Source organism: Podarcis melisellensis, assembly GCF_964234715.1.
Source record: "Podarcis melisellensis genome assembly, chromosome: 13".
Classification (NCBI taxonomy): Eukaryota; Metazoa; Chordata; class Lepidosauria; order Squamata; family Lacertidae; genus Podarcis; species Podarcis melisellensis.
This window is the reverse complement of record NC_138545.1, coordinates 54105204-54391109: the sequence shown is the minus strand read 5'-3', so window position 1 is coordinate 54391109 and position 285906 is coordinate 54105204. Positions and strand designations below refer to the sequence as shown.

Genomic DNA, 285906 nt, shown 5'->3' with positions numbered 1-285906 from the left:
ATGGCCTGCAGTCTCTGAAAACACTGCTTGGAATTCTTGGGTAGTGAACACAGCCTACGCCCTCTTGCTCAAACAATACCCTGCTCAGAAGATAACTTTTGTTGGCAGAGTGCTGCAAGCATTTGGAGTGAAACTTGCCAGCCGCTCTCGCTCACCGCCTGCCCTTGTATCTGAAAGGCAGCGGAGGTCTCATCAGATGTTACCTCCAGAAAGGGCGCTCACCCTCCTGGCCAAAGTGTCAGTGTGCTCCATCCTGTAACTGTCTTTGCTCCTTGTTTCAAGAAAGCATCAAGAGGCTGTTGGTTCTTCCCACAGAAATTTGACAGCAGCTGCCGCTGGTCAGGAGTAGACCAGTGGCCAATTGATGGGTGGAATTGTGCTTCCTTTAAGAGAGGCTATGATGAGAATTCTCTGTGGGGCAGCCTGCCTTTGACACGACACATTCTTAATAAAACTATACTCATTTTGGTATAATCCAGCATTTAATGTTGATCATTTAATTCAAACTCTTGAACTGTGTCAGCCTACACAAAAAGCAACAAATTTTAGAGCTTGCTAAGCAGCATAAGACTAGCTCAGCTAGATCAGACCAAAGGGACCTCCCTTCTGCTTGATCTGAAAGCTGCAGTTAGAGCATAATGCTGCAGCATGACTGCTGACAGGAGTGAGACCTCGTCAGCATAGAACATCTGTGCTCAGCAGTGGTTGCTGATTTGCTACCAAGTCCAATGCATTTTTATTAGTATATCAAGCTCTCAACAACTTGGAGCCAATTTACCTGCAACATCCCTTGACCCAGACCCTTGGCCTGACTGCTTCAATCTGCAGAACTGGCATAAGACCCCTTCCACATTTGTAGGAAACTGATCTTTTACTGTGGCAGCACTCACACATCAGGCAGGCGTATTCACTGTATTCTTTTCATCACCTGCTAAAAGCATTTTTGTTTATTATTTATTAAATTTGTATACTGCCCTTCAGCCAAAGATCAACAGAAAAATACAAAATGAGAATACAAAATGCATAAAAACCTGTAACTCCTCTCCCAAGCTTGTCCAGATATGTATAATGTTGACATATGTTTTAATCTGTTTTTAGTTTATCTTTGATTTTAATTCCTCTGTGAATGTTTTAAATGGTAGTTGTTATTGATAACTTTATTGCTTTCTTTTTGTAAACCACTTTGAGGGTTTCCCCCCTTACAATCAAGTGGCATATACATTATATGAGATAGATAAATAGAATAGGTCTCAGCCTTTGTTTCTAGTGAGGGCAACCAGATGCCTCTGGAGAGCTCACATCCAGATCAGGGTGAGGGCAGCAGCTCTTCCTTGAGTTCCATGTACCACACATGACTGATGGTCATTGATAGACCACTCATTCATTCATTGGTTCAATCTGCTTGTAAAGCATCTGTTCCAGAGACTATCAAACATGTTTTGTGGCAGAGGCTAATTCTTTCCAAGTGAAAAAGTACAAATGAGGGGACATTTAGCTTCTTCCTCCAGTCATGATAGATTGTGCATAGTTCATTAAAACTATACATAGTCCCAATGAGGATGGAAGAAGGAGCTAGTGCATTAAGGCAGCCTTTCCCAAGCTGGTCAGCCTTACAGAGTTTACTGTGGCCAGTAGGTAGGGATGATGGAAATCGAAGTCCCCAAAACATCTGGTAGGGAAGGCGGCTTTAATAATTTAAATGGCTAGATACAGCATGGTGAGTCTGTATATAATCTTTGCTAAACAGTCAACTTATCCATAGCTGATCTGCAGTGGAAACTTGTATGCTTTGTAGATCAAGCTTCTTGCGCAACCTAAGTCTTGTTGCTGCCAAAATCGCAGCTGGTTGTGGTTTCTCTTTGGAAAGTGCAGGCCCAGCAGAGCTGAGGTTGTGATACAGTCTTGAGCCAGGGCACTAGCATGACTTTCTTTCTCAGGTAGTTGATTATAGCACCTGTCTGAAACGCTTCTTGGGTGCCTTGACTCAGAAGACTGCTTCTGGCACTGAACTGCATGCTGCAGAAACACCATCAGGAATGCAAATGCCTTCCTTTCTTAATAGAAGTGTTGGGAATCTGCAGAATGGATATGTTGATAATTAGTTCACCATATCTTTGCTGAATGGATGGCATCTCTCTGAATGACAATGCAAAATCAGCAGGAAGCTTGGGATCCCGCAGCAGTTTCTTTGGCAAGCTTAAAGGTGTCACAGCCAAATGTGAGCTCTGGCAATTCAATCCTGGTGTCTTAATTTCCTCTTGCAATTCCCATTAGATGTGGCCTTCCTTGCTTCCTGCTTCCTAGCTATTAGGGAGCTACTTCATGCGTCCTGGACTGGTAGCTTCTCTCCAAAGAAAGTGGAGAGGAAGGTGTTTCTCGAAAAATGGACAGACTTTAAGAAAGAGAGCCAGTGACAGCTTCAGGATTTCTGACAATAACAAGGCACAAGTTGTCCAGTTCTTTAGCCCCTCTCTACAAGTTAGGCTGCCTTAATGGGCACAGTCCTGTAAGTTGCCACCATATTTAAGCTCTTTGCCTTGCATGTGTTTAATTTGTGAATTTTCAGCTGGCTGGCTGCCAAGTGTGTAAAGCTGTGATTACATGAGTTCAATGTGTGCAAGTTGTGAGTTGAAGGGCTCTTGCCAAGATGGTGGATAAAAATGGTTTTCTGTTGCTCCAGAGGATAAAACAAAAAAAAGGATTTAGGTCAGGCATAGGCAAACTCGGCCCTCCAGATTTTTGGGGACTACAACTCCCATCATCCCTAGCTAACAGGACCAGTGGTCAGGGGTGATGGGAATTGTAGTCTCAGAACATCTGGAGGGCCAAGTTTGCCTATCCCTGATTTAGGTTAAACTTATTTATTTAATTTCTTAAACACATTAGTCACCTCTTTTTGCCAATGCACCCCAAAGCAAGTTACAGCAATCTAGTCATCCATCAATAAAACCACCATAAAACAAAACATAGAACAAATCAGAAGTACATTCTTATTTTTAAAAGGCAGGATTAAAATACCGCACCCACTAAAGGAGCCCACAGATAATTAAAATCCAAAAACTTTGTTTCTGCCTTGTGCCTAAAGATGAGGAGAGCATTTTTCCACAGGCAAGGAGCCACCAGTGAAAAGGCCCACTCTTGTGTGGCCACCCTCTAGAGCCCCTGTGGAGGGGGCCCACAGAGAAGGGCCTCCAGGGATGATCACAGGGTCTGGGTCAGAGTATAGGTTCAACGCCAACGTCACAGTGGAGCAGACTGTGCTGGAAGGTGATGAGCCCTCCTTTGTTAGAGATTTCTAATCAGAGGCTGGATTGTCATCTCTTTTCAAGGATCCTGTAGCAACAGATCTCCTGCATCAGGAGGAGGAGGTTGGACCTTTGAGACCTTATCCAGCTGTACAATTCTAAATTGACTCACCTTCCTTGGAGGTTTTTAAGCAGGGGTTGAATGACCACCTGTCATGGATGTTTTAGCTGAGATTCCTGCATTGTAGGGGGTTGGATTAGATGACCCTTGGGGTCCCTTCCAACTCTGCAATTCTATAAAATTGACCCAACAATAAATAACAAAGCTGTTGTTTTCCATACAAAAGCCTAATTGTTTGTTTAAAATCAGCCTTATGTTCACCTATTTGCTACTGAAATGGTGCCCAGCAAGGAAGTATGCGAGGTGAAATCTTAACATAATGAGGCTGTTTCACTCTATATGCAGTGCAGAACTGGGGTTTGGGGGGGGGGAGAATTTTACTTACTCATCTGTCAGTGTGACACTTCTTAATCTACTGAGGTTCAAATGAATTTGGAGTTCTTTTGGAGCCCAGCTGTTGGACTGTACTTTTCTTCTGATAACAAGAGGTGCTGCTGCTGTTTTACAGAGCCTGAAAAGAAGAAAAGCCTGTAGGAGCTTAATGATTTGATGAGCTTCAGCTGGTTTTCTCCCCCCTCGTTGCCCTTTCTTTTGAAAGGCCCTCTTTCATCAGGATATGTTAGGGCAAGTGCTTTCTGAGCCAGGATATGGTGGGGGGAGCACAGTGTTCCGTAAAAGCCACCCCTTCCTGGGTAGCATCAACAGACTTGGAGAGTCCTCTCTCCTTCACTCAATAGTTGGTGGCCGTTTTCTCCTCTTCTCTTTTGTCTTGCCAGAAAAATAATAAAATTGGGTAGCGAGAGGATGTTGGTTATGAACCTTTCAGATTTCGCTGACTTCTGCCTGTCTTTTCGACCAGTGCAATGCTTCTGCTGCTCAAAGAAACCCCGTCCAAAATAGTATGTATGGAACGTTACCCCTCCCATTCCCCTCTATGGCTTTGCTTACTTGAGGTTTCTAGGTTCTGTTTAGGTTTCTTCTCCTTAAGTGAAATCTTCTGTGTCGTTGTGTTTATTTCAGATCTGATGTTTTGGTAACTAAAATGCAAAGATGTAAGGTTTCTTTTTGTATGTTGTTTGCAAAATTGCTAACACTTGCATTTTAAGGGAGGCGTATAGAAGCAAGCCTGATTTAAGTTGGTTGGGGGTTCATCATTGCTTATGCTGTCTTGGGGCAACAGCCAGAGAATTACTTTGCAGGCAACTAGTGTGAGCGGAATGTGGTTTGTGTGTGTGTTTGGGATGGGTGCTCAACACAGATGCTCATGTGGTCCTTGAAAAGATGTTCATTTCCTCCTAAAAACAGTCATTGCAATACAGATTTGCTGGATTGCCCAATATTTCCATATTTGAGGGCAACTTTGATGATGTTTATGTCTGTGACAGTGAAAATGCCATGTCATTTGCTTGTGAGACAGCTGCTGAAATCCGGGAAGCACGTCTATTTTATTTTACATTTTTCGCTATCAACAAGCTTTTTGAAACATCTTGAGCGCCTTTGCTTTGTCCAGTGGTGACCGCATGGCCGCAGAATCAAGGCATCGTCTGTGGACTTCGCTTTCATTAGGCCTAGCTGTAGAATGATCTCATCAATTCTTGATAAAGCTGCTTGGAGTTTGCGGGCAGTTGGCAATTTCTCTCTCCTCTTTATCATAAACAGGAATTGTGTATTGCCGAGCTGAGAGTGGCAGGAAATGTTAGGAGAGATTGCCTGTCGGGATTTGTGGCTAATGGCATCGCTTTGCTTTTCTGACTTCAGACTTTTTTTTATTTAAAAAACTGCCATTGTGCACCAACATATCTCCTTATGTGCTGTCCAATTGTTTCCCACAAAAAAAAAATTCGTTGTTGGCCTGTCAATGAGCTCATATTGGTGGGAGGTTGTTAGTTTTTGAGACTGATCTTGAAGAATGAATTATAAATTTGAGGTGGGAGGGGGACCTAAGTTTTTCCGGAATAAAAAAGATTGTGTGCTTAATTTTATTTTTATTTTTATTGTGTTGCAAGTGTTGTGTCTGCTGAAAAGCCCTCTTTTCTCATAAATCCCAGCTGTTTCCATTGAGGCTTCATTAGGGAAGTTCCCAGTCAATTAGAAATCTGTTTTTTTAAGCGGGAAGGAGTTGAACGTCCCCTCTATATTTGAAGGACCCCGGTTCAGTTCCTGGCATTTCCAGCTTAAAAGATCTCAGAGTTGGGTAAACCCTTGTCAGAATAACACATTAGAACAGGGTTTCCCAAACTTAGGTCTCCAGCTGTTTTTGAACTACAGTTCCCATAATCTCTGGTCTTGCTAGCTGCGGATCTCCAAAAACAGTTGGAGGCCCAAGTTTGGGAAATCCTGAATTAGAGGAACCTTCCCCAAAGGAGCTGGAGGTGTTTGAGAAAGGCTGCACTAGAGAGCTGCAACTAAGCACAGCAAGCCAGTCTAGGTTAGGCAGACCTCCCTTTTTTCTTGAGATAGGACCATTCTTTTACAGCCTTTTAAAATGCAGAATCTCTCACACATGTGCAGTTTTGGCCAGCCAAGTCTGGCGAAATGAATGAGAAATGCACAACAGAACCAGCCTGCCCTTGCCGGTGTCCGAGTTTCTCTCAGTCACAAAGTTTGGGTTCTCCAAGCTTTATTTTTGTTCTTCCCTTTCATCCCATATTTTTTTTCAAAATGTGCAGTTGGAAGATGGCATGAAAAGGGGGTGGTAGTTTCCTCTCTAAATCCCAAAGAATCACCTGCAGTTGAAGTTTTTAAAGAGCAGCTTGAAACTGCGTGCTAAGAAACAGATAAAGTGGTACCTCGGGTTAAGTACTTAATTCATTCCAGAGGTCCGTACTTAACCTGAAACTGTTCTTAACCTGAAGCACCACTTTAGCTAATGGGGCCTCCTGCCGCTGCGCCGCCGGAGCACGATTTCTGTTCTTATCGTGAAGCAAAGTGCTTAACCTGAAGCACTATTTCTGGGTTAGTGGAGTTTGTAACCTGAAGCGTATGTAACCTGAGGTACCACTGTACATTAAAAGTTCATACAGACAACTGTTCTCACAACCTGGATTTTTCTCACAACCTGGTGTTGTTGAGTCACTGAGTTGGAGGGTCACATCCTCCCCTACAAAAACAGCAGCCAAACATGAAATCCAGTTGGAAAGTTAGATAGAAGGCCAGCCCCTGCAGCCCTGCTGCCTTTAAAGTCCTCTGCCAGCACCAAAGCATCACCAGCCCATTATGACAGCCAGCCGTTTAAAGCCCGGGACTTTGCTGCTGACTCTCTGGTCTAACAAGGGCTCAAGTGTTTTGAAGAACACGAAGCACAATCCTTTCGTCACAGTAATTGTCTTGAGATTTCCAGAAACACTGGAAGCGCATGACACTCACTTTTTCCTCAAGGGGAGAGGAACTTTTTTGAGGGAAACAGATAAAAATACGGTATTTCTAATGTTTACTTGACTATTGGTATGTCATTTACTTGCTTTGTAGCCTTTGACTTGAGAAATGAATATATGAAATAAATGTACCTTCAGCTTGTTACATATGTTATAGAAAGAAAATGGGAAATGAAATCATCTTGGTTTATTCTCTCCCCGAGTATCCCCAAACAGGGCACAAATGAAATAATTGTGCCATATTTCTAATACAAGAATTGGAATGGGGCTTTATTGTGAAGTCTGTAAATGATTTTCATTTCAATTCTGACAGTGTTTTACAAACCGGTGGGATTGGAGTGTTGGGACCGCCCCCCAGGCCAGTTTAGGTGGAGAACACGTGTGTTGCATGGATTTCATTACTGAGATAATCCAGACTTGCTATTTACCCTCATTGTCCTCCCTGTTGCACCCCCCTCCCTGAGCCTGATCTCCTGCATCTGTTTGTGTTCCAGCTTGAGTGAGAGTTTTTTTATGGTGAAAGGTGCTGCACTATTCCTCCAGCAAGGAAACAGCCCTCAAGGTCCACGAAGTCTTACTCACCTTCACAAACATGCTGGTAAGCATTGTCACAGCAAAATGTTTTTTTTCTTGGTCTGTCCTCATGACTTGGGCATGATAACCTAGGAAAAATAAACGTGGGGGGGGGGGAATGCTAACTTAAGGCAGTGGTTTTCTGTAGACTGATATGTTAAAAATGTTTCTCTCTGGGAGCCAGGGAAGGAGTTCTGGGTCCTGTTTAGGGGCAAACAGCCTGTAGGACAGGGCACCACATGGTCGGTCCTGTGTGGCTGGGAGCTGAGACTTGTATTTCTCCAGATGTCAGCAGTTTCACAGATCCCACAGTGTATCTTACTGAGCTTGCCCCATCAAATCGTTAAGCTGGGACTTGTATTCTTGGCTACATGCATCCATTTGCCTTCCTCATAAACACTATAAGACCTCGTCTGACTCTCAGTCAGGTCTGAGTTACAAGATTATGGTGTGAGTAATCATGGTTTGGGCCTGCCAAAGGGTCCAGAGACTATTTTGGGTGACATATCTTGTTTGTTTCACTTGGAAGCAGGGAAACTAGGCCAACCAGTAATTGACCTGAGGCCAAACTATTGGAACAGCTGGGTCATTTAGCCACCTAGAGTGAGCAGCATTTGGCAGCAAGTGAATTGTGGTTAGAGAGTAGACTTTACCTGTTGTAATCACACGCTGAGATACACTTGTAGAGTAAGAAAATAACAAAAGTTGTTTATTATAGGAAGTAAATAACTTGCAGAGGAAGTTATTTCTATTTCTATTTCTTCCTAGTTCTAACCTAACATGCTATTCTAGAAATGACAAAGGCAGTCATGCTTGCTGCTTTTCTCTCAGAGTATAGTTCCAAGGTGACCCCTCAGCTTGAGGTCTGAGAGAGAAGTGTCAGGAGCAGGAGGAAGGTGTAAAGCAGGATGCATCCTATCAGTCTAAAGTTAAACAACAAGGAGGTAAAGAAGTAAGCCAATAGGTTAAAGCAGTGGTTTTCGGCCCGTTTGCCGTGGCACCCTGGGGTGCCTTGAATGATGGTCAGGGGTGCCGCAGGCAACACTGGTCTCCGTCCCCCTTTCCTTCCCTCTCTCCTCTGATGCCCTCTTGCATCTCTGCCTCCCAAAGGCTTGCACAGCTGTTTGTTGCACCAGCCCTAGCTACAAGCTCCATGGGCAAAAGGTCCTCTGGGGCTGGCCAGGGGGTGCTGGTTGTCAGGAGTTGAGGCGGCCTCTGAGTAAGCAAGCAAGCGGGCCAGGGAGCCTAGCCAGGCAGTCCGCCAGCTGTTGGGAATGGACAGACAGGTCCCAGGCCCCTGTGGGGCAGTGTAGGAGGCCCCTCTCTTTGGGGCGGGGGGGGGGCAGCTCAGAGACCAGGGGACTCCTAAGGAGGGGAGAGGAGGCCGAGGGAATACTGCACAAGGGAGGGTGTTCCCAAAAGGGTGAGAGGCTGCCAGCTCTGGAGGAAGGGGTTACATAACTGGGCTCCTGAGCCCCACAGGGGTGCTGCCGAAACAATGTAGTTGGTAAAGGGAGCTGTGGACTCAAAAAGGTTGGAAACCTCTGGGTTAAAGGTACAGGGATAGTCTGGGAATGTGGAGGTCCCTCACTTTCCCTGTCTTTACTCCATGCAAACCACTCTTCTGCAAGTTGAGTTGTACCCAAATGTCCAACACAAACCAACTCAGTGGTGGAACAGGGCAAGCATCCACCATGGAAAAGGATTCAGGCAGTTGGGCTGGAAAAACGCCCCTTGGAGAGCAGCTGCTTCTCAGAGCAGTTGACGTGGTGCACAGTTGACCAAAGCTAAACACAGCAGTGGTTTGCAGGGGTGGATCTAATATGAACGATGTTCTGCCATTTCTTAAACTCTCTGAGGCAGACTGGGGAAGTCTAAAGGAATGGGAAACAAAACCAACGTAGTTTTATGCATACCATTCTTGAACCATGTGGACTTGATGTGGAGTATCACACAGTTCAAAGCATCAGGCTAATCCATATCTATTGATGGCTTCTCACTTGTGGATCTGCAGGTGATTTGCCCCAACATCTTCAGGTGATGATCAACCTCCTTCGCTGTGAGGACAGGATCAAATTGGTAAGAGGCCTTGCTCATTCCCCAACTCCCATGTGTCTGGACCACAGTCTCTGTACGGTGCTTGAGAGAGAGAGTATGGCAGATCCGCAGGTGGTACTTAAAATGCAGGATGGTGAAGGCAGCATTTGAAGAAGAGCAGCCCTTGGAATCATTTTACTGGCACAGTAATCCAGCTTGAGCCACAAGTCAGCTCCAAGATGAGTTCAGTTTCTCCCATTGAAATCCAAGGGTGCTGCCTTGTTTGAATTGTGGTTTGAGCATCTGCACTGGCTTCCTACTGTCTCTTGGGCTACTTCCTAAAAGGCCCCAAGGAGCCTATTTCAGAGCAGGGGTGGGGAAGGTGTAGCCCTCCAGAGCTTGCTGAGCTCCCATCAGCCCCAGGCCAGTGGTTAGGAATGATGGGAGTTGTAGTCCAGCAGCAGTCGGTGGGCCACCACAGGTCTTCCACTGCTCCTTTAGAGAACATTTCCTCACTTCGTTAACAGAGCAGGGCAAAAGTGTCAACCACTTGGTGGGGTGCAAATCCATTTAAGTCACCCTCCCTTTATCTCCTCAGAAACATACTTAGGTAAGCCAATACAGAGCTTGTGAAAATCTGGGACATTGACTTGAAGAGGAACACCTGTAACTTTAATAGAACAGAATATGGGCTCTCAGAGGCTGGTGTGAAGGAAGTGGGCACTGAGAACTGTCTTGCTGGTTTTTAGGCTGTGCGTCTGGAAAGTGTCTGGACAGACCGGGTGAGGTACATGGTGGTTGTCTATAGCACCGGACGCCAAGACACGGAGGAGAATATCCTGTTGGGAGTAGACTTTTCAAGCAAGGAGAGGTGAGTGCAGGTTTGGAAAAAAAATCCCACCAGCCTGTTGTTTTCTGTGGGGGTCAGCGATCATCCAAAAGAATTGCAGTAGAAGCCACACACGTAAACATAGTCTTATTTTAATGCAAAGGCTTAGGGTGTCAGTGACACTTGAGTTGTCAATAAAATATAAAAGATGTTCAGGTGTCATGTGTAGGGGCAAACTCTGGATACCTACTCCCACCCACAGCAAGAACACTCACCAGAAATCTGTGGCTGTTTGCTAAGGTGTCCTTCTCTAGAACACCAGCCCGGGATGTTTGTGTGGGAATTGAAAGGCATCTTGAAGATGTTAAACAATTGTGAGAGGCCCAGAGTTTTGGACTTGAACCAGAGCTCCTAGTCTGCCAGCCAGTCACTTTTCTCTGCTTAACCTGCTTCACAAGGGAAAATAAAATGGAGGCATTGTGGCAGGAGAGAGGACCATATATGCCACCCCGACAGAATAAAAATGTAATTAACAAATGCATGAAATCTGGCCGTTGTTTTGTTGAGGTCCACATGTGTTTGAAGCCTGTCAAACATTGTCATTTCTCTTTCTTGGTAGCAAAAGCTGCACCATCGGGATGGTTCTGCGTCTGTGGAGTGACACAAAGATCCATCTAGATGGTGATGGGTAAGAAAGAAGAGCATTTTGGCGGCTAGCAAAATGAAGGCGATGTTAGGCAGAGCAGGTCTGCTGGGAAAGGCCACGTCATTAAACTCCGAGTTGTTTGTATAGATATATTTTAGCTACTGTTAAGGGTGTGTCTTTTTGGTACGCGACCAAACCCTCAACTTCTTATTGAATATTGAAGCTCTGTAGTTAGCAATACAACATTATATAAACTTTATGAGAGCTTTGGTTATAAAGCAGTTTAAGAATGAATAGTATTACTAACAGCAACTTGTGATGCATAGCCCTAAGAGTGCGAATGATTTCTTCTTCATAATAGTAATAACCGCAGCGACAATAGCTTGTGATGCATGGCCTCGGGAGCATAGAGTGATTTCTTCTCTCTGTTGGTCTCCTTGCTAGTGGGTTCAGCGTCAGCACTGCAGGAAGGATGCATATCTTCAAGCCTGTTTCAGTTCAAGCAATGTGGTGAGTAACTTTTTTCTTTTTCTTCAGCAGTTGACTCTTCTCATTCCCTTCTAGACACCCCTGCCTGGCAAACAATCCCTGCCTTCCACTCCCCAGAACAACTCAATCACTGAATTGCTGCAGTTGCTGGAGGGGGAGGGGGGTCCTAGAAGGCTAGGCCAACTCTTGACCATAAATTATGAAATAACTTAGCTCCTCTCTTTAGAAAAAGCACCAGAGGGAAACTAGATGGTTGAGATGAATAAATTGGAGCCATTCTTCCTTGTCCATCAAATCTGCCAGGCTGCAAACCCACCCTTACATTTTAGGTTTCTAAAGACAGGCTGGGAAATTGAATTTCTGTCCCATGGGAGAGTCTCAACACTCTTGGTGTCTTGCTGAACCAGAGCATGAAGTTGGAATGGTAAATGATTTAGGAAGGCTAATATGTGAGGAACGGGAGTACCCAGCATGAAGAAAAAGGTATATAAATTGTGCAGAAGCTTTGCAGTTGTAGAACACCAAGAAAAGAAATCCATCCTTAAAACCTTTCATAGAACTTCGCAGCTTCACCTTTCCCTAGAACCCTCTCCTTCACTCAGTCTTTTACAAAGCCTTAGTAGGATACAGCCTAGGGCAGAGGAGGGATCTCAAGTTATACCAACCCTAATGATGAAGAACATAGGAAGCACACTTTCTCAGGTCTGCATAGCCCAGCATTGCCTCTTCTGGCTGGCAGTGGCTCTCCTGGGTCTCAGGCAAAGAAGAGTCTTCCACAGCCCTTCCTGGAAAGTCCAGAGATTGAACCCAGCTCCTTCTGCCTGCAAGGGAGGCCCTTTCTAGCTTCTGTGCCTCCCCATCTCTTCTTTTCACCTCTGCTCAGGCATGTGTTCCTTTCTGCTTGCTAATGTATAATTGCCATGGGGGAGCAGAGGCTGTGATCTATGATGACTTGAGAACAGTTTTCACACTTTTAGGTTATTGAGTGATAACTGCAGCTGTCCTGTGAACGACTTGCTGTTGACCCCACATGTTAATATCCTACACCCAGTCAAGTGTTTTGCCTGAGGCCAAGTGGAACAGAGCCATCTTTAGCCATCTGTTATCTTGTCACCTAACAAGTTTCCACGGTGCTCACAGGGGACTTTTGCACATTGGCTTACTTTCTGTTGTGCTTCCAGTCCAGCTCAGCATGGCCTGTGCCTGTATTGCTCACATGCAAAAAGAGTGCCCAGAGGAGGCCTGGAGAGGGCACCCTCCCCCTTAGAATATTAAGGGCTGGCGCAGGCATGGGCCCAGCCACCAGTGGATTATGTTCTTGCCCTGCACTTAATCGCTTTTGCATGTTGCCAAGGCCCAGTTTATAGACACAAACTATGTGGTGGTCCTGCTTGAAATGCAGGGGTGTGGAAACCACTCTCTGTGGTGAAAGACTGGTGGGAAGGGCCTCCCTCCTGAAATTTCAACCACACCAGTGCAAACAGCAGGGGGTGGGGCCAGGCATTGCATCCATGTGGATGGTGTTTCTGGGAAGCATCCTTCCTGCCACCTGATGAAGGCACATGAAGCAGTAGTTCTTGCACAGGGATCCCCACGAATGCCTCCTTGGGTTCCATGGTGCGACAGAGGAGAGAAATGTAATCAACAAGTAACTCACTGTTCCTGCTACTTGGCCTCTGTCGTCCTGTGCCGGGGACAGGGATGGCACAACTCCTGTACCTTTATGGGATGGGAGAAAATTCAAATGTGAAACTTCTTCCATAATTACATCCCACTTCTGGGAAAGCATCACCTAATACTCTGCTTCAGGTGCCTTAAACTGTTCAGCTTGCATCTTAATTCAGTAAAACCAGTTAGCATGGATTCTGATTTCAAACCCCTTTTTTGGGGGGGTATTTTAGTTGTATTTATCATATGCTTGTAAACTGCATTGAGACTTATGTGAAGGTAATTAGAGGATTTGACAAATTCATGGAGGAGATTAAGGATATCATTGGCTGTTGGCCAAGATTGCTGTGCTCTGCCTTCCACAGCTGGAGGCAGTAGATGCTTCTGAATATTACTTGCTGGAAACTGCAGGAAGAAAGAGCGCTGTTGTGCTTGGGTCCTGCTTGTGGGTTTCCATGGGAATCTGGCTGGTCACTGTGAGAACAGGGTGCTGGACTGGTTGGGCTCCCTTTTGTCTGATCTGGCAGGCTCTTTTATGTTCATAATTTATAGATTCAACAGCTCAACCGTAGTGAAACTTTGCCGCTGTTAATGTTTGTTCCTCTGCAGATTATTTTATCAGTCCCTCTGCCTCCCCCCATTCCTGTGTCCTTGGCGCTTGGGCAATTTCTCTCTCTCTGGGTTTCCATGCTTGCAGGTCCGCTTTGCAGATCCTCCACAAGGCTTGTGAGGTGGCTCGGAGGCACAATTACTTCCCTGGTGGGATGGCGCTCGTCTGGGCCACGTACTATGAGAGCTGCATCGCCTCCGAGCAAAGCTGCATCAATGAGTGGAACGCCATGCAGGACTTGGAGTCCACACGCCCCGACTCGCCAGCTCTATATGTGGACACGTGAGTCCTCCCCTTTGGGTTTTGGTCTGAGGTGTTCTGACTAGAGAAATCCCACAAGTAGAAGGGTTCTTATATTCATAGCCCCGTGAGCTATGCTCTGCCTTCACAGCCAGAGGCACCAGTTTCTGGAAGCCACAGAAGGGGAGAGGGCTGCTCTTGTGCTCGGCTCCTGCTTGCAGGTTTCCCATAATGGGCATCTGGTTGGCCACTGTGAGAAGAGGAGGCTGGACTAGATGGGCCATTCGCCTGATCCAGCGGGCTCTCCTCCTCAGAGTTAAATGTGAAAACCAATCCTGGGCATAAATGGTGCTTGGTGCTCTACAGTTCTGGGGGAAATTATGTGTTCTTTCCCCTCCCCCGCCTCAAAACCAGGATGGAACCGTGGAAAGCAAGAAAGGGATAGTATATGTAGGATTTTGATAGGTACTTGGGTGTATTCCGTGAAATACTGGGATGCAGCTCTATGGAGGAACAAGATGGTGGCCAAAGCGTATTTTCACTGCTTAGCTACTGAAAGCACTACGCATCCAGTCTGCTTGAATCTTCAGTAAACACTGACTTTGTAGCCTGAGTTTAGCTTTTCTTTCACATGAGCACTAGTAACTTGATTGCTTTTGCAGTGAAAGCAGAAGTTCCTGGGTTCCCAGGGAACAGCTTGGGAGTCAGGCTCCATGGTTCGCAGCCCCACAGATTTCTTTGCTGGGAAACTCCCATCTCCCTTTCTTGCCTTTCCAGACCAACTGAGAGGGAGCGGGCAGAACGCCACATCAAGGCCAAACTCCGAAGTATTATGATGAGCAAAGATCTGGAGAATGTAACCTCTAAAGAAGTAAGCAGAGCCTCCGGGGGCCTGTCCTGGGACTGCCTTTCTTCCTTCGCTGCCTAGCAAACAAAATCGGAGGCCCTATATTGTTGTTGTTACTACTATTGTTGCAGTGTGATGCAGTGGTAGGAATGTCTGACTAGGACCTGGGAGAGACCAGGGTTCGAATCCCCATGTAGCCATGAAGTTCTCTGGCTGACCTTGGTCCAGCCACTGCCTCTCTGTCCAACCTACCTGAGGAGGTGGAGAACCATGGACACCTCCTTGTGCTTCCCCCCTCCCTTGCAGATAATTATGTTTAGATAGTTTGAACCTTGAGGATGACTCCGTGACTTACTTCCCCCCATGGCATTCTAACCTAGTTGTGTTGGTGATCCGTTCCCACAGCTGAGGGGCTTCCCAGGATCTTGACCTTGGGGGGCCCTCCCTTTGGTATCAACTGTAAGGTGCCACCTCACTAGTTGAAGGGTGTTCTGCTCCAGTAGCTCTGAGAACAGTTTCTGCCTAGGAGCCTGAAAGTACTTCTCTCTGTGTAGGCCCCAGACTGCTGATGGGGGTCCTGGCTGACAACCCATGACACCATAGTTGAGCATCTGCACTGACTGCCCATCTACAACAGCTTAAGTCCAGGGTACATCAGGGAGTGCCTGAACCCTGACATCCCAGTATGATCATTGGGATCATCTGCAGGGGCAACGTCATTTGACAAGAAGAAACTCATTTGACAAGAAGAAACTGAGTCTTTGGTGTCATTGGCCCAGCTGTGGGGAACACTAGAGATTCAGTTGGCACTTTTCTATTCCATCAGGTCTATGCAGGCAATTAAGAATACTTATTTCCATGATAGCCAGCTGATTTCTTATTTTAATTTTTTAATATTTCTTTTATGGTATGGATTTTTGCACAGTAGTTGTAAACTGCTTTTTATGAACAGCAGTACATAAATGTTTGTTAAATAAACAAGTAAATGTGGTACATAAGAAGCTGCTCTTGTCCATCTAGCCCAGGTTCTCTCCTGAGGCTTCCGGAAGAGAAAGGGCCTTTCTTGACTCCTGGTGCCTGATCCTCTGAACAGGAGGTGCCAGAGGTTGGACCCGGGGCTTCCTTCGCGCTGAGCAGTGACTCCCTTCATGGCCAGTCCGTGTTCGGGTGGATTGGCCACCTTCCTCACTCTGCTACTCTCTCGCCCGTCTAGATACGGAATGAGCTGGAGAAGCACATGAGCTGCAACTTGAAGGAGTTCAAAGAGTTCATTGACAATGAGATGCTGCTAATCCTGGGGCAGATGGACAAGCCCTCTCTCATTTTTGACCATCTGTACCTGGTAAGTTGCCAAGCAGGTGAGCCCAGTCATTTGAAAGCCTTTGCCACAAACGCCTATGTGGTGCTGCTTTTGTTGTGTGTCTTGACTCTAGTGTGGTTCTTCCAGGGTTCCGAGTGGAATGCCTCCAACCTGGAGGAGCTACGGGGCTCTGGGTGAGTACCATGTTTTCCAGCTCCTCAGTTAGCTGGTAATCCCTGGTCACTGAGCCTCTTCTTTTGAAACATTGGGGGGGGGGCAGGGAGGACATGTTGGCTCTGTGCCAAAACCAGCTGCTGGGCATTTTATGCTGACTTGTCAAGGTTTGATGCTGGTGTTTCGGAATTAAGTATTTCTTTTTCCACCCTAACTTCGGATTGCAACTTAATACTCCAAGGTATGAACACTGAGGCTCAACCAGGTTAATCTTTGTGTCTTCATTTAACTTTCACAATTGGTTCTAATCAAAACATTTTGAGTTCTGCTGCATTTTAAGGCAGCACAAAGGAGGCCTTGGCTAAGTCGAGGAGAGGTGGCAAATTGGCCAGTTTGATTTTTAACCGGTGGTTTAGAAGAGAGAATTTCATCAAGTGCAGGTTCTCCTGTTGTGGTGTGGCAGCGCTGGGAGAAACTGCACGTGCTAAAAGTCCTCATCCTGCGCTGCTGATTTCAGTCCCAGGAGCTTTGTCCTCTGTTGGCGGTTGGCCTAGATGACCCTTGGAAGCCATTCCAACTCTGATTCACAGGATGGCTGAGCGAGGCTTCTAGATCTCCAGGGAGAATTTCAGTGCCCAGCACAGCTCTTTTTGCTAGCCCATAATAGAGTACATTATGCAAACAAGTAAAATGGCAGAATAGCTTATGGGAAGTAAAGCGAAACGGGCAGATGCCTGCATATGTCATGAAAGATGCAGAACTTGAGGTTTTCCTGGTGCAGAATTTCTGTTGTTACAAACCAGGCAATGGCCTTGTGACAGGGAGAAATGCTGCTGTTTTCCCTGCCCCCACCACCATGATAAAACCACAGTCTCTTATAAAACTGTTGTTACAACAGTAAACAACAAATAACTTGCCCTGATAAAATTACAGACTTTTGTCATGCTATGTAACAAAGTTTCATTTGATTACTCTGAAAGATCACACCACACTTTCGCATGAGTGCTGGGTGGATTCCTGCCACAGCCTGAACAATTTATGTATTCAATAAATATCTGCCATATGTTATAAAAGGAATAGTTTGTGTTTGCCCTTTGCTGCTCTGACCTGGCATGTTAGTTGTTCAGCCAGTGCTATTGACCATACCAAGAATCACTGTTCAGCCCAATTCCGGTTTTCCAGCATCTGGCTATCTCCATATGGGCAGCAGTCAATAGAAGGGCCAAGAGGTCATCATTTGGGTAATCTTGAGCGGGTGGGATTGTAAGTCCAAGTGGTGCTAGTGCAGGAGACATTTCAGCTGTTTTGCACAAACATTGTCTTGATCTGTTCCTATGTTTGCAGCGTTGACTACATCTTAAACGTCACAAGGGAGATTGACAATTTTTTCCCTGGCTTGTTTGCGTACCACAACATCAGGGTCTATGATGAAGAGACCACCGACCTCCTTGCCCACTGGAATGAGGCCTACCATTTCATCAACAAAGCCAAGTAAGCTGATGCACAGAAGGGACACTTTTTCCGCATGCCGTGTTCTGGGGCATGAGGGAAGCCCTCTTCTGGATGCTGGGAGAGCCTCACTGTGGTGCGTACAGCCCAGGGCTCTGCCTCCAAACAGAAGGGCAGCTTCACCAGCAAAGTTTACAAGAAAGGCAGGATGGCAGCAGTCATGCCCAGGCAGCTCCATGTCCCTGGTGTCCTGCTGGTGAAAATAAAGGTTCCCTTGCTATCTGTTTTCACTGATGATACTTAGCGTTCATATGGCACAAAGGAACCTTCAATGGTCTCAGTAATCCTTCCAACAGCCTTGAAAGGCAGGTCAGCAGTCTTCCTCCTGTGTTGCACCCAGCAGAGCCAGTGTTTTCCTGGGGAGTCCCTCAGCCACTAGGCTGCACCAGCCCAGAGAGAGCCACCAGCTGGCCTGTCCCCTAAATCACTGGTGTTGGTGTCTTGACAAAAATTGTATAAGCTAACTGTTTATTTATTGTATTTATAATCTGCCCTTCTCCTAAGTTGGGATTCAGGGTGGCTTACAACATTTAAAAACATCATTATAAAATACAAAGGAAAACAAACTAGTTAAAAACCAAGTTATCAGAACACATTTAGAGCCAGCAGTTGAACTACAGTTTGCCTTGACAGCTGCCCAGCGATCAGCATTGTTTGCACCTTAGTTTCCAGAGGCCGTTTTGAGCAGGAAGCTCTCGGCCTGCCAATGGAAAGAGGGAGCCCATATAGCCTCTCAGGAGGAAATCCTTCAATATGGGAGCAGCCCCAGATAAGGCTCTCTCTCATGTCACCACCAGCCATGCCTCTGATGTGGACGGGGCTATTTGTTGTGTTCTGCATAGCGCCTTATGACCCTCTGCTTCATTCATTCTCACACTTGCCCTGAAGAGTGTGTTTGCATTATCCTTATATACAGATGTGGAGCTGAGTTGGAGAGAGATGGTTCTGCCTTAACACTCTCCCTCTCCCAACCAGTACATAAGTGGGCTGGGATATGAGTTCAGAGCTCTTACTCGCTCACAGAGGCTTTGTGGCCATTGCTATTATGAGCACCTGTGCTGTGCTACCAGGCAGCCAAAGCTACTATACCCATGCCCTAAATAAATGCTTGTTTGTTGACAAATCAAAGAGGTGCTTGGAATCTTGATTCACAAAAGCTTTCAAGTGTCCCAGTTTGTGCTGCAGAACCAAGAATGGTTGTTTCCCCCAGCTGCCAATCTCCCTCCTTCCCTCCCTCCCCTCTACAGGAAAAACCGCTCCAAGTGTCTAGTCCATTGCAAAATGGGTGTGAGTCGCTCTGCCTCCACCGTCATAGCGTACGCCATGAAGGAATTTGGCTGGCCCCTGGAGAAGGCATACAATTACGTCAAGCAGAAGCGCAGCATCGCTAGACCCAATGCTGGCTTCATGAGGCAGCTCCTGGAGTACGAGGGCATTCTGGATGCCAGGTAGGGCGCTGGTGCTTGGGAGGGAAAGGGGAGGGAGCAAGGTAAGCATTGGCCCCATTGCTCTTCTGTCTGAAGTGGTGGAGCTCAGGACAGATCCACACATTCAGAAGAAGGAGGTGCTCATACGCCTCAGACTCAGTGCACCTCTTCTTGTCTTGCCTTTGTCTTTTCTTAACTCTAAAATGGAAAAAAACCAACAGCCATACAAATTACTTTAAAAGAAGAGAAAAGAAAAGGCAGGTGATGAAGTCTTCATGGGCTGCCAGTCTGCTCTGAGCCTGACTCAAGGTTTTATTCATACATTAATTCATTCTCATTTTGGGCATTGGTACCCTGCTCACCAAAAAGGCTGTCAGAGGCTTCCATCCGTTAAAACAAGACAGTCGCTGCCCCACAGGCTTGCAAACTAAAAAAAAGGAAAGAAATAAGAACGAAATATAACACACAAGGGGAAAGGGACAGGGAGGGAAATCAAACTTAGGCACCCATTCCTAAACAGTTGTTCTTATAATGACCAGCTTGCAAATGCAGAGGGTGCCTGATGTTGTTGGACATTTCAGCAAAGTTTGATGGACTGAGCCCTGCTGCTTGCTGTCTCTCCCACTGAGGCAGTCCTATGGAATGGCTGCCCCCAGGTGACAGCTGAGAGAGAGGAGGCCTGGTGAGGAACTTTGAGAAACACATGATTAATTTATTTTCTCTCTCTCTCTCTCTCTCTCTCTCTCTCTCTCTCTCTCTCTCTCTCTCTCTCCCCCCCCCTCCCCCAACCCGGCTGCCTTGCCCCATAGCAAACAGCGTCATAACAAGCTATGGAAGCAACAGCCTGAGGACAGCCTCCCCCAGAACTTGGGCAGCTCTGGTGGGCCAAGTGACTATCTGCTTGACAGTCTGGATGTTGACCTGGATGCTCCTTGCCAGCCCAGCTGTGCAGACCCCCGCACAAGCCAGGAGGCCGTGGGCTTCCACTACTGTTTCAGGCGCCTTTCTGACTCCTTGCCTGTGAACAGAGAGTCACTTTTCCAGCTGGAGGACCTGGAGAGGGACTTTCTCCTGGAGGAGGAGGAGGAGGAGGAGGCAGATTTGGCAGCAACAGAGCTGCCCTTCTTGGGGTTTGTTGATGAGCCTCCAGTGGAAAGGCTGAAGAGCGTGGAGAGAGCAGAGGTCTCTGGGGAGAAAACTGTGGGGGGGAATCCTGAGGTCAGCCTCCTGAAGGCCGGAGCTGTACCCAGGCTTGCTGTCCCGGAAGAAGGAGACCCTGCAGAGGAGAAGCTCATTGAGCGCTGGAAGCGTCACTCATCTGCGCAGGAGGAGGAGAGCCGGTGGAACTGTGAGAACCTGAACAACAACAACAGCAAGAGGAGCTGCCCTGAGGATTTTGAGGTGTGTGTTGGACTGAACTGTGGAGCTCAGTTGAGCACATCAGAGTGTTTGGTTGTGTGTATGACTGACACACACACACACACACACACACACACACACACACACACGGATATTGTTGCATGCCTTGGCATGACCAAAGGCAGATCATGGTAGTTGCTCTTGTTTGGAGTCCTTCAGGAGGTCATTTCATACTTTGTTGTCCCCCAAAGCAGGATCTTCAGGGATGCATCATGTGATGGAATATCCCTCCCTGAACTGTGCTTTCCTTTCTGGGGTGTAAGTAGCCCTCTTTCCATAGGGGACACAGGCAGCCTGGGAGGGTTGGGTGAGGCCCAACTATTAATATATAGCAGAAGAGAACATGTAAGCTGTCTCCGGGAAAGTTCACACGGAGAAATAGCAGTAGGAGTATGCTTTTCTTTTCTTAAAAAGAGAATAATAGAGTTGTAGAGTTGGAAGGGACCTAATGGCCTGTCTAGTCCAGCATCCTGTTCTCACAGTGGCCAACGAGAGTCCTGTGGGAAACCAGAGAGCAGTATTTGAGTGCAAGAGCAGTCTCCTCTGACATGGTTTCCAGTGACTGGTATGCAGAAGCAGAGCAGAGCCATCCTGGTTGGGAGCCATTGATATCCCTCTCCTCCATGAATGTATTTACAGTGGTACCTCGGGTTGAGAACTTAATTTGTTCTGGAGGTCCGTTCTTAACCTGAAACGGTTCTTGACCTGAAGACCATTTTAGCTAATGGGGCCTCCCGCTGCCGCCATGCGATTTCTGTTCTCATCCTGAAGCAAAGTTCTTAACCCGAGGTACTATGTCTGGGTTAGCGGAGTCTGTAACCTGAAGCGTCTGTAACCCGAGGTACTACTGTAATCCTCTTCTAAAGCAACCCAAGTTGGTGGCCATCTCTACCTCTGGAGGGAGGAGTTCAGATATGCGCTTTGAGTGACTGCTTCCCTCAGGCAGTTCAAGACTTTCCCAGTCGGCCTTCTCAGTCAGAAGCATCCTGCCTGGCCCCTCAAGCTCACCCCTTTTTTCCCTGCCCAAGCCAGGTGCAGGAGGAGGCCAGCAGCTGAGGAAATCTCCCACAATGCTGACAAAGGCTGCTATTTCTGTGGTGGCTGCTTCAATGAGGAAGCTCTCTGTGGCTTTGTCTGGCGGGAAGGAGGAAATCCTGACTCACAGGGAGGAAGCTGGGTGCTCTGACACTGGTTTTCTCCACCACTGTGAGTGGCGTGTGCCAGCCAAGAGGTCCCTTGGACTGTTGTCATCCGTTATTTTTAAAAGAGCAAGTTTCTCTTCATTTCTGCAGCTCCTTCTAGCACACTTAAAAACCAGAGAGGGACAGTAGGGGATTCGTTGTATTTTTGCCATCAGGGCAGAACTGAAAAATAGCTGCTTGCTGAGGTGGAGCTTGTGCTGTGAACCTGGTTCTCCTGAGTCATCCTCTCCCCAGAGGACCCCCAGTAGTGGTGCTGTGTCACCAAGGTTCCCCCCGCTTCTGGGCTGGGTTGGATGCATTAAACCAAGCCTTCAGACCATGGAAAAATGGTGTTTATAATTCTCTCCTAACTTCCATAGCACCTCTAATTTTTGCTAAGTGGTTTACATCTTCAGTTGCATTTGCCTCCCAGGAAGGTGTGCTGGCATTATTCCTGCTGCATTAAGGGAGTCTAAGAGAGCCTGGTAGACCAGATCTATGTCATGATTCCAAGGCAGAGATGAGGCTTGAACCCCTCTGGGCCACCACACTCCAGGTCCCAAGAAACTCTCCTCCCGGCCACAGCAGCTCCTTGTGAATTTGGCTTCCCTGGTTCTGGAAGTTTCACTTTGACATGCAGAAAGGGGCAGAAGTCCTGTAAGTTCCCCCACCTCAGTGGAACCACCCACCTGCCATCATCAGACGTTATAGTGACATATGGGGATAACTGACAGGTGGGTTGTCCTGCCCACCTGCCAGAGTTGGCCCTTGGGGCCCATGCAGAATTGAACTCCCTGCATATCAACTGATGGGCAGGGGCTTCGGTCCCTTTCCATACCCTTCACTTGGTCTGCCCCCATGCCTGGCATCATGTGTTGTGGGCATGGCTTCAGGAAAGCAGCCTGGTGGCTTACAGGCCAAGGGTCTCTCATTCCTGGCAAAGTGTGTCCATGCACTTTGGGCTCCTAGATGGAAATGCCACCCAGTTTTGTCCTTAACGGAAGAACAGCCCCACTGAATCCAGCCAGGGTCCCCAAGGACAGCTCCACGGTGCCCTTTCAGGAGACTGCGCTGCCAAGCCTAGTGGTAGGAGGCACAGGCCACCTCTAGCCTAGTCTGTTTCCGAGAGCAGCCAGCCAGATTGACATCAGAAGTGTGAGCCACAGCCCTCCCTTGTTCTGATTCTGACTACACATTAGGAAGAACATTCTGAGTGTAAGAGGACAATGGAATGTCTCCCTCTGAAGGCGGTGGACCCTCCTTTGTTGGAGGCTTTTAAGCAGAGGCTGGATGGCAATCCGTCAGGAATTCTTTAGGTGTGATTCCGGCAATGTAGGGGGTTGGACTAGAAGAGCCTTGTGGTCCCTTCTAACTCTACAGTTCTATGATTCCACCCCCACCCCCAAGCACCTGGTAATTCAGAGACACAGTGCCTTAGGACACAAAAGGTTCCAATTACCTAGTAAGTAAAAGGGAAAGGGTAAAGGACCCCTGGATGGTTAAGTCCAGTCAAAGGTGACTATGGGGTGCTGCGCTCACCTTGCTTTCAGGCTGAAGGAGCCGGCGTTTGTCCACAGACAGCTTTCCGGGTCATGTGGCCAGCATGACTAAACTGCTTCTGGCACAACGAACACTGAGACGGAAGCCAGAGCGCATTGAAATGCATTTCCGCTGCAGCCGTACCTATTTATCTACTTGCACTGGTGTGCTTTTGAACTGCTAGGTTGGCAGGAGCTGGGGCAGAGCAATGGGAGCTCACTCTGTCACAGGGATTTAAACCATCGACCTTCTGATTGGCAAGCCCAAGAGGCTCAGTAGTTTAGACCACAGTGCCACCCACGTTTCCTAACCAGTTGGGCAAAGTCTTTTAAAAATTATTTTTAATACAAGTATTTATAAAAAGTGCAGACAACGTGTAGCATCATAACAGACTTTTGTCCGGTGCAGGAAAGTGGTGAGGAAGACTGCTTCTTCTAAAGCAGTCCAAAACCAACATTTGTGTTTTTCCCTTAGAACTTCTGTGGATTTGATGGACTGATTAAAGCTCATATACTTGATTGGCTAAGCTCTAGCCCTGATGTGCTGGCAGACCTGCTAAACAGCCACTGATAGACCTTCATTCATTCACAATTCATAATTTTATTTCTGTGCCACTATTCTGTGTTCAAAGTGGCTTACAACCAAGAAAATAGGAACACATCTCACAAGCAGTCACCACAAGAACAATTTCATAATAGCATAATAGAACAACAATGCATTAGGAAATATAACAAAAGCACAATATAACAAAAGCACTGTAAATCTAACACAGTTGCACTAACCACATTACATCTCCTGGCAAGAGCAAAAACAACAAGGGAGCTTGGCAGTTTTACTTTGGTCCCAGAAACACCCCTCCAATTACCTTATTTATTGCATTGCTCTCCCACCTTTTTCTCCACAGAGCTCAAGGTGGCGCACATGGTTTTCCCTTTCCTTGTTTAATCCCACCCCCACCCCCGCCAAGGTGACAGGCTGTGACTAGCCCAGGCTCCCTTGGTGAGTTCATGGCCAAGTGAAGGTTGGAACTCTCCCAGGTCCTAGTCCGACACACAAACCACTGTTATTACTATTGCTATACTACACTGGCTCAGTCCCTCTCCTGCAGCATCAACTTGGGAGGCTTCCAGGGCAAGGAGTGGGGCAGCTGGAAGTGCCCCTGCCATGATGATGTGCCCAGGTCTGTGGAATGGTAGAGCTGGAAATAACCCCAAGGGCCATCTAGTTCAACCCCCGAAATGCAGGGATTGCAGGTTCTGCTTTCCCATTTTTGTTTCATGCCTGGCACCTCTTAACCTGGCCTCTTTTGTCCCCTTCAGCACGATGCCATCTTTGGGATCCTCAGCAAAGTGAAGCCTTCCTACAAGTCTTGCGCCGACTGCGTGTATGCCAGTGCTGGCGCCTCAGCCGACACTTTTGGGGAACCGTGTGAGCCCCTGCAGCTGGCCTCCCCCTCCGGCAGTTCCACGGTCTGCACACAGCCGCCGTTCCTCCTGCACAGGACACCCGCGTTTTTGGAGCAGGCATTCTGTGAGTCTCCCCCAAAAGAAATCCACACTGCAAAAAACATCAGCTTGCCTCCGCTACTAGCGGGGAGTGACTTGCAGAGCGCTGATCCCAGCAAACCTGCAGCCGGCTGGCCCTGCAGTGCTTCCGAGAAGCCCAGAGATGGCCCTAGGGCTCCAGCTGGCCTGAGAAACTCTCTCTGCGAGAGGAGTCCCGTCCTCAGCGATGGGATGAAAGAGGATTCCCTGCCAAAAAGGGACGCCCGGCAGACCAAGGACCTGAAGTACTTGCTCTTCAGCAAGGATTTGGAGAAGCCGACCACCAATAGCTACCTGATGCAGCATCAGGAGTCGCTCCTGCAGCTCCAGAAAGCGGGCTTGGTCCGGAAGCACACGAAGGAGCTGGAGCGCCTCAAGAGCCTGCCAGTGCCTGAAGCAGCTGCTCCTGGGAGGGAGGGACCTGGGGGCCCGGCAGACGCCAGCATTCCGGAAGAAACGCAGGAGCTGGAGGTGGCCCAGCAGGAGCAGCAGCCTCTTCCCATACCCAGGGGTATGAAAAATGACACTGAGAAGCTGCAGAAAAGCCCCCTGGTAAGCGGGGCGTCTCAGAAGACCTCCACGCCTCTCCTGTGCCGGACGGTGGACCACACAAGCAGCTTCACAAAGGACTTTCTCAAGACCGTCTGCTACACACCGTCGTCGTCCCGGAGCTCCAACCTGACGCGCAGCTCCAGCAGCGACAGCATCCACAGTGTGCGAGGGAAGCCGGGCTTGGTGAAGCAGCGGACCCAGGAGATTGAGACCAGGCTGCGGCTGGCCGGCCTGACGGTCTCCTCCCCGCTGAAGCGCTCCAACTCCCTGGCCAAGCTGGGCAGCCTCAACCTGTCCTCAGAGGACTTGGCGAGCGAGACGGACCTGTCCGGCCTGACGGACTCCAGGGAGACCAAGTCGAGCGAGTCCTCGGTGGTGCGCTGCCAGCCCGCCCTGAAGGCCACTGGAGAGCAAGCCACCTTGCCGCCGGCAGAAGCCGCTCTGGCAAAGTTGAAGGGCAGGCTGTGGATGGGGGAGAGCTGACACATATTTATGACCTTTGTTAAAAAGAACTTGTTCCTTTTATAGTTGTCTCTACTAAATGCAGTTTTATCATTTTGCGAAAAGATGATAAGGTTCTCTGCCCTCCCCCCAGTCCCTTCCCGTGTGATGCCACAAGTAGTGTGGGGAAAGGGGGAGACTTGACAGGGCTAGCAACCCAGTGGAAAAGGCGCTCGCAGCCTCCCGGCTCAGAAGGCGATGGTGGCATGTGTGACCTGGGCCTCTGCTTTCCCGGGGGGACGGGGGGCAGAGGGGCAGATCCTCTTCCCCTCCTGTGCTGAAAAAGCAACAACTCTTTCTTGCAAGGTTTCCCTGGCGGCTCAATTTGAGCACAATTTCCTAGTTCAAAGAGGCACTTGAGGTAAGAGCCTAAGAGGGAAACACCAAACATGCTACCTCCATTCTTCACGTATTTATACATGGGATTTTTATTTTAAAAACACACAAAAATCAATCTTGTTCCGAAATTGATGGTTCTCCTTTTGAACAGTTACAGTTCAGTCATTGTTGTTAACACCACTGCACAGATCCCCATTCCTGCCGACTTTGAGTTTATGTGCCCCGAGTGACGGTCTTTCTGGTCTGACTTTACTTGCCTGGCTGAAGGAATCTTGAGTTTCTCCTGGGATGTGGGATGATCATCCTGTGGCTCCTTGCCTTCTCTTGTCATGTGGCTTTGCTAAGACAATTCCATCAATGCTGTTTGGGACGGCAACCTGGAGCCCCTGTTAAAAACAGCAGTAGCTGAATACTGAGTTGTCAACCTTTTGAATTTGGAGCTTATCATAAAGCTATTGTGGCACAAGAAGGGGAAGCCTGCCCCCCCCCGATGTTGCCCTGCTCCTTCTGCCATCCCTGAAGAGGGTTGTAGTCCAGCAACACCTGGGGCCCACAGGGCCCATAACCCTGATGTCCTAAGGTTGCTGATCACACATGGAATAAAGGATTGGGTGGCAGTGGTTGGTTGGTTTTTCTACTGTTGACCTACGTTTGGAAATTGGGGAGAGTTTCTGTGGAATCGGGGTCTTTTTTGCTTTTGTCTTTTAATATTTTTGTAAAAATGAACTGTGTGCTTTGCTCAACTTGCAGCAGTCAGAAGGAAGCTGCATTTTGCCTCAGGAACAGATGGTGCTCCCTGCCAAGCTCCAGAGCTGTTTGTGGACTGGGGCAGCATCATCCTTTGTTTTATTGCCTGGGTGCCATGGGGGGGGGGTGAAGAAAAAAGACTTCTCGGCACTTTTCCCAGAGGTGTGTCTCACCAGTCACACAGGGGGTCAAAGGTTACTTGAATCTTGGTCTGCTGTTGCTGCTGGTCTTGCTGACCGAGGCCAGAGTGTCTTGGGGCTCAAGGGGAAGGCCTGTGCTGATTTCTGAGCACCACAAGGGAGGGGACTTGTGCAATAAGACCAGATGTGTGTGTGGGGGGGGTCCTCTCTGCAATATTCATTGTAATTCAAAGGTCCAGGAGGGATTGTTCTTGGAGCATCCTCCCCCGTGTGCACACCAGGGTTCTCCAGACTTAGTTGGAACCTTCTGGGATGGAGTGCCAAGAGCAGAGGAGAGGAACCCTTCCTTCCCCTGGGAACCCTCACTTGGAGCCTTCCCCACACACTGTTCTGGTCACAGGCCAGAGGTGAGTCTGGTGCAGGTCTTGGAGAACTTCTGAGGCCTCACACAGAGGTTCTCAAGCCAAGGGGAGGGGAGGACTCTTGGCATTTCACTCTTCCTATACACAGGTCTCGGGCCTGACAGAATATGGTCCATCCCAATCGCCAATCCAGGGCCAAAGGGGGGATTGCCTCATGTCCCAGTTGATGAGCAAGTGCTACTGAGAACCCAGAGTAGGGCTTGCCGCTTGCTGCTCTCCACATTTCATTAGGGCTGGTAAATATTTAGGATAGTCAGTGGGGTCACTCCTTGCGGCCCTTGGGACAGTTAAGAATAGTTGTGGAAGCCAGCATGCCAGCTCTTACCTTTTGGAGTCCACAGCAGAGCTTCCACGTGCATTGTGGGTATCTCCTACTCAGGTCATTGGGGCATCTTCCTTTGCCTGTTGACATGGTACAGATTTCTGCATTGCGAGGGGTTGGACTAGATGACCCTTGGGGTCCCTTCCAGCTCTACAATTCCACAATTCTGTTGCTGGCTTAGGGACACCTCAGAAAGAGATTCTTCTCCAGGTCTCCTTGTCAATCAAGCCTGCAAGCGTGAGATGGTCAGCACCGATTTCTGTACTCTAGCCTCTGGTGTGAGTGAAGCTTTGTGGTGGAAACTGAGCAGGCACAAATGGCAAGTCAGACAAGGTGCCAACTGTTGGAACCCTTTCTCTGCAAATGCTGTGAGCCAGAAGCCTTGCTCTTTGCTTGGAAGTATAAGCTTGGAACAGACAAAGCTGTTTTCTGTGTATTCGGATTATAAGTATTGTTCCACGTGGCTTTTCCTATCCAGGTACAAAGCAGATTGGCACAGGCCAGATGCCCAGCATTCACCCTTACCATGTTGGACCTGTTCCCCTGGAGCCCTTTGACCAGTGTTTCAGGGAGGAAGCCACAGGACTGCTTTGGAGGCCAAATTTGAATTTCAGAATCTTTTCATGAGCTGTACTCAACATATTAATTAGCAGTCCTCCCAGTTCTCAAAAACCCATGGGTGTGTCTCCTCCCGATACAGAGGTCCTTGCTTCTGGTTGTGTCTGGGTGGCCAGCAGGTTCCGTGCGGAGTGAATCTGTTGATTCATTAATTTTAGGGCTGGGGTGTTGATTTGTGCAACACTACTTTATGCCGACCATGTCAAAGTACTGTAGAAGACCTTTTCAGGGTTCAAGACTCTTGTAGTGTGTAGCATGAAATGCATTTTGTGTTTAGTGTTCCTTTTTCATTTTTGTCCACTGCTGAAAGTCATTTCATTGCCACACTTGCTTCTTGCAGAAGTCGCCACCCGTGGGATGATTCAGCTTTGTCTCCTGGCTTTTCTACCCAGTGTACTGTGTGACATCTGGTATCAAAAGGCGACTGCTACCCTCTTTCTTCTCCCCTCACTCACGTCTCAACGCCAACCCCCAAAAGCAGCCTGCCCCCATTTCTCTACAGCCCCAATCAGCTGTGAGTCAAGAAGGCAGCAGCCTCAGAAGGAGACCAACTGACCTCTCATACCCGTGCCCTGACCCCAGTTGGCTCACTGGCCACATACTTATTTGGATGAATTGCTGAGCCACCTTTGAACCATTTTCCCACAGTGATGTAGCCACAGACCAGGGCCCACAGCCTTTCTCAAGAACCACCAGATTTGCCGGTCATTGCTGGGGCAACTGTGCATTCCCTGTGCAGCTGGTGTTGCTCCTGGTGGAGCAGTGGGAGCTTGCCTTTCTGGTTGCTTAGCTTCCTCCCTCCTTTGATGTATGATGCATTTTGGCAACAGCAGGTGCTGGGAACCACCCTGCCATTCTAATGCTTATTTGCAATATAGAACTTAAAACTTGCAGCAATATACATTCTTGGAAGCCCTTAAGGCTGCCCGGTGGAGAATAAGAGCACAGCACAGCTTACCAATACACTTTTTAAACCAAACCTTAGCAGCCCTGCTGAAGAGTTCTATTTTGACTCATGAAAGGGGCTGCTGTCTCCTCCTCCTGTCCTGTTCCAGGGAGTTAATTGTTAAGAATTTAGTTCATGGCTGAAATAGTTCTTTATTGCATATGGAAGACTGCAATGTTTGCTTTTACCCTGGAAAAGTTCAACTGGGGGTACAACCTTGATTAGTATATCTCAGGTTGACATTGTCCTTTTTAAAAAAAAACACATGCAAAGGTCTTTAAGCCAATAGCAAGCATCTAGCCCATAGTGTACCATTTCAAAGATTATTATTATTTAAATCAGCAGGAGGTTGCTACCTTATTTAGATGCATGGCATGGTAGCTGGTGGTACTTCTTTTACTTTCTTTTTAAATTGAGTGCCTTGTGGATAGTTTACAAATACTGTGTATTTATGTGAAGTTCTTACTCTTCTTTGTCTTGGTACCTCTGATGTTCATGGTGCCCATAGAGCTCCGTCTATAATACTTTTAGTTGACATCATGCTTACATACCTGAAGTTACTTTCGTCATTTGGAATGGCTCGTTGACGTCCCATTTGCTACTTCAGAAATTGTCAACAGTGGTTTTGAGTTTTTAAAAAGAAAAAGCTCTTATACAAAGACCCTCTTTCCACACACACTGCACACTTGTTGGATTAATCTATGCAGCGCCAAAGGCAGGCAGGGACTCCACAAGGCATCTCCAAGACGGAAGGAATTTGTCCTCTCCACCAGGTGGATCTCCAGGAGCCTGTGCTCCCTGCCAACATGTGTCCCAGCCTAAAATCTGAAATGCACAAATGGAGACCTTTTAGTTCCTCCAGCTTATGCTCTTCCTGAACATTTTAAATGAGATGCCCCATTTTGATTCTTGTTTTTTCTTCTGTTTTGCAGTCCAAGTCAGCTTATCGTTTGTGTTGCCAATGTACATTGATGGGCTCACTAAAGCATAAATTGGAAGTCCATAGATGGAGCTGCTTCTTCGTAAAATCTTGGCTGGTCCAGATATTGACAGGCCCAGTTAGCACCCCACACTTGGTGCTCTACACCCACCACCAGACGTGGTAAAGGAGAGCAGAGCAAATGAAAGTGGGGTTTATGTTTTGAAGGGCAAAGAATGGCCATTACTAATAGAAAGGCACCTGCTCCATGACACTTCATAAGTTGCATCCAAGAGCTAAGCTCACCCCCCAAAACCTCAACTGTTCACTGTTAGCAAAGCCCATCACCATCTGAACTGGCCTTATCAATGTGTGAAATAATTCAAGCTGACAAATATGTTCCTGGTACAATGTACATCTTTTTTTTTATTCTAGGGTTGTTGTTTTTTATTTTAAAAAACCAAACCCACCTATGTACACTGTGTTGTGTGTGTGAGAATGTATGTATGTATGTATGACTACATTCACAGTAGGGGATGCAATATGCACTTTTTTTTACTTGTTAGTAAAAGTGTACTGTATTATGTGCTTCTCATGAAGAAACAATAAAAAATTATTTACAAACTGCCTGTTTGCAGTCCTTAGAATGAAAATTCCCCTCTGCACTGTCTGCTTTGAAAGCATGTTTTGCGAAAATGGGCACTGCAGATTAGCAGCCCAGCCAAGAAGCCTACAACGAAAGGTTACCGTACCAGCCCACATGCAACCATATTGGCGGCATGAAAAGAAAACTATAGAAAAGAACTGGGCCAAAATTAACAAAATGAATTTCAGTAGGGTTCTACACTTAGGCAGGAAGAACCAGCTGCATAAATATAAGATGCAGTATACCTGGTTTGTCAGTAGTGCATGTGAAAAAAATCTAGGGATCTTAGTAGGCTGCAAGCTTAACTTGAGTTTACAGTGTGATACAGCAACAACAACAAAAGTTAGGCTATTCTAGGCTGCATCTGCAGAAGTCTAGCGTCCAGATCAAGGGAAGTCATATTCCCACTCCGTTCTGCCTTGGCCAAATCACACCTGGAACACTGTGTCCAGTTCTGGGTGCCACAATTTAAAGAGAATATTGACAAGCTAGAATGTGTGCAGAGGAGGATGACCAAGTTGATAAAGTATCAAATGTCATATCACCTATCAGTCTCTCTCCTCTTTCCCAAGCTGTACATACCCAGCTCTTTCAACCATTTCTCACCAGGCTTGGGGTCCAGCCTCTTGATCATCTTGGTTGCTTCCTCTGCAGTTAGTTAAAATCTAATTATAGTGGAGAATCATAGAGTTGGAAGGGACCCTGAGGATCATCCAGTCCTACCCCCCACAGTGCAGGAATATGCAGCCGTCCAGACAGGGATTGAACTTGCAACCTTGGCGTTATCAGTACCATGCTCTAACCAACTGGGCTTCTACATTCATTTTTGCCTGATCTCAGAGAGAGGGCAGTTTTAATAGTGATTTCATGTGTCTGCCTCATTTGCACTCTTTGTGACCTGAGAGTGGCGGCCACATCAACAGCTGGTGCCCCAAAGGGGTCCAGTTCTGATGCAACCTCCTCCCGCTTTTGAAGCCACTCCAGCCACAACAATGAAGCTAAAAGGGAATGCATTGCGCTTGCATAGAACCTGTTGTGTTACTTTCTCATAACACCAGTGTACTTTAACATGTGTGGAACCCCCTTTGAAAGTGTGTCTAGCCAGAATAAACAACTGGCATTCTTGACTCTTTGGCTGTAAATCATGGGATTTAAAAACCTACTTGTAACAATTTCGGGATGAGTCAGCTTTGTTTCCATCTCACAGGGAGTCTGCCCTGTAAGAGCCCTACCAAATTTTGCCTTTAAAGGCAACCAGCCAGCCTTTGTCTCCAGGGCCTGGGTGAGGTTTTTTGGAACGCCTGAAATTGTCCTCATGCTGGAAGGAAAGAAACTCTCAGTGTTTATCTTAGCCAAGGATTGCCCTGTGCTTTACCAGTCTCTTACTGACCATTTAAAAGTCATCAGCTGAAATGAGGAATGCTTTTAATTACCGTTTGGAGTTGACATGTTTCTGGGCTTGGGCCAGCTGTGCAGGCTGCTCTTGCTGTTGTTCCACAGAGCAAGTAGCCCCCTTTGGTGTGTGTTGACCTTCACCTAGCGGGGTGAAGACCTGGGGATGGAGAGAAGCAGAGCAGAAGGTCAGTGCAGGCTCTGCAAGCACAAGGTCCCAGGTTTGATCCCTGCTGACATCTGCTGTTAACGTAAGAACCTGAGAAGAGCCCGCTGGATGAGGCCAGTGGCCCACCTAGTCCAGCATCCTGTTCCCACCAGATCCCTATTGTGGAAAACCAGCAAGCAGCCTCCGAGCCCAAGAGCCCTCTTCCCTCCTGTGTTTTTCCAGCAACTCGCATTCAGAAGCATCAATGCCACCCAACTGGAGGCGAAGCAGAGCCATCGTGGCAAGTAGCCATTGGTGGCCTCTATGAATACTCTAAAAGCCATCCACATTGGTGGCCATCACTGCCTCCTGGGGGAGCCATGCCCCATAGCTTAACGGCATGAAGAAAACTTCATTTATCTGTCCTGAATCTTCCAATTTTCAGCTTCATTTGATATACATGAGTTCTAGTGTTATGGGGGGGGGGTATCTGTCCACCTTCTCCATGCCAGGCAAAAATCATGTCTCCTCCCACTCACCATTTCTCTAAACTAAAAAGTCCTAAACGAAAGGAAACCTTCATGAGTCTTTCATTTAAAAAACAACAACAACCAAAACAGATTTCTAAATAAACCTTGATTCAAGGGTTCTTCTGTAATCCCCAGAAATAGCAGATGCAGAAGCTAGTTGAACTTTTGCATCATTGAAGGCATTTTTTCTTTTGTTTTGTTTTGCACTGGGGAGCAAAAACACTGTTCTCACCAGCCATTGTTAGACAGCATCATAAAACCTAAAATATTCCATGTATCCAACTGCTGGCAAGTTTTATTCTGTGTGTGCAACAGATTGAAAGCTTATATCCTGTTGTGAAGGTTTCCATGGCAAAGCCAGGCAACAATCAGCAGCCAAATATGTTTTAGTTGACTGGGCAGAGAGGGACTTTTCCCCTCTCCTCTTCTTGTTCTTGAACTGATCAAGGGAGAATTAGCCCACAAACTCTTGTTGGGGTCTTGCACTACTTGGGCTCCAGCTGATGCAGAAGTATTGCTGACACTTCTGGGGGTGTCCCAGTGCCCTCCCCAAGCAGCAGCAAGTGCAGCCACGCCATCCTGTTAACACCGCCCCCCCCTGCGGGGATGGCCAGCTGGTGCCTCCTGGAACCATTTAAAATTCACTTATTGATCTATAATATACATAGCAATGCAATTCAGCAATAATCTTAGAGTGCTTTTGAACAATGAAATACAGTAATAAAATGATTTGAAAGCAATGAAACATGCAAGAAAAAAACCTGACACATTATCAGCATCCCTCAGTCCTTAAAGGGCTCTGGACAGGAAAGAGGCAGAATGCCCCAAGACATCACCCGCCTCCCCTCAGAAAGCTGCCTTAGACATTTTGATTTATTGTCATGGTTTTATTTTCTTTCTTTTTTAAAAAAGACTGTTGTGTCATTTATTATATACATTTCATGTGGGGTCACAAGTCCAGGAAGACTTCTTATTTCTGCTTCTACAACAGAGCCCGATAGGCTGCCTTATTCATTGTTCCATAGGCTGCAGCTTCACCCTCTTCAGACTTTCTTTTCTACATATTGCTGAAGTGCGAAATCAGTCATGTTTGCTTCAGTCCCCGTGGTACAAGGCCCCATAAAGGTTTGTCATTCTTCCTGATAATGGCTTGCCCAATATCTTTCCAAAATGTATTAGCATAACACGCCTTTTTCCTTCTCAAGACGTTCTTATGTGCACTTTGCTGGGCTAAGAAACTCCTAATTTGATCACCAGATTTGTCTGTCCTTAAAAGATCTAGCTGATTTTGCTTTCTGCACTCTGCATCAAACCAAGACAGTATTGGAAATTTTGTATTTTACCAAATTGGGTCTGTGGTTCTCTAGCAGGGCCTGCTATAAACTAAGAGAGGCTCATACAACAAAAATGTAATATTTAGAATATATTGGACCCCATTACATTTGTTTTAAAAAGGGCTATCTAAGGTATCTAACTGTTGGAGATGCAATAGGGATAATGCTTCTCTAAAACATATGTTTTTTCTTTGTCCTATGTTGAAAGATTTTTGGCAGAAGGTAACTGAAACTATCAACAGAACTGTATGGAATAAGTTTACATTTACAGAGCAAAATATCCTTTTGAGTTATATACCCAGTACATGGAACCTTACAAAAGGACAATATGAATGGAGTCTCCATGCCCCTAACTAAAGCAAAAAGACATATTGATGAATTTGAAAAATAAAAATGTGGCAGCTCCCTTCTACGATTGGATTGAAAACGTATACAAACTTGCAACATATGACATATGGGCAATCTATCCAGAAGATATTTGTGTTTTGATGAGTTTTGCCCTCTTCCTGCCCCCTGTTCCTTCATTTCCCTCCTCTCTAAGCTCTTTGATAGCTGAAGAACAGCCTTTAATTTCCTAGTTCTAATCTGCTGGAAGGAAGTGATAGTGCTGGGTACCTTCACCTTATCTGATGTTAGACATTGTTTGAAGAAAGTGAGGCACTGGGAGAGGGGGCTCATGAATAATCTGTAGGCAGTCAGGCAAGCCACACAGGTTAGCTATCTATAAATCGGATGATGTTGGGCATAGTTTTGGGAGAAGCGCCGGCTCCCTCGGCCAGTAAAGCAAGATGAGCGCCGTAACCCCAGAGTCGGTCACGACTGGACCTAATGGTCAGGGGTCCCTTTACCTTTACATGCACAAACTGATGGCCAGAGGGTTGTGCAAAAACTGAAGACTGCCTGGGGGTGTCACTTTGCCACTTCATGAGGGCTTCCCAGTGGCAGATAGAAGTGCTTGCTTGGTAATGGATATAATGCTTGCTGTTTAGAATAAAATCTTAAAAATCTTCTCACCCACTCGTGTTTGTATTGCATCTGAATCTCATTTTAAAAGAACCAGCTTCCATTTGGCAAGACAACAACTTTCATATAAACACAGGTATTTTTGGTACAGAGATTCTGAGAGAGCAGAAAAGACTTTTTATGTATGCTGGGCCAGAATACTACTGGCCCAGAGATGGAAAGAAGGTAAAGTTCCAACCAGAGGAATGGTTGATGAAGGTGATGGACTATGCTGAAACGGTGAAATTGACTGGGAAAATCAGAGACCAGGATGAGAAGAAGTTTAGGAAGGAATGGGAAAAATTTATAGTCTATTTAAGAGAACATTATAAACAAAAACTTCGGCAGGATTAGAGTAATACTTGTAAAAGACAAAATATAATGGAAAAAGTTAATAATAGATACTGTATTGGCCTGAATATAAGCCTCACTTTCCCCAAAAATTCCAACTGTGAAAAGTTAAAGTGCGTCTTAAATTCGCAACCTTACAAAAATTGGCTTTTACGATAGCGCTGCTAAAACAGACCTATGGTAAAACAGAACAGGTGTGAGTGCCTGCAGAATTTTAAGGGTATTTTAAGGACTTATATTTGGGTATTGCCTTTTCTTCTCCCCTCCCCCCCCCGAATTTTAAAGGTGCGGCTTATATTTGAGTGTGGCTTATATTCGGGCCAATACGGTATAACAAATTGGGGGGGGGGAAATAAGCTGAGAGAAAAGGGATTGACAATGAAACCAGAGAAGTGGGGGGGGGGTCAAGGGATTCTGAGAATCCTAAATGTAAAGGTGAATAATATGTTTAAATTGAAATTTGTCATGTAAAACAATAAAAATATTTTATAAAAAAAGAAGATGCTGAGGACCTTGACCAAGGAACTGGTTGAACTGGGTTAGCAAGAGTCCTTGTTTACTGATTCTAGTCTCATATTCACAGGACCATAGGTTTGGAAGAGAACCAGGGGTGTCATCCAGACTGACTCCACCGCCAACGCCATAGCAATACTCTGGTTTAGGGTTTGGAGTCATCTCCAAACTGCTTTAGCTAAGCAAGTGAAGGCTTTAGGAAGGTGCGAAAGAAAAGACTCGCCCCTCCTTAGACCCCCCAAAGCACCTCCAAATATTGCTGTCAGGCATTTTTCATTCCAAGCTGACTAAAGTGCTGAGCAGGAGCTGGGGAGGCACTGAGGCGTATTGCTGCAAGACCCTGCTTGTCATCGCCATCACGTCCCATGAAGAGGGGAAGGGGGGGTCTTCTGCTTGCTGGGCCCAGATGCAGATGCGGAGCTGGGGGCCAGAGAACCAGCCTGGCTTCCCCAAACAGCAGCAGCCAGACCCCCTGCCAAGACTCTGGTGTTTTTGCTCTGTCCCTGCAAGGGAGTCTTGGAAGCCTCATACCTAGCAAGCCATAAAAGGCAAGGAGTGGAGGGAGATCTGAGGGGGGGGGGGATCTGGACAGCAGCCATTGCACACAGCCCTGCCCCCTCGTGGGCTGAAGGTGTAGAGCACCAAACCAGCTGATCTTTGGAGCTTTAACAACAACAACAACAACAACGCTCTCCTTTGGGAGAGATTTAAAGGACTTTATTATCAGCAGAGCCTTGCTCCAAAGGGATGACGTTGCAGGAAAGGCTTTGCAAATGCTCAGCATTTTTCCTAGTAAGTGTGGCATCCATGAGGAATCTTATTTCCAAGGCTGCTGCCAGGCTCGTTGTTTATCTCCTGTACACTTTTGATGGCACAGCCATTTGCTTAGCGGTAACACATCTCTGCAACACAGTTCCAGGCTCAATCTCCCTCCTTGCCTGAAAAATGCCTTCTCCCCCCTCCTTCTGATCACTGGGAGCCAGAGCAAGGTCCACTCTTACACTGCCTGCGTGACACACCATCTAAGGAAGGAGTGTCTGCGTAAAAGGGGATTGGGACAAGGGAGGTAGTCTTTAAAAATCAAACAAACCAGAACTACCTAGCCGGAAGGGCACCCATGTGTGGGCTCCTCTGCTTTTCAGTCTTTCCAACAAGCCACGGGCAGAGGGCCAGTTTCAGATGTGTAGAGATCTAACCATCTTGACCATAAATGACTGCAAAGGGAGGGCTGTGAATCGTCATTGTGAGGTTGGTCCCAAAAGACAAATCACTGGGAATTGCTGGAGAAGCTTCTTGCAACCTGCTCTTGGGAAGGAGAAAGGCATTTGCTAGACAAAGAAGTTTGCAGCTTGGAATCCACTGGACTTTTGGATGTGTCTTTTGCACAGGTGGGGGATAAAATCCATTTTCTTTTAGTATATTTGTATGTCCTGTTCTGGTAGAGAAACACATGCTGTGACTCTCCAAGGGGTGACCCACCCTGGATGTTGTTAATGTTGTTAATTGAGCTTCTGATGAACCACAGAGAGAGGTTTCCAAGCTACTGGTGGGCTCGTGGGTGCATCGTCTGTCTCCCTCCCCCCCACCAAAAATACAAGGGAAGCTGATGTGGAGGATTCTGAACTGAATGACATTTGGGGAACCGATTTTGTTGGGGTCTTGACTGCACAGGCATTGCCCCAGGCAATCCAGGTGGTGCGCTGCTTGCCATGGAAGCCCCTGCGTGGCAGCACTCGGGGTATTCACTTGACAGCAAGAGCATCACAAAAAGGAAAGAGGCTCCCCACACCAGGAAAACGTCAAAGGTGAAATGTGATGGCTTTGTTTTGGCAACGGATGAGCAAAGGGTGTGTGAGGGGACCAGGCCCAGGGATAGAGTCTGTGGAGTTCATGTCTCCACAAGACACCTGCAGATGAAGAGAGCCACAGGTGAGGCAGCTTCCACGGGGCAGCTGGCAGGGGAGCCCCTCCTCTCTGTGCCACACATGGCCATGCAGGCGCATGGGAAGGGCCTGGAAAGTCCAGCCTCTCTGCAGGTGCTCCAAAGGCAGCGCTCAGAAGACGCAGAAGGCAGGAAGACCACGGCTCTCTGCTATAGGCTAGAGGAAAGCAAGCACAGCATCATGACCCAAGAGGGCGAAACCCACCCATTTGACTTTCCAGAATCTGAAAGGAAAAGGGAAATGACAGCGTGCAGTTGGCCACTGGTTCAAATAAATAACTTTGGCAGTCAAGAAAGTTTAGGAAGGGAGGCTGTGAGGGCAGATATGACTAGCACTTTCCAGGGGGTATTGAGGAGGCAGTTAACACGCTCAGATTCAGAGAGCAGCGCTGAGAACAGGCAAGTGAATAAGCTGATGCTGAACTCCCCTGGCGAGGAAACCAAGGCTGGCTTCCTGAGTTCCCTGGATTCTCCAGAGGAGCCAAGAAATGGAGAGACGGAAGGCCCTCCGCTACGAAACCATGGGGAAACCGGAGGCCCACTGATTGCTCTTCCCAATGGGCAAAGTGGAGACCACATGCAGATGGCGAGCTGTGGCGCTTGGCCTGAGAGAGCAGCAATCGGCTGCAGTCATGTTACCCTGACTGGTGCAGAAGAGGCGGCAAGGGAGGTTCGTGGGAGTGATAAGGGAGCCAAGGGCCTTCAGATAAAGTTGCTGGCAGTTTCAAACCTTGCTTTGGTTTGGGGGGAGGCTGAAAAACATCCCAGGGAGAGAAGCCAACCCCGCAAGAGTGGGGAAGACCTTGGGGCCTGCAGTGAACTGGGCTTTGAGTCAAACAGCCAAGCAGGTGGCTTGCCAAGCCCTGGGGAAGGGGCAGAAGCAACAGAGAACCTCAAGCCCACGGCAGCCATGGTGGTGACCCTGCAAAACCCCTCTCACAGGACCAGCGAAAGTGGCAGAAGCAAAACCACTGGAGGAAAGCCCCCACAAAATGGGGAATGTTGTCGGCTCCAGGAACAAAGGAAAACTAAAGAAGAGGATGAAAAAGCCCTCAGAGTGGCAGACATGAAGAAGACGTTTGAGAAGCGGAAGCCGGCAGGGGAGAAGGCTGCCCCACCTGCTCGGAAAGGTGAGACAGGGGTACTGTGACTGGGGCAGGATTGCCTATCTTTGCAATGGTTAAGGAGGAGCATTTAAAAAAACTCTTGACCGCCATCTTGGTCTCAGAGCACAAGAACACGGAACAGGTAAGAGAGCATCTTGTATTCAGATCGGCAGGTGTTCAAAAATTGCTGAAGTGCCACAGAGTTCTGCTTCAGAAAGGATGTCCAGCAGCAGGAAGGAATAAATTAGTGTGTTGGGTTGGGAGAGAGAGAGATTGTTTGTGTGCTTTGCCTGTGAAGTTGACCAGGAAAGAAAGCTGGGATCACTGATGTGAGTTAAATATCAAGGAAGGGAGAAAATAAATCAAATAAACCAGCAATACCATAGTACTGCTTAAACCTGCAAAGGACTGGGAATTTCACAGGGCTGTGAAATTTTAGCACCTGGACTTGATGGCCTTTTGCCCTCCCCCATATTAGATCAGAGTATGTATTTCTTGGCTAACTTCTTGCTCACTCTGCTGAACTGAGCCCAAGACTTTAGTCCTAAAACTCTGGCCTGATGACACCAGCCCTGCAGGCGGACAAAACATCTGGCCCACTTTTCTGCTATGTCTGGTGGACTCAGCAAATGAGGCATTTTTATTTGTTTCAGCTGAGTAGCAAAGCTGCATCCCGTCCTTTTAGTCCCATGCCGTGACTCTGAGTGCAGCTTCCACATAAGCCTGTTATGGGATGGACGCTCCTCCTCAGGCCAGCACATTTTTGCAGCATCCATGTAATTTAGCTCAGTGGCAGAGCATCTGCTTTCCTGCAGAAGGTCCCTGGCTCCCCCCCCAGGCCATCTCCAGGGAGGGTGGGAGGGATCCCTGTTCCTCAAGAGCCCCTGCCAGTCAGCGCAGACAGTTCTGAGCTCAGTGGACTCAGCAGAAGACAGCTTTCTGTATTTCTATAAAATGCCAGCCCACGTCCCTGCCTTCTGCATTTACCCTTTCCACAGAAAATCTGTTAAAAAATCTATTGCTGACAGCCTCTTTGCAATACTAAGCCCCTGTGAAGTGATGGACTGTCTGCTTTAAACTAGAATTTTCCCCAATGTGGTACAGTATTTATTTAGCATCACACAGTTTGTAGCTGGGATGCTACAGATGTTCTATTATTCTGAGCATTTGATACTTGGGTTATTCTTTGGTTGGAAAAGATGCCGCCTTATTCCAAAAATGGTATAGCATTCTCATATGCAGAACTGGGTGCCCCCCCCTTTCAGTTGCCTTGGTGATGAGAGAAGACAGCACATAGTGGTCTTGGGCAAAACCAGCAAAGGAATTTGTTGTCGCACAGAGACATCCCTAGGCTCCCTTGTGCCCCTGGAAAGGAGCTGTCTCAGAGCCCCCTCCCTCTCTGCCGAGGCACCCAGAGCAGCAGGGCAGCCCCCCAGGGAGCAGCCCCCAGGCACTCCCAGGGCAGCCCCCCAGGCACTCCAAACTAGAGAGGGATGCACGGTTTTTGTGCCCTCCTGGCAGGGGGCAACATAGCCAACCCCCCAGGTATGCCCCTGCTGCCAGGAGAAATTAGTCTGATCCTGAAGACTCAGGTCAGAGGAATGGCCTTAAGCAAACTTTCTCGCAGTGTCAGGATGTGCCTGCACCAGTGTAATTGCTGATAACCAATGTCCTGTGCCCACACCTTAAATCAGCCTTCCCCAATTTTGTGCCCTCTAGAGGCTGTGGACTACAGCTCTATCAGGCCTGCCCACTGGCCCCACTGGCTGGGGCAGACGGGAGCTGGAAATTCTAGGGCTCTTCTTAGGGTCTAATGACCCACAGCCCCTGTCTACATGGACTAGCAGCTCCTCTGCAGTTTGAGACAGGAGTCTTCCCCTGGGTGTAGCCAGGATTTTTGTTAGTGGGGGCAGGCCACCACTGTTGGGGGGAGGAGAACCTCAGTTGGCTATGTATTTTTATTTATTTTTTATTGATAGGGATAGCTGCCCCCCCCCCCGGCTATGCCCATGAGTCTTCCCCCAAATCTACCAGACGACACCAGAGATTGAAGCCGGGACTCTCACCCCTTGCCACTGAGCTGTAGCCATTGCGTTGGCTGCTGGCCCTCCTCCGTGTTGGTGGTGGGGTGAGCTGGGGTGCCTGGGAGGGGGCAGAGTCAATGGATGTTGCATCCCTGAGAAATCCTCTTTCATCCTTTGTAATCCTCTGTTGCTGCCCTCTTGCAATGATAGGCATTTCATTGGTACATAAATGACTAATATTCATGCATCACATGTGATTTTCCTACACCACCTCTTTTTAAAAGCTAGATCTCAGCCCTGACAGTGCTCCAGCTCTATAGCTCCCCTTCCTGGTCAAAAGCTGAATGCAACAGCAAGTCACACTACTGTAAATATGATTCTTGCTATCGATTTCCCTAACCCCATCTCCCTGGACATAGGAGAGGAAGGTACTGAAGCCCAGAGTCAGTGTCCACCTGAAACAGACAAGGGTTCCAGCAAATATGTCAATGGGGGGTGGGGGGTATTTTGCTTATTTTAAATCTGCGGTAATTTTGCTTTGCAATCAGATCAGTTGCGGTATACAGGTGCCTATGAACTGCTGACCTTATTGAACCCCCTGAAGGTGGCCCTCCTCTCGCGGCTTCGAAGCGAGGAAGTCCAGGAGGGCCGGGCACGCGCCTCCGGCTGCAGAAAGGGAAGCCCAGCGACGGAGCAGCTCCGCGGGCCAAAGGCAGCTCAGGAAGACTTCGGGCATTCTGGAACGATGCCCTTCCCCTTTACCAAATGCTTTTCTTTCCCCCAACCCCTCTTTCCAAAAGCGCTGCTCTTTGCTGAATTAACCCACAGCCTGTGCAGGACGGGAGCCCTCAAGGTCTTTACAAAAATCACAGCCCCACGATGCTGGAAACAGATTAGGAATACCCACTGAGCCCAGCCCTTCGCTCGAGGGTCTCCGGGAGGAGCGAGGTGCAGGCCCCACGAGGCCTCTCTGCGAGTCCGACTCGGACACGTGAGAATGAGGAGTTGCGTGTGCGAGCGCGGGGAGGCGGGGCCGCGGACAAGGGAGGCGCGTGCCCGCGCCCGGCGCGCGCTCCCCCCCACCGCCGCGCCCCTCCTCGCTTCCTCTCGCGCCGCGCCAGCCCCGCCCTTCCCCTTCCAGCGAGAGACGCTGGTTGGACGCCTTCCGTCCCGCGCTGGGCGGCGATTGGCTGCCCCGCCTCTCCCCTCCGCGAGGGCGGGACATGAGGTTGGCTGAGGCGACGCGAGAGGGCGGGGCGGCGCAGGGCGTGGGGCGTCCCGCCCCCTGGCGGCCGGTCTCGCGCGTGTCCGTCAGTCAGTCGGAGTCGGGCGAGGAGGAGGAAGGAGGCGCGCGGGCGAGGTAAGGGCAGGCGGGCGCGTGTCCCTCTGGGGTGGGGCGGGGGGTCCTCGCTTCTGGGTGCCCGGCGACGAGAGGTCCGGGGGGAGAGCGGCGGGCTGGCCTCCCCCCCCGCCCCCCAGGCCGCCCTCCTGCCTCCCCAGGAAACGTCCTGCAAAATCCGGTGCCCATAGGGATTCAACAAAACAAGGCATTTTTGTTTGCACTTAAAGAACAACAGCAGATTCTTGGTATGGAATATGTGGGTCTCATGGGGGGAGGCTTAAAAAAAGAAGACATTTGCATCTTCCTTATTAAAAAAAATGCTGCATGTCTGATACCCAAGATACACATTTATAAATCTGCGACTGCAGGTGAGAGCATGCCAGGTTTGATATTGGAGAAGGGAAGTGGAGGTTTGTAATTGTCAGGTGGTCCGAGTGGTCATGTTCAAATAATTTCCATCTTTTGACTCAAAAGGGGGGGGGGGGAGAAAGGGCTCTTGAAGCAGCTTATGTAAGCCGCAGGGAGATGCCATTGAAAAGAGCCTGGGCTGCTTTGGAAGCAGAGATGTCTTGAGGGTGTCGGGTTTAGTGGGATGTGGGGGCTGCAGATGTGGGCAGTGGCGTAGCGTGGGGGGGCAGGGGGCCGGGCGCAACACCTGGGGGGTAGGGAAATCCACGGGTTAGGGGGTGCAAATCCGTGGGTTAGGGGGCGCAAATTACTTGCCTTGCCCCGGGTGCTGACAACCCACGCTACGCCACTGGATGTGGGGTCAGGATGAGAGGCCTGGGGGTTGTGTGAGCCGTCATGGTGAGACCGTGGATGGGCAAGAAGGGAAGGCATGGGGGGTGACTGGGGAGGAACTGAGGGGAACATAAAGGTTTGTTCATGTGAGAGACAACTCAAGGTGCTAAGGCCAGGGAGCCCAGGGAGCTGATAAACGGTGGTGGGAAGCTTTCCAGTTTGGGGAGGGAGGTGCAGGCGATAATGTTTCTGTCTTTTGGGGGGGCGGGCAGGTTGTCATCAGGGTGTATTTGAGACTTGGGTGCTGGTGACGGAGGAGGGACTTGGGTGTGTTGCTTTATGGCAGCAGTTAATTGAGGAGGGAGGGGAGGCTTATGTCATGGGGAGAGCCAGTTGCTGGTTAGGGCAGGTGTTTGGTGCTCTGTTGCAAATTGTGGAGAGGTCAGGGGAACAAGAAGGATGTCCATTTATGGGGGCTGCAGGTGTTTGGGGTGGGGTATGTCTCCCTGTGATGGTTGAGGGAGAGCAGCGCAGCAGCAGTCGTGAAAAAGGAATTCTCAAGGAAATCTGCTTTTCTGTTTGGGGAAATTGTGCCTGTGCAATTTTTATAGCTGAATACTGGGAAATCGTGGGTTAAAGGAAGTGTAAAGATAATTTTTAGGAACTCTGAAGAGGGTTTCATAATGGCTGTCTTCTGTAGATAGGATTCCTTCTAAAGGAGGAAGCTGTCACATGCTGCTTGGCAACCCTGGAGAGAGGTTTGCAGTTGGATAAAAGTCTCCTTCAAATACCTCACAGAGGAATACAGCAGTATATTCTGTATGTGGGGGAAGTGTTTTTAGAAGATAGCAATAAATGCCTTCAGTTGGCATGGGATACCTCTGTTGCAGGGCTGGACTAGGCAGCTGAGTCTGCTGCTCAAAGAATGGGCATCTTTTGCGGAGAAGAAGCCTGTTGAGGTGCAAACTGTAATTCTTCCTCAGTATTGCACATTTTATGACTAAGAATAATGTGAGCACTTCTGTGTGGGATGGAATACAGTTCTTTTGTTCTTTAGATTGTTGACTATTTCTGAGGAGGGGAAAATATTAGTCAGTTGCATACAATGTGTGTGGCATGCAGTGGAACATGATGTCTAAGAAGAAGGGGGAAGGGTAGATGACTGTGCCTGCCATGCATGCTAGGCTGTAAGTCCAGTGGAGTTCAGCAGATCATAATTCATAGAATCAGAGAATTGCAGAATTGGAAGGGACACCAAGGAACCTCAACTAGATCATACATGACAGGTGGCCATCTACCTCTGCTTGTAAACCTCCAAGGAAGGAAAGTCCACCACCTCTCGTGGGAGTCTTGTCCACTACTGAACAGCTCTTACTGTCCTAAAGTTCTTCCTGATGTTTAGTCAAAATAGCCTTTCATGTAACTTGAATCAATTGGTTTGGGTCCTACTCTCTGGAGCAGGAGAAAACAAGCTGGCTCCCTCATGTGACAGCCCTTTCAATATTTGAAGATGTCTATCATATCTGTTCTGAGTCTCTTCTTCTTCTTCAGGCTAAACATTCCCAACTCCCTCAGCCGTTCCTAAGGCTTGCCTTCCAGACCCTTGATCATCTTGGTGGCCCTCCTCTGCACAAGTTTCAGCTTGTCAATATCCTTCTTAAATTGTGGCACCCAGAACGGGACACAGGACTCCAGGTGTGGTCTAACCATAGAATGGTACTATGATTTCCCTTGATGGGAACATTCTGTTGATGTAGCCTAGAATAGCATTAGCTTTTTTTGCTGCCGCATAACGCTGTTGACTCATGTTCAACTTGTGGTCTGCTAAGACCTCTAGATCTTTTTCACATGTACTGCTAGTAAGCCAGATGTTCCCCATTTTATATTTGTGCAGCAGCTTCTTCCTGCTTAAGTGTAGAACCTTACAGTTGTCCCTATTGAAATGCAGCTCTCTTCTTGCCTTCTTTATCATGCTATCACCAGGTTGGGCATTACTCTCCTTTTGGGTGAAGACAGAGGTAAGGTAGATGTTGAGCAGTTCTGCCTCTGTCACACAGAAGCATTTCTTTGTCTTCACACAAAGCAATCATGGGATTGTATTGTAAATTTACATAACTCTTAATTATTTGCATATTTTGGTTCTGCCTGTTTCCTTCTGTCAAAATGTCATTTGTAGGATCCTCAGGGTAGGGACCTGCTTTTATGTTGCTCTTACCTTATTCACATGTTAATGGTAAGCCGTAGATTATGGCCTACTATGAACGACAACTTCAGCTTCTTTACTTTTCCTTTCTGGCATACAGGAGAGTCAGTTTCTACCTCAGAGTTATATCTGAAGCAGGGATTGTGGATTGTTTTGCTCCAATGAAATCTCAATCTGTAGCTAAGGTTTGTTCATTGCTTACTGATTGCTATTTTTTATTACATTTTTTATTTATACTTATTTATTGCACTTGTAAGTCGTACTTTTAATGAGAAATAAGCTCAGAACGACTTACAATGTAGTACAAAAATTAATACCAAATAAAAACAAAAACTTATACATATATAGATATATATAACAGTCAAATACATCCCACCCACTAAAGGAGGCTACAATATCTAAAACTCTCCTGCGCTAAAGGTCAAAAGTCCATTTAAAAAGAATCATTTTTGCCTGGCACCTAAACGTAGCCAATGATGGCACCAGGCAAGCCTCCCTGGGGAGAGCATTCCACAAGTGGGGAGCCACCACAGAGAAGGCCCCTTCTCAGGTTGCCACCATCTGCACCTCCCTCTGAGAAGGACCTCAGATGGTGAGTGCAGGGAGAGGTGGTCCTCGAGTTATTGCGGTCCTAAACTGCATAAGGCTTTAGAGGTCAGAACTAGCACTTTAAATTGACCCCTGAAGCAAATTGGTAGCCATTGCAGTCATGCCAGAATTGGTTTTATATGCTCAGACCATCTTGTACTGGTCAGCAATCTGTCCACCGAGGTTTGCACCAGCTGTAATTTCTGAATTGCCCTCAAAGGGGGTGGCATACATACATGGTTCTCTCCCTCCTTTTTTTATCTGACCCTTGTTCACTATAGACCACTCTGACTCAGGTGTAACACTACAACTGGGATCCTGGCTTGTTTCTTCTGTGCAGGAAGTGGGCGAAACAAAGTGGTCAGGGCTGTGCATACACAGTAAGCCGTTAACTATGGTTTGCCTTGGCATGGAAAATGGGCCTCTGTAAGATGCGACTTTCATTGAAAGTGGAGTAATTCTTAATTCTTAGAAGCTTTTCTTACCATTTGTGAAATGCTATATGGATTTTCCAACTCACAAAATGTAAACTAATTACCTTTCTCAAGCATATGCATCGTTGTACTAATGTATAAGGAAATGATGAAGAAATCAGCTGCAAGCTGACTAGACATAGAAATAAAACTGACTAGCCTAGTAGGTCATCATAAAGCTGAGCTGCTCTGCATGTACAATAGAGCATGTTTGCTCTGTGTGCCTATTTTTTTTCTGCTTGGTTCAGAGATGGTATGGTAACCATATGCTCATCTGCTTGCAAGGGCCTTCCCATGCGGAGGGTGCTCTTCATCTGTGACCCCCATGATCCCTCCGCACAACCCATGTATGTTTCCCTCTCCATCCGTGTGGTAGATGCCAGACTTTCATGCCTTGCTTGCTCCCTTTTTTGAAAACATTTCTTTTCGTGTATAAAACAAGGTAATTTACAATCAGGATCTAAAATATATTAAAACCCAAAGCAACTGAAACGTTTATAAAACCACAGCTTAAAAACATAGGCTAAAAACATTTTACATTTTACAACGCTCAGTGAGTTCATTAAAGCGCAAGTCCTGGCACTCCAAAGAGGAGGTGTGTGGGGGGGGTATTGCAGGCTCACTTTGGGATGTGGTGATGCCCATGCAATGCCCCCCCTCCCATTTCTCCTGGGCTGCTGTGTCCACTTGGGTTGGATGCAAATTCCTGAACAGTCTGCTCCCTCTGGGTGTACAATAAATTGGTTGAGAAAGAACTTGTAAGCAGAGTGCAAAGGTGGTAAAAAGCTGAGGTGAGATTATTGAGTGTGGCACACGGGACTCCTGAGTCTCTGGCTTAAGGGAACTGTAATGATAAACTGACTGAGGATAGACCCATGGAGGAAAGCAGGGTGGTGGTCTAGGTATGCTGGAGGTGGGGAACAAAACAAATTGGGGCAATATAGCTTAACTTGCTGATGTTATTTTGTTACTTCATGTTTTTCAAAGGCTGTGTTTGCAGAGGTAAAAGATCAAAGTGCAAAAATCCCCAAATACACACCTGACTGCATGTGTTTTTGTGTCTTGCTACATAATCGTAAATTTTTAATGGATGGCTGTAGACTTTGAGTGGGAGAACTGCAATCCACATTGGTGCTTCCCCATACATACTGTGTTGGGATTGCTCTGTCTTCTGATGAACTGCCTTTTCAAACATCATTGGATTTTTCGAGTTAAATCTTCATGCTTATTGCATCTGTCACAGTTGGGCTGTATCCAAGCACGAGGCAGGGAGTAGCTGCAATGAAATGTAAGGCCAGGGAAATTAATATTGCATCATAGTGATATAGGCTAGAAGCGAGGGAGAAACTAATGGTGCTTAATAACTGCATATTTATTGCATGCATGTTAAAATTGGACATTTTTAATAATCACATAATTGAAGGAATCATTTGAGCATTACACGACAATTTGGCTCACTAAAAGTGCCTGGAGCTTTGTTTTAAAATACATTTTAAAAATTATCTTGCACTTCTATTGACTTAAAAAAAGGACCAGTTTAACTTTTGATTTGCTTTGAAAACTGAGCTGTGCACTTTTTCTAACAGAAGCTGCATTGCATTGCTTTAGCTTTTGCCAACATAGTGTCCAGACATTTTGGACTACAGCTCCCATCAGTCCCAATCCCGCACCAGCTGGGGGTGATGGGAATTGTAGTCTGAGGCATCTGGAGAACACTCATTGGCAAAGGCTGGGTTGCCATGTCACAGATGCTGCCAGATGCTACCCAGTATTCCAAGCACCATTCTAGAGTGCTCCCTTAGTGCACGACAGCAGATAATCCTGGGCTGGGACCTATAGTTGTAAAGAAGGTGGGATGATTTTTTGACTAGGCTCCTTTGCAGAACTGCAGTTCTTGTGGTTCTTTGAGAACCATGACAATTCAGTAGTTTGCGTTTGTGATATGCTTACCTGCATAGTGTAACAATGGTTTTGGGACCTGTGTTGTTTACATAGGTGGGCAATAGATGGTGGGGTTTTCCTGCAACAAGTATCTGAGTTTAGTGTGAGATCTCTTGTCCAGTACACTTCTCTTTTACCTGTGGCTTTCAGAAGAAGCCATTATTGAGTCAAGGTAAAAATCCTGCGTAACAAGGTATGTCTGATTCAGGGTGAAAGCAAGGTAGCATACAGAGAAAATGTAGAAGTGTGAGGAGGGAAATGCAGTTCTTTGTGTGCTGGATAAACAACATTGTGGGATTGGGAAGACTTGAGGACTGCTTCAAAAAGTGCTAAGCTTGAGCTCTATGAGATCAATATTTTTGTCAGGATGAAGGGCTGCAAAAGAGGACTAAGAAGATCTTCATTATTCTTTGCATTGCAACAGATTTTAAAAGTAGTAAATCTTACGGAGGATGGAAAATTTGTTGGCATTAAGACTTGCAACGGTGTTCTGATATTTGCAACTTCCTACCTATGTTTAACGAACTACAAAGCCTGTGTGTCTCATATATGTGATAACATATCCTGGGTGTGTGCACTGTCTTTGCAGGGAGTTGTTTCAGTGAATTTTTAGGAAACCTTCATTCTGGTGGGGGCAGAGAATGCATCTGGTCAGAGTGGCGAGAGCATCTTCCAGCTGGCCCTTGGTGTCCTTTGATTAAGGAGCCATGGGTATTTGATTTGACAGTGAGCTTAATCTCTACTAATGTAATTAGTTTTCCCTTTCTTCACTGATGCAAACCTTCCTCCCCTGCAATAATTCCATTTAAAAAGCAGGAGCAATGAAATTAAAATAATGCTAGCACAAACCCTAAACCGATTAAAATGGAGTATAATCAGGTGTCTAAAGGAGGGATTATGAGCCCTTGGATGGAATCTTCTGGCATTTGAGAAGAGTTAAGTTGCATGGAAATTCTCTTCCAAAAAACATCATGCCATGCAGACAGCACTTGTGAACAGCAGGACTAATATTTTGGAAGAAACAAACAGGTTCTTCTATCTATTATTGATCCTGAGTTATAGCAACCAGTCTGATACGATTTTTTAAAATAAAAGGCTGTAATGAGCATGAGATGACTCCCACCCCTGCAAATCTCCTAATCCCACCATTCATGTACCAGCACCATTAATTGGCAGGTAATGTCCTGAACTTGCAAAAAACTGAACATGAATCATGTACATGTCTCTAACATTGATCAGTTGCACATATATAGTACAGTAGATGCAATTAAAGCTGGAAATTATCCAGAGATGAGTGGTTCACAGCACAGAGAGCCCTCTGTCCCAAGAGTGTTCCCTGAGATTTGCAGGGGAGGCCCTCCTTTCTGCCCAGTGCAGTGAGAGCAAGATAGGACTGTCTTTGTGGTGGAACCCATTTAATGGAAATCCCTTCCCTCAGACGTATTACTAGTGGCTTCATTCTTTGGTTTTCAGTGCCATTTAAAGATGTATCACTTCATAGACTTTGGAACACAATCTAGATGAGCAATTGTAAAATTGTGCAGACTTGTCCTTTGAAATTGGCCTTTGAAAGGTGTAGGATGTTGCAAGTGTTCTGACTTCAGTCTCTCAAACAATTCCCTCACTTTGTGGGGGTTTCAGCAAGAAACGGGGGTTGATTTCTTTGAAGCCTGGTTGAGAAACTTTCTGAATATTCAGTACTATAATATCTTTATGTTATCTGTGCATGTTGGGATTTTTTTACCTGGCTGGGAATGTCACATTTTGCTTATTGAAACATGAATCTTGGTTCTTGACAAATCCATCATCATTAATTGATGCAAGACTTGAGTCCTAAATTCCTCCAGATGATTCCAGCTTCATTGCAGGAGTATGTGAGGTAGTTTTGCCCTCAGTTTGTATAGAACAACACAGTGTACAGTGGATGCTCGGGTTGCGAACGTGATCCATGCGGGATGCACGTTGGCAACCCACAGTGTTCGCAACCCGCGTCTGCGGGTTGCGATTTGGCGCTTCTGCACATGCGCGACCGCTGAAACCCGGAAGTAACCCAACCTGAAGCGGCTGTAACCCGAGGTATGACTGTGCTTAATGATCCTGATAGAAAGCGATTCCCTGCATTAAAAAGTCACGTGACAAGTTGTCATCTTATATTGGGAATCTTTTTCTTATGTGCAGAACCACCTCAACTACTGTCTTGAAATAACATGTTGCTGAACATCCGTAATTACAGCAAATTACCTTTGAGTCATGTTCCCCCCTCCGACTTTGCATCTTGTAAATGGGCTTATTCTTACACTAATGTTGAGTTGTGTGGACAACAGATACTTCTAGATTAAGATAGTGCTCTTCAGTAGCTCAAAACAGTGCCTCTGGGATGAAAAGGGATTAAGCTTGAAGATAAAGAACATCTGTACAAGATAGAGGAAGTGTTGATCTTGAAAGCATTTGTTAAAACAGATGTTAGAGAGGCTATAATTGGTACCACAAGTGAGGGATTTGAAGTAAAATTATAAGATTGAAATATCTAGAAGTCAGTTCTTGGTTCCCCACTACAGGTTGCACTGTAGGTCAGAAGAGTGATGCTCCTGTTAGAAATTGTGTTGCAGTTTGCAGTGGCAATATTGGTGAAGTTAATATTGTGGGGGTTTGCACAGTTAAGAATTTGAAGCGATTTACTGACTTTGTGCAACAATTCAATAATTTCTCTTTTCATTGAATTGCTGCCACAGGGGTGGGGGATAACTATCATAGAGCATGTGCTTTGGGTGCAAATGCCCCAGCTTCTGTCCCTTGGATCCTCCCTTAAGGCAGGAGATGACGGCCTTCCAGAAATTCAGTAATCAGCAGAGCTACTGGGATCGATGGACCAATAGTCCATCTGGAATAAGGAAAATTCCCATGTTCCTAATGTCTTACATCAGGGTGTGGAACCTGCGGTAATCCAGATATTGGAGTCCAACTCCCACCAGCCCCACCCAGCATGAGCAGGGATGATGGAAGAAGTAGTCGAGCAACATCTTAATGGCCAAAGGTGCCTCACTCTCGTTGCAACTGCTCAGTAAGGGATCATTCCAGATTCCTTGCTGGAGAGCAGTGGGGCTGAACAGAGCACAGAGCTACCACTGTACCCCAAACCCCAATGGTTGACCAGGATAAAAAATGTGTCGGGGGCGGGGGTATTTCTTTAAAAAAATTGGTGAGCCAGCTTCAGGCTAGTTCAGCAGAGACACCTGGATCAGGTCCCTATCTGTCTGTTGAATTGGCTTAGGCTGGTTCTCTGCTTCTGCCCCATTTCTGGGCCTTACACCATCTACTCTTGGGAGAAACACTGCCAGCAGCTGCCTGCCAATCGCTTGTGCAGTTGGCGAGTGCATTGGGGCCCTCTGGCAGCAGACCCTCCTCTCTCCAGCCTGCCCAGGGTGGGCTTTCTCTGCCCTTTGCATTTCATAGTCTCTGAATTTTAAGGCCCATCCTTCTTTTGAGCCGAGTCTTCAGTGGACTGGGTGAGAGTTTATGGAGCGGAATTTTCTCTGAGCCATGTTTAGCAGTTAAGAATTGCTTCGCTGCTTTAAGGTGGCCTCCAGTTGCTCTGTTATCACTTTGCTCTTAGTAAACCTCACTTTACAAGGCCTGGAAAAATTCAGGCACTTAAGGAAAGACTCCCTCACACTTAGAAATGCTTGTTTGTATCCAGAGTGTGCTTCTCTTTCCATGTTCAACTCTGGCATCAGAATACGCAGCTAGCTGCTCCCCTCTCCTTGGGGACTTGTTCTCATTCAGTAGCAATAGGAACTGATGTTGATTAAGTTTTGGTATCCATATATGGGGGTGGGGCAATATGTTTACTGAAATGTGTTGCTTTTGAAGAAAGGCTATTTACCAACGTACATCTGCTAATGACTAATGTGGAAATGATGAAATGTTAACACTTTGCCTTAACAGACTGGATTTGCAGGGGTAGAAAATAGTCTTCCATACCTGCTGTCTTCTGAAATGTTTCTAATGAATCTCATGAACAAATAGGGTAGTCAAGCCTTCCCCAAACTGGTGCCCTCCAGATGTTTGGTCCCAGCTGGGACCAGTGACAATTGTATTCCAGAACATCTGGAGGGCATAAGGTTGGGGAAGGCTGGGAAGCAATAAAATACTATGTTGTGGTGGTTTAAAAATAAATTTGGCTTGCGAATAATAATAATTAATAATAATGTGACTTGTGAAATGGCATTGAAATAGCTAAGAAAATCCAGTGAGAAACTGAAATGGATGTTTCTGCCTTATTAATCTTGTTGCACTGGTAAAGAAAATTAGCTTACTTCAAAAGGAAAACATGCAGAAAAGGCTTATCATTTGCATACCTATCTCCTGCCTTGAATTATGGGAATATTTCCCCCCCTGGCAGGATTGTGATTGGGTCATGTGTGGGCTGGTTGGACTGGCTTCTGACCTGATTCTTCTGTTGAATTCCTGCTGCAGAAAATGGGATCAGAATTCTAATCTTGAAGCTTTCTGCTTCCTACACTGCCAGCTGCTGTTTTAAAAAAATGACAAGTCATTGTGTCCTTGGGGCTTTAAGTAGCCCTTTCTTTTTCTTAAGCAATCTCTGCTTCTGAATCTCAGAGCTGCCCTGGGATTGGGGCACTAATTGGGATTGTTGCACTAATCCCAATATAGCACATAAGGATTTTTCCGACTTTCATCATATTTAGAAGGAAGTTAATGGTGGTTTCTTTTGAATAGGCTCCATAGTTCAATCTCTACTATTTACAAATGCAACCTTTATACTCGCACCCTGCTCTTTTTAGGCTCCTAAATAGAATAAATGTAATATATAGCATATTCCTTACTCGCAGCCTTGCTGGACATCTTTGGGAGAAGAAAAGGCGAAAGAGTGAACACAAATCTGGAACAGAATCCCTAAGGCGGCTGGATGGTGCCTTGTACGACTCCTTCCGGAGGCTCCTTTGGCCAAGCTGGTGCCAAATGCATTGCTCTGCTTTCCTTTGGGCCCCATCAGCAAGTCCAAGGGGGGGGGTCTTGTTGTCTGGGCAGCCCAGACCCTCCAGACACACTGCCCAGGCCTGCACCCTGGGGGAGTCACTTTGGTGCTGCTAACACAGCAAAAACAACACAGGAGGCAGCAGCTACAAGTGATAAGCTCCACCTGATTGGCATAAGGTACAAGGGCTACAGGTTGCCTCCACTGGTGGGAGAGATCATTGTTTCTCATGGGTCAGCCGTGCCTGTCTTAAGCTAGGCAGCCCCCCAGTCAATAAGTGCTGGTGAGTTGGAGCATGGCTTTAGCCCCAGTGATTTTGATACTTCCAAGCCCCTAAGCGAACCCTTTCCACATAAACTTGTTCACTCAGGAACCCTTGCACATTGCAGACAGTTCTGTGGCACACAACTCAGTTCCGGAGTGGCTTGTTTCAGGACTCTTACGCCTTGCCGCTCTTCTGCTTGTATTGAGATATGATTGTTTGCAGCATGGTAAGATTGGTAGTTGCAGGCAAAGGGTCCTTCAGGAAAGTTTATTGAGCACTGCTGATCTTAATCTTAATCTGTGAGGCACCCGGGGTTCCCAGGAATGCAGCTTGGAAATGAGTAGCTTAACCCACCCACATTTAAAGACACTCAACAGAAAAAGAAAAGTAGCGTAAAGGATCATGAAGTATAATCTTTGCACCACAGAAGACTGACCACATCTCAGTGACAAAGTATGTACTTTGTGTGGGGAAGGTCCCAGGTCCAATCTCTGGCGTCTAGGTAGACTGGGAGAGAAACCTGTCTCAAAATCCTGGCAAGAGCTGTTCCCTTGATCCGTGTAGACCAGGAGTCGGCAAACTATGGCCCAGGGGCCGGATGCGGCCCCCCAGGCTCGTAAATCTGGCCCGTGGACCCTGCCGCCTGCTCGGTCAGTCCCCGCACACTGTGGATGCCTCACCGCGCAGGGACTGACTTCTGCGATGCTGGCACGGCTTCTGGGTGGGCGACGCTGCTGCTGCGGCTTTGGATTGGCTGCAGGAAGTTCCTGCAACTAGTCTGAAGCCTCGCTGCATGCTGAGGTAAACCCAGCGCAGCCATGGGCGGGGGGCGGGTCTGGGCCATGCCATGGGCATCGTGATGGGCGTGTCGTGGGGCTTCAGCCGGAGGCTGGTGCGCCTCCTGGCCCCACGCCGGGCGCCCGGCTCGGCGCTGCTGCTGGTGGCGTGCTCAGCTGCGCTGGAGCAGCTGGAGGGCGAGCTGTGTGCCTCCTGGCTGGCGCTTCACATTCACAGCCTGCCCGCTGACCTGGCCTCGGACGGCGGGCCGCAGTGCGTGGTGCACGCCACGTGGAAGCTCCGCGGGGACGGGCCGATGGAGCAGCTGTGCTTGTCAACAACGCCGGCGAGTGGGCACTGCCAAGACGGGCTCCTGAGCGCGGGCAGAGTGCGTTCCTCCTCCAGGTCCAGAGGCAGCTGCAGGACCAGCTTGCAGGGCATTTATATTATTCAAAAATAGTCCGGCCTCCCAAAACGTCTGAGGGACAGTGGACCGGCCCCCTGATGAAAACGTTTGCTGACCCCTGGTGTAGACAATGCTGATTGTGATAGGCCAAGGAATCTGACTCAGTATATAAGGCAGTTTCCTGTGTCGTTATCTTATGTTAGCTTGTTTTATCCTAATAGCAAGGATTGATGTAACAGATGAACCTAGAAACTGTGTCCTTATTTTTATATTTGGAAGTGGTGTGTGGATGCTGCTGCAGCAGAACATACCAGACTTCCTTTTGGGTGAGTTTGATTTTTCTAATATTATATCACATCCTCCTCCTAACATTTTAGCCTGACAAAAAATCCAGGTGCTCCTGTTAACACGCTGAATGGACAGATAACCCATAACATGGTACTAAGGGAGCAAGCTGCTTCCTGGGAGTTCAGTGCACATCCACAGGGAATCAGGAATAAATACCCTGATGGCCAAAGTGCAATGCAGGACCATAGAATGCAAGAAGGAAAAGGCCTGCAGGCACTGGGATGATGTGGCAAAGGAGTGCTTTCCTTTGCCAAGCTGATCTGTAATTTGGATTGTCCAAAACATCATTCAAAGCGAAATACAGATTTGAGTTTTCCGTTTATCTCTGGCCCTGTGTAAACATCTCCCTTTTCAGAGGCAAAGCAGGATTTTTGCTCCTGTAGTGGCTTTTCCTGTAAGTGTTCCCTAGCAGGATGTATTTCCTCTTGCATAAACAGGTTGAAACTCCTCCAAGCTTCAGAAGTACATCTGTTTTCCTCTTTAGACAGTTCTTAAAAACAGGAAAATGTGCCAACTTTCAATCCATTTTTGTGACAAATGAGAACCACACTACAACCTATATGTTCAGATTAGACAGTCCTCCAAGCCATAATTTGGAGGACCAAAAGAATGCTGCAGGCCTGCATGCGCTCCCCTCCGCTCTCATGCATGGCCGCCTTCCTCCATTTCCAGGTTGCTGCGATGTCTGAATTGGGCAAACTGTGATTAGCTTTAATCTCCAAATCATGGTTTTCAAACCCACTTTAAATAATGGTATGGAGGCTATTTGAAAGAAGAGTTTGGTTAGTACAATCCAAAAGAAGTGGTTTCGATGGCACATTCCTGATCTTCCAAACCATGGTGGAATACCTGAACTCTGGGCCTCCTGCCTGCAAAAGATAAAAGAGAAATAAAGTGACTTTCATGTGAATGTAAAACCTGCTTTGGTTGGAAAGCTGATTGTCAAGCTAGGAATGGTTAGGAATGATGGGACTTGAAGGGGAACAGAAGGAGAGGTAAAGAACCATTTTACTCCTTTCCTCCCACAATTACCTCTCAAGGTAGGCTGGTCACAGGTTTCCACCACACCACCTTAGCACCTTCTACCCCCTGACAGGAGAGATTATTAGGGGTTCAAGGCAGGTATCCAGTAGGGGAGACAGAGAGAGCACCTAGCCTACCTGCCCCACTCTGGGGAAAGCCAAATTTTATAAAGAATTTTAAAAGGTAAAAGGCAGAATGTTGCTTCAGGAAAAGAACAACAACAAAGCCTTTTAGTTCAAATGCGGGTGGTGCTAGAGCCTAGGGCTTGCTGATCAGAAGGTCGGCGGTTCGAATACCTGCAACGAGGTGAGCTCCCATTGCTTGGTCCTAGCTCCTGCCCACCTAGCCATTCGAAAGAACGTCAAAGTGCAAGGAGATAAATAGGTACCGCTCCGGCGGGAAGGTAAAACGGCGTTTCCATGCGCTGCTCTGGTTCGCCAGAAGTGGTTTAGTCATGCTGGCCACATGACCTAGAAGCTGTCTGCGGACAAACGCCGGCTCCCTCAGCCTATAGAGCTAGATGAGCGCAGCAACCCCAGAGTCGTCTGCGACTGGACCTAACAGTCAGGGGTCCCTTTGCCTTTACCTTTAGCTATTCTAATAGTTCTACTTACAAAGAGTCTTCTGATCTCCTAAGTGTTTTGGGGACCCAGGTGGGACTTGATTGACAGTTGACTGTTTCCTGACAATCACAAGCTGTGGGTCAGTTCATCAGGTCGAAGTTTGACATCCTTTGGAAGTTGAGGAGATGTCTATCACAGTGTTAACTTGCAACCAGATGTGGATTCAGGGAGGGAATTGATTTCTCAGCTAAGGCAGAATGGAGAATAAGGATTTAGGATCATTCGTTGCCTACTGTCGTGAAAGGGGATCACAACTTGTGTGGATGCTCCCTGATAAAGAATTTTGTGTTTTATTGCCCCAGCAAATGGTGCAATGAAAAGTGTTTGCTTTGTATCTCTTTTTAGTTTATGCTATATAAAATGCAGTAAAGGTAAAGGTAAAGGGACCCCTGACCATTGGGTCCAGTCGTGGCCAACTCTGGGGTTGCGGCGCTCATCTCGCTTTATTGGCCGAGAGAGCCGGCGTACAGCTTCCGGGTCATGTGGCCAGCATGACTAAGCCGCTTCTGGCGAACCAGAGCAGCGCACGGATACGCCGTTTACGGATATGCCGCTGGAGCAGTACCTATTTATCTACTTGCACTGGTGTGCTTTCGAACTGCTGGGTTGGATGGGGCAGGGACCGAGCAATGGGAGCTCACCCCGTTGCAGGGATTCAAACCGCCGACCTTCTGATCGGCAAGTCCTAGGCTCTGTGGTTTAACCCACAGCGCATGCAGTACTTATGAACAAAAGCACTTGAAATTCCTTTCATCTTCTCACTGAATATAGTTAAGGAAACATTAGCCAGCTTGTGGACTAGTGTTGTTATTTGCCAGGGACCAAACTCCTTGTTCCAAATAGGAAGGGCCTTTACACTTTCTCCCATCTGCTTCCTCCTCTCCCTTTTCTCTCAGATACCCCACCCTCTGTAGCACATGGAACCATTGCATCTTGATAACTATGAACCAGCCTTGGTGCCAGTGGCACTTGGGAAGTCAGCTGGCTCTTCGCACACCCCTCCCTCTGTCATGATGGGGGAGGGCATATGTTTTGCAACATGAAAAACCTAATTAGGTTAGAAAAATTGTCTTCAGGGCTTAAAATGGAGGCAGCAAAACCCCTCTTGCTTTCAGACACTAGGTAACCTTTGTTTAATTTTTCATCTGAACTTTATTGGATGCATTTCAGGGGATCCATCATTTGTTCTTCTCATAACTGGAATCTGCATGTTTCTTCTGTCTGCTGCTCTGTACTTCTCATACACCTCCTTTGTTTTGAAAGGGAGCCAAATCAACATGACTGTGATTCAGAGCCAAGAATCACTCCCTTGGCTATGGAAATGAAGGCTTGGAGCGGCTGTGGAGCATGTGTGTGTTCATCTTGCACAGTTTCTGTTGAGAGTGCTGTGGCTTCATAACAGGAAAACCAAGGGAGAAAGGTGTGTGTGTGGAAAGGAAAATAGTCATTTTGTAAATTTTCTCCCCATTATTAGAAATGACACTTCCTCAGCCATTTTAAGATTATTAGGGTTTTTTTGGGAGGGGCGGGTGGAAACATGGACAGGTGGCATTTAATCAATTGAAAAATTGTAGTCTTACATATTTACATATAAGAAGTTTGTACCTACAACTAAAAAGGTCATGTATGAATGTGTGATTTTTGAAAGGTCCTTTTTGAGGTAAGATGATATAGCTTTCTTACCCAGGGCATCAGTACACCTTGGTTTTCCTATTTACTGTACTGAGGTATTAGAGATTCTGGCCAACTTTCGCTCACTTTCTCCTTGTGCAGTGACTGTAAATATAGTTTTGGTGTGCAGGTTTAGTGTTGCTTGCGTGAGACAGCTTCATTTCTGACTTGCTTGTTGTAAAACATCAGATTTATATAGCTTTTGGCAAGCCTTGTGGGAGGAAATCTAACCAGTGGATGTTCTTTCAAAGCTGTTATGAAAATGTACTGGCCCAAGTACAGGTCTTGCCTTGCCTATCTTATCATGATGACAAAATGCATGCATAAATGAGTCACCACAAACCAGGCAGCCAGAGCAAGAAGGGTGTTCCTGCAAGGGTGCAGTATCTGTCAAGTGAGTGTGTAGCTGAGTGGGAAGTAGGAGAGCCATTGTGCTTTGCCATTGCAACACCACAGGGCTGGAGAGCGCTGTTTCCATCCTTTATTCCACTGGTTGAGTAGCTTGGAGAGCATAGACTGGAATTCTTCCTAGATTTTAATTGAATTTCGGATGAAAAGTGAATAGTTTTAGATATAAGCTAGGTGCCAAATGGCTCCTTCAAACAGGGTTGCAGTTGCCAAAACGGAATTTTTGGGACAGATGGCTCAAAAGTCTTACTTTTCAAATATGACTTTTTGGTTCCTGAAATTCATTCTGATTGTGCAGATAAAATATAATGGATAGAATTCTACAGGATGTGTTGCTAGTGTGTGAAAACAGTCAAGATCCCCAGATCTTCAGGCATGCACCTCCAGGTGGTAGAGGTGTCAGACGCCATCCCGGCACCCAGGCATTTTCACTTGGTAGCAAGAGGCCGAGATCCAGGTGCAAAATGCGCCGGACAAATTCGAAGACTGTTGTGTCCCAAGATGAATTTTTCAACATTGATCCATGGGAGAAATGAACTAAAGACTTGCCTGTTAGTCATCAGCAAATCTGATTGTTTTCAGCAGTGTCTATGCTTCTTACTACTAGACATGTGTGGGATTCTACTATTAGCCTCCCACATACCTTTAAATGAGAGAGTCCCAAGTAAATGATTCTGAGTGAATTATAGATGTTAGTAATCATCAGACCAAGACCATAGAAAGGATCTAATCTGAGCATATATCCACAGTGCAAAGTTCTATTGGTTTTAAACTGGTTTGGCTACCATGGCTCCCTTTGTTCCTTCTCCAGAGAGTTGTGGGAATTGTGAGTGTTGAGTCACCGTGCTGAGAAGAGACTTCGACAGAACCCCTTCTTTTATTGGCTTTTTATATTTATATCTCACCCTCCCAAAGGCACCTAGTGTGACAAACAAGTAATAAAACAATTTTCTAAAAAACAACAACACAATTCCAGTTCAGATACAGGCCGAGAAAGATTTCAGTTTAAAGCTTTGTTGAAAGAGGAAGGTCCTTCAAGGGAAGGGAATTCCAAAAGGGTGTTGTGTGGAACCTCCTGCTAAGGTGGTGTCTCTTGAAGAGTGCAGTGACACCTCATATCCCACAGCAACCAAGCATAAGTAGGTGCAACTGAAACAAATGCCTGTTCTTCCCCAGTTTGTCCCCTCTCTTCACTTTCTTGCCTCCTTTACAGTATTGGTTGCTTAAAGCAGGCACATCTACTCTTCACACTTTGCATAGCTCGGTGCATGAAGAGGAGAAGTTTGTGCTGTTAATGTGCCCATTGATTCTTTGCCTTATGACAGGATGGCCTGATCTTAGACATGTATGCCTAAGCAGTGTTTGAAATTCGCCAGGCACTTTTTGCAGCTGGTGCAGGCCCAATTGCGACCACATGGAGATCTCTGTATGCCAGGTTAGCAACTGACATCTCTGTCTGGCCGACTCCTCCAGCCTTCCTAAGCAGGTGAGCAGAAGTGTTTATTTATGGCATTTATGTCCCACTTTTTTGTCCATGGTTCACTCCCCTTCTCAATTAACCCCTCCAGCAACCCATTGATTGAGGTAGGTGAAGAGGCTGTGGTTGGCCCAAGGCCACCCAGGGAGCTTCATGACTTGAGTGGGGATTTGAACCCTCATCTTCCAGGTCATAATCTGACACACTACCCACTACACCCCATTGGCTTCCTAGAGTATTTCTGCTGTAGTATGAGCTAAATTAAGCGGTTAAATAAGTATGGGGAAAGCAAAATGTTACTTGGAGAAGGATCTGAAATACTTTCCTTGAAGATTGAATTTGTTTTGTTCTGAATTGTTTTATTTGATGTTTTCATGTGTTGTAAACCACTTTAAGATTTTTTCTTTAAAATATAAAGTGGTATAGAAATGAAATTAATAACAAAAACAACACATTTCATTGGGTGGGGGGGCGAGAATGACGCCTAGGCATTCAATTGTGGCTACCTAACCTAGGTTTCAGGTGCCTTTTGGCGATTAGTTATGTATCTGAGTTTCTAACACCATTAAGAAATACTTGACAGTGACTGAATTTACATATTTACATAGATGATGGTTTGCTGTGAACATGCAGATGGTTCCCACTTTGCTGCTCCTTTCATAGGAACAACAAGCCAGGGTCCCTGGCCTAGCGTTACATCCGAACCAAGAACAAGGGTTTGTTTTGCTCCAGATAGCAACCCAAAGCTTTCGGCTTATCAGTCATAGTTTGTGATTTGTTGCTCCCGTTAGCGGAGGAGCGAGGGAGGAGCCATCTGCACACTGAAGGCAGACTATTCACCCTGGTTTATTGTGATGGCCAGTCTGTCTTTCTGAAAACCTCCAAGGAAAGCAATTCCGAAGATTCGGTGTTTCATTACTCTTATTTAAACCATAACAAGGTGATGCCTGAGGAAGAAAATGTCAGGCACATATACACAGATATTGAATGCAGTAGTCCGTTCCTGGTTTGCCATCGTTTCCCCCCACAAGTAGTTTTGCTGTTGATAAAAGGTTTTTTGTGTGTGTGCTAATGAGCCCTCTGCTCTGCTGTTTGTAAAAGTATAAAATTCCCACTAATGTAATTTTTTAAAAAACATGTCACCACGGAGTCGCCTAAGACTCTTGGATTAAGATAGATGGAATCTTTCACCTTTGGATCACTGTCTTGAGCTCCATTCAGGTCACTACTACGTAAATGTTTGTCCTTACAATTTGGCAGCTGTTTGGTCTGTGTGGAACCAGCTGGTAGCCCATTCCCAGGTGGACCAACTGTACCTGAGACACACTCCATGACTGGCTCCTTGTTACCTGTCTCTGCAGAAAGGGTTGGGCAGTCCTTCTCCTAGCCATAGGACAGGGCTTTAGTGAGTTTCAGGTGCTTTGGAGAATTGCCTCCATTGTAATTGGCCTGGTAGCTTTAACAAGCTTTATTGTTTCAGGGTTAATGTTACAATCTCTGTGTGTAGTATCAAGACACTGCGTATAAAGATGTCTGACTTGGAACAAAGCTAGCTATAAGGCAGAACACCTCTCAGAAACCTGGGTGCTTCAGAAATCGTGGCTGCATTTTTAGAACGCTACCAAAAATGTTGAGATTTTGCTGGAAGCTGATAGAACTCTAAAGCATTTTCTCTTGTTTATAATGTAGCGTGCGCTACAGATGAGCCTTTGCAATTTAGTATTTCCATGTTTTGCTTAGTTGATTCACATTCTTAACTGTAGATGTACAGGCCATTAACTTCTCCGCTCACAAACTTACCAAAAACAGATTATCTTTGTTTAGGTTCAATCACACAAGCAGTTAAGGGTTGTTGTTGTTGGTTTTTTTTAAAGGGGCTCTGTGTGTGTCAAGGAACACTTCCCTAATCCTTATTTTCAGGCAGATTTGTGTGTAATGGCCCACACCTTACGTGGGTGGGAGGAGGCAGCATTTGATCTGGTGGGTTGGTAACCAGAGGTTTCTGTCAAGGACCTTGCACTTAAGCACTTTTTTAGTTCTTGCTTGGAATTTTGTGAAATCCTAATCAGGGGAAAGATGCTCCCAGTAATTTTCAGCAGGGCTGGTGCTGAGGTCATTTGACATCAAATAGTATGACCGGTTGTTTGTCGGTGGTCAGACATTCTATGCAGCCACAATGCCATGGCTAATCAGAGAACCTTACCTAACATTGAGTTAAAATAATTCAGTTAAATGTTTTGCTTCTATTGCATCACAATAAGTTAGCTAATTTATAATTGTAATTAGCATAAGTATCATACTTGCTGATAATTCTATTTTTATTGTTCTGATAAAGATAAAGCTTTTTATGTACTCAACCAACACTGGACAATATTTGATCAGACAATCAATCATGGTTTGTTTTGCATGGAGTTGGTTTGTTTGTTGGTCTGGTCAAATGTCCAAACGTAGTCTTAGGTGGTGACTTTGGAGAGTATCGTTTTTGGCAGCGTTCTTGATTCTCATGAGATTGTTGCCAGTCATGTTGACTAAATTGGACGTCCTCCCCCACATGCAATCATGGATACTTGTTCTTTCCTTCTTCTGAGTTTTGGCATATTTCTAGTGTTACTGCAATGTTTTTGGGAACGGTTCCTATTCTGAAACATAATGAAGACAAATGAAGGCTGCAAGCATCAATGTGCTTACTCCACAGTAGCCCTGTTAAGCTTGGGGGTGTACTCAATAAATTTATATTCTGCTTGAATAACTGAATAAATTTATATTCTGCTTGAATAACTGAATAATAGGCTCCCAATTACAACAAACCATTCAATAAACTACAGTGAACTCAGAGAACCAAACAACAGTATTTAAACAAAATAGTTGATCTGGATTATGGGTTAGCTGGCACTTTTCCAGAGCTCAAAATTAGGTATTTGGAAGCACAGAATTGTGGAGTTGGAAGGGATCCCAAGGGTCATCAGTCCAACCTGCTGTGATGCAGGAATTTCAACACACGGTCCTCCATCCAATTTGAAACCATACCAAACCATTGCAAATTATTTTGTCAGTGGAGCAAAGGAGTTACCTCGGCTGTTCCAGGGTCCTTCCAGATGGGTGTTTATTGGTGCTCCTCATGTGTGCAAGGTGTTTTTTCCCCTCTGTCCACACAATGTCAAAATTTTAGTATGTATATTTTCCCTTCTTAATCCAGAAAGGGATAATCTGATGTATTTTTATTTTTTAAAAAATGTTGCCAACAACCCATTTGCGATATTAAACCTTCATCTGGAAGCACCCTAACTGGAGGAATCAGGGAAACAGTAACCCATGCTGAATTTTCTTCTTCTGCAGAAACAATGAGACGAGTGGTACGACAGAGCAAGTTTCGGCACGTCTTTGGTCAAGCAGTGAAAAACGACCAGTGTTACGATGACATTAGAGTTTCTCGGGTGACGTGGGACAGTTCTTTTTGTGCAGTAAATCCCAACTTCGTTGCAATAATAATAGAGGCTAGCGGTGGTGGTGCATTCCTGGTTCTTCCTCTACACAAGGTAAGTGGTATTTTAAACAATAGTTTAAACGTGGTCCTGTGGCTTACTATGCCCAATTATTACAATATTTTATTTTTCCTTCAGAATACGAAAGGTCCAGTAGATAGAAACATAGGTCACGTGACTGCTAGAATTTGGTGTTGTTGGCAACGCATTCATTGTATCTTAACAAGCACCAGTCTAATTCAGGAGAAGAACAAGTAGCTTGCTAGCTTAGAGGCCTCTCTCTCTCCAAACTAACAGCTCCCATCCTTGGCACATTGTATTTGAAATTGCTTTAATTCTTTTTTTTAATAGAAATGTGAAGACATACAAAATGGAAGAACTGCTATGTGTAGAAGTGGGACCCTGCTAGCAGGCTCCACCTACTGACTTATTGCAAGTTCAGATGGTTGTGTGAACATAATAGAAACATCCGGAGCTTCCTTATACTGAGTTGGACCATTGCTTTATCTAACTTTCTTTTGTTTACATTGAGAGTGTGTTGTCCAGGGTTCAGGCAGGGGTGCTCCCACCGTATGTGGAGCTGCTGGGGATTGAACACACCATCCGCCACTGAGCTGCGGTCATTTGGAATGTCCATACACAGCCTTAACTTTGCAGTCAGGGATCTTGCTTCTTGTATGTAGACTCAGAATTCAGAACCTGGGCTAAAATGAATTAGTATTTTTGTAGGGGACTAGGAGGCCTATTTATTTTGAATATTTGTGTTCTGCCTTCTAGTTAACTTATTTTCAGGGCAACTTACCACAGATTTCAAAAAAGCCCTGTCCCAGCGCAGCTGATAGTTGGACCAATGTGGCCTTTTTAGGCAGGAAAACAGTCTCCCCACAGCTGCTCATTCCCTGACCAATGGGATGAGACTGATCTGCCCCTTGACATGATGATCTTCCTGGGAGGCAGGGAGCACAACCTCCTATGGCCCTTGTTCTTCTGAAACCAGTATGTGTGTTTGCTTCCCTTCAGTTCTGCAGTCTCAGGGTAAGTCAAGGACTGCAATAAAATGTTGCAGCATGAAGTACTATTTGGTCACTCTTTATGTTTCCTAGCAACATTCAACATTTTGTTCCCACTGAACATACTCAGTCCTCATTGGATTGTTTTTGGGTCTCTTCCCTTAGGGTTTTTCCTGTAGGGTTTTTTTTGAGCGAGGGTACTTTCACAAACCTTGAGGGTTCTCCCAAGCATGTTGATATATCTCTGTTGTGCATGGACGTTGTTGCTTTGGTTGCAGACCCTTGCAGACTGAAAATTTGAAACAGAAGGAATAGTTGATAATTCAGGGTATCTGTTAGATAAGCTAAATACCAGAGGGTTTTCAGTATAATAAAAAACTAGCCCAGAACCTGTATGAATATTGTGAAATCCCATTCCTGTGCAGTTCTGTTAGATTTCCTTACTTGTGATAAGTGAAGCTGTCAAATAGCACTTAATATGCCTCCTTTCTTGCAGCAAGGTCTTGCTTGCACTGCGCCTCAGAAGAGACAATAGAATTTCAAGCACCCCTAGTCTTCTTGAATTCATCTGTTCCAGTCTCAGCCGGACAGGCTTCCTTCCTCCCTCTCTGTGGATACTCTTAAAGCCACATGGGTTTTAATGTTGAAGCCCTGCAGGTCTTTAGGTGGCTGTTGCTGTCTGAAGCAGATGTGGTGCATTTCAGTGGCATTCAAAGGGTCTGTTAAGGCCATGTAAGATTTTGGGGAGCTGCTTTGTGGAGAACCTGCCTCCCAACAGGCTGTTGTCGCCCAGCAGGGAGGGCCCAGGCCTCCCTGTAACATTTCTTGCATGAACTGGGCTGGGGAGAGCCAGCCGTGCCAGCAGCATCAGGCAGCCGTCCTGTTCTTCCAGCCTCATTCTGTAGCAACAAACAGATCAAATGCCTCTTTTTCTTCCTATGAAAGCTTCTCCCATATTCTCATAGCAGGAATAATAACTATGATCAGAGTGTAGAAGCCCCCACAAATACTGAGTGGGTGTTTTCCCATGTGCTTTGTGGCCCTGATGCTGGCAGGGCAGACGAGTCCCTATTTCCCACTCTCATTTAAGGGAGGGGACAGAGAGAGAGAGAGAGAGATGGAGGAAGCCGAACTGCCTGTTCTTTGCATTTCTCTCTCTCTCTCTCTCTCTCTCTCTCTCTCTCTCTCTCTCTCTCTCTCTCTCTGCAGCCCTGCCTGCAGCAGCATTTCCACAGCTGTCAGTGCAGGGCTCTGACAGTGGTTTTTACCATATATGGCCATTACAGCTCTTTGGGTTGGGAGGCAGGCTGAATAATTTCCACCCTTTGCTTTGATTGGCCACTGTGAGCCTGGAAGAAGGATGGGATAGGAGCTCTTCTGCAAAAAAGGGAGAAGCAGCTTTGAGTCAAGTGGAAAGGGCGGCTTAACTCTTTGCTGCCGGGTTTTTGTATCGCTCGTGCATGTGCCAGCTGAATTCTACCTGGCAGCTTCTCTCTCTCTCGATTTCTGAGTGTGCAAGTGAGTGGGAGGTTTAAATAATTCTCATATGGTTACCTGGGGAGACATACCATGTGCAGTTCTTGACAGCCCTGGCTGTAATGTGCTGTGCATGGAATTAAAAAGCAGGGGGGAAACCAGTGCTGTTAAAGCACCTCTTCCTGATAGGAGCCCTTTACGGCAAGGAAGGGGAAGGATGTGCCAAATGCCTGGGATGGCAGAAAGTGCAGCAGTTTGGCTTCACATGATCAATAAATTGCTTTTTTATTGCAGAGTACTTGAGAAGTCTGCACTTTTATTTTTAAAAAGCAACCTTAGATTAAAAAGTGAATATGAGGAAGTAGCTCTTCAAGCATTGCTCAGAGCCCACTCTTTCCCACAGGGAATCAGAATTCAGGCGTAGGAGGTAAAGGACCCCTGGATGGTTAAGTTCAGTCAAAGGTGACTATGGGGTTGTGGCGCTCACCTCGCTTTTAGGCCTAGGGAGCCAGCGTTTGTCCATAGACAGCTTTCCGAGTCATGTGGCCAGCAGGACTAAACCGCTTCTGGCGCAATGGAACACCATGACAGAAGCCAGAGCGCACAGAAACGCCATTTACCTTCCCGCTGGAACGGTACCTATTTATCTACTTGCACTTTGACGTGCTTACGAACTGCTAGGTTGGCAGGAGCTGGGACAGAGCAACGGGAGCTCACCCCGTCGCGGGGATTTGAACCACCAACCTTCTGATCAGCAAGCCCAAGAGGTTCAGTGGTTTAGACCACAGCACCACCCGCATGATATCTGTGGAGACTTGAAGCCCGTGGCTACTGTATCTAGGCACCAGCAGAAGCCAGACTGCAACCTGAAGTGGGATTGTGCGTGCCAGAGAGCAGCCCTGCTTTCTCCTTGGCAGAGGGCAGGGAGCGGCCCTGCTGGGACCAGGCATGTGGCAGGGCGATCTGGGCTTTCCGCAGAAAGGGGGGGCTCTTCAGCAGATGAACCTTCTTCATTTTGGCCATGATCTTTTACGAACAAGATGAAACTTTGGGAGGGGGTGGTGCTGTGTAATTCCTTGGGAATATTTGGCAGCTTGAATTAAAGGCTTTAACTAATTTTCCTGTTAAGCCAGATGTTGCGAATAAAACTGGGAAGTTCCTTGTGTTTTTCCTTTCAGCCACGCAGTCTTTTCTTTAAGGGACCAACTTCTTTTAGTGAGTGTGTGTAACGACAATCATTTGGAGCTCTCGTTCGGCAATGATGCTGGAAAAGGTGTCAGAGGCAGGTTGAAAAGCAGAAGTACTTTATGTCTGGAGTTCTAGTTCAGAGAAATAGCAGCTGAAGTTTTTGGACCACATCACTTCAGATTGTTTAAAGATATTTCTACAGAAGATAATTTCCTCCACTAAGGATGTCAGAAGAGTGTTTAAATTTCTGTGTTGGGGGAGCTGGTTTGCGTGGGGAAGCATTCAGCATGTATGAGCTGTTATCTGCATGCTGACATGGTGTGTCCTGTTTGCAGGCAGGATCTGCATGGCCGCTGTTAGAACAGCAAGCGAGAGTAGAGAGTCCCCAGCAACTGGGCTTCTGTGGCTTCTGCTGAACATCAGTGGCTGAAATCAGTTGCTGGGGAGCAACAAGTTGGCTGTTGCCTTCACATATTTTTTTGAGGGCTTCACATTCTTTTTTTGAGGGCCAGTGACCGAAGCAGTGTCCTGGACTAGTTGGGCTTTTTGGTTTGATCCAGCAGGGCTTTTCTTATGTTTAAGGCCTAAGTCTCGAAGGAGCTAAACATATTTCTTGACTAAGAACAATGAAAAAGAGCCCCAGAGGACCAGAAATTCTGAAACTGACCACCCAGGTGGCTCTGAAAAGTCCACAACCAGCACATGAAGGCAGCGGCCACCCCATTGTTGCCCCCCAGCAACTCATATTCTGAGAATTCAGCCTCTTTGGGGTCATGAAGCTTGTGGATGCTCTTCTGGAGGAAAGCCCCTTCTGCTTCTGAAGCTGATAGCAAAAAGGTTTTCCATGATAAAAAGCTCACAAGCTGTGGCCCTGCCCCTCAGAATGGCCTGTGGGAGCTCTGTCGGCTGCTGTGCTGCTCCACTCAACAGCTGAGGGGCAGAAGGCCGTTCCTGGCAGTGGGCTCATCTGTGCAGCTTCCCTGCCCTTTCTGGCGAGATTGAGGGGAGGAGGAAAGGGGGTCTACGCTGCCCCTTAGATTACCCCTGTGATCTATGCTTCTGAATAGGTAAAACAGCTGTTTAGAGGGTGCTCCCCACATGTGCATTTCGCTTATGCATGTGGGGGCTTGGAAAGTGGGGAAGTTGCCTGTATAATCTAGGGCAGATGGGCGGGACTTGGCCAGAATGGTGCAGTGGGTTCTCCACCCCCTGCTGCAAGGAATTTCATGCAATCCTTACCACTGATTGCAAAACGTGTTCCTTTAAGGGGGGAAATGGCAACTAAAAAACCTAATGATGCACTTACATCCTTTATTTCTGGCTTTTTTGTCTTTTTGTGAGAATATGGGATATTCTCTCCTCTTTGCATGAAACTTAATCTTGCTTCTCTCCTGTTGTGGTCTCTGTTGCCTCTTCTCAAAAGCTAGCATTTTCACAGGAACAGTGTGCAAACCATTGCATGTGCAGGATAAAAGCCCCCACCATATGTTGTACCCATGGTTGGTCTTTCCTGCCCTTCAATGTTCCATCTGGGCATTTGGTTGTGTCATCTCTGAGGGATATGGTGTTTCATCTTACTGCACAACTGAGAAATCAAGAAACCTGCAGTTGCCGGGGAATATGCCTATAGTTTGCATCTGTATAATCTGTATGAAACCTTGGGCCCTTCCCCTCAACCTTTCCTGTTCCTAATTCCTCTAGGAAGATCCCTTTTTGAACTTACTTGCATGTGCTGACACCAGAAGCCTTCGCAGGCGTCCCTGGAGGCTCTTCCAGTGGCTGGGGTGGGGGGTGGGGAGTGCTAACAGAAGTACATTACTACTGTTTTCTTCTGTTGAGGGACTATCAGCACTTTCACTCATAAAACTTGCCTATGAAAATGTTGGTTTTTGTTTGAAACTTGGCGTGCAAATCTGAAGCTTGGGAGGAAAATCCCTCCTCATTTTTGGAAGCTGCACTATTTGTTTTTCTGGGGAAAGACCAGAATTAAGAAACGGCATCTCTTGCTTGCTCCACACAGCTGAACCTCTGCCAGCCAAATATGTCATTCCTGTCCTGAGAGCAGTGAGGAAGAAACTGCAAGTGTTGGGTTACTGTAGAAGTTAAGGTCTGTGGACTTTGTGGCATGTAGTGAGGCCGTGACTGATAGGGCAGCCAGTAAACGGGCAGGCCACCAACCTAGGATTATCACGTTTCTTGTTCTTTGCCTTCTCTTTTATGCTCACAAGGAATTTGATGTGGAAGTGAAGCCTTCAAAATTCAGCCCCAGCATCTACTAAGTAGACAGTTTTGTGACACAAGTTAATTTATCAGAAATGAGTAGCACCCCATTCTTTTGTGATTTCTCTAAATTCAGCTCCTCCTCCTCATGTTAATATATACTTAATATATATTTGACTGAGGGCCTGTGTAGTGTAACTACAGAGGCAGTGTAACTAACAGAGCAGGGTGGTCCAACACACGGCCCGAGGGCCACATGCGGCCCTCGATGAATTTTTGTGTGGCTCTCAGCCTCATTTGCCTGCCCCTCCCATGTTGCCTTGAGGTGCTGGCTTTGGGAAGGAGGCATGAGGATTCTGACAGGGTGCTGGAGTCCTCCTTCCTCCTTCCCAAAACCTTGTTAGTGCTTTTCCAGCTTACATACAACACAAAAAGAAATTGTACAACGTTACTATAAAACCAGGATTTCAGCCCTAGAGGCCAGTCTTGTAGGTCAGGCTTCACGGATGACAGAGAGGAGGGCCTTCCTGAGGACAGTCACAGTGGTTCAGAAGGGGTGACACAGAAAGGTATTCTGCTTAGTCTGGTTCCTAAGGAATGCAAGCTAGATACAGCGGTATCTCAGTTTATGAACTTAATCCATTCTGAAAGTCCGTTCTTAAACCGAAACCATTCTTAAACCAAGGTGTGCTTTCCCTGATGAGGCCTCCCGCCGCCGGTGCCCTTCCACCATTCGGATTCCATTCTTAGACCGAGGTAAAGTTCACAAACCAGGACACTACTTCCAGTTTAGTGGAGTTCGTAAACTGAATTGTTCATAAACAGGACTGTTCTTAAACCGAGGTACCACTGTACTCTTCTAGATTTTGCCATTCTCCTCCCCTCCCAATACAGTAGGAGCAACAAACTGCTGTTCAGTACTTGAAATGCAGTAGCTGTGCCAAGTACTCAGTTTCTTCCTCTGGCAAGCAAGTTGGCAGTTTTGTTCTGCCTGTATCTGTCACAGCTAATTTTGTGGTGAATTTCTGCGCATTGCCATAGATCTTTCCAGGGAGATTTTCCATAGAAACTGCTGCATTTTCAGGGCCCTCTGTTCTTGGACCTGGCACTTCTCTGTGTTCCGTCGTAAGCACATGGCACTGGGCAATGAAGTCATTGGGCTGCTTGGTTCGTAGTCTTCCCAGTGGGTTGAGATACCAGCCCTATTACTACCTCTTAGCTATTTGTATATTTGAAAAACTATTTGAGTCGCACAGGCCTGGTAAGGCTGCTCATGCTTTCTAAAAAAATCCTTGAGCCATAAATCATTTGAGTCCTGATAACAAATCACGTAGCTTTAAAGCTTGTCTCTTGCTGACCATGGCGGTCTCCAGTAAGAGTTTCTCCTGCACAACCTGCTTTGAGCTGAATGGAATGGGAGCAGGGAGGGGGAGCCCACGGAGAGCCTCGTGTTACTTCCGTTTACTCCAGTAGGGCCTGTGTGCTGGAGGAGTTCCTGTTGAATTGCAGCCTGTGGTCAGTGGATCAGTCTAAGGTAGTTTTCTGAGAAAAACATGGCGACCCTTTGTTTCACACACCGTTTTTGTTTCTACCATTTCAAGATTTGGATCCTGCAAAGCAGGGCCCCACTTTCTAAGTGTGATGGTGCTCTGCGAAATATAGAACTACAAACTGGATATTATTATTTATTAAATTATTATTTATTAAAGGTGTAAAAGGTGCTTTTCACAGCCAGTCCGTTGCTCTTTAAGACTTACAAAGTACTTCTTTCAAATGGAACTATTTGTCAGAACCGCCCCTGATTACTATCAGCTCAACTCCAAACAGTGCTAAGTTATGCGTTCTGGGTGGTTCTGCTCTGGGCAAGATGTTTTTGATTCCAAAACCCCATATTCACGTTTCAATCATTAATTTTCCCACCTTGTTTCCCCACTCTTACAGTCCCATAGGACTATAAAGACACAATTTATATATGCACATCTTGCTTTTTACCCCCCACCCCACCCCATGTTAGCTCATGAACATCTTCAGTCTGCTTCTGGTGCTGTGTAACAGGCTTAGGGGACTTTGAATGCGTTTTGCTCATCATCTGATAGCTGTTCATGTTTCAACCAGTTGCTTTGCTAGAGCTTTCAGTTGCTATCTGATGTTACTTGAATGTATTCTGTGAGTTTTGATGGAAGGTACAAGCTTTGTGTCCCCACAGCAACTTAAATGGCTATGTAGCAGTGTTTTGGTGATGGTGGTGTTACTATATTCCCCGTTTCCTTATCTTAACAAAGGTTAGTCATGGAGAGCTTGGCTGGCTTGCTGGATGACTGATGACCATTTGTCATGGTCTGCATCAACTCTATGGTCTTCATTTAAGTCTAGCACCTGGGTATAACCCACCTGGTGTTGGTAGATGTGGGTGCTCTATAGATGCAGCAGGTCTTGTTAAATGAGGAGAGGTGGGACTGAGGTTTTGAACCTTGAGGTGGGAGTGAGTTGCTGCCAGGCCATAGGAGAAATTGTTTCTCTATGAAGGAGAGAGCTTAGTTTGCGTTTCAAACCCATTCTTTGTGATCCAGTTTTCTCCCCCCCCCCCCCCCCGCTCCATTCTTCAGCATACAGAAAGCGGAATGTGCAAGTTGGTGCCACTTCCTTATTTCCAGCTGGGGCGATAACAGACATTCCTGAGGAAGGGACTTTCTACATTCAGTTATCTAAGAAGTATATTTCTGCGATTAGCTGCCTCTTTCTATGAGAAAGACAGGGTTAGTCATGGTGGAAGACTGCACCAGTTTTCCTGCCCATCCTATCAGGACTTTTACACAGAAATCTATTTTGGCCTGTGTGACTTCATTAAATGGTCTTATTTGGTAAACTTTAAGCCCTCTGGAAGGGTTTGTGTAAAAAGCTAGCTTATTTATTTTATTTATTATTAAATTTCCATAGGATTCTTCATCCAAGGATCACATTGTGGTTTACAATATAAAAAGACAAAAGTATATAACATAGTAACAAACAAATACGCGCCCCCCCCCAAAAAAATAGCCCATAGATTGTGTAAATAGCCAAAGGAGAAGAAAAAGAAAAGAGAGAAAAGAAACAACAAAGGTAATCGTACAGGATGACCAAAGCAGTTTCTGTGCCAAAACTCAGCGTAAAGCCCAATTGAAATGGATCTAGAATATCAGTTTCCTCCAAGAGCATCTGGATCTGTTCCATGACCACCCACTCAAGAACCTTTCCCCAAAAAGGGAGATTAGCAACTGGCTGGTAGTTAGTTAGATTTTCAGAATCTAGGGAAGGTTTCTTGAGTGGTTTGGCCACTGCCTCCTTCAAACAGGCAAGGACCCCACTCCCTTGCGTAAGGAGGCAGTGATCACCTACCTTCCTGGCCCAGCCAGATGTTCCTTCCCTGCTAGTTTTCATCACTCAGGTGGGGCGAAGGTCCAGAGCATGTGGCCACTCCAACTGATCCAGGCACCTTTTCTGCATCCTCAGGCCTTACCAGCTGAAACTCATCCAACACAACAGGAGTAGACTGTGCTCTGGACACCCCTCGAGATTCATCTGCTTTAACAGTGGATTCAAGATCCCAGCAGATGCAAGCGATTTTGTAGTCAAAATGCTTTGCAAAACAAGTCAGTTAAGAGTTGTTTTAAGAATAATATCCCATACAACTACAGTGGTACCTTGGGTTACATATGCTTCAGGTTACAGACGCTTCAGGTTACAGACTCCACTAATCCAGAAATAGTACCTCAGGTTAAGAACTTTGCTTCAGGATGAGAACAGAAATCGTGTTCCGGCGGCGCGGCGGCAGCAGGAGGCCCCATTAGCTAAAGTGGTGCTTCAGGTTAACAGTTTCAGGTTAAGAACAGACCTCTGGAACGAATTAAGTACTTAACCCGAGGTACCACTGTAATTGCTAGGAATTGTTCTGTGCTACAGCTGCTCATTTGTTTTTATCTTAGTTTTATCAACATCCAGAATGATTGCTCTAAAGTGACCAGCCTACTTTTAGGCACTTAATTTTTTTGTGGCATTTAACATTAAAAACAAAACAAAACACCGTCAAGATGCATATTGCAGAAAGTAGTACTAACATACTGTACATGTTCGCCCTAGTGAGGAACCAGGATTGTATTTTGGGATCTCTCCCACCCAATGAGCAGGTTTGCACATAACACTAAGCCATGGTTAGTGACCATAGTTTGCTCTCAAGGCCATTCACAACCAGGTTCTAATCCGGATTTCTCAATCTCTGATAGGAGAGCAATTTGTAGCTAGCAGTAACTTTGTTTTGGACAACATAGTTAACCATAGTTACTTCAAATCAGGAGAAAGTATTGTTATTTTTCCATGAATAGAGTAAGAAGCCTATGAACTTGCAGGGTTCAAGAATGGTTTGGTGGTTGGTGAGATGACACATAAACTGGGCAAATCAGAGGGTGATTCACATGATCCTAAAAGTAAGCTAAAATGTAAGTTGCAGTGAATTGTTCTTGTGGGTGCTCTGTTGCAGACGAAAGTCCCATTTGACTACAACTGACTCATTATTGGAAGCCTTTGTGGTGAGGAATTTAGTAGTTAAGTTTCATGGCTGAAAGCCCATCTTTTCCATTCTGAGGAGCCTCTGTAGGTCTTTATCTGGTCTGTGACCACTGAGAGACCCTGCCAGTCTGATTGGTGAAGCTCATCAAACAAGAAAAACTCCATTTGATTCTGAGATTGTTTACCAAGTTTTTAGTAAGTAGTCATTATATATGAATAAAAGACTCCTGGTTACATCCCAAACTGCGACACACTTGGTGTAAGGGCCCTTGCAATTATATTTGTTTTTCTCTTAAGTGTATAAAAGGGCAGTAGACACAAATGACAGTAGACATAAAATGACACAAAGAGAGTGATAATTGTAGGTCTGCGTCTTAGCAAATGAATTGCCATTTTAGATAACTAAAAAAATCATAAAAAATCATACGTTCCATTCATTTCACACAAGCTGCTGAGTGAGACTGAACTCTCAGCTGTTTGTCTGAATGTTTGGTGTTTGGTTTTAATCTTGTCCATACAGACGGGAGGCATTTGCAAGTTCAATATGTCTGCACCAGCTAATTTTCCCCCCTCTCAGTCAAAATCCTGATTGAGACATTAATACATGTCTGGATTACACAATGTTGGTTCTCTCTTAAGATAGTTCTGTATTTTTCTCTTTAAAATGTTCAAGTGTTGCCATGTTAGAGAGTTAAATTTTTCACAAGCCCCTCAACCTGTTGATTTTGTATTCCTTAGATGTAGTACTTCTCTCCCCCCTCCCAGACCATTCATCTACCACTCCATTTAGATTTTGGCATAGAGCAAATACGTTTTCCTTCCTCCCCACCTTCTTCAGTGTCTTATATGCAAACTGGTAGGCAAAAAATTGGGAAGCAGATGTGGGGGAACTTTTTCGGGCCAGGGGCAGCCTTCCAGGGGCGCAGAGGCAAAGTGGGCAAAGCAGCAGAGGTCAGTTTTGTGAAGTTTCTACACACACTCACACAACCCTCTCTATCCTGACAAGCAAGGGGCATGATCAGAGCACAGTGACACATCCCAGGCAGGGCTAGTGAAGGGCGTGGCCTAGAGGGAGTTGGGGGGACCAGATGGACACATTCAGCCCTTGCGCCTGAAGGACTCCACGCTGGTGTAGGGATGTCTTCCTCAGTAAGCTCACAGGCCTCTGAATCTTTGCCCTTTCTCCTCCTGAGTCATTTTCTTCCCCCTCAGTCCTGTCCATGATGTTTCCTGTCGACAGGGATGGACCATCTTTCTGGATGGTGTTGAACTCCCAACCCCCCTCAGCCCTCAACGTTGGTGGGCTGGAGGATCACCACCCCAGCTTTAAGATACTGTGTTCATGCAGACAGAAGCTGCTGCCCAGGGGCTTGCAGGTGATAGTGTGCTGGCTTGGTCTGACACACCATTGGCCAGCAAACAGTTTGGTGGTTCCTTAAAGGTTGCAGTAGCAATTTGCTCTTTGATCAGAGGCTGTGCATCTGGTCCATCTCCATCTGATCACAGGCACGAGATAGGCATTTAAGTGGCCATGCCCATGACATGTTCCTAGCTGTGAAGAAGAGATACCTCTCTATTCAGTTTCAGTGGAACTCTGTAAGGATTGCTTCTTGTTGCTGTGTCTCATAGTCCTTTAGGACTTGTCCCTCTCTCCTGATTTTGACAAGCAGGTTTAGGTCAGCCTGCAAGAGCTAATGGCTGTTGCTATTTCTGAAACCTTATGCACAGTCAACTCTGAATTGGGGGGAAAACTCACTTCCCTGGAATTAGCAGTGCAGTAATTGGATGCATCATCCAGGGTTCAAGCAGCACAAGGAGCAAAGAGTAGCTTAGGAAACCCAGTCATAGGTGTTTGTGTCTGAAAAAGGCCGTTGTCATGGATCTGCCTACAGCTCAATAAATGGGGTGAGTTTTAAACACTTAAACAAGTGCAAATCTTTGGAGAAATACAGCTTAAAGGTTTTTCTGACATTACAGCCATGCAAACTTTGAAATAAGTTTGGAAAGCTGCCCTAGCTGCAGGGAAAAGCACCCCTGCTTGCATACAGAAGGCCTCAGCTTCAGTCCTTGCCATTTCCATTCAGAGGATTTCTGGTAGCATCAGTTAATGGGAAAGGCCTCCCTCATCCCATCCTAGAGAGCTGTCAGTCAGAGTAGGCAACACTGGGATAGATGGCCAAACAGTCTGATGGAACCCCAGGAGAGCTGCCGCCAATGTTTGTCTATGTGAATTTGAGCAATTAACTTTGCCTTCAGTTAACCTATTACAGTCAAGGTGTGACTGTTAAAAAACCTTAGCACCATACATTTCTATATTTTGTGTGTAAGAGATAATTTATTGAACTAATTTACCCAAAGTGCTGGCTTTGGGGGTGTTGAAGTTGTGACCTCCAGAGGTTTGACTGCAGTTCCCCTCATTCCTGACCACTGGCCTTCTGGCTGGGACGGATGGGAGTTGTTGTTCAGCAACATTTGGAGAGAGGCAGGTCATCCATCCCGGGCATGTTTGTATTTTGTTCCTTGTTCTGTACATTACAGCACTTTTTCACTCTCTTCAGACAGGTAGAATTGACAAATCCTACCCCACAGTTTGTGGCCATACGGGACCAGTGCTTGACATCGACTGGTGTCCTCACAATGATCAAGTCATCGCCAGCGGCTCAGAAGACTGCACTGTCATGGTGAGTCGCTGCATTAAGCATCTCAAAAAGTTGTTTCTTGCTTTCACTTGGAAGTAGTTTTGTAGCCCTTCATTAAGTTAGCCTTATGGTAGTCATTTTAACCTGGCAGCCAGTCATCCTTGTTCTAGCTTTAAAATGCATCTGCTGTGGGCTCATAGATGGGACACGGAAAGGCAGAAAATATTACTTGCATTGTCACAGCATGCAGAACTGGAGTGAGTAACACTGAAAGGAAAATTGGCCTTCACCGCACTTGAAATGGTTCTGTGCTGAATTTTTGTTTGTCTAAAAATTGAATTAAAAAGCCACAATATCAAGATAGGTGGATTTAATTTTATATAGCACTAAGTTCATACCTGTGTGTTGCACCTCTTAATCCATCTGACGTCTGGATTTGTTTTCTATCTCATGGTGGCTTATCCTGCACCATCTCCTGTGACCTCACTTTGGAAGACATTGACATTTAAAAAGAAGTAATTTGGGTTTGCAGAGTTCACCACTAAACAGGATTGTGTGCTAAAGGATGTTGGAACGTACTGTAAGAAACATAATTCAGAAGGCACATGAAATGTAATGAATGCCGTCTGGAGGTTCGATAGAAGTTAATTTGAGCTTCTTGACAGAGAGAGATATTTGCCTCTAACCCAAGCTGCTTGGAGAAACTTGTTTGGCATTGGAGGAGAGTGATTTTTTTTTTTTTACAGAGCAGTTTGGAGTTTGGTGACAACTGATTTTCTAATGTGCATAGGGGGGAAATGTCCAAAGCAGGGATCTTCTCCCTCCGTGCAATCCCCCCCCCCCCCCGCATTCATTTTACCAGTAGAGAGACAAGAGGAATCAGGGGAAGTTTGAGTGTCTGTGGTCATTTGCTGTCTGCTTACTGGGGAGAACTGTGAAGACCCTCATTTGCTGTCATCTACTGCTGCCTCAGAATGGTAACGCCATTTGTTCATTAGGGACCTAAAATATCTGAGGCTGTGTAGATACATAACTTGAGCAATGAGCTAGAAAATGGCATCTCTATCCTATTTTGTATTTAGGTATAGCCTTATCTTCAGGACTGACCCCGGGGAAAACCGGTTCTTCCTGTTGGATAGCTCAAGTTGACTCTAGTGATGTCACTTGCCTTTCCCTTCTCAGGACTGTTTTTTTTTGTTTTTTAAAATGTTAAGAGTTGATATGGTTTCTAACAAAATATATGTTCAATTGAATGCCTTAAGAAGGTGGTTTTTTATTTTTAAGTGTCTTGAGGCTGGATCTCTCCCTCCTAATCAGGATTAAGCCCACATTTCAAACCTACCGCTTAGCACAGCTTCAGCACCTGGTGACAGGTTACTCCAGGGTGAGGAGCCTTGGACAGGTGGGAGATCCTGCCATCTTCATCTGTTCCCTCCCTCCCCCCCGACCCCTAACTTTGACAGGTGGCAGGAAAGCCAGCCTATCCACGCCCCTGGCACAGGGCTTCCCACACGCCTGGCAGCCAGCTAGTTGTCGGGCACCACAGCACCAGGGGGTTTGCCAGCCCAGAGCTTGGCAGCCCTGAACTTAGGGCTTGCAAAGCTTTCTGCAGGGTTGGGCAGGGCAATTGTGTTCCCCACATATGGCATCGGGTGTGGAGCAGGTGGGCATGGTTTGAGGGGATTAACCTCACAGGCCAATTTGGGGCCCCTTCCAGGCAGTGTTTGAAATCCCCTGGCTGCCATGCTCCACTTGCGACCAAGTGAAGTTGTCTTGTTGCCAGGTTTGGTGACTGGCATCTTCACGATCTGGCTGACGCCGTGCAAGTTGGCTGGGGAGGAAGGAGCATGTGGCTCCATTCAGGGGCTTTGATGGGGAGAGGAAGAGGCAGCATCTACGTGCTGCAAAAGAATCTCGGAGAGGAGAGGAGGAGGAGGAGGAGGAGGAGAGAAATTGGGCAGCTTGCACATGCTGGGGTGCAGCCTTCAGCTACTGCAGCCTGCCGTCATTGCCGAGAGGAGAGAGAGAGAGAACAGTAGCAGTAGCAGCAAAGCAGAAGTCCAGTCTGTCTCCTGCTAAGGGAACAGCGGCAGGAGCAAGCAGCTTAACTGCCCTGCCTGGCGCTCATACCTGCCTCTCGTTCTATTTCCACCTCTTCATTGTCCTCCTGTTTTGTTCTTGTGTTTCTCTCTCATCTCAAGCACATGGTTGGGATAAATGATAAACAATAGATAGTTATATTAATATTATAATTGCCTTTTCTCCTTGGTCAAGTTGAAGGGGGCGGGATAAATTTCATACCCTTTTGGCCGTAAGCTTAATGTCCACGCCTCTCCCTGGCTTGGAACAGTGTCATGTGATTTGGCCCAACTTGTTGATTCCAGGTAGAGCCCTGACACAAGAAAGCTGTATTAAGATGCAGTGTGGGGAATCAAACTTTTAAAAAATGACTTTTTATACTGATTTTAAGGTATCTGTTTTGTTTTTGGATTAAAATATTGTAAGTCACTTTCAGTTCCCATGGCAAAAAAGTAACAACAGTCATACCCTGGAAGTTCCAAAAGAGCTACAAGGAGAAATTAAACATTGGGAGGATTTTCAGAGTTTAAGATTATTAGAATTTTATGTGTGAGATGGAAGGGGAACTAGGGAGAATGATCCAGAGAAGTGGTTTCCAAACTTCCCACCCACAGTTCACTTGAAAACTGCTGAGCATCTGGGTGGATTACTTAATGGTTTTTCTACCTGTGCCTTGCAATCTTATGGAATTCAATGTAATACAATTAATACAAATCATTAGAAACAAAAGAAGCAATGGACATACAATTAAAATCAATGTGAATATTTATTGTGATGGATGTGCCGCTAATTCCAGGTTGAAATGGGCCGACTGGCCATTCATTCCCCATCCCTACATTACATGCAGTTGGGAATTTCTTTCCCTGTTTTATTTTAAACTGAAAAGCAGCCTTGGGGACAGCAATTAAGGGGTGGGGGTGGAGGAAAAATAGGTTACTGAGCTATTTGCTCAAAATCCTCCTCTCCCAGATGTTTTTTCACCTTATGGAGGGGGATATGGGGAACCAAAGGAAAGTATGGTAAATGTGCGTGGGGATAGTGATCTTGGGCTGACATGCAGCACCAAGACTGAAGATTAATAGCTTTTCTGCTATTAATAGTACCTTTCTAGGCTGCTTTTCAGTTTTTGAGATAACAGCTCCAAACTAAGAAATTTACACAATCACGTGGCTGAGGCCCTGCTCCATGTCCTCAGAGGCGATCACTTTTGAAGTCCCATAATTCCTCAGAGATTCTCCAAGCAGCTTCGCTTTGCTCATTTTGCCACCAGAGCAAAATATTTTTACGTTTTTAAAAGGTCTTCCTAAACACACTGATGGCAGTCAGTCTCTGATTGAGTTTCCCTTTTACCCTCTTCTTACATGGGGACCCCCACAGACTCCCATCCAGGTCCATTCAGACCCATGTCTGCTTATCTTCAGCAGAGCGAGAAGACTTGCATGTTTTTTTTAAAAAAAAAATAATAAGTGTTTTTTCACAATGCAGAGAGGTGAGCAGTCCAGCCCTTTTGGCTTCTTTCTTGCTTAACTTCTAGAGGGGTTTGTTGTAAAATGCTGCCATGAGGCCGCCTAGTCTGAATGCTCACTTTGAAGAATGATTTTTCTCATGCCAGGAAATAAGGAACTGCTTAAATGTGGATTCTTCAGAACCTTTTGAATGTTGGTAATGTACTGCAGGTTTTGTCTTCCTCAGCTGGAGAATGTTGGATTATATTAGGGTTTTGTGGAGGATGCCAAATGGCTCTTCTCAAATGGGAGGAATTAATTTCAGCCTGAGTCATTCAGTCTGTTCTGCTGGTTTGCTGGACATCCAGGATCTTCAAAAAAGCAAAAGGTTTGAGTTGACAGTGATGCCAATCATGACCATTGGCTTGCTAAGTGAATCCTTGAAGTTCCAGACAAATGCATTACTGTATGCTGATAGCTGTGGGTTTTCTCAGTAAGTCACTGGTGGCCTATAGTTCCCTTGAAGCACCTGGATGTCATGGGTGGTAGATGGGTGTGATATAAGACAGAACCCCTGTGAGATGAGAAATAATTATAACTAGATCTCGCCATGGAGGGATCTCAAAACTGAACTGGTAAACACATTATGGACTCCGAGACAAAGCACTCTCTTGAGGCAGAGTAAAATCCAGGAGAGAAATGGAGAAAGCAGAGCTGAGGGGGTGAGGAATTTCTAACCAGGGTTGAGTTTGAGGCCAAGCTCACTTTGGTGCAGCGCTTCTTTGTACATGTGCAGAGAACATTTCCTTTGCCACCAAATTAACTACAGGTTCTTTCTACACAGTTGGAATTGGGGACCCGCCTCCCAGATCAGAGGATGTGGCTTCTCTTCAGCCCTAGAAATTCATCTTTGTAGAAATGAACAGCTGAACCCCCCCCCCCTTCCCAAGTGGCTGCCTTTGTCATGTTTAGGGGCTGTTTTGCCAGATGTGGCTGCTTTAGTTTGTTCCTTGTGGACATTCATGTGGCAAATTGGTTTGGGAAAGGAAGACATTGGAGCGATTCTATTCTAGAATTCTATCTTGGCATAGAATTCTAGAGTTGGAAGGGATCCCCAAGGGTCATCTATTCCAACCTTCTGTAATCTAAACTAAGCATCCATGGCAGATAGCCACCCGACTTCTGCTTAAAAATCCACCACCTTCCAAGGGAGTCCATTCCACTATGGAACAGCTCTTACAGTCACAAAGTTCGTCCTGGTGTTTAGTCGGAATCACTTTCCTTGTAACTTGAAGCTATTGGTCCTACCCTCCATCCTCCATGTGACAGCCCATCAGATATTTGAAGGTGGCCATCATATCTCCTCTCAGTCTCTTCTTCTCCATGTGAAACATAGCCAGTTCTCTCAACCATTCCTCATAAGGCTTGGTTTCCAGACCCCTAGCATCTTGGTTGCCCTCACCTGCACACATTGCAGTTTGTCAATATCCTTCTTAAATTGTGGCGCCCAGAAGAGGTGTGGTTTGAGCATGGCAGAATAGAGTGGTACTACGACTTCCCTTGATTGGAACAATGTACTTTTCTTGATATAGCCTAGAATAGTATTAGCCTTTTTTTGCTGCTGCATCACACTGTTGACTCATGTTCAGCTTGTGGTCTACCAAGACCCCAGAACCTTTTTACATGTACTACTGGCAAGCCAGGTGTCCCCCATCTTATATTTGTGCAGCTACTTCTTCCTGCCTTAGTGTAGATCCTTACATTTGTCCCTATTGAAATTCATTTTGTTAGTTTGGGCCCAGTTCTCCAATTTGTTACAGTCATCTTGAATTCTGAGTCTATCTATGACCTTGGCTATGCCTACCAGTTTGGTGTCATCTACAAATTTGATGAGCATCCCCTGAATACTTTTGTCCAAGTCATTTATAAAGATGTTGAACAACAAGGGGCCTAGGACGGAACCCTGCAGAACCCCGCTTGTCACTTTTTTCCTGGGTGATGAGGAACCATTAGTGAGCGCTCTTTGTAATTAATGAATGTTGCACACTGCCTTGAGGCCTCTTGTAGCTGAACAGTAGTATTTTATTCTTCTATAGATAAACAACCAACAACTTAGCAATTAGAGACATCACTGAAGACTACCTAACCTCCCTATAGGCAGATCATAACACCTTGCTCAATAACCTCTGCATAGACTTTCTGCAAGCAAATTGGGATGAATATTCCAGAAACCGATTGTCTGAAGGAATCCTGTGAAGCTCTGCTGTTTTTTGAGGGCAGCTGTCAACGAAAATGGTTGTCAGAGGTGTCACTTGTTGGAACGAATGCATCTGACATCATGTAAATTCTTGGCACCTAGACTTCTGGTGTCAGCCAAATCTAGGAATGCTTTTGTGGTCAGAATGTTTATGAATTATGGAAAAATGGGGCCAGTGTAAAACTAGGTATGTTTGACCCAGTCTTGGTATTGCTTTAGTTACCTTATTTTGCATGACATTGAGGGCTTAGCTGACCACATGTGTGTTTGGGTCTTCCTGGTCAAGTACAGTGGTGCCTCGCAAGACGAAATTAATTCGTTCCGCAAGTCTTTTCGTCTTGCGAAGCACGGTTTCCCATAGGAATGCATTAAAAATCAATTAATGCGTTCCTATGGAAACTGCCTTCAGACCAGGTCCGGGGACAGTCTGTCCCCCGACCTCTTCTGAAGGCAGGCGGGGGGCAAAAGTCTTTGCTTCCCCCCCGCCTGCCTTCCCGGGAGAGCGGAGAAACGCAGTGCTGCGTTTCTCCGCTCTCCCGGTAAGGCAGGCAGGGGGGAGCAAAGACTTTTGCCCCCCGCCCGCCTTCAGAAGAGGTCCAGGACCTCTTCTGAAGGCGGGCGGGGGGCAAAAGTCTTTGCTCCCCCCCCCCCGCCTGCCTTCAAAAGCCATCCGGGATAGCGGGAAGCGCTTCCCTGCTATCCCGGACTGCTTTTAAAATGCTGGCGGTGGGGAGCAAAGCCTTTCGGCCCCGCCGGCCTTCCTGGACCTCTTCTGAAGGCCGGGGGGGGGGGAAGGCTTTGCTCTCCACCGCTAGCATTTAAAAGAGGTTCCCGGAGATTTCCCTATGGGCTTTCTTCTTGCGAAGCAACCCCATAGGGAAATTCGTTTTGCGAAGCGCCTCCAAAACGGAAAACCCTTTCGTCTAGCGGGTTTTTCGTCTTGCGAGGCGTTTGTCTTGCGGGGCATCACTGTATGTCTTTTCTTGTAAGCATTCAAGTTGGCACATGTATTAGGTTCTCAGTTTGTGCACCTGGAGCAAAACTGGTAGTTGCTTGGGCATTTCCCATTATGTAATGTTTGGCCTCCTTGAGTGTAGTCCCTCTGCAGTCAGCAGTGCCCGACTGGTTGTGAATTTACCAGAGCGCAGCATTTCAAGAGAGCTGCAACTGATAGGTCTGTAGGCCAACCCTCGCAAGGAAAGAAAGAGAGGCTGTGGGCTGTGTACACCATATATACCCCAGACCATACTTTGAGCACTCCTGCAGAAAAGAATTTGGACCTGTTTGTCTTCCTCCATGTTTCATAGACCTGACTCAGGCCTGTCTTGGCTTCTGCTGCTGTGCTGTTATCTGATCTGTCTGTTAGTCCTCCTGCTTCCCCAATTACCTGTGGAAACCTTCCAGTAGTGTACTCTCTCACACTTCAATCCAGTTAAACAGCTCCGTTCATGTTAAAGGGTTGGCGTCTCTCCTTATGTTGCAGGCCATATGGCTGCCTTGATATCATCAAGGCAAGTGGATGAAAGATCTGAATGAATGCAACCAAACACTGGTAAGGGCTCATTATTGAGCCTACCTAGTGGCAGTGAAGCCAGCAAAGAAGGCATACTTTGCTTCCTTCATTGCATCCTCATTATGTCGTCCAGCAGAGCTTTTCCGGGTTGTACAGGACCTTTTACAGGCTGGCCCAAAGGAAGGGATAGGACCAATGGTAGCTCACTGTGACTTGTTTGCAAAGCATTTTGAGGATAAGATCACTTGCATCCACCGAGACCTTGACTCTGCTGTTATAGCAGATGAATCTCATGGGGTGTCCAGAGCTCAGTCTAGTCCTGTTGTGCTGGATGAGTTTCAGTTGGTAAGGCTTGAGGATGTGGACAAGGTGCTCGGATCAGGGAGGTGATCAATGCCTCTTTAGAGAGGGGGTGGTCCCTGCCTGTTTGAAGGAGGCAGTGGTAAAACCACTCCTTAAGAAACATTTCCTGGATTCGAAAAATCTAACTACTAGTTGCTAATCTCCCTTTCTTGAGCAAGGTTCTGGAGCAAGTGGTTGCAGACCAGATCCAGGCGCTTTTGGAAGAAACAGATTTTCGGGATTCATTTCAATCGGGGTTTCGGCCCGGTTTTGGCACAGAAAGTGCTATGGTTGCCCTGTATGATGACCTCTGTCGAGAGAGAGACAAGGGAAACACGTCCCTATTAATTCTTCTCAACCTCTCAGCAGCTTTTGATACCATCAACCAACGCATCCTTCTGGAGCGACTCTCCAAACTAGGGGTGGCTGGCACCGCTTTGCGGTGGTTCCAGTCCTACTTGGGTGGTTGTTCCCGGAGGGTGTGACTTGGGGAATGCTTTTCAGCCCCGTGGAACCTTCAATGTAGGGTTCCGCAGGGCTCAATCCTATCCCCCATGTTGTTTAACTTCTACATGAAACCGCTGGGTGGGGTTATCCGGAGGTTTGGAGTACATTGTCAGCAGTATGCTGATGACACTCAGCTCTGTTTCTCCTTTACATCTGCAGTGGAAGTGCTGGACTGAATGAGAGCCAACAAAGTGAAGCTCAATCCAGATAAGACGGAGGCACTGTTAGTGGGTGGTTCCCTAGACCAGATGGGCGGGAGATCACTTGTTCTTTTTTAAAAAAATAATTTTTATTGATTTTAACATATAAATTATAAAATGTACCTCAAAACTTATCACTTATACAATCTTTTTAGACTTCCATCAGCACCTCTGATGATCCACCGTTTTAACCACTTCTTATGCATTTCTTAACTTTATATTGCCTTTACATCTCTTAACAAATCATCCTCCCCCTTCTCCATTTTTGCAATACTTCCAATAATACTCCTCACAAAACTTCTTGCAAACCTACAAACGTCGTCTGATCTTCACAAATACTTTTCAAATAGTCCATAAATTTACTCCAGTCTTCCGTGAATTTCTGGTCCCACCAGTTTCTAATCCTTCCTGTTCTGCATAGTCCATTAACTTCATCCTCTATTCAATCGTCGGTAATTCTTCTTGCTTCGATTTTTGGTCCAAGAAGATCACTTGCTCTTGATGGGGTTACACTTACTCTGAAGGAGCAGGTTCGTAGCTTGGGGGTCCTCCTGGATCCTCGAGGCTCAGGTGGCCTCTGTGGCCCAGAGTGCCTTCCATCAGCTTCGGCTGGTGGCCCAGCTACGCCCCTATCTGGACAGGGACAGCCTAACTACTGTTGTCTACGTTCTGGTAACCTCTAGGTTAGATTACTGAAATGTGTTATAAGTAGGGCTGCCTCTGAAAATGGTTCGGAAACTTCAGATGGTGCATAAATTTGGTGGCCAGGTTGCTCACCAGAGGAAGACGGTTTGAGCATCTTACACCAATCCTGGTCCAACCCAACTGCACTGGCTACCAATTACTTTCCAGGCCCAATTCAAAGTGCTGGTTTTGACCTATAAAGCCTTAAACGGCTCAGGACCACAATACCTCAAGGACTGCCTGCTTCCATATGAACATACCCAAACCCTGAGATCATCTTCTGAGGCCCTTCTTCATGTGCCTCCTCCACAAGAGGTCCGGAGGGTGGCAACACGAGAACGGGCCTTATCTGCAGTGGCTCCCCAGTTGTGGAATGCTCTCTGTGTTGTTCTCCCCACGTGAACAGTGACATTTCTGCACTTTTCTAAATCTCAGCTCTCCACATATTTCTCATGCTTTTCAGAAAAAGCCCCAATAAATTCAGGAAACTGATTTGGACACACCAAAACACAGTTGGCTTGCTGCAAGAAACTGAGAGTACAAATAGTTTTTTTTCCTTAATCTGGTTCTTAGTGTTGCAGAGTTTTAAATCCGTTTCAAATTTTCAAGAACTATCATCTGTTTTAGCTGTCTGTGGCTTTTTCCAGCTCCATAAGCTTCATGATCAGACTATTGCTTTGCTGTTTTGACTAGGCAAATTCCGCCCATTAAATTGGAAGGGCTTGGGGTTCTTTTTGAATTACCTGCTTTGCTTTGAATGTTGGCTCAAACTTTTCAGTGGGCCCTCCTGAGAAACTCTGATGTGAGTGTTGCCTCTTCTGGCCTTGGGAGGGCAATAGCCACTTGGCTTTGCTTGCTTTAGAGTCTTGGATGTGAATTCTGCTGGAGCCTGTAATAATATACAGTGGTACCTCGGGTTAAGTACTTAATTCATTCCGGAGGTCCGTTCTTAACCTGAAACTGTTCTTAACCTGAAGCACCACTTTAGCTAACAGGGCCTCCCGCTGCTGCCACGCCGCCGGAGCACGATTTCTGTTCTTAATCTGAAGCAAAGTTCTTAACCTGAAGCACTATTTCTGGGTTAGTGGAGTCTGTAACCTGAAGCGTATGTAACCCGAGGTACCTCTGTATTCTCATCAGAAGCAGGCAGTAAGAGACTATAGGGCAGGTTGTTACTTTGCTGCCATCTGCTGGTGGTTAATTCTGCTTCCTCAGCAGTTCTCCCCACTTTTGTATGTAGGTCAGCTCTGGTTCAGAAACCATGATTGGCCAGTGGTGACTCATGCAGAAGATGCCCAGGGGACACTTCCTTATTAGCCTTGTCGTCCCTGAAAGCCCTGTAAGGAGGATCCTGGGGTTCAAAGGCTGCTGTGGGTGGGTGCGCTGGTGGCTGTTGGTTCAGACTTTGTCCTTCTGGCCTGTAGGAAGACATGCAAGCATCTTTAGGCACCAGGCAAAATGTTTCTCTCTAACCAGACCTTTGGCTAATTAAACATTCTATGGCCTTTAAAGGGGTGGGGTAATTGCTTTGCTTTGTTTTTGGTTTATTACATATTTTGTGTTCTCATTTTGTATGCTTACATCGTGAATCACCCTGTGATCTTCGGGATGGTGATGTAATAATAATAATAATAATAATAATAATAATAATAATAATAATAATAATAATAATATAATATTTGGCAGATGCAGGGAGGGTTGGGGCTCTCTTTAGACCTTCTTGAGAACATGCCACCCTCCCTTGGTTGCTGATGCCTCCGGGAGCACTGAATGCCATTTGTGATAATAAAACAAATAAGAAATTGAGTTTGGACATAAAAATTAAGTACTCCCCTTTGCCTTTTGTGCTCTCTTAGGCTAAGAAAGAAAAGCATTTACCATATTGGCCCGAATATAATACGCACTCACAAATCAGCTGCACCTTTAAAATTGAAGGAGGGAAAAGAAAAAAAGACAATACCCAGGCTGCTTCCTTGGGGGGGGGGGGCAGCACTGCTTTGCCAGTGGCCTTCCCCCTTCTTTCTGGCGGCTTGGGGGAGGCTTGGGAGTGGCAGGTGGACAGTGTGCCATTGCCCTGCGCTCCCGGGCTGCTTCCTGGGGGCGGGGGGAGCCCCACCGCTTTGCTGGCGGCATAAGGCTGCGAATCAGTTTGGTGGGTCACAGATATTGTGTAGGCCCTGTGTAGGTTGAGGGTGGCTCTAATCATGTACATTACAGGATAATGTTTCTTTGTCATCTGTGTGTAAAATTAGATACCTACCCCGGTTGCACCTTGGCAAATGGTTCAGTCAGAATGGCTCCCTTTTGAAGAAGTTAGCTGACTTTTTGCCATGCCCTTCAGGTGATTTGCAGGGAACACATCTCTGGAAGAATGACTCAAACTACAGAAAGAAATCCTGAGCTGTTTGCTTGCCAGCTGGGAAGCCTCTGGCTAGTCAAGCAGCCAGCAAAGGCATCATGGCTTCTGAAATGGAGCTGGCACTTCATCTGAATGCCAGCTTGGCAAATCTCCAGCTAGCTATGGTTTTGTCCACCTTTTGGAAAGTGACAATATTCCAGTAACCATGGTTCCTCCCACCCCACCCTTCTTTTTTCATTTTTGCAGGTCTGGCAGATCCCAGAGAATGGGCTTACGCTGCCCCTGACAGAGCCTGTGGTCATCTTGGAAGGCCATTCCAAAAGGGTGGGCATTGTGGCCTGGCACCCCACTGCGCACAATGTGCTGCTAAGTGCAGGTAGGCTCTGGATCCCTGAGGAACAAAAGGAATTGGCTTCTCCCAGCTGACTGGCCTTTAGCTCTTGCAGAGCCAGAAAAACCTCTGCCAAAGCCACGAATGGAAGTGTTCCTGTGGTTAAGAAAGGAGGCAAGGCCATACTCTGCTCACATGACCAGTTGGGCAAGGTCCGCTTCCTGGAGGGTTTGGCCTTCCTTTTCCCCCTGTGTCATGTGTCACAGCTACTTCTTTTGAAAACCTACATTACCTTTCTAGTTTTCTTGCTCTTCACCAGGTGGTTTGCTCACTCTGCTCTATTTCCTAGTAAATTTCTAATCTGCATTAAGTTTTCTTAAAGCTGCTTATACTTTTGGAGTAAGTATTCCTGTTTCCCCCTTCCCCTTTTCTTTTGACTCTAAACTAGCCCCTATGAAAAGGCACAGTGCTTTCCCCCCAATTCTGTGCCAAACCTTGACTTTCAGATATGGAGTTTGGGGTGTTATTTTTAGATGCATCACTGAACTCAGTGTGCAGGGTCAGTGATATTGGGGGGGAAAGGATAGAAAACCCATTAATGTCCTAATTTATTGGAAAATGGTTCTCCATATCCTAAGTGCTGATAGTGTTGTTTTAATGATGTTCTTTATTGAACCAATCTAGGTTGGCCCTTTGCAAGCTAGTAATTGGTTTGCTTGATGAAGAATTCTTTGAGTCTTGAAAGCCTGCATTCTCTTATGTTGGCAAAGTTAAGGTTTCCTGTCTGTGTGTTAAATAGAGACTTAAACTACTGACTTTCTTGTTTGAATTAAAATGTCTCTCTGCCCACAAATGCGACCACACAAGGAAACTAACACCCAAGAGGTGAAATAAAAAAGCAGTGAAATTGTCACAAAGAAATACAGCACAGCTGAAATATTAAAAGGAGAATAATATCAGTTTTTCTCTGGTGCTTGAGCAGAGAGGGGTCAGAGGACCATCTAGGGGTAGAAAGCTCCATCGTGTTCTCCTTCCTTTTTTTCCCTGGGTGCCAAAGCTGGAGCGACCTTGAGGCTCCTTTTAGAGAGTGCTGGCTGTAAGGATTTTCATACCTCAGGGAAGTGGAAAATATGAACAGGTAACCCTTAAAACACACACAGGTAATGGGCTTTTATTTCTTAATTGCCTTTCTTCAGGCTGCGATAATGTTATCATCATCTGGAACGTGGGGACAGGTGAGCCCCTCATAAATCTGGACGACATGCATCAAGACATGATTTACAACGTGAGCTGGAACCGGAACGGGAGCCTCATCTGCACAGCATCCAAGGACAAGAAGATCCGAGTGATTGACCCCAGGAAACAAGAAATTGTTGCAGTGAGTATGCGCTGTATGTAGCCCAGTAGACCTGAAGGAGTGTCTCCACCCCCATTGTCCAGCCTGGACATGGAGGTCCAGCTCCAAGGGCCTTCTGGCGGTTCTGTCCCTGCAAGAAGTGAGGTTACAGGGAACCAGGCAGAGGGCCTTCTTTGTGGTGGCACCCGCCCTGTGGAACACCCTCCCAGCAGATGTCAAGAAAATAAACTACTGTCTGACTTTAGAAGACACCCGAAGGCAGCCCTGTTTAGGGAAGTTTTTAATGCTTGATGTTTTATCACTTTTTAAGTACTCTGTTGGGAGCCGCCCAGAGTAGCTGGGGAAATAATAATAATAATATTTGGCAAGTGGTGGTTTGTCAAGGAAGCTGTGCTGCTTATCCTCCCCCGTGCCCCCGGCGCCTTCCCTCACTTAAAGCCAAGTTCATTGTGCACTGGGAAGCTATTCATATTTCTTTACTTAGGCCCTTTTCTTCCCAAAACTCAAGGCACCGTTGTGCCACTTGTGGCTTCATCAGCATTTGGGGATTGGGTTTTATGTTCTGTTGTGTACATAATGCTTATGCATTCGTGCTTTGTCTGCTCATGCAGATTGGGGGTTGAAGGCTAGACATCATGAGTGGAGGGTGAATCCTTCCATTTGTAAGTACATTCATCTTTTTTTTTTGGTTTCAGATGCCCTCACAGCTTGCTTTGCAAGTTTCATTGGGGACGTTAGGAGATAATATCAGTGACTGTTGCTACCATTTCCCTCTCTTTCCTCTCTTGCTTCTCCTCCCCCAAACCAGGAGAAAGAGAAAGCTCATGAGGGAGCCCGACCCATAAGAGCCATCTTCCTCTCGGATGGGAACGTCTTCACCACGGGCTTCAGCCGGATGAGTGAAAGGCAGCTTGCGCTCTGGAACCCTGTAAGTGCTTTAGCTGCCATCAAACATTGCCATAGAGCTCAGCAAACAACAACAACAACAGCAACACCCTATTCCAGGGGTAGGCAACCTAAGGACCGTGGGCTGGATGCGGCCCAATCGCCTTCTCAATCCGGCCTGTGGACGGTCCGGGAATCAGCGTGTTTTTACATGAGTAGAATGTGTGCTTTTATTTAAAATGCATCTCTGGGTTATTTGTGGGGCATAGGAATTTGTTCATTTTTTCTCCCAAAATATAGTCCGGCCCACAACATGGTCTGATGGACGGTGGACCGGCCCACGACTGAAAAAGGTTGCTGACCCTTGCAGCCCATCCTGCCAACAAACGTGTTCATTCTGCAACTCTGTCTTGATGCTTCAGATGTTCCCTTAGGAAACAAACTTTTAAGTTAGAATCCTAGCATTGTAGAGTTGGAAGGGACCTAAAGGGTTAATTTACTTACTTTTATTTAATTCTGCAACTGCCTTTTACAACCCAGGCCCTTCGCACCTCAGGACAGAGGCAGGTGATAGAGTCTTTTTAGATAATTTGGTCAGGGTGGCTGTCTACCAGCTCCATCTGGTACGTAGGCTGAGACCCTATCTGCCTGCGGACTGTCTCGCCAGAGTGGTGCATGCTCTAGTTATCTCCCGCTTGAACTACTGCAATGCACTCTACGTGGGGCTACCTTTGAAGGTGGCTCGGAAACTGCAATTAATCCAGAATGTGGCAGCTAGACTGGTGACTGGGAGTGGCCACTGGGACCACATAACACCAGCCCTGAGAGATCTGCATTGGCTCCCAGTACGTTTCCGAGCACAATTCAGAGTGTTGGTGTTGACCTTTAAAGCCCTAAACAGCCTCGGTCCAGTATACCTGAAGGAGCGTCTCCACCCCCATCATTCTGCCTGGACACTGAGGTCCAGCTCCGAGGGCCTTTTTAAAAAAATATATATAATTTTTATTAACCGGCCAATCAAATCAAATCACATCACATAAATTCCAAATTACAAAGCTGAATTTTAAATTTTGTTGGGGGGACCCATATTTCAAGATCCGAAGGGGGATTCTGATCATCTTCTTGCTATTGCGTTAATGTCCAAATCAATCCAAATCAGTCCAAACAGAGTTCATAATTCTATCCAGTCTTATCTTGCTGTTTCCACATCACCTCTTGTTCATATATTTTCTCTTTTTTCTTTATGATCTCTTCTGATAGTCTCCTTAAGCCGATAAACACCAATAATAATCCTGTGTGAATTTTCCGTTCTTCCAATCTTCAAATCGAGATGGTTTCCATATGTCATCACCTTCATAGATAACAGTGCTCTTTCCATCATTAATTACAGAACTCTCATTCTTAAGTCCAACTAAGGAGTTTCACCCACAATATAAAAACAGCTCTATTTCTCTATTTCTCCTCTCAGACTTAAGTCCTCCGACAGAACTTCCCAATATGGCGACGGCATTTTTAACTGCGTCATTCCAAAGCTCTTATACATTCCATGCTCTTAAAACATGCTTTGGTTCGAAAGTTTATCTCCACACAGCCTTAAATCCACAGCTTAAGTCCTTAAAACGACAATTCTGACTCGTGAGGGGAGGGGATTCTTGTTTAATCACATAAGGAAAGAAAGGAAAGTTTTTCCCCCTCCCCCATCAGTCATTTGCCGTACCGTATCTTGACGTATCTTCTCATGTTTTATTCTTGTCTTGTTTTATCAGAGATCTCTTCTGTTAGCAGTCTTTACTCCCCCTCCTTCCTTGAAATATGTGCATTCCTTCATCCAAATTGTTTCTTTTGAAGTTCTTGCAGCTAGTGGCACAGATCAGGGACGGCATCCAGGAGTGCCGAAATCCCACAGGAGGGCTTTGTGCCTAGTGCCCCCATCCCCACAAATTCGGGGGTGGTATAGGGCACAGCAGGCAAGGGCAGTCCCCCCCACCATCCTGGGGGAAGGGTTAGGGAGGCTAATTACTCCCATCATAGCCTCCAAATTACCTCGTGTGGGTCGGAGAGATGTTATTGTCAGCCATCTTCCGATGCGCCCCCTAGTGGCCCCCCCAGCTCCGAGGGCCTTCTGACAGTTCCCTTACTGCGAGAAGTGAGGTTACAGGGAACCAGACAGAGGGCCTTCTTGGTGGTGGCGCCCGCCCTGTGGAACGCCCTCCCATCAAATGTCAAGGAAATAAGCAGCTATCTTATTTTTAAAAGACATCTGAAGGCAGCCCTGTTTAGGGAAGTTTTTAATATTTAATGCTGTATTGCGATTGGGAACCGCCGAGAGTGGCTGGGGAAACTCAGCCAGATGGGCGGGGTATAAATAATAAATTACTACTATTATTATTATATTATTATTATTAGTATATGGCTTAATCTGAAACTCATTACAACAAACTATATCAAACATCAAAATGCTCTGGAAGATGAGATCTGTCACATGCAAAAAGTGTGACAACTGCAGCAAATTGTAGTTATCAGATATTGTGCATTAAATTTTATTTTGGTGTTTGCTCTCTGGGCAGCCAGCAACATCAATGTCATTCTGACTAGCAGGGTCACCAGAGTCCATGTCTTCCAAATGTAAGATGCCGTTCTTCTCTCTGCAGAAAAGCATGGAAGAGCCCATTGCCCTCCATGAAATGGACACCAGCAATGGTGTGTTGCTACCCTTCTATGACCCAGACACCAACATCATTTACTTATGTGGAAAGGTAGGTCATGGCTGCTGTGCTGAAGAGAACGGTTGTCTGAGAAAAGCAGCCCTTTTGTGGCATTTCAGTGCTGCCTGCAAAGGTTGTCCTGGCTCTACTCCATCTCCTTGTTCTTGGGGGAATTATTTATTCTTGCTCCCCCCTCCCCGCTCAAGAGTGTGTGGATTCATGTGTGTATGTGTATAAAGAGAATGCAGAACTTCACATCATAAGCGACACATGATATATACCAAAGGAGAGAACAAACCAACTCCACTTCTTCTTAAGAGTTTTCAAATCATTTGTTTGCAAGTCCCTCAGGACCACTAGTCTGTCATAGGAATTTAGATACTATACATATTTGTTTAGTTATTTACAAATATTTATACCTTATATTTACAAAAATTTATAAATATAAATCCCAGAGTGACTAACAATTAAGGAACAGAAAACAGTAATGATCACATTTAAAATGGCAAAACATAACATGAAACATTGAAACCACTCCATTCCCATACAGCTAAGATAAATCAGAGCATCTAAATAGCCCGAGCAAGATGAGGTCTTCTTGACCCTGGGAAGACGACTCTTCTCTGTGGAATAAATTCCAAATATTAGACCTCTTTGATGGTGCCCCATCTCTGGTCACTCCTCACGTGTCAGTGGTGGCTTCCCCAGCCCAGTGTTTTTAGCAGCTGATGCTATGGAATTTAGGCTGCCCTCAAGATATGGTGTGCACCACCCAGGGCTTCGCAATGGTTTCGTGGCCCCCTCTCAATCTATGGCTTAGGCATTTTTTTAAAAAAAACCACAGGGTCACTGTTAAGTTTCGCATGTGGTTTGAGAATCATTCTTTTTCTTACCTTGGATTTTGGGGGGTGAGGCGAGACTGGTGCTGCATTGCATCCCATGTTATTTTGGTGGAGTCCTGAAAGGATAATCAGAACAGTCTGCCCAGGCTGCAGGTTTGACACCTGTTAGACTGATAAGTTGAGAATTTTGTCAGGCAGAATTAACTGAACAATGTGCTGTTGTCCGTTGTGTGTGGGGGGTGTGATTCTTGATTCTGCAGCCTTATATGTGAGGCTTTATGAAATCTTGAACAAGCAGTAGGAAAAAAAACCTGCCCTCGTGTTTAAAAACTGCTTTGGGGCTATATGAAGGAGCCCAAGGACTGTGGCTAATGGTGAGGCTGCAGGGGGAGAGTGAAGCTTTTCTCCTCCTTTCCTAATGCCAGCCCTCTAGTTAGCAGGTTTGGGAGAGGCAGAAGAAAGACCTGCTTTGCAAAACACCCAACTAAATTATGGAATTTTTAGATACAGTCAAGCCAGGCTAACGCTTTGTTCAAAGGCATTGTGCCACTTTGTATCCCCGCTGGTGGGGAGGGGGCCGCGGTGGGGAAAGGCTCATTGCTTGTAGGCTTCTGGCTACCACTGTGGGCAGCAGCAGGGTGGATGCGCAGGCTGTGCCTTGGTCCTGAGGCTGCTTCACGTGTCAGTAGACATAATTCACACTGGAGGCTTCATGAATGTGCCAGAGACACCAGGTGCCTGAAGGGTGGGCGTGTTGTACAAGGAGTGGTCTGGGAGGACACACCTCCTCACCCCCGCGAGCAGGGTTCCTGGCCCGTAGTCACTTGCTTGCCCTCCCCAATTTCTTCCAGGGCGACAGCAGCATTCGCTACTTTGAGATCACAGATGAGTCGCCCTATGTGCACTACCTCAACACCTTCAGCAGCAAAGAGCCGCAGAGAGGGATGGGCTTCATGCCGAAGAGGGGCTTGGATGTGAACAAGTGCGAGATAGCAAGGTAACGAGAGGCCGGGAAGAGTGCCAGCGACCCCAACTGCAGCCCCGGGATCTCTGGCTTGGCACCCCAACATTCTGGGTCACAAGTCCACCACTTGGCGCTATACAATCTGAACTGTTTCAAAGGATGTAGGGATGGAAGATTTTGTAAAGGAAGTGATGTCTCAAGGCATGCTGGATGTCAGGGTAACTTGTCTACATCAGAAGAATAATCTGTTTAAAAGAAGAAATTGACAAATAAAGCAAGCCAGGTGGCATTCCCCTTGTCATAGCCCCAAATACTGACACTTCTAGGACCTCATCGGTCAGCAGCAAAATACTTTCCTGAAATGCATGTTGTGGCTTCCATATTTGGGAAGAAAAATCTACCCAACCTCTGGATTTTCTTAACAATGGAAAGTCCTTTTGATTCAGCTGCTCTTTTGAGGTCCTTTAGAGGCCTAGAGAGGAAGAAAATTGGGCCATGCCTTAGCTTTGAGTTGACTTTTAAAAAGGACAAGGAATCAGTAGCTGCCGGTCACACTGGCTATATATTCCCTCCAGCGTGGGAGGCAGTGTGCCTCTGAAGGCTAAAGGGAAGAGTGCTTGTGGCTTCCCACAGGCATCTGTCTGGTTGGTCAGACAGGATATTGATCTTAGAGGGGCCAGACTCAGAGCCAGATGAGCGCCGCAACCCCATAATCCCCTTTGACTGGACTTAACCGTGCAGGGGTCCTTTACCTTTACCTCTACCTCTACATGTGCCTCTTTTCTTTCAAAGGTTCTTCAAACTGCATGAGCGAAAGTGCGAGCCCATTATCATGACTGTCCCTCGGAAGGTGAGTCTTTGTGTTGTTTCAGATATGTGAGCGTCTTGTAGGACTTTTCACAGCACAGTTACCGATGTGGCCGTTGTATCTTCCCCCGCCTCCCTTTTGCAGTCTGACCTTTTCCAGGATGATCTCTATCCTGACACGGCTGGTCCAGAGGCTTCCCTGGAAGCGGAGGAGTGGTTTGATGGAAAGAATGCCGACCCCGTCCTTATCTCATTGAAGCACGGATACATTCCTGGCAAAAACAGGGATCTCAAGGTGGTCAAGAAGAACATACTAGACAACAAGCTGGCAGCAAATAAGAAAAGCGATCTCATCAGTGCCCCCAAAAAAGCAGCGGACACCTCAAACACCGTGAGTAAAAAAATAACTTCTTAGTTTTCAGTGTATGGAGTCTGAAATACAGTGGTGCCCCACAAGACGAATGCCTTGCAAGACGGAAAACCCGCTAGACGAAAGGGTTTTCCGTTTTGGAGGCGCTTCGCAAAACGAATTTCCGTATGGGCTTGCTTCGCAAGACGAAAATGTCTTGCGAGTTCCTGCGGGTTTTTTCCCCTCCCCCCTTTTTCTAAGCAGCTAAGCCGCTTATCAGCTGATCCGCTAAGCTGATAAGCCGCTAAAAGCCGCTAAACCGCTAAGCTGTCAATGGGCTTGCTTCGCAAGACGAAAAAACCGCTATACGAAGAGCCTCACGGAACGGATTAATTTCGTCTTGCGAGGCACCACTGTAGACTCATTTCCCCACTTGCATTAGATTATTGAGAAATTTGGAGCAGGAATTGCCTCTCCAGGCTCGCTCAGCATGCCCTGCTGGCTTGGCCTTCCTGTGGAATGCAGGTTTACATAAGCAGGCTTCTTTATTGTGGTGGGCACTTAAAAGCAGAAGCGGCCTTTGGGGCAAAACCCAGCTCCCTGCCCCTTCCCTTGTTTAGTGGAGAGCCCATTCTGGGCATGGACCAGATTCCAGGTTCAGTTAGTGGCAGAGGATGGGAAAGACCTCTGCCTGAGACATTGGGCAGCCACTGCCAGTCAGAGCAGGCAGTCTAAGGCTAGATAGTGCAATGGTCCAGCCTGGAATATGGCAGCTTCCTTTGCTCTGTGCTGAAACCTCTGCTTCTTCTCATGGGGTTAGATCAATGTTCTTGCAATCCAGCCTTCTTGCTGTGTGAACAAATTGCATGTGTTGGTAGTGTTCCACTCTATTTCTACGTGGGATTTCTTCCTCCCATTATTATTCTAGTATTCACTGTTTTCCATTTCTGTCTCTCTTTCTCACTGTTGTAGCAAAACGAAGCCAAATTGGATGAAATTTTGAAAGAGCTCAAATCTCTAAAAGGCACCATCACCCACCAAGACGAGCGCATTTCCAAGTTAGAACAGCAGATGGCGAAGATTGCAGTCTGAGAGCCCAGCAGCTGGGGGACCGGGGAGGGAAGGAAGGAAGCAGAACTCAAGCTGTGAGCCAACTGCAGGATGGGGGCTGGGGGGAGTCACTGCCATTTGGGGGGGCGTTCATTTCCCAAAGCTGCCCCCGCACGACCACCTTGGGCGCTTCCCAGTCAAGACTTTCTCCTCCCAAATTCACAAGCGCCAGCTGAAGCCAATTTGAAGCCAAACCTTTTTAGTGATTTTGTTTTTAATTTCCTGATGTTCTTGGTGACTGTGTGGCCATTTCAAAACTGCTGCTGTTGTGACCTGTTTCCTCTCATTGATCTGAAAGCCAATCATTCCACCTCTCCAGTGAGGAGCCAATCTGTCAGACTTCCTAGGATTCAGGACCAAAATTACGTTTGTTTTTTTAAAAAAAATCCTTTTAGAAATTCTTTTTTTAAAAAAAACTTTAAAGTCATGATTTCCCCCTTTTTTATTTTGCAGTATTTTTGCATTTTTAATCTAAAGGAACATTGCTTTGTGTGTATATGTGCCATTCAGAGAACAAAGGAATTTTGTGTAAGCCTTTTAATCTTTGAAGAGTTGAAGTGGTGGGTCCACTGCCATGTCTGAAAGATCCAACCTTGAAAATAATTTCAGCTCTCTTACAAATGCATCCCAAACCCCTGATATCCATTCTTCTCCCCTCCCCTCCATACCATCATGAATGCTTTTTCCAGGGCTGAGTATTGAAGTCTGTGTTGCCATTATTCAAACTTACATTGTGCTTCTGGTTTAATCTTAATAGTGTCAAAACCTGGCATGTCATGGTGGTTGCTAATTTTGGGTCCAGGTTTCCCTTCCAATATTTGTTCTATTTATCATCTATATATAAAGTTTTAAGAATGACAGACAACCAACCATTAAGTTGTGCAAGCAGCTGAGTTGCTCTCTGGGAATATTCTCTGCTCTTCTTTCCATCCTCTGTGTCTAGAACTTTCATAGTTGGGTCCTGCCAGGGTTTCCTCGTTCTTGCCACTAAGGTCTTCTGAAATGAATTGTGTGTGTTTTTAAGTACAGTATCTACCCTGTCCCTTGAGGATTTTCAGTCCAAATTTGATTGTCCCAGGACACCCCCTTGATCTCGGTGGTGCAGGGCAACCACTCCTTGATTGTCACAGTGCCTTGGAGGCAGACAGGGAGTCGGTCTGAGCAGCTCAGTCAATGCCTGGGAAGAGCATTGGACTGGAGGACCCAGCCCCTAACCCCCCTCCCCCCAATTGCATGTTCAAACCTCTCAGAACAAGAATGTTGTGGTCTGGGGAAGATATTTCATGCCTGGGGTGGGAAATTATGCCACGGGGGACAGCGGAGTTAACTCTCGCTGCAAATGTGCTGTTGGGGCGATGGATGTGCGTTGTTGAACAGGATCAGGTGGTCAGATGTGTGTGAAAGAAGCACCAGGGCAATTGTGGCAAATACTGAGTCGGTGGGAGTCTGTAGTTGAGGCAGTTCTGAGGTAAGTGGATGTTTGGGGTGTTTTGCGCTCGGTGGCTGGTGAGGAGGTGTGAATTTTCAGAAGGAATAAGGGAACTCGCTCCCCGGCCCAAGGGTTATTACCTTGTCCGCCTGTAAATGTTGCTTCAGTCTTATATCCTGGAGACCTTTTTGTTTTTAAATTGGTGAGGAGGAGAGATGAGCTTTTTCTTTCCGAACGCCAGGTGTCCTCCCAGTTTCCTACTTCCCTCTGCCCACAGCAGCGCTGGCTTTCCTGGGTGCGCTTTTCTCTCCTTTTATTTCTGAAGGGAGGGGCGTGAGAAGGGCCTCCTTGGATGTGTAGCTTGTTTTTATTTAAAGGATCTGGTGATGCCTAACCAGGCTCAGAAGGAGTCAGTGCCTGCAGCTTCTTGCGAGCTGTGACATTCCCCCCACGAGACCCAGCAAAAGGTATTCAAGAGATGCGCTCTTATAGAGTGTCCAAAGTGTTCTGTCCAAATAGTTGCTTCCAATTTCAGAGATTAAAAAAAACCATTGATTACAAAAACCCAAACCGTGTTGCGTTCTGTGGTTGTCTTTTATTTTCCTCCGAAAGAGCCCAAGCGTGGGCTTCACCCCACAAGTCATGCTGGAAGTAGACATTATGGCTCCTGCAGGGCTAACACAGAACACCAGAAGAGCCCCACTGGATCAGACCACGTCCATCATCCTGTTCGCCAGAAGCCTCTAGGAAGCTCACAAGCAGAACATGAGGGGAGCAGCCTTCTCTCACTCACAACCCACAGCAACTAGCATGAAGGGATAGACTTCCTCTGAACCTGGAGGTTCCATCTTTCTACCAGGCCTTAGTGCTCTGATGGTGTTTCCTGCTTGGCAGGGGGTTGGACTCGATGGCCCTTGTGGTCTCTTCCAACTCTATGATTCTATGATTCTAGCCTAAGACAAGCTCCCTCATGCTGCCTCTTCCAGCAACATTGGACAAAGCCATTGTACTGTGTGCAGCCTTCACATTCCGGTCCTGAGCTTCTGTGGGGGTGTAGAAACTTGGAAATAAAAAGTCCACATTTTGTACTTGGAAATTACCAGAGGTAAAGGGAGGTGGTTGCTTTCAGTTTGCAGTCGTGTGTGCTCCATAACCCTCAGCGTTTGGTCCCAAATTCACAGAACCAGTCACTGGGCATTGGGAAAGGTGGTGCTTGGTTTAGAACTGGGTTGTGGAGCCTGAGACCCGCTGTGTGTGGACAGGCCACATCTCCCGCCATCTCTGCCTGTGGCTCATGTGGGGAGCCTGAGAGCATTTGGAAGGCCACAGGTGGCATAGCCCTGGTTGTCAAGGTCCGTAACTCAGGCAATCAATCTTGGAATTACAGAAGTGTGGCAATTAGGGTCTCAACTGGGCCAAACATCATCGAACCCATAAAAACCTGTTGCCTCTTCTCTAGAAAACAAGCACTACAGAGCAGAACACAGCATGATTTGGCTATTGATTTGTTTAAAGAACGTTCATCTCTATCTTCCAGCAGAAAAAGTTTCACACAGCAGCTTGTGAATCGCACACAAAAGCCACATTCTCTCGACAGGCAAACTGCTGACCATTTCAGAGGGAGCCACCAGTATGGCACTGCCCTGAGAGCAAGAGATATGGGGGCTGGCCCAGGAGTGAGATCCCTCCCACCCCCCACATCTGTCGCATCATCTATTTGCATAAATAAGACAGGAAGTGGCATCAAAAGAGCTTGTGAAATAAATTCCTGTAAGTCCTACAGAAGATGCCTCCCTGAAAAACAGTGGCTGTGGAAATGCAAGAGCAGAGGGGGATGACGCATTGCTATTGGGGAACAATGTCTTCCTCATTGTCTATTAAACAATCAGGCCTGGTGAGTTTACCAATCATAACGTGTACTAGGGCTGGGTGATAGCAGCTTTTCAATGTTGTGGTATATCACCAGCCAAGCATTACAATCTGGCGATACACCGCAATGTTGAAAAAACAAGCTGCATGGACCTCAGCCTGCCAGGCGCTGGGTGAAATTGCTGCAGCTCTCACCGCAGGAGCTGAGGCGGTTTCACCCCATGCCAAGCAGGCTGGGACAAGGCAGCTTGTTTGTCCCCATTTCCTGCAGAGCCATCCCCGGTGCTTTCCCCGCTTGCGCAGGAGCCAGGGCCGGGGATCCCTTAGCTCAGGGGTGGCGAACCTTTTAGAGATCAAGTGCCAAGACCGCAACCCAAAACCCACTTATGTATTGCAAAGTGCCAACACAGCAAATTAACATGGAATTTACAGCAAAATCTTGACCCCGCAGGTTAGGGAACTGAGGGGACATTTTGTGGGGTGCTGTGAAATGGTGAGTTTTGATGAACAAACCTTGGAGGAGAAACCTTGCAAAGTTGACCTGAATAGTGAAATCGCCCAGGTGGGGCTTTAGCTTGGGAAGTAGGTGTGTGATGCATCATCTGGAGTAGTCTCAGGTGAGGGTCAGATGCCTCGTAAAGCCCAAAGTTTATAACAGGCCTTCGTCCTGGGGACCGCGGTGGGGGGTGGGGGTGGGAGCAGCTGCCCACTTTGCCACCCCCCAGTAATGGCCCTGCTGGGGCAATTGTGACCGTGCCCACCCTGGCGCGTGCACCATAGGTTTGCCACCACTGCTTTAGCTGCTTGGCTGAGTGGAGTGGCAGCCACACACTCCTCAGCCCAGCAGCTTAAAGATGCAGAGGAAGGAAGAAGGTGTATCAGCACCTTGCCAGCGCAGCTTTTTCCTCCCTCTGCGAGTGGGATGGCGGCTTCACTGGGCAATATATCGCTTGTGAAATTGCCACTGCTCCTGAGTCCCTCTGCTAGCAGCGCCGCTGGAAGAAGTCTACCTAAGATAAGGTATACCCAAAGGGTACCTCTATTAGAATTGTCCATTAGTCATTATGTCCATTAATTTCAGCAGGCTAATGTTGGGCACTACCCGATGTGCTAAAATTTTAGGTACACCAAAGCAATATTGAAATATGCTCATCAAGACAATGAAAGCAAGTAGCCAATCAAAAGTAATAAATGAATAGCAAAGAACCTACCCACATGATACTGACATAAAAACCTTTCATGAACTCCATATAAAAGATCGAAAGTTCAATATCCTCCCTTCTCTCTCCCCATCTCTCTTCTCCAACCTCATCTTGTCCGTAACATTAGTGTCTCACATCAAATATAACTGATCTGTAGAAAGGACTCTATGCATTGAAAGCAGAGACACTGTATGTACTTTTGTTACCCAAGAAAATCTTTAATAAAAACAATTTAAAACAACAAAAAGCAGACACAAGCAGCAATCCATGTGTGGAAGTTGCTTTTATTAAGGTGGAAAGCTATGTCCTCCTGCACAGTGAGGTCCGCAGGTGTCAATTAACATCAAGTTTGCAGCAGCAATCCTGCAACTTAACGGTTGCGTATGAAACCCAGCCAAGAGAGGCTCTCCCTGGTCCAACAGAAGCCCTCTCTGCCCAGAGGTGGGGCTTCAGCCCCTACTGTGCCCAATTAAATGCCTTTGCCAATCGCAAAGTATTGGAAGACACAAGATTTGCCCACCTTGGAAGAATGGCAGATGCAATTGATAGACTACATGGAATTGGCAGAATTGGACTGGCAGAATCCGAGACATGGGAGAAGAACAAACAGAAGAAGAATGGAAGAAATTTAAAGATTATCTGCAAAAACATTGTAAATTATTTGAATGTTAAAGTGATGCAGGATAGTGAGACAATGTGGCATTAGTGACAAAGCTGAAAGGAATGTGTAAAGATGATTTATGAGTAACAAGTAAAGAAACACAGTTAAATTAATCAAATGATGGGGGATTAGAAGATAAGTGGACAGCAGTGGGAATGGTTAATTTAAAAGAAATTAAGAAATATTAAAATTAGTCAAAATAGAGGAAGAATTTGCTGAAACTAAATTGGAAATTTGAATACAGATAAGGGAGATGTGAGGAAGTCAGGAAAGTAAGTTATATGAAATTAAGAGTTGAACTTAAATATTTTTGTCTGGTTTTTGTGTTTTTTATCGTTTATTGTTTGTTGTTGTGTTATTTTGTCTTGTTTGTTATTATAAATCTGTTGAAATCTTAATAAAAATCTTTTTTTTAAAAAAAAAATGCCTTTGCCAAGCTGCCTCCCTTCAGGAGTTTTAGTTTAGAGAAGAAGCAAGTAAGAGGTGATGTGGAAAAAGTTTATAAAATGCCGCCTGGCACAGAGAAAGTGGAGAGAGAAGAGTTTTTCTCCCTCTCTCATGACAGTAGAACTCTCTGGAGCATCCGATGAAGCTGAATGCTGAAAGATTTGGGACACATAAAATGAAGTCCTCCTTCACGCGGCACAAAGGGAAACTATGGAGCTCCCCCAGGAGGCAGAGATGACCACCAATTTGGATGTCTTTAAAAAGGGATTTGATGACTTCATGGTGGAGGAGAGGGCTATCAATGGCTACCAGCCATGAAGGCTTTTCTCTGCCTCCCCAGTTGAGGCAGCCAGGCTTCTGAATCCCAGTTGCTGAAGCAGCAGCAGGAGACAGTTGCTTTTGTGCTGCTTGCGACTTTCCCACAGGGAATCGGGTGAGAACAGGATGCTGGACTGGAGGGTCCCCTGGCCTGATCCAGCAGGTGCTTACATTCTGGGATTCTAATAAGAGGACTGGGCCTTGCTGCGCTTCCAGCCCTCATGTGGACATAACCCTGGTCTGCCACGAACCACTGCAGCACCCTGGCCAGTCGAGCAAAAGACAAAGTATAGGGAGCTCCTTGGGTGAGACTTGTTGCGCAAGTGTAGGGAGTTTCGTGACAGCATTTCATGCAACACTACAGAAAGCCCTCATGCCTGAAGACAGAGGGCTGTATCCAAGGTTAAGCCTCCTCAGAACAGATCTGTTGAAATAAAAGGGCATAAATAACTTTGGTCTGTTCATTTGAGTGGGCCTACTCTGAGTAAAAGTTAGTTGGAAACACCCTCCAAGATATACTATGTCACAGCCCAAGTGAGACTGACTAATGGTCTTCTACCAGAGTTTCCAACTTTTCCAGATTTCTTTCTTTGAATTGCAGGAGATAAACTTTCTTTTTGGAGCAGATATATGTCAGCTGGATCAATTTCACCTGGCTGCACATGACACCAGCCCCCATGGGAAGACCTGCCTTGGGGTGCCACCAAGTAAACTCTCATTGGGCTGCCTCGTCCCTGCTGGGATACTGCCGGGACGATCAGGGTCTCCCATGGAACAGCATCAGTCAGTCAGCGACACGAGCCTCAGAGACGTTCCAAGACCCGGGCACGCTCTGTCATCAGAGTGTGCAAAGCACCTCACAGTAGAAGAGGCGCAAAGAGAGATGTGCAAGCAAAACATACAGCATTTTATACAGCATAGCTCAGGAACATAAGAAAACATGTCTGCTTGCCTCCGTGTCCAGCAAAGCAGCAGTAACACAAAAGCAACCTACAAGGGAAGTTCCCAGCAGACAGTGCTGGACGTAAACAGGCATGTGATACACAGCAGTCATGCCTGACCCTTTTAAGGTGGAAGGGAATGGTATCCTAACAGTCCCTAGTAGATTTCCCTTTGAAGTTGGAAATGAGCGGAAGGGACATCACTTGGTGGTGGAACAATCACAGGCCAATTTTCATATTAAAACAAATAAGTAAATGTAAATGAGTCCTGAATTGTCCCCTTCCTCCCTTTCTCTTGAGGAGGCAAACGCAGAAGGTCCTTAAAGAAAAGCCCGGCATCCGGAGGCCTGGTCTTCTTCAAGGTCCCCAGGCAGAGCAAATGTAGGGCCCATAGCCCCACCTCCCGCTGTTGCACACTGCCCCCCCCCATAGAAGAGGAAGCAGCATCATGTGTGTTCTCCAAAACCACCACAACGCTTCCGATTTCGCCTCTTTCTCGTACTGCCTCACGGAAGGTTTCCTGTTTTGCCCCACAGCAGGTAAGACAAATGGATGTGTGCGCATGGAAGTGGGCGGATGCTTTTCTCTTTTTTGGAGCCTGAAGCCACAGACATTTGCCAAGTTCGGTCCCTTTCGCACCCAGTGCATGTCCTGTCTGTGCAACTGCCGTCTCCCCTGGCTCTGTGGACTAAGGAAGCTGCCTCCCTCTCTTCACTGGACTGTTTTGCATTCGGGGTATGTATATTTTGGGGTGGGGTGATGAAGTTGTATTTGGGGGTCACAAGAAAGAGGGTGGCCCAAAGCTGAACTGCGGAGCAGCTTGTTTTGAGGAGATGTCCAAACCCAGAGGGACCAGGAAGTGCCGCACTCAGAGATTCAGCCTCCGGGCTGACAGTAACTCATATGGTCTACTCTTTGACTTTCCCCTGGACAATGCTTGATCTTAAAGATTAACAAAACAGAACAAAATCCCACTGGCAGAGTTTGAGTGCATTTCAACAGTAGACTGACAGAAAGTAAAATTAACTTTATCTAGATGTGTATAATAGGGTGAAATGAAATAAAAGTAGCATAGAATAAAATAAAATGGGCAGCAACATCTTCAAACTTATAGACATGTCATAAATTCCAAAGAGGAGAATTACAGAAAGTCTCTGAGGTCAGTTGCTGGTGAGTTTTGCTTGCTGCAACAACTTGGCCACACTGAAGGTTATAGATGCATTTTCACTTGAAAGCAGTAAAATGACATCAAAAGCATCTTATTCTCCTGGCATATTTGATAAAATGGGTTCAATGAAGATTATGTATAGATTTCAGTAGAAAGAGCCGTACAAGAGGACACAAGTCGCCAGTTTGACCTCTCCAGGGGGACGCTTGAGTTCATGGAAGGGGATTTCTAAGTAAACCCAATTTAAATGCACGGAGCAGAATTTATTGACATTCATCCTTGTCTGCCTGCTTCTTCCCCTCCTCCACCAGCCTTGGTGTCAATTCAAGATTGCAGGGGGTCCCTGAGGGCAGGCAGGCAGGCTCCTCACACATCTTCTTCATGCAGGAGGAGTGCGATACGATAATCTTTATTGTCATTGTCCCATACAGAACGAAATTGAAAAAATCTACATCAGACATTCACTGTACATTGGACATAAGTAATTTATTTCCCAATCTGGCCTCCCTTAACCTTAAAAAACCATAAACAACCACCACCCAGCAACCATTTCACTTAGGGCTGGGCTCAGTTGCAAGAGAAAATACATAAGCATTTGTGGTTTGCTTGCTGCCCTTCCTGAAAGCGCTTTAGTGTGTATTAATTGACACAGGAAATGGGCAAGAGACTGCTCTGCTTCTAGGCATGCACAAACTTTCATTCCTGCTTTGGGCATCCCAGCTAATTCAGGTGCTACAAAGCCTCATGGCATCTCAAAGCCTAACAGATTTGCAGTGGCAGCAACTCATGATGTGCTTGCATTTAAGCTTGTGTTGCAGAGTGGCTGCAGCCCATGCGCTGGCAAACTCGAGGCTGGATTGCTACAATATGCTCTATGTGGTGCTGCCCTTGGGGCAGGTGCAGATTGCAGTGGCCAGACTGCAGATGGGGGCACCTGGCCTGCAACACGTGATGCCACGCTGAGAAGAGTTTGCATGGGCGACATGATGGAAACATCTTAATTGTCTGAAGCGAAATGATTAAGAGAATTGAAAAATGCCCCCCACTTATGCTGTTCTCTCCAGAGAGACTTGCCTGACCCTGAATCTACTGCTGGTTGGCACTGGGCACCAGGGGCCATTCATTTCCTTAATTTTAACCCTTTCAGTCCTTTAATAATGTTAGTGTTATGTTCTGAAGTTCTCACCCTGGGCCAGCAGGGGGATACTGTAGATAGTTATGCAAATGAAGGATCGAAACGTAACGTTCAGTGATTGGATAGTTCTGTATGCAAATGAAGGATCTAAAAGTGACGTTCAGTAATTGGATAGTTTTAGAAAATGGCAACAGTTGCATTGTTCTGGAGCTCTATATAAGCAGGCTGGCTGAGCTCCTCAGCCTAGTTCTGTTCTGGCATCTGAATAAAGAAGAGCTGTTTAAAGAATCGCTGTGCCGTCTGACATGTTCGCCCACAACTTAACAGTTAGGATTGATGCTTGCTCTTCCCCTCGGCTCTTGTGAGTCGGCTGCCATGTATTGATATCAGATCTCCCCCCCCCCCACCTCTACTTTCTCCCAGGATAGGGCAGAAGGGGGGGTTATTAAATGTTACAAACAAATTAAAAAGTAGCCAAGACAGACAATGCTCTGCCTGAACCTTTAGAAGAGGGACAAAGACCCCTCAATAACAGCCCCAAATGGCACCCCTGTTGCCCCCAATACTTAACCAAGAGTCTCTTGTGGCAGCCATTTTGAGATGTAAGGTGGAGGGAGGTGGGGGGGGTTGAGACTTGTGGACAAATATTAATATGTGTATTGGGCTCCCTTTCTCCACCCACCCCAGGTAAAATGGCTCCCTTCTGGCTCTCCCTCTGGATGGTTCTCTGGAGTCTCCTCACAGCTGGCAGTTTCAGGCTCCCAACCTTAGGACTCCTTATGCAAGATGGCGCTGCTGTTGAGGATGTGGAGTCATACAACCTCCCTGCCAACGCAGGCTCTCAGTTCGCTTCCCCAGGACAGTGGGTGTGGAAGAGAGCAGGAGATGATGGCCAGGAATCCCCTCAGTTACCTTGCGGAAAGAAGGATGGTAGCTGTAAGAACTCTCCTGCGGCCCCTGCAGAACAAGCCAGGAAAAGTCTCACAGTCACAGAGGCTGCAGCAGAGAGTTCTACATCTCCTGGGGAAAATTACAGTGGTGCCACTGCTGAAGTGCCTACTAATGCCACAACAACTCTAGATACATTTGGGAAAGTATCCACAGAAGTTGGCACCACCAAAGAAGTAACCCATTTAAGTACCACAAAGAGTTCTCGTGCTCCAGGGCCCCGTGTCCGCCGTCTTGCTCTCACAGTGGGCAAAACTGTATCACAATCTATGCCTAGTGAGACAGAAAAGGTTGCTACTGCCCTCCAAGAAACAACGATGGTTTTAGGGGTCCCTGAGAAACCGCTGGTTGGAGCAACAAGCTCTCAGTCCATGGTGGTCAGTTCAGATGTTTCCACAGCGAAATTGAGGCAAGCTGTTGGCACAACCAAGCCTTCCTTCATAGCAAAGGGAAAGGTGAAATTTCCTCACTCAACAGCCAAGCCAAGCCCCACCACCGATTGGCCATTGTTGGATGATGTGACAAGCTCTCAGTCCATGGTGGCCAAATCAGATGTTTCCACAGTGACGTTGAGGCAAGCTGTTGGCACAACCAGGCCTTCCTTCATAGCAAAGGGAAAGGTGAAATTTCCTCACTCAACAGCCAAGCCAAGCCCCACCACCGACTGGCCATTGTTGGATGACGTGACAAGCTCTCAGTCCATGGTGGTCAGTTCAGATGTTTCCACAGCGAAGTTGAGGCAAGCCGTTGGCACAGCCAAGCCTTCCTTCATAGCAAAGGGAAAGGTGAAATTTCCTCACTCGACTGAGAAGCCAAGCCCCACCACCGATTGGCCATTGTTGGATGATGTGACAAGTTCTCAGTCCATGGTGGCCAGTTCAGATGTTTCCACAGCGAAGTTGAGGCAAACCGTTGGCACAACCAGGCCTTCCTTCATAGCAAAGGTTACTATCTCAGCCACCATCACCACCACCAAGGAGAAGCCCCGCTCAGTGACATCTCTCAATGGCACCACCATCTTGGTAGGGAAGTGTTTACTGTGGATCTTCATCCTGGCCCTCATTGCTGGCATTTTCATAGTGGCCACTGGTGTCTTCGCGACCATGCTCTGGCGCCAGAAACGGGCCTACAAAATGAATGATCGCAACCACACAGAGATGGTGTGCATCTCATCCCTGCTAGCTGCTGAAGAAGCAGAGGAGGCCAGAGGGAGGCACCCCAGGGTGAAAAGGGTAAAGATGCTTGGGGAGAATGGATCAGAGGTGGATATGGACAACTTGACTCTGAACAGCTTCTTGCCGGAGCATTAATATGGTTCTCTGGTTCTTTCTAGAAACTCCTCACGTTCACCAGAGTTGTGTTTTACAATGTGAAGCACTTTCATGCCAGATCTACTCCATCCAGAACTATCTTTAAAATATATGTTGTCCTACACTCACGACACATCTCTCAGTGGTGAGCAGTTCAACAGTTGAAGCACTTAGCAAAGTCTAGTTTCTTTTGAAGGAGACCACTGTCCGGAATTTCCCTGACACATCAGGGATTTGTCTGTAGAAAGTAGCGGAATTTTAAAAAATTGGTTGGCAACCCATATGGGAAGTGGGGTTGGCAATAAAAAGAAGATGCCCATTTTCACTTTTTGTAACATGGCAGCCCTAATTTACAACGATGTGGTGGCACGGATTTTGCACTCACACAGAAAACCAAGACCGCTCCTCTCAAAGCAGATCTCCAGGGAGACTGCCAGTTGCCTAGCAGAGCCCAAAACGTGACTTTTTATTTCTCTGACTCAAAACTGCCAGTTACATTTAAACAGGTGAGGAAAGTTCTGTCCCCCTCCTCTAATTTACATTTTTCTCTTCAGAAGATGATCTATATCCAGAAACAACAGGGCCAGCCCCAGACATTATCTTGCCTGAGAGAAAGGAGCCGCTGCCAACCTCCTTATTCCCCAAACAGCAGCAAGAGGAGCAGAGAATTTAATCTTAGTCTCACCTGGGCAAGGAGGCCACATCCTCTGCCACACCTGAAAGGAGCTAGTTGGGGCAGGAGAGCAGGCTGTGGGGCACACTGTGTCCCCACCAACATCTCTCACTGCCTGAGCTGCTTCTTCACCTGGCCCAAAGAAGCCACGAACAAATTATTGACTTCCCCCGGCAACCTATCACTTGCAGTTTACCTAAGAAAAGGATGTGCCAGGCAGGATAAGGGTTCTGAGCTGCCACCTGTCTAAGTCATGCACTTTGATGAACAAGTACTATTTTCTTTTGTTTCAGGTTTGCTAGTCATAGGGCGGGGGGGGGGGTTAGAGGATGCTGGGCTCCCACTGCTGACCATTTGATTCAGTCACCCATCTGATATAGGAAGATTTCTGCAGACATTTAGCCCACCCCCAACTTTCATGTCCACATTTTTTAAACCATGCTGCTACAAACACACAATTTGTTTTTTACTAAACCAAAAATGTTAGGATTATCAACAAGCACAAATAATGTGGGATTGCAGACAAGGAAATAAACAGTGCAAATACTGTTTGCACTTGGAAAAGATTTGAAGCCGTTTCCAATCAGCGCATGTCCTGCAGGAGCAATCCTGTGAGTTTTCATTTCACAAATGTGTGTCTTCTGCAAACCTCTCTGACTGCTGTATGGCATTCTTAGGGACAGTCTAATCCTGGGGCACCCAAGCCAAGCACCCATGACGCACAGCTGAAATCAGATGTATATCCCCCTGGGGAGGGCTGCTCCCTCCATGTGATTCACCCACCGCAGGCTGAAATGTGAGTGAGCTCTAACTGCCGATAAACAGCAGCATGCCAAAGGATTGTGCTAAGAAGCACTATTTGGCAGAGAGGGGATCAAGCAGAGAGAATTTGCCAGCCATGCCAGACTATGGGTTTTGCTCTCCCTCTTGCCCTTACTGGAGAGAAGGAGCCACGGCCCCCTTGGCTCCCCACAGATGGACTACTTTGATCTTGTGAAGTTTCAGCTGTAAATCTGGGAGTGAAACATACAGGAAGGCAAGGATAGTGTCACATTAATGAAATCTAGAGAAAGCTAAGTCAGTTTATTTCCTGTGGTGTTTTTGGTGTGTTTGCAACCTACTATTTCTTTGGACTTCTTGAATGAATTTTGAATGTGTTTGGGGTCTGGATGTGGGTCCTAAAGATAATGTGTATTTCAAATGATGAAATATATTGAAATACAGAAGTGGCTCTAAGTTCATGCATAAGGCATTTTGGTTTTTTGGTATTCTCAATATTGGGGGTTCCTTTCCTTTCTAAGTTCACATTTCCTGAGGCATGCTTTAGAAATGCCTGCAGATGAGAGATCCAAAATTAGAAAATACATCCTTTAATAAAATGCCGTCAGGATGCACCGTCTGTCTGGCCAAATATATTGTTACAAAAGTCAGGTGCTTGCCCCTCTCTCTGCCAAGCGGTGTCAAGAGCCCAGGGGTCCCAGGCACCGCCACAGGGTCTGTGTCCCTTTGGAAAATAGAAAAGGCGGCGACTATCTGGCTTTAAGAAATATGATTTATTCACCTATCTACACCTTCAGTCTGCATGGAGAGAGTCCAGATCTTACGACATGGTCGTTGCAAGAGGCAGCAACGTAGGCAACCTGCAGCTAGCACCCTCCAAAGATGGATCTCAGCTCTTCTCTCTCCTTCTTCTTCCAAGAAACTCCTTGCCCTCTGTCCATACCCCAGGGCAGGAAGAAAGACGTTCTCTTGCACGGAATGGCTCTCTATGGTTCCCTTAATGGCCCTGGCTTGGGCAGGCTACCCAGGAATTCTGCTGCAATTTATATTTCTCCCCATCCCATCCCTAATTATCACAATCCTAGAATTCATTAATTTCTAGGGTTTGGCGTACCCCCCCAAAAAACTATACCACATATATATACAATCTGGATCCTATTCTGGAGTTCATGGGTGTCAAAGACCGCAGTGTGCTAGAACGGGGTAGGCAATCTAAAGCCCGGGGGCCAAATCTGGCCCAATTGCCTTCTCAATCTGGCCAGCGGATGGTCCGGGAATCAGCATGCTTTTACATGAGTAGAATGTGTGCTTTTATTTAAAATGCATCTCTGGATTATTTGTGGGGCACAGGAATTCTTTCATTTCCCCCCAAAAAATATAGTCCAGCCCACCACATGGTCTGAGGGACGGTGGACAAGCCCACGGCTGAAAAAGGTTGCTGACCTCTGTGCTAGAAACTAAAATCTGTTAAAAAAACAAAAACGACACCCCCCATTGCTCAGGAGTTAAAGATACAAGTCTAGAGAATCCTAGTTTTCTGCTCCACCACAGTGGGATTTCACTCTACCTTAGCAGGGGACTTTTTAAGGGCCACAGGAAGCCAGAAACCTTGATTAAATCCCAATTTTGGGGAGGGAATAAAAAAGAAAAGAAAAAGAAAAGAAAAAAAGATTAATATATAGTTCCACACAGAAGAGACAAAACTAGTGGGGTATTCAGCTTAGAATTAGAAAAAGTAGACTTAGCTATCTGGTTGAACCCAGTTCAGGTTCTTCAGTTTTAAAAGTTTGGGTATTTTAGGTGAAAAGGAGTGGCATGAAAGCTTAACGCCTAAGGGTAGGACTCAACGGGGAAAAAGCAACTTTCAGTTCTGTTTAAAACCAGTGAAAGAGGACTTTAGTATTTAAAAACTAGAGTATACCTTACAATTTAAAATGGAAGGTAACGGAAAAAACCCAGATCAAGGGTGGTGTAGGCGTCATTTAACATTGTTAAGTGTGGTTTATGAATTACAGTCAACAGGCTTCAGTCCAAGTTTCAGCTTTCAGTTCAGTATAAAGCCAGTCAAAAGCTAGTTTCCTTTTTAAAATAAAACCCCCACAGGGAGTTCATCCCTACTTAATCACATCTCTTGATTGATTCCCTAACAAATCTCCTGGGGGTCCTCAGGTGGCCTCAGTGGCCCAGAGTGCCTTCCATCAGCTTCGGCTGGTGGCCCAGCTACGCCCTTATCTGGACAGGGACAGCCTAACTACTGTTCTCTATGTTCTGGTAACCTCAAGGTTAGATTACTGAAATGCGTTATAAGTAGGGCTTCCTCTGAAGATGGTTCGGAAGCTTCAGATGGTGCATAAATTTGGTGGCCAGGTTGCTCACCAGAGCAAGACGGTTTGAGCACATTACACCAATCCTGGTCCAACTGCACTGGCTACCAATTAGTTTCCGGGCCCAATTCAAAGTGCTGGTTTTGACCTATAAAGCCTTAAATGGCTGAGGACCACAATACCTCCAGGACCGCTTCTTTCCATATGAGATCATAATCTGTGCTCACTCCCTGTGAGGCCAGGAGGGCATCAACACGAGAGGGAGCCTTTTCTGTGCTGGCTCCCCATTTGGAACGCTTGCCCCAGAGGTGCTCACCTGGTGCCTTCATTATACATCTTTAGGCAGCCAGCAAAAACATTCCTCTTTAACCAGACCTTTGGGTGATTGACATCTGATGCACTTTTAAAGGTGGTGTGGAAGGGGGGATTATTGGGTTGTTTTTGTTTTTATGTGTTTTGTATTTTTTATATTGTAATTTTACATTGTGAACCCTTAGGAGAAGGGGGGCAATGAACCAACAAAAATAAGGTACCTGTTTACTTGATCCTGACACAAAAGCTTTATACTACTTTATACAAAGCTTTATACTTTATATATTACTGCAATGTTGCTTGCATTCGTCTGTGTGAGGAACAACCAAGTGACCTCCCTGGGCGCAAACCTGGGCAGTGTGTTGGGGGGGGGCTGCCCAGACTACAATGCGCCCCCCCCCGGCCTCACCAAAGGAAAGCACAGCCCGACATTTGGCACCAGCTTGGCCACATGAGTTGCCAGTAGGAGGCAAACCAGGCACCCGCTGCCTTAGAGTCTCCACCCTGGATTTGTGGAGGGTTTCCTCCTGAGCCTTTTCTTCTCCTGAAGATGTCCTGCCAGGCGGTGAAGGTTTAGGATCAGAGTTTTCCTTCTCCTAGATGGGCTCCTTTCCCATCTGCCCCTCACTTCCCTCTATGGCACGGGCAGAAACCGCTTTCTCGACCATTGGACCCACTCTTGGTCTCCTCTGCTCAATCCGCCAGAGCCTGTCTTTGCATGCAGGGAAATCCCTAACTCCCCGAGGGTTTGAGACCCGTCAGCTCCTCCTCCCTCTTCCACATATCAATTCTGGGCTCTTCCTGCCAAGATCAAAAGTTACGGGGTTGTTGGCGACAGCGGCAAAGTCCCAAGGCAATCAGGTGTGAGGCCTGTGGGGAGGGACGGCTCAGGGGGGCCGAACAAAGCAAAGCTAGTCTGGGGCCAAGTGAGACGACAGACATCTCTTCCAGGCCTGGGCTTTCTGTTCTCCCTTCAAGAGTGGAGATGGAGCAGAAGGGGAACCAGGAGCTGTGTAGCAGAAATGAAAGTGTGTTGGTGGCATCAAAGTGGGAGCAAGGCTGTCTCTGCGTCACGGTGGGGTCAGGTGGCCTAGGGGGCCTTGGCCATCTCTCTCTCACCCCCTCTCTGATACTCCTCTGAAGAGTCATGGCTCCCCCAAATGATTCTGGGAGCTGTCCTTTGTACTGAGTCTAGGAGCCAACTCCTAGGGGCCAAGGTCCCTTCAGCCCTCCAATAAAATAATTGAGGGGGTCACCCCCCAAAGTTGACGGGCATTGCCATTCAAATGGTGTGGCCATGTCATGTGATCAATTATGCAGGGGGGCTTACCTGCCCCCTCCCCAATATTTTATTCAAGTGGGCACCCCTGGTTAGTTACACAGGAGAATGTGCCAATTCAAAGTGCCACTGTTGAAGGGATAGTGAGGGTTTGCAAACTCATGTATGGGTTTGTGTTTTTGTGGATGTGTATCAGTGCACTGATGTATGTGCATTTATTTTATGGGACTTTGATTTCTTTTACCAAAAGCCATAGCTATTGAAAGTGTCCTGAGCTGGCCCATTGGCACACCTAGCCCGGGAGGGTCTGTCACGCCATATTTTGCTGGGCTCCAACTTCCAGTCCCCCCCCCCCAGAATGCTGGCTGCAGCTCCTGGGAGCTGTAGTCCAAGGCACCTGGAGGGCACCAGGCTGGCGATGATGGATTTAAAGCAGACTCGATAATCTTTAATCATATCTCATTAAATGTAATAATTCTTTAGTTTTTTCAGTTTGTGCATTAAAACAATACATGTATTTGGTACGTATTTCTGATGTTGCTGTGCTTGCTGAATATAAAACAAAGATTTAAAATGTTTTTGGGGAAAAGAGCCTTTCCAGATCAGAACACAGGTTTGGCACCTGACTTCCTGTTGCAGCTAGCCAGGTACCTCTGCTAAACCCTCAAGCAGAACAGGAAAGCTACCAAGGCTTCTGTTGCTGCTGCTCTCCCACAAATGGTACTCACAGGTAGACTTCCTCTGGAGCTGGAGGTTTCACTCAGCAATGGTGATTATTAACAGTGTTGATAATCCTCTCTGAAAATGAAGGAATGGCTTTCAAAGCAGTCATTCAGTAAGATGCTAAAAACTCTCATTGGCTTCTCGGGATTGGCAGGTTTTATTCAAACAGATCCTTGCTGATAGGTGTGCGCACATTTTTATCATGGTTGCTTCCTTTTCTGTAGAAGAGGATCTTGGCTGCAACAGCCGAAGAGGGTCTTGCATCTTTTTCTGGTAGTTTGCAAGAGAAGTGAGATGAGTCATAGCCAAGACTCCCTTGTATCTGATGTGACGTTGGAGAGGGGGGAAAGGTTTCTCAGAATGACACAGGAAAGCCTCAGAGGCTTGTGGCTGAGTAGCCGCCACGGCCCTGATCCTGCATTTACCAAAGCCCCAACCCTTCAGCAATCAGCAATATCACCCCCGCCCCTGGCAATGCTTGCATTAGGAGAGGGACTTTCAGAGTATGTTTTTTTTTAAAAGCAACAACGTCTTTCATCTCCAAGGTACACAGGGTTTGCATGCACACACCCAAGACCTCAGTGCTGAATACATTCTGCAATCTGAATGAATCATAACACCAGTGAATTTGCAATTCTCAGCTAGTACTTCACATTCTTTTTGGAGAGAGAGGTTTCAGGTTTGGAAGACAGATGCCTACTCTCCAGTAGCAGAGTTAAGCACAATGGCAATCGCGACCAAGCACATTAAAACTTAGATCTACATCTGCCCTCCTCCAACTTTAAACAAATGCTCCCCATGAAATGCTTAGGCTAGAATAAATCACAGACATGTAGCTCTGCAAATGTCTAAATTTTACTCACAGAGTGTCTGAAGTTCAGGAAACAAGTCTCCATGCTTGGCAATAAAACAATAAAAAACCCAAGGAAATAACTTGGTCTCCTTGTCAAAAAGATCGTGCTGTCTTTAGGTTAGCAAAGATGCAAGCTGTAAAACCTCATTTTAGAAGGTTCTGTTCACTTGCAGGGAGCCATGACTGCATGGCTCCTTCTTTCCTTGTTCCAGGAAGTAGGAAGAGAAAAAAAGAATGAGAGGGAATAGATTTTTCATCCATGATCTATGAAATCTCTTGCAGTCTCCAGATTATTAAGAATATGAACAGCAGTTTCACCTTTCTTTGTTTGAATCATTTGAAATCTGAAATATTGTCCAAGACAACTGATACTGCTATATCATTCTGTCCATTCCATTTCTCTTTTCCTGCTGTGGCTTCTCACCTCCTTCCTCTTATGTATGGAAAAATGTGCTTATTTGAAATAATCTTGCTTCTAATCTTTTCCACTGGACCCTGTCGTCCTCTGTAAGAATGGGCAGTTTAAGGTTTGCCTCAGAAATGAAATTCTCACTAGCCAGCTCAAAAAATCCAAAGCTGGAAAAATTCTCAAAATTGGGAAATTGAGAAAAATCTGCCAAATTCAAATGTACTTCAAACTTAAACTTCAGAATGAAAATCTTCACTGCCCAACCCCTGTTCTGCTGCGGGATTGATGTGGCGTGGGGGCAGGGATCCCTTTACAATTGGAAACATCATCATGTGCTTCTTGCCAGGTGGGGCAACACCACCGCCTGGTGGCCAAAAACTCAAAACGCAGGATCTAACCTTTAAACAAAGTAAGAACACAGAAGTCTGTAATGCAAGAAAATAAATATATTGTTTATTTACATAAAGCTGCAGGCTCGATTCAAGCACAAAATAGCAGTGAAATATTCAGGCCAAATATACTTCTAGATTACAAAACAGGTGAAAACAAAAATTTTTTTCCTTCCAGTAGCACCTTAAAGACCAACTAAGTTAGTTCTTGGTATGAGCTTTCGTGTGCATGCACACTTCTTCAGATCTGAAGAAGTGTGCATGCACACGAAAGCTCATACCAAGAACTAACTTAGTTGGTCTTTAAGGTGCTACTGGAAGGGAAAAAAAATTGTTTTGACTATGGCAGACCAACACGGCTACCTATCTGTAAACAAAACAGGTGGTTTAGCTCAAAGATGGAGCCTGTGCTTGGGGGAGCACAGCCCCTGCAGCCTCTCCCTACAGCTGCATGGCGAGAAAGAGAAAGCTCTGAGGACCTTTTCCCTGAGAGGGATGTGGATTTCAGCACTAAGATTTGAGTTCAGGACTCGGACTCTGCCTCTTATCAAGAGATCTCGTCCAGCTGCATATTCTGTACATTCACTTGGCCTTAGCTTTGGGAGCTGATATCTCTTTACACTTTCAGTTGTTGATTTATTCCAAGTGCTGCAATTTAAACCAGATGTTCTCTGTTTAAGGAGGAGACCAAACTAAGCATCCATTAACAGGGCAGACATGGAGTGAAGATTTTGAAAAAGCACCAGAAGAAGGTATGAGGCTTCTGTTCTTCCATCTTGGGGAGTGGCATCCTCAGAAGTCTAGTGTCCAGATCAAGGGAAGTAAAAGTCCCACTCTGTTCTGCCTTGGTCAGACCACACCTGGAATAGGGTGCCCAGTTCTGGGCACCACAATTTAAGAAAGTGCGCAGAAGAGGGCAACTAAGATGGTCAAGGATCTGGAAACCAAGCCTTATGAGGAACGGTTGAAGGAGCTGGGGATGTTTATCCTAGAAAAGATGAAACTAAGAGGAATATGACAGCCATCTTCAAAAGTCTGAAGGGCTATATGGAAGATAGAGCAAGGTTTTTTTTCTCCTGCTCCCGAAACTAATGGTTTCAAGTTACAAGAAAGGAGATTCCAACTAAACATCCAGAAAACTTTAGCTGAGATTCCTGTATTGCAGGGGGTTGGACTAGATGACCCTCAGGGGTCCCTTACAACTCTAAGATTCTATGATTTCATGTAATCAACCACTTGCTTTATTTCCTGGTGTGTGTAACTACTGTATGGGACATGATTATGGGTAAAAATGTCTTCATAATGGAAGCACGTTTGACTCCAGCCAAAGATCCTAAACTGCTTGGGAATGTGTGTAGAGATATGTGGGAGTGCTCAGCACACATGTAGGTTCAAACGCACACCTCATGGCAAGGCCACTGGTGCGTCTGGACCTCAGTGTTATCTTCTCTGAGAGAGTCTCCAAAGGCTCTGGCAGAGACAGGCAGTTCCCATCCTCTGCTCCCAAAGACACTTTGAAAAGAGAAGCCTGTGGGGACTGAACCAGGAAGACTTCTGCCTGCAAAATGAGTGTTCCCACCCCCCAGCCTGGCTCCCATTTGCCTTGCTGCATCTGTCTTGCTGAAAGGCCAGCTACTTCTAGCTCCTCCTTGCCTCAGAATATTTCTGTTCCAGTGGCTCATTGCAATAACTCTGTCGTTAGCAATGCCTGAGCTTGCTCCCCCCCCCCCTCCAGGCCCCTTTCCTTTGGCGTCAAGGTGGAAGTCAGGAACTGCCTTATCATTGACATTTGTAAGCTACTCGGGGAGCAGTTTGGGGCTAAAGAGCGTGATAAATACAATTTTGGAACCTCCTTTACCGGGAGCGGACCATCTCACTTTGTATTGTCTCCCCTGACTGCCAGCACTTTTGGAGGCCAGTAATTGAACCTCAGACGAAGCAGGCACTCTGCACGCGCTTAGCAAAAGACCCCTCCAAAACCAGTTCTCTTTTACTTGCGTTGAGAGATGCCCCATTGTATTTTATAAACCCCGGTCAGGATTCCAACATTGAATTGGACCTATTGAGTAGGCTGTGTGAAAGTTACTGCTTCACAAAACCTGCCCTGACCTTTGCAGCTTCCTGCTCTTGTGTTATGACTGCCGTCCTCTCTCCCACCAGATCCCCCCCACCCCAAACTTTGCAAATCAAGGTGGGCAGAGAGGTTGCCATGCCAACCAGTTCCTGCCAGTGTTAAATGTTGCGTTGCCGTTTTAGAGTTTGAAGGTGCTGTTGGCTCTAGAGGAGGTCCTCTGAAATATGTTTTGGGGTGTGGCTTTAGCCCCCAGAGCAACTGCCCCTCAGAAGCCAAATAGCCAGTTAAACTATGGAACTCCCTCCCACAGGAGCAGTGATGGCCACCAATGTGGATGGCTGCAACAATTGGACAAATGAGTGGAGAGGTCTACCAGGGGCTCCTGCCATGGTGGCTCTGCTCTGCCTCCAGCGTCAGAGGCAGGAGATGCTTCTGAATCCCACTGGCTGGAAGCCACAGCAGAGGAGAGGGCTCTTGTGCTGGAATCCTGCTTGCTGGTTTTGCACAGGAATCTGGTTGGCCAGTAGGAGAATAGGATGCAGGATGGGACGGGCCCTTGGCCTGATCCTGCAGGCTCTTCTGATGTTATGCATAGTTGACTCTCCATTTGCTTTTGAGAGAGGAATGTTTAAATCAGGCACTCATATTAGCTGGATTTCATCCAGGGGCTGTAAGAATCTGGACCGTGGACCGGAGCAGAGCCATTGTTGGAGGCAGGAGTGCTTCTGAAGGGCAGCTGCTGAAAATTGCAGGTGGGCAGAGCAGGGGGCTGGACGAGAAGAGGCTCTTCTCTTTTGCTGTGGCCTTTGGAGCCGTTCTGTGTTTGTGTATTCTTCCTGTGTTTTGAATATTTTCCGGCTGAGGTTCATGCTCTCTCCCGCCATCCCCCTGGTGAATGTAAACGTCAAGCAAAGAAATGAATCAGCATCTGCTCAGCTTTTGCGGCCAGAAGCATTCCGTTCATGAGGTGGGGAGCTCTGGGGCACAGCGACTCTGCTGATTGCAGGATCTGCCCATCTTTGCCTCATTTTTTTTGCCAATTGAGAATCAAAGTGGAGAAACTTCAGACATTAGCTGTGGTGGCTTTGCCTCCTGGTAGCTGGGGGTGGGGGTGGGAGCTTCAAAGCCAAGAGGCCTGGTCCACACATGTGGGCTTGATAGTTTGGGGGTGGAGGCCACTCCGCCTCTCTCCATTGGTTTTTGTGTTTTGACCTGTGCTCAGTTGCAGCAGCAGAGAGACTTAAACCTGCCACAATGTAGAAAGTACTATTTGATCTCAGAGGTGCAGCAAGCTGCTTGGTCCATGGTGAAAGCACTTTGCACATGCTCAGAGGGAATATTTTATTGAGATTCGTTTTAAAAAATCAGCAGCAGTTTACAACAATTATACATGAAACAACACAATAAAAACCCTGTAAAAATATTTTAAAAATCAGGAATCAGCAAACTATTGTGGAAATTTGGATTCTTAATTGCCTGCATAAGCCTGGCAGAATAGAAGTTTTTTGCAGGCATGTACAAGTTAAAACGGAAGGTGCCTGCTGAATCTCTAGTGCCAGAGAGTTCCTCAGGACTCCTGGGGTGATAACATTACGGGCTCAGTTTCTTGTGGTTGTCAAACAAGCATCGCCAACTCCCAACCTGCAATGCTCCTGCAGATGATTTCTGTGGTCAAGTTGCGATGTAAGGAATCAGGCGGTCCCTGAAGTGCCCAAAGTTGTTTGGGCTTTGAAAACTGAGACAAGGACCTTTAACCTGGCTCAAGAGCAGATGGGCAGCCAGTGCAGATGTTTGGATAATGGTATCAAATATTGTCGGCCAGCTGCCCCCTTCAGCAGTGTGGCCGCTGCATTCTGCAGCTGGAGCTTCCAAACCAGGCCCAAGGGGAGCCCCACAGAGAGCGCAAGGGGGCAATCCAGCCTTGAGGTTTCAAGCCCATGGGCCACAGTCGTCATGCTGCTGCAAGTGTTTGGGTGCATCTGCGGGGGGGGGGGCTCTGAACTTCATATACTGTCCTTTCTGTGCCAGCCTGTGCCAATTTCCCTTCAGTCTAAGATTCTTAGTTACTTTTTCTCTAAACTGAAAAATCTCAAACACTCCTTTTCGTCATAGGAAAGTCGTTCTGCCCACTTGATCGATTGCTTAGATCCATCTAAGGTATAGATATTGCCGCTGAGGTTGTTCCCCATTATGTCAATAATTGCATTATTTAAGGAATGCCTGGCTTTAGGCTCTTGCATCTGCATTTCCCTTTCTGCAAACATGAGAGGTTTGTGGCTCTGTAATGACCACCCCTGCTGGCGACGGCTGTTCTGGGGGACAGAAATACACCCTCAAGCGCCAACCAGGCTTTTTTTGAAGGCCTACGTGTTTCCACAATTAAAACATCCAGCGCCAAAACGCACACATCACAGGCATTCTTGCTGCTTTGGAGCCAGAGGGTTCTGTCTCTGCCTCTCTGCGTCTCTTTTTAGACTCCCAACTGAAATAGCAGATGCTCTAAGTTTTCCACCATCCAACAAGATGCAAAAACTCTGTTTCCATAGATAGACACAGAGGGAGGGAGCAGAAAGTGGCTTTGTGGAAACTGGATTTTTAAAAAAATTGTCCACAAAGTTTCTTTTTAGAGACTGTGGTTCTTTGTTCATGTTAGTGTGGAGGGCGGGGTGCTTGGCTGGCGTAGTGCTCTGCTTAGAAGGCAGAACAGCCAAACGACGACCTTTTCTCATCCCCTGGTTGGGCGTCAGCTCAAATTCTCTTGCCTGTATAAATTCTGCGTATTTGACCAAAGCCTTTCTGCAGTTTAACACTGGAACTCCCTGCCACAGGAGGCAGTGATGGCTACCAACTTGGATGTCTTTAAAAGAGGATGGGACCAATGAATGGAGGAGGAGAGGACCCTTGATGGCTCCTAGCTCTGCCTACACAGGAGGAGGAGGAAGCAAACACTTCTGAATCCCAGTTGCTGGAGGCCACAGGAGAGCTGCTCTTGTGCTCGAATCCCATTGGGGAACGTGGGTGGTTCCTGTGAGAACAGGATGCTGGACCAGATGGGCCCTTGGCCTGATCCTGCAGGCGATTATTTTGATCAAATGACTAGAGATGAATGGACTGCCTCCTCTGATATCTTCCTGCCTGGACCTTGAGATTGGAAGGCCCACCAAGGTCACATTCATGCCATACATTGAAAGGGCCATGCTACTACTCTGAACAGTCATGGCTTCCCCCAAAGGATTCTGGGAGCAGCAGTCAGATGGGCCGGGTGCAAATAATAAAATTATTAATAAAGGGTGATGAGAGGTTGAATTTCCAGAGAACCCTTGGAAATGTAGCTCTTGGAGAGGAAGGGGGTCTTCGCTTAGCACCCTTAACAAATTACAGTTCCCATAATGCTTTGAAGGAAGCCATGGCGATTTCAAGTGGTATCTCAGTGCTTTAAATGTGTCGTGTGAAGAGGATAAAATGGAATTCACACCCAAACACCCGCTGCATGTCATCCTACCCGAGGCTTTCTAAAAGGATAAAATGTATTGGGGGAAATAGCTGCATAAAGTTTTCTGCTTCTTGGCCACTCTATCCCCCACCCCACCTTGCCTGCCTCCATATTTTCATCCCTCCCCAGTGCCCATAATAACGCCAACAGCCAGTCTAAATTTTCAAAGCAGTGGCCTCTTGGTCACACATGAAGAGAGCATCTGTGATCCACCAGGCAGGCAGCAATGCCCTGGAAAGGCTTTCGGAAAGAGCAGAGCTCATGCTTGTCCTCTTCATGTGGGCAAGTGGGATTTTAAAAATGCCTCGTCCCTTTTGTGCAACAGCGATTAAGAGCAAGAGGGCCTGGCTGCATTTAATGCAGGATCTTACCACTTTAAACTGAACCCAAGAATCCCTCACAGAGATTCAATTCTCCAGTGGTTTAAACATCAATCCCTTTCCCCAAGGAACTCTGGGAACTGTGGCGACACTTCCCTTAACAAACTACACTTGCCAGGATTCTTTGGGGGAAGTCAAGTGGGTGTTGGATATGTGTGTTTAAATCTGTGGTGTGCATCTGCTCACAGCGGTGGCTGTGGGGCCTCTGGGAAACCCACAGTAGGGGCACAGGTGGGCATCACTGCCACCCCCCAGGCCCAACACCTGGTGAACTATGGCTCCAAACAGTCCATTTAGGTGCTGGGCCAGATACATCACTAGTATTAGGATACCTCGTTTCCTGGGGACGGTCCCTGGATTTACAAATCAGTCCCCCTGATGAAATCCATCTATTTAGTAAAAAGTTGAAAAGTGTTCATTGAAAAAAATCTGGTAACCTTACACTAGTAGGCATCTTAATTGATTTGTCTATTATTATTTTTTAAAACTTTAAAAAGCTTTTTAAGCTAGTGGCCACAACCCCTATTACAACCTAACAGTCTTCTTTATATCTTGCCTAGGAGGAGGAGTTACGTTAAGACTAGACCATGTCATTACAGAGGGGGCAGGTTTAGTCGTTGTCGGAGGACTATCCCTGCCTCCGGGTCTGGTCCTGACCGGATGGATACTAGAATCAGCAAGGGATACCCACATGACCTGAAGGTGCTGCTGTGCAATGCCAGGTCAATGATTCATAAGACCACTGCCATCCATGACTTGATCATGGATGGAGGACTTGACCTGGCATGTGTAACAGAGACTTGGTTGGATGAAGCAGATGGGCCTGTCCTTGCCGCTGCTTGTCCACCAGGTTTCTCTTACGCACAGCAACCCTGGTCATGTGGGCGGGGATGCAGTGATTTTTAGGAAGTCATTAGTTTGCACCAGGCGTCCTATTGGGAAGACCCAGTTTTCCGAGTGCATGTTCTGGAAGTTGGGAAATAGGGGCAGTACAGGATTCCTTTTGGTGTACCGACCTCCCCACTGCACCAAGGATTCCCTGCCCGAGCTGCTTCAGGTTGTGGCGGATGTTCTCCTGGAGACACCTAGCTTGGTTGTCCTAGGGGATTTTAATATCCATGCCAACACGACCTTACAAGGGGCCGCTCGGGACTTCATGGAAAGCATGGCCTCCATGGGGCTGTCCCTGAATAAGTCTGGCCCAACCCATAGCCGCGGACATGCCTTGGACCTGGTGTTTACCTCTATGGATGTTGGTGATCTGACACTAAGTAAAAGCGAAACGAAAGAAGTGCCATGGTCAGATCACTTCCTGGTGCAACTGGACTTCTCTGCGACCCATCCCCTCTGCAGGGAGGTGGGACCGATTCAGATGGTCCTCCCCCGCCACTTAATGGATCCAAATGGTTTCCAGAGAGTGGTAGGGGATGCTTTATCCCATGTTGATGGCCTTTCAGCCAATTCCCTGGTGGCCCGCTGGAATGTGGAGTTAACCAGGGCTATTGACTGTTTGGCTCCGAAGCGCCCTCTCCGATTGCATGGAGCCTGGAGAGCCCCGTGGTTTTCCATGGATCTGAGGGCAATGAAACAATCGTTGAGACGGCTAGAGCGCCGGTGGCGGATAACTCATTCCGAATCTGATCGGACACAGGTTAGAGCTCAACGTCGAGCCTACCAAGTGGCGATAGCGACGGCGAAGAAGAATTTCTTCACCGCCTCTATTGCATCTGCAGAAAACAGCAATTCCAATCTGTTACCTACGAGGATGTGGACAGGCTGCTTGGACGAGTGAAACCAACCACCTGTCTCCTGGATCCTTGCCCATCCTGGCTTATAAAAGCTAGCTGGGAAGGACTGGGCGATGGGCTTCATGGGGTGGTGAATGCTTCCCTCCATGAGGGAGCCTTCCCAGACCCGCTGAAAGAGGCGGTTATTAAACCGCTTCTTAAAAAACCATCTTTACATGCGGCCACAATGGCCAACTATCGCCCAGTCTCAAATCTTCCATTCTTGGGCAAGGTGATTGAGCGAGTGGTTGCCGAACAACTCCAGGCACGCCTGGAAGAAGCGGACCATTTGGATCCCTTCCAGTCGGGATTCAGGCCTCATCATGGGACTGAAACTGCCTTGGTCGCACTGGTTGATGATCTCCGGCGGGCTAGGGACAAAGGTGAGAGCTGTTTCCTAGTTCTGCTGGATCTCTCAGCGGCGTTTGATACCATCGACCATAACATCCTTCTGGACCGTCTGGAGGGGCTGGGAGCTGGGGGCACTGTCATACAGTGGTTCCGCTCCTTCCTCCTGGGCCATGTTCAGAAAGTGGTGGGGGGTGATGAGTGTTCAGACCCCTGGGCTCTCACTTGTGGGGTGCCTCAGGGTTCTGTCCTCTCCCCCATGCTTTTTAACATCTATATGAAGCCGCTGGGAGAGATGATCAGGAGGTTTGGACTGGGTGTCCATCAATATGTGGATGATACCCAGCTTTACCTCTCTTTTAAATCAGAACCAGTGAGGGCGGTGAAGGTCCTGTGTGAGTGTCTGGAGGCGGTTGGAGGATGGATGGCGGCTAACAGATTGAGGTTGAATTCTGACAAGACAGAAGTACTGTTTTTGGGGGACAGGAGGCGGGCTGGTGTGGGGGACTCCCTGGTCCTGAATGGGGTAACAGCTGTCCATGGAGGCACAGGTCAAATCTGTGTCCAGGGCAGCTGTTTACCAGCTCCATCTGGTACGTAGGCTGAGACCCTATCTGCCTGTGGACTGTCTCGCCAGAGTGGTGCATGCTCTGGTTATCTCCCGCTTGGACTACTGCAATGCACTCTACGTGGGGCTACCTTTGAAGGTGACCCGGAAACTACAACTAATCCAGAATGCGGCAGCTAGACTGGTGACTGGGGGCGGCCGCCAAGACCATATAACACCAGTCTTGAAAGACCTACATTGGCTCCCAGTACGTTTCCGAGTACAATTCAAAGTGTTGGTGCTGACCTTTAAAGCCCTAAACGGCCTCGGCCCAGTATACCTGAAGGAGCGTCTCCACCCCCATCATTCTGCCCGGACGCTGAGGTCCAGCGCCGAGGGCCTTCTGGCGGTTCCCTCATTGCGAGAAGCAAAGCTACAGGGAACCAGGCAGAGGGCCTTCTTGGTAGTGGCGCCCGCCCTGTGGAACGCCCTTCCAGCAGATGTCAAAGCGATAAACAACTACCTGACATTCAGAAGACATCTTAAGGCAGCCCTGTTCAGGGAAGTTTTTAACGTGTGATATTTTACTGTATTTTTGGTTTCTATGGAAGCCGCCCAGAGTGGCTGGGGAGGCCCAGCCAGATGGGCGGGGTATAAATAATAAATTGTTGTTGTTGTTGTTGTTGTTGTTGTTGTTGTTGTTATCTTAGGTTAACTTTTGAATTTCCTAGATATGCTAGATACCTGAAAAGTTTGACTATCCCCAAGTATCCCCAGGCCACTTACTGGACGTATCCTGAATGAGGATCCCTGTGTAATAAGAATTCTAAGGTCCCAAATATAAAATAAATGTTCATAAATGTACAAGGCAAATACATACATAAGTGTCTGAAATAGGACAGGAGAGCAATCCTGAAGCCATTTTGACTCTCCCAAATTGACCTCAAATGTTTCTCTGCAAGGAGGGAGGAAATGGGAACGCCTCTCCACTGTCTTTTGCTTACCTGTCTTAAGGGCGTATGTGTGTATGAATAGAGTGAGCCTGTGACCTGGATCCAGGAATTAAAGTATTTACCATCATAAAAGAATGGCCGGACTGTCCAGGTAATGTAGTCAGTGACAATTGTCAGGTATCCTGGCAGACAGGATTTCTGCTGTAGACTGCCTCCTGTGATGCATTTCTAGTGTAGACCACCTCCTTCTGTGATGTATGTATGATTTTTTTTTGGGGGGGGGGGTCTTGAGCTACAGGGCGGGCAATTTCAAAAGTCTATATAAAGGCTTGTGCACCATTGTTCAGGGTTCCTCCTCCCTCCTGCGTGTGGTGAGTGAGGTTCCTGTTGCAACAGCTTTAATAAAGATCAGGCTTTGCTTCTCAGTATTTTCTGGTTGGCCTGTTATTTTCTCCTACCGATAGGGAACCCACTTAAAGACTCTATACGGGCTCCAGAATACCCCATAAGGAAAAGGGAGCAGGTTTTTTCTATATCACCTGTGTCCCTGTGGAGATGAAGTAGCCAAAACTGAGTGTCACCTCTTTGTTGAATGTAGTCTTCACAGAAAGGGATGTAACAGGCAGTGGCGGAGGAAGCCGCCTGGGACGGGGCGAGGGTGGGGCGCACCGCGGGGCCTCTGGAGTCTGCCTGCCTCCTCCCACTCAGCCGCCCTACAGCTGGGGGGAGGCAGCAGGCGGACCATTTGGGCAGCGTGGAGCCTGTGTGCGCCCAAGCCACCCTGTCTCTCCCAGGATCGTGTGGCTTGGGGGCGCTGCAGGCCCCGTGGTGAGTGCTGCCTGGCATTTGTCACCCCCTCAATGGTGACATCCAGGGCGAACCACCCCCACCGCACCTCCTTCCTCCGCCCCTGGTAGCAGGCTACTTTGTGGAATTAGGAGGAAGCACACTGGAACAGTACTTGGAAATGTTTCTTGGCTGGCACGGCAGGGGGTGGGGTGGACTAGAGGACCCTTTGGGTAGCTTCCAACTCTGCAAAACGAGGATTCTATTATTAATAGCAGAGTTAGTGACCAAGTTCCTCTTCTCTGCTCAATGGTCTCATTTTAATTGCAATTGTCATATCACAGTTTTAAAAACCCTTTTTATGACTGTGATTTAAATGGCCATGTTTTAACAGGTCTGTGGCCGGGAATACACGTTGGCAGACAAAGGACTTCCTCTTGCATCCCTTGCTGGGGAGTGTCTGAGGGAAATGTGGCCCCTCCCATCCACGCAGACCCTCTGTACATGAACCTCCCCCTTTCCCCCTTCCTCTCTCACCCTGCAAGCCCCCCCTCCCGTCTGTCCTGCTGCCCCCCCCCCCCCGTTGTTTAAAAATCAGAGGAGAAAAATCTGTGGTTTGGCCTCCTATAAACAATGTTGTGCAGCTGCAGCAGCTGTTTCACTTAGAGTTCAGGGGAGCCTGGATCTTTCCTGCAGAAACAGTCTTTGGGGGTTGGGGAGGTTTCCAATGGGGATGGGCTGGGTTGCCACTTCCCAGTTGTGTATTTGCACAAAAGCTCAACACAGAGATCTGCCAGGTAACTTTAAAAGAAAAGAACCAAAGTCTGCAGCCCCACAGTAATCTCTGGCCTCTGCCAGCCACTAGAGGGTGGGAAGGGGTTTGGCATCTCCTGAAGAGTTGAGTGTGTCTTATTTTAATTTCTGGGGCATTACAGAGAGGTTTCTCTCTGGCACTTGGGTGGGGGCCAGGGGCTGCGTGCCAGATTCCCCCTCCCCCAGGAGAAACAATTCTCAGGCAAGTGGTGCAAAGTCAGAAACTGGACTGGCAAAGTGTGGCTTTCCTAAACTGTCCGCTATTTGTTAAATTGTGCTGCAATTTCAGGTATGCCTGTTTGAGGGGGACAGAGGAACCACACATTGTATATTATATCAGGGAAATTTAGACCCAGGCTTAGGTATTAGTTATACAGATCTGTTGTCGAAATACTAATCTTGAATTTGGAAGGGGGGGGGGACAGGGGCCAGACTTTTGAACCCGCACAAATCAGCCTTACTTCCCAACTTTCAAGAGTCAAAGGGTTGAGAGGGTTGACATGTGGACCAGCATCTTGCGCCTGGTTGCTAGTTCAAAGCCACTGTAAACAAAATCCAGTTGCTTCCAGCTGTGTGGCTGCTCCCAGTCCCCCTGCCAGCATTTGCTCCCCATCACAGAACTGCAGAGTTGGAAGGGACCCAAAGGCTCATCTACTCCCGTCCACAACATGCTGCCTCTGTCACTTGCATCCTGTACGTTTGAAGTTCATTCAATGCACATTTCAAGCACAGGACTTCCCCCAAAGGGGGGGGGGGCTAAGAATTGTAGCTCTGTACCCAGGATTTTGTGGGCGGGGGGAGTCATGTGTTTTAAAATGTGAATTTGATGTAATTTAATTGTAGCGTGTGGATCTCTGGGTGGCCTGGGGGGATGTTTTCTCATGACTTCTTTTCCCATCATCTCTCGCTTTTTTCCTCTTTGAGGAGAGACTGTAGCTCTTGGAGAAACAAGACCTTTCTGAGGTGTTAATGCCATGAACTCCTCCATTGTAGGCTCGGGTTGTATATATGTGTAAATAAGCCGTATATCCTAAAGACACCCCAGTCTCCACTGTGCCTCCTTCCCAAAAGGACGAGCCCCGAGTCTGTGCCTGGGAACCCCTGGAATCCTGCACGGCTCGGAGGTTGGGGCGGATCTTGCCTTCCCATTCAGGAGGTCAAGCTTATGTATCTCTTCCTCCCCACTCTTTTATATTTATACCAGCCCTGTGAGGTAGGCTATATTAAGTTAGTGGAGGCACATAAGTCATAACTCACCAACAGATTGCAAGGAGTGAGGGCAGGAGGCAGGCGCTCAGTCCATGTTCAGCTACACCCCAGGAAGTTCTGTTGGCATCTCCGCTTATCCTGCTTTTGACCACAGGCCCTGAATGAGGTTTCCCTACTGAGATCTGTGCGGTGCATTCAGCACAGCTTCTTGCAAAACTTGCATTTTAGTTTGCTTGTTTTTAAGGAGCAAGCTTCTGGTCCTCATGGTTAAAAAAGGCCAGGCTTGAAATGAGTGCATGCAGGGCAGGAGCAAGAAAGACCTTTAGAGACTCCAGGCACCAGGAAAGAGGAGGATGATGATGCTCCTCCTATATGCAATTCAAATCAAAGTAACATTATATTTTTTTAGCTGACACAAAACTTATACCATGTGCAACACATGACAGGATTTGCATTCCTTTGCATTATTCTGATCTGTGTTAGTGGGATGCTCCACTCTCCCCGGTTTAGTGGGAGATAATAAAAAGAGAACAGAAAAATTAGGGGAAAGTGTGGTGGGCACAGTACAAGGAAGTCTAACAAAGTTCTGATTTTTCTCAGGATGATGACTTCAGCGCCTTTTTGAAATGTTAAATTATAGTTAAAAATGTGTGTGTGTGTGTGTGTTTGTGTGCCCCTGCTTTGCTGGTGCTCTAAGAATGCCCTTAGCCTCCCTGTTGGGTGATCCAGAAGTCTGAACATGTCTAGGTGAGGGTGAGGGTGTGTGCCGTGTCCAACCCACCATCCTTCACCAGCCTGGGGACCTCCAGCTCTCACCGGCCCCTCCCAACACACCAGCTTGGCAAAGTCTGGCATTGGCCTCTCTTTGTGGGTGGTTTAAAAGGGCAAAGGGCAGAGCTGCACTATGCGCTCAAAGCACATCCAGCACATGTGGCTTCCCCCCCCCCCTGGCTGGGTGCTGCCGTCTCTGCAGGGCCACCATTTGCAGCCCCCTTGGCTTTAACGCTGGGTTGGGTGTGCTGAAGCACATGCTGTGGAGTCAGGAGGACTGGGAGGAGAGAAAGGACATAGATTCCTAAATCCACTTTTTCTTTTAAGCACTGTAAAGCTTCTGGTTTATATATCATGGGAGCATCAGAGTGCTTGGCCTGAGAGGTCTCTTCCCCTGCATGCAGGCAAAGACAGTCTCCATAAATCTCTGCAGCAAGTCAGGAATTGGCCGAGGAGTCTGGCTGCAGACTTGCTGACCCAGCGAAAAACCTCCTTGGCCAACCAAATTAGAAGCAGCGCCAGGCCGAGAGGTTTTGAGTGGGCTTTTTTTTTTTTTGTCAAATTGCAAGTTGGTTTGAAGTGTTCCCACAAAGCTGCAGCACACCCCACAAGAGCTAAATTACAGAGCAGCAGCCAGGCCAAGGAGGCGGTGCAAGAAGACCTGGGCAAGGTTAGGGGGCAGTGGCAGGACGTGGCCAAGGAAGGCAGGAGCTTTGCCGGCTCAGTTTTTGGGCTAGAGGAGTGGAAATAAGACACAGCTCTGAAAGTGTGATAGAGAAGGGACTTGCCAGCTTCTGTTTACAGACCAGCCCTTATTCTAGCTCCTGGCAAAATCATGGAATTGTAGCATTGCAAAGGACCCCTTGCAGGAATCACAGCTGAAGACGCCCTGACAAAGCGGCTGCCCAGCCTGGGCTTAAAAATCTCCAGTGGAGAAGTGTGCACCAACTTCCAAGTCACAACTATGCCTAATGGGCTACTTTTTAATTTTTTTAAAAAAGGTAATTGATTATAAAAATTAATTAAGGATAAAAATATTTATATACCACTATATAAAAACATTGCAGTAGTACGTAAAACCATGCAATAAAAACAATATTAAAAAATTAAAAGCAGAATTCAGCTTACTATTGTGAAAAGATATGGCCTACGTAAGCCTGGCAGAATAGAAAAGTTTTCAGGAGTCGTGTAAATGTTGGCACCAATGTTGCCTGTGAATCTCTAGTGGCAGAGTGTTCCCCAGGACAGTGCCAATGACACCAAAGTTTCTTATTGTTGTCAAATGAGCCTCGCCAACTTGGGGAACGACCGGTGATGCTCCTGCAGATGATCCCAGTGATCATGCTGGGGTGTCAGGCTTCAGGCACTCCCTGATGTATCCTGGACCCAGGGTAAGGTGTTTGAGGCTTTGTGAATTGGTGCAAGGGCCTTGAACCTGGCTCAGCAGCCAGTGCAGATGCTCAGCTACAGAGTTGTGCCACTTCTTAAGGCCCATTCAAACTTCCTTTTGCACCGTGCTTTCTTTTTCTTTCCCCCAAAGATTTCTATTAAAGTTTTCACAATACAATAAAATAGTATCTAGAGCAAATAAAATCAAAAAGACAAGAAAGAGGAGAGACAGAAGAGCAAGAAAAGAAAGGAAAGGAAAGAGAAAAAGAATAGGTGGGGGGCATAGTAATGATCATAATGAAACATAAAACTTAAAAGTTCTGAGTGGCTTTCCCTCCTTTTTCCCTGGGAAAACCTGCTCTTTAATGCTGAATCGGAACAGACAGCAATTTGCAGAAGACTCAAATTGCTGTTTGTTGCACTTCAGCTTTAAAGAGTGAGTTTTCTCAGGGAAAGCTCTGGGGTGGAAAGACACAGAGCTTTAAAGCACAGACGTGTGCCTGGAAAGCGCTGAGCAAAAAGGCAAGCGTGGACTAAATGAAAAAGTCCCAGGGAGACAGGGGAGTTGCTCCTTTATCATTTTGGCTGTCCTTTTCTAAACCTTCTCCAACTGCACATGATCCTTCTTGAGCTGAGGCCACCATAATGCAAGGAGGGGAGCAGAGATTTCTGGCCCAAACCTGCCAGGCTTTCAGCTTCATGGAAGCAAACATATGGGAAGACGGAGACGCAGGGACTGATGTGTGGTGGCCCCATGAGGCCTAGGGAGTGCCTTGCAGATCCTGCATGGAATAGGGGGTTGGACCAGAGGACCTCCTGGCACAGTCTCCCTCTGCTGCTGGACACATTCAGGGGGAGGAACAGAGGGCACACTTGATAGCAACATCCTCCCACGTTGCTGTCCTTCCCCAACAGACAAGATGGCGAAGTAGGGGACGGGGGGGGGCTGGCTCACTCAAGGGGGGCTTTGAGGGTCGCAGGAGAAAGGCGGGCGAGGGGGGGAGGACCCAGCAGAACAGGGGTTTTCGGTCGGGGGGGCCCTCAGAAGGTGGCAGACCCTCCTTCCCTGGAGGGCCACCTGTCAGGGATTCCTCAGCTGTCACTCCTCCTGCATCGCAGGAGGACTCGAGGACCCTTGGAGGGCCCCTTCCGCTCTGCAGCTCTATGATTCTCTAGAAATTGATCTGTGAATTTCCAAATGACCCACATTTATGCCCTCCAGATGTGGCCCTCCAGAGTACAGTGCTTTTTGTAGTTCTCCAAAGTCTGGGATTCTCCAAAGCCAGCTGCTGCCATCTCCCCCCAATATGCAGGGGCTATTTAGGTTTAGGTTTCCCCTCCCACCTCCCTGGCTTCTGCCCTCCTTTTCCCCCAGTTAAGCCCAAACTGGCCCCCCAGTCATCTTGGTCCCCACACTCCTGCGCTTCCCTGGAAGGTCACACTCCATTTTCCTTCTGAAGAACAAAATGGCTAAACATCTCTGCCCCGCCTCTGCCTCCCTCTTCCCACCCTCATCTTCTTTCTGTTTCTCACGGGAAATGCATTATTTGGGGAATCTTAAGTGACATGACACAGCAATATATTTATGAGGCTGATAAGGAATTTTGGACCTTTTAAAAAAGAAGAAGAAAAAGAAGCAGCCCTTAACCCTTGCTTGGCTCCTTCCACACAATCTCTCCCTCTCTCTAAGGAACTCAGAGAAAAACTTCCTGGATTTTTTTTTGGGGGGGGGAGGAATGAAGTGATGCTTCTTTCAGGAACCCTTAATAGTTTATTGCAATCATCACGGAGTGGAGCTGTTCATTGCAGGATAAACAAAGGGACTTATGGCACCTTAAAGTCTAACAAATTTATTATAGCATAAAGTTTTGTGGCGTCCCTCTCACTTCATCAGACATGTGAAATCTTGTCCTGAGTTGCAAGTATATGGTTGGTGGGTTATAAATATGAAGGTCAGAAGGAAATTTAATGTGGGAAAATGTAGACACAGTGATATTAAGTACCTAATTAACAGAGGCAACCCACAAAACAGTTGTTGATAACAGGGACATCCCCAGCATCGGTAAGTCAAGTAGCATACAAAATGTGCTAAAATCCTTTGTTTTGGTTCATTCCACAAGTGATAGAACTGAATCCCTGGATATATTGTAATTCATCTTTCTCAGTTCCTAACATTGCATCTGGCCCCTGTTATAGAAGTGTGACCAATGAAAGGAGGATTGAAAAAGGAAGCTGTTAAGAACATGAGAAGAGCCAGCAGATCCAGCCCAGCAGCATCTTCTCACTGGGGGCAACCAGATGTCCTCTAGGTCACTCTCCTGCAGGAGCTGAGCAACTCTCTCCAGCAAGTGGGATTCAGAAGCCTTGCTGCCTGACTGTAGAAGGAGATCACAGCCATTTTGACTAGTAGCCTTATCCTCTGTGATTCCCCCCCCCCGCCCCGTCCTCTAAAACAGGCTTCCTCAACCTTGGCCCTCCAGATGTTTTTCGCCTACAACTCCCATGATCCCTAGCTACAGTGGCATAGCGTGGGTTGTCAGCACCCAGGGCAAGGCAAGTAATTTGCGCCCCCTAACCTGTGGATTTCCTCCCCCTAACCTAACCCCCAGATGTTGCGCCTGGTGCGGCCGGCCCCCCCTGCACCCCCACGCTACGCCACTGCCTAGCTAGCAGGACCAGTGGTCAGGGATCATGGGAATTGGAGTCTCAAAACATCTGGAAGGCCAAGGTTGAGGAAGCCTGCTTTAAAAGAGCCATCCCAGTGGATGGCCATCACTGTCTCTTGTGGGAGTGAGTTCCACAGTGTAACTATGTGCTACACGAAAAAGCCCTTCCTCTTCCCTGTCCTGAATCTGACAGCATTCAAGTTTATGGGATGTTCCCGGGTTCTGAGAGAGGAAGAAAGACTTTTCTCTGTCGTCTTTCTCCATGCACGCATCATTTTATCATGTCACCTCTGGGAAGAATGTTCTCTGGGGAGATGATTTTAATCCCACCAACCATCACCCCCCCCCCTTCCTAACTCCTCAGCTGCTTGCCTTGATAAACAAACCCCCGCGGCCCTCGCTTTGCTGGGAACTTTCCCCTTGGAGGGATGCGCAGACGGAGCAAAACTTTATCCAGCCTCCTTTCCTCTCCTTCCCTCCCAGCTTGGAGGGCGGCTGCCTGCGGGAGAAAGGGGGAGGGAAAGGAGAGCCGCATGTGGGGGGCTGGCCTCCCCTTCCCTCCCTCCCTCCCTGTCCCCACATGAAACCAGACTTAATGCAAAAAAGCTGGCCAGGCACAGAAGCGGCCAAGCTCGGCGGAGGAAGGGGCTGCGCTCAGCAGCAGAGCAGGCAGCCGGGAGGCCAGCAGAAGACGGCAAAGTTTCCTCTCCCGTGAGTAAATGCCCGCAACTCCCCCCCCCCGCCCTAAACCTTGGGGGCCCAGCGCCACCCCACCTTTTCTCGACTCCCGCTGACTTCTGGCAGGCTTGCAACTGCTGCCCAGCCTTTTGGGGCGGGCAGGATGGGGGTCCACAAAAGCCTCGCCTGCTTGGGAAGGGGGGGCTCAAGGGGGACGGGGCAACCCCCCTGTAAGAAAAGGGTGCCGTCTTGGGGGCTTTTAGCTGGAGAAAAGGCGAAGAAGATGCAATAGAAGTTCATAAACGTGTATGTGGCCTGGACCAAGCAGACAGCGGGAAAATTCCTCCCTCTCTCAGAACACGAGAATTTGGGGGCAGCCCAGGAAGCTGAAGGCTGGACGCTTCAGGACAGATAAAGGGAATCGATGCAGCTCAGAGTTAAACCATGGAACCTGCTGCCACAGGAGGCAGGGCGTCCGCCAGCCTGGATGTCTTTAAAAGAGGAGGGAAGAAGTAGTTCACGGGGGAGGAGAGGCCAATGCTGGCAGCTAGCCAGACGACTCTGCTCTGCCTCCACAACTGGAAGCAGCAATGCTTCTGAATGCCAGAAGGGGAGACGGGGCTCTTGCGCTTGGATCCTGCTCGCAGGTTTCCCATTGAGGCATCTGGCAGGGCACTGTAAGAACAGGATGCTGGGCTAGATGGGCCCCACTTGGCCTGATCCAGCAGCCAGGCTCTTCTGAGAAGGACCCTGTAATCAATTCTGGCCTAGATGAACCCGTTTTGCTTCTGCCTTGCGCACTGAAGATGAGGCTGCTATTCCCTAGGAAAACTCAAAATTTAGGGGCAGCTCCCTGGGAAATTCTCCTGCACTGTTGAAATGAACTTTGTGTGTGTGCATATGCAGGAGAACTTCCCAGAGGTCTGTGCCCCAAGACCCTGGCTATGAAGCAGAGATTCCTCAAGACAACCTGGGGTTTGTGCTTTCCTTGGGATTTGTGGCACACATGGGGGTTTGTGGTCATGCAGTGGCGGGGCTGCAGGGGGAAGAAACATGCAGAGCATTCTGTACATGCTCAGAGGTGTTAATCATCATTATTATTTCTTGTATTTATAACCCACATTTTCCTCCAAGAAGCTCAAGGTAGCATATATAGTTCTCCCTCTCCTCGTTTAATCCCCACAACCACCCTGTGAGGTAGGTGGGGTTGAGGGGCAGTGGCTGGCACCCAAGGTCACCCAGGGAGCTTCATGGCCGAGTGGGGGATTTGAACCCTAGTCTCCCAGGTCCTAGTAATCCAGCCCTCTAACCGCTACACCACACTGGCTCTTCATATGTCCTGGGGTCTGCTCTCAGCACTGAAAATGGGTAATGGGGGGGGGCTGAGCTGAAGCCCACCTTCCTTAGCTACCTCTTTGGCCTCCACACCAAAAACATCCATGCAACAAGAGTGGAGGAAAATCACAGCTGCTCCTGCCATGGTTCCCTGCCCTGTGGCCAGCAAGTTAGATTCAGGCTCAGATGTGTGCAGCATGGCTCTGCCAACCCTTCCCCGCCCTGCGGAGTCCTGTGGCAAAATCAGAACATGGGCATAATCAGGCAGGCTTTGCATGTAAGCCTCACTCTAAATCCACCTGACCTTCTAGGTATTTTGTTCAGGGGTTACCAACCGACTATCGGGAGGGTGCTGAGGGCACCAGTCCCAGGTGGCCTGCCATGGGGTGTGTGGCATAATGCAGATCTAGAGAGACATAGGAGCACAGGAAGGGGCCTTCTACTGCCACCCCCGGCCACCGACAGCCTTGGGCTTGCCATGGAACGCCAGCCGTGTCCTGCGGGTGCTGATTGTAGCGTTCACATAATGTTGATTTCACAGAATCACAGAGTATAGGAAGGGACCCTATGGGTCATCTAGCACTGGTCCCATTTGTAGTCAGGTGAAGGACAGGCCCAGCCGCCATTGCAACCTAGGAGTCTCTTGGGTTGGTGGTGTTAGTGGTGCCAGTGGAGCAGCATGTGACCTCAGATTTCTCCTGTGGTGGTTTGTTTTGCTTCTTTAGAGGATTTGATATCTGTACAAAGACCACATTGTTGTTGGCATCCATCTGTCACCTTTGGGGGTGAAGTCAAACTGCTGGGAGGCTGCAGCACCTGCTGGGGCTTGTAGAGATCCATATGGGAGAGACGTGGGGCAGAGGAAGGCGTCCGCTTGTGCTGCTGCAGATGCACCAGGGTGCTTTCTCTCTCTGAGCTCCAGCACCCATTGAAGCAGGCGGACCGTGGCAGGTCAGCACTTATTGACTGGGGCGGCCCAGCTGACCAGTGAGAGACAATGATCTCTCCCACCAGTGGAGGCAACCTGTAGTACTTGTACCTTATGCCAATCAGGTGGAGCTTATCACTCGTAGCTGCTGCCTCCTGTGCTGTTTTTGCTGTGTTAGCAGCACCAAAGTGACTCCCCCAGGGTGCAGGCCTGGGCAGTGTGTCTGGAGGGTCTGGGCTGCCCAGACAACAAGACCCCCCCCCCTTGGACTTGCTGATGGGGCCCAAAGGAAAGCAGAGCAATGCATTTGGCACCAGCTTGGCCAAAGGAGCCTCCGGAAGGAGTCGTACAAGGCACCCTCCACAGTGGCTTCAAATATGAACATAAAGATGAAAAACCACCACACCACCGACAAATATAAAGCAGAAGAATCTGAAACTACAAAACAGAAGCAAATAAATCAGTTAATTAGCTATTCATTGCTATTTAATGTGTCATTTTAATTAACTTGTTCATTACTTACTCTGCACTGTCTTAATATTTCTGAATTAAAGGCAATATATAAATATTTCGGAATCATAGGCAGTATATATTCTATTGATGTTAATGTGGGGTGGTTTGCTTTTTTAATGTTAATGCCTTTTAAATTATTTATTATTATTATTATTATTATTATTATTAAATTTGAATTGTTTGAATTGTTAAAGGAGTAGCACAGACCTTGGTGCAATCAAATCAACACTATTATTTGGTAGATCAGCTGCTTTAAGATTGTGGGATGCCTTTGAAGAATAACAACCTGATGAAAACAAAATTGAATTAAAAGCTTGCATTATGCAGCTCAGAGTCCAGAGGAAGGTCTTGTCTGCTGATTTAATTGCCAGTTGATTTGCTCCAGCTCAGAAGAGATGGGGCAGTTCTCAGATTACACAGCTTTTAAAACTAGAGGGGATTTAGGGGATATTTTATGCATCTAGGAAGGAGGAGGAAGAAAGGAAGCAGAGGGATGGGGGAGACTGTGTGCATTTAGAGTTTGAAGAATTTCAGACCCTCCAAATGTCCCTGTTTTCCAGGGAAAGCCCCAGATTTACAGAAGCCATTCCCATTTCTGATTTGATCCAGGAATGTCAGGCTTTTCCTTAGCCCTCCAACATTTTCCATACCCTCCAACATTTTCATTGGAGAAATGTTGGAGGGTATGGAGTTATCCAACCCCTGAGCCGTCTGAAGCCAGTTCTGTATAGGGAAGGGTTTTTTCTTTAATGTTTTATTATGTTTTTATGTATGTTGGAAGCTTTCCAGAGTGGCGGGCGCAACCCAGTCAGATGTGTGGGGTATAAATAGTAAAGAAACCATGGTGGAATGGGATGTTCCTATTTCCATCAGAGAAATGTTGGAGGGTATGGAATTTGGCCTGTCACTGGGATCTGGAGAGAGGCTGCAGGTCTTGCATAGATATGGCTGATCCATTTGATGGGATCCTGCTGCCCCTGGTTCTCAAGGGAGGGTGCAAGAACTCTCCTTCCTTAGAGGTTTCCAAGCAGAGGTTGGATGGTCATCTGTCATGGATGCTTTAGCTGAGACCCCTGCATTGCAGGGGACTGGGCTAGAGGACCCCCTTTTCTCCGTATTTCTGGCAAGCACAAAAGTTCTGGATTCCTGCTGAAGTGTTGCAAGGATGGAGCTCAAATTGGGTTTCATGGTGGGGAGGATATTGACAGCTTAGCCTCAATAGATCCACAGAGCTTCCATGCCCAAAGGGAGTCGACCTCTGAATGCCAAGGGCTGTGGAGAAACAATTACAGAGGGCCCTTGTGTCAGTGCCCTGCCTGGATTTTGTGGATCAGGGGCTAAATTGCTCCTAAGGAGAGAAGAGCCAATGAAGGGGTCAGGGAGAGATGATAAAGGAGAAATCCTTTTCTTGAAGTATCATCTGGGTGGAATGTTCCTTTCCAGTGGAAGTGAGAAGCCTAGATATCTGTTGCAAAGGAAACATCCCCATATACGGATTTCAAAAGTCTTTGTAATTTGCATTGGATGAAACATCCTTGGAGAGACTGGTCATCAGCTGTGAGCCAGATGGAAACTCCTTGTTCAGAGGCAAGGCAGCTTGGAAGGCCAGATTCTGAGGACACACAACAGTGGGTGTCTGCCACCTTCATGCCCTGCAGGTGAGCTTCTTGGACACATCTGGGCTGATCTCCATTGGACTAGATGAGCTCTGGGTCTGATCAGCTGCAGGGCTCTTTTGAGGCTACACATTACCAGATGATTCATCCAGGAACCTCCGGCTGTTCCAGATGCTGAGGCTGCACACTGGGTTTCAGTTAGCAGTTTTGCAGGAAGTTAATGTCTCCAAACTTGGCAAAGGTTCTGGGCACGTTGCATTTGAGTCAAGGGGAAACTGCTTGCATCAGGCACAGCCCCTTTCAGCAGGAACATCTGGACTCTGAATATGTTGCTTAGAAAAAGGAGCAGAGGAGAAGAAAATTCTGGAGGAGCATGTTGTTCCAAACATGTGCAGAGTGGCACCTCCTGACTGCCAGGCTGGCACTTGGGATTTGGGGTGCAGCACCGAGGGCAGAAGGCAGAGCTCCAGAGAAGGCAAAGTGGGGGCGGGGGAGGAAGCCCTCTTTGTTTTCCACATTAAAAACTGGGTGTGTGTCACTGAAGAGTCAGAACAGAAACAGCAGCATTTAAACATCTGTCTAGATCTACTGACAGATCCAACAGCTGGTGAAGTAAACCTTGAGTTGGATCAGCAGGAGCTGCATGCCTGAGTCTGCGCTCTTTGGTCTGTGTAACAGTTTCCATTGCAAACCTCAAATCTCAGGAATTTACCCACCAACCACTGTGGTGTGCTCAGGCCAGGATCTGATCGGGCTCAGGAGCTCAGAGATTTATTAGAACTCCTAAACCAGTAAGCTCCCAACTCTGCATGTTGAGAATTAAATGAATTTAGACCATCCAAACATCTCTGTTGGCCCAAAGCCCACCCCTCTCACTGTATGCTCCCCTCCTGTTAGGGAGGCTATTTTGATCTCCTTCTGCCTCGGACTCTTGACTGGACGGCATTAGGATCGTTCAATCACTCCTGACTCGTACGCCCAGACCAGAAATAGCCTCCTTCAGAGGAGGCTGCCTGCCTGAGCCGCTCTTCTGGGCTGACACATACAGAGTTGGCTTCTGCAGAGCTATGAGTCACGGTCATATCCCTGGTCTTAATCCACCTAGCCCAGGCTTGTCTATTTTGCATCTCATTTTGGGGGGAGGGTTGCAGGGGGACCACCACTATCACAGGTGGTGGAGAGTGACTTTTAAATTTGGCTTTGGGGAAGGCAGTGGATCAAATGAGAAGAAAGTAGATTCCAACTAAATATTAGGAAGAACCTCCTGAGGGTAAGAGCGGAATGAAGTGCCTCGGAAGGTGATGGGCTCCCTTCATTGGAGGCTCATAAGTAGAGTAGGATAGCTGCCAGGGATTCTTTTGCTGCAATTTTCGCATTGCAGAGGGTTGGGCTAGATGTCCCTCGGGGTCCCTTCCAACTCTGCAGTTCTACAATTCCATTAGCCAACAAGAGTGAGAGGAGTGGGGAAGAAATAACATACCTTGTCCATGAACTGTGTATGTATGGAAGAAGCCCTACTTCTAGCTGGGCCTGAAACTTCACTGAATGTGTCGATTTCGTGGGATTTCATTGGCTATTTTTGCTTATGCCCACATCTCAGTTTGAGGTAGGGATTCACCAGAGCTTAAGCCCAGAACTAGCTGTCGAATATGTGAAGTCATTAGGACAGATGAGAGGCCCACTGAGCATGTGCAAAGAGGCTCACCATTAACTTTAGCAAGCCCCCCACCCCCATGGAAGAAGTTCCTCCAGGTCTAAGAATGGGACTTAGCTCATTTGCGCATGCTACACATCTAAGAATAACCATTCCTTTCTGTTTGTTTGTTTGTTTGTTTGTTTGTGTGTGTGTGTGTGTTGTTTTTTCCAAAGAACCAGCCACATCCAACCGCTGACATGGCCATCCTGATGGACACCTGCTTGCTTGTTATGCTGATGGTGCCCTTGTGCGCCTCAAGATCCATACACACAGCGGGGCTTGAAGACAACGGTGGCAGCGGAGAGAGCGAGGGGGCATCCTCCATCCCACCCCCTGCAAGCGTGACACTAGGCGCAAACCCCACCTTGAATGACCTCATTCTGAATGGGACGTCAACATCCCTCAACATATTGGACGGGATTGTGGACTTCTTCCAGAAGTACATGCTCTTGATCATTGTGGTCGGCTCCTTGGTCTTCCTCTTCCTTTTCATTGTGTGTGCCGCCGTCATCGTCCGGCAGAAACACAAGGCTTCGGCCTACTATCCATCATCTTTTCCAAAGAAGAAGTACGTGGACCAGAACGACAAGTCAGGAGGCGCCAAGGCCTTCAGCGAAGTGCCAGAGAAGCTGTCTGATGCCGACCAGGAAGAGCCCGTTGACTCCACCAAGCAGCTGCAGGCGGATATTTTAGCTGCTGCACAGAACCTCAAATCCCCAGCCAAGGCTGTCACGATGAACGGGGAGAGTGCCAAAATGGAGGACAAGGCAACCAACGTCAAGGAGGAAGGGACAAAGATGATGGAAGAGGCTGAGAAGGAAGAGAAAGCCACTCCAGAAGAACAGGATGGTCCAGCAGAGGAGGCTGAGACTCCAGCCCTGCCAAACTCGGTAGATGCGGAAATCAATGGTGAAGATGTGAAGGATCAACAGGTGGAAGAAGAAACTCATCCAGCATCTCCAGAAGAGCCCAAGGAATCGCCAGGGACTGATAATTCCACAGGACAAGTCTCAGAAAGTGAGGCAGATGAGCCGGGGGCTGCACCCCCTGATAGTACTTGCACCTCAGGAGACTAGGACACAGGGACTCCATTCCTTGGCTCTCCACCCTTGGCTATCGTGTTGAAAAGCTGATCATACTGAACCTGTGATGGACTTTACTTTTACACTGTGGACAACACCAGGCCCTTCAGTATCTGACGTTTCCCACCTCCATTTTAGAGATGCCCCATTAGAAGTAGCATACTGAGGTTTGCCTTAACAGTCTCTTCATTGAATGACTTAGCCACTCTCCTCTGACACAAGTACAAGGTGTTATTTAGTAGGTGATGATGACTGGAGGAGATCCAGCACTGAGCGCTGACTGAGCTCCAAATATAGGACTGAAACCACTGTTGGGTTTAAACCTATTTTGAAACACGTTTTTGTGAATAGATATGGTAGAACCTGTGGTTCAGGCCCAGTTCTGGATGAGGTTTTTTTTAGCAGTCCCCAATAATAGTAGCTGCCTACCCAATCCCCACTTTCCAGGTGAGTGCCTGGCTGCTCCATATTCTATACTCTCCCTGGGATCAGTAGCCCATTCTGGTTTTCTGTCAATTACAAAGCCACCGCACCCGCCTTTTTTGGAATTAGGACTTAGCACAGGACTTAGAACTGATTGGTCAGCCTTTCGTGTCAATCACAAAGCCACTCACTCTTACTTGGAGCCTTTTTTCAGGTGCTGAACAAATTGTTGATAAAAGAACAATGCATGATGCTTAAAAATGTGGCTGGCAAAATTACAATCTGGATTCAATCTGAAGCTGAGTATATGTGCCCTTTGAGGAGTGAAGGTGCACGGGTAGAAGCAGAGCTCACCTCTCAGAAAAAATCTCTGCCACTGTTTACAAGTAGGTCCGCCTGTGGCCTGACAATCTTTGTTAGAGGTTCTTGGTCCAAGATTCGGTCCTGAAATTTCAGGGCAGCTCTGCTTCCCAGATCTCTCCTGGATATTTTTTCGTGATGTTAGGTTTTAAATTTAACTCCCATCCACGTGACACAGAAACCTCAGTTGGACTTGATAATGGATGCCACTTCTGACACCAGCCAGGGAGACACCAACTTTGACACCACAGGTGCCTTCGTGGTCAATTTCAGTGCTCAAACAATCCTACAGAAGATCCTTGCTCAAGAGAATGGGCTCAGATCTGGGATGTGCCCAGCTTGATTGACCGGCATGCTTAAAGTTTCACAAACATCCAGGCATTTATATTATTACAAGAATTTTGGGGTGGAGAGGACATCCATCATGTGTGAGAGAAGCACACCAGAACTGGCCTTTCACGCCACTTGAACCCTTGAAGCATTTGTATCATCAGCAAAGGATCTTAAGAGAATTTTGAATTTATAATATCTGCGGAAACAGCATATATTTGGGAAACTCAAAAAATCTGCCTAAAATGCCAGTAATGTTGGCTGGACATTTTTACTCTTTCTACCAGCTCTGACAGGGTTCGGGGGAGGGAAACTAATTTGTTTTAAAACTCACTTTTGTACTTTTGTGAAGGACTTTTGAGTGGCTTTGTTGTTTCCACTTGGGATTCTGAGACGTTTTCTTCTCTGGCCTGCTCAGGAAAGAGAGGAATACTTTTAGCAAACATTACAGCTGGACCAAGAAACTCTTTATCTTTACATGTGACAAGCCTTGAAGAATTTGAGCGGAGGGTTTTATTGGGGGACGACCATTTTCGCCAAGCTTCTTCACAAAGGTTCTGATAATATTTATGACTCTGGCCATTCCTCAAAACACAAGATAATAGGGAAGCCCTCTCTGAAGTCAACAAAAGCCAACAAAAAAACATTGATAGTTATGCTCTTTTTAAGAACAGGGATTTGTCAATCCAGGCTGGTGGTCCCTCATTTTCAGCTGTGGCTGTGTGCCATGGAGGGGCTTGGGAAACTAGTTGGGATCATGGAATTGTAAAGTTGGAAGGGACCCCCAAGGGCCATCTAGTCCAACCCCCTGCAATGCATTAGTGATGTTTGCCCTGCCCGCTTTCTGGCTGGCTGCGTCCAGCCTCCACTTCAATTTCCCAATATGCTTCCAAATACCAGGTGCTGGAAGCCACCAGAGAGGCGTGTGCTCTTGTGATGGTCTTCTATCGCACAATACCACGCACACCATTCTCCTGGGGTGCTGTGGAGAATTAGAACCCTGGAGCCCCTTGCATTCAAACCCAGGAGGACCCAACAAGCCGGGTAGGCCACCTCCTCATCCTTTCTTGTTCAACAAGCACCAGGTTTTTAGGTGAACAGCTTCCGGGATCCCTTTGCGTGACCAGTGGGAGCAAAGCGGGAGGTCCTTGGCTGATTAAGACTCTGGGGGTCAAGGGCTACAGGGCCTCAACCAGGAACCTCGGGCCTAGAGTTACTTGGGCAGAAATAATGATTTATCTGGAAATGCCCGTTCTCTCTGATGGAAAAAGCAACGCTCCCCTTCAGTGGTTATGCCATGTTCTGAAAAACATTTTGTTTAAAACCACACAGGGTAAAAAAAAGGCCAAGGCTTTTTTTTCCTAAGAGTGGCTTCCACCAAAGCTACTCTCTTGGACTCTTCCATAGAAAATGTTGGCAGGCTTCGCAAAACAGTATTTAGTCCCTGGGCAACCACCGCAGCATATCTGAGATCATTGCCATCTCGTCCAGAAGTCACAGCAGCTGCCCAAAGAGATTCAGAGAAATAAACCAGAGGGGTTATCTCTGCATTTTTATAAACTGAAATCTAACCAATTACTTAAGAAATAACCTGAATATTAAACAAATTAATTAAGTAAAGTTGCAGACTGAAATGTATATTCCCTGCCCCTCCTTTCACAACCTCTTTAAACCTTCAGTTACCCATGCACACAAATATACATTCCTATGCAGACCTATGTTCCATTTTTCAGTTATTTGCTTTTTTCTGTGTGCTGCTCTGTGTAAGAGCGTCCATTCGTGGGGGGGGGGCGGATATCAGATTCCATTGGACGCAAACAACCTCAAATAGCTTTTCTCTTGAAGGATGCAGGGCCAGCCCTACCACTGAGTAGAGTGAGGCACTTGGGTGTTGTGGATGGGGATCAAAGTGGTGGTTATGTTCTGCATGGATTCCTTCTTTCCATGGGAGGGGCACTTGTGGGTTTTTCTGCACTGGGTGCCAAGTTAACTTGGCCAGCCATGAACACTGAGTGCTTTGACCTGGGCAGTGGAGGGTGAGTGCCACAGCCTATTCTGCTTCAGACAGCAAAATATTTTGGGCTAGCCTTGGGGAAGTGATTAGAACGAGAGTTGCCAGGTCCAGAGCATCCCTTATGCAGACTTCAGGGCTGTGGCCAGTGGGCTTTATAAGACTCAGCGACTTCTCTTGTCACCTCATGAATCTTTGCACCCAAAAGACAGCACATCTCCTGGCACATCCTGTTTCCTCCTCACACTACAGCCTCTGTCCTCCTCAGTAGGGAGTCACCCACCACCCCTACTTGTCTCTTCCGCCTCTGAGGAGCAGCAGGGATCATTCTCAACACTGCATGCTCCAAAGCCACCTCGGTGTATTCATAGGTTTGCAACTGCAGTTCTTGCTCCTCTGGCCCAGAATCAGAAAATAGATTGCTAGCAGGGTAGGAGTTTAGGGCCTCTCATCTGGACATATTTCTCCCAATCCCTGTATTTGGACCAATATAATGAATTTCCCCTTATTGGTTATTGGAGCTTATCTGGATATTATTAGGATAGGTTATAAAGGCAGGAGCCTTATGGCTTGAGTACTTCCTTCTCCTTCAACTTGCCTTCTCCAGACTGCAATTCCCTTTCTCTGAGATCATTTCCTTGGAAGGTAGCAAGTGGGTTATTTGCGTACTCATCCACAATCAGTAGCCTTGGGTGTGAAGGGTCAAGAATGGAAAATGACTCCTCCATCTCCTCCCATCTCTTCCTTCTCTGGAGGGTGGCAGGAGTCATTCTGTGGACTGTACCTTCCACAGCCCCCTCGGTGTATTCTGAGGTCAGCAACTGCTGTCCTAGCTCCTCTGGTCCAGAATCGGTGTCCAAGGTGAGAGCATGGAATTGTTTTTGCAGCTCCAATGATACAACATGGTTCCTGACAGTCCTACTTTGGTGTGCCACATTCCTCCAGGGGTTCATCTCCTGCAACGGGCAATCTTCCTCCTCCTTACAGGCACCTCACCTGTGTTGCTGCTCCAGCACATTCCACGCAGCTCTGTCAAGAAACTCCACATCTTGTTCTGTAGCTGGAAATGTGGCTAGGCAGGCCTCAAGTTGTTGTACCTTCTCTTCCAACCAATGCACACTTGCTACAAGTGTACTTTTGCATGCTCTCTGGCAGGAAGAGCAACATGGCGCAGGTGCTGCAGGCCCTCGCCCTCCATGTCTCTTGGAGTGTGTGTAGGGCCTCCCCTCAAACGCCCCCCTAAATGAGGGCATTCACAGGCTCCTGGCACAAGCTCCCAAAAGCTACAACCAGCTAAGTCTTAACGGCGGATGTCTCATACTCAGTGTTGTTTGAGAGGTCAAAGAAACCCAAAAAATGAATGCAGTTCTGAAAAGTTCAACCCGCCATCTTGATTCAAAATGGCATCCAATTGTTACCAACCATATACGGAAACCTGCTCCTCAGGAGCCATCAGGCAGAATTTGGTTATAATATATTACAAGGTGTCTAAATGCATAGTGCACATAAAATATTCTAAAATATACAGTAGATACAACAAAATATTTTCAATGCCATCACCAAAATTGGCAGGATCTGGCAGGGACCATACAATTTTGCTTGGGAGGGTGAGAGCCTAATCACATTCCTTAATTGGGTGTTAGCCACCCCTAGTTTAGGGATCAATCAAATTATATAGGTAAGAATTGGTCACAGATCTAAATCTATATAACACAAAATCTTTTATTTTTATTTTTTTAAAAAGACAGTAAATAGCTGGGAAAGCTTCAAAACCTGACCAGTTCTGGCTAAACTGAAGTCTGGTATTAGTAGATGGGAAGAAAAAAACCCTAACCATTCTGTGAGAGAAGCGTTGGGAGCGATTTACGAAGATCTCTGGTCACTGGCAATTTGGGTGGTTCCCATACACAGCTGGTTCTTCCTTTGCCACATCTTCTGCTCTGTGGCCAGATAGTTTGCTTAGGAACAGGGGAAGCTGCTGTAGACCAAATCAGACCACTGGCCCACCTAACACAGTTACAGTCTTCTCTCCTGGCAGCAGCTTGCCAGGATTACAGGTCAGGTTGCTCCCAGTCCCACCCAAAGATGATGCCAGAGATGGAACCCAGGACCTTGTGGGAGCGAAGCAGATGCTCTGCCCCAGAGCCAGGCCCCTTCCCCAAAGCCCCAGGCACTTTCTGGGGTCAGCAAAATGGCACCTCAGCTGGTGATGAAAATACTGCACAAGAAGTGCTTTCTGTTTTTAAAAAATTGATGCTGATGCAAAGTTACTTACTATTAATTAATGGGGTTTTTTTTTAGTTAGCCACTGTCCCTCTCCCAAAAGGGAAACTCAAAGCGGCATACAAATAATCAAAAATTCACAATAGTTAGAACCATGGAACTCACTCCCACAGGAGCCAGTGATGATCACCAACTTGGATGGTTCCTAGGCAGGTTCTTATGACCACAATGAACCAAAATGGCTTGGCCTCCATAGCTGGAGTCAGGCCCCTCATGTGCAGGTTGAACAGAGTTTCAAACTCCCACCTTTGGCAGCAAAATGTAAAGCATAGGAATCAGGCTGTAAAATATTGTTTTGAGCAAGTCCAGCTATGAACTAAGCTGGCTCCCCCCTTCTAACCCACTTAACAAAGAATCAGGCAACAACCTGGGAAGTAAGTTTAAAAAGATTTACTTACTTATACTCATGCATTGGTTCACAGCAATGGCAGCAGTCAAAACTATGCAGGCAACATACTTATATCTACAGTATAAGCAGCTTCAGGGATGCGGAGCAAGTGGAGGCATGTCTGCATCCAATGGTGGTCAAAGGAAGAGAGAGGGGAACCGCAGGTACTGTGTGCTCCAAGGGGAAATGACATCATGCAAAGGCCTGTCTACCAGTTGTATTTCTATGGTCTCAGCAATACTGCAATGCGGCTCTGTGGACTTGGCCCCTTCTCATGCTAACTAGCAAGAATATGCCTTTGTTAAGTTGGCTGCTAATCTCCCACAAAAGCAGATAGTGGAGAGCATGCCATAAACAGGGAGACACCACTGAGATGGGAAGTTATAATAGTTCCTCCATGTTCATCTGCAGTGTATCTTAGAATAGCCACTGGGGAGCCATGAATGCCACTGGATATGGGCTGCTGGGAAGAAGCTAGGGCTGCTTCCTTGCTGTCCAGCTTGTGGCCTTCCGAGAGGCATCTGGTGGGCTGCGGCTGGGAAGCCGAAGGGGCCATATCCACACTCTACACAACAGCAATATGATGCCCCTTAAGCCAGTCATGGCTTCCCCCAAAGAATTCTGGGAACTGTAGTTTGTTGAGGGTGCTGAGAGTTGTGAGGAGACCCCAGTTCTCTTCTCAGAGCTACAATTCCCAGAGCTCCCTGGGAAGAGGATTTGACCGTTAAACCAAACTACAGTCCCCCTGAGTTCTCAGCAGGACCATTTGGCTCAATTTTGTGGACACGCTCCATCAGTTTCATATAGGAAGCAGCAATGGGCATATGAAGCAATGCACCTCTCAGGTTCTTTTGCTCTAATGTTGTTTATTTTCCCGGTATGATTCTTATAATGTTTTAAGCAATTGTTATTGATTTTTAAACAAATAAAAGAACCATTAAACACTTATCCAGCAGTACATTTAATGCTGTTTGTTCTACCCATTGACTTTATACATAAGCTTACACTTTCAGTATTCAAACCTACTACTTAACTTTACTTCTCCACTGAGAAAATTGAGTGGTTGGGATAACAAGGTCTTGATTTTGGTCGTTAACACAGTTCAAGAAAGGGGTTCACGTTTCTTGGAAGGTGTCTCTTTTTGTTATGCCTTTAATTGCCCTCCTGTGTCTGCCGAGATGCTCAGACATTGCTGTATCCCAAATATTATTTTCCCATATCTTCAGGGGTATTTCAGTCTGGTTCTTGCATTGCTGAGCTATCGCTAATCTTGTTGTGGTCAGTAAGAAGCCTGTTGGTTTTCTGTCATGCAAAATGGAGCCCCTCCATGTCCAAAGAGATTAGGGCTAAGGCAGGATTTGGAGAAAGAGGTTGGCTTGTAATTATAATGGGGTATTTGCTGCTCCAAAAGTTTTTAACATGGGGGCATTCTCACTCAACGTGAATGAATGAGCCATGTTTTCCACAACCCTTTCAAGGTATGGGGGAGAGGGAGGGATTCATTTTTGCCAGCCTGACCGGTGTCCAGTGCCATTGGAAGATGACCTTGAGCGAGGCCTCCTGTAAGCGAGCAGATGGTTTTCATGGGGTGGTGGGGGTCCAGATTCCTTCTCATTTGTGATCTTTGTTTGGGTGGCCTAAATCTGATCCCCATACAATCCGAAGGCCTCTAGCACCCCCACTTCATGATCGAATAGTTGTATATTAGGGAAGTAGCACCCTTCAGGATTTAAACAAGGCAAGTGTGTGTAGGCCCTCTCCCCTGTGCTCCAAATGAAGAATGAGCCTGAGATACCTGACACCAGGTAATGCTTTCTTTTAATTCATCCTTTAAAAATAGACAAAAACTACTACAGTGGTACCTCGGAACTTGAATGGCTGTTCTTGAACGTTTTGGTTCCCGAATGCCAAAAACCAGGAAGTGCTCCAGTTTTCTAACGATCTTTGGAAAACTAATGTCCAACGCGGCGTCCGCTATGCAAAAACCTAGCTGTCAGTCAATTGGAAGCCGCACTTTGAAACTCAAAACGTTTCAGAAGTCGAACGGTCTTCCAGAACGGATTCTGTTCAAGTTTCGAGGTACCACTGTACTTGCATTCACTTTTTTCTTTTCAGCAATCCATCTGAACACACACGCTTTTATTATGCATTTGTGGCACTCAGAGGCATAAAAGTAGAATCCTTTTTAAAGTAATGTCCCCTGATTATCTACAGGTGATTCCTACTCACCATAGGTGAACACGCAAGTGGGTGCTTTCAGTCAAAATGACAGAATTCATGATCTGCCACCTTCCCTTTTAAATTGCAAATTTCTGGAACACCCCACAGAATGAAGATGACTGTTCAAAATACAGGCCATGTTTCAATATCCACTCAAGGGAGTGAGATTATTCTTTGCATTTGAGATCCCTGTTAAGCTCTGGACGCTTCTGCCACCGTACAGACCAGCCACGTGTCATTGCCTGCACGCCCTTTGTGAGATCTGCAATTCTTCTTGCTCCCACCAGTTTCTGAAATAGTAATGGAAGGCTGGATTTCCCCCAACTCCTTTCCAGCCTCTCTTCCCCAGCGCCTGCATGTCTCAGTGCCACATCTGGAAGGGGGCGGGGAAGCTATCATGAAATCTATTTCTCTCCTGGGATTAAAGGAGGAAATAGCCAGCATACTTGTGCAAAAAGGCAAAAGCTGAGAGGCCCTAGTGCTGGTTTTTCTGGTGCCTTGGCCGCTCTGTGGGCTAAGGGAAAGCATTATCGGCGGGCCTTTTGGAGAGGCCTCTGATAAAACAGGAGAACGCCAGGAAGTCAAGCCTCTTGTACTCAGCCATTTTTTGAGAGGTGTTTTTCTGGCCACCTCCAGAAGGAAGGGGAAGGGCTTGAATCTTCAGACAAGAGAAGAGCACTGTTCCCCAACTTGGGAAATGCACAACTAAGCAAGACACGCAGTGCTGTTGCAAAGGTTTGCATTCAGCAAATTAAACACAATATTGCATCTTGTGCTGCTGTTTTCGGGAGGGCTATGTATGTAGATGGATCAAAGCAGCTGCCTGCTTTTGGGGGCTCTCCATAAGGATGTGGCTATGGGGGACATCACAGGAAGCTCCTGCACTACACCATTTGCTACACCCCTGGAGAGGAGTCCGATCGCTAGACATGAGCTGTGCTGGACACAAAAAGCAGCCTTGTTCTTTAGCTCAGCACTGGGAGGGGGCAGAGCTGCCCTGCCCTTCAGATTTTGCCCCTTTTGGGAAATCTTGATATTCCAGCAAGAACCAGATGCTTTTAAAATCTAAACATTTCAGATGTGTTTTTTTAATATATATATAAACCCCCCTTTCCTGCATTTGAGGAGCAACACATTGGCAACAGGAATAGTTTTACAGCCTGCAAGTCTGTCTTATGGTGCACAGCTGCTGTTATAAACCACGATGCTGGAGCAGCTGTAGAGACATTTCAGTTAGAAACCTGAGCTACTAATAAATTATTTGACGTGCCACAGACCTCCAATGAGAGAGCAACTGCTGCTCAGCATGAACTGGAATACTTGCAAGTCCCTTGCAAAAGTGGCAAGCGTTTCTCACTCACAGAGGGATGCAAAGCAAAATTGTCGAGGGTATTTATGTACAGTGAGCATTAGAAGATTCGGGATTTAAGAGGGTACTTCATGCATCACTTATGCAACTCCCTATAGAACTCCCTCTTGCAGGAAGCAGTGATAACCACAATCTTGGCTGGCTTTAAAAGAGGACTGGATAATTTCATTGGGAGGGGAAAATGGCTACTAGCCTGGATGGCTGTGCTCTGCCCTCCATGATCAGAGGAATGTTTCTGAATAACAGTTGCTGGAAAATGCAGGAGAGGGCCTGCTTGCGGGCTTCCCACTGGCTGGCCACTGTGAGGAGGCTGGACTAGATGGGCACGCACTGGCCTGGTCCAGCAATGCTGTTCTTCATGTCTTCTGTTAATGGTGGTGATTCACACGTGAGTGGACCCACCTCACTGCTGGTGCTGGGCAGCTCTCTGGAGTGTGTAAAGCAGGGATTGTCAACCTGGTCCCTACCGCCCACTAGTGGGTGTTTCAGGATTCTAGGTGGGCAGTAGGGGGTTCTCTGGCACAAGCTGAATCCTCCTTCCATCGAGCACTGGTGGGCGGTAAGGAAATTTTACCATCAAAAAAGATGCATTAGTGGGCGGTAGGTACAAAAAGGTTGACTACCCCTGGTGTAAAGCAAGGGGAAGTGATTCAATCTGAAATGCTCCCCTGGGACAGGCTGGATATAGTCGGTTGGTTAAGAATATAAGGGGAGCCCTGCAGCAGCAGCAGCAGCAGCAGCAGGGTCAGACATTTGGCAAAGGACAAGATGGCACCCCCATTTAATGCACAGAAGCTGGACTGGCAGCTGAATCTTGTCTGGATGCTGATGATGTCTTTGTGAGACAGCTTTGGGAGCACAGGGCAGGCTGCCCTCAGGGACTTCTTATTGCCACTCCCTATCATATGCCACCCAAGGCAACCCCTTCCACTACTAAACACACTTCAAGAATCAGTCCAACTGTAACATCACTTTTTCTCTCCTCTCCTATCCACCACCCAGAAACTAAAAAGGGAACTCTTCCTTAAGTACTAGTTCATTAAACTTTTTTATTTTTCAGGTTGCTTTGGTTGTAAATCAGCCAAGGAACCTGGAAATGTAGTTCTGGCCTGTCACTATTCCTGAAGCTAAGGACTGTGCAAGAAAACTCCAACTGAGTTTTGCTGGGCAATAGCACCCCCTGCCATTCCTTGGGGGGGGGAGGGGGGGATAAATGCAGATTTTGCTATGAATACACCCCTCACATTAGTGAAGGACTTTTTGCCTTTCTTGCTGAGAAACTGAGCTATCTTGTCCTTCTAAGCAATGCTGTTCTCTAATGGGGCTGACTGCTTTTCAAGGCTGTTTCAAAGAGGACAGGGCTGGCATTTCCCAAAGATGATGAGCAAATCTCCTGAGTGTCGGTTGCTGGGGAGCAAGAGGACTGTGGCCTACATTCCCTACTTTTAGAAGGGCCATAAAAGCAATCGGCAGCAAAATGTCACTGTGAAAGGAGCGACCCTACAGGGTCCCAGCCAGCCATTCCCGCCAAGGAAGGCACCACAGTCTTCCCTCCCCCTCAGTTTGTTTTCTCTCTTCCCACTGTCACTCTGTGTTGCATCCTCCACACCCACCCACCCCAAGCAGGCTGATACCTCTCTTGTTTCTCTGTGGTCTGGCTGAATACTGTTGTGTCAAATAAGGCATTTATACAAATTCCTCTTCTAAATTCAGCCTGAAATTTGCTAGGAACAAACACACAATTCATTGAGCCAGAGCACAGCATATATTATCTCTATTTATTTCTATATAGCATACACTATACATAAAAGAAATCTGAAAGTTGTGCATAAACTGTCTGATCACACAATCCTTTTCTTTAAAACCCAAACTGGGGAATAAGGATAGGAACATGGTTGTTTCTGCCTTAAATCTCCTCCCTCCCGGCTAGAAGAACATGCTGCTGGCGACGGGAAGGGAGATTCTTGCTGCCTCATCTGCGGAAACAGGAGAGGAACTTCTACCTTCTTTAGTCCCCAAAGATATCTAGAGTGGGCTCAATTTCCCTTCCTGTGGGGAGAGTTACAGGTCCCTGACTGTTCTCTTGTAGCAGGCAGCTTTGCCCGAAGCGGAAATGGGGCTGCTCCTTGCAACAGCAGGCCATGCCCTAGCAAACACGTAGGCAATTGCCTCCTACACACTGAAAGCTGGAACGATTACTTATAGCAAAATTCTCACACTGAAATCACAAGAAGGTTCTTCTTTTTCCTCCCACGTGTGGAAGGAAAACAGAAAAGCTGGTAGCAAAGATGATCAAGGCGACTGCCCTGAGGTGGTTCCAATGCAGCCTGACATTGTGCATGCTTCCAAAATGCACTAAGGTGATTTGTTGGCTCCTTGCTGTAATTGCCCTGCTAAATTACAATTGGAATGACAAAGTTGTCGCGGGACAGGCCTCCAGGCCTTTTGACACGCAGCACCTCCTTCTAGGCCACGCTTGCATTTTTTCCTGGCTCACTGCTCTTCGGCCCCTGCTTCAACTTGTAATCTGCTAAGGCAGCCCTGATGGCATCTTCTGCCAGCACTAAGGGAGGAAGAACACAAGTGAAATATTACACTGGTTTAACAGCGGAAGACGAATAAGCAAAATAATTTCAATCCTGAGTGCCAAGGACTCTGGGAGAAGAGCCATACTTCTGGCTCTCTCCTGCAACTCAGCAGGCCAATTCACAACCTTGGCAGTAAACCCCCACATTCACCTTGTGGTGACCTTTATGCATTTCTAAAGTGAAGGAGAGATTTCCTATGTGCCCAGATTTCTGAGTTTTGAGGGGTGTTCTTAGGCCAGTTTATGACTTAGCACGGGCATAGCACTTGCGCACAAATCAGTTCACTTGCCTTCTCAGCATTCTTCACAACAGCCCCATAAAGATAAGCCAATATTATTCTCAGTGTCTCAACCCTGACTCCCTTTTCAACAGCCTTCCACTGAGTTTAACGGCAGGAACTATAACAGGAACTTCCTGGTTCAGTCTATCACAACGCTAGCTCTAGAACCAATTTCCAGCCTTCCAAGGTTGGAGAACTTGTAGCTGTACAGATGTTGTTGGATTACAACTCTCCTTAGCACCAATCAGAGAAAGGCATATGCCCTTATATTCTAGCTCCTCACTTTCTCTAAGAACATACCAACTACATAGAAGGCATCTCTGTAAAATAACTTCACTTACATCCACCTTTCTTGTTCACGACTGACTATTTGCATTTGGGGCCTTGTGGTGCTTCTTTCCAACAACTTGTCTGCAAAGAGTTTCAATGGTAACAAAGGACAAAAAAGGTTACTTACTGGAGCAGTGCAATTTTACTGGAGGAAGGCAGAGCTCTTTAGCAATGTCTGTGTTTTTGATCTTCAAGGCTTCATCAACCTGAAACATACAAAAATTACTACTTAGCCTTCCATTTCATACCATGGATTTAGGCACACAGGACTACTGTCTTGCACTACCACACTTCAGGTCTATCGAGCTCAATATTGTTTAGAAGAACTGGCAGTGGTTCTTTCAGAGAAGGTATCTTCCCAGTCCTATCTGGAAAGGCTGAGGATTGAACATAATACTTTCTGAACACAAAACAGGTGCGTAAGCTACAACTTTTCCATAGCAACTGCTGCTAACTCTGCTCCACAGACACAATTTCATTTTCTATTGCCAGCTTACTACCCCTTTGCTGGAAGCAGTATGCTTCTGAAATTCAGCTGCTGAAACTGGTAGGAAGGGTGCTGCTGCAATCATATCCTGTCTGCAGGCTTCACAGAATCATCTGGCTGATCACTGAGAACAGGATGCTGGACTAAAAGGACTTTTGGTCTGATCCAGCTCCAGGCCTCCACAATTGACTTCCACATTATTAGACTCTTAGGATGATGCATGCAAAATCTATCCTCCCTGGACTGGAAACGACTTTCTTCAAGCAGCCTAAGACATGGTAATGCAACATGAAAGGTTTTTTTCCAAAACAAGGCCAAGGTATAATATATTGACAGGCATCAGACTTACCGTCTTGCCCTTCACCCATTCAGTAGCCAAGGAACTCGAAGCGATTGCTGACCCACAGCCAAACGTCTTGAACCTGGCATCTGTTATCTTTCCATTTTCATCTACTTCCACCTGAGGACATTTTCAAGAGAGTGACTAAGCATTGCATTGAAACAAAAGAGACACTTCTCTTGCTCACGATCACAGAGAATAGAGGGTGAGAGATTGGAAGAGGCTTTATTGTCTCACAGCCTTTGGTGCCTCAAGGCAGCACTAACTTACTTGCAGCTTCATGACGTCTCCACAGGCTGGTGCTCCCACAAGGCCAGTCCCAACATTCTTTGCGTTCTTATCCAGGGAACCAACATTTCGTGGGTTCTCATAGTGATCAACAACCTGGAATTCAAAAGCAAAGGTTTGATGTGCATCTTCACGGGACAAAGGTGAATCCTTGAATGAGATAATCATCCTGGACCCTTGCAACTCTGCAATTCTATTTTTAGGGCTATTCACGTATCATTTAATGGAGTCGCAAAGTCTCTGACTGCCACCTACTGGAGACATTTCTTGACTGAGCCCTAGACATCTGGGGTGTCTATCTTTGGATTTTCTGCATCATCACACAGGTGGCCGGACAAGCCAGCCTACAGGGATCCTTCCAATTGTTGATTTCTGCCACTCAGTCCAGCACAACTTAAAGAGATCCCCAAGAAATGACTAAAACTTATCCCAGTCTCATAAAATATCTGTCAAGGGGAGGGGGAGTGTCTGCAATGCCCTGTGTACACAACCTTGTAGTCAAAGTGCTCCTCCATATTATGGGCAGGAGAAGGAAACAGCATGGCCCTTCGAACCCAGCAGGGAATATACTGGTGCACAGTATCTAGCCAGTACTCTAACATTCTAAGCCAGCTGTCTGCAAACCCCCACCACTGTGCGCCGTTTCCTGCCTCTCCTTCTGTGCCTCCTTTTGGTATACCACCCTTCATATACCAGCTCTCTGACTACGTTAGCCCTGTTCCTTCTGCATCCTTCCTCCTTCCCTCCATGAATCACAGCAACTCCCACAGCTTATGATTACTGTTAATCATTCCTAGAGCACATGGATTTCACTAAGCATTGTACACTAGAGCAAGGCAGTCCCTGCCTGCAGGCTAACAATCTAGAAGCCATGATACAAAATGGAAAAGGGGTGAGAGTAAAAAAGGGCAACCTCAGTCACCAACTTCTCTATCTACCCACAATGCAGCCCCTGCCCCACTTTGAGGCATTTCCCCATGCCTCCCTCTAACCACCAGCTATTTGTTAAAGGTCACCACTCAACTTATTATTTTTTAAAATGAAGTGTCCTCGTTATTTATACTAATTAACTCCTCCCAGGCATCTATTCTGTTAGAAGCCCACTAAACTGTCCCCTCCCCAAATCTGTGCAGGCTTCCCTTCTCACCCTTTTTCTGGTGTTCCACTCAGTTTCCAGCCACCCTTGTTGTATCAGCCCCAGGTCTACAAAGATCCCCAATTCTACCTTAGCCCCCCAAATCCTTATCACACCCCCTCTCCATCCCCCCCAGGTTACCCCCAACACCCCTTATGACCCCCATATCTGCGCAGCGTTCCCTTACACCCCCTTGTGATATCCCCCATAATCCAGCTACCCATTCAGAATGACAGCCGCTGCCTTATAGAATCACGGGGCTGCAGAGCGGAAGGGGCCCTCCAAGGGTCCTCGAGTCCGTCCTCCTGCGATGCAGGAGTGACAGCTGAGGGATCCCTGACAGGTGGCCGCCTGGCTTCTGCTTCTCAAAACCCTCCAGGGAAGGCGGGTCTGCCACCTTCCCAGGGACCCCCCCCCCGAAAACCCCTGTTCTGCTGGGTCCTCCCCCCTCGCCCGCCTTTCTCCTGCGACCCTCAAAGCCCCCCTGGAGTGAGCCAGCCCCCGTCCCCTACCTTCTCGTGGTATCCCGCGGCGAGGGGAGCCTGGGCCGGCCCAGGCCTCAGGAGAGCCGCCGCCGCCCGCTGCGCAACGCTCGCCCTCAGCGCCGCCATCTTGTCTGCTGAAGGAGGACTGCGACGCAGGAGACAAGGACGGCGCGAGATTGTGACGCCGCGCCTGCAGCGCCAGGTGAGGCCACAGCGCCCTGCTGAGGGCAAAACGAAAGGGGCGTCGTTAGCCACGCCCTCCGGGAGGAATAAACTTAACCCGCCCGGGGAGGGAATTAGTCTGGATGTTATTGTCATGATTGTTATTTGTCTTATTGCTATCGTTATTATTATTATTGCAAGTTTTGATTTGTTGCTTTGTCTGCAGTCCCAATTCCACTTGGGCGCGAATCCTGCTGAATTCAGTTTGATTTACTTCTGAGTAGACATTATGTACACACATACATAATTCTATTTGAGTTCCATCTTTCCGGGGTTCAAACCATGCTCCATGCGGCTTACAACATGAAAAAGCACAATTCCAACGTAACAACAGTAGTCATAAATAATAAGTATAACAAAAAACGCATAACCAAGCATAAATCAGAGTACTGCAACATCTGAAATGAAATACCAAAGATTACAGTCATTAACTGTAACAACCCGCCCACCTCCCAACAAAACCTCTTAAAGAATTCCCAGGCCCGAGGCTGTTCAGCGCCACAGCTTTGGTCAGGCCCTCGCCCTCCCAGGCCTAGCGCGGGGAAAGCCGCCACCCAGCGCCTTTTAGCTTTGGGGTGCAAAGGAGCTATGCTTTTTTCTTGCTTTCTTGCCTTTGATTTATTAGAACTGTTTCTATCCCACTTTTCATGTCAGCGCCACAAGGCAGGAGACACAAAAAACATTAAACGACATTGAAACTTACAGAAAATAGTAGTCAGGCCAAAACCGATATTTGCTGACCATAATTACTGTACTTAATTATTGAGAGCATAAATGTTTAGCAGTCATGAGAGAATGCCATCAGTGTTGGCATCCGCTTTGATTTTACAGTTTTATATGTATTTTTACACTAATTATTTTATTTATTGAATATTTTATTGGGAAGTATGCAAAGAATGGGAGTAAATAAATGATTTATTATTTGAAGCAGGTGGGCGTAGAAATACTTTCATTTATGGCCTGACGAGACTCTGGAGAGGACCCAGCTTTTATGCGTGGCTCTTGGGCCCCCATCACCCAGCCAGGGGCTCTGGAGCAAATTTAATGCTGCTTTAAGAGCAGATGCCTCCCCGACTTCCGGAGGCGGCGCAAAACGGCAATGGCGGTCCTCTTTACTGTGTGAAGAGGGGCTCCGCGAAAAAGGGTCGTCCGCTGCGGCAAAGCGGAGACCCATTAAGACAAACCGTAGGCAGAGCGAGCCTGCGGCCGTGGGACTCGGCGGGTGCCAGAAGCCCCCCCAGAAACGAGGAAGGGACCTCGTAAGAGGCTCCGGAACGTGAAAGGGGGAGCGGCGCTGTGAGTTCATCGCTCTTTTCGCGGAAGTGAAGCCGCGCTGCTGTTGCTGATGAGCGTCGACCTTTCTTCTTGAAAATCATCGGAATTGGCTGCAATTTACCCGTGAGTAAGGGGTACTAAAGATTGACTCAAATTTATTTAATTCGGCTGAAAACGGGAGGCGAGTAACAGGAAGTCCGTCTCCCGGTCCTGCTAATCAGAGCAAAGCAAAGAACCCGATGCGGGCTGAAGCGCCCAAAAGAGACTTTGAAATTAGTATGAAGGGGCATTAACAGACTGTGTTCTTTTAGAAATCAAAAAAATTGAAGGATTAAATCTTTTGGTTTACTGCGCTAAGGAATCTTCCTCCTATTGTGAAGTGACGTGGAATTGAAGGGATAACCGAGCTATCGGACTGCCATTGTTGCAAAGGAGTACTGACAGGCTGCTGAAACTTTTTCTTAAGTACAAATTGTTGCATTGATGGATACACTATCGCTTTAATACTGATATTGGAACCTTTCTGCTACCTTGTGGCACTATATTGAAACAGAACTATCTGAAAGCCTCCTTTTCGAACTTGGGGATTATAAAAGTTGAAATAGGAACTTTGATGGTGGAAAAGAAACTTTCTTTCCTTTGAAAACCACCCCTAGTGGATTTGCGGAGGCATAGAGGTCTGGGAACTGTACCTTATTGGGATTTTTTGTGGTTTAATTGTTTACATTCTGGACTTGCCTTTCTCATGGATTGAAAGACTATTTGACCTTGAACAGAGGCAGCTGGGGAATGAGTGGCCCAGGGAAAACAAGAGCATCTAAAGCTAAGGAAGCCTTGGCTGAGGAAGCTAAAGAAAAGAAAAAAGATAAGAGAGCTGGGCAGCTTGTTCAAACAACGTTGACTCATCAACGCAGATCCTCGGTACCAACTGTGCTGACGGCGCAGGAGGAAGAAGTTGAAACGCCTGCAACAGAAGATATGGCAACTGGAGGAACTGATCCAGTCTTGAAACAAATTTTGGAACAACTGGCACTTTTGAATAAGAAGGTGGACGATCAGTCATCTAAAATTGACAGAGCTACATCTACTATCAGTAAGTTAACAGATCAGGTTTCCCAGCATACTCAGGCTATTGAGAAATTGCAAGGAGCTACGGCGGAGAACTACAAATTAGCTGCGGAAGCCAATCAAAAAGCTGAGCAAGCATGCAAAAAGGTGGAGGAGATCAAAGGGGAAGTAAGACCTCTGAAAAGACAGGTAGGAGAACAGCAAGCCTACCTGTCAATGGTGGAACTGAAAAGTAAGGAATGTAATCTTAGGCTGAGGGCCGTCCCAGAGCTGGAGCAGGGCAACCTAGAGGAATTTTTGACACAGTTGTTTTCTAAATTTTGGGGGGTTGAGGAAGATAAAGACTTCAAAATTGTGACGGCCTTCAGATTGGGAAGATCGGTTAAGAAAGACAAGTCCAGAGACTGTTTGGTTTGTTTGAGAACAAGAGAGGAAAGAGACAAGATACTAGGCCAACATTTTAAAAAATCTCTGGAAGTTGAAGGTAAAAGGGCAGAAATTTATAGAGACATTCCTAAATATCTGTTGGACCTTAGAGCTTTATATACAGACTTGGCTAAATTGTTAAGGTACAACGCAATCCCTTACAGGTGGGAATTCCCTCAAGGTTTATCATTCACCTATAAAGGAAAGAAGGTAAGAATTAAAACACCAGAGGACCACCAGAAGTTCCTACACGACAACGAGGAGGACCTCCAAAAGAGAGCTGTAGATTCTTGGCCTCCACCACCGGGATCACCACCAAGACCCGTACCATCTGGAGGCGGACCGGCACCACAGCCTTCGGGAACGGAGGACAAATTAGATACCCAACTGTGATATTTAAGAAGTAGACCAGGATGTCTCTACAGCTTCTTAGTTGGAACATAAATGGCGGGAATTCTCCAGAAAAACGGAGAAAAGTATTTCATATTTTGAAAAAAGAACAATTGGACATTATTTGCCTGCAAGAAACACATGTGACAAGACTCCACAGAAAAGTGTTAATTAACAAAAGGCTAGGCCAAGAATTTATCTCATCGGACAAAGTTAAGAAAAGAGGAGTGGTGATATATGCAAAGGAGAACTTGTCACCAAAATTCGTATTTAAAGATGAACAGGGTAGAATTTTGGCAATTGAAATTCAGACACAAGGAGAAAAGTTTTTAATTCTAGGAATATACGCCCCAAATGATGGAAAATCGGAAATTTTCAAGAAGCTGCATGAGACTATGCTGGACTATTTGGATTACAACAACATTATCATGTTGGGAGATATGAACGGCGTCGCCTCAGTGAATATGGATAAGTCGCAAAGTGCTAATATAACGAAAGACGGCAGACTACCAAAAACCTTTTTCGAAATGACTGACAATTTGGATTTGATTGACATATGGAGGATCAAGAACCCTCTAGGGAAAGAAGGAACTTTCTTTTCTGAGGCCCACATGACATGGACGCGAATCGACCAAATATGGATAACTAGAGGGCTGGCACCTAAGACTAGAAAAGCGGAAATCTGCCCAAAAACCTGCTCCGACCACAACGCTTTGAGAATGGAATTGAGATTAAATACAACCGGATCTTTCAGATGGAGAATGAATGACGCTTTGTTAAGAGATCAGGAGATTGTTAAGAAGGCCCAAAAAGTTTTAAAGGATTATTTTGAAATAAACTTAAAGACAAACGTGGAAAAAAGAACAATCTGGGACGCAAGCAAAGCAGTTATGAGAGGGTTTCTAATACAGCAGAACACGATTAAAAAAAGGCTCTGGAATGAAAAGAAGGAGAAGATTTTGGAGAAAATAAGAGAAGGAGAGAAAAAACTGAGATCCAGGCCTAAATCAAAGGAAGTATTGAGAGAAGTGAAGTTTTTCCAGGCACAATATTCGAAACTGATAAATCAAGAGGTGGAATGGAAAATTAAACAAATGAAACAAAGATCCTTTGAATCTGCTAATAAGTGCGGGAAGTTGTTGGCATGGCAGTTGAAAAAGAGACAAAAACTTAATACAGTTACAAATCTAGAGATTGAAGGGAGAATGGTTCAGAAACCCGAGGAAATTAGAAAGTGTTTCCAGAGATATTTCAAAGAACTTTATTCACAAAGGCCACAAAAAGGCTCGGAGGTGGACCAATTTGTCACAACTAATGGATTACAAAAAATACCCCAGGAAATGAGAGCAACCCTGAACTGTAATATTACAATCCAAGAAATTGAATGCGCCATTCAGAACCTCCAACTGGGCAAGTCTCCGGGACCTGATGGGCTTACTTCCAAATATTATAAGGCATTGAAGGATTCATTGATACAACCATTGTTGGAAGTTTGTAACCAGATTATGGAGGGGAGGAAGGCACCGGAAACGTGGAAAGAAGCTTTCATCACGTTGATACCAAAATCAGAAACTGAAAAAACTCAACTTAAAAACTACCGTCCTATCTCACTCCTAAATGTGGATTACAAAATCTTTGCAGACATTTTGGCAAGCAGGTTTAAGAAAGTACTAAATGAAGTGATTCATAAGGACCAAGCAGGCTTTCTCCCTGGCAGACATTTATTTGATAACACAAGAAACATCATTGACATTTTGGAATTTTTACAGACTAACTCAAATACAAGAGCGGTGTTGATCTTTATTGATGCGGAGAAAGCCTTTGACAACATTTCTTGGATGTTTATGAAGAAAAATTTGGAAAGGATGGGAGTAGGGCGGGGGTTTGAAAATGGAATAGAAGCAATCTATTCAGAACAAAAAGCTAAATTGATAGTAAACAACGTGGTGACAGAGGAGTTCAAAATTGAAAAAGGGACACGACAGGGGTGCCCTTTATCTCCTCTGTTGTTTATTTCAGTCCTGGAGGTGCTATTGAACATGATTAGAAATGACCGGTTGACACAGGGAATTGTGGTCGGAGAGAAACAATATAAACTGAAAGCTTTTGCAGATGACTTGGTATTAACATTACAGGAGCCAGCCTCTAGTACTAAAAGAGCGTTAGAATTAATTTCTGACTTTGGTCGGGTGGCGGGATTCAAGCTGAATAAACAAAAAACTAAAGTTTTAGCAAAAAACTTGACAACTACCGAAATAGAGGAGTTCAGAAAAGAAACAGAACTAAATGTGGTTAAAAAAGTAAAGTACTTAGGGGTGCACTTGACCTCCAAAAATTTGAATTTGTTTAAGGATAATTATGAGAAATGTTGGTCAGAGATCAAAAGAGACTTGGAAACATGGTCAAGACTGAAACTTTCCTTGTTGGGCAGAATAGCTGCTATAAAGATGAATGTTTTGCCGAAAATGCTATTTTTGTTTCAGGCCCTCCAGATCGTGGATAAGGTGGAATGTTTTGGAAAATGGCAGAGGGATATGTCTAAATTTGTCTGGCAGGGCAAAAAGCCCCGAATAAAGTTTAAAATACTAACAGATGCGAAAGAAAGAGGGGGATTTGCCCTGCCGGACTTGAAGTTATATTATGAATCTGCAGCCCTCTGCTGGTTGAAGGATTGGATTTTGTTGGAGAACACTGATGTCCTCGACCTGGAGGGATTTGATAATGCTTTTGGGTGGCATGCATATTTGTGGTACGACAAGGTTAAAGTTCATAAATCGTTCAAAAACCATATTGTCAGAAGGGCAATTTTTATGGTCTGGTCAAAATATAAAGACTTATTGGAGAGTAAAACTCCGAGGTGGCTCTCACCGATGGAGGCCAAAGCACGTAAAAGACTCAATATGGAGGCCCATTGGCCTAAATATTGGGAAATAATTGAAAAAATTGGAGATAAATGGAGGTTGCAGAGTATGGAAAAGTTAAAAAACAAGGTGCGAGATTGGTTGCATTATGCTCAAATCCAGGAAGTTTTTAAAGCGGACAAAAAAGTGGGTTTCCAGGAGGAAAAATCGAAACTAGAGAGAGTTGCTTGAGCCAAAATCTAAGTTAATTTCGAGAATGTACAACTTGCTGCTTAAATGGAATACACAGGATGAGATTGTTAAATCCTCCATGATAAAGTGGGCGCAGGACTTGGGGCACAACATTATGTTTGAAGACTGGGAAAGGTTATGGAACACCGGAATGAAATTCACGGCATGTAGTGCCTTGAAGGAAAATATCATGAAAATGACATACCGGTGGTACATGACCCCAGTCAAGCTTGCAAAGATATATCACCTGTCTGATAATAAATGTTGGAAATGTAAAGAGGAGGAAGGGACATTTCTACACCTCTGGTGGACCTGCCCGAAGGTGAAGGCCTTCTGGGAGATGATACATAATGAACTAAAAAAGGTGCTTAGACTCACCTTACCCAAGAAACCGGAGGCCTTCCTCCTGGGCATGGTAGACCAGAGGGTGGCTAAGAAAGATAGAACTTTCTTTATGTACGCTACTACAGCAGCAAGGATCTTGATGGCAAAGCACTGGAAGACACAAAATCTACCCACACTGGAAGAATGGCAGACGCAGCTGATGGATTATATGGAACTGGCTGAAATGACTGGCAGAATTCGAGACTCGGGAGAAGAAGAAACGGAGGAAGTTTGGGAAAAATTTAAGGACTATTTGAAAAAGCATTATAAGTTGTATGAATGTTAAAAAATGCTTCTCTCTAGGAAATTATAGCTTCAGTATTGGTAAATCTTTGAATTGGTAAATAAGGCACAACAAGACAGAAGTGGTGTAATGAAATAATTTTATTGTGTTGAAACTAAAAATTAATGGATTTGGATTGAAATGTTTAGAGACCAGATATCACGATAAAATGGAAGATATATTATTATGTTTAAAATAAGTTAACAAATTGCTGAGGTTTCGGTTTTACAGAGAATGCAGTGTCCGGAAGATGGGGGGAGTCCACTAGATTTATGGAAACATGTATTTTGGAATTTGAATTTTGTATATTATAAACCTAATAAAAATTATTTAAAAAAAAAAAAAGAGCAGATGCCTCCCCGCTCTGGCAAATGGCTTGGCCTATCTTGAAAGTTACACTCAGCGACGAAGCTCCCTCGGGGACCACTCTAGGGAAAAGGCGGGATATCAGTGTCATAGCACACACACACACACACAACCCCCCCGAACACACGAGACACAACCAAACAGGAAGGTCTCCTGCGCAAGCTCCTTTCTAGCCAATGGAACCAGAGCAGCTACGCGCTGACACACTCAACATGGCGGCCCCGGCCTGCCTTTCCCTGAGCGATGGAGAGGGTCCTTCTGTCCTTCCTCGAGGCGACTGCGGCGCGCCGAGATTTTGGGAAAGCCCGACATTTATGCCCCTTCGAAAAGAACCAAATGGCAATGCCCTTCACCTGCCGGGGACACTTCCTGTCCAGCAGCCCTTCTTAAGAGCTCTGCGGGACCGATACCCTCCGCTTTGTTTGTACCAGACGCCTTCGGAGCAGCAGCTGCCTCTATTTTTCAGTCAGGCGTTAGAGCAGGGCAGCCCAGAAGCGCGGCGGGCGAAAAGGCTGGCGGGAGGGGGCCTTTCCTTGAGTGGGAGAGAGGCGCGCGGCGGCGGGACAAGATGGCGGCCGTTGGCGGAGCCGCTGAGGAGGAGATGCGGGAGGCGCGGGCCTCGGAGGATGAAGGCGAGAAGGAAGGCGACGGCGAAGAGGAAGAAGCGGATGGGGAGTCCGAGGAGTCCTCCGGGGAAGGCGAGGATGAGGACGCGGAGAAGGAGAACGAGGCCGAGATCCAGCGCCTGGAAGAGCAGGTGAGGGCCGCGCGGGGCGGGGCTGCGGCGGAGAAGGCCACGCCCCCGCCCGAAGCGAGGACGGGGCCGGGGGGGGCGAGGAGGGTCGCTTTTGGTTCTCTCTCTCCCTGCGTGAGCCTGGACCTCCTCCCGTCCCCTGGCCGTGTGCTTGGGGAAGAGTCTCAGGGGTGCAGCTGGCAGCACCGAGCTGCCTGATGCCGAGGCAGATCGTTTAGTTCGTTATCCTGCTGCCTTTATATCACACCTTTTCCTTCCACGTTTTTCATTGTTATAACTTACTCACTTTTATGCCACTTCATTCGAGGATCACAGAGCGGTTCGCTTCATAGAAACACAAAGATATGTAACAATAACAAGCAGACCCCCCCCCCTAGATTCATTGATTAAAGAAAGGCCTGGGAGAGGAGGAATGTTTTTGCTCAGCACCCAAAGATACGCAACAGAGCCCCCATTCCCGTGTTGCCACCCTCCAGGCTTCTCGTGGAGGGGGCACGCGAAGAAGGGCCTCCGGTGATGCTTGCGGGGTCCGGGTCAGTTCACATGGGGAGAGGTGAGGTAGGTTGGGCTGAAAGTGAGTGGCTGAAGCCCTGGTCTCCCCAGCTCTTAACCACTGTGCCACACTGGCTCCTGCTGGCCTAATTAACTCAGTTTAAAATGCGCAAGAAGTCTTTCCCAGCCCTGCCTGGAGGAAGCAGGGGTTGCACCTGGGACCTTCTACATGCAAACCTGGTGTTCTATTACTGCCCTCCAATGTAGGCAGATCCCCGGTGCCTCTGCACTGAGAGAGAGAGAGAGATCTCCCTGAGGTACTTTTTGAGACCATGTTTTGAGCAAATCATGCCTGACTTTTTGGGGAAGGAGGCCAGCCCTGGGTGATGTCATGTACAGAGATGTAGCGGAAGCCATCATAATTAGACAGTGGTGTGCATAGATTTCAGGTTCCTGGTCTATGAGCTGGAGCTGGTGCAAACTGCAACTTAGTGTGCTGTGAGGAAATATCAGGGACTTGAGCATGACCTGAGAGAACGGATGCATAGATTCCCGCTAGAATGATTGTTTGTGATGCCTTGTTAAGTCAAGAACACACCCAAGAAAAAAGCCCATGAGGCTTGACTTCTACCTGTTCTTCCACTAAAAGCTTATGAATCAAACTGTTTTTGTTGTCTTTAAGCTATCCATCAATGTATTTGATTACAATTGTCATCTGGATCTCATAAAATTGCTGCACCAGGAAGGAGAATTGGTCAAACTCCGAAGAGCCCGTCAGAAGATGAGTGAACTCTTTCCCCTTACAGAAGGTAGGCTGTTTTTATAGCTTGATTTGCCATAACCTTATACTATTTATTTTATTTATCATTACATTTATATCCCACATTTTCTCCAGAGAGCTCAAGGGGGCATGCACACTTCTCTCCCTCTCCATTTTATCATCACAAAAACCCTGTGAAGTAGGTTAGGCTGACAGTGACTGGCACAAAAGTCACAAAGTGAGCTTCATGGCTGAGCAGGGATTTGAACCCTGGTCTCGCTGGTTCTGGTTCAGCACTCTAACCACTACTCTGCACTGGCTCCTCTACATGAGGTGGTGCTGGCTTTAAAAGGGAGTTAGCCTTGTCTCCTATGGATTGCCTATCAAAGGATACTAGTCATAACGGTTATGTGCTACCTCCAAGTTGAAAGGCTGTATGCCTGTTGTGCTCGTGTTCTGTTGATATGAATGTACATATCCTGTCTACTGCAGAAATCTGGCTAGACTGGCTGAAGGATGAGATTCGGATGGCTTCAGAAAACTCGGAGAGAGACAAGATCTATGATCTCTTTGAGAGAGCTGTGAAAGACTACATCTGTAAGTTTTCACCTTAAAAAAAATCTAACACCACAAAACATCGACATGTTCCTAAGCCAAAACAGCCTAAACAAGCCACCTAAACTGCAGGATACTAAATTTTAAGCCAGGCAAGTGTAAACTGAAGGCTGATTGTCCGACTCTTTAACTATTCCTGGCAGTTTGGCTTGCAAAGTTCTGGGTTCCAAATATTTGCTGTTTATTTCTGTTCTGTACCATGTTGGAAAACATGGTACATGGAGAGAATAATTGGAAAGGGGAGAGGAATGAATTCAGGTAGCTCTAGGAGAAGAGCTGAGGGATAGGCAAAAGTGAGGTCCATTTAGGCTGGTTTGTCATCTTCTGCCTTTGCTCTCCCAATACAGAGATAATTTAGACCCAGGATGGGGAACCTGTAGTGCTCCAGTTACTGTTGAACTGCAGTCCCCATCATCCCTTTCCATTGGCCATGCTACCTGGGGCTCATGGGAATTTGGTGTCCTGCAACATCTGGAGGGCTAGGGGTTCCTGATCTCTGGTTAACGTCCCAAGACATTTGCTTTTATCCATGTGTATGCTTGAGCAGTGAAATCTATAAGTTCATCTTTAAAAGAATTGTTTCCACACTCTTCACATAAAATTTACTAGGGTCGCTTACACATAATTCAACAGCAAAAAAATGTAGTATAGAAATCAATAATGAAAAAGAGTGGGTAGAACCCAGTTAAAACTGATCACAGTTAAAAGATCTTAAAGCTGCACTTTTGGAATAAATCGCTTGCAGACCTGAGTGGGCAGCATTCTGGTGCTTTTTTCTAGGTCCGGAAATATGGCTGGAATATGCCCAGTACTCGATTGGAGGCATTGGCCAGGAGGGAGGCATTGATAAAGTTCGTTCAATCTTTGAAAGGGCGCTAACAGCTGTTGGTCTTCACATGACGAAAGGAGCTGCCATCTGGGAGGCATATCGGGAGTTTGAAAACGCCATCCTGGAAACAGTGCAGGTAAAGGACCACTGTAGTCTATGCATTGGTAACCTTGAAGATGATTTACCACCATGTGCTCTATGCAGGGCTCCCCTTGGGCCTGGTTTGGAAGCTCCAGCTGGTGCAGAATGCTGCAGCCAGATTGCTGATGGAGCAACATTGCTCTGGCTGCCATTGAGCCAGAATCAAGGTCCTTGTATTAATTTACAAATCCCTGAACAACTTGAGTCCAGGGTATCTCTGGGATCTCCTGGACCTTTATACAGTATCACAGTTGGATTACTGCGATAGTCTGCAGGAGCGTCATTGGCCCAATCTTGTTGAACACTCTGCCAGTAGAGATTCAGGAGATGCCTTCTGTGCCAACTTTTTATGTCCAAGCTTATGCAGGGAGTTAAGAATACATAATTTGCTTTATGAGCTTAAGTTTTGAGCTTAAGTTTTTATGTGTTTCTAATCTAATATATATAACATGCTGATTTTTTTTAATGGTATGGCAGTATACAAATACCTTGCTTTGCTACCCTTAATTTGTACTTGTGTGGATGGCAAAATCTCCCAAGAAGGGGCTGTATTCTGTTGAGGCGAAAGGATGACTTATTGACTCTCTGGGGAAGTGGGATTTCCTGGTTCCCTGCAAACTCTTTTTGAATATTTGGCCACTAAGAAGTGCAGTGGGGTGGGGGGTCAGTAGCCTTCTGAGGGGAGCCTTCATCTGGGGAGGAAGGTCTGCTTTCTGTCCCTTTTCCAAGCCGGGGGTGATGGTGCAACTTAGGGGGCCCTATCAGCAGCCCTTGATGCTTGGGACTTCATTTTGTGTATGTGCACATTTGTTTCTGATGAGGCTGGTGGGCTCCTAGAGGCCTTCCACTCCTTGCTGCATCTTGTAGCCTTGTCTGATGTTCACCAGTTGTTTTCTCCCTCTCTCCTTGTGCAGCCAGCAGCCGGCAGCGTTCCATCTGCTGAGCAGCAGCAGACAGTCAGCGCACAGCTTGGAAAGATTCATGTGCTCTTCAGGCGTCAGCTGGGGATCCCACTTCTTGGTAAGAACCTGTGAGCTTTAGTGGCTCCAGTCTGGTGGAACTGCATCGGCTTGGGGGGGGGTGCAGTGTGCACTCCGAGACAAATCTAGTGTGATTCTGATCTGGGTGCAAAGCTCTGGGTGCCTTCTCCATTTGAACTTGTGGGGGACTGCAGGCAGTCCTTTTGGCAGCGGCAGAGAAAGGACTCCCGCCATCAATAAGGTGCATTGCCCAGAGAGCTTTTGAACACAACTTTTTCTTTTTAAAGGGATCTTGGGGATTTAAGGAGGGAATTGAAGGGGGAGGGGGGAAACAGGTAACTTCCAGTGTGGCATGTGTTTTTTAAGGAAGAATAACTTTTGCTATTGGTTTCCTGTGGCAGAGAAATAAGTCTCAAGTTGGTTGCAATATAATTTTTCATCCTCATGAAAAGAAACTCATTTCAAATGCTGAGAGTCATGCTAAGCAGGTAGGAAATATTCTGAAATGGTTTTTGTTACTTATGCCAAGATATGGAGGCTACATATGCAGAGTATGAAGAGTGGTCTGAGGAGCCGGTCCCTGAAGCAGTGATCAGAAACTACAAGAAGGCTTTGCAGCAGATGGCTAAATGTAAACCGTACGAAGAGGCCCTGGTAAGGTGCTTCCTTGCTGGGTGGAATGGGGCTGCTCTTTACCAGCAGTGGAAATCATAGAAATGCAGAGCTGGACAGGGTCCAAACAGGTCCCGTCCAACTCTACACCTCTTGCAGTATAAACTTATTTACAGCAAACTTGTATTAGACAAAATCTCTGATGTCACTGAAACTCAAATACATTGTGTGTTTTATCTGGCCTCTGATAATGAATTTTTCTCTCTCACATACAGTCACGGGAAAAGGAAAGTGTACCCTCTTTGAATTCTGTGATTTTACATATGAAGACATAGTAACAATCATCTTTTCCTTAGCAGGTCTTAAAATGAGGTAAACACAATTTCAGATGAGCAACAACACGTGACATGTCATATGTCATGTCATGATTTATTTGAAGCCAAAATGGAAAAGCCATATGTGAAAAACTAAGTACACCTTAGGACTCCATTGCCTGTAGAACCACCTTTAGCAGTAATAACATGAAATTAATGTTTTCTGTAGGACTTTTCCCGTCTCTCACGTCATTGTGGAGCAATTTTGGCCCATTCTTCTTTACAACCTTGCTTCAGTTCATTGAGGTTTGCTTGCATTTGTTTATGCACAGCTCTCTTAAGATCCTGCACAGCATTTCAGTTGGGTTGAGGTCTGGACTTTGACTGGGCCATTGCAACACCTTGATTCTGTTCTTTTCAGTCATTCTGTTGTAGATTTCCTGGTGTGCTTGGGATCCTTGTCCTGTTGCATGACCAAGCTGTTGGGCAGAGGGCCACACATTTAATTATAGAATATTTTGAAATACAGAGGAGTTCATGGTCGACTCAATGACTGCAAGGTTCCCAGCAAGGTTCCTTGCAAAACAAGCACAAATCATCACCCCTCCACCACCGTGCTTGACAATTGGTATGAGGCTCTTGTGCTGACATGCTGTGTTTGGTTTTTGCTAAACGTGGCACTGTGCATTATGGCCAAACATTTCCACTTTGGTCTCGTCTGTGCAAAGAACATTTTCCCTGAAGTCTTGAGGTTTGTTCAGATGCAACTTTTCAAATCAAAGCCATGCTGCCATGTTCTTTTTAGAGAGACGAATATTTCTCCTGGAAATGGTTCCAAACAAACCATACTTGTTCAGTCCCCCCCCTAATTGTATTGTCATGAACTTGAGATTTAACATGCTAACTGAGGCTTGTAGAGCCTGAGATGTAACTCTTGGGTTTTTCGCAATTTCTCAGAGCATTGCACGGTCTAACCTTGGGTGAATTTGCTGGGATGTCATTCCTGAGAAGATTGGCAACTGTCTTGAATGTTTTCCACTTCTGAATAATCTTTCTCACTGTAGAATGATGGACTTTACATTGGTTGAAGGTGGCCTTAGAACCCTTCCCTGTTTCATGGGCAGCAGCACTTTCTTCTCTTAGAACATTGTGTCATCTTTCCTCCTTGGCATTGAAAACACACCTGAATGCTCCAGACCAGCAAACAGCTAAAGCTTTGGCTCTTACAGAGGTGGTCACACTTGCTGATGATCAGTTAAGCAAGGACATTTGATTCGCAGCCCCTGTCTGCTACTTAGCCTTTTAATTCCCATAGAAGCAGTAAGGGTGTACTTAGTTTTTCAGACATGATTTCTCCATCTTGGCGTTATTTTTGTTAAATAAATCATGACACGGTGTAATATGTCATATGTTGTTGTTCATCTGAGGTTGTATTTACCTAGTTTTAATACCTACTAAGGAACAAATGATTGCTATTATGTCCAGATTTGTAAAACCACAGAATTCAAAGAGGGTGCACTTTCTTTTCCCCGTGACTGCATTTGTTGTTTTTACTTTACTCCGGGTAGGGGAAGGACTATGCCTGAGTGCTGGAGCGTCTCTTTTGCTGGCAGAAGGTTCCAGGCTCATTCCCTGATATCTCCTCCTCCTCTTCTTTGAGACCTTGGAGAGCTGCTTCCAGCCTCCCCAGCCTGGCACCCTGCAGATGTTTTGGACCGCAGCTTCCATCAACTCCAGCCAGTTGGGCTGGGGGGGTGTGGGTTTTTTAACAAAGTGTTTTTACTGAAACTTTTCAACATACCATATAATAAAACAAACAAACAAATACAGTGGTGCCTCGCAAGACGAAATTAATTCGTTCCGCAAGTCTCTTCGTCTTGCGGGTTTTTCGTCTTGCGAGGCATTCGTCTAGCGGGGCACCACTGTAAAACTTATCTGTTCTGTCAGAGGGAAGTCTGGCGGTGGGGGTAGACCCTACAGGCGAAGGGTTTTGAAATGGGGCGATGCTCAAACCCCGTTCCGAGGGACAATGATAGGGTGAGCAGGGATTACCCACCTCTGTCACTGGTGTTGTGCAATGCCAGGTCTATAGGCAATAAAATCGCCACCATGCGAGATTTTTTATTTCGCTGGCTTGTGTGATGGAGACCTGGGTGCGTGAAGGCGAAATAGTCTCCTTGCATGAGATAGCACCCCTGGGTTTCTCTGTCCACCAGTCGTGGACTGTGGGTTGAGGGGGAGGGGTAGCATTGTTAATCTGGGAGGATTGCTCTTTCAGGGCTCTGCCAGCACCATCGACCTCTGGCATTGAATGTGTTGGAAGACCTGGTGTCTTCCATGGCAACATTATGGCTCTCCCAGTTTGTTTTGGGTCCCACACATCAAGCAGGCCACACGCTGGATTTGATCTTTGATGCAGGTATGTATGTGATCATGTCCTCCCTTGTGGAAGTGCCATGGTCTGATCACTATGCTCTGAAAGACAGGATTGACTTCCCGCCCCCACCCTGCTTGGGTGGCGAGCCAATTTGGGCTCGCCCACAGAGGCTGATGGATCTTGATGGATTTTGTCAGGCCTTGCGGGACCCTGCTCCCTCTGGTGGCTCAGTAGATGAGCTTGTCGAGACCTGAAATAATGAGCCATCAGTGAGATCGCACCTAAGCGCCCTCTGCCACCCCGCTGAAACCGGTCCCCTTGGTTTACCGAGGAGCTCCAGAAAATGAAGCGGGACCTCAGACGGCTAGAGCGAGTAGGGCGGGGTGCCCGTGACGGAGCCTCAAGAACATCTTATAGGATGCTTATGAAAACCTACGAGATGGCAGTGAAAGCTGCAAAGACGTTTTACTTCTCAGCTTCCATTGCATCCGCTAGCTCTCGCCTGGCACAACTTTTTAGAATAATCAGGTCTCTAACATCCCTAGAGGGACAACCAAATTTAAATATGAATTTGACCCATAGCTGTGAGGCATTTGCGAGCTTTTTTGCGGAGAAAGTCTTGCTGCTCTTCCGTGACCTCCCTGCCAATTTGGATACAGTAACAAAAATGGAGGCCCCTCGACTGTCCTTGGGTCCAGTATTGGACCACTTTGATCGGATGCTCCCTGTGATGTAGACAGATTCCTCCAAGCTGCACTTGCCTCCTTGACCCGTGCCCGTCCTGGCTGGGTGAGATCACCATCTTGTCCCTCATCACGGGGACATTCCCAGCGGAGTTGAAGAAAGCAGTGGTGCGTCCGCTCTTAAAGAAAACATCACTAGATCCTTTAGATCGATCCAATTACCACCTGGTTTTGGATCTTCGTACTTGGGTTAGGTAATTGAGAGAGTGGTTGCTGAACAGCTTGGTACGTTTCTGGATGAAACATCGGCTCTGGATCCATTTCAGTCTGGCTTTTGCCCTGGTCATGGAACCGAGATGGCTTTGGTCGCCCTAACAGATAATCTCCATAGACAGCACTAGAGAGGGGAGTTGTGACTGCTGATTCTTTTAGATTTGTCAGCAGCCTTCGACATGGTCGATCATGAACTTTTGGACCACCGCCTTGCCAATGTGGGGATTCAGGGCACAGTCCGACAATGGCTGCGCTCTCAGGTTGGGAACAGAGGGTGGTGCTAGAGGAGTTGTCGTCGCGGCACTCCTTGGTGTTTGGAGTGCTGCAGGGCACAATCCTTTCCCCGATGCTTTTCAATATCTTTATGCGCCCTCTTGCCCAGATTGTATGGAGTTTTGGGCTGCGTTGTCATGATGACACCCAGCTTTATCTGTTGATGGACAGCCGCCCTGACTCAGCCCCGGACACACCGACCAGATGCTTGGAAGCTGTGGCTGGATGGCTGCGTGGGGGAGTTGGTTGAAGTTAAATCCTTTGAAGACAGAGGCCCTCTGGCTGAGTTGAGACAACAAGGGGTTGGGGGGCAAACTCCCATCTCTTGCGGGGGCTCAGTTAGTGCCAGTGCCTTCTGTCAAGAGTTTGGGTGTAACCTTCAACGCCTCTTTTTTTATGGAGGCGCAGGTTGCAGCCACAGTAAAGGTGGCATTTTTCCATCTCCGCCGTTGGTCCCTTACCTTTCTTGCCCTGATCTGGCCACAGTGATCCATGCGACGGTCACCTCCAGGCTTGATTATTGTAACTCACTCTATGCGGGGCTGCCCTTGAAGCTGACCCAGAAACTCCAGCAGGTGCAGAATGCAGCAGGGTCCTTACAGGGTCCTTGCCGCGGGATCTCATTCACCCAGTGCTTTACCATCTGCACTGGCTCCCGGTGGAGTACAGGGTCGGGTTTAAGGTGCTGATTTTGACCTTTAAAACCCTTCGTGGCCTAGGACCCTCGTACCTACGGGACCGCCTCTCCTGGTATGCCCCACGGAGGACCTTAAGGTCCATAAATAACAACACTTTGGAGGTCCCAAGCCTCTAGGAGGTTAGATTGGTCTCAACTAGGGCCAGGGCCTTTCTGGCCCTGGCCCTGGCCCTGACTTGGTGGAACACTCTGTCACAAGAGACCAGGGCCCTGTGGGATTTGACATCTTTCCGCAGGGCCTGCAAGATGAAGCTGTTCTGCCTGGCCTTTGGCTTGGATTCACTCTGACCCCTTATATGGGATTTGGTATATAAATTTTCCCTTGGCTTTTTTGCTGGCCCATGTAGGACCAGCATGGATAGCTGGCTTGGATGAATATCTGATGTTTCCTCCCTTTATGGTCTTGCTTTATGGGCTACTACTAAGCTGTATTTTAAGCCGTATTTTAATTAACTGTTCCCCCCCATTACGTTTTATTGTAATTTATATTCAGTGTTAGCTGCCCTGAGCCCGGCCCTGGCTGGGGTATAAATAAAATTTATTATTATTTTATTTTACTGTTTTATTTTATTATTCAAAATAATAAAAAGTGTTCACTCCAGGATGGTATCCAGCTATTTTCCAATGCAATATCCAGCTGCTCCTCATTCCTCTAGGCAGTGTTTTCCTGATCTTCAACCCCAGACATCCAAAGTTAAATGGGGCTCTCCAGTCAAACTAAATGTCAAACATAGTCTTCCTCCAGTTGAGTATATCAACTTAACAAAACAAAACAAAACAAAACAAAACAAAAAACATCCAACATTAGGATAAAAATCCATAGTTATTCACTTGTTGTATATTCATTAATTCATTTCTTAGTGTGCTGATGATTTTATTTGTGTGAACTACATTTGTAATGCATTTTGCTATGAGACTTATTGGTAGAAAACGATGAACACATGTAAATAAATCAAGTCCTTTCTCCACCGGCTGTTCCTATTTTATTTCTAAGCCACCTTGAGTCCCTGTCAGGGAAAAAGGTGAGGTATAAATAAATATATCCTGCTGCTGCTACTACTACTAATGATAATTTCATAACATCCTGAAATGGTTCCCTTCCTCCCCCCACCCCCTTTAATTTCAGTTAGTAGCTGAGACGCCAAAGCTGGCAGAATACCAAGCCTATATAGAGTTTGAGACGAAGGCCGGAGACCCGGCTCGCATTCAGCTGACCTATGAGCGTGCCCTGGCGGAGAACTGCCTTGTGCCAGACCTCTGGGCTCGTTACACGCAGTATCTGGTAAGGAGCCCTGAGAGAGTTTCTCTGAGCCTCCTGAGAGGCACCTTTCTTGTAGTCTAAGGCCATTAGTTTTAACCAGAGCTGTGTTGCTTGCTATGAGAAATTTAAAATGCTTCTCCAAAGAGATCCAGACCCCATGAATGTGCAGTGCAAGTTTGCATGATTACTCTTGACTCTGTATAGTTTATTCTGATTTTGCTCATTGTGGGGAGGGGGCTTCTGAATCACAGGCATCTTATTTTAGCTTCTTCTTTGGCTTAATGTGGTTTTAGCAGATGTCACCTGCTTTCAAGTGTATCTTCTCCATGTGGCCTAGAATCTTGAGCAGAGACCTTCACAAAGCAGAAGTTCAAAACAGATTGGGAAACATATGTCCTTGAGAGATTAACAAATAAACTAAGTGTGAACAGAGATGGCTTTACTCTGGTGTGGTTTAATTCAGTAACATATGCTAGTATTCTAGGAAACAAACAATCCATCCCATCAGTATTTTGTTCAATTTGGTTTATCTAAATTTAAATATAAATTATTACCCTCACTTTGATCACCCCTTCCACATTTATCACCAACACTTTATATTGTTTCATTGGTAACATAAGAGGAAAAATCACTATTACTATCTCTCTTAATCTGAGCACAACCACAGGGGCTCCTGATTAGGCTTTTAGTTATGTGATGTTGAATGTTATGTGTTAACTCAGTTCTATCCTGTTTCCCCTTTGTTTTGGTTTAAACCAGTTTTTAAAAACTTACACATTAACCGCTAATAATGAACCATATGCTGTAGATATTATTGCAAATTTATGCCACTATTTTTGTGATACACAAACGACACGAGAAGGCTGTTTATTTTATAGCCTTTATTATTTCTATGATCCTTATTTATAAAACCCAATACAAAGTTATTCATAAAGCAGAAAGTGACACCCAGAGGCCATGTTCTGTGCGCCTGTGGAACTGAGCACACACACACACACACACACACACACACACACACACACTAACTTTGGCATTGGCTTTGTCTTGCAGGACAGGCAGCTGAAAGTGAAGGAGCTGGTGCTTTCCGCCCATGAGCGAGCCGTCAGGAACTGCCCGTGGACTGTCAAGCTGTGGAACCAGTACCTCCTGGCCATGGAGAGACATCATGTTGAGCATGAGCTGATTTCAGGTAAAGAAGCACTCAGTTTAATGGAACACAGACGTATATTACTACCTTACACTGGGTGTTATGCAAGCAGTGACAATGGTTCACACAAGGCCTCCGTCCGTTTTGTCCTGGCTGTGGTGCTTCCTTTGATGCTGAATGGCCCCGGGCGGAAGGGCTCAGTTGGTAGAGCATCTGCTCTTCAGGGAGAAGGTCCCTGGCTGCCTCTCCAGGCAGGGCTGCCTGAAGCACTGGAGAGCCACTGCCAGTTAGTGTGGGCAACACTAGGCTCTAGATGGGCCAGTGGACTGACTCTGTCTGGCAGTTTCCTGTGACTGTAGCCAGCCCACACCCTCCCTGCCATTGGGAGAACGGAAGGCTCTGAGGGAAGTCTTAAGCTTGGTCACTCCCAAATCCAGGAGCTGAACTCCAAATTTCATCCTGCTACCAATGGGAGGATACAGGCATAGAGTTGGAAGGGACCCAAAGGGTCAATCAGTTCAGCCCCCTGCAATGCAGAAATTAAAGCTAAAGAATTGACCAGGAAGGGTGGGGTGGGCAGATCACAAAAGCCCCATTCATGCCGCTTGCTTTTCTTTCTTGTGTTTAGAGAATTTTGAAAAGGCTTTGAACGCTGGCTTCATTCAAGCTACTGACTATGTGGAAATCTGGCAGGCATACTTGGATTATCTGAGGAGAAGGGTGGATTTTACTCAAGGTAAAATTTAATATGGTGTTGGATAATCTTCTAATAGTCCTTTGGGCAATTGCTGTATTTCTAGACTTAGTTCCTACAGCCAGTCAGTGAGGTAGCCATCCTGTCTCTGGTCTCTGTCACTTTAGTACAGAAACAGCACAGCAGAAAACTCTTAAGAGCATTTTGGTCTCTGAATGGTGCTCTTCTTTCACTCGGTCTTTTTCAGACTCCAGTAAAGAGCTGGAAGAACTTCGGTCTGCATTTGCCCATGCAATAGAATACTTAAAGCAAGAAGTGGAAGAACGTATGTTGGGGCTTCTATTTTTAAAAAGGATATGTATATTTTGGGGTTATGAATGCATACAGCACTGAAAACTTCTGATGCAATTTGTGACCCCTGCTTACTTGCCCAAGCCCTTACAGACCCTCCTGGGTGCCGTACTCATCAGATGGGGTCCTCCTGATGGTTCCACCTCCCTCGGAAGTTCAAGTGGTGGTGGCCCAGGAAAGGGCCTTTTCTGTGGCAGCCCCTAAGCTGTGGCATTCCATCCTCACTGAGGTGCCTCTGGTAGTTTCACTATACAGCTTCCAGAAAATGGTGAAGATGCACCTCTTTACCCTGGCTTTTGACACTTGAGATGTATGCTTGCAGGACCCACCCTATTCTTGTGAATGTAATTCCAAATTACCTGCTGGTGATGGGTGGGCAATCAATTTTATAATAATAATAATACCCAAGACCTTTCCTTATCAGAGCTTTATTTGCCACTTCCTATGCTGTTCCAATCTTCTACGAATCATACTTTCCCTACTTTGCCCACAGGCTTTAGTGAGAGTGGGGATCCTTCATGCACCGTAATGCAGACCTGGGCGAGGATTGAGGTAACCTTGGCTCATTCCACCATGGTGTATGTATTGCTCTGCTTTTGGGGTTGGGGGGTTATGAGTCTAAAAGGATGTGCTATTCTTATCAGAGCTTTAAAACGCTGCCCTTTCTTTGGATGTTGGGCATCCTCTTGTTTCTCCTTGTTAGGCTCGCCTGTGTAACAACATGCAGAAGGCACGAGAACTCTGGGACAGCATCATGACCAAGGGCAATGCCAAGTATGCCAACATGTGGCTGGAGTACTACAACCTGGAACGGTAAGAGATTTGGCAGCTGCCTTCCTGGGATGTTTCAGCTCTGGCCCTGGACCTTTTTTATGGCTTCCCAGGTTCCTGTTCAGAAACCCTACAGTTAAGAAAACAATCATTCAGATCTCATGCCAGGGTTTTCTCTTTGGCATCCTTCCCTAACCCTCAAGATTTGTTTGTTTATATCTTTATTTCATAAAATTTGTGTACTGCTTGATTGTAAAAACAAACACCCTCAAAGCAGTTTACAAAAAGATAAAGCAATAAAATCAAGGAAAAAAGTACAGCCATACTTTGTAACATTCAGGGGTTAAAATACTAAAAAAGATTAAAATTATGTCTACTTTCCAAGCATCTGGGTACATTTGTTTAAACAAAGTTCTTAGCAGGCACCGAAAAGAGTACAATGAAGTCAGTTGCTAGATATCAATATCAAGGAGTTCCAAAGTGTAGTTGCTGCCACACTATAATGTTAGACTACGAGGCCAATAATCGCTGGCATTGGCTGGATCTGATACAAGTTGGAGTCCAGAAGGATCTGGAGGGAACCAGGTTGGGGAGGACCTGAATATCGTATTCCCTTTGTGTGGGGTCAAAGTACTTTTGGATTTTAAGCCTTGTCCGGAGCTCTCCCAAGTGTTCTTGCACGGGTTCACTTTGTTTCCAGTGTGCCTTTCTGGCCTTTGAGCCTCTCCCAGGTTGAAAGCTTGGGTCCAACATGAGTCCACAGGCTGCAGTTAGTGAAATTATTTGGACGCCACTCATGAAGCATAAATGTGCTACAAGAACAAACAGGCTGTGCTTGATGTACATTTGCAGCTGCCAAACCCTTCTCCTCCCCCCCCCCAGGAATATTTATTAAGATTTTCAATAATAATACAATAAAAGTCAAAAAGTAAAAAAAACAAAAAATAATGGCAAAAATACAAAAATAAAAATAATTTAAAAAAACAGATAAAATTTCCATTTACTTATTTTTCGTTAACTTATTTCCCAGACCTCCTCATACCTCCCTTTTTTGTATTCCAATTCAAATTATTAGTTCAGCAAATCCTTATTAATAATTTTTAACCTATTTCTAAATCCTTTCCCCCCCCATATTTCTCTTAAAGCATTGCAGCTGGAAACTACTTAATTTCTATCCGACATCCTTCTAACATTCATTAATTTTGTAATATTTCTGTAAATAGTCTTTAAATTTCTTCCAATCTTCTTCCGCCGACTCTTCTCCCTGGTCTCGGATTCTGCCAGTCATTTCAGCCAGTCCCATATAATCCATCATCTTCGTCTGCTATTCTTCCAGAGTGGGTAAATCCTGTGTCTTCCAGTACCTTGCGATGAGTGTTCTTGCTGCTGTTGTAGCATACAAAAAGAAAATTCTATCCTTCTTTGGGCAGCTGCCAAACCCTTCTTTCCCTCTGATTCCAGGGCACATGGCGACACCCAGCACTGCAGGAAGGCCTTACACCGGGCTGTGCAGTGCACAAACGACTACCCAGAGCATGTCTGTGAGGTGCTGCTTATGCTGGAGAGAATTGAAGGTCAGCTGCTTTTGTGAAGCTATTGTGTGTATTGCGTTTGTAGTGGCTAAAACCCTGATTGGCTGAACTGCTGTGGTGTCACAGAATGTTCTGAAAGCTGTTCACTAGGGAAGCAAGGGGGCTTCGGTCCTGGCTTCCTCTTTCTCTTGGTGTGATTTGTATGTTGTTTTCTTGTCAGGAGCCCTTCATTAGAAAATAAACTAGGCCCTGCAACAAAAAATGATTTTCTCCACTAGTTTTCCATGTTCTCCCTCCCAGTGGTCAATATTTTGTGCCTACTGGGCATGCTCAATCTTTATTGGCCTGTTTTCTCTCCCTGCCCCATAGTTAAATTTCTTGCTCACTTGTGCTGGGACACACTGTGCCCCAGCCGCCAACCATATTAAAAACTTAGATTTCTCGAATAATTTCTGTGGGTTGCCTTTAACTTCTGTCTCTGGTGATTCTTTAAAAATGGCTTCTCAGTGTGAACTAGGAAGTCATCTCCCAAGACAATGAGATGGTTTTTTCTCTACTGTGCTTCTTCCTTTTCTAGCCCCTGCATTCTGTTCCCCCCTCCTACAGCATTCTGTGCCATCTAGTTATTACCTGACTCTTTTGGGGTTTTTACAAATTTTCTTTAAATGATTTTATGCTTCTCTGTAAATCTCCCCAAGTCTGTTGATGCCCTTTTCTTATGCGTGAGACGACTAATTTTATTTATTTATTCATTCAGGTTATTCAGGCATGCCTCACAAAGTGGTTCACATAAAATAATTACAACAACAAACATCACTTTTTTAGCTGTTTACCTTCCTGCCACAGCAGTGCCTAATTATTTACTTGCACTGGTGTGCTTTGGAACTGCTAGGTGGGCAGGAGCAGGGACCGAACAAAGGGAGCTCACCCCGTCATGGGGATTTGAACCACCGACCTTCTGATCAGCAAGCCCAAGAGGCTCAGTGGTTTAGACCATGCGCTATCTGCGTCCCTTGGATACTGCATATTGGCAATGTATACTCAGTTCTGAAGGAGGCATATGCAGAATTGGCAGATGGTTGAAAAAAATAAAATCCTTCTCTTTCTCTCAGGCACTTTGGAAGACTGGGATGCAGCTGTTCAGAAGACAGAAAACCGGCTTGCTCGAGTCAATGAGCAAAGAGTTAAGGTCAGGATACATGCATCTTTTTAAATCTCCTGTTGTAGTTTTCCCAACCTGGTTCCTTCCAGGTGTTTTCGACTATGAATACAATTGGCCTCATCCTGCACCTGGTTGGGAAGTCTTCCTTATTCAAACATAGTGCTCCTTCCTTGCTTTTTAAAGACATATTTTTAATTGCAGACCCTGCAAATTAAGCAAAACTTTCACTAAACCTTGGGTGGGATGAGGTCTCCTGTGGTTCAGGTAGCGACAGGGTTTTCTGCTATTTATTCATTTTATTTTATTAATTTACAGTATATACTGGTCTTTATCCCTCATTATTGTCCAGCAGCTCCTTGGATTAGTTCAGTTGGGTGGGAAGGAATCTGGATCTGAAGGCACAAGGCTTGGGGGTTCCTCTGCTTCTTAGGGCACCGGAGTCTGTTAGGAGGCCACGGCCTCAGTTGAACTTTTTGCTCACACCGTTGCATCTGTTTGTAGGTTGCTGAGAAGGAGGCTGTCCTGGCGAAACAGGAGGCACAGCGAGCCGAGCAGCAGAAGCCATCGCGGGCAGAGAAGAAGAGGGCTGCCAAAAAGTCCAGGAAGCTGAAAACCGGAGAGAAGCGCAAGGCCGACAGTGATGATGGCGAATGGGGGCGGGAGGAGGAGGAGGAGGAAGGAGGTACTGGCTCCACCTGTTTGTATTTATTTCACAAAACGAATGTACTGCAATGCATTTTATGTGGGGCTTCCCTCGCGCTTGATCCAGAAGCTGCAGTTAGTGCCTTCCCCTATATGTGCCCACTCAATCTCTTTGGTTGGCGGAACTGGCACTGTTAGCGGTGCCACAGAATTGCCTGTTCAGCATTTGTAAGAAACTTCTAGTGTGGCAGCACCTGCCCTTGGCTTCTCCCTGCCTGTTCCTGTCAAGCAGGGGGCTTCATGGTACGCTTTTCAGCACCTGATCAAACCATTTTAGCCTACACAGGTGTCAGGGTGGATTTGATTTAAATCAAATCAATATACTGTAAATCACAGTTTAAATCACTAGTCAGTAAGACTTGATTTAAGTCACTTTTTTTACAGAAAGACTCATTCTTGCTGGTATAATCTTAATATTTACAATCAGATGTAGGCTTCATTTTTGGAATAATAAGTTTTCAGAGTGATTTTTTCAGTTGTATCAAAAATTACTGATTTGGTTATACTATTAGAAATACATAGATAATTATGAAATGATTGTGAGGTTTAATAAGTTAACTTTATATTTGTATAACTTTTCTGCTGTACTTTATTGGAAGAAGAAAAATAATCATTTCCTTAATAACAATATAAACTATTTAACTAAAACAATAACATTATAGCATATGTATCCATGTTTGTTAACTGATGTGGCGTTAAACTTTTTTTTTAAAAAAACTTAGACTGAGTTTTAGCACACATGAAAAACTTATAACAAATCCTTATTTCCTGATGGATAGCTTTTGGACTATAATGTAACTTAAATAGAAAACTATCTTTAGAAATATTTAAAAATCCAATTTAAATTTTAAAAAATCTGATTTAAAAAAAAATCCTTAAAAAAATGTCATTGATTTTTATTCACCCTGGCAGGTGTTCAGAAAGCTGATACAAGTTCTAACTTGTTTTTAGTCTATTGTTATTTTAACTTTCCATATGTCTTAAATTATTGTTAATTCTTCTAAGTTACAATTTTATTGCTTCATCATTTTTGAAAACTGCTTGGAGGATTTTGGACAGTCAAGTGGTTTATAAATTTTATGAGTAAAATAATTGCACCACTTGAATGATTTTTTTAAAAAGCAAAGCAGTTTACAAAAGGATAAAACAAAATTATCTGTAAAATCAAAGTTAACCATTTAAAACATTTGAGTAACTAATTAAATAGTATCCTGTGCACAGCTGCTAGGGAGCTAGTGCTTTGAATTTGGTAGAACATCTGAGTAAACATAACAGATTAAAGTAAAAAAGCGACCTGCATCTTTTCCCTCTCCCCAATAAATTGTGCAGCTTTGCTCTTCTGCATGGAACGCCCTAAACAACGACTCAGTCGTCTACTTGGCAGAGGCTTTTAGCCAGTGGGAGAGACAGAACCATCCCTCTCTTCCTGGTCTTTCTGCCTGCTTCATTAGTGTTTTCAAGTAGTACCATAGTGCTGTACATGTGTGGTGTGACTGTGGCTTCAGTGTTTGCTGCCCAGTTTTCCCTTGCCTTCCTTCTGTGGACGCTGCAGCAACAAGGCCAATGGCTGCCCCCTCCTGCTCCTTAACCCCTTTTTGGTGTGGTTTTCATAAATTAGTTCCAGTACGTGCAGTGGGATGTGAAGCGATAGCCTCAGGTGGAACTTCCCCCTTCTCTTTCATAGCTTCTGCTTAATATTTTGTACTGCAAAAGCCTGTATGTGGCAATGGAGCCACTTCAGTTGGGAATGTCTCAGTCGTTTAATGTCTCTTTGACCAGCTGAACAGCCCAGCAAGAGGCACAAGACGGGGGGCGGTGATACTTTGGCCGAAGAGGAGGTTGAAGACATGGAGTTGGAAACAGGGCTCTTCGGAAAGAACGTGCCCACAAATGCAGGTTTGAGACCCAAGGAGGCAGCGGCAGCGACCGCTTCCAAGTGGAAAGACACCCCCAAAACCTTTCATGACAGCGAAAAGGACAACGTCACTGTCTTCGTCAGCAACCTCTCCTACAGCATGGCAGAGCCTGAGGTGAAGCTGAAAGATCTCTTTGCAGACTGTGGGGATGTGGTGGAGGTCCGTCCCATCTTCACCAACAAAGGGATTTTCCGGGGCTACTGTTACGTGGAATTCAAGGAAGAGAAGTCAGCACTGAAAGCCCTCAGCCTAGATCGGACAAATGTGGAGGGGAGGCCCATGTTTGTGTCCCCGTGCGTCGATAAGAACAAGAATCCAGAGTTTAAGGTACACCTGCCTCCTTCCTTAAGCTGCTAACCCCATTGCTGGTCTCTGGGTATCGGGTGAGGAAGTCAGGTGGGGCAAAGACCATTGTGGTGCAGCTGTGGCAGGACTGGGGAGCATGTTGCCACTCACTGGTCATGCTGGCTCAGGTTTGTCAAGGACTGCTCCCCAAACCCTGGGTACCAGGCCTTGGTGACTTAGCTGGATCTGGTTTTCAGAGTCTACCACTCACCCTGTAAGGTATGCTGCCACCACCCCTTCAGCCAGCCTGGGTCAGGGAGACCCCCAGACCTTACTGGATACCACTAAGGTGTCTAGAGAAGCCAGAGCTGAGGAGGAGGCTCTCTGCTCCATGAACCCCTCAGGGTCATCAGCTTACAAGCAAGCAAGCAAGAAGTTAGGAACTGGACTTTAGTACCCCAAGGCTTCACCCAAGTAGATCAACACCAATTTTAAATTTGGTAGATTTATTAAGAAATAGTAAAATCAAATAAAAGGTTGTTGTTGTTTAGTTGTTTAGTCGTGTCCGACTCTTCGTGACCCCCTGGACCAGAGCACGCCAGGCACTCCTGTCTTCCACTGCCTCCCGCAGTTTGGTCAAAGTCATGCTGGTAGCTTTGAGAACACTGTCCCACCATCTTGTCCTCTGTCCTCCCCTTCTCCTTGTGCCCTCCATCTTTCCCAACATCAGGGTCTTTTCCAGGGAGTCTTCTCTTCTCATGAGGTGGCCAAAGTATTGGAGCCTCAGCTTCAGGATCTGTCCTTCCAGTGAGCACTCAGGGCTGATTTCCTTAAGAATGGATAGGTTTGATCTTCTGGCAGTCCATGAGACTCTCAAGAGTCTCCTCCAGCACCATAATTCAAAAGCATCCATTCTTCAGCGATCAGCTTTCTTTATGGCCCAGCTCTCACTTCCATAGAGTGGTACCTCGGGTTACAAATGTTTCAGGTTACAAATGCTTCAGGTTACAGACTCCGCTAACCCAGAAGTAGTACCTCGTGTTAAGAACTTTACTTCAGTATAAGAACAGAAATCGTGCTGCGGCAGTGGGAGGCCCCATTAGCTAAAGTGGTAGCTCAGCACCTCTGTACATCACTACTGGGAAAACCATAGCTTAAACTATACAGACCTTTGTTGGAAAGGTGATGTCTCTGCTTTTTAAGATGTTGTCTAGGTTTGTCATTGCTTTTCTCCCAAGGAGCAGGCATCTTTTAATTTCGTGACTGCTGTCACGAAATAAAAGGTTGTAGCATCAAATGGGCCCAAAAGGGCCATAAATGTTCACTTAGAAGTCTAATTGACAAAGTAGTTGGGGATAAAACCAGAATAAAATAACAAAGCTAACCTATCCCAATTCCAAACCTTCTGTAGAGTATTGAATTTCTGTTGTAATTCATTGCATGGGGGCAGGGGGTGACCTCCTAGGTGTTGCAAAGAGACAGGAAAGGGAGTGCCGCAAACATGAAAACAGGCTGGCTTTACAGTAAGAAGCATGGTAATGAGCATCTTTCTCAGGCCTGCTTTACTTAACTCTTTGAAATGAGGGCAACCAATGTGTCCCACTGGATGTTGCTGGACGGCAGCTCCCCTCATCCCTCCCCTTTGGCCATGTTGGCCGAGAGGATGGCATTGGCTCCCCCTGCTCTAAACCCCTTTCTCTTACGTGCATGTTGTTGTCTGCTTTTCTTCTGCTTGTTTTTTTTGTTTTTTTTTTAAAGAAAAAAAAAACATTTGCAGCTTCCTTCCCTCTTTGTTCTCACCATCTCCCTCCTCCCTAACTGCAGTTAGTCTGCACTAAGATGGCTCCTGCAGGGAGCCTGTGAAAGAAAGGCAAGCTGGCTGCCAGGCGGGGACACACACACACAATACAGTGGTACCTCTCCTTGCGAACGGGATCCGTTCTGCATATGTGCGCGGTGCGATTTTGCACATGCGTTAAGTGCGATTTAGCGCTACGGTGCATGTGTGAGCAGCCAAACCTGGAAGTAACCCTTTCCGGTACTTCCGGGTCACCACGGGACGCAACCTGAAAAAACGTAACATGAAGTGGACGTAACATGAGGTATGACTGTATATAGTTTCTCCCAAGACCGTCAGTGTACAGTTCTAGGCATTTGAATTTTAAGATCAGTAGTTGGGCAATACATAATTGGGGCAAATCAGAATGCCATGAAGTGCGGTAAGCTTTTGAGTTCTTCAGCCAAGATGTAAACTTAAAAGTTCTGGAGACCTCAAAAGCTTACCACATTTCGTGGTCCCAATCAAGGTATTGCCCAGCTGTGGATGTGAGCCCCCACCCCTAAAGATCAACACAACTTCCATTTTTTGAATTTTAAGATGTGAAACTGAAATCCTGCATACAGTGGTACCTCGGGTTAAGTACTTAATTCGTTCCTGAGGTCCGTTCTTAACCTGAAACTGTTTAGCTAATGGGGCCTCCTGCTGCTGCCGCGCCGCCGGAGCACGATTTCTGTTCTCATCCTGAAGCAAAGTTCTTAACCTGAGGTACTATTTCTGGGTTAGCAGAGTCTGTAACCTGAAGTGTCTGTAACCCGAGGTACCACTGTATGTTTTTTATTAAACCCACACAACTTTGAATAGATTGGATCTTTCTCAAACACTGCTTGTTTTTGGAGTCTTAGAAATTCTTATTTCTCTTCCCTCAAGGTGTTCAAGTATAGCACTGTCCTGGAGAAACACAAGCTATTTATCTCTGGATTGCCTTTTTCCTGTACTAAGGAGGAACTGGAGGAAGTGTGCAAAGCCCATGGGAGTGTGAAGGAGATCCGGCTGGTCACAACGCGTGCTGGCAAACCCAAGGTAGGCCTTGACCACCACTAGTGGTTTGAGCAGATTCCCCAAGAGAGAGACCATATTGGGGAGTGGCTTTTAAAAAGCTTGGTTGGAGAACTGTATTTGGATCATTGTCCAAGTTGCCCATTAAGAGGAACAGGAAATGCAGTGTGCTGCCTTCATAGCACATCTTCTCTTTACTGTTAGGGCCTAGCCTATGTGGAATTCGAGAATGAGATGCAGGCCTCCCAAGCAGTGCTGAAAATGGATGGCCTGACAATCAAAGATCAAATCATTAAGGTGGCAATTAGCAACCCGCCTGCCCGAAGATTCCCTGAGAAGTCTGAGGCAGCAGGGAGAGCCATGGCACCCCGGCAGATCTATGGCGCGTGAGTATATTCAGGGAGTGCAGTATGGCTTGCACCCTGCACAGCAGCACAACATCTTCTAGGACTCCTCTTTCTCTCCCAAGCCTTGTCACTTAAAAAAAAAAATGAGACCTCTGGGCTGAAGAACACTGAATCCAGTGGTGCCAATGGGTAATTCTCATAGTAGTCAAGACTTCTGTGTTGTGCAGATGTGACCAGAAAAGAAGCCTTGTGTCTCCTGAAAGCCCTTGGCAGAGAGGCTCTTACTTGGCATCAAAAACAAATAAATGATGGCGTCTTTATTTTATTTTCAGGACCATGTAAAACATACAGTAGTAGGAAAAACAGTTGAATCTGCACAATGAATGCAAGGCACAAAATTTTAGCATGCAGTAAGCAAAGCCCCCAACATTTATATCTCGTTTAATCTGTTCTTTCAAAAGCCGCGGCAAAGGGAGAACCCAGCTCTCGATGGTCCCTCGGGCTCTGCAGCGCCAGAGCACCCCCATGGCCAAGGCAGAGAATGGAATGGCCCAGAACCCGGCAGCGCCATCCCTCCCCATGGCGGCAGAGGAGCCCAAGAAGATGTCTAACGCAGACTTTGCCCGGCTGCTTCTGAACAAGTGAGCAAGTGGGGGGGGGGGTGCGCCAGTGAGAAAAACAGGCAGCTGGTGACCACCCCTCACTTCTCTGGACTTCCACGCCTACCAAGCTATACAGAGCAGGGAGCTGCTGATATGGGAATGGTCTGATTTTTCTCTGAGAATCAGGTGGCAAAGATGATGTACTTTGTGGGCAGGAGGGGAAATCCTGGTTGAAATGGCTTTAAATGCTCCCTCATATTGAGGGATGTGATGAGGGATGTAAATTCACTTTAGAGGTGGCTCATGATGCTTCATGGAGCTTCTTTCTTTTTTTAAGGGAAACTTTTTGACAAATGAGAAGTTTATAATGTGAAAGCTTATGGCTCTAAGTTTATGCAAGTCCTATGGCAGGCTCAGATCCAGTTTGTTGGGGCAGCTTCTCTGTCTCACCTGCAAGTATACTTTACAAACACCCAGACACCCTCAGATCTGTGGCATTACTCATCTCCTCCTCCTATGAAAAGTTATAAATAGCAGATGCTAGTAACTTCACCGTAATGGCCTATTTTAGTACTGGGGTGCCAGGGGTAAGAATTTCTATTGACCATTTGCTCAAGTTGGTCTGCTTTTTTAAAAAAATAGATGTATCTATCTAAATATTTGAGTATTTGTAAAGATGTGCCAGACCATTATTTTTCAGCTTTGACACGATACTAGAAGGATCACTTGTAAACTCGGATGTGTTGCCTCTGTGGACCATTTGGCGTTTCGTTTGCCAAAGATCTGTACTTGTCTATATCTTGTTTCTTTGTTTTTTGGCTTCAGACTTTTGTTTGGTTTTGTACACCATGTGAAGTGTAAGACTATGTTCCTACTCCAGGCTCCATTAAAGCAAGTTCTTGAAAGCTGCCTGGGGCCTCTTGCTTGTGTGGCTGTGAAGACTTTGTGTCTTAGGCTGCAGAAGACGGGTGAGAGCCCTTCAAGCAATACAGGGGCAGCCAGTGTTGTGCCCTCCATTGATTAGGGCTGATAGATGTCCAACACTGGACATTGCCCTGTTGGCTCTACAGATTTAATGGAACTCTCCCTTAGGCGGCCTGTAAGAGCATGATGGAGGAATCCAGAAACACATGCTCCAAATTTGTCAATGGAAATGAACCAGCCAGCTGCTATTTTACTACAGCTTCCAACTGCTGCAGTCTCTGGAATTTAGAGCATTTAGAGAGCATCAGGTTGACAAAGATGCTTTAGGAAGCGAATGCAACATCCGAATTTCTCCCTACCCGCTTCCTGGTAAATGGAAGTCACAAGTTTGGACTTTGTGGTAGAGTGGGATTTTGGCACTTTTAGCAAGAATGGTGAACATATTTACAGCTTTACCCCTTTGCTCTAACAACCCAGCAATGTTACTACTACTGCTGACAACGTTGCTTAAAAACCTTCAACTCTTACACCGCAATCCAAGTGCTGCAAAGGAGCTAGGCACTGTCTCACTGATCCTCCCCTATCACAAGTGACAATGGAGGTGACTTGTTCTTAAGCAAGGCCCTCCACATTACCCGAGACCACCCGGCTGGAAGCCACACAGTCCAAGTTACCTTCAGTAAGTATTTATGTAACGATATGCTACTCTATGCAACCCACAACCTAACTCTGTCCCCCCACAACCCCTCTGTCCCCCCACCATCATACCCTGTCAGCGCTACCTACTAGGCCCAACACTCTAGAAGCAAGAGACACAGAACATCGCAGGTGGGTTGACAAGGAAACACCATCCAAAGCAGACAAACAAAAATAGCTACCTTAAAAGCAATCACACAATGTGAGGAGGCCAGGGAACCCTGTCAAAAAACAACAACAACCCTGCATCACCTCTTACATGAGCACCATGAAACCCACACTTTCTTCCTACAAGAGATACACAGCCCACCTAAAGGTAGAAAACTTCTAAATGAATCCTGCTTTAGCCAACAATGAGTGTCCCCTGGCTCAGGAAAAGCATGTGGAGGAGCCATAGTGCTCAGCAGAGACCTAAATGTTAAAGCCACAACAATACTAAAAGGCAGATTCATCTTTTCCAAGGGAAAACTAGGTGGCAAAACTAAATTGACGATTGGCTCTATATATGCTCCCAATTTCAAAACAGACTTTGTCCAGAAAACACTAAATAAATTCATCTCCAAAGGGCAAGCAATCTTGGGAGGCAACCTCAACCTAATGTGAGAGGCACCTCCTTGAGAGACATCTGCCCCACAACCACATGGGAAACCCAAAACCAGGCTCTCATAGGCTACTAGAAAGGCTAAAAGGTGGAGGCCTGTACGATATATGGGGGTGAAAAGAACCCAGGCAACACCAGCCACACATTCTCAAGTCTGGGCACCACACCATAATGTCTAGATTGGCTAGCATTCTGCTCTCACCAGGCCTGATCCCCTTGGTTGGAACGACAAATGTTGATAACGTTAAGATCACAGACCATGCCTTCTCTCAAGCTAGGAGAGAAAATACAAACCACCTCATCATGGTCCTTTAGTCCCATACTGAACACAAACCAAATGGCAAGAGAGTTTCTCTCGAAGACCCTCCAAAACTACTTGAAGGACAGTGGTGTAGAGAACTCCCCTCAGGCATGGCCAAACTTGGCACTCCGGATGTTTTGGGACTACAGTTCCCACCACCCCTGAACACTGGTCCTGTTAACTAGGGATGATGGGAGTTGTAGTCCCAAAACATCTGGAGGGCCAAGTTTGGCCATGCCTGACCCCCCCTCTGGGACACAATGAAAGCGGTTGTCAGAGAAACCTGTATAAAAGAAAAAGCATCCCTTAAAAGCAAACCACCTCAGAAATTAACCAACAAGAACAGGATATCACAACCCTCTCAAAACGCTGCAAACAAAGCCAAAAAAAACTCATAGAACAAAAAAGGAGGGAGATTGACATATCTGGTTGGGGGGCTAAACCTAGCTCCTTTAGTGACTGTGAGAATGCTCCTTATAAGGCTTGATTCACTCAACTACCCTGAGTCAAAGGTGTATATGGTTGCATAGTCACACATGGATTCCTGTGGCATGGGCTCAAATCAATGGAAAGTTTCTCTCCATCTTGCTGGGTCTGTGTGAAGGAAGTCGCAAGATGGATCTTAAAGAGGCAGTTGTCACATGTGTTGTCTTCATAAGCAATACATGCACAGGATGTGCCATACTGTCAAAACAGAATCAGACCATCTTCAAAATATGGGTAAGTGCAACAAAAATATTTTTTCCTCTTTATGTTTTATTTATTCCAGATTTTAAAAATAAAAATCAGCTTAAAAACCATCCATACAAATTGGATTTCATAACCATCATTTTAAGTAATAGAAAATAATATGAAAATATTTACTGTAAACGTAAAGGCTGCTTTTAAAGTCAGAATACAAAACTACTTCCTACAGCAAGGCTCAAGCGAAGTTTCCGCTACTGAAGGAATACAGGATACATTAAAAAAAGCATTGCTCCAAGTGGTGCTGCAGTAGAACCCCCATTCAGTTCAGGGCTTGAATGGATCTCCTGCCCAAGTCCTATCATAATGAACGGTGCCTTCAACAGTATGCTCAGAATTAGAATACTATACAACAGAGAGCGGCCTGCTTTGCGCCACAAGGGTTGAGAAACCTGTGGCACCTCCAGATATCATTGGACTACAACTCCCATCGTCCTGACCATCAGCCTTCCTGGCTTGGACTGATGATAGTTGCCATCCTGCAACATGTGGAGGCACACAGGTTCTCCACGCCTGCTATAAATAGTCTGACTACAGCAATATATTATAAATTATACAGAAATGTTCTCTTGTGTGCTTTCCCCCTCCTTTTTATCCTGCAACCATGAAAAGAGTTATATTCCCTACTTAAATTCTTCGTATATGAAGCAATGTGAAAATAACATGACAAACATGCGTTGCATTTTTCTTTTTTAACCAATCCCTCCCATTTACCTTCAAATAAATTAAAGGCACCCAAGCTTCCTTACCCTACTTGTTGCAGTCCAAAAAACTTTCTCTCTCCCTCTGTACCATCCCAAATAAATCTGCACCAATTTCCTCTGAACATTTATTCCATTTAAAGTTTGTTTGTTATGTGAAAACAAGGGAAGAGAATGGCCATGGCTATCATCAGATGAAACCACAACAATTATTTACAGGTGGAACTATATGCTGTATCAGCAAATGCATTTCCAAAGCTGAATTTGCTGAGATAACACTAATGCAGAGGTGGGCACTTGCAAAGGAGAACCTGCAATTATAACCCAGACTGTAGCTACCACTTCTTCCCTACAAATGCACCCAGAGGCTGTTCCCTTTGTGATTTCTTTAAGTGTAGTTCTGCCCTTGATTGTGTGTTTCCTAGCAAGAATTCCAGCTAAAAGCAACGTGGCTCCCACCTCCCATTCTACCTGCATGACAGGGGGTTGGAATAGATGACTCTTGAGACCCTTCCAACTCTACAATTCTATGATTCTAGCCCAATGTGGCGAAAAATCAGAGCCGCACATGGAAAATACTATTGGCTCCCTTGCTTTAAGTCTTTCTTCCAAAATTTGTTCAGATATGGGCTTTAGGGATCTTGCTGACTTCTAGCTCCCTTCTTTGCTTAAAGTTGCACTTGTATGTCAAAGCCTGTCAAATGGTCAGGTGATGTTACTGATGGCAGTCCTTGTATGTGGAATGTCATCCTGGGAAACCGCTAGATGCAGGCTGAGTGGCCATAATCTCATGACATCCTTCCTGTGAGTTCGTCTGCAGCACTCAGTTGGAAGCTCTTAGTTCTTCTTCTGGGAACCAATCATGACCTTTGATACGAAGTTTACAATGGCACTGGCAGGCTGCTCTGGATCATTCTCTGCAAACAAGTGGCAGACGTTGTCTGCAGCGTCACCCTGTTTCCTTGCAACAAACCCAAACACCCTGTAGAAAGCAAAAGCAAAGGAAATGCGCATGAAAAGAAAGAAGCATCACGCCACAGAGCGAATAATGGAATTACTTTGGAGGCCAGAACAAACTAAGAGAAAGTAGTTTGCAAACTTGCCCCCCACTCCCAGCTGTCTTCTGCGACTACAGGAGATGTTAGGTCAGAGCTCACATGCTGTACACTTCCTCCAACCTCTCCTGTGCCCCAAGGGCACCTCTTGCAAGGGTAGATCTGATCCAGGGATCTCCAATAGTTAACACTCACCACAGAAACACCATTCTGCCCTAGAGCATTTTAACACCTCAGGACTTCCGTTTTAGAAATACTTAAGAAATTTAACTGAAGTTGCATATTTAGAGCAAACTCCCCACCTAGCAAATGCTTTGGGGCCAAACCAAAATTTCCCACATGCATCCGAAGCTAGTTTTGCTGGAGGAGGAAGGAGCCAATATTATTAGTACACCTCTGAAAATGTCACTCATTGTTTAACTGCAAGTGCCATCTTCTTCAAAATAGTCACAATCCCTTGACCAGCATCTCTTCGTACTTTACCATCTAAGCCCCATTTTGAACATGTCATTGTTGGCCTTCCAAAAGCCCCCACATGCTTGCCAGACTCTGCTTCACCCAATCCAACAAGACTAGACCATCACTCCTCCTACAACTTTCTTCCTTGGCTACAAATACTAGCAAGTTGCAAATGCCATGATTCCCAATTCCCAATTCCTGCAATGCTCACTGAATCAGAATGCGGAGGAAAGGGGGATGCTGAGAAGAGCAGCAGACGCGATTTGTATGTCTCTGCTCTTGTCCCACTAAGGGCATCATTTCCAGGACATAAAGATTGTTCCAAAAATTGTAGGAAGTGTGGAAGATGCCATGGGTCACAGTTGAGACTCCAAATTGCCACCTGATAAGAGTCCCCAAGCCTTGCTCAATAGTCCCGATTTAGAGGATATCTGAAAGAAATGCAGAGTCCTGGACGTGGTATAAGCTGTTTGCAAAGGTGGTCAGATAGTAAGATGCATGCTGTTGCTTACTTTGCTGAAAGGCTCTCTTTCATCCATCTTGTGGCAAACAGAAGAGGCAGGGGAGGCGGGTGGGGGAAAGAAAAGATTAATATTTCTATTAGTGTTTTTTGTAGTCTCACACAATATTATGAATGTTGAATTAGGAAAAGCATTTGCTGTCCTTACTTTCTGTCCTGTGGATCCAAAGCACAGAAAATAACAGTGTTGACCGGATAGTGCCTCCTGAAGAAGAGCCTGAGGGAAAGAGAAAATATGACAAAATAGGTTTAAGAAATGTTGTGGCTACATAAATTTATGTGCTTACATCTCAGGCACATTCTACCAGGGGGTGGTTTCCTGAGGGGATAGGCAATTGCAAGACAATGCTTGTTGTAGGAACAAAATACATTCTGCATTAAACACAACTGGCATTGCATGATTCTTTTATAAAACTTTAACTGACAGTTGTGAAGCTGCCAATCAGAAAAAGGATTGTGGTGCATGAGGATGTTAACCCTTTCTTCTCATGCTGTCAAGGCTGCTATTTCACGTGTGAGGAAGGCTGCGGTTTGCATCAATGGTAGAAGAAGAAGAAGAGTTTGGATTTGATATCCCGCCTTTCACTCCCCTTCAGGAGTCTCAAAGCGGCTAACATTCTCCTTTCCCTTCCTCCCCCACAACAAACACTCTGTGAGGTGAGTGGGGCTGAGAGACTTCACAGAAGTGTGACCAGCCCAAGGTCACCCAGCAGCTGCAGGTGGAGGAGCGGAGACGCGAACCCGGTTCCCCAGATTAGACAACTACCGCTCTTAACCACTACACCACACTGGCTCCTCCCATGGTAATGCCATGGCAATGCAGCGGCAGCTGCTGGGGGACGCAACTTCATCTGAATTCACAGCATAAAAGCTTAAGAAAAACCCTCACGACTGAATAGGTCTTGGTTAGGCCCGTTATCATGGCTGTGTTCCATGTTAAAAAAAGAGAACCTAACTAGGCATTAAACACGATGTGTACTTTGGAAGCCTGGCAGAAAAACAGCAGGTAAACATTGAAACTAACTAAAATTATCATGAAGCATTCTAATAGGCTCATACGTATCTTTTGAAACCTCCAACAACCCCCAAACCAAGCACACAGCAGTGCCAGGACTCACTTTCTCTGGTTGTCTGTCAGTGTGATGCCCTGTGCAGACACTTTGAAATGGACCACAGTAGAGACAGGAGGCGGTTCTTCAGCCAGGGTTAAACTCAGGGCCTTCTGCACTGCCTGATAACCAGTGAGGGACTCCATTTCAACAGAATTCAGGTACCAAACATTGCATGCTGTTCATGCAATAAAGGAAGAAATACAAGGAAAGAACTATGAAAGTGAGCAGGATCTGTACAGGAAAACCTTACTTTGGTTCTGATGGCAGACATATTGCAAAGCAGACACAGGAACTTCCTTCACACAACATTTAAGTAGACATTCAGGCTCGTATGTATACAAGCTCACAGAATGCCATGCAGCAGCTATTAGCTTGAAAATTCAGACCCAGTGTGCACTAATTAAACCTTTTATTTATTTTTACACCACCACCCCTCTCTTAGGAACACAGAGAAGTTTACTATAACATTCACAGGCTACACCAGAAAGATGAAACAATAACTGTTTTTATTTCTAGGTTTCTCTTTAAAAGAGCTTAGAACAGTCTGCAGCCCTTAATCACAACTCACTTGGGTGGCATGCAAAGCCTTCTAATACTGATGCGCAAAGAACTATTCACTGACCTGCCCCTTGCTTCAGAAGCTCTGCAGCAGAGTTTGCAGCCGTCTGCGGAGAGCTTTCAGGTATCTCCTCCAGGGGGTCTGCAGACAGAAATGGAAACTTGCATCTTCCGTATAAATTGGATTGAGAAGTTAAGTCAGATTCTCGGTGTTACATGACACCTTATTGGAGCTATTATAAGGAAAAGCATCCAGTACACTCCACCCCTTCAGCTACGCATGAGAAGGGAGGAGAAAACTCTGGGAACAATTCAAACTCAGTCAAGCACTTTTAAGTCCCAATCATTTCAGTGAGTGCATGATATTTAAAAGTGCTTGACTGTAAATAAAGCAAACAGCCACTTTGCAGCCTCTTGTAGTACAAGGTTGAAAATTCAAGCTTGCTTTTTATATATTTGCTTTGGACGGTAAAAATAGTGTTTATTTAACTTATATGATAAAGGAACTGGAACTATATTCATTTTTAAATACTGTATGCTTTATAAGATCACATGATGAAAGAAACTCAGGTTTTTGAATTACAAATCAGCTGGTGATGGATCAAAATGCAGCAGCGTCTCAAGTCTATACAAGCCAGACCGTAGAGTTGGAAGAGACCACAAGGGCCATCGAGTCCAACTCCCTGCCAAGCAGGAAACACCATAGATGGCACATAGCTTCCATGTGCTTCATTATTTTATAAACAATAAAATCATGCCAAGTGGCATTAGAATTGCCACGTTTCTTTTGCCCAATTGTCACCTTTAACTTGTGAGACAGTTTTCCTAGTAGCACAGTTTGGATACGACTGATAGCGAAAAGGCTTAAAGATTTCTGATGTCTAGCTAGCATTGTATGTGCTGCAGTTAGCAAGCACATTCTGAGTTCCTTACTTCTCACTTGCTCTGTTTCTCCCTTATATAAATTAAAAAGAGCCAAAGAAAGAATTATAGGGACATTTGGGCATGTGATTAAAAACATTTCCTGAAAAATAAGTTTCCAAAATGTTTCTAGTTTTGAATAGTCCAAGCACCTCTTATGTCTGTGTGTCCCAAGACTGGTGGCACACTCTGTCCAGCAGAGAAGAGAGCTATTAAGTTTTAGGTAAGAAAGCTTCCTAGGGGTATAATAGCAGCCCAAAGAGATTTTTAACAAGCCCCATTCTCTTGGAAGAAATTGACTTACAAAGTACAGTGGTGCCCCGCAAGACGAATGCCTCGCAAGATGAAAAACCCGCAAGACGAAAGGGTTTTTCGGTTTTTGCGACGCTTCGCTAGACGATTTTCCCTATGGGCTTGCTTCGCAAGACGAAAGCCCATAGGGAAATCTCCGGGGACCTCTTTTAAATGCTGGCGGTGGGGAGCAAAGCCTTCCCCCCCCCGGACTTCAGAGGAGGTCCAGGAAGGCCGGCGGGGGCGAAAGGCTTTGCTCCCCACCGCCAGCATTTTAAAAGCGGTCCGGGATAGCAGGGAAGCGCTTCCCACTATCCCGGATGGCTTTTGAAGGCAGGCAGGGGGAGGAGCAAAGACCTTGCCCGCCCGCCTTCAGAAGAGGTCCAGGAAAAGTCTTCGCTGTCCCGGGGGCTTTTAAAATGCTGGGGGACGGCAGCGAAGCCTTCGCTGCCGCCCGCCAGCATTTTAAGATCGCCCCGGGACAGCGGAAAAGTCTCCGCTGTCCCGGGAAGGCAGGCGGGGGGGGGGGGGAGCAAAGACTTTCGCCCCCTGCCAGCCTTCAGAAGAGGTCGGGGGTGGTTTCCATAGGAACGCATTAATTGATTTTTAATGCATTCCTATGGGAAACCGTGCTTCGCAAGACGAAAAGACTTGCGGAACGAATTAATTTCGTCTTGCGAGGCACCAATGTATTCCTATTCCTAATTTCCTCTTCTATTTCTATGTCCCAATTAGATTCCCACAATTTGAGATTCTGCTGAGAAGTAAACTGAATATCCAAGAATAAATTTATTATTCAATTAATATACATTTCAGACTATGGCCATGTCACTTCAACTTCAAACTTATCTTAGAGAACAGATTAGTAAACTGACAGGAACTTGAGCGAAATAAGCAAAGGACTTAAAGCATGACAGTACTTACTCAGGAAGCTCCCCCCCCCCCCCCCAGTTTAGCTGGTCTAAAAGCAGCATTTAAACCCCAGATCTTCAATGGTTGGGCAGCTCACAGCTCCAACGGCACCTTGTATTCATGCTTCGCTGGACCACAAACCAAGGAATGTGTGGAAGACACTTGCAGCCTTGCCAGTGCAAAGCACTCTAAGGGGAGAGTTTAACACCTCTGGAGGCCAAAGTTCTCTGTTCACAACTAGATCAGGCTCACCCACTGCTCCTCTCCTTTTTTCTTTCTCTTACCGTAGTAAAAGGCTACACTCGCTCTTCTGTTCTCATAATGAAAAGTGTGTTTGCTGTATGATTTCCTGCCCACTTGCTCTCTGAAGGAGCCTCCATAAATTAAACCAGCCTTTCTCTACTCCTCTGGTGCGTCCATCATAGTTCCTAGTCCTCTCTGAGCTGTGTGTTGAATACATGAGTGTGCTAGACATGCATATTGGTTCAGACGTTTACACAAGACCTGGATTAGGCCCAGCCTGTTCCTTTTTTAATGGGAATACCTTGGTCTGGGATGAGCAGCTTGCAGGGCAGGGCCAGAGGAGTAATTGAATGCTGATACACCAAGGCTGTCAAACTCCCTGTGGATAAAACAGACGAAGGCATCAAGTTAACTTCTGGCTTGTGTAACAAGTTTCTTATTTTGTTCTTACGTCCTGCATCTTAAGCCAGCAGCTATCCTTTCTCAACAGGTTTCTCTCTGTGGCAGCACAGAACTGGATTGCACTGGATAACTTATCTCTTGAAACTTACCTGTATCTGATCTTCTCATGGGCCTCTCAATTCAGCAAACTAACCCAGGATTCACTTGCTAGATCACTCTTTAAACACTTCCACGCATACAGAGTTCTCATCTACTTGAATTTCCAACATGGAATACCAAGTATGAAAAATATTGTAGAAGCAATGTAGAAGCACAATGGTGGAAGGAGGCCATGAAATGCTAGTGTCTCAACTTGTAGTTTCTGTATCTATGCCAGGATCTGAAAAGACTTTGTACGAGTCTTTGGTTTAAAGTGGCATCACATATCTGGCCCCCTAATTTGAATTCTGGTTTGCGATCTGAGGTGAAACCAGAGTAATGTTGTTCTTGTTTCAGACATTACAGATTGTGGATAAGACAGAGTGCTTCCGGAAGTGGCAGATATTTCTAAATTTGTCTGGCAGGACAAAAAGCCCAGAATGAAGTTTAAGATATTAACTGATGCGAAAGAAAGAGGGGGCTTTGCCCTGCCAGACCTAAAGTTATATTATGAGGCAGCAGCTTTTTGCTGGCTTAAAGACTGGCTACTTCTCGAAGACACTGATGTATTGGATTTGGAAGGTTTTAACAATGCTTTTGGTTGGCATGCATACTTATGGTATGATAAAGTTAAGATCAATAAGGCCTTTAAGAACCATATTGTCAGAAAAGCAGTGTTTGCTGTCTGGACAAAGTATAAAGACTTATTGGAAAACAAAACTCCAAGGTGGCTTTCACCTCTGGAAGCTAAGGCCCGAAAAAAACCCAATATGGAGGTCAAATGGCCAAAGTATTGGGAAATACTAGAAAAAGATGGTGACAATTGGAAATTGCAGAGTTTGGAAAAAATGAAGGATAAAGTGCGAGACTGGTTACATTACGCTCAGATTAAAGAAGTTTTCAAAAATGACAAAAAGTTAGGATTCCAGGTGGAGAAATCGAAGCTAGAAACAGAACTGTTAGAACCTAAGACTAAGGTACTTTCAAGAATGTATAACTTGCTGTTGAAATGGAACACACAAGACGAAATGGTTAAATCGGCTATGATAAAGTGGGCACAGGATAACATTATGTTTGAGGACTGGGAAAGGTTGTGGACCACTGGGCTGAACTTCACTGCATGTAATGCTCTGAAGGAAAATGTAATGAAAATGATATATAGATGGTACATGACCCCAGTTAAACTTGCCAAAATATACCATTTGTCTGACAATAAATGTTGGAAATGTAAAGAAGGTGAAGGAACATTCTTTCACCTCTGGTGGACTTGCCCTAAAGTGAAGGCCTTCTGGGAAATGATATATAATGAGTTGAAAAAGGTATTTAAGTATACCTTTACCAAGAAACCAGAGGCCTTCCTTCTGGGCATGGTCGGTCAGAAGGTGTTAAAGAAGGACCGAACATTTTTTATGTATGCAACAACGGCAGCAAGGATACTTATCGCTAAGAATTGGAAAACCCAAGATCTACCCACACTGGAAGAGTGGCAGATGCAGCTGATGGACTACATGCAACTGGCCGAGATGACTGGCACAATCCGAGACCTGGGAGAAGAGAGGGTTGAAGAAGACTGGAAGAAATTTAAGATTTATTTACAAAAATATTGTGATTTGGCTGAATGTTAAAAAGGATGCTAGATCATAAATAATTGCCCACCACCAAATTAGATCTGAACTTGATGATAAGTGAGATTAAGGAAAACATAAACCTTTTGGAGAAATGTTAGATGTATTTAAATGAAGGGACATAAGATTGTAAACAAGATGATAATTTACATGAAAAAATCTTTTTAACGATGTAAGTGGGAGCGGGAGACGTGAGGGAGTCCAAAAAAGTGAAGAAATTATGTTATATAAGTAAAGTTGTTTATTATTTATGCATTTGTATTTAAAAAATATCAATAAACATTTATATATAAAAAAATAATAATTTGAATTCTGGTTTGCATTTCTTCTCTGGGAATCTCTACATTACTAGGGAAAGTGAAGGAGGACAAAGTGGAGCAGCTGCAACACTTAAGCAGAGGGCAGAGTGAGGTGCAGAGAGACTGAGAGCTCCATTCCTGGGAGGAGCTGCCTACTTTGCAGTGGTGCTTCCTTCTGCCAAGGCATCAGTGTGGGATGGAGGAGAAAAGGAGAAGTGTAATAAAACTTTTTTTAAAAAAACAACAACACTGAAAAAGGGGAGGCAAGGCCTGAAATGGTATTCAAAAGCAGAAATTTAAAAATTGCCCAAGTTTCATTCATCACCTTCCTAAAGCCCACCACTTATGAACTATAGATAGATAAAATATCCTTACCAAAATATGGCTCATTGAGGCATCCTTTCAACCTCACTCCCTTATGGGTGCACTCAATCAGGAAATGCCTGACAAGTTCATTAGACAGATCTCCAACTGCAGCATAAAACAACAGAAAACAATGTCATTAGACCAAATGAAGGAATGGCATCACCTACAAGTACAGTGGTACTTCAGGTTACATACGCTTCAGGTTACAGACTCCGCTAACCCAGAAATAGTGCTTCAGGTTAAGAACTTTGCTTCAGGATGAGAACAGAAATCGTGCTGTGGCAGCACGGCGGCAGCAGGAGACCCCATTTGCTAAAGTGGGGCTTCAGGTTAAGAACAGTTTCAGGTTAAGAACTGACCTCCGGAACGAATTAAGTACTTAAACTGAGGTACCACTGTACAATGGTACCTTGGTTCTCGAATGGAATCCGTTCTGGGAGTCTCTTCGACTCCCAAAACAGTTTGAAAACCAAGGTGCGGCTTCCAATTGGCTGCAATTGTTCGGCTTCTGAAAAACATTCACAAACCAGAACACTTACTTCCGGGTTTGCGACATTCAGGAGCCGATTGGTTCAACAACTAAGCAGTTCGAGAACCAAGGTACCACTGTATGTGCCTTGGAGTCGACTGCCTATTCACAGTACACAAGAAAAGGACTGTACACATGAGGCCCATGGCACACGGATCGTGCTGTTGGTTCATCTGCATCTGCAGTGAAGGGGAAACTTATATATCCTATCAGCAACGGAGAGCAACACTTGATGGAGAAGCAGACAACATCCAGAGAAGCCATTGATGACCACAAATCACTGGTGGCTGCAGTGGCGGTCCTTGAGGTCTCAAATTTCAGCAGTGTCCCGTGTGACACCAAAATTTGCCCCCCCCACGCTACATAATAGTTATGGTGCCCGTGTGGCTTGGTACCCAGTGTGACTGAATGGGTCACGCTCCCCTAAATCCATCTTGGGTGGCACCAATAGTTTTATTTTATTTATTTATTACTTTCTTTACTTAGGGGTGCAATGAAAAACTTCCATGTGATCCAAAAGGCACACAACTGTATTATTTGCAAAACTGCAAGAAGGGCTGGAAACGCCTCTCAAATGTGTCCAACTGGGGCACTAAAATACCTTTGGCCATCTCTGCTAGGATATGGAGGGGTGGGGCCCGTACAGTTCTCAAATATCTAAGCAGCTAATACAAACAAGAGGAAACTGATCTAATTTGATCCGACTACTAGACTTCCTAAGAGTAAGCAAGTAGCACTGGAACACCCCAGAATCTCCACTGATGAAACTTGTGAAGGAAAGACACAGAACACACAATTTAATTGGTACATAGCAAGAAAACACAATCCTCAAATTGTGCATGGCAGTTTGCGTTCTACTGCTGAAATATTACATGGTGTAAGGGACAGAAAAAACTGTATCACTTGCCATAAAACGGAACACTTGCAGTTTCATTTCCACTGCTCATTCACAAAATATTACTGCGATGGATTTTAGCTCAATGAAGAATTGTTGAGTATAAAATATTTTTAAAACCAACGACGTCTCTTCTAGGAAGGCATACTGATTTGCAGCCCAATCCGATACATGTCTACTCCGAAGTAAGCCTCACTGAGTTCCATATGGTTTACTCCCAGGTAAATTGTATAGGAATGCAGCCCAACTCTGCATGCCATTTTCCTTTTCCCTCAGCAAGACAGGCATGCTATATGGCAAAGCACAAGGATTTGAGAGGGCTCCTTATTGCTCCGCTACCTTGGCCAAGGGCTTTCTGAGCTACTGCTTCAAACCTGCTCTGGGTTCTCTCCTCCCTATTTCCTCCAAGGAATTGCATTACTGCCTCCAGATAAAGATAGAATTCCTATACAATGGAATCCAACTCTTTCCAGGGTCCCTAACAATTAGGGAGGCTCAGAGAGTGAGGCAATACTTCAGCCAGGCTTGTAAACAGCTTCTGAGCTCCAGGCAATCAGGTAAAGAAGCCCAATGCAAGTTGGTAAGTTTTAGTATTTTAAGGCACAAATAACTGATCTAGTGTGTGTCTATCTGTGGCGGTGGTGCACTTGGGAGGCTTGTTTCATTTTTCTTTTTAGTTGTGCAGACTTATTTTCAAAGTTGCACTAAATAATGGAGAACTTGCCAGTTCCCAGCATCTGCTAAAAACAAATGCTAACTGGAGAACAGCGATGGGGCAATCTCAAAAATGTACTTCTTACGTTAGAATGTAAAGGGCAAAGGATTTTTCTCCAACTTTGGAGGTATAGATCCCTTTCCCCAAACTGGAGAGAGAAAACATAACACACCTTTCTTGTTCAGCTGCAACACTGAAGGAGGAGGTATAGCCACTTTCATGGCAAGGCCATAGGCTCCCCTGAAAGAGTGGCTGTCACGGACAATGAAGGATCCAGGCTCCCTCTCCTTCAGGACAGCAATGGCTGCATGAGGGAAGAAAAAAGAAAGAGAAATGAGTGAGGGAGCGAGTTGCTTTTAGGCAAGTAACAAACAAACAATCCGACAGGAAAGTGCTATAAAACTCTTCTCCCAAAACAAGGCAAACCAAGTTTAAAAGGAGGACCTCATTTTTGTTTAACTGGGTCTATCTATGGAAGCCTTACTCACACCTTACTCACATCCCTTAGCGTGTCACACCATGGATGGTCTCAGTTCCTTATTCTCTGAAGTCAGTCTAGTCTCCCGGGAGCCGCATAAGCAGAGCTCCTTGTGAAAAGGAGGACCCCATCACATTGGAGGATGCCCAGCCATTGGCTAACCTGGAAATGGCGCGTAGGTATTTAATTTTCCCACAATACCCCAGAGTGATGCTGCATCAAAGATATTATGGGAAATTTGATTGACCACCCACAGACTGCCAGGTGAAGAGGTCAAAAGTACCAGAAATGAGCACACACACTTCTCAGTCACTTCTGAGTTACAGAACCTACGCACTTGTCAGGCAGAAGTATTAGGTCTGTAGGGATATTGATGATAAACTGGGGTTAGCTGGAACCACAATTTGCCAAGCTACTTGCAAGCACCATTCCAAACTCTGATTTGAAGCCAAGCATGGTTAGCCCTCAAAGGGTGAGGAAGAAGAAAAAAGCCTACGGGGTGCTTTTACGATATCTTAACCATGGTTGGGATAGTAAAACCTTCTGTATGTACCTAGCTAAAGCAGCAGAATAATGAGAGCAGCAACAGAAAACGGTTTGGTCCAAAAGCCAGTTATTCAACCTTTACAACCTCCCCTGTAACACTATTTGATCTCTAGAACTAGCAATACTTCACTGCCCAGAGTCAATTTTCCCAGAACCATCTGCATCCTGCCCCCAAAGGAGAAACCACCTTTTGTCTGTTAATTGTACAGTACTTAATGTTCAGCTTTTGGTTTTCTGAATCCAAAGCAAACAAGCAGGTGTGTTCTCTGATAATCTTTTCTACTCTGTGATCTTGCTACACCTGCAGCAACCTGGCAGTTTCAGAAAACCTATATTAAAACAGATTTATTGTTTGCCAGCAGGCAGTGTAAATTGGAAAAAGTTCATCGAGAATCTGTAGAAGGGTAAGAGGACACCAACTTTGCCCCCCCTCCATGCGTGTTTTAAACAGATAACTTCCCCTAACACTTGCTTTTTGACTTTTCTATATGACCAGAGATATAGGTGGTACTGTGAATAATCATATGTGTTCTAAGACGAAGGGGGCGGAGGAAGAGAGAGATTGCTCCTGAAGAGCACTCACATGCTCCCTGCATTCTTAAAATGTACCTCTTCCAGCCTACTGATAGTCCCCACTAGAAGCTGGGAGTATTTTCTCTTTGGGAGTGAAAACTGAAAAGGAACCCTGTGCAACTCACCCTGCAGCTCCAAGTTAGAGTGAATCAAAAGTATTTGTAAGTAAATACAAAGCGCTATTAAGCTGCCTTCTTGTGGAAGGTGTTTAACTTGGCATGACTTGACAAACCTTGCTCTCTTGAAATCTCCGGTTTGTACCAGAACTTGGAGGTGTCTTGGACAAACTTCACAGTCACCTGCTTGTCAGCTGGATTTTCTATGGGGTAAAAAGAGAAGAAAGCCCAAGAGAAGTGAAAAGCAGCAGCACACTATGGCTGTCCTAGCATAAAGCAGCATCTGAGGAGCTGGCTGTAGTCTGCTGCCGTCTAAACATGCAGCAGAACGAAAATGCCCAAGTGGCAGAATGTGCTGCGCCACTTTAGAGCACGGGAGGCAAAGTGCTGAGCCAGAACCTCTCCCTCTGATCCTCTGGATTTCTATCTCCAGACAAATTTCTTTTTCACATGAGGGGAGCGTTCCAAACCTAGTCTGGAGTAGCGCAATTCACGACACCACCTCATTTGCGAATCCTGTGGGTGCCAACACTACCCAGAGCTGGAGACCCATGTTTGGAAAACCCTGACCCAGCCCAAGGCTCATTATCAGATTAACACAGTTATTCTTCTGGAATCCATTCTGATGAGCATACCTGGCAATGGTGAAGTGTTTAAAACTTTAGAGAAATCTGGGAGAACATTTGGAAAAGGAATGCTGATGGTGCTTCCACTGTGTGGGCTGGAGAAGCCACTCGAAGATGGTGAGACAGAGCTGAAAGAGCGTTCTCCCTCCGATGTCCTCTTCTTCTCTGGAAGAGGGGGCTGAGGGTGCATGCTTATTCCAAAATTTTGTTGGTTTGCACCGCTTTGGCTGTTGTGTCCAAAAGTTGTTGCAAGAAAACGGTGCGGCAAAATGTCACTGTCCCCTGGAGATTTCGGAGTTTGGGGAGACACGTTATTGGCATTTGATGCAAAAGCAGGCTGTGTCTCCACCAGTGGCTGGCAGCTGCTGGCACTGATCCCTCCATAAGTGAGGAATGTTTGGGTGTTGGTATTTGCCCCAGGTTCCTGCTGCTGCCCCAATGACAATTTTTCCTGGCTGTTAAATGACCCAGCTTGAAGTCCCTTGATCTGGAAGTGAGACAAGGGTGAGCAATCTTGAACAGGAACAGAAAACTCTGGAGATGTGAGATAATTCCCCGTAAACCTGTTGTCGTTTATTCCAGAAAACTGGGATGTTGAGGAGGATTGGGAACTGTTTTGCTGCCAAACTTGTTCAGTTGGACTGTTTGAAAAAGTGAAAACAATGTGACACAACAATCAAACCATTTCAAAAATGTACTTTAAAACATTTGAATATGCAGCGCTGCATTTTAGTTTATGGTACAATGGCTATACCTTACATTATGTGGCAGCACACTCAAGTTTGCTACTGAATGTAGACTCAAAAGTGTTCTGTATTCAGTTCCAGATCCCTGACAAACATAACTTCTTTTTGCCGTGTTCACTAATACATTCAAAGACTTAAAAACATAATGTGAGAGGTGTTAAGTTGCTTGAAAAGACTGCAACCTTGGGCACATTCTAGGGAATTTTCATTTCAAGAACACCAGCACAGTCTGTAGTGGCCACATAATCATCCATTTTGTGGTCACTTAAAGGGGCAACTTGACTCAGCTTTCTCTACCAACTCTGCCACCTACACAAACCAAGTTTTTTTGGCAGGGTTGGGGGACCCTCTAGTTGGCTTGAGAGACCTTTTTGGTTCAGTCACCTTCATCGTGTTTTGGGACAGGTCAGGGCAGCGCTTGACAGAATAGGCTGGTTGTTGAGTGCTTCAAAAGCACTGTGCAAAGTGCAACACCTCCCAAATGGAAGGGGTTTTCCAAACACCTCTGGCAAGAAAAGAATGCTTCATTCTTAAAAGGACCCCCCCCCCATGAAGTAGTCTGCATTCAGAATGCTTCCCCCAGTGCTTTCCTTGCACAGAGGAAAATGCTCCCATTTCAGGTGCCTTTCCCCCTCTGCGGAGACTTCAAAGGGGCTCCCTCCAACCAACCACTGGCTGCATCTTCAAAGAAGGTTGTTGAAGACTGATGGTCTTATACTTTGAGAACTGAAGGGCACAAAATAAGAGGCGAAACGCATAACATGGATTGAATTAGGGCCACATTTGACTGAAAGGGGGAATGAACAGTGAAGGCAACCAGCCTAAATCAGTGCCATAGGAAAGACACACCCTGCCCTTCATGTGAGCCCTCCTGACCCCACCCAAACCTAGGCTCCACAATTTGAGACAGGTGAGGTTAGCCTCAAAGATGCTCCACATCTGGCTAGGGTGGCACAGCTCCTAGCAGCTGGCCTTTGGAAACACTCGACACCTTTGAAGGTGCCACATGAAGGTGTTAAAGGACATTGAAGGTGTCCTTTAACTCCTGCACTTTCCTGTCAAATGTGACCAATTGAACTTTTTAAGGGTTATTTTAATCTATGATGTCCATAACACCTTCTGGCATGGCAAGGCCAATCTATGGACAGGCAAAAGAAATCTTTCTCAGCTGTGAATACTCCTGCCCTGCAACCACGGGTACTCTGGCCTGCACCACAAAGAGCCTAGAAAGGGCCTGCGTCAGGATTCAATGGCCCCAGAGGCCCTCTCAGGGTCCTTGTTTGTGCGCCTCCCACACAGTGCTTTTCCTCCCATTGGACCAGCTGCAGAAGATGCTCCCTGACCGCAGCACTGCACATCCTGGAGACTGAGCTTTCTCAATGTAAACTAACTTTGGGAACAATTCACAGCAGAGTTCTCAGGAGAGCTCCCTATTCAGCTGAAAGGTGCAGCCGCAGGAAAACATTTTGGGTCTGTAGGGCTGCAACAAACAGGATCCAGACAGGATGGAACTACTTCAGGAAGACAGGAAGTTATCTAAACTGGCTCATCTATTCCTCCTTCTATCTGCCTCTCCCATGCCTTCCTTCCTGTCCACTTGCTGGTCCCCCTGAACCGAGATGTTTAGGCTGCAAGCGCAGCAGAGTAAGGACGTGCTTTGTGCTCAAGATACTGCAAAAAGTGTTGTGTATATTATGCAACTATATAAATAATGATGGCAGCTTCCCATTTAACATTTAGAGGCACTGAAGCTATCAGCTTAAACATTTCCCCGCAAGCTAATTGTGGCAGAAAAGAATATGGGAGCAAATTAAAGGAAACAGACAACAAGAACAAGTCTTTACTAGAGTGTTTCCATATTGCCAGGCTTCAAGCTCAGCTTGTTTTTCCTCATCCATCTCAACACTACATCCAAACACTGGCCCAGGGAATGCAAGGCAAAATCTGGTGAGAAGGGATCTGATCTACACTCTCCAGACTAATGTGAAGATTTGAATGTACTTCTCCTTCAGACTGAACACTTCTTTGACTTCTGTGATACAGTTCTCAGCTCAATGAAATAAGTATTCAAATACTTACTTTATAATAAAATGTATACAAATATGTATTTAAATACAAACTACCATGCAGATTTTTTTTAAAAGTCAGATTAATATGGCACCAGAATGCAACAGATTTATTAATAAATGTGAAATTGACATGGACGAGAAACAGAATAATCTGTTCTTCCTGACTTTCAAACCAAGTATCAAAAATGACCATTAAGCACTCAGAAAGGTTGCCTCAGGGTTACCCCTCAAGGTGACACAATTCAGGGTTGGGTCTATAAACTGTTTAAGGAATTCTTCCTGGAATCAGATTCCTCTACATCCAAATGAGGTGGCTGAAAATTAAGAGACGCAGAAGTTGTCTTACCTGTCTCCTTGCTGGGCAGGGTGATGACATGGGACTGAGCACACAGCTGCAAAAGGCTGCCGGCAGGAAGGATCCGTCCGCAACACAGCAGGATTTGGGCCTGCGGGGCTTTCGGGCTTCACAGTGGAATGACTGAGGCCTTCCACGTAACTCTGGGGTTCTGAAGAAGTGAAAAGAAGGAAACGTATGTTATGGTCCATAAACCTGCAATGGTCACCAGTCTAGTTATACATATTAGTAGAAATGGAAGTGCTGCAGCCAAAAGGGGGGAAGAGGAGGAAATCGGGGTCACACCTGCAGGCTCACCCCCACCTCCACCTCCACAAGGTGTTATTTGTGCAGGAGCTGTTGTGCATGGACTCAAACGTATGTGTTTAGGTCCCCTACATGAAACCTAGGAAGGTTCATGAAGAGAAGGGAATACATGGCGGCTCCTGAGCAGGTATCATCTTGGACACAAGTTGCTGAGAGGCAGAAGGTGCCATCATCCCTCTTCCCTTGCATGGATCCACTTCTTCACAAGTTCAGTATCATTCTGCTGCACAATCCTGCTATCCAGGATAGCAAACAATATATGGCCAGTTCAGCTGGAAATAAAATAAAATAAATAATATTGCAGTGCATTTGTTACCTTTTGCCTAAGCAAAAGAACAAATGAAGATGTAAATGAAGAGAAATGAATGTATTGTATCCCACTTGGGCCTAGAAACTAAAGGTGTTGAGTTCTTTACTGAATTCTTCCCAAGGTAGATTCACACACACAAATTTCATCACTCAACTGAACAGCCATCATAGAACAACTTTTACTTCCTCCTTATTTTTACTGAATTTTAACGGAAGAGGCTACAGAAAAATGAAACAAGAGAAAACTTGTTTGTTTTTCTAAAGGATTAAGTTGTCACAATTGCTAATAGGATGTGGGTATGCAATCTACTAAATCAACAACAAAACACACCAAAAGGAAAATGAAGTGTGGTCTAACGCTTAAGTGCAAAGGAGGAGGATAGGGAAATAACCATAACTGAACAGAGTATCTGTACTTAATGCTTAAATGTTCAGTTATCTTTGAAATGGAGGAAGATGGGGAGAAAGCCTGATCAATTATTTCATTGCCTGCACATTCAAGACTTCCCAGCAGCCTGGCCAGATCACTGATCACCTGCTGCTACTGACATCACACTCCCCAATTTTAGCCTGACACTTCCTTTTTTAATTCCTGAAAGAGCCCTGTTTCCTGGACTTTCCAGCTATACATCATTATTTTTAAAAAAATAGTTAAAAGCTAAATCCATGCCACTTTTCCACTTGAAAGCAAGGCAAGATGCCCAAAGAAACATCATCTGTGCACCAGGCTCTCTCTCAGCACTCCTTAGATTTTTAACTTGGCTGAGATCACATTAAACACAGAACTCTTAGCCACTCTAGAAGTAGTAGCAGTAATAATAATAATAATAATAATAATAATAATAATAATAATAATAATAAAATTTTTACTGGGTTGCCCCAGCCACTCCGGGCAGCTGCCCTGGACACAGAATTGACCTGTGTCTCCATGAGCAGCTTTGAGTCCCAAACTTCCCCAAGGCTGTGTGCCTGGTTTTTCAGGGGCAGTTACCCCACAAACAGTCTTGTTGGGGTTATGTCTTGTCGGATTCAACCTCAATCCGTTGGCCGCCATCAAAACAAAGCTGGAGAATAGGGACTGGTTAAAATGGTCCCTCCTCTTCCCATCCTTATCTACAAATTCTTCAGACATAGTTGAGGGACTACATACTGATTTTTGCCACAATTTTACTTGGCTGGCACACCACCCCGGGGCCCCTGGTAGGTTTACTACAAGCCCGTTCCTGGTCTCTAATTTGCACAGATAGGTCTCTGATCACATACTTTAAATACCGCTGAGTATACAAATGTGCATCACTGTCACGCATCATGTATAGCCTGTGGCTCACAAAACATAGCCCAGTGTCACATACAGGTAGTAACCAACCACAGCCCTCCCTAGAGTTCACACATTAAGAGGCACCAGAACAAACCTTACTACTCCAAAGTGACATGTGTAAACAAAGACAACAATACAGTGGTACCTCGGTTTTGAAAGTAATCTGTTCTGGAAGAAAGTTCAAGTTCTGCAACATTCAAAAACCGAAAACTCAATACGGAAGCTGTGTGGCATGTTCAACTTTCGAGGTGTGTTCGAAAACCGAAGCATTTTCTTTTGGCTTTACAGCGCTTGAAAACCAAAATGTTCATCAGCAGACATGTTCAAAAACCAAGGTACCACTGTACATTTGTTTTTATCTTCAAATAAAGCAAAGATAGAAAGTGCTTGGTGGGTTGTGTTGGTACAGCGTTACTGCTGCTGGTACTACTGTCTCTAGAGCAGAAACATTTTTTTGTCCTGCAGAGATTTTGTGTCCCAAAATTTGGCACCTAAACGCATTCTGAAATCATTCTAAGTAAGCACTGGTCCTTGTTTTTGTAGTCACACAGGTTGTTCTGAGTTACTCAGAGTAGTTTGTATATATGGCTCTCCAGTAGTCTCCTGTCCAGGCATCACGGGGCCAGATCCACTTCTGGAGAGTGATCAGCATTCAGAACATCCACTGGGTGTAGTCTGGAAGTTGTATCTCCAGCATGGCCCACAGATCAAATTTCCTTTCATGGCAGAAAGAAACCTCTCTACGTGTGCCATGACTCCTACAAAGAAACAGCCTCTTGGTGTGTCTGTGTAGGGAATAACGGAGCCCTTGACCATCTACTTGCAGATGTTTTGAACCACCGCTCCCTGACCATGGGCCACACTCCCTGGGGCAGATGAAAGCTGTGGTCTGAAACATCAGGAGGTCCCAGCTTAGGGATGACTGTATTACAGTCTGCGCAACAAGACTCAGGAACCAAACTGGTCATTCTACTCCACTCTTTCCCCCCAGACTGTCTCCAAAATGGTATATGAACACTGCACATGCTAACCACGTATTTATTTATTTCTAAAAAATAAATTCATCCACATTCCCATGTTTTTTAACCCTACACTTAGGACCCAGCAGATGAAAAACAACACTCCCCCCCCCCCGAATTCCCTGCATTGGGGGTGGGGAGCATTAGAAATGTTAGATCTCAGGAACTTACTTCTTTCTGGGGCTTTAAATACCAGCTGTTATATTATTTATTTAAAAAAGAATGATTTTGTGATTTGTAATTACTAATATGCCGCAATTCAATTTGTGGATACGTTCTTCAAATGAGCCTTGAAAGCCCTTCAGATGTTCACAACGAAGCTGCAATAGCTCCATCAGCAATTTTGGGAGGCTCCCAAAAGTTTAGCTGATTTGGGTTATGTGGTGGAATGGCAGAAATTATTAGATGATAGCAACTTGCATACTGCTGGTTAGGACACAAAGGAGATAAATGGGGTGAGGGATAATTCTGCCAAAACAGCTATGCTAATTGGGGATCAAACTAAACCGGAGGAGGGGAGAGACACCCACTGAATTCCCCCTCCTGGCCACACTGGGATGTCAGTGGTGACGTTCACACTAGTGCCAGCTTATGAGCAAAACTAGGAGTGCTCTATTTTCAAATGAGACAAAGATGCCTTTCATTTGACTAGGGACAAAAACAAAGTGAGGATGTATTTTAATCATACGCCACCAGACAGATACAAGTCTCTTTATGCACTCATCCTGGCTTATTCTGAAATATTTGGAAGCAATTACAAGTACAGTCATACATTGGAAGCCGAACGGAATCCGTTCTGGAAGCCCATTTGACTTCCAAAAAGTTCAGAAACCAAGACGCAGCTTCCGATTGGCTGCAGGAAGCTCCGGAAGCCAATTCCGGTAGTCGCAGAAGCCCCGTCGGAAGTTCGGGTTCCAAAGAACGTTTGCAAACAGGAACCCTCTTATCATCAACCTCTTATCATCACTCCTGTGCAACTTTGGCCCAGTTCTCACTGGTAATAAACCTGTCTGGGTTGAACCACTGTAAGAAGGGCTAGTGAATGTGGTACCCCACAGGAAGGACTAAAACTCCCATCAGAAACATAAAAAGAACTCGTAGAGGAGACAGAGGTGCACCTAGGCTCCTCTGCGCCCTTGGCAAGGAGATGTATCTGTGCCTCCCACCACGTCCAGACACAAAAAAGAGACATAATTCAGTCTTCACAAGCAACTCTTAAACTGGTAGTTTAACAACACTGTCCTATAAATGTCTATTCAAAATCCCATTGAGTTCAACAGGGCTTAGTCCTGGGAAAGTGGGTACACAGGACTGCAGCCTAAGTCTGGCAAGCCAGAGGCAAGAACTTCTGACAATACCTTGCTTGGCTTTTCCTTACTTCTGAGGAGGCACCAGCGGAAAGGCACTAACTTGGAGGTTGCTCCCCAGTGCACACTTTACTCAGAAGGAAGTACGCTGGCTGGAAAGAAGCCAGCAGCGGCAGTGCCAGCACGGAGGCTGGCTGGGGAAGGGGCTCCGCAGGGCTGCTGTGAGGGCCCACTCATTCCTCCAAAAGAGGTGCAAATTTTGTGCCCTCTAGGTAAGCCTCTGAGGAGAGAAGCAAGAGTCATCTTGGCACTGGGCAAAGTAGATATTTGCTTGTTAGCACAAATGGTATTCTTCAGAAGTGACACTGAGCACCATCTCAGCAGTTATGCACTTTTAATCTGTGAGAATTTAGCAACTTTCCCAGCAGGTGATGGTGCCCCTGAGATGAGCAGGCAAAGGTAAAGGAACCCCTGACCATTAGGTCCAGTCGTGACCGACTCTGGGGTTGCGGCGCTCATCTCGCTTTATTGGCCGAGGAAGCCGGCGTACAGCTTCTGGGTCATGTGGCCAGCATGACTAAGCCGCTTCTGGCGAACCAGAGCAGCACACAGAAACACCGTTTACCTTCCTGCCGGAGCGGTACCTATTTATCTACTTGCACTGGTGTGCTTTCGAACTGCGAGGTTGGCAGGAGCAGGGACCGAACAACGGGAGCTCACCCCGTCGCAGGGATTTGAACCGCCGACCTTCTGATCAGCAAGTCCTAGGCTCTGTGGTTTAACCCACAGTGCCATGCGCATCCAGATGAGCAGGTGCCTCAATGCAAAACAAAAGGTCTTATATTATGTCTGTCAAGAAGAGATGATGATTCTGGAGCCAAACAGGCACCCTCTGAGCCAGAAATCAGGTTTAAAATTCAATATTTCTTGACTTCCTTTTCTTACTATGAGGGTGGAAGATGCCCTGTTTGGAGGCAGGAGGATGACCTTGTTGACCATGTTTTCTAGCATCCTGCTCGCTCGCCCACTCGGCGAAGGGCCTCGCACCCACCCGGCGCGTTCTTAGGCTGATCCCGGCAAGACGCTTTGCCCAACATTTTGCGCGCAATCTCTTCCTCGAGAGCTCCTCCAGCCCGGAGAGGGCCTCGCCATTTCCCCCGGGCCAACTCGGCCCCTCCGAAGTTGCAAGAAACACCACAACCGGCTCAGCTCGGGCGCCTCGCGCAAACCAAAGGCGCGCTCACCCCTCAGCTGCCGGGAAAGCGCCCGGGCAGGATGGCGCGCAGTCCCCCCTCGCGCCCAACAAAGGCCGCTCCCATCCCGACGGAAGACCCTTCTCCTCGGGGGGGGGGGGATCGGGGCCCCGGGGGCCCTGCCTGCCCTGGGGAAGCCCGGGCCAAACCAAGGAGGAGCCGCCCGCCGCCGCCCCGGGCCTGGGGCTCGCCAGCTGCCCGCCTGCCCGCGCCCCGTCCAGGCCCCTCGGAGCCCCGCCGCCCCCGCCTACCTGCCGCCGCCGCCGCCGCCATGGCCGAGCCCCGCGCCGCCGCCTCTTCCCCGGGGAAGCCGCCCGCTGGCTCCTCCCGCCCGGCCGCCCGGCCGCGCCGCCGGCGCCCAGAGAGCCGCCCAGGCTCCACCTCCAGCCGCCCGCCCGCCCGCCCGCCCGCCCGGGGAAGGAGGAGCCGCCAGGCTCGCCGCCAGCGCTGCAGGAGCGGAGGCCTCCTCGGCATCCCAGCTCTTTAGAGCCCGGGGGCATGAGAGTCAGGATGGCGCAGCCCAGTGGCAGCGGGAGCCTCACGCGGCATCCTCAAGATGTTTCCCTTTGCATCCCCACATGAAGAGGCATCTTGGCATCCACCCCACGGGCCACCCTCAGCTGACCACGGGGCAGTTCCTGAGAATGCGCTGCCCTGCCAGGCATCTTGCAGGGAAACATCTTCCCCCTGCACAAGGAGTCCCACCGGCTAATTCTACATAGACAGTAGATGCCAATTCAGAGTTTGTGTTTCTGGGCACAGGTTGCCTTCCCAGCCAAGCCTCTGCGCCAACATGTGCTGTGCTAGGGAGAAACAGCAGCTCTCCCGGGTCACCCACCACTCTGACAGGCATTTCATGAGTGCAGGAAGATGGCTGCTAGGAAAACAGTTTTAAGGTTCTAGATTCAGGTAGGTAGCCGTGTTGGTCTGACGCAGTCAAAAAAAAGTTTTAAAAAATTGTCCAGGAGCACCTTAAAGACCAACTCAGTTTGTCCTGGGTATAAGCTTTCGGTTATAAACATATCATCATAGGTAGCTAAGGACTCAAAATGGGGAGTCAGGAGAGCTGTGACAAACCAATTTAGGTTGTAGAAAAGGAATCTATATCACCGGGGAGTAAGACAACACAACCCTCTCAAAGAAACATTTGAACGTAGGATGGAAAGACAATGCAGACAAGAGGTCACTTGTCTTTGGAGGTGTTGGCCTTCAAAGAAAGAAAAAGAAAACCAAGAATGTGGCACAAGCGAGAAGCCAACCACCATCATTTCTTCCTCAGAAAGCTCACCCTCCACCCCATGGAGAGACCTGGTCTGAACAAAGACCTTGGATTCTTATTACACATGACAAAGCCATTTTTCACCTTCTCACCCCTTGCTTATTCCTGTAAGACCTCTTGCATTTTCCTGTAAGACCTATTGCAGTCGTTAAGAGTTGTCAACAGGCTCATCACAGCTATCTGCCAATCACCCATTCCCACCACCCTTCTGAGTAATACCCCTCCCCACCTTCTCACTATATAGAAGGGTCTGGTAACTTCTGTTTCAGTGTATCTGAAGAAGTGTGCATGCACACGAAAGCTCATACCAAGAACTAACTTAGTTGGTCTTTAAGGTGCTACTGGAAGGAATTTTTTGTTTTGACTATGGCAGACCAACACGGCCACCTATCTGTAACTCCACCCCAAGAGGTTTAGAGGCTGTATGGTCAGATCCAGACCGTGCTCCTTCTTCCTTACAGAGGATCACTGTGGAGAGGCGAGAGCATGACCAGCAGCCTCTGGCCCCTGAGCATGTTTCTTAGCTGGCTCCATGGCAACAGGAGAAAAACCATCCCTGAAACAGAGGAAGAAAGGAGACCTCACAGAATGGCAGCCGGAGAGAGCTCTGTAAGGTCCTCTTTTATGAACCTCGCGGGTGGTGCCAACTCATTCCCTTAGGGGCTTCCTAGGAAGAGGACCTTCCCCTTCTGTGTTTACTATGAGGGAGGGAGAAAGGAGACTCCAGCCTGAGTCCTGAGCCCCCCAACATGACTGAGGGAGGGTGGCACTGAGCCCACCTCTTGGGACATTACAGAAAGTACAATACAAAGATATTCCCCCTGCCCAGGGATGTTCACGACCAGAATTATAGTAAACGCAGGTAGAGAATAGATCCCTCCTTTCCCACAGAATATGGCCAGGAGCAATTATAGTGCATTACAGATGCAGTGAAAACAACTTAAAAAACCACCCAAAGAGAATTGTAAAATGCATTTCAGGCGGAAAGAACAGTGACTCTTCAATCTCAAGATACAGTGGTACCTCTGGTTGCGGACGGGATCCGTTCCGGAGGCCCTTCACATCATGAAAAGCCCGCGACCTGAAGTGCCATATCTGTGCAGGTGCGCAGCGTGATTTGGCGCTTCTGTGTATGTGCAAAGTGCGATTTAGTGCTTCTGTGCATGCTCGAGCGGTGAAACCCGGAAGTAACCCTTTCCGGTACTTCCAGGTCACCGCGGGACGCAACCTGAAAAACGTAACATGAAGTTAACGTAACATGAGGTATGACTGTATTGTGTAGGACCTCACTGTCCTAGGCTAGCAGCTGAAAGCCAACAAATCTCCCGCTCAAAGTGAATTAGGAACATTGGTTCCTGCCAAAAAACAGTGACCACACCTGCCAGCTTCTTAAAGGAGATCCTGCTGCTCAACAAGGAGAATTGCACCAACACCAGGCATGCTGCTGTTGGAGCAATGAACTCTGCAAGAATAGCAAAGTAGTCCGAGCAAGAGAAGACAGGACATTACAGTGGTGCCCTGCAAGACGAATGCCTCGCAAAACGAAAAACGCGCAAGACGAAAGGGTTTTTCGGTTTTTGTGTTGCTTCGCAAGACGATTTTCCCTATGGGCTTGCTTTGCAAGACGAAACGTCTTGCGAGTTTGTTTCCTTTTTCTTAAAGCCGCTAAGCCGCTAATAGCCGTGTTACAAAGAGATGAGACTCGCGGAACGGATTAATTTCGTCTTGCGAGGCACCACTGTACAGACTTCATCTAGAATGTCTCCCTCCTCCGCTCTCTCTCAGAGACAGGCTTAAGACTGTGATTGGCTTCGCCCTCCCCATCGCTAATAACACAGGAGGCGAGAAGCCAAAAGGAAGGCCGAGTGGCTAACTGAGTGCTGGCTCCAACCCCTGTGAGCCCCAGGCGCCGGGAGAGAGAGCCTTGGGCCAGGAAAAGGAAAGAAAAAACTCACAAGAAGAACACTGTACATTTAAATACCTAAGGGGAAAGGAGGGGGCAAAAGGCCTGCAAGGCCTGTCTGGTCCAGGTGAGTAAAAGCCATCCTACTCACTGAATGTCCCCCAATCCACTCTGGAAAATGATAACCTGCTAAAAGAGCCAAGCACTTCTGTTTTCACAGCCATTTCAAATTAAGCAGCACAACCGCTCTCGCTTGTGCCATTCCATCGTGGACTGTAAGATCTCAGCGTTTTTGCCAACATTTTAAAAGAGAAAGCACAGAAGCCCCATTTCCCACAAGAAAGTAATCTTGGTTAATTTCCTTAGATTACATGTCTGCTGCTGGGGTCTCCAAAGGACAAGCAAGCAGTCCTATTTTTGGGGGGGGGGTGGAGAGGATCTTTTCCACATTAAAAAATGAGACCCAAGAAGGAAGTGGGATACTCCCCAAACATGATCTGTTATCTCTCTCTCCCTCTCAGCTTTCAGATGGTATTTCCCTGTTCAGGAGAAGCTAAACAAATTTGCAGTGAAATAGGACATTAGTGTATAAAATTACTTTCATAAATGGGCCTAGCAGTCAAACACTGGCTAGAAATGCTACAAGAATATAAATGAGTAGCCAACACTTGCAGAGGGAAGGTCATGTAGGCTAAAACTCAGAATGAGCTCAGGCTTGCAAGGGAAGTTAATAATAGAAAGTGTTTTTTTCACTTACGGCTGAAGAAAGAGAAAGACCAAGGAAGGAGAAGGTCCTTTGCATGGAGAAGATGGGAGAAAGGCTCATCACCTACTTCCAAGTTCCAAAGAGCAAAACATCCTTTCCCAGTGCCATCGTTTGCATGTTTGCTCAGATGTAAGTTCCACTAAATTCACTGAATTTATTTCGTAGTTTAGGATTGCAGCCTCTGGAGTTTCCCTCTCAGAGTGCGCTCTTAATCAGTTTGCCATGCACTCTTGGAGAGTCTTACTGGACAACAAATTATATACCTACAGTTAGCATGAAATGAGTAATGGCTGTATTGTAAGCGGAGACTTTAACTGGCAGCAAATAAAGTTCAGTGTTTGTTTCCTTGTATGTATGTATGAATGAATGAGCAAACATTCTTTACTTCCAACATTTAACATACAGAATAAACACCAGTTTTCAATACCTTGCTTGGTAAATAATGTGAACATTTGGACTCTGGGTCTTACTGGTCAGAAACAGCCAGGATTCACTCCTCCCAGAAGAGGCGAGAGAGACTATGAATGTCTCACCCTGAATGTAAGTGACCTGTTTGAAGGACTCTATGATTTGAAAACAGATGCTGCATGTACTTTTGTTACTTAAGAAAAATCTTAATAAGCACATTCACACAGAGACTGTTGAGCTGGAAGGGGTTCCGAGAGTCAAGTTCCCTGCAGTCCAGAATTGACTTTCTATGAAGCTGGCTATCTTTGCTGCTTACTTGTGAGTAAACCAGAACATCTGTCATGTAAAGAATAGGCTAGGAAGTTTAGGATCAGAATTGTAATAGACCAGCGTGCTCTTCCGAGACGTGGGAGAGACTCGGGGAGTGTAGGCTGCTTGTATACTCTGAGTAACTAATAAGGGAACTGCCTGGGAAACGCAAGGCGCGTTGGTCTCAGAGTCCCCAGGGAAATGAGCAAGCTTCTTTGATCTTGGACAAGGAAAGGGCAGCTGGAAGCTAGCCCTGCTTTCCCTAGCAATCTGTGTCACGGTTAAACTGGGGAGTGCCAAGTGCACTGGCTTGCAGCCTTTCCAAAAGTAATCTGTTTGGTGCACCCAGGTCCCCTCCCGTCAGGGCTGCAAGAGTAAGTGGGAAGCTGGTGGCAGCAACTACCAGAGAGCAAGACCCGTTGACAACACGGAAGGACTGTTGGGTTGCAGTTGGACAAAGAAGGGGGTGGGGCAGAGCATTCCCCGTCACAGCGTTATCTTTTATCTTGATTTTCATTGTCTGCATGTGTTCTATATTTTAACTTGTAAGCCATCCTAGAAACATTTATGCAGAAGGGCGGCCTACCAATTATTAAAACAAACAACCTTTTAAAATCTATTCAGGAAAATCCAGCCTGCTGCATACTGAACAAGAGACACACATGTTTTGCTTTGTAGCAAATATTTATCTTTATCTGCGATTACAAATGTTAGGGTATTGTTGGAAGCTAAAATTGTATCCATCTCATCTTCCACCTGAGTTCTGAGATCCACAAACTCTTGGAAGTTCAGTGTAAACACAAGTAACAGAACAATGCAAACATCTGATAGCAAGAATAATCCAGGAAGCTGGGGGGACCGACATCCTTGAGGACAGGAATGGGGAACCTGAGGCTCCCATATGTTGCTGGAGTGCAACTGTCCCTGATCCTCATGCTCATCCTTGGGTTGGTGCCCAACAACATCTCAGGGGCCACAGCGCCCCCCCCCCACTCAAGGAAACATGGATAGCTTTCCATGTAACAACAATAAATGTTATCCCTGACAGCAGATTTATAATTATTCAGACTTGGTTTGAGAGGCAGTAAAGTGTCACCACCTTTCCAAAAGATGCCAGAAATTCTGAAGAACTGATACTAGAAAGGAAAAAAAGTGAGATGAAGTCAGATAAATATGGGATGATCCCACACCTTGTTTGATTTCTACTTCTAGCAATTACCATCGCCTTGATATTAGTAAAGGAGTGAATGCAGACTTACACAGGGTAGATCTAGCAGCCACAAAATATCTCCAATGCAATCCAGTCATGACTATAGCAGTGAAGTTAGACAAGGCACCATGACCAACTTGGGTTGGATTAGACCCAAAATGAATAAAAAGCAGCAGAATTTATGCAATGCAATATATACATTATATATTTGAAGATATTTCTTACAAGAACCCCACTGGTAAGAAGTTTTCAATGGAAGCCAGATGGGCCATTATCAGGGATGGATGGAATGGGGCAAAGTTTGCTGGTGGGTTGCTTGAAAAAGAGGCAGAAAGAGACCTCTCCTCTCCTCTCCCCACCCACAAGAACAACACAGAAATCACTCCCCCCCCACCCCTGCTTGAACCCAGAAGCCTTGCTATGGGGGCTTATCTCTATTTGGATCATGGCCAGGGACTGAAGAGATGGGCCTCGCTGCCCAACCTATAGAACCTTCCCCACAAGAACTGCTTCCCAGTGCCAGTAAGAGAAAGATAGCAAGAGAGCAGCAAAGGCACATTTCGCTTGCTGTCACAGGGAGCAAGGAAAGCAAGAAATACGCTTGCCTGGCCCTTCCTGTCTGCACATAAGGGACACACTTTTTGCCGGCGCGCTTGTTCCCTGCCTGGGTGCTTAGTTTGCTTCTCAGGAAGACCCTGACACGGCATACAAGGCAAGAGCAATGGTGCTGAGCAGAAGAGCCCACTTCTCTTCCTTCTTGTGAGCCTTTCTTCCTTAAGGCTCCTTGAACTAAGAGAAGTTTTAAAAGAAAGAAAGACAACAAATGCTATTTGGTGGGGTGTTTTGTGGGCTCAGTTACAAGCTTCCCAAAAAACCTGTTGCTTACTAGCCAGGCCAGGCTTCTTCATAGCCTAGCCATTTGAGAAGTGGCCCTCCACCATGTCCTGACTGCACGCTGTCCCTTGACCATGTCCCTTGGCACGCTGAGACGGTTTTGCAGGAGTGGGTTAATATATGGGCTGGAGATTTTGAAAGCTAGACTGAAGAAACCTCTCTCTGTGGACAGTTTTGGCTTAATGAATCCAGTCTCTGTGTCAGCTTCTGCTGACCTTTGAAAATCCTTTCCAAGTCCTGTGATTCTATGGCAGCAAATGTTCAAGCACAGAACATTTGTGAGACGCAGCTCAAATCTCTGGCAATTGGCTTGGTGCAGAATGTTTTAGCTTGTGTAATGCAGCTACACAAAGGGACCTCAATTCACTGCTTGAGGCATAAGACAAGAGGGTCTTTATAAGTCCCAGAGTGGGATACACAGAGCATTCTTGTTTCTTCAGAAGCACACAGGAACCCTCCATTGCAAAACTAGCTGCCCTCACAATGCCAGCTACCGAGTTTCCACTGCTGGATGTTTTTGATGTTTACGTTTAATTTGAAAAGCCAGGGGGAACGACATACTGCTTGAAGAAGGCTACCTGCTTTTCAAAATGGGATTAGCTGCTCGTGGGCCAGATTGCTTACCTGACACACAACTTAAAAGTAGAGGAAGACACATTTTCACAGTGCTCTTTTGTGCAAACAAGGACGTAGCCTCAAATGGACAAATGCAATATGTAAACTGGCCAGTTGTGGGTATCTTCCACAGCAACTCCAGGGATTGCAGCAGTATTTTGCTCTGTATTTTATAATTTTATATTACAATGGAACCTTGGTTTTTGAACATAATCTGTTCTCGAAGACTGTTTGACTTCCAAAAAGTTGGAAATCAGGAGCAAACGGCAGTCGGCAAAATCCACTGAGAAAAAAGAAAAGAAGCCGTTTGACTTCTGAGGCGTGTTCAAAAACGGAAGCAATTACTTCCGGGTTTTTGGCATTCGGCTTCCAAAACATTCGGCTTCTGAGAAGCTTGAAAACCGAGGTTCCACTGTATTATGATGTTTTAATGATACCAATGTGGTATTTTTCATGAGCTGGTGGTTTATAAGTAGTGTTATAAAATAAATAAATCAATAACATAAAATAATCCCAGGAATGCCCAAATTGTGAACCTGAATCTTCCACCTCACCTAAGACAGGCTGAACCCCTTAACCTCAGGCTGAATTCCTTAACCTCTCTCTGCCTTGCCCATTCCCAATGTCAGAACTTGAAATTAGAAGATTGCAGGTTCCTGCCTATGAAGACCATTCCAAGAAACCTCATGGACATAACTGGGAGGAGTTTACAAACATACCCCATTTCTCCAGCTAGGTATTAGTAATACAAACCAGAACAACATGCTTATCCAGGATTAAATCCTAAATGAACTACAGTGGTACCTCGGGTTAAGAACTTAATTCGTTCTGGAGGGCCGTTCTTAACCTGAAACTGTTCTTAACCTAAGGTACCACTTTAGCTAATGGGGCCTCCTGCTGCCGCTGTGCCGCCACCATGCAATTTCTGTTCTCATCCTGAAGCAAAGTTCTTAACCCGAGGTACTATTTCTGGGTTAGCCGAGTCTGTAACCTGAAGCGTCTGTAACCTGAAGCGTCTGTAACCCGAGGTACCACTGTATGTTCCAGTGGCATTGAACAGAAGGAGCTGAAGACTCAAGGGAGCTGCTGATTCAACAACCAGGGTGCTCCTGGACAAGAGGAGACAGCATGAGGCTGCTCAATTCCCTTTCATGGCCATTCACATCTCCACTCTCATAACTCCTTCTGCTGGAGACCCAAGCATCAGTGGCAGGGGCGCCATCTATGTGGGGCCGTGGGGCGTGCTGCTGTCATGCGTGCATGTTGTGGGGAGTGCACACATGTGTGTGGTGACATTGCATGGCCCCAGACCCCTCAATCATGGGAGGCAAGCGTGATCAGTAGTGTCCTGACCCTCAGTCTCACCAATCCTTCATTACCTGACTCACAAACAGGTAAGAACACAACATAAAAACACAAGCATCCAGTAAATGCAGAATTTAAACTTGCAGACAAACATGATGAATAAATTAGCAGCAAAGCACACAAAATGTACCTTATGATAGCACAAAATGCAGGGTGCAGAAAAAGCAGTTATTCTCACAGCGACATAGTGGGGGGAAATAGCACAAGATAGTCAGAAAAGTGCCTTCCCTGAGACCACCAAGGGAGTTCATGGATGAAATGTGAACCAAGAGCTTCCTGGCTCAAAGAAGACACTAGCTCAGCGCAGACTAGAGCCCTTCTCAGACATTCATTTAGATTTAATGTATGGATATGGGAATGGGGTGGGAAGGATCTTGGGTGCAGGATCTGCCCCAGATCTACACCCATGTATTATAATGTGCTCAGAGCGCTGCAGCATTTATGCTTACTGTCCAGGTGCCTTGGTCTAACTGAGGTGAAAGGCAGGGTATATTTTTAACAAACAGATGAGAAAACAGGAACATACTCATGGAGTAAACATTAAAAACTAACTTTCTTTAAGGTCCTATCAGTGGCTTCTGTTTTATAGTTTCCAAAGAGGAATCTCACACCAGTTTAATCAAAAACCTGGATGAACCTAACAAGCCAAAGAATTCAGGGGCATCTATCTGACAGATCTTCATAGAAATAGTCTGGTTGCAGACATTTGTTTTTTCCAAGTCATTTTCACTGACAGTGACAACATATTTTGGTATGCAGAAACAGAAAGCTCCCGGCTTGACTGAACATGCACAGATCATAGTCCTCTCTGACAAACATGTTTTTGTCAAGAAGAAAAGGGAAAAATACCACCAGAAACAGTTTATTTATGAACATGCCCAATAATAGAAGCTTTGTCCAGCTCTGGGACAATTCACCATCAAGGGACACACTAGAAATAGTACAAAGTATGGCAACTTATGCTCAATTGGTCCCATTTTGCTATGTGGAAATCCAGACCTCTGCTACCGGCCCCGAGTAGGTATCAGCACCTCTATTGTGATGTTTCTGTATGTATATTATTAAGGTTAGATGTGCCCCCTTCTCTTTGCCTAGGTGGGAATATGGATGGCTCTGTGGTCTTAATCTATTTCATCCTGTTTTTATATACCCCCCTCTCTTCCCACTCCTGTGTGACTGCATTTATGTGGACGGCCACAAAATAAATAAATACATAGATTGTCCTCCCTCCCCTCGCTGGGGCTGCTGCCCAAACCAGGGAAAGGCTGCAGCACAGAAGCACCAGGATGTGGTGGGCGGCAGCATCAAGGGGGTGGGTGGGAGGACAGTGGCTGCTCTCGGTTGCCCTCTTGCCCAGCTTGCAGCAGGAGATGGCAACCCCAGCACCCCAACCCCCACTTGCGAATGAGGTGCCAGTGCGTGGAGAGGCAGTGGGGAGGGCCAGGGGGAGGGAAGGTCAACCTGCCCAGTTTAGCCTCAACCCCTTCTTGCTCACCTGGTGCACCTTACTCCACTCCCACCCCCACCATGTGCTGGGGGGGGGGAGTTGCCAACTTCCAAGTGTCTCTACTCCAGAGACACTTGTCTCTCTTTCTTCTCTCCCTATTAAAGTGGAGTGCTCCCCACTTTACACAGTTTCACTTACATGCACAAGCTCCTGGAATGTAAATGGGGGGGGGTGTCCTGTAATAATAATCGAGGTGAGTATGGATGCGTGTGCAAGTTCACACTCGGACACCCCACACTCCAAAAGCCTTCTGTATTGAATAGATTATATAACTCTGAAGGCAGTGCTTTATTAAGATATCATTTATGCAATGAAATGTTTCAGTAACTAGCATAGTAACACTGCTCAAGCAGCCAAATGACTGAATTTGCAGACTGTCCACAGAAATGTTAGCAGCAGGAAAAATATTCTATAAATTCTTTGTTCTCACGAAGCGCCAAACTTCATCAACCATGCAGGAGAAAATAGACTTAAAATGTCACCTATGAGCAGAGTCCACATTCAGGAATATGTGTACCTGGATTCTCTGTAAATGATTAACTGTTTTAGCTGACAAAACATGCAAAGCTAAATATAGCATCTGATCCAACTCAGGCCTTTTGCACACTTCAGCAATTTTATTGTTGTCAGTGCTGCAATGGGTCTGGGTCTCTAGGGTGATCAAATGCAAAGAAGAACGAAGTCCCTGTATTTTCAACAGCTATACAGAAAAGGGAATTTTGGCAGGTGCCCCTTGCCATGTGAGAGTCTGAAGAGACATGTCTGCTGAAATTCTGTCTTTTATATGACCATTAAGTGCACAAGATACCTACTTTTTTATCTATTTATACTCCCTGTTTTGCTTCCCGTTATTAATGTTAAGCAAACAGTTGAAGAAGCTGCAACTATTTTGTACAAGGAAAGTCTAGTCTGTACTGTGGAACAATTCTAACAGTTCTAAGAGCACAGCTCTGAGAGGCCAGAGCTGTGAGGACAATGGCAATGGTACCCACCTGAGAGGCGCCAGAACTGAGTTCCAGTGAGTTCTGGCTGAAAAAACCCTGGTTGTAAGATATAGAAGCAAAATACAAAACTCGCTGTCTCACCATAGGGAGTCTCTGGTGATACTGGAAATTCTGGAGTAGTCTGGAGCGTTTCATTCCCATTTTTTGTTCGTGAGAAGATGCTGCTGTCTGCTTCATCCCGGCCTTCCTGATAGTGTTCAACACGCCTCTAGAATATAAAATAGAAACATGGAGGAAGCCCCTTTTTTCCAGGCACGATCAAGTCAGCCTACATAAACCTTTTGCCCCACTTTTAAAACAGAAAGATCTCAGCGCTCCTAAAGCCGCAGACAAGTGGACACATGCAGCCCAGTCGCAGTTAATCTGGGGAAATGACCACTGACCCCATTGCCAGATTGACATCTCCTGGGTCCAAAGTGGTAACTACAACAACAGCACAGGGCTGATTCCAAATCTTTGAAGGCATGCAGACAATCCCCAAAACAGTGGTAGAGTAGGCATTCTTACTCAAGTAATACTTTCTTACCTGGGGTGTATGGGGTGTCAGGGGAGGGGAAGTACCTCTGGTGGGGGACATGCAGTGCTCCTTCTTGGGCAGTTTGCTCATCTTTGGTCCCCCCCCCTGCACTCAGGTCTCACCTGCGGCTCCTAGAAGCTGTCAGCAGACGACAGCGGACACGCCCTGGGGGGAAATGGTTTCAAATGCCTGGCTAAACGGGTGAGGTTGACTGGCTTAAACCCTTGGTGAGTGAGGGACATCCCTGCATGCAAAGACAGGCTCTGGCAGATTGAGTGGACAAGACCAACACTGGGTCCAATGGTCGGTAAAGCGCTTCCTGCACCTGCTGCTGAGGGAAACGAGGGGCAGGTGGGGCTTGTCATCTTGGAAAGGGAGCCTGTCTAGGACATTGCTGATCCTAAACCTTCATGCCTTGCAGCCATACTCATTCTTGAGAAAAGTTTCAGGAGTAAACCCTGAGGAACAGTCCAAACCCACTGTCTTGCAGAACGTCTTTGGGAGAAGAAAAGGTGAAGGAGTAAATGCTACACAAATCCAGAATGAAGTCCCTAAGGCAATGGAAACAAACTCCTTTGTGCCTAGCAAGCTGGTACATCAGGACCATGTGTCCTGGCTTGTCCACCAGCCTATTACAGGTCAATGACTCATGGAAGATGGCCATCATTGACCGTGAGCTGAAAAGGCTCAACACTGACCTTGCTGCTCTACAGGACACCAGACTCACTTCGAATGGCAGCCTCTGAGAGTAAAACTACACCTTTTTCTGGCAAGGAGGGCACGTTCACGGCATAGCTTTCACAGTGAGGACATCTCTTCTGTCTGTGATAGAACCACCAGCCGGAGGGCTCAGAATGCTTGCTTTCTCTCTGCCTCTCAACAACCTCCGGTCTGGTTAGCATCTTGAGTGTCTAGGCTCCCACTTTGTGCTCTGACCATACAGACCAAGGACCAGTTCTAAGAGGAGCAAGACCAGGTTGTCAGGAGGGTTCCAGCCTGAGAACACCTATTCCTGCTGAGAGAATTCAGTGCTAGAGTTGGGAACGATCATCACACATTGGACAACTGCATAGGCCACTTTGGTATTACTGGCAGCATGAAGGAATACGGGCAAAGGAAGGCCTGCCTGAACTGTGCACAGCCTCTGCACCACGAGCACCAAGGCAAAACATTGAGTGTCCTGGAAACAGCCAAGATCAGGCCACAGGAACCAGCTGGACTTGATGGACACCAGGCAATCAGCATTGAACTGTGTTCGTGCCACACGGAGCTACCACAATGCTGACTGTGACACAGGTAGTCACTCCCTGGTGGCAAGAAAGATCCATCTCCAGCCAAAGACAGCCCAAAGTAGAAAGTACGGCCTTGAATCAACTCTGCCAGAACAGTCATGCCTGAACTTTTTGAGTGCTTCCCTGATTTTGTTGAACAAGCTCTACTGACCTGCACCAGACATAGTGTTGAAGCAAGGTGAGACCGCATCCAAGAGGCATCCTATAAGACAGCTATGTCCTCCTTGGGCAAAAGAAACAAACCGACTCCCGGCTGGTTAGAGGCTGGCATTAAAGGACATGGAATCTGTTCTTGCTGTGAGGCTCTCCTCGACTACAAGTGTGTTCCCTGTGAAAATACACTTGCTACACTGAGAAAGGCAAGGGGTGATGCCCAGCGGATTGCCGGACGATGTGCCAATGACTCCTAAAGCTGTGCCACAGCATCCAACTTGCTGCTGACACCAGCAACATTCGCCAAGGATGTGCTCTACGGGGAGCTGGCCTCATGCATCAGACCCATTGGCAGACCAACTGTGTTACACAAAGGTATCTGCAAACATGACATGAAAGCTGGCAACATCAACCCCGCCATGTGGGACTCCCTTGTAGACAACAGCAGCACCTGGAGACAACCAGTCAGGTCCCATATCGACAGCAGTGACCAGAGGAGGAATGACTGCTGAGAGGAGTGCAGAAGGAAGAAACACCATGGTACACCTGCAGCAGCACAACCGGGTGCCTTCCTCTACCCCAGCTGCAACAAAACATGTCTCTCCCCTATCAGCCTCTACAGCCACAGCAGGTGCTGCAACCTTCCAACAGCTTGACCTCACCCCCAAAGGCGCACTCTTCCATTGTCTCTCAAGACAGATGGATGCCAATCAACTTTCTTACCTCATTTGACTCCCCTCCAGGCCTGTATGAACCCAGTCTTTCCGCAGAAGGCTCGGCCCATTTACACTTTGGATATAATGGCTGGGCTGAGACATTGTTCTCAAACTGTGCCTGGCTTAACTTCTTGTTTAGTCCACTCAATACGTCATCTGCTTGAGAGCCTGGAGATACAAACAGACAGAGAAGCTCAATCTGGTTACACGTTAAACATTCAGACAAATACTTTGCAGCAAAATCTATCGGGCTATTCTAAAAAGTGACCACCAGGTAAAGTGAGTTTGCAGTAAAGGGATGTAATTCATTGCCAAGGATAAAATCAAGTAGATTAAAATGGCATCACTGACTGCAGTGTTGTCAGCAAACCTAGCCAAAGTAAATTCTAACATTTTGCATTCCAAGTGAGCCCTGGTTAATACTCGCCATATGTCATCCCTGTACTGCTATTTGCTCATAAAAAGGAACTAACACCGGTTGCTTAATATTTATAAGAAATTCTTCCTTGTTTATCAGAAATGCTACAGCTGCCAGCACATGCGTGTATTTTTATGTAAGCGCAGGGGAGAAAGAAATGGGGAAGACATAGCAGGGTGGAAAATGGAAACTTCCCTTTTTAAGCACAGCCTAAGGGAAAGCCTAAGGGACGCGGGTGGCGCTGTGGGTTAAACCACAGAGCCTAGGACTTGCCGATCAGAAGGTCGGCGGTTCGGATCCCTGCGACAGGGTGAGAATCCCTTGCTTGGTCCCTGCTCCTGCCCACCTAGCAGTTCGAAAGCACGTCGAAGTGCAAGTAGATAAATAGGTACTGCTCCAGCGGGAAAGGTAAACGGTGTTTCCGTGCGCTGCTCTGGTTCGCCAGAAGCGGCTTAGTCATGTTGGCCACATCACCCGGAAGCTGTACACCAGCTCCCTCGGCCAATAAAGCGAGATGAGCGCCGCAACCCCAGAGTCGGTCACGACTGGACCTAATGGTCAGGGGTCCCTTTACCTTTACCTTTAAGGGAAAGTTAGGCTAAAAGCCCCTTTTCCATCCTAAAATATTTTTTTCCCAGGGAACAGGCAAAAAGTGGTCTGCTTCTAGTACACTGTTTATGATTCAATTTATTATTATTTTTAATATATTATTATTAAAGATTTCTTGGTTTACAAAAGTTATGTGCAATGTCTCTTTTTCAAGTTACATTTTCTACAGGTCAGTTTCATTTCTTGAGACATGAGTGTTACCTTAGGAAGAAGAGGGGGAAGAGGGGGAGGGGAGGGGTGGCAATGCTTCTATTCTATTTATTTCTATTCTATTTATTGTATTTGTGGGGTTTAGTGTCAGTGTTGCTTGTGCGGGTTCTCTTTAGAGAGGTTGGGGTTGGCCAAGGGTGTGGTTGTTGATCGTTTGTGATTGGCTGTGGTGAACTTTGTTTTCATGTGTGAGTGAAGTGTGTGTGTGTTTGGATCAGGTTAGACATATTGATTCGAATGCTGTTGGCGGGTTCCTGTTGTTGTCTTGCTGGCCTGTGTGTGTGATGAAGGCGTCTTCTTCTATTTGTCCCTGTGTCAGTTTCAGTTTGTTGGTTAATTTTTCTAGTAGGGCTGCTTCCCATACTATTTGGTACCATTGGTCCAGGCTTACTCCTGACAGGTCTCTCCCGTGTCTGGCTATGATGCTTCTGGCTGCTGAGAGTAGGCGGGTTACGAGTTCTTTGTGGTGCAAGTGGGCATTATTGTCTTGAAAGATGTTTAGAAAGGCCAATTCTGGGGTGATTTCTAATACTTGTTTGGTTATTTTGCATATTTCTCGTATGACTGATGTTCAGAAGAGCTGGATTCAAGTTATGCAATATCGTATCACCACAGATAACCTGGATGATCCAATTTTAGAAATAGCAGGTCTTGTGGTAATTCAACAATAACTGGCTGAATTTAGATGAAACCTGTTAAGTATTGTCACAGTAAACATTTGCCGCTTTCCTGGCTGGAGAGGAGAACTGGGGTGAAAGGGAAGGGAAACACCTGAGAGACATTAGCCTGAACCCTGAGATTGTGTTTACTTCCTTTCCCGCCAGTTATTCAGCTGAGAGTGGCCTGGCCAGTATAAAGACCTAAAAAGTGGAAAGGCACCAGATGGATTCACAGCAAAATATTATAAAGAAATGAAATACGCCCTACTTGTACCGTTGAAAGAAGTGATGAACAATATATTAAGAAAAGGAGAATTACCTAGAAACTTGGAAAGAAGCATATATTACATTAATACCAAAACAAGATTCGGATTTAACACAAGTAAAGAACTATAGGCCAATTTCGCTGTTAAATAATGATTACAAACTATTTGCAAGCATACTGGCAAATAGATTGAAAAAGATATTGAATGAGATAATTCATAAGGACCAATCAGGCTTTTTACCTGGCAGACAGATGAAAGACAACATAAGAAATATAGTTAATACAATTGAATATCTGACTGCCAGAAATGAAAAGCAAGCGGTGTTAATTTTTGTGGATGCGGACAAGGCCTTTGAGAATATATCTTGGGAATTCATGTTAAAGAATCTGGAATTAATGGACACTGGACAATTCTTCTTAAAATGATTAAAAGCTATATATTCAGAACAGAGAGCAAAATTGATTATAAATAATATAGTAACAGAAAGTATCAATATTATGAAAGGTATAAGACAAGGGTGTCCATTATCACCATTATTATTCATATCGGTACTGGAAGTCCTTCTACAGACAATAAGGAGAAATGAAACAATAAAAGGAATTTCAGTTGGTCGGAATGAGTATAAAGTGAAAGCCTTTGCCGATGACTTGGTACTAACTATAGAAGATCCAGTTACAAGTGTTATAGGAGTATTAGAGGAGATAGAACAGTTTGGGCAAGTGGCAGGTTTTAAACTGAACAAAAAGGAAACCAAAATGATAGTTAAAAATATGAAACAGGACTTGGTGGAAGTACTGCAACAACAAACTGGCATAGAAGCAGTAAAAAAAAGTTAAATATTTAGGAATTTGGTTAACACCTAAAAATATTGATCTTTTTCAAAATAATTATACACTGGTGTGGAATGGAATTAAAAGAGACAATTTTTAAAGAGTGGCAAAAAGCAATTTCAAGATATATCTGGCAGGGAAAGAAGCCGAGAATACAATGTAAGTTGTTAACAGATGTTAAAGAAAGAGGAGGCTTCACCCTGCCAGATTTGAAATTGTATTATGAAGCATCTTGTCTCTATTGGTTAAAGGAATGGATGTTATTAGAAAATACAGAATTGTTAGATCTGGAAGGTTATAATAATAGATTTGGTTGGCACGCATATTTATGGAATAACAAAACAAAAGTCCATAAAGGATTTGGAAACCACATATTTCGAAGATCTCTAATAGAAATATGGGATAGGTATCAAAACCTACTGGAACATAAAACACCACATTGGTTATCTCCATTAGAAGCAATGAGTGTGAAAAGGATCAATATGGGTGGGAATTGGATAACTTATGGGGAATTAATACAAAAAGAAGGGAGTAAGTGGAAGATGAAGCCATATGAAGAAGTTAAAGAATATGTGAATGATTGGCTCCACTACCGCCAGGTCAATGAAATGTTTAAACAGGATTTTAAAGAAAAAGGATTTGATGATAATAAATCAAAGTTTGAAGTAGAGATATTAAGTAATAAATATAAAATTTTGTCCAAAATGTATAAATTGCTGCTTGAATGGCATTTGAAGGATGAGGAGGTAAAGTCGGTAATGATTTATTGGGCCAAAGATATTGGGTATAATATACAGTTGAATGATTGGGAAAAACGATGGAATGAAGGTTTAAAATTTACTGCATGCAATGCCTTAAAGGAAAATTTGATGAAAATGATGTATAGATATTACACCAGTTAAATTAGCTAAAATGTATAAAGTTAGCAATAAATGTTGGAAATGCAAAGAAAAAGAGGGAACATTTTATCATATGTGGTGGGAATGTAAAAAGGGGAAAACTTCTGGGAGATGATATACAGTATAATGAGATGAAAAAAATGTTGAAATATACATTTATTAAGAAACCAGAAGTATTTTTACTTGGCATTGTAGGAGATGATATAAACAGAAAGGATTGTAAGTTGTTTTTATATGCAATGACGGCAGCATGAATATTATTGGCACAAAAATGGAAGCAAAAAGAATTACCGACAAAAGAAGAATGGAGGATGAAATTGATGGACTATGCAGAATTGGATAGGCTAACCGGAAGAATTCGAAACCTGTGGGACCAGAGATTCACAGAAGACTGGTGTAAATTTACGGACTATTTGAAAAGTAATTGTGATGACCAGATTACGTTTGTAGGTTTGCAAGAACTTCTGTGAGGTAAATTATTTGAATTAATGCAAAAATGGTTAAAGAGGTGGGTTGTGAGTTAAGATAATTAAAGGCAATAGGAATTTAAGAAATGCAGAAGAAATGATAAAAATGGTGGATCATCAGAGGTGCTGATGGAAGTCCAAAAAGATTGTATAAGATGTGAAGTTCTGTGGAATGCATAATAATTGGTATGTTGAAATTAATAAAAATTATATATATATAAAAAGAGAGAGAGTGGCCCGGCCAGAGGCATTAGCCAACGGCCTCTCAACCCCTGGATCAGCTGTGAACGAAGCCATTTCTCTTGGCCTTAAACTGGGAAGAGCAGATTCCTCTTCCACAAACCGGGCAGAGAACACAGCAGCTATTTTCTGAGATCTGCTTTTCATCAGCAAGATTCTCCTAGAGATGCTTCAGTGGTCTCTGAAAATACAGTACATTTGCATCTTATGTGGGGGTGATGTTTGGGGGATGGTGCGTATATGCAAAAATGAATATACATGAGTATGCGTCCCCTTGGAACTGCCCCTGTGTGAGCATCCTTACCTTTGCGGAGCTGGAGGAGAGCTTTCAAGCCCTCCACCTTGCTTACTGGGCAAGTCCTGCTCAGCACGCAGGGTCAGCAATGCTCTCGCAAGACCTTAAAGGTCTTCCTTGTTGAGCCCGATTTTGATGTCACAGCCACGGTTAAAGGTGGGGGACATTCACAAATGCTTCCAAAAGCCTTTCAGAGCTTAAAAGGGATGGGGAACACGAACTCACACACGAAACACTACACTCAGATTCAAAGCACTCCCAATGTTTGGTGCTTTCCAGATGTCTCATTATTTATGGTATTTTAAGATTTTGCTGGAAGCCGCCCAGAGTGGATGGAGAAACCCAGCCTGATGGGCGGGGTATAAATAATAAATTATGATGATGATGAATTTTCACAACTTTTTTCTTTTTTACATATTGCTTGTATTTTGAGAACTCTGCTCCTAATAAAAAGGACAGAGTTATACAGGGAGTCTTTCATAATTCTTGTCTCATGAGTTTCTCCTAAGGGGGAAAAAGTAAATGAATAATGACCTTTTTTTTTCATAAATGGCAAATCGCAAGTAAAGTACCTGCACTATAGACAAAATAAAAAGGTAAATCTATTTCTCCTGGGTCTATGTCTGCTGCTAAGGAGACAGAATGCTGGGCAAGATAGAATATTACCAAATAATTAAGATTTATTTTAAGCAGCCCTAAACCTTGCTTCTGACCACCTTCCCATTGTGGAGGCACAAACACATGCAGTCCCCTCGACTATATACAATGTGGGGTTATTTGTACAATCACACAAATAGGATATGCTCATTCCAGCTTGGGAGGAGGACTGAGCAACTAACTCTGTGAACAGCTCTTTCTTATTAACTTGGAGGTGCCACTGTAACTGGCTCCAAAATAAGCGCTGCTCCCAATTCCAAAAATGTTCACAACTCTAGACTGTCTTTATACTGTACACCTTTAGGTGCCAGGCGAAAATGTCTCTCTTCAACCAGGCCTTTGGCTTGATTAACATCTTATACCCTTTTTTTAATGTGTTTGTGGGAGGAGTGAGGGAGGGAGTTTACTGGTTTGTGCTTTTTCCTTCTTGTTTTTCTTATGCATTTTGTGAGAGCTAAAGATGAAGGGCGGTACACAAATTTAACTAATAAAATAACAATAAATAAATATTTGAATATACTCTCCCCTTACTCATCTGTCTCCCCAACCTGAACCTCACAGAACTAAAGCAACTGAAAAGAATGAGAACTACACGATGCATCGCCTGCCATTCTCATCCCCCGACATCTTCTCCTAGGGAGGATCTGGCGGGAGAGGAAGTGACATGAGAGACCCAAATCGTAACAGGGAAGATCTGATTGGCCACTTTGAATCTTGGGATTTCATGGTCTATGCGTGCCTCTTTGGGTTTAATATAATGATTGAAATATAAAGATAGAACTTCCGGAGGTGGCGCAAAACGGCAATGGCGGTCCTCTTTACACTGTGAAGAGGGGCTCCGCGAAAAAGGGTCGTCCGCTGCGGCATAGCGGAGACCCATTAAGACAAACCGCAGGCAGAGCGAGCCTGCGGCCGTGGGACTCGGCGGGTGCCAGAAGCCCCCCCAGAAACGGAGAAGGGACCTCGTAAGAGGCTCCGGAGCGTGAAAGGGGGAGCGGCGCTGTGAGTTCATCGCTCTTTTCGCGGAAGTGAAGCCGCGCTGCTGCTGCTGATGAGCGTCGACCTTTCTTCTTGAAAAACATCGGAATTGGCTGCAATTTACCCGTGAGTAAGGAGTACTAAAGATTGACTTAAAGATTGACTTAAATTCATTTAATTCGGCTGAAAACGGGAGGCGAGTAACAGGAAGTCCGTCTCCCGACCCTGCTAATCAGAGCAAAGCAAAGAATTCGGTGTGGGCTGAAGCGCTTAAAAAGAGACTCTGAAAGTAGCACGAAGGGGCATCAATAGACTGTGTTTTTAGAAAGTAAAAGGATTGAAGGATTAAATCTTTTGGTTTATTTTGCCACGGAACCTTCCCCCTACTGTGGAGTGACGTGGAGTTAAAGGGGATAACCGAGCTGTCGGGCTGCCAGTGTTGCAAAGGAGAACTGTCAGGCTGTTGAAACTTTCTCTGAAGTACAAATTGTCGCATTGATGGATACATTATCGCTTTAATACTGATACTGGAACCTTTCTGTCACCTTGTGGCACTACTTTGAAACAGATTTATCTGGAAGCCTCCTTTTTGAACTTGGGGATTATAAAAGTTGAAATAGGAACTTTGATGGTGGAAAAGAAACTTTCCTTCCTATGAAACACCCCCCCTAGTGGATTTGCGGAGGTATAGAGGTCTGGGAACTGTACCATATTGAGATTTTTTGTGGTTTAATTGTTTACATTCTGGACTTGCCTTTCTCATGGATTGAAAGACTATTTGACCTTGAACAGAGGCAGCTGGGGAATGAGTGGCTCAGGGAAAACAAGAGCAGCTAAAGCTAAGGAAACTAAAGAAAAAGATAAGAGAGCTGGGCAGCTTGTTCAAACAACGTTAATCCATCAACGTAGATCCTCTGTACCAACTGTGCTGACGGCGCAGGAGGAAGAAGTTGAAACGCTTGCCACAGAAGATATGGCAACTGGAGGAACTGATCCAGTCTTGAAACAAATTTTGGAACAATTGGCACTTCTGAATAAAAAGGTGGATGATCAGTCATCTAAAATTGACAGAGCTACATCTACTATCAGTAAGTTATCAGATCAGGTTTCCCAGCATACCCAGGCCATTGAGAAATTGCAAGGAGCTACGGTAGAGAACTATAAACTAGCTGCGGAAGCCAACCAAAAAGCTGAGCAAGCGTGCAAAAAGGTCGAGGAGATCAAAGGGGAAGTAAGACCTCTGAAAAGACAGGTAGGAGAACAGCAAGCCTACCTGTCAATGGTGGAATTGAAAAGTAAGGAATGCAATCTTAGGCTGAGGGCCGTCCCAGAACTGGAACAGGGCAACCTAGAGGAATTTTTGACGCAGTTATTTTCTAAATTTTGGGGGGTTGAGGAAGACAAAGACTTTAAAATTGTGACGGCCTTCAGATTGGGAAGATCGGCTAAGAAAGACAAGTCCAGAGACTGTTTGGTTTGCTTGAGAACAAGAGAGGAAAGAGACAAGATATTAGGCCAACATTTTAAAAAATCTCTGGAAGTTGAAGGCAAAAGAGCAGAAATTTATAGAGACATTCCTAAATATCTGTTGGACCTTAGAGCCTCATATACAGACTTGGCCAAACTGTTAAGGTACAACGCAATTCCTTATAGGTGGGAATTCCCTCAAGGTTTATCATTTACCTATAAAGGAAAGAAGGTAAGAATTAAAACACTAGAGGACCAGCAGAAGTTCCTGCACGACAACGAGGAGGACCTCCAAAAGAGAGCCGTAGATTCTTGGCCTCCACCACCGGGATTACCACCAGGACCATCTGGAGGCGGACCGGCACCACATCCTTCGGGAACGGAGGATAACATAGATACCCAACTGTGATACTTAAGTACTAGACCAGGATGTCTCTACAGCTTCTTAGTTGGAACATAAATGGCGGGAACTCTCCAGAAAAAAGGAGAAAAGTATTTCATATTTTGAAAAAAGAACAATTGGACATTATCTGCTTGCAAGAAACACATGTGACAAGACTCCACAGAAAAGTGTTAATTAATAAAAGGTTAGGCCAAGAATTTATTTCATCGGACAAAGTCAAGAAAAGAGGAGTGGTGATATATGCAAAGGAGAACTTGTCACCAAAATTTGTATTTAAAGATGAACAGGGCAGAATTTTGGCGGTTGAAATTCAGACACAAGGAGAAAAGTTTTTAATTTTAGGAATATACGCCCCAAATGAAGGGAAATCGGAATTTTTCAAGAGGCTGCATGAGACTATGCTGGACTATTTGGATTACAACAACATTATCATGTTGGGAGATATGAACGGAGTCGTCTCAGTGAATATGGATAAGTCGCAAAGTGCTAACATAACGAAAGACGGCAGACTACCAAAAACTTTTTTCGAAATGACTGACAATTTGGACTTGACTGATATATGGAGGATCAAGAACCCTCTAGGGAAAGAAGGAACGTTCTTTTCTGAGGCCCATATGACATGGACGCGAATCGACCAAATATGGATAACTAGAGGACTGGCACCTAAGACTAGAAAAGTGGAAATCTGCCCAAAAACCTGCTCCGACCACAATGCTTTGAGAATGGAACTGAGATTAAACACAACCGGATCTTTCAGATGGAAAATGAATGACGCTTTGTTAAGAGATCAGGAGATTGTTAGGAAGGCCCAAAAAGCTTTAAAGGATTATTTTGAAATAAATCTAAAGACAAATGTGGAAAAAAGAACAATCTGGGACGCAAGTAAAGCAGTTATGAGAGGGTTTCTAATACAGCAGAATACGATCAAAAAAAGGCTCTGGAATGAAAAGAAGGAGAAGATTTTGGAGAAAATAAGAGAAGGAGAGAAAAAATTGAGATCCAGGCCTAAATCAAAGGAAGTATTGAGAGAAGTGAAGTTTTTCCAGGCACAATATTCGAAACTGATAAATCAGGAGGTGGAATGGAAAATTAAACAAATGAAACAAAGATCCTTTGAATCTGCTAACAAGTGTGGGAAGCTGCTGGCTTGGCAGTTGAAAAAGAGACAAAAGCTTAATACAGTTACAAATCTAGAGATCGAAGGGAGAATGGTTCAGAAACCCGAGGAAATTAGAAAGTGTTTCCAGAGATACTTCAAAGAACTTTATTCACAAAGGCCACAAAAAGATTCGGAGGTGGACCAATTTTTCATAACTAATGGATTACAAAAAATACCTCAGGAAATGAGAGCAACCTTGAACTGTAATATTACGTTCCAAGAAATTGAATGCGCCATTCAGAACCTCCAACTGGGCAAGTCTCCAGGACCAGATGGACTTACTTCCAAATACTATAAGGTACTGAAGGATTCGCTGATACAACCACTGTTGGAAGTTAGTAACCAGATTATGGAGGGGAAGAAGGCACCGGAAACGTGGAAAGAAGCTTTCATCACGTTGATACCAAAATTAGAAACTGAAAAAACCCAACTTAAAAACTACCGTCCTATTTCACTCCTAAATGTGGATTATAAAATTTTTGCAGACATTTTGGCAAGCAGGTTTAAGAAAGTATTAAATGAAGTGATTCATAAGGACCAAGCAGGCTTTCTCCCTGGCAGGCATTTATTTGATAACACAAGAAACATCATTGACATTTTGGAATTCCTACAGACAAACTCAAATACAAGAGCGGTGTTGATTTTTATTGATGCGGAGAAAGCCTTTGACAACATTTCTTGGATGTTTATGAAGAAAAATTTGGAAAGGATGGGAGTAGGGCGGGGGTTTGAAAATGGAATAGAAGCAATTTATTCAGAACAAAAAGCTAAATTGATAGTAAACGACGTGGTGACAGAGGAGTTCAAAATTGAAAAAGGGACACGACAGGGGTGCCCTCTATCTCCTCTGCTGTTTATTTCAGTCCTGGAGGTGCTATTGAACATGATCAGAAATGACCGGTTGGCACAGGGAATTGTGGTCGGAGAGAAACAATATAAACTGAAAGCATTCGCAGATGACTTGGTATTAACATTACAGGAGCCAGCCTCTAGTACTAAAAGAGCGTTAGAATTAATTTCTGACTTTGGTCGGGTGGCGGGATTTAAGCTGAATAAACAAAAAACTAAAGTTCTAGCAAAAAATTTGACAACTACTGAAATAGAGGAGTTCAGAAAAGAAACGGAACTAAATGTGGTTAAAAAAGTAAAGTACTTAGGGGTGTACTTGACCTCCAAAAACTTGAATTTGTTTAAGGACAATTATGAGAAATGTTGGTCAGAGATTAAAAGAGACTTGGAAACATGGTCAAGACTGAAACTTTCCTTGTTGGGTAGAATAGCTGCTATAAAGATGAATGTATTGCCGAAAATGTTATTTTTGTTTCAGGCCCTCCAGATCGTGGACAAGGTGGAATGTTTTGGAAGATGGCAGAGGGATATTTCTAAATTTGTCTGGCAGGGCAAAAAGCCCCGAATAAAGTTTAAAATACTAACTGATGCGAAAGAAAGAGGGGGGTTTGCCCTGCCGGACTTGAGGTTATATTATGAATCTGCAGCCCTCTGCTGGTTGAAGGATTGGATTTTATTGGAGAACACCGATGTCCTCGACCTGGAGGGATTTGATAATGCTTTTGGGTGGCATGCATATTTGTGGTACGACAAGGTTAAAGTTCATAGATTGTTCAAAAACCATATTGTCAGAAGGGCAATTTTTATGGTCTGGTCAAAATATAAAGACTTATTGGAGAGTAAAACTCCGAGGTGGCTCTCACCGATGGAGGCCAAAGCACGTAAAAGACTCAATATGGAGGCCCACTGGCCTAAATATTGGGAAATAATTGAAAAAATTGGAGATAATTGGAGGTTGCAGAGTATGGAAAAGTTAAAAAACAAGGTGCGAGATTGGTTGCATTATGCCCAAATCCAGGAAGTTTTTAAAGCGGACAAAAAAGTGGGTTTCCAGGAGGAAAAATCGAAATTAGAGACAGAGTTGCTAGAGCCAAAATCTAAGTTAATTTCGAGAATGTACAACTTGCTGCTTAAATGGAATACACAGGATGAGATTGTTAAATCCTCCATGATAAAGTGGGCACAGGATTTGGGGCACAACATTATGTTCGAAGACTGGGAAAGGTTATGGAACACCGGAATGAAATTTACGGCATGTAGTGCCCTGAAGGAAAATATTATGAAAATGATATACCGGTGGTACATGACCCCAGTCAAGCTTGCAAAGATATATCACCTGTCTGACAACAAATGTTGGAAATGTAAAGAGGAGGAAGGGACATTCTTACACCTCTGGTGGACCTGCCCGAAGGTGAAGGCCTTCTGGGAGATGATACATAATGAACTAAAAAAGGTGCTTAGATTTACCTTACCCAAGAAACCGGAGGCCTTCCTCCTGGGCATGGTGGACCAGAGGGTGGCAAAGAAAGATAGAATTTTCTTTATGTATGCTACTACAGCAGCAGGATCTTGATGGCAAAGCACTGGAAGACACAAAATCTACCCACATTGGAAGAATGGCAGACGCAGCTGATGGACTATATGGAACTGGCTGAAATGACTGGCAGAATTCGAGACTCGGGAGAAGAAGAAACGGAGGAAGTTTGGGAAAAGTTCAAGGATTATTTGAAAAAGCATTATAAGTTGTATGAATGTTAAAAAATGCTCCTTTTTAGGAAATTACAGCTTCAGCATCGGAAAATTTTTGAATTGGAAAATAAGGTATAACAAGACAGAAGTGGTGTAATGAAATAATTTTATTGTGTTGAAACTAAAAATTAATGGATTTGGACTGTAATGTTTAGAGACTAGATATCACGATAAAATGGAAGACATATTATTATGTTTAAAATAAGTTAACAAATTGCTGAGGTTTTGAATCGATAGAGAATGCAGTGCTCGGAAGATGGGGGGAGTCTATTAGATCTATGGAAATATGTATTTGGAAGTTGGATTTTGTATATTATAAACTTAATAAAAATTATATTAAAAAAAAAAGAAATATAAAGATAGAAATTATTTTGATATAAGGTGTAGAAAAAAACATATTAATGAAAAAAGATAAATGACTTCAGTTCCATCCCAATGTTCCAGAGATCTGTAATAGGGAGATACTGAGATACTCCATTTCTCAGTGACAAACTTTTAACATATTCACACTATGCAATGGCAAATGGAAGCTTTTAACCACTGAAGAAAAACACATTTCACTGATGCATCATGAAGAATAACTCACCCTTAGGAGGCAGGTTTCTCTCCAGGATCTCTGCCTTCCCATGGGATCTGCGGCTCATCCCAAACCCTCCCATGTCCATTTTAGGGCTTGCAAGGCCATTCAGCTGACCTGTGTCTCTGCTGATTGTCTTGATACATGTGGGAATAGGCTCAAATGTTGGGTCCAGTTCTAATATTAATCTATTAAGCTGCTCAATGGACTGATCAATATCCAGGGTTGGGGAGGATGGCAAGCCTGCTGAATCATTTCCCATGTTCAATCCCAGTTCAAGGTTGTGTTGTAATTTTAAAACCTCAGGGCCAGGGATTTGTGCTATCTTGCTGGACGGTGGCATGCTCCCAAGGCTCCTCTGCACAGCATCTCTGCTGCTGGATCCTCGCGCAGGGGTATCTGGACCTCTGGCTTGGCTGCGCAGGTTGCCGGAGTTCTCAGCCACGCCACGAATACCAAGCCGTACTTCATTCTCTGGGCTGTAAGCGTACTGGTGAGCGACGACCATTTGCTGTTCCTGCACCCATGTCTGGGTTGGGTAGCCACTGAGGCTGTAGGCCTGTGGCTCGGTGGAAACGGCAGTATTTCTCGGCAGCTGCTGAGACTGCTTTGGGTCGGTGCCTCCGAAGTGCCTCTCATATCTGGCGTCTCCACCAATGTCCAAATCTGGGACCAGAGTGTTGCTGTACTCCTCCTCCAAAGTATTACTTCCAAAGCCATCTGACAGAAGAGAATTCTGGCTGCTTTTGTGGCAGCGGAAGTTTCCAAGGTGGTTGGAATGCTGCCCTTCGGAGGAGGACAAAGTCCCAAGGCTGCCCACACTGTGGAGGTCATGGCTGGACACCTCGTCATCCAGAATGTCTGTTTCCCTGTCCTTGTGCTCGGCACCTCCATTCACATGAACCTGGGCGGGTACTATGTGGCGAGTCCCACTGAACGTGCTTTGGGCATCGGTCATATCCTTAGGAGGACTGGCTGAGTGCTGCAGACCAAGGCCGCTCAGCAATTGCTCCAGCCCCTCTTTCTCCAGGGGGCTCAGGACACTCTGGGCTTCTGGCAGGGGACGCTCTTCAGTCTTGTCTGTCCTCAGAGAGGCTGTAGAGTGTCCCGAGTCGCTGCCCACGGACCAGGCATAGTCCCTGGGGTCAGGGCTGGTATCTGCAGCAGCCGGGGCCCTGCGGGGAAGGGCGCTCTCACTGCAGCTTTTCTTCCTCGCTTCAGCATACAAGTTGCCCCCCGTGGGGTCCTGGGTGTGCAGCTCTGCAAAGAAATACAGCAGGCATTATATACGGTAAGACAAAACAGAGTGGAGTGGGGGAACGGGGACAAGAAGAAACTATTTAATATTGTTTATTATTATTTATTAAATTTGTTGGTTGCTTTATCTTGCCCAGGGCAGCCCAAAGCAACCCACAACCAAACAGACAGAAAGACAACCCTCACAGCCCCATGTTAAGGAAAAGGAGGCTGTGAGGAGGCGGGGCTTTCAGTCTTGGCAAGTGATCCATGGGGCCAGACCTACCTGGGATGAGATGCTGTGCTCATTAGGCCTGACACTCAACCAAGGCTGAGAAGATCGTATTTTTGCTAATAATGAGTTGACTTCAACTCTGAAGAGTGTGATTACTGACTTGTGACACGAGGCCACCTGAGCCTCAAGCTGCAGCAAAGGATCCAGAAGGACCCGCTGGCTGCGTCCCCACGCTTTCAGAGGAGGCATCTTCACAGCCACCTGGTCTAGGAAACCGCCCCCGCCGCCAACAGCACCTCTGTCTTATCTGGCCTGAGCTTCACTTTATTGCCTTTCATCCTGTCTAATATCGAGGCAACACACACACACACACACACACACACACACACACACACACATTATATAAACCAAGCCTTATGAGGAACAGTGGAAGGAGCTGGGAACGTTTAGCCTGGAAAGGAGGAGACTGAGAGGAGATATGAGAGCCATCTTCAAATATCTCAAAGGCTGTCACATAGAGAATGGAGCAGGCTTTTCTTTTCTCCTGCTCTGGAAGGTAGGACCTGAACCAATGACTTCAAGTTACAGGAAAAGAGATTCTGACTAAACATCCGGAGCACTTTTCTGACAGTAAGAGCTGTTTGGCAGTGGAACGGACTCCCTCAGGAGGTGCTGGACTCTCCTTTCTTAGAGGTTTTTAAGCAGAGGCTGGATGGCCATCTGTCTTGGATGCTTTAATTAAGATCCCTGCATTGCAGGGGGTTGGACTAGATGACCCTCGGGGTCCTTTCCAACTCCATAATTCTATGAAGTACCCTAATGGGCTTTTCAAAAGAATTATGATTTGAGGGAATAAAGAAGGTGCTCTGCATTACACTCTCTGCACTTGAAGCTCATGCAGAAAATTTTAACGGTCTTTTGAGAGAGCCCTAACTTATTGGAAAAACAAATGAATGACTGCACAGCCATTCTGTCAGCAGCGCACTGGATTCCAAGGAAGAGCTTGCAGGTTTGATATCAACTGATGTGTCTCAAACCTGGGATTATACAACTTGATCAAAGAGGGACATCTGCTCTGTGGGTTTGTTTACTATGGTAACTATAGTTACATGTAAATATTGTACAGTTTATATGGAACAATTAAACTTTTTCCATTTAAAGGAAAAACAAAACGTCAACTGCAGAGTAATTATTTTCTTTTGAGCAAACATGGTCCCACATTGACTTAGCACAGCAGTAAGAGAAGGTGGGGTTAACCCCTCAAGCTGTTTTCCTGATAAAAACTGCGGCTGCCTCAATCCTGCTATGCAGCCCAGACCCATGAGGGAAAACGTATGACAAGAGTGCAGGTTTTACTCATGAGGCAGGAGCACCAGTGTCCCAGTCCAACCTCCTACAAGCTGCTCCTTGCAAACCCTTGGAGCTCTGTGAGAGATTCAATCTCTGGCAACTTCAGGTGGAGCTGGAACACCCAGGAGAGCAGCTGCCAGTTGTGGTCATCTTGAGCTGCATGGTCCATTGGTCTGTCCTGGGATAAGGCAGCTTTCTATGCCACCACGTAGGGAAAAGATGACAGAGATCTGAGCATGTGATAGGAATCTGTTAATGAACAATAGTCTCCCAGCTTGTATGGTCCCTACAAGTCCATCCTTCCCCAGGGCCTCTCAGCTGAGTAATGTTTAAACCTATTCATGGACAGAGAGAAGATTGAGTCACCGTTGCAAAAGATGGCAACACTCACCTCACGACATGGCCAGAGGCTATGACCACAGCTTCACATATAGTTAGAATTGCCAAAGGACAATAATTTCAGCAGTCACCACCAGAGTGAATATTCCCTTTGGACCCAACTCAGATTTTCGCCTGCACGAGCCCACTATGAGACAAGCACTGATGCAAGGAATGAGCAAAACGGCTTCTCTCTGGAAATTTTGGTGGAGTGCAGAATACATTTATTTCACTTTGTCCAAACTCTGAGGTGGTTTATAAAACCTGGAACAGATTCCACAATCCATTGTCCAGTGTTCAAGGAGAACTAACAAAGCCCCCTAACATCTCTTGGGGGAATGACACCACCCCCTTGCTCCACAGGCATGGCAGGGATCTTGCACATGTACCTTTCAAACTGTGCTAGATCCACTTTGTACAGTACGCTGTTTTCAGAAACGTCCTGGAACTTCTAGTTATGGAAATCCTTCAAATATACAACTTGGCTGGAGAGATTCAGTGGGGATGAAGTTGCTGTGTCCCACCCCTGAGAAACCCTGCAAACCATCCTCTCAGGCTGAACAAGCCACGATGATATGGCTTTCCATGAGTGAAACTTAAGAAAGGGACAAGCACTAGGCAGGCAAAACCCCCAGCTTGTGTGCTTTGCATGTCTGATAAAATAAAATATTTACGGAGAATACGCAGCAGGTAACATTTTCTTCACCTGACCTTCAAGGAACATTCCTTTCCATATGAGTCACTCAAATTATTTATACCAAATCATAAGGAGCTTACATGGTTCCTCAGTAATCCATGCCCCCTTTTAACTCCACCATACAAAGAAGGGCCTTGTTCTTCGTGTGCCAGTGAAGTCTGCAAAAAGGTTTCCTTCCAATTTAACGGGTTGCATTTCTCAATTTACCTTGACTCGATCTGACTGAAGAATTTTAGAGATGAGGCACTCAATATTATTCTAAGTTGTTATTAAACAGGGCAAAATAAACCTCTCATTTCTATTTAAAAAAAGAACCAAAATACGAACGGCTGGATTCTAGGAAAGCACATAAGCTTGGCATTTTGTCAGCCCAGTGCTTGGTCATTTGCCTGTTTCTGAAGTCCCACACATGGAAGTCTCTGCTGTGAAGACACTTCTGGCAAGTCTCTTTGCCACTTGCACCACCTGCTCACATCTTTAAAAGCCAAAGAGACTGATCAAAAGCTACGAAACTAATACGCTTAGGCACAGAATGAAAGGAAAGTAAGTTTCCAAAAACAAGGGGAGGGAGATAGGCTAGGAGAGCAAGACTTCACTGTATGATCACCTTACCAAATACGCTGACACTCTCATTAACAGCTGAAATACTTCATTTCACTTGACACCTTGCTCTCATTTTTCCAAGGAAACAGCCTTCTGCAAAAATGGTACAGTAACACAGCTGTCCAAACTCCGCCCTCCCCCCCCCCAAAAGAAAAGAAACCAAAAGCAGATTGAAACTGTAAAGCTGAGCTAGTGGCGATGGAATTTGTCTACATCAAACTGAAAACAACCCCTTTCTTTCCCTACACCGTTTCTCTTAAGCTCAACTCCCTCCAGGAAAGGGGGGAAAGGAAATTCTTCTTGAATGACCGAGAGACCTGGTAAAATGCCAGCCCTGAATCTGAACTATAAACTGAATGGGATCAGCAGCCACACACAGAAAGATGGCTGCATGTGTATTTTTATGCCTACAAACGAACACACTGGAAGCAGATCCTGTGAACAAAAGTAACGCCAAAGCCACGAACACTTACCAACTAAAGTTGATTAGGAGAGAGTTCTTAAACTTCCTCTGTGCAAAATTCACCCACTTCTGTTTCTCAGCTTTTTCTGATCTGTCTCACAGCTATCTCCTTTCCAGCCATTCAGGACTTGAGAAAGCACATTCAAAGAAGCAAACTAGCGAGGTAAATTCATGAACTGTAGGGCCCAGTAATGACAGTTTTGACCCAGTTTTTCTAAATTGGGTTGGATAACGCTATATATGAAACTTATTTGCTTATCCTGCACCACCAGCTATCCCTCTTTAAGTAGGAAGTAATCTAGGCACCCTCCCACACCTCAGAAATAAATCTCCACCCTTAGGCAAAGCTGTGCAAGCCCAGAACTGCATTGTCTGCTGCAAGGCTAAGTTATTTCTGCTGTTTTGTCTTGCCTCCTTTGCTAAACACAAACTCACAAAGCATTGTATGAACATAGCATGTCTCTCTCACTCACATACAAACAAACAAACAGAGTCTAAAGAAAATGGTATCTTACCTTGCAGAGGAATTACAGAAGCCCCGTAACTTTTTGAAGCAGGAAAATGGTTGCCCTATTTTAAAATCAGCTTCACACACTACAACAGCAAACGCAACACACACACAAAACAGCAGCGGTTGGAAAGCAGTTGGAAAACACCACCAGTTTTAGCTACTTTGCCATTCTCGATGCAGCAGTTGCTGAAGGTAAATCACTCTCACTAGAGAAGCAGGAAACTTTGGATTCAGAAGAAAAAGAGTAAAAATGTAAACATAAGGGAGGAGCCAGAGAGTGCAGTCAGGTTCTGTGAAATTTGAACCCTTGCAGCAAAGCGAGAGTGAAGCAGTGGTGTTTCAGAAGGTAATTCAGGCTACAAACTCTTTCTCACAAATGTTATTTTCTTCTCCTCTCTGCCCATCTCACCGTCATTAAGCCTTAGTCAACTGATGCCGGACCCCAACACGAGTCCACCTTAATTCTTGCATCACCAAATGACACAGATAGTGTTCTATGAGGTTCTCCCCGGAACTGTTATGCAAATATTTGTTCTGAATGCCCACATCCTCATTTGGCTCACTCTCTATGCATCTCTGTGCAACAAGCTGCAAAAGATTTGTTCTGTCCTAACCACACTCAGATTTTTATTTGGTAACAGCAGCTTCCCGCACTCAACAAAGCAAACTCTGGTTCCTCCTCTCATCTAGATAAACTCAAACTTCCATCAGCTTCGGCTGGTGGCCCAGCTGTGCCTCTATCTGGACAGGGATAGTCTAACTTCTGTCATATATGCTTTGCTAATATCTAGGTTAGATTACTACAACGCAAAATGCTTTGGAAACTTCCAGCTGATGTGGACCTCAGCGGCCAGATTGCTCACCAGGGCAAGACAGTGTGAGCATATTACACTGATCCTGGCTGGACTGGACTGACTGCCAATTAGTTTCCAGGCCCAATTCAAAGGGCTGGTTTTGACCTATAAAGCCTTAAAGAGCTCCCAGGCAGCCTCTCCCAGACAGACTCAGACCCTGCCATCATAACCTATGGGCCTTCTTTGGGTGCCTCCCCCACGAGAGGTCCAGAGGGTGGCATCAAGAGACAGGCCTTTTCGGTGGTGGCTCCCCATTTGTGGAATGCTCCCCCCAAGGAGTCCTCCCTGGCACCTTCATTACTTACCTTTAGGTGCCAAGCAAAAACCTTTATTTTCAACTAGGCGTTTGTCTGATTATGGTTTTTAAAATGTGTTTCTAGGAGGCGTGGTTGGTTGTTTTGCTTTCATTTTTGTTTTATGTGTTTTCATTATGTGTTTTATGTTCTGAACTGCTCAGTGATCTTCAGATGAAGGGCGGTATACAAATTTAATACGTAAATAAATAAGTCTGCAAAAATCTCCAGTTCACTCCAGCAAATCATTACCACACCACAGCCCACAAAACTTTCTTTGAACCCTATGAAAACTTCCTGAAAACATTCTCTAATGTTAACACATCCCAACCAAATGAGCCATGCCACAGGCTTATTGTTTCAGAGTCTGCATTATGAGCTGTGGCCAGGAAAGGGGCTGCCTGTCTGGCAACAGACATTTCAAAAGCTGTATAACAATAATGACTATAATTACTACAAAGGCAATCAAACAGTATTCAAGCTAACAAACTCAACTTTGATGCCTGAAATGAAAAGACTAGAACTCAAAGTTCTAGTACTTGAATCTCAAAAGCAAGGCATCTTTGAAAACAACCCATTTTGTCAAATTGCCCGTTGGAGAAGGGAGGCAGCAGCGAGCGCATGGCAACTGCTCCACCTGAGCTGCCCCTGCTCTCTCTCTGGGTGGGGACATGCATGGCAATCATCCACTTCCTTTACTGGACAGTGTGTGTGAGACCCAAGGCTTCTAGTATTAAAAAGTTCCAAGTGTACTTATATGGAATCAAAAGACGCTGATATTGATGGAACCAGTTCCTAGGGCCAGCTGTTTCTGCTATCTTCTCGGGGAGAAGGGTTTTCATAAGATGCACTGGGCCACTGAACTAAATCAGCTTAAGTTGGGTTTCCCAGTGTTACAGTGAGGGAAAAAAGTATTTGATTCCCTGCTAAATTTACCTGTTTGCCCTCTGACAAAGAAATGACCAGTCCATAATTTTAATGGTAGGTTTACTGTAGCTGTGAGAGACAGAGTAACAACAGGAAAACCCCCCAGAAACCCAGAAGACAAAAGTCAGAGATTGATGTGCATTATGATGGGTGAAATAAGTATTTGATCCCCTATCAACCAGCCAGATGTCAGGCTAGCTGGTATCTTCACTGTATGTAAGGAGCTGAGATTAGAAGCACCTGCTGTAAGGGAGAGGTCTTGCCTGTAATCCCAGCTCCTTACAGTACCTGTGCAAAAGACACCTGTTGACAGAAGCAATCAATCCAGCAGATTCCAAAGTAGCCACCAAGACCAAGACCAAAGAGCTGTCCAAGGGTGTCAGGGACAAGATTGTACACCAGCACAAGGCTGGACTGGGATACAAGACTATTGCCAAGCAGCTTGGTGAGAATGTGGTGCAATAATTTGCAAATGGAAGAAACACAAAATAACTCTCAACCTCCCTCGGTCTGTGGCTCCATTCAAGATCTCATCTCGTGGAGTTGCAATGATCAGGAGAACAGTGATGAAGCAGCCCAGAACTACCGTATTTTTCGCCCCATAGGGCGCACCGGCCCATAAGGCACACCTAGTTTTTTTGGGGGGGGGAAATAAAGGGGGGAAATATATTTCCCCCCCCCAAGGTGCGAGGCTGGGGCGGGGGAAGCCCAAGCTTCCCCCGACCCCAGCCCCCAGAACAGGCTGCTCTCCACAAGCCGTGGGAGCCCTCCCGCGGCTTGCGCAGAGCTACCCGAAGCCCCGGCGCGACTGCTCAGCACACCGGGGCTTTGGGATAAGAGGCAGCTCTGCGCAAGCCGGGGGAGCCCGGCGGGAACTCCCGCGGGCTCCCACGGCTTGCGGATAGCTTCCTGAAGCCTGCAGTTGCCCCACAGGACGCACACACATTTCCCCTTCATTTTTGGAGGGGGAAAAGTGTGTCCTATAGGGCGAAAAATACGGTACATGGGGGGAACTTGTCAATGATCTCAGGGCAGCTGGGACCATGGTCACCATGAAAACAGTTGGTAACACACTACGCCGTGAAGGACAGAGATCTTGCAGAGCCCGCAAGGTCCCCTTGCTCAAGACAGCACATGTACAGGCCCGTCTGCAGTTTGCCAATGCACATCTGAATGACCCAGAGGAGAACTGGGTGAAAGTGTTGCGGTCAGATGAGACCAAAGTCGAGCTCTTTGGCATCAACTCAACTCGCCATGTTTGGAGGAGGAGAAATGCTGCCTACGACCCCAAGAACCCCATCCCCACCGTTAAACATGGAGGGGGACATATTATGCTTTGGGGGTGTTTTTCTGCTAAGGGGACAGAAAATTCTTCCTGATGTTTAGTCGGAATCTCCATTCTTGCAACTTGAATCCGTTGCATTGCTCCCTCTTCCATGTGACAGCCCTTGAGATATCTGAAGATGGCTATTATATTTCCTCTCAGTCTCCTCTTTTCCAGGCTAAATATACTCAGCCTTCTGCGACATTAGCTACCCCTCTCAGTTTGGTGTTACCTGCAAATTGGATGAGCATCCTCTCAATTCTGTCATCCAAGTTGTTTATTACATTGAACAACAACAGACTCAGGACAAAACCCGGAGGCAGCCCACTGGTCACTTTTTTCCTGGATGACGAGGAACCATTAATGAGCACTCTGGATTTGGTCAGTCAACCACCTACAAATCCACCTATCATGGGGGACTTTGTTGAGAACCTGACTGAAATCAAGATACGCAATGTCCACAGCATTCCCACTAAGCTTGCAACTCTATCAAAAAAAGAAATGAGAGTCATCTGGCATGACTTGTTCTCCAAGAATTCTCAAAGATTACAGACTGAGGTTCTGAGATTACATCTGTAAGGTTCTTTAGTAGGCTTGGGTGCAGCTCATCAGGCCCTGGAGATCTGAATTCATTCAAAGCAGCTAGGTGATCCCTTACTACCTCTTTTCCTGTCTTGGGCTGCACCTCCTTCCTTACACCATTTATTCTGTTATCACCTGGTTGGGCATTGCTTTCCATTTAGGTGGAGACAGAGGCAAAGTAGGTGTTGAGTAGTTCCGCCTTCTCTCTGTCAGCCAACAGCATTTGTCTGTCTTCTTCACGCAAGGGACCTACTGCTCACTTGTTCTTCCTCTTGCTTCAGACATAGCCAAAGAAACCTTTATTATTATTTTTAACCTCCCATGCAAGCCCTCCTGACCCTCTCTCTGCAACTGCCTTCCATGCTCAAAGCATGGATCTCTTCACAAATGGGAAAAGAATTTAGAGAAGAACTAGATTCTGACATATGAGGAGATATCTTAAATAAGTTTCACATTCATCTGCTAAGTTTCAACCAGGGAACCTCTCAGGTGGGCACCATTGCCATTATAAGAGAACAAGGGAGGCATTCGTGCTGAGTTCCAGCACCTCATTTTCTAGAAAAATAGCCCTGGTCTCAACTGTTGCTTTCTGGAAGAACTCCATGAAAAAATTAAAGAAAACGTTTGTGTTGTGAACCCATTCTCTGTGTCAGGAAAAACCAGCTTGTCTAATAACACAGCAGTATGAGTGTTTTATTGATTTGGCAACAGATTCTGCAATAAAAGATAAGAAATCACTATCAGAGCAATCAGTTAAAAGGCGAATTTAAAGTTTTGTCAGATAAAGCTTTGGTTGCCACATGGAAATGGAGAGGGAAATGTAACAGTACATAATATTTTGGATTTTAAAATAAACTCACCTATTTTGTCTCCCAAATTTCTATCACCCCTCCCCTCTCTCACACACACTTCTTTCAAAGAACTGCATATACAGCTCAGAAATCAAACGACACATTTATTCACTTACCAGAAACGGCACTGACTGGGCTGTTTTTGTTAGTAGGCATTTGCATTCCTTCCAAAGCACCAGAGCCAAAGTAATCTTGCCTCAGATCTAGAGTTTTGTAATACAGAGCAGCCCTCTGGGAAACCAAGTATTTAACTATGCAAGAGGGCACCTCCCCATTCAACTACTATTTACCTTGAGTTAAAAGGGGAATAAGGGCGGGAGAAAGATAAACTGAAAAGTCAACTGTCCCAGGGGAAAAACAATCATCTTGTCATAGGTGAATTCCTGAAAGCCAGCTGCTGCTCACCTGGATGCAATTCTTAATAACTCCAGAGAGACAAGGGTAGCTTCTAAAGCTTTGGTTTTCACAGTACTTATTGCCCTAACGGGACGCGGGTGGCGCTGTGGGTAAAACCTCAGCGCCTAGGACTTGCCGATCGCATGGTCGGCAGTTCAAATCCCCGCGGTGGGGTGCGCTCCCGTCGTTCAGTCCCAGTGCCTGCCAACCTAGCAGTTCGAAAACACCCCCGGGTGCAAGTAGATAAATAGGGACCGCTTACCAAGCGGGAAGGTAAATGGCGTTTCCGTGTGCTGCGCTGCCTCGCCAGATGCAGCTTGTCACGCTGGCCACGTGATCCGGAAGTGTCTGCGGACAGCGCTGGCCCCCGGCCTCTTAAGTGAGATGGGCACACAACCCTAGAGTCGGACACGACTGGCCCGTATGGGCAGGGGTACCTTTACCTTTACCTTTGCCCTAACCTTGAAAGTTTCACCAAAAGTCAGCAAGAGTCTTTTACCAATGGCTGCTTTCCACTAACGCTGTAGCGGACCTCTCTTTCCAAGTGTAAATCTCTTTTTGCTGACACCTGGCACTTTCATGGATTCCTGCTAAATTGCTGCAGGCACTGTTGGCATCTATTTACCAGGACCATCAAATGCCATAAATCTGTATTATTAAATAAATAAATAAATAAATAACCGGAATGTGGGATTCAACTTCAGCTTCCAAACAATCCCAAATTTCACTTTTTCCTTCTTCTTTTTACTGCACACAAGTTGGCTTCTACACCAGTGGAGAATCTTTTAAAGAACATAATGTGCAAGAAAACAAACCACAGCTGGGATAAAGTAATTACAAACAATGTAGTTATACAATGCCTTAGGCAGGGCCGACTCATCTACGAAGCAAGGTGAGACAACCGCCTTGGGTGGCAGGATTCATAGGGGCAGCAGATCCGGCCTCCAAGAAACATATCACCCACTGTTGCTGCCATAGCTTCTACCATGTAGCTTGCAATAAATATTGGGAAACTGCTAAGCTGTGGGTGTTCTAATTAAAATCAGGGAGGTCTCTGCAGATGATAAACAACCATTGAACTTGGCCCCGTCTGCTCCTGTTGACTACAAATAACAGGCTTGCTTACTATGAAACTGCAGCTGATGTGGAATTTGTCGATATGACCATGCTTCCCAACTTAATGGATCCTAATCTGGACTTCAGCAGAGCATTGTCATTCATTTATTCTAAGCCCCTGTGTGCACATCTGAACACTGCAAAACATGCCAAACAACTGAGTTAGCTGATGGCTTTTTTTAAAAAAGAGAGCATGAGGTAAGAGGACATCAGGGAAGCTGGCAAGGTGAATAAGGTACTGTACTGTCCTATTGTAATAATGTGAAAAACCTAATAAACTAGGTTTTTTGGAAAAACAAAAAGCCATGAATGACAGCAAGACTGCAAGCACAGCTGGACAGGCTGAGAGGGACCTTGTTTGCTTCCTCATCGCTTGTATCGTTCACTTCCTGGTAGCAACTCACCTTCCTCATCAGCACTCATGTTTTCGTAAGAATCCCAGCAAATCAGTGGATCTGAACAGCTGAAGTCCACTAACACACCATGGCCATTCTGTAGTTCTTCACATCCTGAAAGATGAGAACCAGAAGTTTAAGTTAGGCATCTCCAAATACCCCCCCCCATCAGCACTGGCTAGTTTACTGAGGTCACTATGGGGGGCAGAATCACTTTTTTGAGTTTCACTTCCTCATCAAGAACTAGAACAAGAAGTGACTCAAATGTGCAGGGAAAGAGAAGCTATGCTGCAAGGCAGACGGCACCACTTAGTAGTATAGGTGAGAAGGTCTCATGGCTGAATTCTTCCCCACCTCAAAACTCTCTGTATGTGAAAAAGCTAGCACATACCGGTAAGTGAAAATGTTCAATTGCTTCTTCCTGAAGTTCTAGCTTTCTTTGAGCTGACAGTTCAGGTGTGGGGAAGAACTGAAAGGTGCATTTTTCCCCTCTGCATTAAATAACTAATGAATGTAAGCCCATAAAATCATGCCTAGGGTTTTAACTATCAGTATTTCTGATGTTTTCATTTCCCAATAAAGTTAACTGGAAGTTCTGGGCTTCCTCCCCACCCCCCACCACAGCCCAAGGAATTTATCACTGCAGATAACATGGTTGTGTAATAAGGTCCAAAGCTCACCGCAGTGGTGATGCAACATGCAAGCAAGAGTTTAGCGGGAGGGAGGCCCTGATCCTGCTTCTTTTCTTACTTTGCTTCTAGAGCAGCCAAAGCACAATGGTGACGAGATCTCAGCCACCCACCACCTCAATTTGTGGAAGGCCTACTACTGCAAAGTACAGTGTCCAGAAAATCCTGTTGACGTCTCTAGCACAGAGGAAACCCTGACAGCAAGACCCAGAGTTGGCTTCTGAAGGTTGGTCTAAATCCATGTCTATACATATAAGGTAGCATTTCCATTTGAATGCCAATTTGTATCACAGGTCTTTGTCCTAAGCCTTCTAAGCAGTGCTTTTTCTTAGAACAAAAGGTGCCTGTTCTCACCATGAAGTTCTTACAAGTAAGTGCCACACTTTTAACCTTTGGGGGGAAATGTGTACCCTTGAGTACCCCAGAAAAAGCAAAACTCACCCTCCTGAAGCACAAACAGAAGCACAAATAAACAATTGCTTTTTATTGTTCCTTTTATGCAGCTTCATTTCAGGGGAAATACTGAGGGCTTAGCTTTTTTCAAACCATCAAGGTAAAGTGGGCTTCACATAGAAGGTTTAAAAACAAATAAAATTCTAACATGGTTTCCTAATGGATGAAGTAAGAGCTCCATTCTGAGATGCACTGAAATCAGTTTCACACAGATTACTGCCAGCTACTGGCTGCCGATCAACCCAGAAGAAATATTTCTAAATGAAACTCGGATATTGCACATGAAGGCTGAAATGCAAAGGCACAAATCACAGACTTGCACTCACGGGACAGCTGCATATTCCTGCATTGTACGGGGTTGGATCAGATGATCCCCAAGGTCCCTTCCACCTCTAAAAAAATATATGGTTCTATGTACTGAAGGTTATCAGCCCCCATTCCTCCTGAAGGGAGTGCTGAAACATGTACAACGTACTTTGGTTCCCAGCCATTGACTAAAGTCCCATGAGTCCTTCCTCAGTGAGTCCTTTGGACTCAAGTGAGCCTAGTCTGGAGTTACAACTTATAGGATTCAGCTGCAAGGCAGGAAATTTTTGAGGGGTACTCACCTTGGATTTTTTCTGAGGATCCTGAAAACAACAGTTCAGCTTTTCCACAATCAGGGAAATGTTCATCTGTGAAAGGTACCACAATTTGTTTTAGAAAGTTAATTTCCCAGTGAACAGTCGGGCACATATGGAAATCAAGATTTTATAGAAGGATTATTTCATCTGAAGACACTTAAAAATTATTGATGCTTTGGCCCAAAGGACAAAGGAGTTAAAAAATCAATGCCTTGTTACCAAACTTTTTTTTTAATGTGCACAACGTATTTATTTATGTGGGTGTTGGAAGGAGGACCTGCTCCCTGCTCCCTGCTGCTGCAAGGCCCCTTTCTACCTGGCAGGGCCCACCACCACCCCCACCCCCCACCCCCACCCGGAACAGCTAAAAGGCTCCTGGGAGGCCACTGGGACATGGCTGCTGCTGGAAATGCTTTTAAATGTTTTTAAATAGTTTTTAATCTGTGGCGTTTTAAATGTTGGGGTTCTTTGTTTTTGCTCTGTTGGGAATGGGCTGCACACCTGGTCCTTCAGGGGCAGTTACCCCATTCAGGACCAGGTAGTCCTCCACACCTACCCGCCCCGTCCCCCCAAAACAGTACTCTGTCTGGATGAGTGTTCAGACCCCTGGGCTCTCACTTGTGGGGTGCCTCAGGGTTCCGTCCTCTCCCCCAGGCTTTTCAACATCTACATGAAGCTGCTGGGAGATCATCAGGGGGTTTGGGCTGGGTGTTCATCAGTATGCAGATGATACCCAGCTCTACCTCTCTTTTAAATCAGAACCAGTGAAGGCAGTGAATGTCTTGCGTGAATGCCTGGAGGCGGTTGGCAGCTAACAGATTGAGACTGAATCCTGACAAGACAGAAGTACTGTTTAAGCGCATAGATGTGCTTAAATCCTCCTCTGCCATCTTCAAAGGTAGATGGATACTTGCCTGTGTTTGCATTCTCCAAGTCCTCTTTGTCAAACACCAGACTATATCCTTGAACAGCCCCTGTGTGGAATTGCAGGCGGAAAATATCACAGGTGGTACATCCGTATTTTTTATGGCAGCATTTCAGCTGAAATAGAGGAAAACACAGGTAAGGCAACTTCCAGTATTCATGCAGGCACAAAATGCTTAGGTATGTAGCAGGATATATCTGCAAAAAAATTCATATACTGTACTGTGGGGCAGATGTCTATCTATCCATAGTCTTGTCTCTAGATCTCGACCATTTCAGACGGAACATGACTGAATGGTCCCCCGTTCCTGCCCAGTGCAGCCTGCAACCTAAGAACCTGATTCAAAGCTAAGCAAAATCTACAGAATGTTGAATTTTAGCCAACCCTGTTCTATAGGGCCTTCTAGTCTTACTTCTCTGCCTTGTTGTTAGACATATTGAACAGAAAGGATCCAATTTACTTTGTAAAAAAAGTCACAATAATACCCAGTATAATGTACTAAGTGACTTTTTATCTATGGTTTTCTTGATGACTCTTTACTTTGGCTCATCTCTGGATAACCTTTTGAGCTGCCTAAATTTAGCTAAAATACTAAATATTTGTAGGTTTTCTTCCTCCAAGGAAGATGGAGACAGTGTTTTTCTGTAGAAAAAATACACCCAGAGCATTTAAACATCAACGAAGTCCAGTTAATGCTTACCATAATATCTTCCTTCAGCAGCTGGGCTGGTTCCACTCCAATAGAGACACTGTTTTTATTCTCTGGCCCCACACTACTTAAAGAACAAAGAAGGAGAATTATGTGAGAGGCTGTATTTCAAAGTGCCGTCAGAAGAGATAATTTTGAACTCCAGGAGTCCAAATGGCTGAAACCTGATTTATACATTTAAAAAATCTCAGCCCCTCTGGGATTGTACCAACTCATTAAGTAGGTGCAGGAATAATATTGTTTAACTGAGCCATTTTCACACAGAAAAATAGCTGCTTAGGGAGAAAGTGGCTCTCTCCATTTGGGATTCCTGATACAGAAGAGAACATGGAGTGTATTCAGATGCACACTCTGGACTTGATTTCAAAAAGCTGGTTTCAAAAAGCTTAAGGAACAGCTGGGTGAAAATCCATGGTCAGAAATATGCAAAGAGAAGGGAGTTCAGGGTGGATGGGAGTTTCTTAGAGGTGAAATATTGAAGGATCAATTCCAAACAATTCCAACAAGAAAGGAGAGTGGGAGGCATCTAAGGAAACCAGTGTGGCTGCATGAGAGTTAATAAAGGCACGTACAGTATAAGAAATGGAAGAAAGGCGAAATCACTAAGGAGGAATCTACATGAGTAGCCAACACTTTCAGGGAGAAAGGCAGGCAGGCTAACTTTCAGAATGAGTTCAGGCTTGCAATAATAATAAGAGTTTATTCATTTCTGTTTGAAGGAAGAGGAAGAACAGCAAATGGTAGGTCCTTTGCATGGAAAAGATGGAGAAATGCTATTGGGTAACAGAGAGAAAGCAGAACTGCTCAACACCACTGTTAAGTTGTGGGTTGACATAGCAGACGACACAGCGATTCTTCCAAAGCAGCTCCTTATTTGTAAGCTGGAACAGAACTAAGCTGAGGAGCTCAGTCAGCCTGCTTATATAGAGCTCCAGAACAATGTAACTGTTGCCATTTTCTAAAACTATCCAATCACTGAATGTCACTTTTCGATCCTTCATTTGCATAACTATCTACAGTATCCCCCTGCTGGCCCAGAGTGAGAACTTCAGTACATAACAACCACTTTGCCTCTTGTCTTCACCCAAAAGGAAAGCAATGCCAAACTTGGTGGTAACAGAATAAACAATGCAAGGAGGGAGCTGCAGCCCAAGCTAGGAAAAGAGGTAGTCAGGGAACACCAGGCTACTTTAAACGAATTCAAACCTCCAGGCCCTGATGAGCTGCACCCAAAGGGTATTAAGAACCTCACAGTTGTAATCTCAGAACTTCTATCTATAATCTTTGAGAGTTCTTGGAGAGCAGGGGAGGTTCCTGCAGACTGGAGGTGGAGAAATGTTAGAGGCGGCGAGAGGACAGCTTAGTATCAATACCAGAAAAAGTCATGGAACAGACTATTAAACAGTTGGTCTGTGAGCAGTCAGAAAAGGATTTTGTGGTTTCTAAGAGATAGCTTGGGTTTCTCAAAAACAAGTCATGCCAGAGTAATCTTATTTATTTTTAAAATATAGAGAGAGTTACAAGCTTAGTGGATCAGGGGGATGCTGTGGATATAACATTGCTGGAATTCAATAAAGCTATCAAAAAAGTCCCCCATGATATTCTTGTGGAGAAGCTGGTAAAATGTGGGCTGTGCAATGCCAGTGGTAGGCGGATTTGACTGAGCGAACCCAAAGAAGCATCAAATCTGCAGATGGCACCAAACTGGGAGGGGTGGCTAATACTGCAGAAGATAGAATCAGGACTCAAGATGACCTTAACAGACTGGAGAGCTCCACCATGTGAAGAAAAGCACTGAGCTGCCCCCCTTTTCTCCAAGCCAGTCTGTCAGGTATACCCTGCAAGTCCTTTTCACATGCAAAGAGGATACTTGAGACATGAGATATGTGACCGACTCAAAATCTTAATGGTCAGAAAGAGTCTGGGGGTCACTCCTCCCACGTTAAGACTTAAAAAAGCTGATCTGCTTCTTGCAGCACCAGGAATCCAGGTTCCCTCTTAGCATACCAGGCTTCCAAACTGGACTTTCTGTCCAGCATCTAGATCAAGGGAAGTAATAGTGCCACTGTATTCTGCTCTGGTCAGACCTCACCTGGAGTACTGTGTCCAGTTCTGGGCACCACAGTTCAAGAAGGACACTGACAAACTGGAACGTGTCCAGAGGAGGGCAACCAAAATGGTCAAAGGCCTGGAAACGATGCCTTATGAGGAACGGCTAAGGGAGCTGGGCATGTTTAGCCTGGAGAAGAGGAGGTTAAGGGGTGATATGATAGCCATGTTCAAATATATAAAAGGATGTCACATAGAGGGAGAAAGGTTGTTTTCTGCTGCTCCAGAGAAGCGGACACGGAGCAATGGATCCAAACTACAAGAAAGAAGATTCCACCTAAACATTAGGAAGAACTTCCTGACAGTAAGAGCTGTTCGACAGTGGAATTTGCTGCCAAGGAGTGTGGTGGAGTCTCCTTCTTTGGAGGTCTTTAAGCAGAGGCTTGACAACCATATGTCAGGAGTGCTCTGATGGTGTTTCCTGCTTGGCAGGGGGTTGGACTCGATGGCCCTGGTGGTCTCTTCCAACTCTTCTATGATTCTATGGTTGACCATCCTTGCTGCTTATGAGTAAACCAGAACTGGTGCAGCTAGGATTTCTGGGGCCGTCTTGGTGGCTGCTCCAAACTTTGGAACTCCCTCCCTGGAGAAGCTAGAATGGCTGCCTCCTTGTTGTCCTTCTGTCAGCAAGTGAAGACCTTCTTGTTCCAAAGGGAATCTGACTGCCTTTAAGGAAAAGACTGGTGTTGTGCCCTTTCCATTGGAATTATCTGTATGTTTTAATAGGTCTTAGATAAATCAATACAGATAGAGGTAGAGATATAATTTTATTTCTATTAATATTTTATTGTTTTTTAATTACAGGCGGCAATCATTCTGCTTGACGGTTCTGTTCCTGGAACCCACATGTCGAATTCCCCCCACCCCTGGTCCGCCCCCATTCTGCCTTCTTCCAGGTCCAAAAGGCCACATGCATCAGTGATTGCGCCTAAAGTGGTCACTGCCTGTATGATAGTAGTAATAGTAGTAGTAGTAGTAATAATAATAATAAGATTTATTTAGCAATCTGTTTTGGCCTTCTGCCAGCTCCCCCCCCCCTTTATCCCTAATAAAGTTTCTTAATTTGACAGCAATTGTTAACCACTGGGCTTTAGGATCTCCATGTGGCAGAGACACCTGGCATTCAGGCTACTGGGCATTTAGGACTGGAGTTGTAAGTGACCAGCCTGCTTTTCTGAGGTTTGGGAGAGACTCAGAGAGAGGGCAGGCTGAGTTACTCATACGGGAAGTGGGATTTTTTATGTCGTGCCTCAATAACCTTTCTTCTTACAAGTCAATAACTGGGGGAGATTAAAATTAGAATGCAAGAGGCTTTTCTCATGTTTTTCCGATTCCGCATGGAAAAAGCAATGTAAAACAACACTGAAGTTAAAAAGGGGGGGAGGGCAAGAAACAACTAAAATTGATGAGAACATTGTAGGAGTGGGGTCTAAGGGATGTATGGAGTGAGAGTAATCCAGGGGACACAATCCACAATCCACACATTTGTCACCCTTTTTTTAGCTCACAATCTAAAATAGACCTTTAAAGGAAGTGCAGACAGCTCATATTGATGAAATCAAAATAACAGACCATGTTCCACTGAGCGCACACTTCCTATTAACTCTGTCAGAAATTGTGACCCATATTTGGTATTTTGGTCCTGTCCTTGACATCATTAGATTTTTTTAAAAAAGAAAAATAATACAGAAGGAACAGTTTCAGAATTGCTGTGGGAAACAATGAAGACAGTGTTTAAAGGTCTATGTATGCAAGAAAAATCAAGAGTGAATAAAATCTACAAGGCACAAAATACACAGTTATAACAGGAAGTCTCTTCCCTGGAGCCAAGACACAGGGCAACAAGTTCAAAACAAGTTTACAAACAACTACCTATTATGAAGGATGTTCTTCTCATTATAGGGGATTGGAATGCTAAAGTAGGGAATCAAGAGATAAAAGGAACAACCGGCAAGTTTGGCCTTGGAGTTCAAAACGAAGCAGGGCAAAGGCTAATAGAGTTCTGTCAAGAGAACAAGCTGGTCATCACAAACACTCTTTTCCAACAACACAAGAGATGACTCTACACATGGACATCACCAGATGGGCAGCATCGAAATCAGATTGATTATATTCTCTGCAGCCAAAGATGGAGAAGCTCTATACAGTCAGCAAAAACAAGACCTGGAGCTGACTGTGGCTCAGATCATCAGCTTCTTATAGCAAAATTCAAGCTTAAACTGAAGATAGTAGGAAAAACCACTGGGTCAGTAAGGCACAATCTAAATCAAATCCCTTATGAATACACAGTGGAAGTGAGGAACAGGTTTAAGGATTTAGATTTGGTGGACAGAGTGCCTGAAGAACCATGGATGGAAGCTTGTAACATTATACAGGAGGCAGCAATGAAAACCATCCCAATGAAAAGGAAATGCAAGAAAGCAAAGTGGCTGTCCAACGAGGCCTTACAAATAGCGGGGGAGAGAAGGCAAGCAAAATGCAAGGGAGATAGTGAAAGATACAGGAAATTGAATGCAGATTTCAAAAAAATAGCAAGGAGGGACAAGAGGGCTTTCTTAAATGAGCAATGCAAAGAAATAGAGGAAAACAACAGAATGGGAAAAACCAAAAAATCTGTTCAAAAAAATTGGAAAGGAACATTTCGTACAAAGATTATCATAATAAAGGACAAAAGTGGAAAGGACCTAACAGAAGCAGAAGACATCAATAAGAGGTGGCAAGAATATACAGAGGAATTATACCAGAAAGATATGGATGGCTCATACACCCCAGGTAGTGTGGTTGCTGACCTTGAGCCAGACATCCTGGAGAGTGAAGTCAAATGGGCCTTAGAAAGCACTTCTAATAACAAGGCCAGTGGAAGTGATGATATTCCAGCTGAACTATTTAAAATTTTAAAAGATGATGCTGTTAAGGCGCTACACTCAATATGCCAACAAGTTTGGAAAACTCAGCAGTGGCCAGAGGATTGGAGAAGATCAGTCTACATCCCAATCCCAAAGAAGGGCAGTGCCAAAGAATGCTCCAACTACCGCACAATTGCACTCATTTCACACGCTAGCAAGGTTATGCTTAGAATTCTACAAGGCAGGCTTAAGCAGTATGTGGACTCCCAGGAGTGCGAGCTGGATTTCGAAGGGGCAGAGGACCCAGAGACCAAATTGCAAACATGCGCTGGATTATGGAGAAAGCTAGAGAGTTCCAGAAAAACATCTACTTCTGCTTCATTGACTATGAAAAGCATTTTCTGTGTCATAGAATAATAGAGTTGGAAGAGACCACAAGGGCCATCGGGGCCAACCCCCTGCCAAGCAGGAAACACCATCAGAACACTCCTGACATATGGTTGTCAAGCCTCTGCTTAAAGACCTCCAAAGAAGGAGACTCCACTACACTCCTTGGCAGCAAATTCCACTGTCGAACAGCTCTTACTGTCAGGAAGTTCTTCCTAATGTTAGGTGGAATCTTCTTTCTTGTAGTTTGGATCCATTGCTCCATGTCCGCTTCTCTGGAGCAGCAGAAAACAACCTTTCTCCCTCCTCTATGTGACATCCTTTTATATATTTGAACATGGCTATCATATCACCCCTTAACCTCCTGTTCTCCAGGCTAAACATGCCCAGCTTCCTTAGCCGTTTCTCATAAGGCATAGTTTCCAGGCCTTTGACCATTTTGGTTGCCCTCCTCTGGACACGATCCAGTTTGTCAGTTTCCTTCTTGAACTGTGGTGCCCAGAACTGGACACAGTACTCCAGGTGAGGTCTGACCAGAGCAGAAAATAGTGGCACTATTACTTCCCTTGATCTAGATGCTATACTCCTATTGATGCAGCCCAGAATTGCATTGGCTTTTTTAGCTGCAGCGTCACACACTCCTGTCTTCCACTGCCTCCCACAGTTTGGTCAAACTCATGCTGGTAGCTTCGACCACAGCAAACTATGGCAAGTTCTTAAAGAAATGGGAGTATCTGATCACCTCATCTGTCTGCTGAGAAATCTCTATATGGGACAAGAAGCTACAGTTAGAACTGGATATGGAACAACTGGTTGGTTCAAAATTGGGAAAGGAGTATGACAAGGCTGTATGTTGTCTGCCTGTTTATTTAACTTATATGTAGAATTCATCATGCAAAAGGCTGGACTGGATGAATCCCAAACCGGAATTAAGATTGCTGGAAGAAATATCAACCACCTGACACAACCTTGATGGCAGAAAGTGAGGAGGAATTAAATAACCTTTTAATGAGGGCAGTGGCGTAGCGTGGGTTGTCAGCACCCGGGGCAAGGCAAGTAATTTGCACCCCCTAACCCGTGGATTTGCGCCCCCTAACCCGTGGATTTGCGCCCCCAACCCTAACCCCCAGATGTTGCACCCGGTGCGGCCGGCCCCCCTTGCACCCCCCACGCTACGCCACTGAATAAGGGTGAAAGAGGAGAGCGCAAAATATGGTCTGAAGCTCAACCTCAAAAAAACTAAGATCATGTGCACTGGTCCCATCACCTCCTGGCAAATAGAAGGGGAAGAAATGGAAGCAGTGAGAGATTTTACTTTCTTGGGCTCCATGATCACTGCAGCCACGAAATTAAAAGATGCCTGCTTCTTGGGAGAAAAGCAATGACAAACCTAGACAACATCTTAAAAAGCAGAGACATCACCTTGTCAATGAAGGTCCGTATAGTTAAAGATATGGTTTTCCCAGTAGTGATGTATGGAAGTGAGAGCTGGACCATAAAGAAGGCTCATCGCTGAAGAATGGATGCTTTTGAATTATGGTGCTGGAGGAGACTCTTGTGAGTCCCATGAACTGTAAGAAGATCAAACCTATCCATTCTTAAGGAAATCAGCCCTGAGTGCTCACTGGAAGGACAGATTGTGAAGCTGAGGCTTCAATACTTTGGCCACCTGACCGGAAGAGAAGACTCCCTGGAAAAGACCCTGATGTTGGGAAAGATGGAGGGCACAAGGAGAAGGGGACGACAGAGGACGAGATGGTTGGACAGTGTTCTCGAAGCTACCAGCATGAGTTTGACCAAACTGCGGGAGGCAGTGGAAGACAGAAGTGCCTGGCGTGCTCTGGTCCAGGGGGTCACGAAGAGTCGGACACGACTAAACGACTAAACAACAACAACATATTATGTGAAAAGAACTAGAAGCAATAGAAATTGATAAAACAATAGTACAAATTCTAAATTAAAAACAAAAGTATTAAGAATATTGGGGTAAGGGATCCAAACTATTAGCCGCTGGTTGCAAAAAAGGAGAAACAAAGCTGTAATTACAGGTATAAAAATGAAAACAGAAGAAAGGGTTTATAACACAAAATCAGTATCTGTAGAATTTAATAAGTTTTTCTTCTCTGTACTCCTCCCCACTTCCCCTCTAGAATAAATTACTAGATACTAAAGCAATACCTATGCTAAAGGAAGAGGACAGTAAATGTATGGAAAATGAGGTATCAGAGGAGAAGATAAAGGAAGTAATTGAAAACTTGAAGGTGGGAAAATCATGTGGCCCTAAGAAATAATAATAATAATTTTATTATTTATACCCCATTGTGATGGTTTTGAAACATTTAAAGAACACACACTTCCACAAATGGCCAGGCTATACAATGTGTTGGGGGGGCTGTAAGCCCCAGCCTCCTTCCAATTCCTGCATCCCACACAGATTCAATTCCAGGAATAGCCAGACGACCTTCCTGATGAGGTAACGGCCTAAGCCTGGGTTGTTAAGGTAACGAAGGAAGTGGCTCTGTGCCAGAGGACAAATGAGTGGGGCCCCTTCCCTCCCGTGTCTGGTAGTTTGAAAGACAAAAAAACTTGAGTGGAGTGTGCAAGCTAGAAGCTGCAGGCTGGGCAGCTGGGAGACAGAGCGATGCCTGATTTCTGTTGCAATCCAAGGCTGTGGCTCTGGGAGAAGCAATACCATCCTGAGGCATTAATGCTGTGAACTCCTCCATCGTAGGCTCAGGTTGTATATATGTGCAAATAACCTCATTGCAGAGGAAACACAAACCCTGGGTAAGTGCCTGCTGCAGCCCCTCACTGCTCAGAGACTGGGGTGGAATGCAACACAACACTATTTCAGCCCATAACCCACTTCCCGCAACTTCAAAGCATTCAAGAATCGTGGTTCTTCCCAAGGATCCCACCAATGTTGAGTTATACCAACCAATCTCTTTGTTAAATCTAGATTATAAAATATTTACAGTCATTCTGGTCATTAGATTAAAAATGTTTACTTGCAGTTATATACACCCAGACCAACCTGGGTTTGTTCTTGGGGGAATAACTGATCCAATAAGGAAATTGGATCCGTAATTCCCACTTCATTTCAACAGAGACAGTTCCTTACATGTCTCTTGTCCGTGTTCAAAGACTCATGGGGCTCTTGTAAGAAGAGCCAAGAACTGCCTGCCACCTGGGAGCTTCTTGGAGAAGATCTGGATGTTACTGGGGGAGGTGACAAACGCTGGGATCTCAACCTGGCTCTCTCCCTGCCTCTACCGCTCTGCCTCGCATTTCCTCTCCTTGCAGCCCAACTTCCATTATGTGTCTGCATTCTGCATTACAGGCCTGTGTTAACTCAACAAGGAGCTCTCTATTTGCAGACAAATGTATCAGATACCAGAAGTTGTTCTGCAACACTAAGTCATGGAAAACCAGTTCAGTGCTGCCCCTCTGCTCGTGCATGTCCACCCAGTTGCAGCAGAGGTCATTGTCTAGTTTCATAGATGGCCCTAAAATGTCCCGAATGTCCACTAACAGTTCAGCCTCCAGTCCATGGGAATGCAGAACTGGCCAGTTACGTAGGATCTCCTTAGACCTTGAGCCCTGGGCAGAAGCATGAGGTTTTGAGTTAGCGCCCTTAAGATTAGGGGCCTCAATAGTAGCTACCACATCAGCATGGGAGCGTGGAAGTGGTGTCCTATCATCTTGCTGGCAGCTGCTCTCTATGTTGGAAAAAAGAGATGTCCATCTCCCAGAGATGTTGTTCTTTCAAGGCATCAAAGTCTGGCAGGCCATAACACTGGCAGGTGCATGTGGGTGGACAGCCCTGCAACAATCACGCCAATCAAGCTCATCCACCCCCATTAGCCCAGGGCCAGAGGTGGACAGATCCAGGGTGTGAAATGAATCTATCCAGGTACTATCCCAGGTGGCCTTACACATGATTCCAGTAGTCCATGCTGGCCTTGGGGCGTCTTTTCCTACAATCAGTGTACAGTAATTCTGTCCTGCGGGAGCTGGTACTGTCCACTGTCAGCAAAGACCTCACCACCAAGGTCCAGATCAATACACCAATTAAACACCTCATCAGCTGTGGCAAAACCAGATTCAAAATTAGCAGGAGAACCCAGATAGCAATCTGGCAGAGGTGGGTTTATAGAAGGGGTCAGCAACCTTTTTCAGCCGTGGGCCAGTCCACCGTCCCTCAGACCATGTGGGGGGCTGGACAATATTTTGAAGGGGAAAAAATGAAAGAATTCCTATGCCCCACAAATAACCCAGAGATGCATTTTAAATAAAAGCACACATTCTACTCATGTAAAAACACGCTGATTCCCAGAGTGTCTATGGGCCGGATTGAGAAGGCAATTGGGCCGCATCCGATCCACGGGCCTTAGGTTGCCTACCCCTGGTTTATAGCAACAGGACTCTCTAGGCTTGCAAGGTCATTCCCAAATGGTGTTTCCTTTCCTTTCCCAAAAAAGTCCAGTGTAGATTTCTACTGTGGGGAACGTCCTGGGGCTTTGGGGGGGGGGGCTATGGGCTTGACCATGGGTAAGTGCCATCATGGAGGTAGAAAATCCAGGTGGAGAGGAGGGTACAGGAGTTCAACGACCCACCCTGATGTTCTGGCTAGCTAGACTTGTTCAATGCAAGAGAGGCACAACTGCCCCTTTTGTGAGCCCTGTGGATGAAGCGAGTGATTTCAACTTCCCATCTAAAATCCTTCCTGCTTTTGTCTGTCACCAAACTTAAGCAGCAAGAAGCCAACCTTGTCTCCCAGGTGCCGATTCATTTCTGCTTGTGCATGGCAGCTCCGGGGCAGTAATTTAAAGCCAAGAGCGAGAAAGATAAAAACACAATTAAAAAGTAAACTCCGTAAGTTACAGCTCTTGGCATTCCAGCATGGAATGCAGGGGAGTCAGAGTGCAGCAAGCCCAGATTAAAAAAAGAAACTGGCTAAAATTTTAAAGCATAACATCTTCTGAGCTGTGAGACCAGCTGCCATTCCTGGAGTTATCTGAAAGATTATTATAGGGAAGGAAAACCTCTTACAGCAGCAGAGATGCAAGTCCATTTAGAAAATAATCAATTTTCATGGGTGTTAGGATATCAGTTGAGATCATTTCTTACATTTACTAAAATTAAAAATGAGGCTACAAGGAAACGAACAGAATATGAAATGATAGTAAGAACTCTAATAGCGCAGAATTGGAAGACATCAAAAATCCCGACTATAAACGAGTGGCAATCCAAACTATTTGATTATTTAGAATTGGCAAAAATGACACAGAAAATAAGAAATCAAAAAGATATAAAGTTTAACAAAGAATGGAATAAATTTATGACATACATGGAAACAGAAGTTAAAAATTTAAAAATCACAGTAGGTGTGACGTAACACTTGTGATGTAAAGAGTTTTTTGAGGAAAAGAAACTGCAGATAAAAAATCATATAATATATTCTGAAACCGAGATGAAGGGAAGTCAATCAGTGTTGTGTGTTATTTAGTAAATGTAAGTTAATTTGTTGGTATCTTATGTTAGGAGATGTTTTTTCTTTTGTTTTCGTTATTATTATTTCTCTTTTTTATGTATTTCTTTTTTGTGTGTATGTGTTATGTATGTTTCTTTTGTTTGTTTTAATGTGTGATGTAGCAAAACGAATTAAAATCAATTAAAAAAAATGAAATGATAGTAATAAGAGATAGTATAATGACTAAGAGATTAATTTCATTCATATATGTAAAACACAACACCCTTATTGAGAACCCATTTTGCCCCCAACAAAATCTAAAAAGCTGGTGGGAATTATATTGGGATACAAACTTTGAAGAGGATAAATGAAACAATTTTTGGACAAAAGCACCATGTAAATATCTCTCAGCCATCACTAGGGAACGTTCCCTATCAACTGCGCCTGGCTGGTATTTAGCCCCGAGGTGCCTATCTTGTATAAAGCCCAATAGCTCTCTGTTATGTTGGAAAGGATGTCTAATGATAGGTACATACCAAATGTGTGTCCACATATACAACTATTTTGGAAGGAAAACTTAAAGAGATATCTCGGATTACAGCTCAGACAATCCCAATAACCCCAGCCTAATTTATATACTTCAGATATGGACCAATTAAGAAGTAAGGAATCAATAACACATTTATTAGCAGCAGCTAAAACAATAACATCCAGAACCTGGAAAACCTTGCAATTAATGAATATTGAACACTAGTATAATGTCATCTGGCAAACAGCCATAATGAAAAAGCTGTCACAAAAATTGAAGGTAGCAAGGGGAGAGAAAAAGCAAGATAATTTTTACACTATGGTATGATTTTATTAAATATACTAATGAAACAACAGAGATGAGTAATATGTACAGAGTATATGTCACAGGCTGGTTGGATGCAGAGGAGTGTTGGGAGACCCCATCTGGGGAACCCCTAAGGGAACCTCCTGGGGAAGAAGGCTCCGGGGGTTGGTGGTGGGACGACAATGAGAGGTCAGAGGGAGAAGAGGGAGCAGACTGGGAGGTGTCGGAAGCTGAAGAGGAAACAGGACTTAGTGAGCAGGTGGAGTCTGGGGCAGAGAGCAGTTCAGACCCAGAGGCAGAAGTTGAAGCAGGAGAAGAGGGAGGCCAAGAAGCAGAGATGAGTCCGGCTGGTGAAGAGGCACAGGCGTCTCTCCCTCCTGTTGCGGCAAGCTCCCCCAGAACCAGGAGAGGCATGAAGAGGGCCAAGGAGACGTTACCTTCCCGCAGGTGCAGTCTCAGATTGCTGGGGGGGGGTGTGGAGAGGAGGGGACTTTCAGTCTCAGCAACTGCTTCATGTGTGCAAGACCTTCCAAGATGAGTTGTGATGCTCATTAGGCCAGACACTCCTGTGCAGATCCTATTTTTGCTAATAAAAGCTCCAGCTTGCTCACTGTGATTTCTTGCTGGCTCAATCCTGTCAGTATATTGCAATATGACGTAGATAAGCAGGCACTACTCATTCACTGACTTGTTTTGCTTTGTGTTTTCCAAGTTGATGGAAGAACTTGTTTTATTGGTTTACTGTAATCACCTCATTATTGTAAAATAATATGTTTAGTATTTTACCCACCTAATGACCCATTTTTGTTACCCCAGAGTCTGTCAAGACTGGCCCGTACGGGCAGGGGTACCTTTACCTTTACCTTTACATGTCTTATTATTTGTGTGTACAATTTTATAACAAGAAAATAAAAAGTATTTTAAAAGGGGGGGAGAGAAAGGCATACAAACAAATAACCCACAGCTTTCACTTTGAAATAGTTCCGTGATGGGTTGTTATCGCACATGAGCTCCATTAAGAACTTTAGATTAGCCAGGAGCAGATAAGGGATTGAAGTGCTGCTTAGTACTTACTATATTCCTGATGTATAAACTGGCTGCATGGCCTGGTACACCTTCAGAAAAAGCCGACAAACTGAGAAAAAAGGGCTTTTAAAAAATGGGTGTTCCCATAGCATCATGGATTACACTGTTCTGTTAGAACGCACATCCAGGCTACCTACCCAGGCAAGAGCTTGGTTTAGGCTACTTGTGCCTGCTTAGCTGCATGTGATTAGAAGTTGGCAAGACCACTCAGGGAGGTCTTTTGCTTTCGTCTTGTTGACGCAACAGCAATTATCCCACAGTTCTCGGGAACTGATATCGTTTCCGTTTTATTTACCTTGTGGCAGGAGTCCTGAGGTGGGCAAGAAGAAGCTGGTCTGGTCTTCCATCTTCAGGAAGTGCTCTCACTTTAGAGAGATTCTGCCTTCTGGCCACCAGTTGGGGAACAGATGCCACAACCTACCCAGAATTCCTCCAATCTACTCCCATCCAGTAGGATACAATAGGGTGTCTGCTGTAGATCACCAAGCCAGACTGAAGACCTGGAGGATGCCTTCCTACAGCTTGTTTGTGTCCCGGACTGCTGGCCATGCTGGCTGGGGCTAAGGGGAGTTGGGGTTCAGCAACATCCGGGAGGCCACAGGTGAGCTTTCCTTACATTCGGGGAAGAGGAAGTGGTGCCCAAGGCCAAAACAATACAGATGGTGTGACAGCTGATGAGGGGTGGAGCAGGTCAGGCAAGCAAGCAAATGAATTTATTACATTTATTTACCACCTGTTCCTCTAAGGATTATGGCCCCCACTGGTGAGAGAAAGGTATGGCCCCCACATTTTGCAGTGTCCTGTGCTAAAATTTGGCACACCCCCGGCTCCCCCACTCCATTTGACAGCATTGTTGTGGCGCCCTCTGAAACATGGCACCCGGTACGGGCTGCACTGGTTGCACAGTCCTCAACCTGCCTCTGCAGAGCTTGTATTAGCATGAAATCAGGACCCGTGCTAATACAGCTAGGAGCAAGGACAACTGCAAGCAGAATAAACTCACCCTCCCCCCCCCCCAGCATCAAAATTCAGAATTCTGTGTAGGATAACGTAATGCAGGAAGAGAGATACTGTGTTCATTTTTACAGATCCAGAGAGAAGGCCGCTTAAGAATTGTGCATAGCTGAAAGGGGAAACGGTCATAGTAGATAAATTAAAGCAAACACAACACATGAAGAAGCTCTTCCTTTAGTTGGCCGTGTTTTTTAAGGCACAGTCTGCTCACACCCCCGTGCAACAGTAGGCAGTGCAGTCCTTCAAACTGCTTTGGAAGGTGATAGCAGTTACTATTATGATTTGTTAGCATTTGCATCCCATCCTTCCTCCCCATTCCTCCCCATTATTCAGCTTTTCCGGGTCATGACTAAACTGCTTCTGGTGCACGAAACCCCGTGACGACTGGCAGAGCGCACGGAAATGCCTTTCTTCTAAATTATTTTGAGCAAATGGGGGAAATTCCATTAGTGGCCTAGACACAATTCATTGCATCCAGATTCATTAGGTGCACTTAAAGTTAAAGGTAAAGGGACCCCTGACCATTAGGTCCAGTCGTGGCCGACTCTGGGGTTGCAGCACTCATCTCGCTTTATTGGCTGAGGGAGCCAGCATGCAGCTTCTGGGTCATGTGGCCAGCATGACTAAGCCAATTCTGGCCAACCAGAGCAGCGCACGGAAATGCTGTTTACCTTCCCGCCGGAGTGGTACCTATTTATCTACTTGACTTTGATGTACTTTTGAACTGCTAGGTTGGCAGGAGCAGGAACCGAGCAACGGGAGCTCACCCTGTAGTAGGGATTCGAACTGCCGACCTTCTGATCAGCAAACCCTAGGCTCTGTGGTTTAACCCACAGAGCCACCCGTGTCCCTAGGTGCACTTAGTAATCACTTAAATCCAGTTCCCACCAGTGACAGGCTGCTTTCTTCTCTGAGTACAGTATATAACTTTATTCTAACAAGTTTCAAGCCTCAGGCCTCAGACAAGCTCTGCACAGGCCTGCTTACACAGATGGCAATTAAATTAAGTCATTACTAATGTCTCATAGATATTAGTAATGACTTAATATGCAAATGGCAAAAAGGGGAAGGATGCTCCAGTACAATCCCAATTCCCGACACAGTTGGAAGAGCTGTACAGCACAAGGCATTGCCGATATGCCAATGGACAGGAAGTTGCATCTGCCATAAAACTGAATTTCTCCCCAAGCCTTTCAAAAATGATTATATTGCAAGTGGGGGGTGGGGTGTCGTACACTGAAGACACCATTTGACACCTTCCACCCTGACCAGCCTCCACGGCTGCAATTACTGCCATGAAGCACCTTCTGCAAATGCTCTTCTGTGGGCTTCTGCTTTTCATGGATGCTTGTTTGCAGAAGAGAAAGGCTGTGAGAACAGTTTATATTGCACATCCTCTCAAAGGGGCCAATGGAAACATCTTGTTTCTTTCGATCCCACGGCACTGCTCATCTGTGCCTTTCAAAGCAATGTTTGCAAGCACACCCAACCGCCCTAATAATGCTGCATTTATTTGCTGACCTGGAGCAGAATGGGAAAGGATCTCTCAAGGCTAAATATTTATTAAAGCCTCAGAGGGGATGTGTTGTTCTTTTTCCACTTCAGCAGCAGCTGTGTAGGTCTCCAGAGAAAAGCGCAGCAGCTCACTGGGAAAGCTTTTATGCAGTGAGAGACAAACAGATGTACTGCCTGGCCTGGCTTTCTACCAAACATTGTCCTCTCAATGGCTAGCAAGACCCTCCCTCTCCAAACAAGTTCTACAATACTCAATGCTTTCTGGTAAAGGGAATGGATGGGTAACTAGGGTTACCAACCCAAGCTGCCAGGCTGATTGCTTCTATTCTTTTTAGCCAATTGTTGTGCCCTAATTCCTCTTCCCATTCTGGTGTTACAAGGCCCACTAATTTAATCCTAAATTGAATGAATATTCCAGTCATATAACGTCAAGTCATGTTTGCATTGTAACCACTTCTATGAATATGTTACTGTGTTTCTTACATGCAAACTGGGGTTCTCATGCTACATTTATTGTTTGGTATGATCAACAGGATCTGGTAATCAATATCTGTTGCTACGAAGGCAATTTCAGCCACCTGTAAATCTGACTTTAGTATAGTGAACAACTCTGCAGAACTAAAATGGCTGAAAAGCAGTGCTTAGCTGAGATGCCTGGATTGCAGGGGGTTGAACTAGATGACCCTTGGGGTCCCTTCCTGCTCTGTGAGTCTATGATTCTATGCTTAGCGTGGCAGCACCTGCACTTTGGAACTACCCATTGAGATCAAGCAGGCACCTTCATTGTACTGTTTTCCCACCCTGTGGCAGATCTGGACCGGGGGTGGGGAGGTTCTTCCTAAGCCCAAAGTTGCTATGTTGGGAAAACAAAATGCAGAAGCCTGTCTGTATTCAAGTTGTGTGTGTGGCAAGTGTGTGTGTGTGTGTGTGTGTGTGCATATGCACACTTTGCACACAGGGCCCTTGGAGGGCAGCCTAACCCTCAATGTGGACTAGGGCCAAAACATGGTTAACCACACCATTTATAATGCAGATTCCCCCTCATATGAGCCCAGCAAAAGATACACACCCTCAAGAAGGGAAGGATGGCATAGCTGTCAACTTACAGATTTGAAAATAAGGGGCCAGCAGCCTCGAAAACAAGGGATCAGCAGCCAAAATAAGGGATTTTCCAAGCACAGGTATGTTCAACTTCTGAGCCCCTCCAAGCCAAAGGCAGAAAGCCCAGCCAGCAGCCAAATGAAGCTTCAAGCTTCGTGGTTCCCACAGCGCCGCAACCTGGCAAAGGGGATGCAGCAAGGAAAACCACCGTCACCTCTCCGCTGGGAAGCACTGAGCAAAGGCGAGTCCCCAGGCAACGTGGCCGATTTGATCGGCACAAGGCATGCAAGCTCCACCCCCCAGTCGTTCTTAGACTCCTTATTGGGTGAGCAACGCAGCCAAGCAACACAGTTGGAGCCTCTCTCCTCCCTGGCCGGCAGGGAGGGAGGGAGAGGAGCTGCTTCCTTTGAAACCCAGGAAATTTAAGGGACATTATCAATAAGGGACAGCAGTGGGACACAGTGCTGGGATAAGGAACTTTCCCAACAAATAAGGGACGGTTGACAGCTATGAAGGATGGTGAAATGGATGGTGAAAGACGGGGCAAATGCAGGGAACCGCCCTCCGACTGTGGTGAAGGGAGGGAAGTATGGTCCTTGCCTAAACAGAAGTATAAGGTAAAGGTAAAGGTACCCCTGCCCGTACGGGCCAGTCTTGACAGACTCTGGGGTTGTGCGCCCATCTCACTTAAGAGGCCAGGGGCCAGCGCTGTCCGGAGACACTTCCGGGTCACGTGGCCAGCGTGACATCGCTGCTCTGGTGAGCCAGAGCCGCACACGGAAACGCCGTTTACCTTCCCGCCAGTAAGCGGTCCCTATTTATCTACTTGCACCCGGAGGTGCTTTCGAACTGCTAGGTTGGCAGGCGCTGGGACCGAGCAGCGGGAGTGCACCCCGCCGCAGGGATTCGAACCGCCGACCTTTCGATCGGCAAGTCCTAGGCGCTGAGGCTTTAACCCACAGCGCCACCTGCGTCCCAACAGAAGTATATGAGAAGATAAATTAAAATACCTTTTCTGGGATGGTTGCATTAAAGCAGAAACTTTATCATCAAAGAATTTTCATAGCAAATCTATCTAGGGCTTGATCTGCACTGTTGAAAGAAGGGAAGGAAAAAATTATATTGTTTTCGGGAGTAGCTTTGCTGCTCTGAAATCAGGATATTGCATAGATTCATACCAACTGAATCACGTTCTGGGTTAATTGGCAAACGCACTCGATTCTAGATCTGATAGGGCCATTATTGTTTTAACATGGACATTTTTACAGTAGTTGCCTTGGGAATCTTTTTTCATTTTGAAAACTGGCCAAAAACGTATTAAAATGTGGATGCTTCTTTCGCTGCTCCATCAGGACAAGACAAGTCCTGACCCTCGGGCACATTTTTTAAAATGAGTCATAGAATCAATTAGCACATTTCAACCTTAGGTGGGTAATTAACTACATACTTAAGGAGTGGGGGGTGGGAATTGCTATGCAACATTCTCCTCATTTTCAACCAAGGTTAGTTGCATTGGTAACTGAAGCTCCATTGAGTGCCAGGAATGACTTTCTGCCCCTGGTGAAATGCTCCACCCACCTGACATTTACTTTGAAACCAAGGACAGAAAACAATTCTAACCCTGGAGACTTCCTGCCTTTTCTTGTGCTTTTAGTAGGATCCTGTCTTCTCCACTTCGTATTTTAATCCAGCCTTACCTCACCGTGTGCCCTCCAGACGACTGAGTCTGGCCCCTGCAGTCTTCATCAGAGGCCCTTGTCCATGTGCCACACAAGAACCTTTCCAGTGGTGGCCCACCAGGTGTGGAATGCTCTCCACAGAGAAACATGCACTAATGTGATCTATTCTTTTTGGTGTTTGGGTTTTATTCATTTGTACTTATTATGTTATTGAATGAGCATTTTAGGTATTTTGTATTATATTTGCATTGTTTTAAATTTTCTGACTTTAACTGTTTTTATCCATTGTATTTTATCTTGTAAGTCACTTCAAAACTTTTTAAGTTAAAAAGTGACCAACAAATGTAATAAATAATAATAATAAAATCATGATTTGGATTGCAAGTCCCACATTCCCTGACCACTAACCGCTTTTGCTGGGGCAGATGGAAATGGTACTCTAAAACATCTGGAAGGGGTGAGTTTGGGGCTTTAGACGTAGGCAAGCGGAAGACCTGCTTCCTCTTACCTGGCAGACACACCTGCAAAGGGAATGTATGCAGATATCACTACTCCTATACTTCCTTTCCCACCCTATAAACAGAAAAATCAGCATTTCGTTTTATTTTATTTAACTCTTATCCCAAGGCAGTTTACAAAATCCTGAGATTCAGTTGCATTCCACCAACTTTTCATACTTTTTCAGTATTTTATGGTATTTTAAAATCATAACAATATTAAAACAAAGCAATAAATTGTAGCAAAGAAGCCCAAATGCAACTTGAAGTAACTCTGTGTCGATATTTCTTTCCTTCAGAGAATAGATTTGGTAGTTATTCAAGACAAGTCTAGGCATCTTTGCAATGTCTGGAATGATACGTTATAAAGTATATATATTCTGGAAAACTAGTGTATTCAAAAATGATTACTAGAATCTTCTTCTGACACCTATGATTTATAGCAATGACTGCATTTTAAGACCCTTTTCACAATGTTTCAAAATCTTATTAAAATGTATGACAAGCAATTAGTACAAATTACTGATAGATAATTACTTAGTCAACATATCTATGGTGGGAAGTTCAGATTGATGAACAAATGGCACATTGATATATTGAGTTTTTAAAAAAGTGTTTTTAAAGTAGGGGTTGGCAAACTTACCGAGCCCAGGCGGGTTCACTCCCCCACAGACCTCTTGCTGGGCCGGAGCGTGTGCAATTTCCGCACATGTGCTATTTCCACACACACTTGGAGGAGGCACGGAAGAGGCATCCGTGACTTCCTGCAGCCCATAGGAAGCCGCTCCAGCATAGCGGAAGTGAGTCCCCGTGCGAGGAAGCAGTGCCGTGCCGTTTAGCTCCACACGGGGACTGACTGAGCTGGTGGCAGGGGCCGGGGCCTTAGCTGGCCTAGGGGCCGTTGTTTGCCAACCCCTGGTTTAAAGTGATACTGCTACAAAACCAGCTGATTTTTTGAAAAACGGAAACTTGTTTTAGCAAGAATTTCTGTTGAAGATGCTGCTGGAGAACATTCCTGATTGGCGGCTCCTCCAACAGGAAGGCTCAGGCAGGTCCCCTTTTGCTGCCTCTCTAGGGAAGGAGGAGTCATTCCTTTCTGCAGACTAACCTGCAGAGCCGACAACTCCTGGAGGCCTCAACAGTCATGTAACTGGAACCACAACAAAGACAAGAGTCCCACAATTACAACTCTACAGAGAAGGGGAAAAGGGGAAGAACAAGAAGACAAAGGGTAATGTAATAAACAAAAATGTGCCCTGATTCCCTTATGGGGGGCACAAGAGCCCTTCTAGAGTCCTTCGTAGGTTCTCCATCGGTCGGAGAAAATAGCAGAGGCCAAGCAGAGAATATTGAGAAGCAAAGCGGCTTGTAAGCCTGATTTTTATTGAACTGTTGCAACAGGATGCTCCCCTCACATGCAGGAAAGGAGGAGGACCCCAAACAAAGGTGTGCCCGCCCTTATATAGACATTTTAAATTGCCTGCCTTGGAGTCCAAGACCACCCCAAGAAACATCATACCTACATCACATACCTACAACAAAAATCTGAGAGTGTTGTTTATCTCCTGTCCGGCAGGGTACCTGTTAATGGTTACTTGATTGGATACCCTGGGGAACCTGGCCAGTCTTTTGTAAAGACAAATACTTAGTTCCTGAGCCAGGTCACAGGCTCACCCTATTCATACACAGACATAGCCTTAAGACAGGATTTGTGAAGGAAAAGACAACTCCTCCCTCCTTGCAGAGAAATCATTTGGTCAGTTTGGGAGTCAAAATGGTTTCAGGGCGGTCTTCCTGTGCTGCTCCAGACATGTGGTCCACACATCTATGTATGCGCTTGGATGGTACATTTATGACCATTTATTATATATATATATATATATATAAAACCTTAATTTTTTTTATTTCAGTAACAAAAAGAACTTCCCCTATAAGAAAAAGTGGAAACCTCCAATAAAGGAGCAGCCGCCTAAGAAAGGCTTTGACAGTATGTGAGGTGGCAGAAGAAGCAATCAGCCCCACAGCAGAGGAAGGAGAGCTGGGCAGAATGTTCTCCTGCATCATCTTCAAACAGAAACCCACAGCAAGGCCAATTTCTGTGTTTGCCAGATGCTGCTGGAGGACATTCCCATGGCGATTGGGCAGGCATCCTCTATGCTTCTCCCTGGCATCTCACAGTCTTTTTAGGGAATCTTCCCACTGAATACAGTCTCCAAGATTAGGAAGAGTTGATTATATAGTGTCTATGGAAGGTGAGAAGGCAGTTCACACAGGTGAACTGCAGAGGAAGAGTACATTTAAAAACAACCAAGGCTGCCTCCCTCCCTCAGGCAATGAGGAATAGGCCATTCCAACTTTCTTCCTTACAGAGGGACCTGTGAAGCTTCAGAGGGACACAGATGCTCTCACATTCAGAGGCCTGTCCAAAGACAACAGCACAGCCCTGTGGACACTCAGGAGATGCCATCTGCATCCAGTGAGGAGGAAAGATATTAAGTTTAGAACCACTTATAGGGAGCCAAAGAAGGCAAAAAAGCTTAAGAAAGCAGAGGGTTTCAGAGGACCTTGAGTGTTCCTTCTGAAAAGAGGCCTCATCCCTAACAAGAACATCCTCCAGCATCACCTCAATTGCAGAGCTCCTAATCTGCTTGAGGAATAAGCAGGATTTCCACTTAAAGGACCTTAGTCAGCCCAGATTAAAGACACAGATGAGATGCAGAACAGCTTCCATGCTCTCTTTATCCCCTCCCCCCCCCCAGTGCTCCCAAACAAGCAGGCTGTTAGCAGGCTCACAACCCTGAGGGATCCTGTGGATATGCTAATTGCATAAGGCAATTTCTCTGGGTGCAGTTGCCCCCTTGTAGTAGTCATGGGGCCTCTTCTCCTTTTCCCACAGGTACAGCTCACTTACTTGGCAATGGATCACCACCACATGCTGAGAGTCACTGTTCAGCCAGAATTCTATAGCTTTGCAAATGGTGCACAACTTCTTAAGGGGTGGAGCGTGAAGGTCAGGCCAGCCCCCACCCAGAACCTGGAAAAAGGAGGGCTCCTTGCTTCTGATTTACCTGCTTGATAGATTCTATTTCAGAATATAAAGTGTTCAGGTCTCCTTGCCTTCTCTTTCTGCCTTTAGAAAGCTCCTCAGTGTGGAGAAAGGACACAGAACTTAAGATGCTTCGGTTCTCTGCGAACTCTGTGCAAGTTTACAGTCCGCGCTGGCCCTGATGTTGGGCAGGGTGAAGCAGGAGGGGCAGATTTAGATATACAGTGGTACCTCGGGTTACATACAATTCAGGTTACAGACGCTTCAGGTTACAGACTCCGCTAACCCAGAAATAGTACCTTGGGTTAAGAACTTTGCTTCAGGATGAGAACAGAAATCATGCTCCGGCAGCGCGGCAGCAGCAGGAGGCCCCATTAGCTAAAGTGGTGCTTCAGGTTAAGAACTGTTTCAGGTTAAGAACGGACCGCCAGAACGAATTAAGTACTTAACCCGAGGTACCACTGTAAATGGATGGTACTGGTGAGACAACAAAATGTGCATTTGAGGTGATGATCTAGGATAGCCCGTTCCCCTGTGCCAGCCTTCACTTGAGGTTGCAGTCATATATGAAGCAGCCCATGTATGATATGTTTGTGCTCAGGGAGGGCTGCGTGGAGATAGGAGAGGTCCGCTCCTGTTAAAAGAGCATGAGCAGGGTAAAGATGAGGCAGAACAGGGCTTTGCGGAGCCTTATTGCCGTTCCCTCCGCAGTGGGCAGCTGTGAACATGTGAGAATGGACTGAAGCGTGTTTTATCGTAAACCACCTTTCAGATCAAAGGATATTATTTATGTTTAAAACAAAACAAAAATGTCATGGAACTCTACGGCATTATCAATTGTGCAAATATAACAATAGGAATAATAACACCTTGTTACAAATAAGAATCAGCACATCATCACATTTTTTGAAAAAAGGGACAAAGTTGTAAAGAACCATTATAATCTAAACATGCATCTATTAATTAGGTAACACAAAATACTAATCCGTCTTCTTAAGCAGATAACAACACATGGGATTCTGCCTTCCAATTAGCATGTCTCACATTTTAAGAATCCTAAACCTCAGACAACACAATCTTTGCAATGGTACCCTGTCAACCATTTATCTATGCCAATGGAGGTTACCCTGTGGCCATCCAGGAGCTGCTTCCGTGGCCCACATCCCTCCAGATGTTCCTGAATCACAACTCCCATCATCCCTGACCATTGGCTGTGCTGGCCAGGCCAGACTAGAGTGGAAGTGCAACGAGGCCCAGCCACCCCCAGCCACGGCCTTATTCAGCCAAGCATCGACAGCTGGGATTCAGGAGCTTTGCTGTTCTGATCCAGGCTGCCATCAATGCATTTTGCAAGAGAACATTTCCTGAGAGTGTTACCTTTTAAACGAGCATAAAGGAACAGTTCAACCCATAACAAAGTTCAAAGCGCATTTAAGAAAAAGTGAAGGCTTAAAGAGCTTTAATGTTTGAGCCAAGATCAACTGAACAAAGTTCACCTGTCTTCCCACTCTCTTTGTTCACCCAACAGCTCTTCAGGGGAGGTTTGTCTGGGAGTAAGGTGCAGGTGGAGCCCAGTATGTACAGCTGCTTCAAGACATGGCTGACGCTAGAGGAGTCACTGCCACATTTTGGCCAGATGGCTCAGTTTGCCCATCTGCATCTCAGCTTATGTGATGAGCTTGACCCTCACACTGCCCATTGGCCTTTGAAGGCCTCCTGAAGTGAAAACCTTCCAAGAGAGAGATGGCCTTGGGGAAGCAGGAAGAACTGAATACCTCATAGGCTCAGATTCCAGAATTAATTTTAGAAATCAGCCCAGTTAAACCAGCTTTCAGGAGAAATAGATGACACAGCAGAATGAACCTATAAAATGAAAGACAGGGGAAATCTTCTTGTGCCTATACATAATGCATGTATCAACACCACGTGCTCTCCCACTGCACAATGAGGACTGCAGGTAACGGATGGCTTCAATGAGCATCTTAATGAAAACTCCAAAGCAGGACAACATATTTAAAGATGGAAATTTTGATACATGCTGAACACCACCTTGATCCACTCAGACCACATTTTCAACATCTCACTCAATTTTGTCAGCCTTAATTCTTCCCATTTTAAAACCATGTCTTATTGCCTTGGTATACTTTTAACCCCTAGGTGTGAGAGACAGAGGGCTGTTGAGAGCTCAGTGAGGTTTTGGTTTGACCTGTGTTGTGATTTTGGTCTTACATTACTTTACTTACTGATTGATTTATCACATTTTATTATAAAATATTGTAATTTTTGCTTGATTATGTCCTTTACCACTTTGGCAGCCTTTGGGTCAAGGAGCAGTATATAAATAAACTGTAACCAGGTTGCCTGTGGCTCCTAGAAGCTGTCAGCATGCAGCAGTGGCCACAATCCCAGGAAACAGCTTCGACTGCCAGCTGAACCAGGGGAGGGTAGCCAAGGGGTCTCAAACCCTCGGGGAGTTAGGGACTTCCCTGCATGCGAAGACGGGCTCTGCTGGATTGAGCAGATGAGACCAAGAGTGGGTGAGTCCAACGGTCAAGAAAGCAGTTTCCGCCCGTGCCATAGAGGGAAGTGAGGGCAGATGGGGCTCGTCCGCCTGGGAAAGGAGCCCATCTAGGAGAAGGAAAACTCTGATCCTAAACCTTCACCGCCTGGCAGGACATCTTCAGGAGAAGAAAAGGCTCAGGAGGAAACCCTCCACAAATCCAGGGTGGAGACAGTTGGGTGGCGCCTTGTCCGCCTCCTTCTAGCAACTCCTGCAGCCAAGCTGGTGCCAAACGTCTGGCTCTGCTTTCTTTGGACCACAATAGCGTGGCTGAGAGCGGGTCTTGTGTTTGGGCTGCCAGGGCCTCTGTACACAGGCTTGCGCCCCAGGGAGGTCTCTCTGATGCTGCTAATGCAGGGCTTGGACTTCATCCCTGGAGGCGCACTGCACTGTTTCTTGAGATGGACGCCAACGATAGCTTCACAGTGGGCATAACTGCTAACTATGGTTGATAAGCCCCCTGACAAGAGAGAAATGGAGAGTTGGGGGGTAACAGAGGACAAATGGAGTTCTATGCACTTATCCTTCGTTGCTGTGGAGCAGGGGTGGAACATCATGTGTGGCCCTGACCTGGTCCCAAGCACGGAGAATCCAAAGGACAAACAAAGACTTTGAGGAGCAGGCAGGGATCTCTGATACTAGATGCTGAACTAGAAATTGCAAAAACCTGGAAGCCGACGGTCAACTTAATTTTTGAGCAACAGCTCCAGAGGCATTTGCATATGGTGCTTGTAGAAAAATATGCTCACTGCACAATTGTCAGAAAGAAAGGCAACATTTTGACTTTTTAGCCACCTGAAACCCACTCATAGAACATGTTAAGGGGCATAGACAATGTCCTTATCTTTTGTCTGACTCCCTGAGGTTGTGGAGTACCGGCTGAAGTAGCTTTTGTCCCCAGCCATTTGCTGGCATGCCCCACATCTTCCGAGTAAGGGGGACCCACCTTGTTACCACCCCCCCAGAGTGGTGCAAACCAGAAAGATACTATGCATGGGAACTGAAATATAATGGTTGTGCCTTTAACTTTTCTGGTTATGTCTGCTGCTGTGCACAAGGGGTGTGGGACTGAGTTTGACCTTAGCTTGTCTAACAAGCAACTAGAGCAAACAAGAAAACCTCAGATATCTTCAGACAGAGTATAAAGAACCAAATGACTCCCTGCTAACGATGGAAAATAGCCTGTAATTATATTGCAGAGGTTATCTTGTGATTTATTTATGTTTTGTGCTACATTCGGAGGCAGCCTTTTGTAACTGTTCATTCATCTGGAAAAACTTATTAGGAAATATTTGTTTCTGTGTAGCTAAATATGTGCTCTTTGCGCGAAACGGGGGGGGTGAGGGGGGGGAGAAAGAGCTCTGCATGTTTAATTGACAGGGGGTTTGATGATCTCACTGTTGAGAGAGTATTTATTCCCAGGGATTGGAGTTGAAACAAAAGCCAAAATATTTATTGGTGAACTTTAAACAATGGATATTGGAAAACTCTCACAAGATTACTAAATACCGTGTTATGTACTGTGCTTAGTCTCAACTACGGGTTCCAGCCTGCTTGTTGTGACAATATGCAGTTTAAGATTAACCACCAAACTGCACTCAAAACTAAACTCCAAATTGAATCCTGGCAGCAGCAATCATGGTCAAGATAACCAATATATTTTCTTATATCAGTGTTACACCCCCAAAAAGGTACAATTAGTAAGCAGTTGCTGCCTGTGCAATTAAATACATTTGCTCAATGCAAGCAGATAATGTCACACTATAGTAGTTGGTTTTCTTCCAGCATAACATGCCACTAAGCCCCAGAAATGAAGAACAGTGGAAGGCTGCATTTCACATGTGGCACAACGCTGCCCTCCTCTGTTATATCACCAGTTGTTTGATTAAGAATACCAAATATTGCGTTATTTTCTGTGTCTTTCCTCCAACCCTTGCACTACAAGCATTTGTTTCTGCCCCTTTTGAAAAGCAAGCGCTCTGCGTCAAGGAGAGAGCCAAACAGCCTCAGAACTGCAGCTGAACACCAGAAAAAACACCTGTTTTAAAGAAGTGAATGCTCCCCTTCATAAAGCGGGAAATCTTATTTGCTTAATACTGTTACGCGCTGCCCCTCTGAGCAGCGTAAGGTTCCAGGGGCGCCAGTTGTGTTTACCCAGGTTCTGTGTTTCCCTTTGGACAATGAGGCGAAGCGGAGATTGTGGTGTCTTTCCACATATATACTACCTGAGCCTGGGATGGAGGGGCTTCCAGCCTCAGACTCCAAGAGGGTCCCGCTTCTCCCCATGTCAGGGTGGCCAGGACTTTTCCTCCAGCCCACATCACCCCCAGGAAGCTCTCCTTCCAACTCTCTACACTCTGTCTTTTGAACTGAGCTGAAAGTGGGTCGCCTCTCATTTGCCCTCTAGCAGAGAGCCACTCCCTTTCTTCCAGTTAAGGACCCATCACTAGGCTTGCTTGCACTTTAACATACTAAATCCAGTGTCTGGCGCCCAGGAATTGGAAGGGGATCCCAGGCACCCCACAAACCCATGACAATAATATCACTTTAAGAGCAAAATCACAAGGGACATACAGTGGTACCTCGGGTTACATATGCTTCAGGTTACAGACTCTGCTAACCCAGAAATATTACCTTGGGTTAAGAACTTTGTTTCAGGATGAGAACAGAAATTGTGCTCCGGCAGCGCAGCAGCAGCAGGAGGCCACATTAGCTAAAGTGGTGCTTCAGGTTAAGAACGGACCTCTGGAACGAATTAAGTACTTAACCCAAGGTACCACTATAGTTCCAAATGTGTATTAGATTCCATTTAAGGCTGACCAGACCAGAGGAGCATCACACACCAAGGCACAATGTTTGGGCTGTGACATGTTCTTCTAATGAGGCACTCATTTTGCCCCATTTCCTCAAGTGCAGGATTTGGCACATTCTATTTTGAATGTTGATTATACACTGACATCAGAAATTGTTATTTAGACCCATGTTTCAGGAAAATGAAATTCTGGGCTGCTAAAAAGGAACTGGGTTTTCCTCATTATGTGGCACAAAGGGTAGCTTCCTTTGCAGAAAAGGCTGCCATGCCAAGGGAAAAGGACGAGGGCACAATGGCTGCAAACTGCCCTGAAGTTTTGCAAGCAAGAGAAATGAACCTTGATATAAGCTTATGATGTTTTGTATTAAATAAATAATGTGTGTTGTTTTAAGAGTATGCTTTATGCTTTATCATGAATTTTGAATAGTGAGTGAGTAGTGATTTTTAAATGTAAGTTTATGTAAATTTTGTTACCTGGTTGAAATGCTGTTATCACACTCTGTGCTATGGTCTAAGGTGGTGGTTCCAAACTTTTGGGGGGGGCACCCCCTTGGTTCCATAAATGCATCCCCAGTGCCCTACCCTATAAAGACCACTTTTATTCAGAATAGCAGTTTGCACAACCCATTAAAGAAAAAAATAAAATTCAGTCATAATTCATTGCACATTTATTCAAAATCCAATTAAAACTATTTAGTTTAATTAATTCAACAAGATGAACTTGATCCAGTGATGCTAGCTTTTCAATGTTGTTTATACTTTCCGTGCCCCTCCATCCCCTTGCATCGTAGCCCCCTAGGTAATCCCACCACCCACCAAGGGAGCACTGGCCTTAGGACTAATGCCATAAAGGTTCCTTATTTCGACCAGTGCTGCAGTGTGGCAGGAGAAGGGCCGGAAGTGAGCCTTTGCAATCAGTAGGTATTTCTGGCCCAGCTTCTTCTAGCAATGCCTACAGCATCCTCACCCCACTGCCTGTAACCTGAGATAGAGCTGGGTTAAGCAAAAAGCTCCCTCCTTGCAGTGGCAAAGTTCCTAATGCCCTTTTCCTCCTCCCTGTGCCCATTTCAGGATATCTTTTCAAGCCAAACGCTCACTTCAGACAGCACTGGGGGGCGGGGTAGCTGTGGAGAGGGAAATGTAGCTGCTCAACATGGATGGGACAACTGATTGCTCATAGGAAAGGCAACAAGAACAGGTGAAAGGAAGTATAAGGTGGTGAGAAAAAGAAAGAACTGAAACGTGGGAGAAGATGTTGGCAGAGAGGAAACAGCAACAGGGAGACTGCTGGTCTTTGGAGGGCTGTGAAAGAAGGCGGCAAGTCTGAGAGAGGGCCGGAAGGAGGCAAAAAGGCAGAAGGTGAGAGAGAAGAGAGAGGAAGAAAGGCAAGACCAAGACAGGTGACGTGAGGAAAGGAAAGAATGATGGAGAAAGAAAGGAGGCAGCAGAAGGAACAGGAAGCAAGTGGAGATGCAGATGAGGAGGGACAGCTGAATCCTTCTGGATGTCATGGAAGCCCTTTTGGTAAGAAAATGCAACCAGAATGGTGGTAAAGATGACCCGGCCTCTTGCACAACATCAAAGACAAGCTTTGCTGAAGAGAAAAACCCGGGGAAGCAAAGAAAAGACACAACTACTAAAAGGGTCCAAATATTTCCTCAACAATGCATGAAAGATGGGCTTACAGTCATACCTTGGTTCTCGAAAGGAATCTGTTCCAGAAGTCCTTTCGACTCCCGAAAACTTTTGAAAACCAAGGTGCAGCTTCTGAATGGCTGCAGGAGCTTCTTGCACTCAGTCAGAAGCTGCATCGGACAATCAGCTTCCAAAGAACATTTGCAAACAGGAACACTCACTTCCGGGTTTGCGGTGTTTGGGAGCCAAAACGTTCGAGTCACAAGGTATTCGAGAACCAAGGTACGACTGTACTAGTATTGGAGGGGGGCGGGAACAGCATCCCCGTCCGTCAGTGTGTGAAATGTAGCAAGACACAAGCAAATGAAAGTTTGAAATTTAGAAACAGAGCATCCAATTATTAAAACAAACCTGTTGGTTGAGGGGTTTCCCCCCAAAATGGACACACTGTTTTCTGAAGAGCAAAGAAACCTTGCTCCATCCATTGCACACAGAGGAGCACTAGCTAGCTTTCCCGTCTGTGGCCACTGTCACATGCTGACGGCTTCTTAGAGCCACAGGGGAGAGCTGAGTTCAGGGTGGGGACCAAAGGTGTCTCCCACTAGAGGTCCCTCCCTCTCCTTACACCTCATACACCCCGTAAACATCAAGGTGGTGTGCCACTATAGCACATATAGATCATCATTAGCATTACTG

At 45.9% G+C, this 285906-nt stretch overlaps 7 protein-coding genes across 15 annotated transcripts in view; 5 read left to right on the top strand and 2 right to left on the bottom strand.

The window, feature by feature from the left end:
- Positions 1-25918, top strand: part of SSH1 (slingshot protein phosphatase 1) — a 39765-nt gene extending 13847 nt beyond the window's left edge. For 2 of the 4 annotated variants that reach the window (XM_081884580.1, XM_081884582.1), the window contains exons 3-15: positions 7235-7338; positions 9328-9392; positions 10100-10221; positions 10799-10867; positions 11270-11335; positions 13680-13874; positions 14610-14703; positions 15893-16021; positions 16127-16173; positions 17498-17644; positions 18910-19110; positions 19899-20490; positions 24548-25918. In XM_081884580.1, the coding sequence (XP_081740706.1) occupies positions 7235-7338; positions 9328-9392; positions 10100-10221; positions 10799-10867; positions 11270-11335; positions 13680-13874; positions 14610-14703; positions 15893-16021; positions 16127-16173; positions 17498-17644; positions 18910-19110; positions 19899-20490; positions 24548-25807 (3091 nt within the window). In that variant the 3' untranslated portion in view covers positions 25808-25918. Of the gene's footprint in view, positions 1-3964; positions 4266-7234; positions 7339-8150; positions 8258-9327; positions 9393-10099; positions 10222-10798; positions 10868-11269; positions 11336-13679; positions 13875-14609; positions 14704-15892; positions 16022-16126; positions 16174-17497; positions 17645-18909; positions 19111-19898; positions 20491-24547 lie in introns of those variants that run through there. The other 2 variants (XM_081884581.1, XM_081884583.1) reach the window with 2 other exon arrangements.
- Positions 25919-37560: 11642 nt separating this feature from the next.
- Positions 37561-98713, top strand: CORO1C (coronin 1C). The gene is made up of 11 exons (XM_081885204.1): positions 37561-37582; positions 63888-64087; positions 77028-77150; positions 88741-88870; positions 90022-90203; positions 90991-91110; positions 93719-93823; positions 95466-95611; positions 96371-96428; positions 96531-96776; positions 97707-98713. Exons 2-11 carry the CDS (start codon positions 63893-63895, stop codon positions 97824-97826), a joined length of 1425 nt encoding a protein of 474 aa, XP_081741330.1. The 5' UTR covers positions 37561-37582; positions 63888-63892; the 3' UTR covers positions 97827-98713.
- Positions 98714-105144: 6431 nt separating this feature from the next.
- Positions 105145-111186, top strand: SELPLG (selectin P ligand). Of its 2 annotated transcripts, none has more exons than XM_081885202.1 (2): positions 105145-105250; positions 107702-111186. In XM_081885202.1, exons 1-2 carry the CDS (start codon positions 105160-105162, stop codon positions 109270-109272), a joined length of 1662 nt encoding a protein of 553 aa, XP_081741328.1. In that variant the 5' UTR covers positions 105145-105159; the 3' UTR covers positions 109273-111186. The 2 variants fall into 2 exon arrangements, with proteins under 2 accessions (XP_081741328.1, XP_081741329.1); XM_081885203.1 differs by lacking the exon at positions 105145-105250 and adding an exon at positions 105269-105446.
- Positions 111187-134790: 23604 nt separating this feature from the next.
- On the top strand, positions 134791-142588 carry TMEM119 (transmembrane protein 119). Of its 2 annotated transcripts, XM_081885206.1 has the most exons (3): positions 134794-134941; positions 139128-139342; positions 141170-142588. In XM_081885206.1, exon 3 carries the CDS (start codon positions 141194-141196, stop codon positions 142070-142072), a length of 879 nt encoding a protein of 292 aa, XP_081741332.1. In that variant the 5' UTR covers positions 134794-134941; positions 139128-139342; positions 141170-141193; the 3' UTR covers positions 142073-142588. The 2 variants fall into 2 exon arrangements, with proteins under 2 accessions (XP_081741331.1, XP_081741332.1); XM_081885205.1 differs by lacking the exon at positions 139128-139342 and having other exon boundaries at positions 134791-134941.
- Positions 142589-153208: 10620 nt separating this feature from the next.
- Positions 153209-157580, bottom strand: ISCU (iron-sulfur cluster assembly enzyme). Its single transcript, XM_081885207.1, has 5 exons — positions 157423-157580; positions 155758-155871; positions 155497-155607; positions 154788-154866; positions 153209-154025 (listed from the first exon to the last, which is right to left on the bottom strand). The coding sequence occupies exons 1-5, from the start codon at positions 157519-157521 to the stop codon at positions 153928-153930; spliced, it is 501 nt and encodes a 166-aa protein (XP_081741333.1). The 5' UTR covers positions 157522-157580; the 3' UTR covers positions 153209-153927.
- Positions 157581-165430: 7850 nt separating this feature from the next.
- SART3 (spliceosome associated factor 3, U4/U6 recycling protein) lies at positions 165431-189212 on the top strand. Its single transcript, XM_081885201.1, has 19 exons — positions 165431-165658; positions 166830-166956; positions 167400-167504; positions 168303-168487; positions 169407-169512; positions 170002-170126; positions 175828-175983; positions 177013-177151; positions 177738-177845; positions 178051-178128; positions 178648-178706; positions 178858-178967; positions 180387-180499; positions 181570-181646; positions 182121-182301; positions 184101-184564; positions 187230-187382; positions 187563-187744; positions 188167-189212. The coding sequence occupies exons 1-19, from the start codon at positions 165470-165472 to the stop codon at positions 188348-188350; spliced, it is 2841 nt and encodes a 946-aa protein (XP_081741327.1). The 5' UTR covers positions 165431-165469; the 3' UTR covers positions 188351-189212.
- Positions 189213-191550: 2338 nt separating this feature from the next.
- Positions 191551-274026, bottom strand: TNS3 (tensin 3). Of its 4 annotated transcripts, none has more exons than XM_081885198.1 (19): positions 273992-274026; positions 256607-256682; positions 255896-256022; positions 254967-255032; positions 253226-253330; positions 241015-242265; positions 228281-228441; positions 225677-225803; positions 208815-208974; positions 205663-206294; positions 205144-205230; positions 203487-203618; positions 201185-201280; positions 198647-198724; positions 196043-196120; positions 195427-195595; positions 194457-194525; positions 194301-194327; positions 191551-193256 (listed from the first exon to the last, which is right to left on the bottom strand). In XM_081885198.1, the coding sequence occupies exons 1-19, from the start codon at positions 274009-274011 to the stop codon at positions 193112-193114; spliced, it is 3606 nt and encodes a 1201-aa protein (XP_081741324.1). In that variant the 5' UTR covers positions 274012-274026; the 3' UTR covers positions 191551-193111. The 4 variants fall into 4 exon arrangements, with proteins under 4 accessions (XP_081741324.1, XP_081741325.1, XP_081741323.1 ...); XM_081885199.1 differs by having other exon boundaries at positions 256607-256679; XM_081885197.1 differs by lacking the exon at positions 273992-274026 and adding an exon at positions 269340-269383.
- Between the last annotated feature and the right edge of the window lie 11880 nt (positions 274027-285906).

Coding starts and splice junctions, on each gene's coding strand:
- CORO1C (XM_081885204.1), top strand. CDS start 63,893: ATGAGACGAGTGGTACGACAGAGCAAGTTTCGGCACGTCTTTGGTCAA. Junction 77,151..88,740: donor CAGAAGACTGCACTGTCATG/GTGAGTCGCTGC, acceptor TCATTTTTGCAG/GTCTGGCAGATCCCAGAGAA. Junction 90,204..90,990: donor GGAAACAAGAAATTGTTGCA/GTGAGTATGCGC, acceptor CCCCCAAACCAG/GAGAAAGAGAAAGCTCATGA.
- SELPLG (XM_081885202.1), top strand. CDS start 105,160: ATGTGTGTTCTCCAAAACCACCACAACGCTTCCGATTTCGCCTCTTTC. Junction 105,251..107,701: donor CCTGTTTTGCCCCACAGCAG/GTAAGACAAATG, acceptor CACCCACCCCAG/GTAAAATGGCTCCCTTCTGG.
- TMEM119 (XM_081885205.1), top strand. CDS start 141,194: ATGGCCATCCTGATGGACACCTGCTTGCTTGTTATGCTGATGGTGCCC.
- ISCU (XM_081885207.1), bottom strand. CDS start 157,521: ATGGCGGCGCTGAGGGCGAGCGTTGCGCAGCGGGCGGCGGCGGCTCTC. Junction 155,872..157,422: donor CCGCGGGATACCACGAGAAG/GTAGGGGACGGG, acceptor TTTGAATTCCAG/GTTGTTGATCACTATGAGAA. Junction 154,026..154,787: donor AGTAAAATTGCACTGCTCCA/GTAAGTAACCTT, acceptor TTCCTCCCTTAG/TGCTGGCAGAAGATGCCATC.
- SART3 (XM_081885201.1), top strand. CDS start 165,470: ATGGCGGCCGTTGGCGGAGCCGCTGAGGAGGAGATGCGGGAGGCGCGG. Junction 178,129..178,647: donor AAAGCAAGAAGTGGAAGAAC/GTATGTTGGGGC, acceptor CTTTGCCCACAG/GCTTTAGTGAGAGTGGGGAT. Junction 184,565..187,229: donor ACAAGAATCCAGAGTTTAAG/GTACACCTGCCT, acceptor TCTTCCCTCAAG/GTGTTCAAGTATAGCACTGT.
- TNS3 (XM_081885197.1), bottom strand. CDS start 269,368: ATGCAGCCAGTTTATACATCAGGAATATA. Junction 256,023..256,606: donor TGCTGAAGGAAGATATTATG/GTAAGCATTAAC, acceptor CCTCTATTTCAG/CTGAAATGCTGCCATAAAAA. Junction 194,526..195,426: donor CTGACAGACAACCAGAGAAA/GTGAGTCCTGGC, acceptor TCTTTCCCTCAG/GCTCTTCTTCAGGAGGCACT.